This window comes from Lonchura striata, chromosome 2, assembly GCF_050655825.1.
Source record: "Lonchura striata isolate lonStrDom1 chromosome 2, ASM5065582v1, whole genome shotgun sequence".
Lineage (NCBI taxonomy): Eukaryota > Metazoa > Chordata > Aves > Passeriformes > Estrildidae > Lonchura > Lonchura striata.
Genome location: NC_140704.1, coordinates 22,104,743 through 22,393,100, shown reverse-complemented (window position 1 = coordinate 22,393,100; position 288,358 = coordinate 22,104,743). Strand labels below are relative to the sequence as shown.

The 288,358-nt window shown below is 37.7% G+C and overlaps 1 protein-coding gene across 4 annotated transcripts; it reads right to left on the bottom strand.

Annotated features, from left to right (window-relative positions):
• Positions 1 to 48,316: 48,316 nt before the first annotated feature.
• On the bottom strand, positions 48,317 to 273,794 carry ZNF804B (zinc finger protein 804B). Of its 4 annotated transcripts, none has more exons than XM_085566468.1 (4): positions 273,107 to 273,794; positions 80,386 to 80,529; positions 58,449 to 58,603; positions 48,317 to 55,935 (listed from the first exon to the last, which is right to left on the bottom strand). In XM_085566468.1, the coding sequence occupies exons 1-4, from the start codon at positions 273,461 to 273,463 to the stop codon at positions 52,251 to 52,253; spliced, it is 4,341 nt and encodes a 1,446-aa protein (XP_085422594.1). In that variant the 5' UTR covers positions 273,464 to 273,794; the 3' UTR covers positions 48,317 to 52,250. The 4 variants fall into 4 exon arrangements, with proteins under 4 accessions (XP_085422594.1, XP_021407392.4, XP_085422600.1 ...); XM_021551717.4 differs by having other exon boundaries at positions 58,473 to 58,603; XM_085566474.1 differs by having other exon boundaries at positions 273,152 to 273,794.
• Positions 273,795 to 288,358: the final 14,564 nt, after the last annotated feature.

Genomic DNA, 288,358 nt, shown 5'->3' with positions numbered 1-288,358 from the left:
GGAAGGAATGGCAAATGAGATTTTTCTCTCAGTTCTTTGAGGTCTGAGATATTTTATTTTCATTTTTAAATGCTTCTACATATTGCAGTGTCAGTGGGGAGTGTGATTTGTTCTTCCCCTTTTGCTGAGTTCACATGATGCCACTCCTGTTACTAATGCCATAGAGTCGGCTCGACTCCATTAATGGCCTTTGTGCATTAAACCATTTTGCCACCTGGCATCTTTCTTTCACCGCATCTATTGCTTGCAACAAAGCAGTCAGATAATTTCTCTCTACGGCTGGCACAGCAGAAGATGTGGTAGGAGCTGGTCTGACAGAGCAATGATGGATGACCATAATCATCTCTGTCTGGATAGAAAGTGTATCACCTACCAATTTGTTCTGTTCCTGCCAGCTAGAAAAGCAAACTGACAAAATAGCTGGATGGCTCCAGCATGGCAACAAACTTCTGCACCAGCTACTAGTTATCTGACACCTATTTGCCATGTGAATAAAGAAACCTAAGCTTCTTCATCTAGCTAAACTAACCAGGCTATCTGTTAATTCTGTAGAGTCGCTAAGCAGGCAGGAAATGTAAAGAAACAAAAGGAATTAATTCTGCAGTACTGGATGTGCCTCACATCTCCTAATCTCATTGTATGACCAAACCCACAGCTTTAAAAGAGGAAGGACACTCTTCAAACTCTTTTCTGTTCCTCTAGTTCATCTCATATTCTCAACACATATAGTTTGTCTTTAGACAAATTGTTATAAGGTGACAAAGTATTTGAACCTGGAAGCAAGAATTTCTCTGAGTTGTCCCCCTAAAGTTGGCTGGGGTGGAGGGCACCAAGATGATGAGGGAAAACAGGACAAAGAACTTCAGTTGCTACTTCCTTTTTGCCTAAGGAGGCATTTAGGAAAATTACTTCAGTCCTGCTCAACCCAAAACATACTGGACTCACTGCAAGGCTCCTGAGAAGCCAAAGTGTCTACTTGGAAAAGCCCAAGGCTGATAATTTCTTTCTTACAGAGAGAAGCTTGAGATATCTATCTTTCCAGTGATCAAAGACTAGCTCCACATTCGAGGGGCTGCAGGTTCACTGTCAGTATTTCAACCTTTCATGATTTTATCAAGAGTTTTCTCGTATTTAGCTGGTCTAAATGGTTCTGGAGCAGAGTAATAACATAGCAGTCTTGGATTTAATTTTCAGCAGCACAGCGGGTTTTTTTTTTCTGACTGGGAAAAGGGCTTGAAATTGGACATTCAGAAGGACTGATGGAAAAAACCCTATTAGCTGTTTTAATTACTGCTGTTTTAAGAACACCTTGTCATACCTTCCAAGCTGAATTGTAGCTTTGTTCAGTTCCTAGCTAAATGCTTCCTTTCAAAGGAAGCACATAAGGAAGCACAATTCCTTCCAGTTCCACATAAGGTGCAGAGCATGCATCAGGTGAACAGTTGTAAGGGCACTTTGTCCAGGGAAGAAATGTTTTTGTGGAAAAAGTGCACAGGATGGATAAAAAGCAGTGTTCTTTTTGAAATATAAACATGGAAGCATTTAGTTTTGGATGGCTTTTAAAAGTCAAATCTTCTCATAAGTACTGAGAAAAACTAAAGCATAAAAAAAAATAGTATAGTTTTTATACAAAATAACGTACAGTGACTGTTTCATCCAATTAAGATGTAGCTAGAGGTCCAGAAATGTACTGGGATCATTACTGTACTCAGTGACAATTCAGTTGCATAGGCCCTTGCTTTTCTTTTTATATTTGGGGTGACCTATTTAAAATTAAATTCTTCCATAGATGCTGCATAATATATTGCAAGTCCCCCATGCTGTGACACTCTGGAGAGCTCCCAGCCACTGTGCAGGTTTTCCTGTCAAAGCAGCAAAGTTTTATGGTCTTTCCTAGTGCAGGTTCTTGAAGCCATTGAATACATTCTCTGTCCAGGAAATCTGCTACAGAATAACCTATTTTCTCTGAAGTAAATGGCTATTTTCAAAATCTGTATTTGCTTATCCAACTGATCTATTTTAATTTTACCCTTTTGCAGAAATTTCTTCTGATTACTGGTTTGATTTGGGTTATTCATGTTGTTATTACCTGGACTGTACTACAGTTGAGACTTTATGGTTATGTTTTTATTATTGATTTTGTGAAGCTGGAAAAAGTATTTAGGGGTATTTCCCACAACTACTGTTGATTCTTATTCAAGATGAGGACTAACTATTTATTGTCCTGCTGCTTTTTATCTGGTAGAAGACAAATTATATTAATGCTCAGATTGTGTCCAATAGAAGATTCTTCCAGGACATGGTGCAAGGTGGAAAGAAATGGTTTTTTCATCCTTATTCTCTGTACCTGCTTACCTTTTTTTTTTTTTTTTTTTTTTTTTTCACAGTCCCACAGTGTGTCTTTTGGCCATGATCTTAAGGCCATCTTTTTTTCTTAATTTTGTTGGAGAATACTGTTTCACCTTTGGTTTTTGTTCCAGAGTCCTCCCCTGACTTTTTTTCTTTTTCCCTAAAACCGATTTATTCAAGGAGTGTAATTATAAAATTGTTGTTGAATGCCCTCCTGATTCAGATGGTGATCACATTGCTTTAGAAACTAAGCCAATGTAAAAATAGAGTTCAGTTACTTGGAAGTTTCCCTCTAAAATTTGGTTATCCAAGGGATTCACACGATGATAACCACCCTGAGCCCAAACTACAATGGAAATTAAACAAACAAAAAAAGAATGCCTTCAGCCTGCTCCTACACGGTTGTTAGCAGCCAATCCTCAGGACTCTGAAGCCTCTGCTTGGACTACCAGTCCTATTTGAGGATTTCTGTAGGAGCCCAGCTCACTGGGCTGCTTGGAGGGGCTGCCTTGTGGGCTGTGACTGGCTGAACCTTTTGGAAGGACTACAGCAGAAAAGCCTACATTAACTAGTCCTGAGTAACTTGCAGGTTTTAAAATCACATAATAAAATGGCCTGATGCCTGCCCAAACCATGTGGGAGTGCCTTTCTATCCCAACTGCATGCAGATTTTTTTTTCTTTCGGAAATAGGTAGTGTAGTTCCCTACTATTTTCAAAACCAACTTACCAACCAGCCTAAGGCAGCCTAGCATTGGGCACTCCGAATACTTCACATGTGATAACCACCCAGTCAGGTCACCACCTGGGAGGGAAGCTGGTGGTGGCCTTCTCATCTGAGTAGAACTGCCTGAATGAAGTGCAGGTAACACAGGCTTCCCCTACAGTCACCACTGAGGAGACACACCATTCCAGGTTAAGCACTGGAGAGACAGATGAATGGCACTCAGATATGTACCTGTCTTTCACTGATAACTCTGTGGGGAGCAGAGATAACTAGACTGACTGCCCAGCTTAGACTAGACAATTAGCTTCTAGCCAGCTATAATGCTGTGCAATTAATCCTGCATGATATTTAGAGTCTGTTAGTCTGCAGCTTTGCAGCAAAGGAGACATGAGAAAGAGCACCAATATATTTAAAATGGAGTTTAGTTTCCTTACATTTGCGTTCTTACATTATATAAAGAAAATTGTAAAAGAGTTGCTGGTTTTTTTTTATGTAAGGAATAATTTTAATTCTGATCATAGTCAAAGAACAGAAAATACTCCAATGGGTTCTTTTTGCTGATTACCCATTTTTCTATTTTCCAATTTTCCAATTCACACCTCTAGTAAAGTCAAATTAGCTGCACACTTTCATGAAACTAGAGAGTCACTTTGATGTTAGAAAAATAACCAAGTAAATTAGACCTGAAGTATTATTTTGAGACACCTGTCATGTTATAATATATTCTTCCTTGTTTGCAGTAAGTAAAAGAGTAATGGATTTGCTTGAAGTTGCTCTCCATGCAGTTTTCAGCTGACACAAATATTACTTCCATCATTTATAGATTGTTACCAAAATAATGTTAAAGGACAATAGTTTGCAGTGTTTACCTCATAGTATTTACCTCACAGTCAAGGCTGCTGTATATGTTATGTCACTGACTTTGTGTGCAACTCAACATGTCACATATGTGGGGAAACTGGAAAAAAATCATGTATAGTTTTGCAAAAAAATGCTTTCACAAAAGAATAGCTTTTACTCTTTGAAAAAAATGCTTACACTGGACATTAGTTTGATGCTTTAGCTTCATCAGAAAGAACAATCATTGTCCTAGGGATTGGTCTATAGGGAAATAAGCCTACCCTGAGCTCTGTGCCACTGCACAGAGGCAGCTTCAAGGTTGCCAGCCAAATTGTTCAACAAGTCTGTCAATGAGTCAGATCCTGCTGCTAAAGAGATATCTTTCAAAGTCCAGCATCTGAGTCCTTTACTGCAATCCAAGAAGACTGGGAGTCATGTTTTAGTTTGACTGTAGCTGGCACAGAGTTGTCAGAGTTAACCTGGCACTATCTCCTTTCAGTTATTTTGTTTCTTTTAAGTTGCTTATTTAACATATCTGGGACACTTATTTGGCGGTTTTGCTTTATCCCCCTTCCCCAGTATAGTTTTCTATTTTATTCTAAATGCTTTTGGTTGAAAAAGGCAGGTTCAGCTTTACCAATTGTTTAGATGCAGAAGCTCCCTTTTCTCCCATGTGTGTATATGTGGGAGAGCCACTGAGTGGAAACTCATGTTTTGCATCTGAAGTCTCAAGACAGAGAAGACATATCATTATATATACTGGATGTAGCTTTTCAGCTATAGAGAAAATAAATCTGACTCAGGCTGTGCTAAATGGATAGGAGTAAATTTGGCTTTTCCAGTTGAATTCCAGTCAGAAATAGGGTTATATTCTGGTTTACTGATGCTGAATCGTCTTAATTGAGTAACATATTAAGGGTATCCACACTCTGAAAAATGTAAAGTTTATCTTCATATTCCAAGATTATTTTTTCCTAGATGTCTTCCCAGAAATGAGCTTATCTGGTTCTCCCAGGGGCTGGGGGCTTTGCCACCTACTCAAGCTCTCAGTGCCTTCACTGGTGACACCTCCCTTGAGCAGCACCACAGCACAACCTGCAAGGCCAGCAGGTGACTGCTGCTGTCTTGACAATGCTACCACCGCATCATGTTGTAGCTAGGGACAGGATGCAATAAACCCTAAAAATCTGCAATCCTGTGGAGATTCTTTCATGCAAGTGAGATTATAAAACAAAAAAAGTTAAATGACAGTATTTGTGAGACCAAGGTATATAGATTTGTGTTTGGAATCCTTTGAATGGTCTGAACTATTCATAAGAAGATAGCAAATTTGAAAAATGCCTTTGTTAGAAATTTTTTTCAGGAAATAATTTCAAATTAAACCCAAATTCCAGGTTTAATCTTCCAGAGAAAGGCGATTTTTTCCTTTGAAATTTTGAGGAATTGCATACATGTATGAATGTATATTTGTTTTTGCATTTCCTTTATAAGCTCTGTTGTGTTCTTCAATCATTCATTCATTAACTGGGCTAAGGATGAATTAATCTTCCAAAAACTGGCTTAGAACATACTCTTCCTTAAAAGTATGATTTCAGCTAAGTGACTGCAGGACCCCTGCATTTAGATAACCCTGGTGTCTGTCCCTGTGTTCAGGTGATGGCATTGGAACTCACCAAGCAATTTACTTTAGTAGGGACAGGTTCTTTTGCCATTTTTTTTTTTAATATAGAACAGGACAAGTCTGAGAATATACCTTTTCCTCCCAGTTTTTAAAAATCCCCTTCTAGGAGACTCTTTAGAGTTCCCAGAAGTCTATCTATGTTCATGTAAGACAAAAACCTACCACAATGTAAGTGTAAGAAACATTTCATGACTGCTTTATATTGAGTTCATATATTTCTCTGTTTGCCCTTATTTTGCCTGTTCTTCTCTTTATTTTTCATTTCCTTTATATGTACGGATGAACAAAATATCAATACCTCTCTTCCCTGAGACCCTGAGGTCTCTTTCTGACAAGGAGTTCTGCTTATTGCCTATTACACCTGCAGAACTGGCTTCTTCATTTTAGGTAAGCATCTGGCTTATTCTTATCACCCTTTGTGAACTAAAGCTAATGAATTTTAGTAGAGCCTAGCTGGAGATCTGAATGTCTAGTCTTCATACCTGTAGATGGACTTCTTATTCTCGTATGTGCTCTGATAATTTTTTTCCTCAGACTGTGGAAAGTAAAGGACAGTAAGGAGTTGTGATATCCTAGGGTAGGGACAACTTCCTGCAGCAGGAATCAAAATTGAAGACCATAGGATTTAGATTAGATGCCATTATATAGGTGAGGAAATTGCCTTCTCTTAACAATGGGGATAAATTTATTTAAAAGAAATATATGGTAGTGTTTTAGCACTGTTAATTTCTGGGACAGTTTGATTATGTTAGAGAAGAATCCATTTTGTTTTCTACTTACACAGTTACAGATGATTACTATAGTAGTAAAACACCCATCCTTGCCTAATAATAGGTATATCTGATCCTTCCTGAATGGATAGAGGCCAGCTCTTAAAGACTGAATTGCTCAAGATATAGCAGTCGTTTGCAAAGCTTCTGCTATGTTTTACCATTTAAACTGTATCACCAAAAGGATAAGCAATGTCTGAACAAATAGTAATTTCTTAAAATATTCTAGCTATTGACTCTCTTGATTAAGAGAAGGATTGCTCTTTGGCTTTTCACATTATTACACTCTTGATGTGACTAGTAGTGGGTGGAAGTTTCAAACAGAACCTATTTGATATGAGAGTGTAGGTGATATGCTATTTTCTCATTTCCAAATAATCTCCTCATTAGAGAAAGTGCGAGTAGTAAATGGGTTTCTCCTCCAGGTGTCCACTGTGTATATACAGCATGTTTCCCAGGCAATGCTCATTGGCATTTGTAAATGATCTGTTCTCCATCTGAGAGCTTTAAAGTACTGGATGCAGCTGCTCATGCTTTGCCCCATTTGTAAATAGTTTTAAATATGCATGATCATCTCTGGCAGATTGCTTTACTTGCAGGATTTATGAGTTTTTTGACTTCTTTCTTATGAAATAATACACCATAGTGTCTCCTGCACCCTTCTTTTGAAATAAACAGAGAATCTGCACATTCTGAAATCTGGGATTTTAGAAGAAACTGTCAGAAAATCCTGGAATGTCAGTAATGCTTATGTTTAGACTGCTAATCACTTACCCCCCAGGAGTGCTTTTCCCTTCCCTCCTTATTCAGTATGCCATATGTCAGCAATTAACAGTGAGTCAAATTACAGCTCAACAGTTTTGCTCATGCAGTTAGTGGAGTAGGCAAGAATCAAACTTAATCCAACAACTATTCATAAATGTAATGCAAAGGGCAAATGGAAATTGGCTGGAAAATTATGGATGGTGAAATGTCAGTGTTGTAAATTATTTTAGCTTCGGTGTTCTGAGAGGCAAGAAGGAGCTTAGTAAATAATAAAATTTTCTAAAGTTCTTTGGCTTTTGACAAAAAAATTAGTATTTTAGCGTCAAACCTTGCTGGCTGTAATTGGGACCCCCATAGTGCTGCTGACATTTTAGGAAAAATGAAATTTTAGGAAAAAAATTTTCACTGAAAGAATAATAAAGTACTGGAATTGGCTTCCCAGGGAGGTGGTAGAATCATCATCTCTGGATGTGTTTAAAAAAAGACTGGACATGGCACTTGGTGCTATAGTCTGGTTAAGGTGTTAGGACATAGATTGGACTTGATGATTGTAGAGGTCTCTTCCAACCTCATTATTCTGTGATTCTGTGACATTGCTATGGATGACCAGGACCACGTGGTCCTTTCCAACCTGCACAGTGCTTAAGGTGTGGTGCACTGAGTGTGGTGTAGAGAAGAGGGGACTAGAAGGGCATACATGGGCTATATTTGCTTGTTTCTCAAGTAAAGGTCAGGTGCAGATTGCTGTAGCCACATGAAAGCAGCTCAGACCCCATGAGAACTTAGCTGGACTCTATCCAAGGAGCAGGTCTCACTTCACTCCGGTTCAGGATTTCTGGGTGATTTCTCAGAGTTGTCTGCAGATTTTTTAAATGTGAGTGTGTGTGCCTGTGTGCATTAAATAATTTCTCATGGACTGTTCAAAAACTAAGAGATGAAATGTTGTAGTACAAATAGTGCTGTAAGGATTAGAAAGGTAGTGATAACAATATTCATTAGTAATAGGCATAGGAGTTACTGGCAGAAGTTTAGAATTTTACAATTTTTAAGTTTAGCATAGATTTCAGAATTAAAATTTAAGGCATAATTAATATTTTCCCTTTCCTGTTCCTCAGAGCCTTATTTTTACATAATCAATATTGATTACCAAAAATTGTGAAAACAAAATGTGATTCATCACCCTTACAGACTAATTTTTTTTCAGACTAAGATTTTCCACCATTGTTTGAAATGTTGTATAATTTATATTTGTAAGAGAGAATCTGATAAGCCAAGAAATACTGTAAATGTATTTATTTCAAAGTTATCTATGCCTGGCCCATCTACAATCTTTTGCAGGTGATTATATTTCTACCTCTGTGGTTATTTTTCCTTCAGGAACCAGAACCTATATAATAACCTGTATTTTCTATTATGAACTTATTTCCAGTTTATCAGCTTGGTTTGTTAGATGGCAATCTAAGAACCATCATGTAGCACAATGTTCATCAAGTACTATCTCAATTTTTTTTTCAATTTTGCTATAAACTACCATAATCTTAAGTGAGAGATTTCAAACATTTCATTTTATTCTGAATTATATCTAACCTTGTATTTCTATCTCCCAAATTTTTAGTAAGTGTATTTCCTATCTGACTAACATTAGGGGAAAGAAAAGGAAATTAAGAAACCAGATTAAGGGAAAAATAGTATGTATCTGTGCATCTTTTAAGAAGCTCCCAACTGATAATTTTTCAAGTGTGATGAGTTGCAATATTCTGAACACAGTGGCATTTGCAGGACTCTTCTACAGAACTGGATCTCCCACAGAGGAATGAATGCCACTCATATGGATGAGATATGATTGCAGATAAGTCTGTATGACTGAGCTTATTTTGCTATTTTCTATGTTAAGAAAGAACTTCTAAGAGGTTAGTATCTCCATATCTTCATCATCTGACAGGATTATCGTGTGACTTCAGATAAATGATTCCCCACCCTGTGTCTCAAAGTGCTGGTTCCCTGACTGTCCTCTAGTTGGTCATTTTCATGGAGATTATTTCAGTCATGGTGATGAGCATTTGTATCAGTGAAGCTATAATGTCATTAATCCATCTTTTTTCAATGCTTTTGGAAACATTATACTTGCATTTATATACGGGAATAAAGGAGGAGCAAAATCAGCTGTTTTGTGGTAAAATTTGTTGAAAATAGTCAGAATTTATTATTTTCACCAGCAGATATTATGATCTACAATTTGACTGCAAGACATTCTGTGGCTGGGTCCTGTCAGGTTTTCATGGAAAGGAAAACATTCTGCTTCCTTGTCAGCACTGGATGGTTTGGTGAGACAGCTCATGTGAACACAGGAGTTAGGTCTGAAGCAAAGAAACAGACCTGTAATAGAGCCTTCTCCCCTGGCTTCACCCCACAGAACTGGGTGGTGAAAAGGGCAATCCTGAGAAAAACACACTGAGGAGGGGACGAGAGGAGCATAAGGTACAAAATGACAAGTGCAGTTGGAGGAGTCTGTGACAGGATCAAATATTTTGGAGAGGTTTATAATCTTTGCTACCCACCCACCCATCTACCTACAGAAAGAAAACACTAAACCATAAGCTTTTTTTAGCATGACATATAAGATTTTTTCAACATAACTTTTTCCTAGCAAAAGTTGACAGATCTTTTAAGGAAAGAAGAAAAAGATTTGCAGCAATTAATCTGGATCAGAGATGGAATGTCCCTTGCCAGAGCGTCATATTAAGGGACAGAGAGGCATAGACCAGTGCTAAAACAGTTTAGAATTAATGGGAGTGAAAAAATTAGAGGAAGGAAAAGTATTAGAAATAATCACAGAAATTACAGAACTCAGTCTGCAACTTGGGAGGAAAAAAATAACTTATAGGTAAATGTAGTGGAAGAGGAAATAACATGATTCGAAAACACAAAACATCCACAAATAGATGAACAGATGAATAAAGCAGAAGCCAAGAAATTAACAGTATGAGATGCACATTTAAATCAAAAAGGATGAACATCCAGGAAGAAGAAGAATAATTTGTATTTTGTATTTCAGAAGGAGAAGAAAACCAGATTGTGTGGACTTTATCCTTCCTTTTTCCTTGCTTTCTCTCTTCTGTACAACTATTTCTCCTTAAATTTTTCCACATTCTCTTGAAATTCCATTTTCTAGCCACCTTTATCTTGTGATTCAATGAAAATACAGTCCCTTCATCTGTCTTGGGCCAGACAGCTGAAAAGCAGCTTTGAAGAAGAGGCTCAGGGGTGCTGTTGGACACCAAATTGAAAATGAGCAAGGAATGTGCTTTTGCATCAAAGTCAACAGCTTCCTAGACTGCATCAGGAAAAGCATCACTAGAAGTAAAGGAAGGTGATTGTTCCTATCTATTCTGAACTAGAGAAAGACACCTGGATTCCTAAGTCCAGCTCTGAGCTCCTCACTGCCAGGATGACATGGACACCCTGGAACAAGATCAGCAAAGGGGCACAAATATTTTCAAGGGATTGCAGCACCTTGTGCAAAGAGAGGGTGCAAAGAGAGGGTGAGACAGCAGGGCAAAGAGATATACAAAGAGAGAGTGAGACAGCAGGGAGGGGTCAGCAGGAAAGGGAAGGCTCAGGGCTGTCTTCACCATCTGCGTAGATACCTGATAGAGGAGAGTACAGAAGGCAGAGAGATCCACTTCTCAGTGGTGTCCAGTGACAGGACAAGAAGTGGTCACAAATGGAAACAAAGGAGAATGGTTAAAATATAAGACAAAACTTGCTTTGCTGAGGGTGATCAAGCACTGCCACATGTTGTCCATAAAGGCAATAGTGTTGTCATCCTTGGAGATATTCAAAATCTGCATGAAGTACTAAGCAACTGGCTCTAGCTGAACCTACTTGAGCAAAGAGTTGCTGTGACTCTAAGATTTAGTGTTTTCTTTTAAGAAAATACATAAAACTTCCGATAATTTTTTTATTTTCTAGGTAAGCACGTGTTTAAATTGTATTTCAGGATTCTGTATCATGTGCCTGGAGAATGGGTCCTTCCATTTTGTAAAAACAGATATCTGCTTCAACTGCAGTGGTAGTGTATGAACTATATTAGTGAGATGCTTTATTTTTTTCTCCATGAGAAGATTTTAAGGACTGGATTTCCTTCAAGTAAAGAGAGAAGAATCTATCAATGGAGAAGCTTAAAAATTTTCACAAGGAATAAGCTTTTATAAGTTCATTACAGGGGTGGCATCATTAGAAAATAGAGGAAAGAATACCCTTATAAAGTTGGCATTAATGACTGTCACTATACTTAACATTTTGGAAACTATGAACTCTGCACAAAAATATGAAATTATGTATATATTTAGTTTGTTCAATGGAAATATCTAGGACTATTCTGTGTGCTTTTTGAGTAAAATGTTTGGGTTTTTAGGGTTTTTTAATTGTTTTTTCTCATGGAGAGTTTGCAGAATTCTTTTGAAGTAAAATCTACTCTCTCAATCTCACTATTAAAAGGACCTGTGATACCTAATATATGACTAGTGTGCTTCAAGTGAGTGTATGAAGAGGCTTAATAAATAAGATACTGTTTTATTGGGAAACTGTCTCTATTTTTCACATTTAAAGTTCTCCAGGTACCTATGTATGCTTAGAACTAACTCAGCGTTGTCATGACTAGTGATTAATTTGTATCTTTGGAATGGGAAGATCAATAAAATGCACACGTTTAGAGCACATTATCAGATCAGAGCACTCCAATAATAATAAGGTGACCTTTACATATTTTAAAAATGTATTTAGGCAATCAGCAGTAAAAGACCTGCTTGAGCTTGAGCTAGCATTTAGAACACTGTTTTCAAAAGCTACTAATGACCTTAACTTCTATAAATTTGTTTTATGTATTTTGAACTGCTTATGCTATGACTCTGAGAAATTCTGTGAAAAGTCAGTAGCAATGTGCTTCCAATTTAAATAGATTCATATGAAAAATGTAGTTCTTATTTTAAATTTGCCACCTGATGATTTTGAAAGGGCTGATTTCCATTTCTTCCATGTACTCTGAGGAACAATAAATGACCTTCTCCCTAGAATTCCTAATTCTATTAAGCTACATCATATCCTCTTCACTGACTTTTTAAAACTGTAAAGTCCTCATATTTACACTTTCATATAATGTAGAATGTATTCCACAAATCTGATAGTCTTTGTTACCTTTCTCTGTCCTTTTTAAACTCCCCTATTACATTTTTAGAATAGGTTTGCCAAGAATTTCATGCAACATTTAAGATGTGGGCACACTGCAGTAACGCAATGATGCTTTCAGTTTTATTCTCTATGTATTTCTTGATCAATCATACTCTTTTATTTACCAGTCACTGAGCATGAAGTTAATGGGTGTAAATTTTAGAAAACAATAATTTTAAGATTTCTTTCCTGGTTGGTAATAGCCAATTTAGAAGCCAACCTTGGGCAAACTGGGTTATTTTACACTGGAAATACCAGTTACTAAATCTGCTGATAAACTCTTTATAGGCTCTGTTTGATGATTACTTCATACAGCCCAGGTTTCAGACTAGACCTGTGTTTTAAATTCTCTCAATTTAAACTCTTTTAATTCTATTAAAATAATCTATGAAAGGACCTTCCCAGTTTGTCCATGGAAATCTAGTTTCTTTAAACTTTCCTGTATGATTCAGAATGTAAGACATGAACATTTCCTCTCAGCCAAAGGAAAGTCCAACTCAGATTCACTAAGAGGAAGTGCTCCTACTATACCCTTTCAATTGGTCCCATTTTGCATGAAATTGCTAGGGGATTTTGGGTCCAAAGACAGTGGTTTAGGAAGAGCCAAAATTAACTGTGAATCATGATTATAGCACACAGGGAAAAACATAACTCCTTATTACTGAAATATTTCCTGTCAGCACCAAGGTCAAAATATTATGAACATTTTCTTGTGAAAATGTATTTGGCTTCTCTTTCATTATGAGAATTTATGCTCCAGTCAATAGCAGACTTTACATACTAGAGATAGCTACAGTATAATTAATAATTAATCCAGGTCTGCCCTTTTATTCCCAGTGGTATGGCAGTGGGTTGCCTGCTGAGATTCCAGACTGAGATGTAGTGAGTTGTTCTTTCTCTAGTTGCAGTCGCCCAGTAAGGATTAACAAAGGATCTTCTAGTTATAAGCATTATGATATATTTCCATTTGCAGAATTAAGTTTAGTTGAATGCAGTAGCCAGTTAATTGAGTTACTCTAGTTTGTAATTGAGATAATCAACTAAGTTTTATTTATAAGCTTATTTTTTTTAACATAAGATTAAAATATGTATGTGTCTATTCTTTTGATGCATCACTTGAAGGCATCCTGACAGTAGGAGGAAACATTTCTCACTTTTCATCCTGTAATGCCAAGTAGCTTGTCAAAAATTGTTAATCAAGATTGCTGTAAAGTTTTAATGTCCCTATAGAAAAAAGGTTATGAAATATTGGAATGCATGTAAGAGTTGAAGTGATCAGAACATAGACCAGGCAGGCTGGCATTCTGTCTCCAATAATGAGCCACACCAGAGACTTCAGGGCAGATTAATGGATATTTTGTAAATGTAAAGAAAAGTTTTATCTGAGTAGATTACTCCCCAACCTAACCTTTTAATTTGCTTTGTCTCATAGTGGGATATTTATATAACCATCCATTTCTCTGGGTTTTTTTCTTTCTGGTCAGTGCAACTGGATTTTTCTTTCTACCTGCAGAAACTTTCCAGTCTCTGGGAATCTTGATAGCATTGTGGCAAGAAGTCAAATAAATTGATTGTTTGCTTAGGACAGTTGAGTTCTCTGGGGAGAAAGAAAAGCATTCTCACTAATAGCATTTCCAGTTCAATTGCATCCATCTCTGTGAACTTCAGATTGTGTGGAATATATTTTTAAAAAACTTCAGAGAAAACTGGCTTTGAAATTAGGATTTTGGTATACATATGCTGTTTTTTTTTCATGAGTCAATGATTCTGGATATTTTCAGTGTTCTCCAGTCTAGAAAATTAAGTGGTTTATTGTTTTGTCATTTTCTATTATAACTCCTCAATTTCCATTTTTTCACTGGATTAGGATAAATAGAAGTATTTTCCATTGAAATTTTGCCTGACAGTTTCTGCTAGTGTTAAGTGTGTTGAAGAAATCTTTATATGAGTGATTTTTTGGAATTGTGTTATCATATTCCTCAAGTAATGGGTATCACCCAATTCAGTTTAACTTTTGTTGAAGTCTGAAAAATCATCAACCTCATACTGGCTTCAAGTAATTTAAATTACAGAAACTGTCTTTGCTCTCTTCTGTGGAAAAATACTAAGAGGAATTTCTTGCAGGTGTTTAGCTGATGACCATCCTAGTACACATCCTGCTTTGCCTGGTTTTATATGGGCATGTGGCTTGAAATTCCCACTGCAGAGAGAGAACCAGTCAGGAAAGAAATTTGTGAGGCTCTGCCTTGCAAATTGTTGACAGAATTGTTTGAAGGTCAATTTCAGCTCTGGCTATGCAATCTCATCTGGTTTTCCAACCTACAGACAGAACACCTAAATAAAATGGTAATTCCAAAGGGTTTTTCAGGGTAGAAAACCAAGAAATTTTCCTCTCCTGGCTAATTTAGAAATGAATATTTTCTGCTACTGCCTGCTAATGCAATTAAATAAGTACAACCTCTTATTTAATTTGAGCCTACATTTCATCCTTCATATGAACTTTGATTACTTTTCAATAGATTTTATTTGACAGAGTCCAATGATGTAATGGGAAGAGAAAATAGTGAAAAGCATTTCCAACATATGCATGGTACAATATGGTTGAGCAGAGAAAAGGCCTGGGCTCCTTGGAAAAATATACCCTGTGGATGATCTCTTCCTTTGGAAAGGGAACTGTGTTGATAACACCCTGAAGAACTGTAGCAGGAAGAGTAACTTTTTGGAAATTGGTTTATATCAGATTTTAAAAATCTGGGCATGGTTCTATAAGTATTTTGGCAAATGAAGGACTTAGCAGGTGTAAATCAGCATACAGCTCACTCCAGCTGACAATGCAGTATAGCTACCCTAGGACTATACAGAGGAATTAATTTTCTTTCAGGTGATGGTTGTGTTTCCAGCCATAAAAACCACACTGTGATAATCCAAAACTCTGAAAATATAATTCCTTGAGACTAAGTCCTCAGATAACACCCTCTCAGACAATGATATTAGTGGAAGAGACAGAAGGAGGGCATTTTAATTGAACAGAATTCCAGTTTATGGTGAAATTGAAGCAGCTCTGCTGGATGAAAGTCAGCTTTCTGTTGTATTTACTCCTATATTGCCTGAACATTTCTGCTGAATCATAGAGGCTTCTACTCATACCCCAGGAGTCACTCATGCAGTAATTCAGAAGAAATGCCTTTTCACAAGAAAGGGAATGTTTGGAAATTCTATACTGTCATAAAGCAGAGGCAGAATTTCCCCAGTGACTTCAAGTGCACACTTATTACTCTGTATACAGTTGAAATCATTATATTGTTACTTTTTTTTTTTTTTCTGAAGACTGCTGACTTTGATTTTTTTACTAATTTATCATTCTACCTCTTCCTTTGTGGAAAAAGTCCATCAATTCCTTCAAAACCATTTAAATCCATGATTTTACAACATGCTCTGCTTTATAGGACCTCTCTTTTTCTACTGCTTCCTAATAAAATCCTGCTAGAATCAGTCTGGTGAAAAACTTCTTGGTATAATTTTCCAATAAGTAATTTCTGGTTCATCAAATTGAAACAAAAGTACAAGTCTTTGTGAAATAGTAATATCAAATGCTATCTTATACAACAAATTTAATCATCCCCAAAGCTGTATCTGTGAGGCCTAAGTGGATGGATTTAGTCAGTTATTTTGCTGGTATTGTTATTATCTACCCAGCTTCTTACAAGCAATGCACTGACAAGTTTAGCAGTGCTTGGATGGAGGAAAGCTCAGCTGAGGGATCCAGAAAGACTCTGTGTGGAACAGCTTGGAGAGAGAAATTTGCCAAGAGTTGCTGGGACAAAACCTTCTCCTAGAAACAAACTTGGAACCTGCTGTTTCCTCTGTGCTCTCACTTCTTTCTCTTCCATCTCCCATCATCCCTTAACCAAAGTACAGGGATGTAGCACTGAGGTGTGATAATATCATAACCACACCTCGAGGTGCACTCATCAATGAGCACTTGTGAAATTTGTTCTCTGCAAGCAAACAATGTTTGCCCATCAATCATGTGCATATATCAGGTGTGACCCTCTGGCCCTTCAATTACCACACCAGTATGTTCTCCACATAATCATTCCAGAAGGTAATCAGAGACTCTTGCAGTAGTTTCCATCAATTCTTGTCCCCTCTAAATTTATTATGACTCCTCTCCTATTGTTCATATGGTTCAGGTTCAATGTGGGTGATCTCTGAAAAAGAACTTCTGTAGACAGCATTTCTGAGGCAGGTGCAGCAAAATTTTGTGCTGCTTTCATAAAACCTGCAGGAACATAAGGACTGGTGGCACTGAGAGCCCATCAGAAGTGTAGACTGAGGCTTCACCTGTCAGCTTCAGCAAGAACTTCATAAATTCATCTCACTTCTCCAGCCTGGGCAAGGCTACTGGGAGCCCTATCTGGTATCATTGCACAGCTCTTTTCAGTTGTGACTGAGAAGTGGGCGAAGACCCTGAAAACAGCAAATATTATTCTCATCTTCAAAACAGGTCAAAAAGAAAATCCTGTGACCAATCCAAATTTATCATCCTCCATTTGATTCCTAGAAACATCATGGAGTATGTCCTCTTGGAGCATATTCCTGAGTGCACAAAGGTACTTTTATTTAGGAGCAGTCATCACAAATGTGCCAAGTGTAGACTTTGCTCAAGCAGCAACCCTTCTATGACAAAGTGACTGGATTGTGGATGAGGGGGAAACAGTGAATGTTGTTTAGAATAAGTTTAATAAAAGACTTAAAAGAGACTCTTTTCCAAAAGAGCCTCTCATGGTATTTTTTATTGAAACTACTGCTTTACAGTCTGAATTGATGGAAAATCAGCTTGGTAAAAACCTGTGTGAATGAAGCAGAATATGTAGCAGTGAAACACTACAGGGCTATATGTAGTTACAGGGCTGACCTGTCCTGTTCGGCATCTTTATCAATAACCTGGAGTAGGGGGGAAGAGGAGCACTTGGAGGAACCCTCATTCACTTCTGCATGGACAAATGGAAAGCCCAGCAGCTGGGATTAATCCTCCCACCGCCATCACAAGGCCACATTCTGTAGACTGTGCAAGGGCAGCCCTGCAGACACAGTCTTGGAGGATGTGGCAGGGAGGAGCTGCGCAAGTCCCCATGATCCTATCGTATCAGGGAGCAACAGCACCCTGGGCTACACGAACAGCAGCACAGGTGTAAGAAATGATCACCCCTTCTGCTCAGCACTCTTTAGACCACATCTTAATTACTGAGACCAGTGTGGGGCACTTCAGTATCAGGGAAACAAACCTGGGAGTTCAACAAATGGCACCCAACATGGCTGGGGGTTGGAATATTTGGCTTGTGAGGAGAGGCTGCGAGTTCAAGGTTTGCTCAGCCTGGGAAAAGGATGCATTATGAGAAACCAAGTAGCTGTTATCTAAAACTTACAGAGGTTATTCTGAAGATGAACAAATGTTCTTCACAGTGTTACATGGTAGGAGAATGACAGGGGGGTTTAAAGTCATAATTTTATTTGTATGAAAAAAGAAAGAACATCTTATACATATAAAACGAAGAACATATAATTTTAATGGATTAGGTCCTGTGCTCTTCAACATCTTCATAAATGACTTGGATGCAGGACTTGAAGGGATACTAAGCAAATTTTGAAAAGACAAGAGGAACCTTGATTTTGAGCAGAAGGTTGACCTAGAGGTTTCTTTCCAGCCCCTTCTTGCCTGAGCCATCCTGTGATAATGCCCCACCCTCCAGATGGGCAGCTCTCAGATTCCTTTAAGTACCAACGTGATAGCCACAGGCATTGTCTAGGTGGTGCTGCCACTGGCCTGTGACTGTGATGTGGAGCCCAGCTGCTCCACAGCTGTAGTTTAGCACATTATTATGGTTTGTAGCTGTGAGAAAGAGTCTGAGATGGTAATTCCATCACCAGGGCAGGAGGAACCAGCTTTGCAGCTTTGCCCAATACTTAGGAAGCAAAACCTCTCAGGAGCACACATGGTCACGTGCCTTTGGTTTCTTCCTGTGTATTTGCTTTGCACAACATTTCTCTTTACTTATTTGACAACCTTTCACCTGCATTGTCTGCATTATTTGACAGACTATAATAAAGGGGATATTTTATTGACCTTTAGAGAGCACTTGAGGCCTGAAATGGAGGGCAGAAGGCTATTAAACTTAATTCATGTTTACTGTAACAACAACTGTTTCAGCTGAGTTTTTAACAATATTTCTCTGAGCCATCAGTGCCAGGGCACTGCTAAGAAAATGTCTTTAAAATACTTGTATTCTGAGTGGACACTGAAGTTTTTAGTACCATTCCTTGTCAGCTTTCTGTCAGTGCTCTGTAACGGTAAAAAGCTTATCCTGGAAAACACGGGTGGCCTCTTTGAAGATAATACTTCACTACAGACTCTGCATAATTTGACTTCATCTGAGGAGGAAGACTGGTTTCTAACATATTTCAGTTGGGTGGTGCAAAGAAACAGGCTTTCTATCACTTTGGTCAGATGGAAGAAAAAAAGAAAAAAATGCCCCAAATCCTGGAAGGTTTTACTTGTTTTTTCTGAATAATTAGTGTTAATGCAAAAGGTGGCAATCTGGCATTTGGAGGTGGTTAGAAAGGTAAGCCAGCTATAAGGCTGGAGGACAAAATGTAGGACATTGCTTGCAGTCGAAAAGAAATGTGACTTTGTAAAGGGAGAAAAGATTAAAGTGTTTTAGAGGAGCCAAAATCAGACATTTAAATAACCAAAGTGCTCAGGCACCAGTCAGTCTTGCTGAGGTGGGCACAGATGGCCTCACTCATAGCCTTCCTTCCCTGCTATCTCTAGCCATGGGCCAAGCAGGGTGCATGGCTGTGCCCAGCCTGGCTGGAGCACTTGGACTGGCAGGATAACCTTCCTCTTCATTCACTGGTGAGTGCACAACAGCCCACAATGAGCCTGGCATTTTCTATCTGGCATAAACCTTTTTGAGGAGAAGCTAATAAAGCAAAGGTGTCTGATGGTAACAAAGGACTCTAGCAAGCCCCGGTGGACAGGATTTGTGTGATTGCCTGTGATTCATAGAGCCGACAGCTCCTTGTGCCATAGCAGCAACCGTGACACCAAAAGTGCTTATGCAGCACAGCAGTGCCAGACTATGAATGCTGATGTCATGAGGTGTGTAAATAAGTGCCAGTGGTGCCAGGTTTCCCTGCATGGAGAACACCTGCCAGGCCTCTCAGGTACTAAAACTTTTGGTCAAAATTATGGAAGATATGGAAGAAGATGCCCAGCTCAGGAAGGGGAAAACCATATATACATTATCTAGGAGACCTGATAAGCCAGAGGCAAAATTAGAGTTGTTTTGGATATTTGACTTTGCAAGAGAAAACATCTATATTATTTAGAAAGAAAAGGGAAAGGTATTTCCCTTGAAAATAATTTTGTCGAAACACTTTTCAGTCAACCCATCATACCTGTGAGACCTCAGTTTGCTATTATACTCTCTTTTTACAGAGAATGGTGGGAAACAAGCTTCCCTTCTGCTAGAATATTTAATCACTTGAAATACTGTCTCATTTCAAACCAAAGTAATTGAGGTTTTTCAGAAAAGGGAATAACACAGTTCAGGAACATACGGCATCTCCTCTTTCTACCAGGTCTTCAGCCTGTTTGGGTTGCTCCCAGTCAGGGCCTGCCAATCAGAGGCACAAGAAAATTCCCTGTAAAAGTCCAGACTGCAAGGCTGGCTGAAGGAGACATAGGAAAGCCCACCTTTTCCTTCCCTGGACAGGGAAAAACCTATGCTTGGAAGTACCTGGTTGTCCTGATGCCAGGTGGGCTGCTCTGGTGCTTGGGACCGCTTGGCTCTGAGGTAACTGAAGAGCACTGGTCAGGCCTGAACTTCTCAATCTGTTTCTGGGGTGGACATGGTACCTGCCAGCCTCAGACACCACCCAGCAAGCAGAAGTGGTAGGAAGCCCATTAGCAAGGCAGGGGATGATAACACACACTGCCAAGATGAGTACCCACATCTTCACATGCAGCTGACCAGTGCACACAGGATGATTGGTCAGGCTTGAAATGCTATTTCTGAAAAGAGAAATATTGTCAGAATGATTTTGGCTTGCTTTTACCACTGATATTATGAGGAGAGAGATGGGAAGTGTTTGTAATAGAGCCTTGTCAAAGCATTATTGAATGATTTCATGCTTTCAAGGAAATAATTCCCACAAGATGTTCTCCTTTTTATCAAAATAATCATTCACCAGCATTGAGGGTATATATATGTGACAAAATGCAATACTGTGCAGAAGCTGTGATGGAAACCAGTGCAGCCCCATCCAGGGAGCAGGACCCCTGGCTGACTGTGGGAGCTAATACGTGTACAAATGAGCAAGAGTGAATACCTCATGTACACGGTGCATTGAGAGCTCCTGACTCAGCCTGAAAACTGTCTCTAAGATATAAGCAGAGGAAAGAGAGTGAGGATGAACAAACAATTTAATCACAGGGCATTACAGACTAGCTTCAAACACACATTTTCCCAGTGGGGTGAAAGGAATTTCAATGGCTCTCCAAGACAACAGTGGAAAACCATGCCTGTGGATCTTATAGCACATTTTCTCATGTTGAAAGGAGCAAGGACTGAGAATTACTGGTTGTATCTTCTTCATCAACATGTTCAGCTTGGCATTCTGCAGCTGAGAAGAATTCCTTTCTCTGGATTTTTTCCTAAGGAATTTTAATCAGTGGATATAGATGCTGTGGCTTAAACAGGTATAACTGTACTTTTAATAATGCAAGGTAGGTTTGCATTGTCAGAGACCTGAAAACTGTGAAGGACTGCCTCATCTAAGAGAACTTTACAGACAATAAGGTTCAGCAATTTAGGCTAAATTGCCACTGTAAATTTTGCAATCAAGCTATGGAAAATTCTGACATTAGAGGATGTTTCCAAGAATGAAACTATAGTATGCATAACTTCAGATTGTACTGCAGAATTGTTCACAGGGATACCTGTGTCAGAAAATGCTGATAGAAAAATTGCCAGCACTTTCCAGAGAGACACTTCTGTTAATAACAGGTGCTGTTGCTAGCAAATTTCGTATCTTTATTCTCCATCAAACACAAACCAGAAAACATGTAAACTATATCTAGATAGAAGCAGTGACTTCTATTAGCAGAGCATTTATGTTAGCAAACACCCACACCTGAAATTGTTCTGGAGGGCTTACATTTCTGACAAGGTTTGTCACTGTTCATGTACTCCTTGTATGGAATAGCAGTGAAGGTAAAGCAAGCTTGTACATCACTAACAGTAGTTGATAAAATAAAAATAAAAGTCAGCAAAACATGATGGCTGAAACTGCATATTTTAAAATTGGCAAAACCTAGCTTCACCCAACTCACTTCCAGAGGCTCTCCCACTAACATTTGCATCTGTCAGAGTATCACATTTCTTGTAGAAAATATGTTTACAGAATAAATAAGCAGAAATAAATCTGGAAGCATATAATTAAAGTTGTGATCTGTTTCTTTACTCATGTAATTTTAATTTCTCATTCTTAATTATTAGGAGCAAGCAACCACTGTTTTAATCTCTTCAATTTTGTTCTTTTATGCCAAAGTGGTAGTTCTGTGGCTACATGCAGCTGGTATACATATTCTCAGATGTGTGTTAACTTTCTTCAGGTAGATTTATATCAAAATACTGGAGCGCTCTATATATTTTCACATAATGCAATTTATTGCAGGCAGGGAAAAAAATGATATAGAGAGAAGCCATGTTGGATTCCCAACAGGGTGTTGTACCTTTCCTACAAGTATATATAATTTACTGGAAATTAGTATTTTTATATGCTGGAAAGCAGCCAGAGCTAGTATGCTTTGTTGAATCATGTGCTCTGGTTCTGTATTTACAACCTATGATGAGCTGGTATCTGAAAAAAAGGCTGTATAACCACTGGTGTACCAAAAATACAAACCTCATGTTCACATGTGGGGAAGAGAAGGGGTGAGGACTCAGAGAAGAAATATGAAGTTATGGGGAATGGAAATGGAAGCTGGGAGGAAACTCATGGCAGGGAAGGAGAGGCTGGATAGGGCATGGTGGCACGAGGTGTGTGCAAAGAGAAACACTGGCTCAGCAGGGCAGAGCTCAGAGTCAGGACCGAGAGGGAAGGGCAGTAGGGGCAAGATGTGGTGGGGAGATGTGCAGGGGGCTGTGCCCATCTGCACAGGATGTGAACCTGCCATTAGCGACCTCAGCATAACACATTTAGTATCCTGACACATCTTTCCCTCTGAGAATTAGCCAGTCTAATTTTCACACTGATTCAGCTGGGCAGGAATAATTTGGGTTGTCTATGGCACTCTGGTATTACTTCACTGTTTGTGACACAGCAAATCTTCTTACGTAAAAGGTTTTAATAAGGCAAAACCTTTATTCCAGCAGAACACTTTTACAAAGGGATGAAAAGATGCTCTTCCTATGAAAGATATACATTTTTATGTATTTCTGTCTGCCTCATATTAGTGAACTTATATGCAGACATGACTGTTCATTGGCATTCCCTCCTGTGGTTCACAAGGGACTGGAAATCTTTGGTCTGTGGGGAAAAGAGCTATTGGAAGGAGGGCTCTGGTGAGAAGGTGTTGACAGTAAACTGATACAAATAATTTCTTCCGCAATCTTTCCACAAAGTGAAAAGGAGTTTTTTTCCATTCAGAACACATACTCTTCAATGAAAGTCCCTAATGGGAAGATGGGAAATAAGGAGGCTGAAAAACAGACTTAGTGACTTTCTCTACATGTGGTTTCAGTCCTTCTCATGTTTTTGTAGTTATTACATTTGATTTTGCTGTTCTGGAAAGAGAATATATACCTCCCCAGTGACATCTAATGAAGATTCTCCGTTTAGCTCAGCTGGGAAGATTTAGTGCTTCTGGAGCCATGAATCTTCAATGATTACAGGTTTGCTCTACTCTGTGTAGTTTAGCACATTATTGTTTTTTCCTTTGTCTGTGGAGAGCCTGAATCAGCACAGAAGCACAATTTTTTGGATACTGCTAGCTAATAATTGTTTTTTTCTGTTCATTTGAGGGGAAAAAAATAGACTTAGACTGTTAAACTTCCTGTTTTTTCCTCTTCTGAAGCAAACCCTCCCACAATTTAATCTGACATAAAATTTTAAACTGATTATGAAGAGAGAAGGAAAAAAAAACATTCAAAAATAGCCAAAAGTAAGAATAAAATTCAAAAGGTAGGGTGTCTGGTGATGAAGAAAAAAAAAACAACTGTTGACTAATGGTGGTCAAGAAGGCTTGAGCTGCAAAAATGGTAGGAAGGGTAGAAGGGTGTGTGTTTGTTGAGTGTCCTGGTGTTAAGGCCACAGTGTGCAGAAGCAGGAGATCGTGATTCACTGGCGTCTCAGGAAACCTGAATCCACATCAGCTGCCTGCAGCAGGCTGGGGAAGGACTGCTCAGCACATACAAATGAGATACTGCATTGTGCTGGAAGCTGGGTACCCAGCTTCATAGTTACTCTGCCAGCCTCAAAGCGAGGATTTAAGCAAAGCATTCATTGTGTTTAATCCTTGTTAAAGAAACAGAATAAATTAAGGAAAAGGTGGAAAGTCAGCACCTATCTTGGAAAAGGATTTGGGAATCTGTTGAGACATCACTAAATCCAGAGTTCTGAGTGTTTTAGAGAGTGTTTTTATGATGAAGACTGGTTACTGGTTATCACTGTAAGACTGAACTGCTTAAATGTCATAGAAAGACATTCTGTCAAGTTTTAATACAGGAATGGTATAAGATGTGAGTTACTGAAGTTTTTCTTATGAGAAAACAAAATATCATAGGCAGTGCATGACTTCTTTTATTAGAAAATATAGAGAAAAATCAGAAAAAACTTTGAACAAACTGTATTTCACATAATTTTGTTTTAAACATTTTGTAACACTTCATGTAGTATTGTAAAATGTTTTAGTTTGGGGAAAGTCTTATTTTTCAATAAAAAATAAACCTTTAAAAATTGCAGGATGTTTATTTAATAAGGTTTAAATGAACAGAATAAGCTTTTATGCCTGTTTCTCTATGAGAGGAAAGGAGAACATTAAATAAAGGTGATCACCATTCCCTGTTTATCATATAAAGCCAAGAAATAGTGCTTATACTAGACAGTTGTATGAATAATTAGTGTTTATAGTAACAATAATCACTGGCTAAATCAACTCAAAATTTTTTTTATTGTGAATCATTTTGCACAACTTCACCTGAAGAGACTTGAATCAAGGAATAGCTCAGAGCAGACTGTTCATTGCTAATTGGTTTTACAGGGTGGATCCAGATTTCTTTTTTGGTTTCTGTTGCCACATGGCAAAATGTTCTTTCTGCATTTTTAATTCCATGTATGTGAAATGCTTTAGTAACTTACTGCCCATTTGTCTCAATAAAACAATGAAGGCTGCAGATCAGGGTGGGTTGTGAAGTGTCTGCTGAGAGAGAGTAATTTTTCATACTGAACAGCCATTTGGGGGAGAAAAAAGAAAGAAAAAAAACACTTTAACAGCTTGCAATGTAACTAGAATTCCCTGTTCCTTTGCTAGTTTATAGTCAGTAAATATCTTCTAGAAATTAATTCCCCTTGGCCTCCTTCCATTGCTTCTTGGACAACTAAAATGTTTGCAGAAACAGCAGGGATTGTAATACCTGTTCTCAGTTTTTCACTTAATGCAGTCTCTTACTGTTCCTAATATTTGTAATTATAAAATAATTGTTTATGATTTAATGTTATAGATTTTTTTACTGTTGTTTAGATAGCATAATCATATTTTCCAAGGTTCACTATTTGACTATCAGCTTTTCTTTTTGTTGGAATCTTGGCCTCATAATTTTAAAATTGTGAATGAATGGTTGCTTTTTATTTTATACAGCTGATTATATCTGTCTGATGAGGTGCTCTTAGTACAATCTCATTTATAGTTATATTTTGTTTTTTAAACTTTGGGAATGGAATTTACTTTACTCCAAGGGCTTCTTTCTTAGTCTGGAGGGGTTGAGAAGGCTTGAAGCTGTCCTGTGGTGCAGTCCCATCCAGAGGCACTCCTCTGACAACTCAAATTTGAGCAGAGCTTGATTTCCTGCAAGCACTGTCAGACACTTTGTGCACGGAGAGCAGATGAAAAAGAAACTTGAGCTAATGATACTTGTGTTAAATATTTCCCAAAGGTAGTAGAAATCCCTTCTGTTCACTTGGATATCTTCCTGCCAGTGAACTCCAGATATCTTTTCAAACTTAAGACTGGATTTGAATATCTGTACTTTCTTAGTGCTCTGCCCTCTCCCACCTTAGGAACCTTATAAAAGTGGTCATGATTTGTTATAATTAGACTTTTCTGTCTTGTCTGATTCTTTTCTCACAATTTTTTCTCTCAGTGTCGTTCAGCTGAAAGAAATTTTGTTTTTCCCACATAGAAGACTTCATGTTTGTGATTTCCCTTCTGGCATAGCACAAGTAATTGTTTATTTTAATAAAGTCTCAACTGATATTTGTCACTGTGGTATTTACCTTTTCCCCACACCCCTTGTTACTTTTCAAGTTATTAGGCAAAAGATTATTATAAAAAGATCACGTATAGTTTCCGACCTAGACTTTTCAGCTGTTTTTTTTGCCATTTTCACACTAGTAGTCTCAAATTCCTGACTGACCCATCACTCCTTTTTCCATACCTGTAGTAGTTTGTCACTTTGCTATCCAAGGCAGAGAAGCCCTTTTAAATAACTTTTCTGGCACGTAGTAGGCTGGTGTTTGGAGAGATTATAAAGGTTCTTAAAATGTAGATTGAAAACCAGGACTGTGCTTGATGGTAGTTATATTTTTTGGGAATATTTGCAGTTTTACTTTGTATTTGACTGCCTTCATCACCGGATACTCCAAATGATCATAATGTACTGCATTCTCACAAAACAAAGAAATCAAGAAAATTCTTGCCTGCCCACTGCAACAGGACAGGCAGTAGGAATGAGATCCATCCTAGTCTTAAGAATGCAAGTAATGGTCTATTGGATTGCACCTTGATCCACCTTCAGGAGTGCTCTACCTCTGACAATGGCACTAGGAAACTCATTCTAGAGTCAAAATTAGAGTCTGGACACCAGGTGGTCTATTCCCCTTGTACTCCACCAATATCCAATTAAAAAAAAGGAAGAAAAGAAGAAAGAAGAACATTTCACTTTTCATGCTGCTGTGAGTGTAAAATTTTACATCACTGGAGTTGTAAACAGCAAAACCCACTAGTATTCCTATCCTTCTGGGCCGCTACTCCAGAGCATGTCTTTTATGTGAAACTACAAAGTTAAACTGAGGAAAACACTGAAAGCAAAATAAAATTATTTTGAATACTTAGCATTTTTCTACATAATCTTAAATAACACTCAGAATTTCAAAACTTCTCTTTGTGACATCCCATCTAATCATGAGCATCGTTAAAGAAAAAAAGGTTTGGTGACAGTGCTATCAGTGACTAAACTTGCCTTCTTCAATATGTAGCAAAAAAACCAATTTGGAGTCAGTTTGTGAGTCTTGATAAATATGTTCTAATCTTTCCCAGCATATTTGATGTGCTTCAGAAAAGCTATTATTTGTTGCTGGTTTTTGCTGATAGTAATAGTACCTGGTAGGTAGTTTTGGCTTCACTCTGTACCTGCTGCTCTCACTGTGATGTCTGCACTGGCTTTTCAGTGTCACAGAATTTCTCTGCACTCCTGCACGTAGCACTGAAGAACCTTAAACTATGCTCTTTCAGAAAACCTCTGAACAAATAAACAGGGAAAAACCTGAGAAGCTGTGGAAACTTTCTTCAAAATGTTGCCTGATATCAAAAGACAAAACCTCTTGCAATGGTATTAAAATGGTAAGATTAAAAAAGTTCTTTATTGGAAACTTCTGGGTGCCTCCATAGTTATGGGCTGGGAGCACATAAGGTATCAGATTTCTACAAGTGTTATAAGTTTAACAGATTATCATATCTGACAAAAATTGTCCAATTAGAAGAGCATTTGATAAGGTAATTTTTCCCTGGGTACTGCCCCATCGGAGTTGGTCCAAATCTTCTTTACCCCACTTCTTGTTATGTCATCTCAGATTTTAAGTAGAAAACAAAATGTTCTTCTTTTAGGTTCTCTGCCTCAAAATAAGACTAAAAATTATTTCAGGATTGTGTTATAAGTTTAGGTTATAATTCTAAAATCTAAGAGAAAGGGTAGGAGAAATACCTAGAACTGTATAAGCATGTATTTATGGTCTATAAAGCTACAAACATATGAAAAATACATAAAAAGCAAAAATCTTCAGGCATCAGTAAAAGGTAGGACTAGGAACTTTACTGGGCACCAATCAGTTGGATGTGCTGTGGTTAAAAACCCTTATTTTAAGCATGTTCCATAGTGGCATTTTGTATGTACATATTGAACAAAATGTTTGTCTTAGTTGCTTCAGAGTTTCAGGCCTCCTGTAGATTTCTGTGTTTGCTGGCAAGAGAATAGAAGCTCACTGATGTTGTCTCAATTAGTAGCTTTCAAAAATCTGGTTTCAAAAGAGAGGGATTTCAAATTCCCCATGCCAAAACTTCTACCCCTTCCAATGATAATATGTGCAAATTGAAGTGAGATAGCACACTTACAGCAGCCCAGAAAAATATTTGATATTTTCTGTTGCCCAGCTGTCTTTGAAAGAAGCAGTATTTGACTAATATTTGCCTTATCTTAGGACAGTCTATTTTTCAAATATATTATCTGATGAATTTCAAAGGCTGCCTCATCAACTATATGAGCATTTTCCTTGATTGTATCCCACATTGGTGGAAACTTTGTTTAATAAAGAAGTGATGTATGAAGAACCAAAAGAATGCTCACTTAAGAGGCATAAATCCTTTGCTGAATCTTCTAGAGAGAGGAAGAACAAATATCTATGATCATCACCTATGTGAAATGAAGAATTTTGCTGATGGAAGAGAAGAGAAAGACCAGACAATCACAGCTTCATTTTAAATAAAAATATTCGCTTTATTTGCTTTAGTCTTTTTATGTTTTCATTTTTCCATAAAAACCTTATGGAGAAAAGTAGTTTTCTAGTTAGTTCTAAGCCCAAAATAAATATCTTTATGTAACCAAATAAAGTGGTGTTGAAATCACTGTTTCTAAATCCTTAGGTATTAACCACTACATAAATTAAAAAAAATACTGTGGTGGAAGAGATTATATGCAAAACTGGTTGTTAATTTAGAAACATACTGAAATGTTTAACAACTTGTAAATCTAGTTTTGGGTTCCATTATTACCTGTAACGTGTACTATTATTAAAATAGATGTTTTTCATAGGTAACTTTGACCCACATATTTTGAGCCACAACTTAGATAGCTGTGCCATTCATTCTACAGTTTGCAAATGGAAATTTGATTTTCTTTTCTCTCCTGATCTCTGATCTGGGTATTGTTTGACCTTTTACAGAGAAATGGAACATTTTAACGGGAAGAGTGAGATCTAGAAAAGGCAGAGAATTTTCATGAAATTATTTCTTATAGAAATTCTAATGGGAACAATTGTACTTCACATCTTGTGTGCTAGGCAAATTTCTAGTTCTGACAAGGCTCGTACAACATGTCTGTGTCTATCTCAGAAGTTAGACAGTTAAGAGGACAACCTCTGAATTAAGTGTTTCTGGGATCTAGGACAACCATTGTGCAAAATAATCCCATGCAGGGAAGCCCAGACCATCTGGTTTCCCCACCTGTTCAGCTCCCACAGCCTGAGACACAGTGCCCAAAGAATTAGCCCCTAAAAGTTTAATTTTGAAGGCATGTTCAGCTTCTGAGTCTCTGACATTTTCTACATATCACTTGTCTAAAGCATGGTCTAAGAAACTTGTGCTTGAACCTGAGGAAGCAAATGGGTGTTGAAGTACAGAGTATTCATTTCTGGAGTATCTACCATGAAAAAGAAGACTCAATAATAGGTTGTATTAATACCATTCCTGCAGCTCACATGTGAAAAACAAGGACTTAGGTAAGTCTTGGATGTCTGCATCCAAGGCACAAGCACACTGCAGCTCTGTGTCCATGGGACAGTAGCTTGAGAACAGAAGGATTTCCCTTGAGCATCTGAAATAGCTTCGTTCACCTGAATTGTGCCTCTGGTGAGGAGTGCATGTCTGGTTAGCAGTTCATCTTATGGTTCAGTGTTGGCATCCAAAATGCAGGGAATTCTCAGAACTTTGGGCCTGTAAGCCAAAGCTTAGACTCAAACACAGGCTTTGATCTGAGACCTTGGAAACGCTTCCAAACTTTGGTGCTAGAAGTGAGAATGTGGATTTATAGTTTAAAGCAGAGACACATTTAGCAAAGTTTAGAGTTTTATCGTACAGTACTGTACATTTGTGTGTCATATCATGATTGGCTAAGAAAGCTTACACTGTAGTATGAGTCCATAAGAACGAAATATTTAAGGATTGGGTCAAAAGCATAAATATCCTTGTTGGAAATGTTTTATTGGTTAATAAATCCTTAAAACGTTTTGTAACTAGGTCTTGTAACTTGGGACCTTCTGAGCTATGAGGTGAAGATGTGAGCCAAGCTCACCTTTCCTGCCTGTGTAGAAGATAAGGAAAAGCAGTTCAGAGGTCCTATCTCTAACTAATTCCAAATTCCTTCAGGAATCCTCACAGACGTCACTGCAGACACCTGGCCAGCCAATAGCAGTGTGGACTTCAAACAGGACACCCCTGTCAGAGCACCTCAGCTGTGTCCCCTAACTCAGAGAAAAACATCTGCTTTGATAGTTAAAAATTTAGGTGGTTTGGCCTCATTAGCAGCCCAGGATTTGAAACTCATTCCATAGACACATGCACTGTATTTTGGTGTTTCCTCATGGAAATATTGCAGGCTTCTGGTTCTTCTTCATTCAGTTTCTTCTTTCCCTCTTGAGCCATTTCAACGGTAAAACCTAATGACTATGTCCAAGTGAGCCATGTCCTTGATGAAATCATGTTAATCGTGTCCCTCTCTTGCTTTCCCAACTACATCCAACCTTGAGGCCTTTCCCAATGACAATTTACCACACAGTCTTCTGGAGACTTACCTGAAAATAGGGGGATGAAATCCTACCCTTCTTTGCTGTATAAATTCTTACTGTATATTGGGATACACAGGGATGCACCAAAATATGCCTTTATTAAGTAAACATACTTAAATATCTGTCTGAATCCTTCTTGTTCTCCTCCCTGGATGGTCCTAATTTTACATTTCTTGTACAGCTGATGTTGAGCAATAGTGGCAGCTTCCTGCTGTAATTGTAAAAGAATATAATGATGAATAAATGAGGAACAAGGAAAGTATCCCAAGGGCCACACAACAGTAATATGCTCTATGAATTGGTTTTCAAATTATTTGTAAGGAGGAGGAAGGATAATTAAACTTGGGTATCTTTATTTCTCTGCAACATAATCCCAAGGGCTAATTTAGGTTAAAGCATTCTCCTCTCCCAGTGCCATGCAACAGGATTTGTCATACCGGCTTAGATCTCACAGAGTCTCAGAATATGCTGAGCAAGAAGAGACTCGCCCAGATCAAGTCCAACTCCCGGTCCTGCACAGCACCATCCCCAAGAGCCACACCATGTCTTCAAGAGTATTGTCCTAACACTTCTTGAACCTATCAGGCTGGTGCTGTAGCCACTTCCCTGGACAGTCTGTTCCAGTGCCTGAGCATCCTTGGGGTGAAGAACCTTTTCCTAATTTACAGCCTAAACCTCCCATGACACATTCTCTCAGGCCCTGTCACTGGTCACCACAGAGAAAAAATGTCAGTGCCTGCCTCTCCTCTTCTCCTTACAAAGAAGTTCTAGAATGCAATGAGGTCTCCCCTCAGTCTCCTCCAGGCTGAAAAGAACAAGTGACCTCAGCCACTCCTAATATGTCATCTTCTTAGACCTCCTTTGGATGGTCTTTAATTGCTTAAAATCTGTTTTATATTGTAGCACCCAGAACTGCCCCCAGCACTTGGGATGAGGCTGCCCCAGTGCAGAGCAGAGGACAATCCCCTCCCTTGCCCTGCTGGTGATGCTGGGCCTGATGCCCCCCAGGACACAGCAGGCCCTCCTGCCTGCCAGGGCACTGCTGATTTATATCCAACTTTCCATCCATCAGGACCCCCAGGACTCTTTCTGTGGCACTGCTTTCCAGCCTCTCATTCCCCAGTCTGTCTGTACATCCAGGTTTGCCCCATCCCAGGTGCAGAATCCAGCATTTTCCCTTGTTAAGAACTGTATGGTTGGTGGTTAGCCAGCCCTCCGACTTGTCGAGGTGTCTCTGCAGGGTCTCCCTGGCTTTGAGGAAATCAACAGCTCCTGCCAGTTTTGAATCATCTGAGAACCTTCTTAGTGTCCCTTCCAGTACTGCATTCAAGTAATTTATGAAGATGTTGAAAAGCAGAGGGCTGAGGATGTAACCCTGCAGAACTCCACTAGTGACAGGTCATCAGTCTGATGCCACACCGTTCACTGTAACCCTTTGTACCTGAACCCTGAGCCAGCTGCAGACCCATCACATGATGTGTTTTTCCAGCTGTGAGCTGGACATTTTGTCCAGAAGAACACTGGGAGAGACAGTATCAAAAGCTTTGTTAAAATCCAAAAAGATTACATCATCTGGCTTTTCTTGATCAGCTAGGTGGGTTATCTTGTCATAAAAGGAAATCAGGTTTGATAAGCAGGACTTTAATCTCATGAAGCTTTGTTGGCTTAAGACCAACGGGCTCCATGATTTTTAGGGATGCAGCTGGAGCCCCAGGTTGTCTGGGAATGAATCATTCCTGCAGTCATACTTCTTCAACTTAGGGCATTGAGACCCCCTTAGTCCATCTGGTGTTGATGACAGAGGCAAAGAATATGTTAAACCTCTGCCTTGTCCATGTCCCTGATTGTGAAGAGACCATCCTGTAATGACCTGATATTAGTTTTGCACTTCCCGATGCCATTGATATATTTGAAAAAACTTTTTATTTTTCCCCACAGTTTTGGCCAGCTTCAGCTCCAGGTTTGGCTGCCTGAATTTCCTCTCTATAGTATCTCTGTATCCTTGCCATATTATCTGGCCCTGTTTTTCACTGGGCCTTCCTTTTTTCCTTATTTCCGAGAGAAGGCTCCTGTTCAGCCAAACTGGTCTTCTGCCTCCCCTGCTTGACTTCTGACTTTTGGGAATTGCCTGCTCCTGTTCTCTTAGGAAGTGATATTTAAAAAGTCACCAGCACTGATGGACTGCAGCATCTGCAAAAAATGTTCCTGGGGACCTGAGTCACTAATTGCCTGAGAAACGTGACTCTGCTCTCCTCATATACAGATTTGAGGTTTTGCCAGCACTTTCCCTCCTATTAACAGAGATTTTAACTCAATTTCTTCTTGGTCACTGTGGCCAAGACAGCTGCCAGTCTCCACTCTGCTCACAAAATCCACTCTGTTTACAAGCAGCAGATCAAGAAGAGCATCTTTTTCAATTGCCTCCCTTAGGACTTGCTCCATAAAATTGTCATCCAGGTTTTTTAGGAATCTCAGAAGAGAATGAGGCATCTAAGCCCTCTGAAGTACATGACAACTGTGTTAGATTCACAGTGAAGAAATACCTGCTCTTCACTGTTGACTCTACAAGGGCTTCAAAGTTTTGGATGCAGCTGGGTAAGAAAGAAGACAGAATAGTAGAGTGCAAGGCAAATAATAAATATGTACTTTTCTGGTTTTGCTACAGTAATGTAATTGCCGCCAGGTTATACCACATTTCAAGTGTCATATCTGTCTTTCTGCAGTGTCTAGGATGCTGAGAAATGCAATTTAACTTAGTAAATGTATAACTTTATTGTCATCTGCATCAAATCTTAAGTGACTCTTCATGGTTCCTCTTCAGTTCCTTACAAATGATTATTTGACTGCCTGTCAAATAATCTTGCTCCATACTGCATTTTAAAACAATAAAAATCATTCAGATTGCTGAGTGTATGATAAGAGAAACATTTCTACAAAGTTCTCAAATTACATATTGCCTGTACTTACGAATTCTCTTGCTCTCATGGTTTAACCCCAGACAGCAGCTCAGCCCTATGCAGCTGATTGCTCACCCCCACCCCATCTTGGGATGGAGGAGAGAACTGCAAGAATAAAACCAAGAAAGCTCATGGGGTTGAGACAAAGATGGTTTGATAGGGAAAGCAAAAGCTGCACATGTAAGCAAAACAAAACAAGGAATTAATTAATTCAGCACTTCACATAGGCAGGTAGTTGTTAAGCCATCCCCAGGTAAGCACAGCTCCATCACATTTAACAGTGACTTGGGAAGACAACATCATCACTCCTAACATCCAAATGCTGTGTTCTATGCTGAGCATAATTCCATATGGTCTGAAACATGCCCTGGTTTAGCTGAGGTTCAGCTGTCCCAGCTCTGTCCCTTCCCAACTTGTACACTCCCAGTCCCCTTGCTGGTAGGGGGAGGGGGGGCGAGGAGCAGAAAGAGCCTTGACTCAGTACAAGTGATGCTCAGCAATAATGAAAATGTCCCTCTCTTACTAGCAAAAAATCAAAAGACAGCCCCATATCAGCTGCTGGGAAGAAAATGAACTCTACTCCAGTCAATAGCAACACACCTCCTTATTTATAAGCATGATCCACCATTATACTATAGGGCCAAACTAGATGAATTTAAACAGCACTCCAGCTATGTGTAAAAGGAAGTCACATAAGATTGTATTGCTGTGGTTACAGTTGATAAAGCTAATCCTCCCTGGAGAATTTTTTTCTAGGGAAACAGTTATGTACAGTGAATAAGCCCATACTTCCACAAGGCCTTTAGAGAAAACTTGCTGCTCATTTTGAGGATGGCCTCTGTGAAGGCCATTGACATCAAATTTAGCTTGTCACTGCAATGATTAAGGTGAGGTTATTTTTGCCCTTGATGTTCATCCATTTTTTTTTATATGACAGAGTTCTTCAGTACAACACATATTATTTGTAAAGAAAGTGTTTTTTTTCTTTCATCATTCCCACACAGTTTATAAAAAGTATTTATATGTTCTTTTATTATGCTTAAAAATATAGTGAACTCAGCCAGAAAAAAGTGCATGTTTAAAATGTCTATCTTAGCTGAGAATGGACACTGGGTAGCTGGCAAATGCTAACCTGAACATAATAGGTTAGTCTAGTCTGCAATTTCCTTTGTGGATTTACACATAATCATTTCAGATAGAATCAAATACTAATTTGTATTTAATCAGATTTGGGGTTAATTTTTTCATCTTGCATATATATGTAAAGAGCTCAGCTCACTAAAATAGCACATTAATTTATATCAGTTGATTGGCAGTTTGTCTTCTCTGTATTTGCTGTTACTGCCAATAATGTGTTTTGGAGTTTTAAAAAGTGAGGGAGGAATTAAGACTAAAGCAATCAGTAAAGAGGAAAAAAGACCTCATAAGCATCATGGCAACCTGTCACCTCAACCTCAGTCAAAGCTCTGGCAGTTGCAGGAACCTGATTAGCACTGCTACAGGATAAATGCAGCTGTCCATTCCTGGTCTGCAGGTGTTGCAGTAGGTATTCCATTGTCTGACAGCCAGTGTGTTCAATCAAAGTAATTATCTCCTGTAGGAAAATAAAGTGTTAGCCATGTTGTTCTAACAGCAATTACCCATCTGTAACAAGATGGGCACTTGAAGAATACCATTAAATCATTGAGCTTCTGACCTTGTGGTCATTAGATTTTCCTTTTTCATTTCCACTTGATGTCAGGTGTCTTCCTTGCTATCTGGCTAATTCTGGCTTCCGATGCTGTGTGCTTTTGAGAGTCCTAGAGATAATGCCTGAGCCCTGAAAGGCTGTTTTGTGCAGAAGTGAGAGAGCTGGCTCTGTTGCCCTGGTGTCAGTGAACACTGAAATGACAGTGCCCAGTCTGTTGTAGCCCAGAGAACTGAGCATCAGTGCAGTAGGAAAGAGAAAGTATTTGCAGAAACCAACCTGATCTAAAACTGCATGAATGAGGTTTAGTCATACATTAAATGTGTTCTAGCCGACAGCTTCAGAAACAACAACTTGCAAATCTAGAAGGCAACAGCATGTAGCAAATGCCACTTATGTTCATTTCCAGGTAAAGGATTGTATACATTATTTATAAATATTTAAAGGATTATTATTTATAATCATTTTAAGGATTGTATAAATTATTTAATATCAACCTTCAGGCAGCCAAGCTCTAACCATTTAGTGCAGAAGGGCTTACTGGACTCTTATTTTCCCACCCAATCTTGCAGTTCTCAGTCACATTAACTGGAGGTGGGAGCAGCCGCTGTCCCTAGAAAATTGTGTGTGTCTCATATTTGTCATAGCTATAAAAATCCACACACTGCATCAAAATGCATGCAAACAGAGCACTTATAATCTTCCCAAAATGCAACAGGAGTGGGTCCTCAAGGAGTTCCCATATAGAGTTTGAAATCCAGAGGAGGTTGGCAAAAGAGATGGGAGCAGGGGATTGCATAGAAATGTGCCTGTGTTCTCAGCCTCTGTGGGGATCACTGAGACACAGAAATTATGTCAGAAGTAAATGATGTCATTTGATGTCAGAATTTGCCAGATTTATATTAGATATTAGGAAGAAATTCTTGACTGTGAGGGTGGAACAGATTTCCCAGAGAAGCTGTGGATGCCCCATCTCTGGAAGTGTTCAAGCCCAGGCTGGATGAGTCTCTGAGCAACCTGGTTTAGTGGAAGGTGTCCCTGGCAATGGCAGGGGGGCTGGAACTGGATGATCTTTAAGGTCCCTTCCAACCCAAATCATTCTATGATTTTATCTGTTTCGTATCTGCCTGTGCTCCTTGGCTGCCTGACTTTCAGGTGTGTTCCAAGGGTCAACGACTCATGGTGTTCAGACCCTGAAACCATGGCAGTGCTCAGTGGCAGGTGGGATACTTTGCAGAAATATACATTTTTTTCTTTTTAGATCATGAAATTCCACTCTTACTTTTTTTCCTAAGCCAGATTCTCATCCCACTATTTTTTTTTTACTGTATTTATTGTGTTAGATAAGTTTACACAACAATTACAGAAATGTTAATTAAGAAGTAGTACAGACTTTTGTTTCATGTATTAGGGCTATGAATTTTTTTTTTTTCGTGTTGCTTCAGTTTTTAAATTTGATTTCTGTAGGAGATGGCTGCTCATATACGTAACAAATGGAAAACTCTTTAACAAATTAATTGACTGGCAAGCCAGGTTCAGTGTATGCATCCACTTTGTAATGAGTTATAATTAAAAAAAAATAACAAGTAAAGTAACTATGATTTGACCATCAAAGTTTAAACAGGCCAGGTGACCTATGTGTGAACAGAAGAGTATATATTTGATAACTATGACATCACCTATCCACATCCCTCACATATTCTGTTAAATTAACCTTTGCCATCACACACAGGCCATAGTCTGGTCTCTTCAAGCTCAAATGATCATATCTTAACTCCTTGCTAGGAGCAGCAATGTGGGCTGGTCAAAAGGAGTTAGGTGGTTCAGCTAACCTAAGGCACAAGGGTTCAAACAAGCACCTTGACTTCTTCAGAACTATTTTAAACACTTGTTTCCTTTCTGCCAGGCCTCTCCTGTTAGCATATTTGGTGTAAATGCAGATAACAGAGATTTGTTCTGGATCCAAGGCGGTGTCTCTGCCTTGTGCTGTACTGCAGCACTAAAATTGTTTGCTCTGAGAATATAAATGCGACTGGGTTACCCATTATATTTGCACAATCCAGAAAGCTGCAGAACATGATGGATGATTCACTCCAGGAAGGCCAGATGAGAACCTCTAACCCTGGCTTCCTAAAAGTAAAGTTCAATGATAGACATAAGAGATGTATGACCTCAGTTTATAATGTTTAACATTTTCATATAACAAGATGTGAGTTTGGACAGGGAATTTATATTTGAAAATAAATAAATATTTTCTCTAATGCACATAATTTAAATATACTTATTTCAGCTGATGGCTCTGGACTAATGAATAGCAGTGGATTTATTGTTATGCACTGAAATACATCCCATCTAAAAACATGGTAGTCCTTCTCTTACCTGCTACTTTCTTTCTTGCTTACAGTTTTTTTGTTTTTGTTTTTGTTTTTTTGTTTTTCTTGAAGATTCATGTTTTGCTCTCAGGTCTTTGCTCTCAGGAAGTGATAGAAACTAAATCTGGTGACTTCACCTGATGCGCTCATTTCCCTGCATGGAGAATAATAGAGAGAAAAAAGCCAGACTGTTTGCATGTTGAACAAACAATAGTGGCAAGTACCACCTTTTTGATAAAACCAAGAAACAAAAGCCACAATTCTAGTCTGTGTATCAGGCATTATCTCAAAAAATTGTATCTTTAGTAAGAATTCTGGGGATTCAGTCAATGGCATCTTGTTCTTTAATAGGCTACTTTCTAGGAAACTGGAAAACTGTATGCATACCAACATGTATAAAGCTTCAAACTGACCATCCAAATTCAAAGAGAACAGGTGCTCTTCGTATCTTAAAGAAATAAGTATTTCTCACTTGTATTTCTCAGTAGTTTCAAGACTGCATTTCATGTGCATAAAGCTTAAATATTCTGTGATTAGTGCATGCTTGTCTGAAACACTGGCAGTGAGCCTAGAGAAAAATGCCACCTTGAATCATATTATGTGGTGCCATCCTACAGGTACAGCACATTCCAGTGTGACACAGCAGCTCAATGCACTCTGTACTAGCTAAATAAGGAAACAGAGATAGCCCATAATTTCATACAAAGTACCATTGGTAAGAAAGAGACTGTAGAAGAAAAAAAGTTACTTTTCTCTGTTTCAAGAAATAAGGTCTTTGATTCTTTCTCTTTTAATCCTTTTATTTAAAGGCACATAGTCCATTCAGTGATTTGGTTTTTTCTAGAAGAAAGAGTGGTAGACAGGATCAGAGTAAACTGAATGCAGAAAGATTATCCTCTCATCTATGGTGTCAAGAGTCCAGATATGAGAAAACCAGAAATCCCAGTCTAGGCTGTGTGCTTGGGTTGGCTGCGGATGCAAGAAATGAAAAGGGACTCCTGAGTATACAGGCACCTCTGCTTGAGGTGGGTTCTATGACCTTTCTAATGCCTTGCCAGGGATTTCTTGCTTATACACATCACTGTTTCTGCAATACCCAGTCACATGCTCAGTCGCTACTGCCTTCTCTCTAGAGAACACAAATAGTCTAATCCTTGAGAGTCCTTGTGTCTGGAGTCATACTATTTTGGTGGAGATGTAAAGGGAATGAAAATATATAGCAGAATGTCGCAAAGTAATAGAAACAGAAATAACAAGGAACAGAAGGTTCAGGTAGGATGCTGTTAGGACAGTTAGAAGAGATGGACAAAGTTAAGGAGAATGGAATAAAATTAGATTTAAGAGCTGAAATAATGGAAGGGAAGACGTAGTATCTATTTGAGTGAGGAAGCTTTTCTGTAAGAGAAAGTCTTTACTGCCATGGGGTGTCAGTCCTTTTTCTGACCTGCAGAGTTATTTTCCAGCCTCCTCCTTGTATTTGAGTGGCTAATTTCCATGTTTCAGGAATCCATGCTTCAGCCAGAAGCTTTCATGTATATTGTTCATCATGTCATCATCATTGAAGCAGGAAGGTTCCTGCTGAAGCAGTCTATCTTCTGGAAATTAAATAAAAAGTCCAAGTTTAGCCATGTTCTTGAGGGAAGAAAATGAAAATTTTCAGATATAAGAGTGAGTTGTATTTGAGAAAATACTCAAAGAAGAATGTGATTTTTGAGCAGCTCATGAAATAACTTGTATTAAGTAACCTCTTAAACAGAACTGCTTACACCCCCACCCCCCACCCCTTCATGTTTTGTTAATTTTAACTTCCCATGTATTCATATGTGTTAGGTTTAAAAAAATGCTTAAAGTACCTTGGGTAAAATCTGGGTTCACATGTGACATCTGGAATGATGAGGAAATATCAGAAGTGCCATCAAGACATTACCATTGTGAGATATTTATTTATATTTCTATCTTTTTCTGTTCCTTGGGAGTCATTCTCAGTAGTTTACAGCATGTAGCAAAATCTTTCTTTACTGACTAGTTGTGACAGGAAGGGAGTTTTCATAAGCAATAAAATAATGAGACACCTTTGGAAAATAAGACCTTAGAATTGTTCCATCTGCCCATAAGATATAAGAATGCATAAAGCATTTCAGTAAAACAATAGAAAATTATTTTAGTGCTATTTTTAATTCCTTCTGCTGTGCTGATTTACTTCTGTGAACAAAGCGACCAGAAAGCTTAATAAGTTTGGGCCATCAATAATCTGCATGCCAGCAACACCCAGATGCTCATTGTAAGACTTTGCAGAAGATGATAAAATCTATAATTTCCTTTAAATTCATTACAGTTTTGTTTATCAAGCCGAAGTGTGCCACTTAATTATTCATTCTTCTGCAGAAGCTAAGGAAGATCCTTTACCCTGCTTTAAGTAGTAGGTTCAGAGCTCACTTAAAGTGCCTCTACATAGACAACCCCCTCCAATGATTATCTAAAGTAAAAGGAAAATTATTAAGATTCATATGAGAACAAGTTAAACTTGTTTTTCTACTTTTAAATAAGAATTCTTAATTCTATTGTTTCTTGTATTTACTGTTTAATGTCAGTGAACTGCAGATTCATTATAATGCATTAGTACTAGGTCAGTGAGTTTTTCCTGCCAATCTATACTGCTGTCTCTTACACAAACACCTTCAAACATACTGTCTATAACAACACTTCTACTCCGTGACACAATACAGATGAACTTGATTACTCTGTATTTAGTTAAGATTGGAAATGGTATTAAAAAAATGGAGAATATTTTTTTCATGTGACAACTGATATAAAGCAGCATAATTTTAGCTATCACACATAGCTGATTTATTGTTGATGACATAGAAAAGTGTATATTTGTACTTACCCACAGATATATGATGTGTGCATCACTCTGATCCAGGATGTGAAATGATGCAGAAATTCAATAAGATATGTGGAGCTTTGCAGAAGGAAAGGATCTCATCAAAGTCTGCATGTGATCAGTTACCATCATGCAAATTTTATTTTAGCTGTATGCATACATTAGATGCCATCAAATGTACATGTAAATATGCCCAACTTGGAAGCCTGATATAGTGTAGAATATATAAACAGATTCAATTGCAGCGTCCCATTTCTGGCAGTAGAATTCTGATCCTAAAAACCCTTAGGGGTGCAATGTGACAGAAATTGGCAGTTTATATTTTAAGTATAGATTTAAAAAAGCTGTATATTTTTGCATTATGACAATTTACACTAGAAAGTGAGAGATGGAATCAGTGGATGTCTGTGTTAAAGAATTATTCAGGTGGAAAACATGATCTCCTGAGGGACTCAGCAGGGTGGACAGGGATTTAAACTGGTCACAGTGAATTAAGATGGAAAAAATAGAACTGCAGTCGAGCTGCAAAATTTGGATCTGGTCTTAGATTTCAAACATCGCTAAATTCTGAGTAAGTCTGTTTTGCACACCTAAAGTAGCAGCAACAGCAGGCCCAGCTGCCACCATGCAAATGGCACAATGTGGGAGCCTGGAACATTCCAGGAGTAGCAGAGCACTCATATACCAGAGTTTATGAGTTGTCCCCATAATGTTTATACAACAGCATCCCTAAGATGCCTAAAAGGTCAATTCTTCCTCAATGTGAAAAGTGTAGATTTAGCTGACTGAGGATGCACTCTAGGGCTTAAGTCATTCAAATTATGAGATTAGGGTGAGGACAGAAATCTACTTCAGCTGATGCATAAATAAGTCTGTAAACAGATACTGATATATACATGGATAATGACATTTATAATTGTTGAAGTTTTCTGTGTGGACTCTGTTGCTGTTGCACAACTATTGCTTGAACCTTATTTTAGAAATGTCTTTGCATTAACAGCCTGGAAATTATCTTGCTTACTTATTTCAAAACATATGAATTCATGTGGTGTAATACATGCTCTGAGCACATTCCAATGGATTGTTGGGTCCTAATGGGAGCTACCTGAGAAATTTTAATCTTCAGACACTAACTGTAATGGCTTGGCAGCTTAAGCTTTAAAGATATCTATAGCTAATGCCATATCCAACTGCTGGTTTTATTCTTCCAAGACAGGCATAATGAGTTCCATGTAGGTATGAAGGTCTTCTCCACCTTGGCATGAGTACCATCTGCTACAGCTCTACTCAGTTTTAAGTATCTCTGTAGGTTGCTTAAATGGATTTTAATATACTTCAGTGTCATAGTTTAAAGGCAAAACATCTACTTATTTAGCTTTGAAAGTAATATTTCCAGGTTAGAAAATGGGGTTCAATGAATTAATGCAGTAGAAAGTCTGTGTACAAAGAACAGCATCTACAATAAAGCACAGACATTATGGCAATCAGCCCTGATTACATGCCTCCTCCACCATGAGATTTATGTGGATGTGAGAGCTGTCCTTCTCTTAGATTGTGTCTTCATGCTCGTTTAAGCACAGCAGCTCACATTAACTAAAGGGGGTTAACATGAGCCATCTTTCTTTTGAAGGGCAATTTGCTCTCAGAAGCTGTTTGGTGATCTCCATGCTGTGTTTTTCTCAGCTGGGCCAGGCTCAGCCTTTAAATCCTTTTTCCTTGCAAGCTGAGCAGTGCAGCTGCCCCTCTTAGCACATTCCTCTCATTAGCTACAGCCTGGGAGTTTTCCTCAGCTTCCCCTACTGCATGGAAAACTCAGTTCCAGGACTTCTGCTCCCCGGGGGACTTCTCATGCCTTCACAATTTCTAAGAGCATCCATTCCCCAGTGAAGCTGTCTAGGCATTGCAGCAGGTCTGTCTTTCCCTTTATTCCCTGTGGTCTGAACTACATCAAGGAGAGTACAGAGTTGACCAATGTGCATTGAGAAATATCATTTGCAGTGTTGCTTGGGCCCCAGATTTGTGCCGTAAAGATTCCTGAAAGAAGAGCATGATACATCATCATCTTATGCTTATTTATGACTATCATGCTCTGGCATGTCCATTGCCCAGGATTTGTAGCTGCTTTAATGGTTTGTCAGAGAGTAAAAGACCATGATCTGAATATTATTTGCTGTCATAATTGCATTTTTTCAAAAGAAGAGTCTTTGAAGACTCCCTTCTTTGGCTTGTCATTTTCATTCTCTGGTTATCATTTTAGCTACACTGCTTACTCTGGGTTCTTTGGACATCAAGGGTAGTCCCACACATTTCTTTGAGAAAACCTTTCAAAATGTTCCATAGCTTTATCTCTCATTCATTTCTAGCAAATAAAGCTGATGAAAAAAGCATACTGTAAAGAATATTTATGTGGCATACAAAATATTAATGACTGACTTTTTAGTACCAATAGCACTGAAAGCCAGCCAATCTGATGATGAAGCAAATATCTCTATCTGCATGTGAAGAAAGAAGAAAAGTTCATGAATTAAAAATTAAAAGCTAGAAATTAATATAGTACTGTGTACAAATATATATGTATTTAATTGTAATTTCACCTGAAATAAAAGCAAATAACCTATTTTAATTTAACCTTTTTAATTTTATAAATTGGTTACGAGTTGCTTAAAAATATAATTGTTATATTTTTCAGAAAATATTTTAGTGAATAATTCTAGACAATCTCTTATAAATAGCTGAAAATTAAGGTTTTATATGATTTCCATCTTGCTTTCCTCTTCTACTCTTTAGGCAGAAGTAGTACCTCCATCATGATGAACTGACTTAGCTTTAACAATTCCAGTTTTCAGTTTCAAAAATTTCCAGATGACCAAAAAAAAAGCAATATGTATCTTTACACTAGTGACCTGTTTTGGACTCTAAAATGTAGCTCCAGTTGCCATGCAGCCACCTCTTAAACTCAGCGGGGAGAGATAAGCACCTACCAAGGGTGATTCTAGAGATCCTGAGGGAAGTGGGATGAGGCCATGTTAAGGGCTCTTCACTTTTTGGGGAATACAGGGAGGAGTAGACAGCTAAATTTTATACAGTCCCATTTAGATGGGCAGATTCTTGCATGCTAAATGTAATGAGCCAGCTGTGTGTAATTTCCACAACACAGAGAGTTTTCATTGCAGATCTGTTCACACAGAGTGTCAAGGGAGTACTGAGGGACTCCTTCTGCTCCATCACACCTGCAGGAGGCAAGAGTGGCTTTGCTTCAGATCTGGAAAATCCTCAGCACTGGATTATGAAGATGGAAGGAACCACACTCAGATACTGGGGCAGTTTGCAGGTCACTGTGGGTTTCAGTGCTGGCACAGCAGCTTGGATGTCCCAAATCAGAGCTCGTAAGGCTGAGCCAGTGTTTGATTCCATGTTAAGTTTCTCCATAAGTACTGAGTACTTGATGCTTAGACCTGAAAATTATTAAGCAGGAGTGCTACATGGTGAGTTTATTCCTGGATTTCTGAAGACCAAAGAAATTCTGTGAGAAAGTCAAAACTTTTGGAACAAGAGCTGACAGACATAATTTTCCTGTGCTATAATTTTCCTGAAACACTTTCAGTTTTCCAAGCTGCCCAGGAAGTTTCTCTGTTTGAATCTGTCTGATTCTGCTGATCATACCTGTATCTACTGTGAATTTCTAAAGCAAATTTCCTGAAATACTTTTAGGAAAAAATGAGGTTCCACATTAACCCATGTATTCTAACCTACAGGTCACAAAGTCTTTCAAACGTATTGCCTATAATGGGAATTATATGGCTAAGTCTCTCTGTGGCACTTTGAAAATAGATCATTAGCAAAATTCCATATCTTTCTTTGCTTCCAAATGCAGATGAGTGATCTCTGAAAAAAGAACTGAAGACACATTAGTAGCTAAACAAGTCTTAGTGTACATTATGAAATGCTTGTAGTTATTAATAATTTTTCATCTTTATCCAATGCTATTTTTCCTAGTATTTGACTGGGACCATACATGGAAAAAATATTGCAAAAAATTATGGTCTACTATGAATAAAAAAATAACTGGAAATATTTGTCTTAATTTTATTGACTTCAGTAATTACAACACCCTCTCTGAGGTCTTGTCTGAGCTTACAAGTCTCTTTAGCTTTATTCATCATGAGTCTGACCTTTCCTTGGGGTTCTCTGCACCCTTTGGAATTAACATACCCTTTTGTCCAGGTGTCACATATCTGACATTGCTCTTCAGACTGCATTCTTTTATCTTTATTATTTGTAGGCAGCCCTTGTGCTCATCTCCTTCCTTCTGCTGTCCCATTTCAGCACCCTCAGGTGCTGAGATCTCAGGATTTTTCTTGTGAGCAATTAGTGAAGGCTGGCAACATTGAAATGAAAGGCAAAGTTATTTTGAACTCATGAGCTCTGATCAAAATCTATAATAAGATTCATTATTTAATGGCACCCTGACCCATTTATTTTCCAGTAAAAATCATATAGCAACTGTTTATGTAACACATCATTTAAGAAAAATAAAATCAGGGAATGTAGCGTTTGAAAATATGTGGTCACAGAGCAGGGCTAATAGAGGGGGACTCATGGTGGGAAAGCTCATTGCTAGGGATTAAACTTATGTCAGCAATAGATATCAGTACTGTAATTACAGATTATATTAATAAAAGCATAAAGTGCTTTAAGTCACAGAGATCTTTCAAGAAATTACTAGTAAACTAAAAAGGATCATCTCATATTATTGTCAGTGCTTTTTTCCACAGCCGGTTTCTCAAGTGTCTCGGGGAGAGGGAGTGAGAGAAACAGCCTGGAAAACTCTCCTAGGTACTTCAGGCATTGGTCACGTGCTAAGGATAAGACAGGAAGAATCTAGTCTTGTGAGAAATGGGAACTTGTCTCAGTGGATAACTAGCAACTAAATATGTAGTGTTAACTTGGTTATCTATCCTTGGATCAAATTTGGTTATCTACAACCTGGATCTATATGTCTTTATTTGGAACCCAAATTAACAGGGTCAACATTTAAGTGGAACAAACTCTGCATCTCCACCTTCAAACCTGTAGTAGCTGCTCCACCCCTCTGGAGAAAGCAAACTCACTAGAAAATGGAGTGCACTCTCAAGAATACTGTCAGAGAAATCCTGGTGCAAGGAAGAAGCAAGCATTTCTAGTGTTTTGACTTTCTCTGATGCAGATAGGATTTCCAATTAATAATATTTTACCTGTGTACAGCTGAAAGACAAGCATTTACCCAGCAACTTATACTTTCTCAGCATGAGGGACACATGAAAAAACTCTCCTGTTTCAAGAACTCTGATGTATTTCACCTGTGAAAATATGTGGCAACTGATTCATGATATTACCTGTTTGTATATCTTTGATTTACATGCAGAATTCTATGCCTTTTGGAACAGGTCCATGTTCTTTTGCTGAGAACTCCAGAGCTGGGTGCCGTGTTCCAGGTGGGGTCTGTCTCCCCAGAGCAGAGCAGAGGAGCAGAATCCCTTCCCTGCCCTGCTGCCCACGCTGCTTTCGGTGCAGCCCAGGACACGTTTGGTCTCTGGGCTGTGAGTGCCCATGGCTGGGTCATGTCCAGCCTCTCATCCACCAGCACCCCCAGGTCCTCCTCCCCACAGGTGCTCTAGATCCATTCTCCACCCAGCCTGTCCCTGTGCTGGGAATTACCTCAGCCCAGGTGCCTGACCTTCACTTGGCTTTGCTGAAGTTCCTGAGGTTTGCACAGCTCCACCTCTCAGCTGTCAGGGGTACAAGTTTCTATTGGACGTAACTGTGCAGCCTTATGATAATCCACTCACATCCCCAAGGCACACACATTTAACTATTTCTAATAAATTTTTAGGGTTTTCCATTGAGACTGGCAGAAAACAGCTCATAAATGACTTGCAAAAAAGATGAAAGCGAATTATAATTCAATCATTTTTGTATAGAACATATTGCTTTACATAGAAATAGTTGGTTTATGGCTGTCTGAAACTAATAATTATCTCATTCCATCTTGATGACTTATTTACTAATGGTGCTGATTTTACTCATGCACAGCTTGGAGTACACAAAACAGTTTTATATATTCAATTGATAAATATATTTAATTTATTGATTTACAAATGACAAATTTATTTGGCTTAAAAATTTTATTGGTTCATAATAATGAAATATTGATTTTTTTGTGTAATATAAGTTTTAGATGGGCACTTAAGTAGAGGCAGCAGAACTGCTTATACCTTTGATGGAAGTCTAACAAGCTTTTCAATCTTATCTTTGTTTTGAGGGTTTCATAGCTAGGTCATAAAAAATGAGTTTGGACTGCATCTTCTTTTAAGACAGTTGTGTATCTAGTGCTTGACATCTCAGCCAAGAGTGCTTTTAAACATGTGCACAAAAGAGATTGGTCTCTGTTAAGCTGTACATGTTTAAAGTAAATGCCATTAATGTAACTGTAGATTTACTTCTGTCTATAATTTATATAATTGGCAGTTTGATATCTTCTGTGTTTTCTGTTAAAGAAAATAATGTGTTCATTGAAGAATAATAAAAGGTATGTTAACATTACCATATGTTCTATAGACAAGCAACATGTTGATTTACTTCTCATCCTGGTGGTCCTGAATGAGTGAGAGTATTTTCATAACCTGAAATATTAATGAGTTAATTCCCCTAAGCCCTGAGGCAGACAAACATTCAAGCACATCACAACACCATGCCCTAAACTCAGTGCAGCAGCAGCGCAGTTCACTGACTTGCAGATTCCTGTTATTCCTGCACACATTGCGCCTACTGTCTAGAAAGAGAAAGCTAATGAGCTGCATTCACAGTCATTCTTTATATTTCTGTATAAAATACATATTAAGATGCCTGCTTTGCATGATAAGGTAATACACTTCCCACTAGAGTGTAGGAAGGATTTTGCTGGCATTATAGTTAGCTTTACCAGGAATAGTAAGGTATGGACAGCTTCATTTATTCACATATTCTATCCTAGTCAAAGCAAGGTGGTGATTTTTTTTTTGTTTGCTTTTGTTTTTATTTTTTCCCCTGCTTATACCAAGATTTGCTCTGCAGCAAACAGGTGGGATCTGATGTCAACTGGAAGCCTACTAGAGTTAACAGTACTATCATAGATATTAATTTGCACGGTATTTCCTTCAGACACAGACACTTTTTATATGTTTGTCTAATTATGAATTTTGTTTTTATTATGAAATATCTAGAAGGAAAACCACAATTGAATGGAATTAGATACACTGTGTCAGTTACATCTCTGTGGATCTGCTGTGGTTTCAAGATTTTATAGAATGCCTGAGTCACGACGCATCACTGCACAGTAGATTAGTTTGGTGCCAGAGATTGGCCAAGGTATTCCCAGCTGTGCAGATAGGACAGAATATAATCTCTGTCACATCTCACCTCAAAAGATAGAGTTTCATCTACTACAGACATACAGACACTTGTTTTGACCTTCCTTCAGTCTGTGTGCTCACCTGGAGACGTGGCACTTATGAAACTATCCACTGATGGGTATAAGTAGCCTTACAAATACTACAGCAGCAGTAAGCTGAGTACTTGCATGACCAAAAGTCTTGTGTCAGAAAACAATATAAATGAAAGGTAGATGCAAAAGGATGCAATAAACAAACTGGAAAACTACAAGGAAATAGGGAAAACATGGGATAAAGTAATACTAATCCTAAATCTTTGAAGATTTAAAGAATGATTGAAGGGTGAACAAATGCACATTTGTAGATCATACTGTTAGATTCTTTACCAAAGAATCTGTACTGCTATACAATTACTTGGGGAACCTGACAGGTGAGTTGTATGTATAATTCTAAATAAACTTATCTGTGCATAAAAATACTCAGGAGGATCTTTATTCATTAAAAGTCCTTGGAAAAACCACATAGATAGAAATATTTTTGTAAGGAATATTTATTTTCAGCTCCATTTAAACAACCCACTTTTGTAACACATACTAAAGTCTTTAGGAAACATTCTATGAAATTTCAGGATTATAACTACAGGAATGAATTAAATGTATTTCAGTTCTGGAGATTAAAATACAGAATATGTTTGCATCATTCTGCATTTTATTAGGTTGCTGCCTTTTGGTATGCTTTACATTAAAAATACATTACTGACACTCTTTATACCAGTAAGCTTTTTATTGAAAAAAAATATTATTGCATTAAACTACATTCCCAGGGATTCCTTGAATAAGCTAAAACAAAAGTCCCATTGCATGTACAATAGTGCAATTCACTTAGCTACTGTATAATATAAAACACTTTATACAGAGAATACAAAACAAAATTACTAGTTTACATATTATACTAGCCAGAGTATTATCCAGTTTTAAATATAAACTTGACACTTTTAAAATCAATCTGATCAAATGGCATTTTTACGCAAATCTGCACAACAAATATACATGTTGAATATATTCCAGAAATGCATCAGAAACAAAGAAAAAAGTTCCAAACAAGAACAAAAAAATTTATGATGGTGTGACTCAGGAATTTTTTTAATTGGAATTTTAATGTGTGGGTGGCCTCTTTCCTTGGATTATGTATGAAGAATATACAATCAAGCTAAAATAGATTATTAACTTGGTGTGTATATATCACTGCCATAAGGATACTATAACTCTTTTAAAAATCCCTTTAAATAAATTCAAAATTGTAGCACGGCTCCATACATCAGGCTCAATAATGCTTTTAATAATTATAATGATAGATATTTAAAGTACATTAGTGATGAAAAAAATATGGCAGCAATTAAAGAAAATATATAATTTCAGCTGTGCCAATAGCTTTATTACATTTCTCCAAGAAAATCCCTCCTGTGCACTAAGAATGGTATTGGACATTGCCTTTGTTTGGTAATCAGTAATTACTGTTTTTATGTTGTGCTCTTTATGTTCTTAATTTCTTTTTTTCTCCCCATTAAAACATCTCAAAATTCTTATTCCCATTGTTCCAAGAATTAAAATTAATCTTCATTGTCAATTTATTTGCCCTACCATGCTGATATGTACAATGATGCATGGAAATCCTATGATTTCATTTATTCTACAGTCCCTTTGTATGGTGCATACATTAAGGGAAACAAATACACCTATTTTCCATAAATTATCTATGTAGTAGGGTATGGTCAAGTTTGATTTCGCTGGGTTTCTTGCCACAGAAATTTCTAGAGTATTAACATTGTCTGGTAGAAGTGGGAATACAAAATATGTGTACATGCATTAAAGATGAGATTAGCCCATCATTCCCTCAGTTCCACATTTTTCTCTTGGTGCTATCTACTTAGGATACAAATGAACTCTTATACACAATGAGAACAGCTGGGTTTACTTCAACAGAGATGAAACTGGGCCCATAAATTTAAAAGCTTGTGGGGCTGGAAATGGACCTTTTATGCTGGCAGTGTCCCTGGGCTGCAGGTGGTGGCCACGCAGGCCAGTCAGCCCCTCCTGGGGCACAGCTTGACCTGCTGCCTTGGATGTCCAATTCAGAATGTTTCTGCAGACTTATGACTAATGTGTCCAAGTGGTCCACTGAGTGAGTGATCTCCATCCAAGCAAGTAATAATTTTCAGAGGTGCTTAGTCAGAGTAAGTGAAATATATTTGATTCTCAGAAAATAAAGTATCAGAAGTACAGAAAATGTATGTAAATTCAGACCTTATTTTGGGGAAATTTTCAGCCAAAATTGAAAGGAAGAATTGTTAAACTCTGAAAACATTTAGTTCTACATTCTTCCCAAATAAAATTTTTGACTTCCTTAATTTGGAAGCAATAATTTCAATTAAAGAATTACTTTACAAATTAAGTGAGAAAAATAAATATAACTTATATGCTACTTATGTATTGATAAGTAACACGAAAATGGCATGAATCCATTTTGTTAATGAGACTAAAAAATAAGTTGGGAATCAAAGCAAAATATGTTTGAGGATGCTGGTGCCACCAACCTTTTTCAACACCAAAATGTTTTGCTTTTACATAGTCTTCATAATTTTTTTCTGATTTTTTTTTCAATTGCTAAACTATCAAATGTGTAAAGCTATTTTGAAAATACAAAACTAGCAGTCACAACTTGTAAAGTAACTCAAAAAGTTTGGTGTATTACCAATTTATGCTGAAGAAGTTCCAGAAAGACATAAATTAAACCAATTCCATTTTATTGCAATGGATCGATGTATTTTGATTAAAACTAAGAAAATTGGTTCTGTTGTATTTTAAAGATAGAACTTCTTTGCAATTAGATATTTCAGCTTCTTCAGGTTGCTGAATATAATGGAATAAAATTTCTCCAAAAGTTTTTCAATGTGTTTTATATTGATTCTGAAAGGTACACTTTGTGCACTACTTTATTGCAAATGAATTGAAATTATTTCAAATGTTTGTAATCCAAACAGACAGGTACTGTGTGTTGGATATTTCATGGGCCAATTTTTTGGGGGGAAGCATGCCTGCAGTCTAACCATAATTATGAACTAATTTCATGCCAAGTCCTGTTTTCAGTTAGAAGCATTATAAAAAATGTCAAACTATGGCATTCAAAGAGATGCTGAAGCCTTCACCTATTTCCAGATGCACAGTTATTACAAACAATTTCAGCCACACATTACTCTGAAGGTTGGATACATGCATTCAAACATTGTGGATTTGTAATTTCAATTTACTTGTTGAGAGTTTGGGAAGCCATGCGAGAATCTTGACATATTAGTTTAGATTCAATAAACCTTTAAATGCTGAGTACTTGAACATGTTTTTCTCCGAGTCTCAACGTGTAGAGCCATTTTTTGATCAGAATTTTACTTCTGCATCTTTATGAATATCTGCATGATTTTATAGGACTAGCCAATTGTTTCTGTTGTTTTTGAAAGGGATGAAAAATATTTACATATTCTTTGGGAAAGACTTCCACACATCAGAGCTCTGTTTGGTGGGAAAAAGCTATTGCAGTTTTGGCCAAGGACCTCTGAGGTTCAAAGCCAGCACTGACTGCTTGGCAGTTCTGGGCTGGTGTGGCTCACCCTGACATTTCCTGTGACACAGCCAGGCATAGGCAGTGCCAAAGAACTTGGCTTCTCAGTGAGCCTTCTTGGGTGCTTGGCTCAGAGAGAAGAGAGGCAGCCTGCTTCTGCCAGCACAGGGCTCCCTGTGCTAAGGGAATGCTTTGTTGTACACCCATGGCCTGACTGCAGTCCCTTTACACTGTGCAAGCAACATAAGCAGGGATGAAATCACTAAAGTATCTTCAACATGTTGTTGTGATTCTCATCTTCTAGTGTTAACTCACCACCCCTCCCTCTGAGCCTCCCCAGTTTACTTTGGCCAGGAGACAGCCCCAGGGTCTGCTGGTCCCAGATACCTTGCTTTTTTCCTCAGTCTAAAATACCTTAACCAAACCAGGCACTATTTCATATACAAACTCAGAAAAATCAAATCTTTGAGGTGTGTCAAGATTGCTCAACCTTAAATTGTGCTACTTTGAATCCCTCATCAGTGCCAATATTGATCCCATTTAGTCTGGGTGCTGTGGTCTCTTTCCTACTTACAGTCATAGACTTCAAGCTATTCTTCTAAAACTTTCTGTAGAATGACACTGGCCACCCATCCTTCTTATGATAGCTATCATGAAAGGCTTTAAAGCAGCTTTTCCTCAGTGATACAAGAAAAAAATCAACATTCAAATGCTGTCAGCCAGATTGTGGACTTTAAAATCTTTGCTGTTGTCCTCTCAGAAAAACAGTAGATTTCCCCTCAGACATGCTGAGTGCTTTATTTTTATTTTATTTTAATTTGGGGTTGGAGCCATGATGAAATCATTTGGGTTAGTTCAAGAAGCTAGAAACACTGAAAACTTCTTTTGCTGTAGGTAACTGTTGGGTCTGGATAGAACAAGAATAGTGATGGGGCTCTTGTCCTTGGAATAAGGGATGCACTAAGTGATTTGGGTGTATAGCAGAAGGTGTGGCTGTGTTCAGGTGTGGTGTAAATAAGGCTGGGATATATGCAGCATGTGGCAGCGCAGGGAAGGTCAGTGGGGAAGGGTGGAGGGGAGTAGCAGAAACCAAGTGCAGTGGGTGTCCTGTCAGCAAAGCAGGGTGGGTGGGAATAAGGGCTGGTGCTAATGGGGCAAGTGATATGGGGGCAAAATGTGCCTGAGAGAGGGGGTGGAGGGGTGCCAGGGAGAGATGGCTGCTGTGGGGGTGCACAGCTGCCGAGACAGCAAAGCGCTGCAGCAGCGTGTGGTGGATGGTGGTGACCGTAGCCTGCTGCTGAGCAGGGAGGGCAGGAACTGCTGGTGTTGCAGAGAAGGCAGCTGGTCCTGGGGCAGGCAAAACTTTCAGATGTTTTGCCAGAAGTTGTTTCTGCATGTGCTGCTGGGCTCGCAGCTGCAGCAACCTGTATTTGTCTACTTCTTCTGGTGTAAATGTGATAGGCTGCTGTGCTAAAGGAGGGGAGGTGGATTTACTGTACACTTCTAGGTCATTTAGTGTATCACCATACTTCTGCATAGCATTGTCACAAAAAGAGTCTGAACTGCCTTCTGCCCGGTTCAAGTCCATGTGTATATCATGTAGTTCTTCTTTGGTCTCTGTTGAATTAGCAACAGAATATCTATTAGAGGGGAAAGCACCAGGGAAATCATTTGGTACTGGATCACAGCTTTGAAAAAAGGGCTGCACTTCACTAATGAAGAGATTGGTTTGTTCCTTTATTGCTGTGTTCCTTTTTATGCTTGGGCTCTGATAGCCTGTTTCAATTTGAATTATGTCTTTAAGAACACAATGATCATAATCAGTTCCAGGTGAAAAAGTAACATTAGTTATCTCTGATGCTTCAGAGTTTTCCTTCACGCTGTTTTCCAACAAACTGATTTCATTATGTCTCACGTCATTTTTACCTATGCTTAGCACCTTCTCTGGCAAAGGTAACATTGCAATGTCATTTACTGATGATGAAAACTGAAGAGCAAAGTGACTTTGTGAGTGATCCTGTAATTCTATCCCACTACTGATTGAAAATCTCTCTGGATCATGCATTTGTTCCTGGATTTTCTTAGTCTGCACTCTTTCTAAAAGTAACTTGGCTGTCATTGACTTTCTTTTTCCACATATGTCTTTTGCCAGGTTTTTGGAAGAGCAGGTGGCAAAGTTTTTGGACTGACTATTCACATTCAGAGCATTGGAGTGTGCAGTTTCAGCTTTTCCCGGTTCAGCATTAGAACCTCTCTCAGCATCCTCTATTGTTTTGTTGTCACAGTTGTCAGCTTCTTTTGAGAAGGATCCTGAACTGCTGCCTCTTGACATTCTGCTGCTAGATGTTCTTTCACTGCTTCTTGAATCACTGGTGGAACCACTTTTGGATTTGTGGCAGCTTCTACTCCTACTTAGCACTTTGCCAAAATGCTGATGTCTACATCTGCTGTGTTTAGACCTGTCTCTGATTTGTAAAAGTTTATGTCTTGAACATCTTCGATATTTAATTGTGCCACTCTGAATACAGTTTCTAGTTCCGTGACTTCTACAATGACAAAGATAATCCTCGTCTGTATCATCTGAAGTGAAAATACACTTGTGCTTTCTGTGTTTACATTTGTGCCTTTCATCTGTCTTGCTTTTTCTTTTACAACAACAAAGCAAATTATTTCTTCTGTGATTGTTTGATGTGGGACTCATATAACTCATGTAGCTACTCGTACTGCTAACTGAAGTGTCAGAATAGCTGGAATGTCTGCCAGATGAGGACTTTTGAGGAGATGGGAATCTCCAGCATCTTGTGTAACTTCCACATCCTTCATTATCTGAATGCCTGCTGTTTGAACTGGATTTACAACTAAAGAAACTTCCACTAGAGTCGTTTCCACTGTCACTTATGTCACTGTTGCAGCTGACCACATCTTGAAGGGATCTGGAGTAATTTTGGTTCACATCTTTTTCTTCAGAATCAATTAAGTGACATTTTTCGGAGTTAAAGTTTTTAATCCTAGACATAAAAGCAGAGAAGGAAATGCTTTCATTTCTAATGTTCTGAGTTTTTCTTTCACAGCCAAGGAGATGATGCTTTAAAGGTCTCCTCAGTGATGTTGTATAAAGACATTTTTCTGTCACATAATCCTTTTGTGAGACATCAAGGTAAGCAGGCACTTTGGGTATATTTTCATTCAAATAATCTGCAATGCATTTTTGACCATTTTCATTCATTTCTTTCCCTATGTCTGACTCAGCTTTTTGCTTGGCCTTTCTTGGATTTAGGGAGCCTTTCATCTTCTTTGGTTTCAACAACTGATTATCTTGATCAATTGACATTTGCTTGTGTTTTATTAAACCTGAGGGTTCATATTCATCTGCAGTCTTATTTTTAGAGAGCTCTTTACAGGTTGCTCTGTTTGTTTCATGCTGTTTACCCTCTCTGTGATTTAAAGAGAGTCTGAAGTCAAAATACAATGGATTACAGCCATATGAAATACAGGGCTCAGTTTTTGTAAACAAAAGTAATTCTGTGGGCCACTGCAGAGCAGTGGTGCCATCTTTGCTCACTACATGGAGGAAAGGCAAAGCCTGAGGCTTAACTTCTTTAACCGTGGTCTCCTTTCCAAGTGTTTCCATATTTCCATCTGTGATTTCTGTAATCTCCAAAGATCTTTCTCTTTTTATCACTCCAGGACTGTCATTAATGTTGCTTGAACAGGTCAGCTCAGGTGCTGGCTGTAGTGGGAGCTCAGATAACTGGTCAGGCAGGTGGGCATTACTGTGCTTGTAGGTGTTCAGCTGTGTACAAAAATTGCTAGCTTGGAATGAAGATGAAATGGGAGTTTCTAAGAATTGTTCAGATTCATTCAGTTTGTTCTCTTGCTCTGTTTCTCTCAGAGAAGCAGAAAAATTCAAATTTGGAAGCGGTATTTTGACTTTAGAAAATGAAGGATTAGCTCTGTTTTTTTCTTCTGATTCCCTGCCACTATTTTCATCATTTTCCTTTCGCATTTTAGGTTTTGCCGCTACATGACTTGATGCACTGTTATCCAAATCCATTTGGTCTTGTGGGATAGCTGACTCTTTATCCAAACTTGCTTTCACTTGTTCCTCCAGAAGTGTGACAGAATGACAACCCTCAGTAGTTTGCTTTTTTTTGTGGTTGGGGAACTCACTACAGTCATTTCCTTCTTCACAGTTCTCACTGAAGACTGATGCTGAGGACTCAAGCTTCAAAGGGACCTTTTTAGAGAATGAAAAAGACACTCCTGCCCTTTGAGAGGTATTGCTGCTATATGGGAACATTTGTGAGATGTGATTGCCAAGTGCATGGTGTCTTTCAGTTGTAGGGTGGTGCCTGCTTATAATAAGTTGCTGTTTCTCTAGTATGCCTTTGGAGAAACCCTGTCCTTCACTTGTGATGGTTCTCTGAGAACTTGCTGTGAACTTGCTGCCCTTGCACAGGAAAATTCCATCTGGTGCTTGCTGCTTTTCCAGGACTAATCGGGGGGCTTTAAGCAATGGTCCACTCCCAGTGATGCTTTCAGGTAAGAGAAAAAGAAAAAAAGGAAAAAAAAAGAAAGCAGTATTAAGTAACCAAGGTATGACAGTGCTTGCATTTGACAATGTCTGTCTGGTGAAGGAGAGTGTCACTCAATTTTTCACAAGGTAAAGCTAAGCTTGAACAGGGTAAATGTGCAGTTTATCATCAGTTTGGACTTCTGTATGGGCAAGACAGTCTTTACCTATACAAAATTATATGTTTTAATGTCAGCACATGAAGGTTCTTTTTCAGTTATGCTCATGTACAAGCAGAACAAATATTGGTCTAACTCTGAATTTATATTTACGGGAGCCTAATCTGTGGTAAGTCTTGGTTTCCTGAAAGGCCTCTGCAAAAGAAATTGTGCTATGTTCAAAAAGAGATACTTCTACCTGGAGCATCAGCAAAATCAAACTCTAGAAGGGAGAGATAAACATTCTGCTGGCTTAGGGAAGAATGTGTTTGTTCAGCTTTTTAAAGAGTAGATTCTTATTTTATTCCACAATAAATGACTTTGCAAAATATTCAAAGAGATATTAATACTAAAACTGTCAGCAAACATTGGAGGGGAAGAAACTTCACTGGTCTCATTATCAACCATTATTTGACTTACTTTGCCACATTTTCTGTGTCTTACTTCCATTAATTTCATTATTCTTTTCAAAATATCTCAGATTTTAAATAATATTTCATTTTCTTGTAATTAAAGAAAAATTACCTATTCTAGGGCCTTAACAAAAATGTGAACCACTGATTTCTTGAAACAGATAATTAACTGAGACTGAAATTACTGTAGCCATTTTCCTTTAAAGATATGACATATATGGCCAACATAAAAGTGTTTTTCCAAGATATATTTTAAATACACATTTCATTAGACTAATTATCTACATTTACTTTCAGTGCAGTACCACAGTACACTAACTAAAAAAACCCCCATAGAACCAGATTAAAGAAATTGATAAAAAAATTAATATATTTTAACTAAATGTAAATTGAAACTGTTAGATCTGCATATAAGCTGTCTATAATTGGCAATCATGTTTTATAAATGCTATAAAAATACACTGATCTTCAGCAATGGGAAAGACAGAAAGAGTCCCTTGAGCAGGGTCAATTCATAATGTGTGCGCTTCAGAGAATATATTTGCCTTTGCCAGAAATTCAGGATCAAGAGATAAAAATTAACCCCTATTTGTATATAAGGAATAATTATCTCTTGGAGAAGGTGTATAAATAAATCCTTTTCGAAGTTTTCTTGGAATAGCAATATAAAATTTTTCTGTGCCCAAGATTAAGAATAATTTTGTTGTCAAATTGAATTAGCTTGCTGTAAGGAACTGTGGGAACCTGAGCGACAGTACTCGGGGATGGAAACAATTGTATGTTTGTGGACTTCTGCTCACAAAGGCTGACATTCTGTCTTTCCTGAGCAATTGGGAATGCTACCCCTTCACCAAAATCCCTGCACTCACCCTCTCCTGAGCCTACTTGTGATTACAGGCAGGAATAGCAAACTCTTTCCTTCCACACCCTATGCAAAATATTATAGACTCCTGGCTCTTTCTAAAAGCAAACTTGCTCTTTCCCTCCCAGATTGGTTCTGGCTTTCCTGTTATCACTGATATTACTGCTCTATCTGAGGCTACATCTTCAAGTGTGCGGGCATAAAGGAAGATTCTCACAGGCAGTTACATTTGTTTCAGCAGATTTGTATGAAAATGGAGTCGTAATCATAAAAGTGATATATTAGCACTAAACTGTTATATTTCAGCAGATTGCTCAAAAGCAATTACATAGGCCAAAATGAGTTTGTAATAAACTCTGAATGCTGTTATTTCCAGGGTACAATAGTCTTCAGATGAATTTAAAACAATGCCAGCTTATTTATCTGATTAACTCATTGTGGTCATAGATTAATATAAACAATTTGTCTGATGGCAATCTATTCTACTGAAATATTCAGTGTCATTAGACAAAGGAGATGTCTCAAATTTAAAGGTTTAATACTGCAATCTTTGTCCTCTATCTTGATATTAATAAATAGAGTTAACAGTATTAGACCAACTTAATGCAGTTAACTATTTGTTTTTCATTCAAACTATCCTACAGAGAAACTGAAGAATAATCCCAGTACCTTAAAAGTAGTAAAAAGTATTCACAAAGGGTTTATCCTCTCCCATTAACTTATGATAAAATGTTAAGACAGTCATACCAATCTCTTCAGATCAGTTTGGATAAGGTAAAATGGTGATATTATAGAAGTGCCTTCAAAGCACTCCATTTAGAAGACGTGAGAGTAACTATCTACAGGAGAGAAAATGACAAACTTTCAAACAGCATGTAATTAAGTCAGAGGAGGTTTTCAATGTATGGTTTGCAGAACAAGATCATTTGGAGTTGAAGACAGCTGAAAACAGGTTACAGCACACACAATCTCTCTACATTACTTGTGTAGGAGTAAAAATATTATAATTTCTTCTGGAAGAGAGGAAAGAGGGCATTAAAACCTCATACAACTTTTAAAAACTTGCCATTCTGACTGCTTCCGTAACTCTGCAAGCTGGTGGAGTCGCTTGAGTGCTTTTTCCTGTTTCTTCTCGTCTTTCCATGACTTTGAAGCCACATTTCGAGCAAATTCCCTTTGTTTTAAATCTTTCAATCTCTGTATGAAAAGAATATAAACAAACGGATTAGAGATGTATGCTCCAGATACTGTTCCTCTCACTCAATTTATTCACTTTTCATGAAGTTGGTATGTAAATAGAAAATAAAAGTATACTTAAAATACTGTAGTAGTGAGAAGAGATTGAAAATGTTATTTTTGCTTAACAAAACAACATAATTTACATTCTGATATTTATCTGATAGATGCCTGTGTATGAATGACAGCTTTTTTGGTTTCTGATGAATGCAAAAATGTTCTGTTATGTACAAATACAGACACAAATCTAGAATCCATTTAATGAGGTCAACATTTTCCTATTTGATTTATCCTGTTGAAATGCAATCCACAGGCATATACTGGAATAACTCTGAGCTCCTATGTGCAATATATTTTATTGTTCTCTACTTGGACATGTATACACAGATGTGTGGGGACTTATCTGTTGGTTTTGTACCTTTTTAAGCCTGTATTATTTTCTCAAATGAGAGAACCACTGTCTGAAATATTTAGTCAGAAAACTGTTTTGTAGTTATTTTCACAATTTTTTTAATCACCTCACACACCAGTAAATCAGGTAATTGCTGTTGGAGAGAACAAAATTCTTTGCCTTTATTATATTTTTTTGATTGCCTGATTTTGCACCACTGATAACATAAGGAAAACAAAGGAAAAACATAAACTAGAAAGTGTCAACAGCATCCTCTGCAAAAACAATTGTCTCTGAGTTCACTGTGCTCTCTAGGAGCCAGCAAGTCATGTCTAACCTTACAGCTCCCCAGCTCAGATTTATGCTTCCATACTCCAGGGCAGAAATGCCTTTCCCCTTCCACACTTCTCCAGTATTTGAGGAAAAATGTTTGCAAGCAGGGAGGGAGCTCTGATGTATTCACCAGATGCCCAAACTGGAAGCTTTGAGGACTAGAACTGAAACAAAACTGCTGCATTCGTTTGCCTCTTGGTCTAGAGGTGGCTGCACTTGTCTGTGTAATTTAGAACTACTGTATCAACACCACTGAATGCTGAATTTCCCTGGAGCTGTTTTTGCAAAGTAGATTTGAAGAAAGGTTTTGATATCTCAGTCATTTTTAAACTGCTGCTTGTCTTTCAGCATCTGAGCCTACTTGACTGTCCACCAAAACCTAAAGATCAACATCCCAATCACTGCCACCATCTCATGCTGTTTTACTCACAGTGGTAGGGCCAAAAGATCAATATGCATCAGTAGGATTAATAGAAGGCTGACCAAGCATTGTAAAAGCAAATACTGCTTTCTGCAGCTCAGGTATGGGGAGCAGTCTAGCCATGGCACAGAACTGTACACTGGCCAACATGCATCTGCTTCTGAGAAAACAGGGCTGGAGGCAAAGAGTCCTCAACTTGTAGAGGTCAAGAAAATTATAAATGCGTGAGAGAACTGCTTTCTTGAGAGAGGTCTAGCTTTTGCCAATAGATTACAACAAAGCTAATGGGTGAAAACCACCCATCTAAAGAGATGACAGGTTCTTTTTTGTCCAGCTAAGATGAAAGAATCCAGTTAGTGGCAATGACATAATATGACAGAGAGGCATGGAAAAGCACTTGTTGGAAACAGGCAATAGAAGGTCTGTGATTTATTTCTGTGAAGAGTTCTGGAAAGCTGTAGTGAATATCTCTCACATCTCACACCATCAGCTGTCCTTCATGTATGAGATTTTTTTAAAAAGTCAGATAACATCCATGAGAGGAAAAATAAGTGCTGGGAGACTAAGAGCAGAAGTTTTTTGTTTGCTTTCAGCCTTTTGGACCCAAGACATATGCCTTTGAGCACTGGTCTGGAGACAGGGAGAGCTGGGCTGGCTACAAATCATTTGCTCAGGGAGCTTAAGATGGGTCTCTGGCTCTCAGCCATCCTGATGGTTTTGCAGAGACACTCTCTGTTGGATAGGGATGAGAAAGCCAAGAAGTTGCTCAGGAAATTGGTGCACTACCAGCCAGCAAGAATCACCATGCTGCCCAGTGCCTGATGAAAGCTTGGCCATATCATGAGAACTATCTACAGTCTGCCAAATCTGTGTTTATCCATAAAGTTTGTATCGGCCCCAACATTCACTACTTCATGGAACTAGACTCTAAAACAGGACAGCTGCATAGTCCTCTTTAAAGTTCTTAGGCTTCACCTTGTTGGAAATAAATGGTTGTTCCCTATATGTTTAGCTCTTACCTGTCCCTTTACATGCCCTCTCACTATTCATTTGTCCATTGTCAGGCCAGTTGTGTAGCACTCTATTCCCTCAACCTCATTGTCTGCAATTTGCAGTCAAATGGATGAATATGTAAAAAATGTTACTTTTGGTTCAAGAGAAAAACTTTTCCAATAATGTATTAAAGCCAAAGCTGAAAAAAGAAGTCAGAGAATCTTCACAGAACAAACCCAAATGTTCTGTCACCTAGGTAATATTTACATGAGTGTAGAGATGTTTAAGCTGTAAAGATCCTATTCTCCACAGAAAAACATAGGTAGTCTTGAGCCTTATTAACATGTCCAATGTGAAGAAAGGGCACAGAAAGACATTTGAGAAATGCCCTTTAGGGCAGCTTGCTATGTTTTAGCTGTCGCTGTGAGCTGTTCAGCATCACACATAAAGCATTCATGAGGAAAAACAGAAACAGTTTCTACCTGTCAAGGAAACAAAGAACAGTGTGAAACCAAGAACTATGGAGCACAGTAGTGCAAAGCAATGCCATTTCATTTATTTGACAGTCAGGATGATAATCAAAAAAGCAAATGGACCAACACTAGGAATAGGAGTTCCAGCAGTATTTTTTTGCTCTCTAATGGCATGCAGCATGTGTCAGAGAAGTAGAGAAAAGAAAAAGAAATGTAGGTAAGCATAGCAGAGAACTCATCAACTGGAGCTGAAATCCAAGAAATCAAAAGCTCCACAGTCTGAGGAGAGAAAGGGCTCTCCCTGCACATCCCCTCAGCAAAACAAAACAAAGCTGCACTGCCAGAGCTCTAGTTAGGAGTCATAATGAATTTTGTCAGCTATGTTGGGTAGATCACGGGACTGCCTGTTGAACCTGCAAAGCCCTGGTTTTCTCCACTAATAACCTGAGCCAGACTTCTGACAAGCACACAGATACTTTCTGCAGGTGGGATACAAGAGCATGCAATTGAGAAAATATCTGAATGACAACCCCAAGCTCAGTAGGTGTGTAGGTGTGCTTGAAAATTAACATTGCTTTACACAGCAGTTGCATTTTTCACATAATTAGGTACTTAACTGGGCATGTAAATACAGGCATATATAATAAAATATAATTTAGTTAATAGTTTCTTGTGTTCTGTCCTTCACCAGCTACAAATATAGTTGTCATGCAGTTATATTTCTTTTTTTAGACTCATGTTATATTCTTTCTAAGTTTTTTGTACATGCATGTGTGGACATTTCCATAACCAAAAGTAAATCATCCCTTTTTTTATAAACACCACAGAGAGTATTAGAAGACTACAAAATAATGTTCATTGTCATGGAAAGATTTACTTGTAGATCTGGTGTGAGTTCCATTGGCTGTTCTGTCTGACTCAGTCAAAAACTGCTGGATCTATGCTTTTCCTCCTGTAACTCTGATATGAATCACCCAGAGATTTAAATGAGTTAACTACCTACTTTCATACTTCAATACCTACTTTTGCTAGACATCAAATAACAGTGGTCAAATATCTGCAATTTAGAAATTTCTTCCCGTTCTTAATGTCTGGGGAGTTGTGTTTTGTTCTTTTTTAAATTGTCACTTTATTTGGGCCAATACTTGCTTTGCACTGACCTATGAGCACCTGAATACTCATTGCAGGCTGCATTTGCAGTACTGAGTTTACTTTCTCTCCAGAGTTATAATCCTGGTTTCTATTTTTCCCTGTGCAGGTAAATGTTTACCTGGATTGCTATTCTTCTGATCAACTTCAGATGCCTTTCTTCATAACCACTGGAAAGAAAAGAGCACTTTAGGGACCCAATCACCTGTTGTTAAAGCAGCTGTCTAAAACAAGAGGGACTGTGTACATTGTGTACAGAGGTTATTAAAGGTGTCGATCCTAATTTCTACAGGGTGCTCTTTGATGAAGGAGACACAGCTGCCTCCCAGCCTTTACACCAATGCACACAGCTTGGGCAGCAAACTGGAGGAGATGATCCCACTGCTCAGCTAGAAAGGCAGGAGAAAATTGCCATCACTGCAGCATGGTGGGAGGAGTGAGGGTTTAGTCAATCGGCCCACCCGAGAGACTGCTGCCCTCTGGGACAAGGCAGCAGAACCAGGCTGGCAGATCTATAAGGGAGTTACACCAATCCTTTGCTGTAAGAGGAAAAGAGAATGGCATGGCTGAATCAAGACCTGCTGGTCAAAATAAGAGGCAAGAAAGAAATGGGAAGGTAGTGAAAGCAGGGACAGGTGTCCTGGGAAGAGTACAGCGATGCTGCTTAGTTATGTAAGCACTGGTCAGGAAGGCCAAGGTGCAGCTGGAGATGATCTTGGCAAAAAATGAAAAGAATAATAGGGAGAGCAGGAATGTCAGCCAAAAAATGAAGGTTAAAGAAAGCATACTGCAAAATAAAGAAAGCAAACGAGAGTGGTGAATGGGTAACAACAAATGAGGAGAAATTTGAGCTACTCAACAAGTGTTTTGTTTCTTAACTGGCAAGTGTCTCAATTTGAGGACCATAGGAGTATGGTACTGGGAGACAGTATAACTTCTCCAGAGTATTCTTCCAGGGTCTTTGCCATTATATACATTTTACAGGGGTTCTCAGTGTTAACTGCTTCAGATTCTGGGAAGATGAACTGTTGTTATAACTATCCTGAGTAGCAAATCCTCTTCTTCTTCAAGTAGTGTAGCTGGAGGAATGTGAATAGAAGGTATCTTTGAGAAAAAAAGTAATTTTATATTTATTAAGCTAGAAAATGTCATTTTAGTATCAATTAAATTATTTTTTCCCATTACATTTAGAATTGTTTTGCTCTGGAATATCATTCACAATGCACCCTCCAAACTACTCATTATGCATTCAAGCCTCAGGTAAAAATGTATATACCCTATATATACCCTTCTGTTATATTTAGAGAGCCTTCTTTGAACTGAAGTCCTTGAACTAATGTGTCTGAGTGCCTGATTTGCTTTAAAGATTTATTCCCTCTCAGCAAAAAGGCTTCTTAATTAGGTTCTAACCAAATTCACCACAGAAGGGTTAATTGAGGAAGAAAGGAATGTTAATTTCAGAAATTATTCTCTTGCCTGTAACCCTAACATTGGAACCAAATGCATTATTTGTAAAATGATTTCCCACTGCAAACCATCAAATGAGAATGATAGTCACTAGAGAACATAATTAAACTTCATATGTAAAGCTTACAGTGTTAGCTTGCTAAGTGAAAGTGAGGAAACAGCAATGAAGGAATTTGCCTTTACGATGGTAAATCAAATCCTAAAAATAAATTGGAAAAGCTATTATATGCAGGAATTAGCAATAAGAGATGAAGCTCCAAAACTAGCTGATAAATTTTAATTTGTTTTATCTATAAATAGCTACAGATCTCTTTGAAGTGTGTGCAAGTAATTATTTGTTAGAATATGCTCTATCATAGCCAGCTGTAACATATTTAATATTGGTAGTGGAAGTGAGCGAGAAGACGAAAAAGAAAATACCCTTGTCTGATTGGATTAGGGAATGAGATGACAGCAGGAGGGAGGAAAACTCAGTCCTCAGACATGTGCTAGAGAATCCATCTATCAGTGAAAGAGATGCTGATCAAGGATCTAACCTGGAGGATAAATTACAGACGGCCCTTTGGAGGGCTTGTTTTTCATATCTTCAGAGAAACTCTCACTGTTTAACCAGACCTGCAAATATTCCTGTTAATTAAACTGATTTCATCTATTGCTGGATGAAAGTATCCATTTATGGATCTTTCCATTTTCAAAGATCCAGTTGTGTTTCTCATAAGAATCCCCCAGATAAAGTTGAAACAGATGCATTTGGAAGCTGTTTCCAGGGAAGAGGACAGGACATGCACTATGTGCCAGCAGCTCACTCCTGTGGAAGCCTGAGCTATTGCCCACTCATCTTTCTATCAGCCCCAGCAAACATTGTCATAGGCTCCACCGAGCTGGCTGCACACTCTGTACTTTGATTAGATGTATTTAGTGTCACTTTGGAATACAGAGCAATTTATCCAGAAAAATCAACACATCATAGTGATAAAAAATTTGTGGCAGGGTCTGTATCTTCCCTTCAAGTTCATATATTACCTCACTTGCCAGGGTGTTTGGACCCTTCTTAGATCAAAACCATCATCTTACAAATTTTATTTCTTTTTCCTTCTCCTTTAAGCAGCTAAAAAATCACCCCTGGCATTACAGATCCTGTGCATAACTAGCGCCTTTCAAAAATTTTAGTACTTATTTAAATCTTATTTTTAAATTTTTTAAGAATTTCCAGATGTTTTTAAAGCCTATCTCATCACTTTATTTGTTTTAACTGTAGCAGGCAGAATAAAAAAAAATCACTTAAATTTTAATGAAAAGACAGTCTAAGTTATCCCAGAATTATACAGGTGAATCCAAAATGTGGCCTCAAACTTTCTTCAGTATGGTCAGAATGCTTTCAGAGTAAGGAAAATGACAGCAGAAATGTTCATACATGGATTTGAAATAACACTTTTCATAGACAGATGTCAGATTTCTTATGAAACTTCATCATTACCATGATCTCATTTTACAAATAAATAAGTGAAGGCATAAAAAGATGGAGTGAATTTCAGAAAAAGCAGAGAAGAGACTGAATCAACATTTACAGGTATATATGTTTAATTATCATCTCTAACTCTTTTTACACCCATTGAAAAAAAATGTAAGTCACCTGAATTAAACCTAATTTTGATTTAGCTGCATAATAGGTTGATTTGGGTTACTATGATAATGCTGAGGAAAAACCAACAGAGTATAAAGGATAAACCTCTTCCAAATTATTGTGCTATGGTCATAGTTTACATAGAGGAAAGTTGACTCAACCACTCCACGGTGACTTTGAAGGTGTTCTGCAAGAGAACAAGTCCATCACTAAAAAGAAACACTTTAATATGTACTTGAGATAAATGTAACCTTGCTTATAGTCACCAGCCACTGGACTTTAGATGAAAAGTTACAAACTGGGTAAATATGTGTGAAGGATACTGGAGGGAGTTGAGCAGAAGCCTCATCAAATATATGAAGGAAGTAAAAAATTGTTTTGTTAATAGGATGATATAACTAGCTATAAATGTATGTTAGCTTGTGGTCTTGTGGTTTTCTTTTTTTTTTTTTTTTTTTTTAATCAGTCTAAACCAAAATATTTTTTCTCTTTTATTTGCTCAAAGCAGACTGAGCTCTTCTGGAGCAGGATCATTAAAGGTAACCAGGAATCTAGCAGCAATTCTATAACAAAAAATGCCTGCTCCAAGAAAAGGAGCTTTAATACATGAGCTTTCCTAGCAGTTTTGCTCCATCAGAAAAGATCACAAAGGAATTATGTAATCATCCAATCATATCTTTTCTTTCTTTTATAGGGACCAAGATCAGTCATGCCAATATATTCCCTGGCACTAATGTCAGAATGACAGATTTTCTTGTTTATTCTTTTTAAATCCTATCATGGCATCATCTAGCTTGATGCTTTTTCTGCTAGTGCTTTGAGACTCATTAAAAACCAACATTAAATATTAGGAGAGTTTATGGCCTGAACCAGCTGAGACAAAAATATTTGTTTCTAGAACATGTTTAAGGTCCTTCTTAAGTAATGATGGAGTGGTACTTCACACTCATCCTAAACATCATGGATGTGGCTAAGTCATTTGGCTTTGTTCCAAGTATAGAACAGAAATCTGTATTGAATAGTCTTTTTTATGTCACTTCTAAAAAGTAAATAATTTCAATTTGGACCAGAAGATACTTTATGTTCTCAATACATTTTCAGAAACTTTCTTGCCCTCATCTCTGATGACTACAGATTTTTCTTTTGCCCTTTTTACTTCCCTCCATCACTTCTTTTCCAATTTCTACACTTGTGATTTATAGTATTTACCATCCATTTTTCCTTTCTCTCCTTTATTATAAATTTAAGACAGAGAGAATTGACTTTCCGTCTAAATGAGATTAGCTGTTTATAACCTATTTGGTCTTTTTCTGTTCTGGGATTTGGGTTCTTAAACCATCTGCCAAGTGCTCTTTGAAATTTCTTTGTTCTCTCTCACATCTTTCTGTTTGATTTTTCTCCTCCCAGCCCATTTTACAAGCTCATTCATCTTTATGAAACTAAGTTCCTAAAAGAAGTTCATGTTATAGTTTGTTATTTATACAGATATATGCAAATATTTTATTTGCATTTGCCATATACAATTATCTTTTTTTATTTCCTGTATGTCTATGTTCATCATCACAATGCTAATATAGAAATACAGATTAAATATTATAGATTAAAAATATGATACAGATTAAATATCAACTTTAATGTTATTACTTTAATGTTATTAATAATGTTATTATTTTTAGAGACCCATAATATGGATGTATTTGTGCTATTCTTGTCATAAAGGAGGTCCACAGAGGCAGCACATTCAGATGGAAGATCTGATAACTAATTTCTTCGTGCATGGGATTGGAATAGTAATTTATGTACCAGTTTCTGGTTTATTTGCAGAAAAATATGAACATAAGTTAGGGTGTTTTTTGGGGGGGTGGGGGTTGGTTTTGTTTATTGTTGTTTTTTGGTTTTTTTCAGAGATAATAGTTTAAGAACCTGGTATAGCCTTTGGTTATCAGAGGCAATCTTCTGAGAACACATCCCAGTACATTGTACTGATATGTAAAAAGATTGTTTTCATTATATTTTATGGTTTATTTAATTATTTTCCAAATTTTGCTTTGCATTATTATTGTGTGTTCTCTCCTTTGATGCTAGTCTCCTTTCTTCCATCTACTTGGCTTATCCATCTCTCTTCCCAGTTAAACAGAATTTCCTTCTGAAATGACAAGAGCAGTAAGGTGCTTAAGCAAATTCAGTGTGTCATAGAAAAAGATGACCAAACCATGAAGAGTGAATGCCCTAATTTTCCAGTTTATAAAGTCAAAGATATTTTGGTTCTGTCTAGCTCCTTTTTTATTACTATGTGCTTAAAATATTACTTATTTGCAACTTGTGACTTGCATTTTGTCCCCTTGAACTTACTGGTGTGCTACATGTCACTGAGCTGAAACTTGACACACTTCAACTTGATGTGATGCAATAATTTAAATTTTTTAACAGTATTCTAGAAACTGCTTCCTGAAAAGAGAGTAGAAATGAACATGGTGCACTTTCATAAGAGCAATCCTGTACTACTTTTCTTACTCACTTATATGTTGTGGAGTTATGGGAAGTAGCATTTAATGTTATCCTCTTAGCCACACAGATAATGTCTGTTTATTCTTATATCAAATGGTGCTATGAACACATTTAGCTTTTCATGTAGATATGAGCATGTTTAAGAGTCTAAAGATCACTCACTGTTTCTGAGATACTATGTCCCTATTTTCACTAAATTCTTTCCTATCACTTGACACAAAGAACCTTTTAAGCAAGCTTTATTACCCCTTCCCATAAAATTCTCATTCCTATAAAATTCAAAGTTGCTCTTTTATTTATACTATGTTTTTTTATTCCAGTAATCCATATTTTTATAGAACCCTGAATTTTAATTTTTTCTTGAAAAAAAAAAAAAAAAGGAGAAATACCATGAGTATATGTACAGAAATGGAAAAGAAGCCTCTTAAAATATGCACCAATCCAGATACAATATGATGATAGTTGTTTCACATTCTTTAGACTAGATGTGTTAGAACAACACTGGGAAATATTCTGGAGATAAGGAGAAGTAGGACAGATGGATTAGATGTTATAATTTTAATTTCTGAAAAAAAACTTGATTGTTTTTCACATATTGTAGGTTTATCTTTTAGAGAGACCTTCTACAACAATAAAAAGAATTATATAAGAAAAAATTTGTTCATTTCCCTGAAATAACAAAATTTCTTTAACAGTTGCTGTATACTTGTGATGCACTCCATGTTTAGATGTGTTAGGCTATGACTTGTTTGACATGTGTACTGTTCCAATTTTCAATCTGAAAGTCAGAATCTAAATTTTTTTAAAATTTTTTTTAAACTAAGAAAACGGACATTATGTTGTGCTAAAATTCAAAATGGGAAGGAAATCAGAATTTGACACAGGTTATTGAGAGCCAAGATTATGTCAATTAATTGAATGTTTGGTGTAAATCAGAATCGAATTATATGAGAGTAATACAGAAAAAGTAAAGTAATGCTGGTAAAGTAAAGCTGGTCATTATGAGCCCATGAGAAGAATTAATGTTTCTTTGAAGTAAAGATGGATTAATCTGATTATTCTGGATTCCTTTTGAAAGGTGAGAATTACATTGTACCATTTAGGAAATAATTTTTGTATTCAAATATTGGTAACTATCACAGAATCACAGAATATTCTGAGCTGGGTGATTGGGTCCAACTCCTGCCCCGCCCAGGACTCACATCGTGTGCCTGAGAGCATTGTCCAAACGCTTCTTGAACTCCCAGCCTTGGTGCTGTGACCTCTTGTCTGGGGAGATTGTGTTCCCTAATAAACTGCACTGGTTCACCCCCAAACATGGTATTACTTTACCCTGTATTTTCTCAATTAATTGTGATTTGATATTCACTGGGCTGGGCTAAGGTGGGAGATCCAGGGCAGGTTCAGAACAGAAGCCATACGCTGTTTTAATTTTGCCAGAAATGATTTAGTACCCTGTTGAATACCACAGATCCTAAATGGAAAGTGTAAACACACATCAACGTAATGTGACTTTTCAACATAAGCATTTAGGTGTTTCTTTTGAAGGAAGCAGTACTTGGGATCCATCAACATGCTAAGAGCTGAAAACAAGCCAAGAAATGCTAACTATAAGCATAAAGTATGTCACAGAATTCCAGGGGGTGTCTGTCAATTCCTGTATACTTACACACTTGTTTAAAGACTAGAAGTTCAGCCGTGCATAAAACTTTGATATCTGGTATTTCTTTATTTTTTAGTCTTAGGAGAATAAAATTTGAAAAATTTATATAGAAAATGAAATTATCAAGTCTTGATGTTAATGCATCTAAACAGCAATGAAATGTAATGTATAAAAGTTGAAATTTTCATAATTTCTGTATCTCAAGAATGATAAACAACAGTGTGGTTATTTTATAATTAATATTATGAAAGTATTATTGCATACATTACAAGAAATTTTAAAAGGTATTTTTCTAAAGTAACACTGCTGCAGCAAAGTATGAAAAATCTTTATGAACAATTTCAATTTGTTTGAAACTAAACGATGCAAACCTTCTGTGTGAACTATAGCTTTGATCTTATCACATTCCTCGGTAACCATTCTACTCTAAAAACATTTCCTGAAAAATAACAGTTTAGGCATTTTTGGTTTGGTTTGGTTTTAGTTTGGTTTTTTTTTCAAGAAATAGGTATTATTTTTACTGCACCATCACCTGCACTAGTACATTTGTTTGGTATTCATGTGCATGCCACTTACATTTCTCTATTTATTTCGGTGAAATTTAATCTGAGAAGATGCTTAGAAACCCTGCATCTTTTAAATGACTTCTGATAAAACTTAATTATTATAAAATTGTAAAAAATGTGAAATGATAATCAGTCTGGGTTGCCTCCTTTATTTTTCCCATAGAGACACATTAAAATATGTTAATTAATGCATTTAACTAAGTAAGGATGATAAATTACTAATCTCACCCTTTTTACTGCTGTCTTGGTGATGCACAGATATGTTTCTATTTTGCTTGATTTTTTTTTCCCTGCTAGGAATGCCCCTTAAAGATGTACAAGGCACATTGTAAGGTTCCTTGAACACAAACCTAGATGATAAGTATCACTTAAAGCTCCACAGGAATCAATTGTGCAGTTACATTCTTGCATATTAATTACTGCTTGGAAGGTACAGGCATTTAAAAATGAACAGAGATATAATAGATAAAGATTCCAGACAGATATTTATAGTGCCAAATATATTTTGTGTATGCCAATGGGATTAAAAGTATTATCATTTTTTCAGGTGAGAGAAACTTATGCAAGTTCAATTTCAAAAGTTATGCAGAAGCCAAGAGAAATGTAATTTTTCTGTGAACATTTACCATTTTACTATGACATCTAATTGCTGTATTTCCAAAAAGCTGGTTATAGCACAGGACTTTCTCAGGTAAGATATGTACAGAAGTGGCACATCCTGTGCAACAGGTTCCTTAATTTGGTTGAATGATACCTTATTCTAAAAGTCATTCCAAAAATATGATTTCAAGTACTTGTGAGCCCACAGTCACCAAAGCCAGTCATAGCATCTGGCAGTGCTTTGCCTCTCTCACCTCACTAACTGTGCATACCATAGGACCTGACCTTGAAATGACACCAGGTATTCCAGATCTACTGATTTAACACAAAAACCCCAACCAACTGTGCAAAATATGTATTGTGTACTGTGTAATATTTGTACTATTTCATTAAAAATTATTATCACACAGTATTATGTAATATGTTCCAGTGCTCTGAAGCTGGCACAGGAAATATAATGTACATCTGCAGTCAGTCCAGCCCAGCCCTTCAACATGAGCACAGTTTCACGTGAATGGTGATACTTTGCATAGAAGTAGATAGAAGACATTCTGTTTATTCTGCTTCTTCTGTCTTTATATCTGGTATTTAAAAAGTGGAAAAATTTTGTAGCCCTGAATACAGAGATGTTCAAAAGGATAACAACATCCAACATAAATTATACTTAAACATAAGTTATTTATTAAATAACACAAGCATGACTTCAGTCTGTCTGCCCTAAAGGTTAGCAGGGAATAATAATCTAAACATGCCTAGCTCATTTAACTAAGTAATATTCTATGTTCTTCACATATTAACATTTCAGAACTCAAAACCAAAGAGGAATATGTAGATTCTGATAACTCTTTTTATATACTAGGATAAAGAACTATGACCTGGTCAAAACCATTTTTTAAAATTTGAATGGAATGTTTCAGAAAGTCTTTTGTTTCAATTTTTTTGTTTTTGGTTTCAGTTATCATTGCCATGTTAAAACAGTAATAACAGAATGCTTTAATTAATTTAGTTTTGGGATCTTTTTCTTTGTTTGTATTTTAAATGGAAGAAAAGTTTAAAGCAGTGGGAAATTATTTGAACTAAATATTCTGTTTCTACCAGATTAATTGCACCTTTTTAAATAAATATGATTGAAGAAGAGTGTGTTTCTTCATGCTCTGAGTGAGGATTTATTGTGCAAAATTAAAATCTAAAATTATGGTTTGAGAGGTAATTTTGTGTTTTTCTCTGGTTTGGTGTCATCATTTTTGTTTTGTTATAAATATAATCCTTACAATTCCTTGCTTATTTTAATAAGCCATCTATTACACTGCATCAACTATTCTTCCTGCTAGGAAAATTGCTTTTAAAACTTTAGTAATTAAAAAGTGTACCATCTAAGAAGAACAGAAAGAACAATGACACAGGCATTAATGAAAAGCACTTCCTCTAGCTGACATTCTGGTTATTGCTATGCCTTAAATGCCAAAACCAGATAGTATACTTTTGTAATTCCTTACATAATGAAATGCTTAAGAAAAATTCTACAGTCATTGGACCACCATTAACAACTATGAAATTAGGTGTCCCATGGGACTTTTTCCAATTTAAAGAGGGTTAAATTGCTAATTTACATATTAATTAGCATTCATTCTAAAGAACACCAAATGTAATTCCATAGCATCTAGCATTTTTAGTTTATCAAGAACATTAAATTTAAACAAAGCTCTGTATTATTTGCAAGAATTTTTTTTGGAGGGCCAATAATGAAAGGAATCTCATTATTCTAAGTAATATGCAATTTAAAAAGGATGAATACTGCCAATTTATTTACTTTATCACTGGGTTATAAGAAAGTAGCAAAGCATTGGTAGGGCAGCAGGTTTAACAGTTCTTTATAAAGCTCACTACTCTGCACAGACTGGTAAGTTTAAAATAAAGAGTTGTTTCTGGTGACATTTCTTTGGAATGTGTTGCCTGGAGTCACTCCTAATCACCAGAGTGTGCTCAGTGGTATTTGATAATGCTGCTTCTGCTGCTCTGGAGCTACTCTGGTACATGCACTTGCTCTGGTGTGCAGTAGAAGCATCTCTGTGTAGCAGATCTATAAGTGCAAGCCTCCCCTCATACCATTTAAGAAATTACTGCATGATATTATAAAGCAAGCATTAATTTGAAGAAATTTTCAAACTGGGAAGATAAATGTACTTAGTTCAGTGAAACCACAGAATTATCATGTTGTTTATGTCCTGCTTTTATGCCTATGTTGTACACTATTCCTTTACTTAAATGCTGATATTTTGCTTTATGTTACTTTATTTGCATTAGTTTCTGTGATGTGACACAACCTGATTGTCTGTTCCCCTGAACTGCTACTTCAGCATTTCAAAATTGCTGGATTGCAGGTGCTCAGAAGCACAGCAGCTGTGATTCAAACATATTTTTTGAAAGGCAAGATTTCTCTGTGTCTAAATAACAGAAGGAAGCATTCAGGACAAGAAAATTTTGGTCTTATATTATCTAGCAGTAGTAAAATATGAAAACATATATGAAAACAGCACTATACATTCCATTCTTTGCTTTTTTTCCAGAATCTAGCATTTTTTATGTTGTGTAAATCCTTTGTATTTTTTTCAATGCAACACTGTGTGCCAATACGATATCCATGGTACTCTCTTTAACAGAATTAGAGTCATGAAATGTGGCCTATTCACTCAGTTCCTCATCTCTAAATGCAATGACGTAGACATTGGTGGTGCTACGTGGCTGACACTGAGAGTTTCCTGCTGTGCTTTTTCCTGGTATTTCTCCTCATTTACTGACTGTTTATCCAGGTCCTTCCTCCTGTAACTCTTTCTTCTCCCTTGTCTTCTAATTTCTGAGGATACTTCCATGCCTTGCTGTTCTAGCAGTTTCTGTCCACACTTATTTCCATAATTGCTTCCCAAACCCATTTGATCTCCTTCTATTTCCCCCTCATTTCACATCATCACTTCTTTTGCAGGCAGCAGCTTCGTCCCCTGCACAAAAGGGATTAAATTCTAAAGTATAGTCCAGCTTCAGTACTGAGTCAGGGATGTTTCCTCAGTGAAAACATGCAGCCTCAGATTAAAGATTTCATTAAAGGGCAGATACATAAACGTATCGCTTTAGGGTGTCCCAACAGTGTTGATTCTGAAGCCTTCTCACTTCTTTATTCTTGACTTTGCAAATACTATTTTTTCTGTTAACTTACTAAAGCTTGTGATCCACAAACAAAATTTCAGCCCAATAACCAAGAGCAGTGGAAAGCTTGTTCTTAATATACAAAGAGCTTGTAAACCTCATTTACAAGCACCACAATCAGTTCTGTATCTAATAATCCACTACTGTTGGGGTAATCTAGTTTATAATCAAAACAAGTTTATATGCAAGAATCATGAATAGAAGGGGTTAATTTACATGAAAAAATTCTGAAAGAGTGAGAATAACTTTTAAATTTAATTATGGAAAAGGCAGTATGAGAAAAGCATAACTATTCAGCAAGAAACTATCAAAAACTTGCTCTTCAAGAAGAGTTACAGTCAGACTGGAAGTAATTTTTGGAAGTATGAACAAGAATATACATTGAGAAATCAGTGTATGGTGAACAGCTAAGAAAGTGTGAAGCTATAACAGAAATTAGAGAATGCAATAAATGGCATAGGAATAAGCAGCAACAAGAAAAATCTCTGCTTTCACAATGAGCAAGAAAGAAGTGTGTCTTTAAGACAAAAAGACATTGAAATGATATGATAGACCACAGAAATTAATTCCTTGCTTTTAACTTTGGTCTTCATATAAAAATAAACTAGTCTAGACTAAAAACGTCAAGAGTATGCTGTTTCCAAGGGAAGAGAAAGATGTGCTTAAAAGCCTAGAGCAGAGAAAATTGTTATTTCTATGTAGATTAATGAATAAATGAAACAACAGTTGAGAATTCTACATCATCCATAACCCCAAATTCAAGAGAAAAAAAAAATGTTGCAAAGAAGCAGAAGTGTCTGACAAATGTTATACTGGAAGAGATGATCATACTAAATTGTATAGCCGAGACAGTTAAAATATAAACTGGTAATGGACTTGTCTAAAGTTAGAAATAAGCAGGCATTTCACTGAATTTAAAGAATACTTTCTAGAAAGTCTGTGAAACTGTTGACTGCATTGAATCATAATGTCAATATTCTGATGTAATTCAATCTCTAACACCCCTCTCTTGTAAAACTTATGGGCTTCCTTCTTTTTATGTATATAAGTAATTTATTTTTTGAGGGGCCTGCTTATAGGGCTACCTCTTACAACGTTCAAAGTTTTCAGGACAGGGCCCAATTTTAAACCCTCTAAATTGCACACATGTAACAATTTGTGTATGTGATAGTTGCTCTGGAGCATAGAAATCCATTGGTAGTTAAAGAGGATGGTGATTACAACATATACAAAATTCTTACATCACTTCAAGTCCACTTATAAACCAGCTGTTTGAGGGAATCTAACATCATATTACTGTTTCTCTTGTTTGACTTCTTTTTTTTTAATCTTACTAGGGATGTGAGGAATGTGAAAATTTTATTACAAGTATGCATGTATTTCTTGATAAGCATCAACCCAAGGTGTTGTTTTGTGGGTGACAGAAGCAGAATCCTGGTGACTGCTGACAGCACTGCTTGCCAGCTGAAATCAAGAAATTATGAGGTCTCTTACCACTCAGGTTATTTCCTGAGGAGGCCACAGAGTACTGAGCCCATGTGCAAAACTTGGCCCCACAAATCCAGGGCCAGTGTCCTGCTTTAAAGGGTCAGCTCTTTACAGGCCGGTGTCCTGGCGCAGAGGTGCAGGAGCAGGAGCTCCATGGAAGGACCTTGGCCCTGTCCCCATGGGAGCACCAGTGGGTCCACCTGTGCTTCAAGGGAAAAAGCAGAGACTACACAAGCACAAATAGTAGGGAACCCTCATGCTGGTGTGTTCCTGTCTGTCATTAGTGTGTTCTTACCGATAAATATGCATTCCTTTGTCCACAAGAAGGTTTCTTAACATGTTTGCCTAATTTCCCAGATCCAGATCCTAAGGTGAAATCCCTCAGATATTGCCAAACCAGTTGTCCTTTCTCCAAATGAAAATTGTTTGGGTAATACAGGTTTACCTTGGCACCAAAAGACATGACTTATTTTTCTTCCAATAAACATAGAGATCCTGGAAAAAACACCCTCAAGATGAACTAACAAGATGTCAGCATTTACACTCATTCCTGGAGCTTTCTCTGAGTAAACTTATCAGTGCATTTTCTGCATGGTAGCAGCAATGATGGCTAAAATGTAAGTATATTTGCTAGCTTTGAAGTTTAACAGGAGCAAAATCTCTGCCTGAATTAGAGTTTAAATCCACAAGTACCATAAAGGCTTAACAGTAAGTGCCAACAGCTGTACACACTAAATCAGGCTCTCATGCCAAAAATATAACCAAATGCTAGTATGCATGGATGTAAATACTAAAATACAGGTATGTGCATGTAAACTAGAGTAGACTGAAACTTCTGTTTGCTTACTTAGTACTGCCACCTTCAAGGACACTAAAATGTATGTTGTAGGGTGCTTTTTATAGGTTTTTGTTAGTTTGTACATTTTTTATCACAGGAGAGAATGTGGTGCATTTAACTGCATGATTAAATTTTGACAACAAAACTAAAGGCTTGCTTTGTCATCAGAAACCCCAAGATGGCAATACAGTCTTGTTTTTCTTTGCTGCTTACATCTATTTTTATTATTATCATTATTTGCTATTTTCTCATTTGCTGACATCTAAAAACCTTGCTCATTGCTAAGGATTATTTAGCCAAAAAATTGAAAGCTTCAACCACTTTGATGTTAACTGAATGAATGAACATTGTGCGTGACCTGGAGTTATTAAAAGATTACTTTTAATAATGTCAACCAAATTGACATCTCTGCTCAAGTTTGGCTTCATTTTAAAGACTCGCACAACATGATTAAAAAGAACTACACTTATATATTATTTCCAGCTTAACCTACTCCCACAGATATAACCTTTTCAGGTTTCAGGTGGCAGCCTATCTTGGTTATCTACATCCTGATCACTTTTAAATGAATTCTCACCAGGACCCCTGTGCTTTTTGGTGTTCAGGTAGCTTTGGCAGAGCCAAGATGCCCTGCTCTGGTGCAGTTCACTTTTACTGCAGAGAATACAGCAAACGAGAGCAAGCATCCTTCACCTTGATGCTTGAGGAGAGAAACTGCAGATTTATCAAATAGGCTACTCCCTGTGACTGCTGCCCCTGACTCGATAAAGTCATAGGAAAAAAATACAAAGGGAAAAAGCTGTGATTTCGAGTGGCTTAGCTGACATGTGGTGGGCCAATGAGAGATGCATGCTGTACGGAGATGAAAGATTAGGTTCTCGCAGGAAAGTCACTCCCACTCCTGCCCCAGCCTTGTTCAGTATCAGGTTTAACAACACAGGGCTCAGGAGTGCAAACTTCCACCAGACAGATCTTCTGAGTTCACTTTATCCATCAGTGTACTGAAAGAAATTAATTTCCAATAGCAGGTAATATCAATGAAAAATTCTTGTAGTGTGTTAGGAAAGATGTTGAGACTAATGCTGACAAGACAACCAAAGGAATAAGAATTGTTTAATAGTGGGAAAATATTAGTCAAAAATAGTTTAATATTAGAACTCTTCAGGGTCATTACAATCTTAGAAGATAATGAAGATATGGGCATTGATCTTTGATGGTCTGTCAAAATTTTATGCATATATATGTACATATACATCATATTTTTATGCTTATAAATTTGAAGGTATGTAGCAAGCAGAGAGAGGGAAAGTATCTCTGAATATATTGCTTTAGAATAATCTAACACAGAAAGACAACAGAAAGACCATTTATGCAAACAAGGCCAGATTATTCATATTATTTTGCAGCCTCAGAGGACAGGGAGGGCAGTGGCTGGTATGCCAATTGCTAGGTCCAGGACTCAGCACTTCCTGCTATAACAACTGGTTGAAATAATCTATAAGAAAATGGATTGCAAAATGAATTTTATGAAACCATAATATTCGGAATTAAAGCCACAATTCTCTGAATAAAATCTATTTCCTCTGGAAGACAAACAAAAGACTTATGATTAAGCACTCAGTGCAGTATCCTTTTTTCTGCCTTTCTATCTTCTCTAAAGTTCCTTTCCACTTTAATACAAATTATAAAGCAGTAGCATTTAAATGGGAAATCACATGGGAGGACTATACTGTATTGTTACTGAGGGGCAAAGAGTGTCTCATTTTAATTTACTCTCCATTAGAAGAATGATATTTAGAACATATCCATGCAGATTACTAAAGCTACCCTCAAATAACTTCTGGGAAACAGAACACATACCTTCAGAGCAAGAGGCTCTTGTGGTGGCTAATGTTCCTCCCAGAATAAATAATTTGAAACAAAGCTAACTAAACCACAAGAAATCATGAATTAACTTTTTAAATTTTTTTTTGTTTTAAGATTACACTGTTAAAATAATGAAGAGAGGCTTTTCTGTGACTGACTATAAAAGTCAGAGTAAGCACTTACACTATTCCTAGAAGCAAACCAATTCTTTTCCCAGACTTGGCTGACCAGGTAAGAAGTGAGAGGGGAGAAGAGACTGAATTACCCTGTCACATCAGGAGGGTAGGTAGCTAATCCTGCACTAACTGAGCCTCTGAACTACATCTGAAAGGGCAGGATGAGGTCAGCCTGCACTGCCAGTTGATATTCTGAATGTGTCATGCATTCCTGTGCAGACTCTCAGTTTCCAGCACTATGTCTGGCAGCTTTTAAAGCAGTAAATTTATCTAAAAATTAAGAATAGTTTTATTGCTTAAACAAGCCCTTTTATAACAGAAACTTGCCAAAACCTCCCCTGCCCAACAACCCAATCATAGCTGGTGCATGAAGCAGGCCGTTTGATTTGGCATAAACTGCTTTTTGCAGGGGGAGTGTGTGAAGAGGAAGGAACACAAATGGCTCCATTTGAGTTCAGATGCATTTCTTATGACTTAAAAAAACAGCTGAAGGGTGAAAAAATCTTGTGTGCAGCAAATGGGGATTTATAGGGATTAGAGTCACAGGTTTAGGATCTGGAAAAGCATTTGTTTTGTATTATTATAAAAAAATATGGATTAATTAATGGAATGGTGATGAGGGGAATTGCTTTTTATTTAATATATAGATGCATAACTCTGGTTTGGGAGTGATGGGACAAAAGAGTCCCATTATTACCCATGGATAGCTGCCTGGGGTGCTTGAATTCAGCAGGATAGTTCAGCATTTGATGTGTGGGCAGACCTTAGGCAGTTTTTAATAAAGTGCTGTGATAGATGCACACAGAAAATTCCAGGGTGATTTACATCCTCTGTGATACTGCAGAAGACAATAAGATTGCTTTCAGGGAGTGCAAGGAGTTTTGCCTTTAGCATTGCTCATTTTATTCAACATTATTATTTCTAATACTCTATTCAGAAATATCTGCAACTTGTAATGGTTTCACATATTTTTGAGGCAGCTCCTGATCCCCATGAACTCAGAAGTGTGATCACACAGAGGACACCAATTCCCTGGCAACTTGGATGCACGCAATACTGAGCACTTAAATGCAAAGACTGGCAGAAATACAGGAGAAAAAGATCCATCTACAGAATCTAGTAACATGTCCTTATCATGCCAGGTCAGCCAGTGTGATCTCTTGCTTCAGAGGTTCAGAAACATTCACTACTGGACTTCACAAACCATTTATTTAAATTCTGAAGTATTTATATGAATTAATAGCATTTTCCTTTAATATTGCCAACTGAAATATGGATTTTGCTAAAATTAGAGGAAAATTGGGACACAGGAAATAAAGTTAATAGGCACATATGGATAAATTATACCTACCACATACAAATGTGATGAAATTAATACAAAAAAGTGATAAAAAATTAGTATTTATTATCTTTCTCCAGGAATCCAATGTCTCATAAGGGATTAATTTATATCATTCTGCATGCAAGTAAAAATGTATTTTGCCTGACAAACATTATGAGACATAGATTTTAACTCCAGAAACAGATGCTTTAAAAAAATAGCAGACAAAACTCTTTTTTGCCCTTGGAACAGAACAACCAGCTTGAAACAGCATGGTCATACACCTTCTGATAAAAGCATGAAGAATAGAGGCTTTTCTGTGACTGGGAGGTTCAAAAGAGGGACCCAGTCATTTGAGGAAGTGGTCTTTCCTCATGCCTGTGGTTTTTGAGTAATTCCACATTTAAATTTATCAAATTAAGTCCGGACATCAGTATTAAGCATGTATCTAAAGCTACAGCTGAAGGTCTTTCAGTCAGAGTAGCTGAAAAGAAATTGTGATAAAAGAGAATATTTTCCATTTTATTTTAATGGAAAGCAGCATGTTAAAGTTGAAAACATCAAATGATGAACTGTCTTCTACTTGGGTGAATTTCGAAACCTCCCACAATCAATGAGGAGGGAAGAGAGACCATTGTAACATGCAAGACATTTATCAGGTTTACCTGCTTGTGAGCGTGGTCATAAGAATTGATGTGGTTATCAAATTCCTGGTGTTTGTGGTACTGCTTGTCACACAGTTCACAGTAGAAGTTTGCCTTCACATCCTCCAGGGCCTTAGCTGCAGCTTTCTCCTTCTCAGCGTAGTCCTGCAAAGGCAGAAGCAAAGGGAGGCTGTGAGTCCTGCTTCAGCAGCTCTTTTCAGCAGGCACATTGCAAGCACTGGGCAGCTGGAGCACCAGACTCCATCCCAAACATGCCAAACAAGTTTTGGTCTTAAACAGGATTCAATAAAAGAGTTGTGTTTCTTGGGGAATCATTCTTACTACTCATTTTAGGCTCTGCTGTAAGGAACATAGAGAGGAATGGGGTACAGAGGAATACCAGCAGGATACTGCCTAGCCCCTGGGCAGGAGAGCTGAGCAGTGAAGAAGAAGTAAGCCCCCAGTGTCAGCCTGTTAACTCTGACACTAGCCCTAGATTGCCCCAGTATCTGCTCTTTCAGGTATTATTGCTCACAAGAAATTAACTGGTTTAATCTGATATTATGGCAGATTTTCTTTTGTGTTCTGCTTTCTGACTTCTATGAAATATTCACTGGGGTCAGGCAGCAGATTGCTATTTTTTTTATCATTGTTGGATGAGATTTCCCTGGAGCAGGGCACCCTCTGCAAGAGCCTTTTCTGTTCTTCCCTGTCCTTCCTGACATCTGCATGAAGGGACACACCATCCAGCCTGACCAAACTGAAAGGAACTCTCCCCTGCCTGACTCAGTCCACAGCCACTGAGGAGAGCACTAGCTCACGTCCAGGCTCATGCAAACGCAGCTGACAACAGGGAAAAAAACACAATTCGTTCCTACATAGTTGCCTTTCATATCTCCCCAGTAACACAAGTGATGAATGCTATGGAGAGTCAAATACTTCAATTCAACACATAATATTAGGTAAAAGAGAAAATGTCAAACATAGGAGCAAAAAGTTACTGAGGTCAAATTAATGCACTTAAATAAAGGGCCTGATATGCAAAATTGGCAGCAGCCTTTGTCAATCTTATTTCATTTAAAAGTCCTTCATTATACTGTTGTTGTTATTTTTATGACACTTTCTCAAACATTTTACATTAAAGTACAAACTTCTGATATGGAAAACAAGAACAAAAAAGTTGGTAGAAGCTATTCATTTTGTATTCATATTGACAAGCTGATATTTCTTGAGTGTATGTAATATATTGCCAGGGATTGCAGTAATTCATCATTTGCTGTACTGTTTTACTCTCCTAAATAAATGAACCCTTTCTGCTGCCAGGCTTTCCATGCTCTGCAGTCAGTGTTGTCTGCTGTCCACATGCTTTCACCACTCTTGGCATGGTGACAAACTCAGAGTGCACGAAAGCCAGGACACGCTGCACATCTGGGACAGGCTGCTCTTAGCACATCACACTGCCAGCACCACCAGGGAGCAGGGTGGGCTGCAGGCTGGTGTTTGGGCATGGCAGATTAATGTGAACCTGCATTTTGAGCCCTTCAGAGGGGGAGACAACTCAAATCTGAGACTTGGCCAAGCAACTGATGTTGGTTATCAGTGACTCACTGAACTTTGCACAGGTCTGTGCTGTGAGCCCTTCTGTTTTGCCCTGGTCTTTACACCCTCAGATTGGTGTGAGCAGGTCTTTTTCACACCATAGTTTTAGAGGCTGCCTTTGCTGGTGAGATTAACTTCTTTTAAACTTGTCTGTCTAGAAGTTAGGTGTATGGGTAAGACATTATTCTAAACTTCTTCTGTAAGAAAGAGAAAAATGCTAGGCACTGCCAAATGGTTATTAATCCCATCTATTTCAAAAAACCCATTTTAGGGTGAGATTAAATTCTCCAGAGGTTCTATCTCTCTCTGACCACTGCAAGGCTCTAAATTACTAACTTGGCTTACATCTTTAATTCTTAGATTGCTGAACTCAAAGATAATAAATTCTGTATTGTATTTCTTTAGATTCAATTCTAAATCTCCCCATGAAACTTGCATGAACTGACCTACTTGAAGACAGGAGGTCAAAGGGGAACACTAAGCCCAGAATTTTGATTTTAGATCCTATTGATGATACCAATGGCATACCAGCTCCTCCCAGAGGGGAAACATGCAAATAAATCTCTTTCCTGCAAGCATGTAGCTCAGGTGGGTCAATATACTATAGCACACTCAGAAAAAAACTAACCTGAGCTAACATTGCTCCACTTGAGAGGCTGCTCAATTATGGTAGTTAATCCTGGATTGTATCAGGAAGAAATATACTCACAATCAAATAGTTAAATAGCTTTCATTAGTTATTTAAATTTACAGAGCCCATTAAAAAGTGATACTTTTCAGCTTATGCTTCAGACCCATTGTTTTGCTAGCATTAATTATTCACTAGGCCTTTGATATAATTAAAATGCATAAATTAGAATGCAGATGCAATAGTATTAATTATGCAGAGATGTCTTCCCTGAAAATCAAGTGTTGGAGGCAACATATTTTTATTTTAAACTGGTAAAAATGTAAGTTTTTCACTCACTGGAAGCCAGCCAAAGCATAATTGTTTTGCAGGAGGGGTTGTGGGTTGGTTTCTTTGGTGTTTTTTTTCTGTTGTTGTTATTGTTGTTGCTTTGGGTTTTTTGTGGGGTTTTTTTTTGTTTGTTGTTTTTTTTTTTTTTTTTTTTTTTGGCTTGATCTAAACTGTCAATTAAATGCTTACAGCCTGCTCCATCTTTCCTTCTGCTGAAGGAGAAGCCTAAAACTGTTTGGGGTGAACACACCACACTGCTGTCTGTAAAGCACAGCTGAAACTGCTGCTCATGAGCATTCCAAACTGCCAACTTTATCTTTCTCAGCAGAAATTAATACAGTTCCCTTCACATAAAGATGTTTTAAAATAGCAACAAGGCAGCTCCCAGGTGCATCCTAAGATAATCACAGCTACCTCCATTGCCTTATTGCTTAATTATGCTTGTCTACCATGGCAAAAGATAGAACTTCCTGCTTGCTTATCAATCAGATGCAGGGAAATTGAATGCCACATCACATACTTTAAAAAGGTCATGGATTTTTTTTCTTTCTCTACAAAGATATAAGAACTTCTAGCAGTACTGTAAATTGTACCTAGTCAAATGAATTTTCATATTCAGACTTCTAATATCATCTCACTAGGATTGTACAGACCGATGGTCAATTCTGGCATGATAAATGTGAACACATGAAAGAAAATCTATGGTGTTTCACCTGTGGAAAGCATATGTGATCACAAAGCCTGATCACACAAATGCAGACATAGGCAGGCAGCAAGGATGCTCCAACACATTTTGAACTCTGAATATGGTAACGAAGATATATATCACAGTCTCATAAACTTTATTCTTCTTAGTAATGGCACATAGCCTGGGTAGACGTGTGTATACTTGGAAGACAATCTAAGTTTGCTGCTCTGTCTTTGAGTCATGGACTCGAAGTGCAAGGTCATGCAAGGGGTGATGTCATCCTTGTAGGTGAGAACTCCTAGAATGGTGGATAAACTAACTTGTGTGGTGCTTGATGCAGTGAAGTGTATAAGGACAAACAAGTGCAGAATGTGTCTCTAAATGCATTTTTTCTAGAAGCCTGCAAAATGGTTTCATATTATAGATTTTAATTGCATTCACATCAATTTGACCCACAGAGGCACACAAATGTTATAATTGTTTATATATTGGATTAATTTAAAAAAAATACTTTTCTTGCATGTTAGGCTAGAAGTGTTTTCACTTAACTGCTACATACTTTTGCAGTATGCTTGGTATTGTGAAAACGCAATTAATGGTAGCTGACATTTCACTTTCTAATATGGGGAAAATCAATGAAAAATCCCATGTAACTGAGTTTTCTTGAATGTTGCCACTGACATCTAGTCAATTAGAAATCATTTATTAAATCTAGAGTCTGTAATAGATATTTAATAGACTGCATGGCCATTAAAGGATGCTGATCTAGACAAAACAATACCACATTTCTTGTCTCGGTAACTGATAGTAAATATATCTGCTATGTTCAAATGGACTAAGGTGAAAAGTAGGTCACTTGATAACAATAAAATTTGCAGAGGCAATTTTCTACAAACCCATGGATTTCTATAAATATAGTGGAGTAAATGCATGGTGCTTGTAATAGAATATGAGAAAAATATAGCATCATTAGCCTACTTTTGATTACCTATTTCTAAATTGGAATGCAAAATTAGTGACAGAACAGCTAACTCACATTAATGCAGAGCTCAGTAAGTGACAGACTGCTTCCTCTTCGGGGATATAAGCAATCAGTTTGGTAACTTAAATATAATCTTGTGAACCAGATTAGATATGAATGGAGGTTTTAAATACTTATGGAACTACAGAGATGCCTCTTGGGGGTTCTCAGGCTAGAGGTTAAAGGAGAAATAGGATGAATATAAGCAACATTAGCTACAGATACAGTCTACATCTAAGACTTTTAAATATATTTTCATTAGTGATTTAGATGACAAAATGAATTGTGATTATCTATGAAATCTATGAATTATGCTAGTTAAAAGAATAGAGCATACAAATGCTTTAGGGACCAAGATCAAGATTCAAAATTACTGTAATAATCTTCAGATATGATCTTAAATCAGCAAGATAAAATTCAGTAAGATGTTTGTCAAGTGCTGCACTTTGGAGCGGGAAATCACTTTCATCAATACTAAGTTAGGAATAGTGGCATTAAAAAAATGCAAATGCAAGGAAAAAGGTCCAAGAGTTAGAGTGGAAAAGAAACCAAATGAAAGTCAACAATGAAAGTCAAGGCAAATCACATTCTGACATGTTAATAGTGATGTTATAAGATGCTGAGGGTAATTATTCCACTTGATTCAGTATTGGTGAAATGTCAGCTGTAAAGTACTATTTGGCACATCTACACCAGCAAATAACTTGGCTTCTAGAATCTGACCCTCTATCATTCCCACTCCATGTGTGATAGTTCATTCTCGGACTTTTTCATTTCAGATTTCCCTTTGAGATAAAAACAATTGCAGTTCCAGAATAACATTCAGTGCAGGGACCACACTCTACAGGCAGGAAGGATGAGACACTACAAACCTCTTCATGCCCTGTACAGCCTTACAAGAACCAAAAAGATTTTGTCACAGAAAGTAACATTTGCATGCCATAAGAAAACATGCAACATCATGTAACAAAACAGCTACTCCAGCCGTGGTTTAACGCAGTCCTTGCAATTCATCATACAGACTGAAATAAAAACCAAATAATTACAGGTAACAATACCAGACAGAGGAAACTTCAGCAAAATGGACATATGATCAGTTTGTCCTGGGATTTATCTACTTTTCTGGGGAAGACCAAAATGTAGATGTAACCTTTAAGGCAGTTTTCTTCCCACAATTGGAGAAGGACATAGATGTACTTGAGAGATCTTTGAGCAGAAGTGTAGGTAGGGATCAGGGCTTTAAAAGTAAGTTACATGCCTAAATTAGGCAAACTAAATCCAATCTGTAATTCGTATTTTCATTGGCTCATTAGTGTGAGCACTTGTAAATAACATTTTTGAGGGAAATATATAGAACTGCCCAGGCTGGTACAAAACATCTCTGAGTGATCAACACCTGCACATAGATGTAGAAACAGCAGTCACAGAAGCTTCATTTTCAGTGTTCATTCACCACATCTTCCAAATTCACCAGTTTTAGAGATACTTGCACATAATTTTAATGCCCTTATATATTTTCTTCTGCAGCTAGAGTGAGATAGATTTTAAACAATCTTTATAACTCAGCAGGCAGGTGATAGAATGCAGGAAGTAATCAAAGTACTTGTGTGCAGTGGGAAACTTGAGAACCACAAAAATGTCCTGATATTAAGATGTGTAGCTGAACATCAGGTTGTTTGAAATTAATGAACTTTTCCCTGAAAGCTCTCTTCTTTTTTTCTCCCCAGAGAAGACTGCTCACTTACCTAAAGACTTTCCTAGGGAAGTTTAGCTGTGGGGGTAGACTAAAAAGCAAGTGATTTGTTCAGCTGCAATAGCTGGCAGTACAGAACATTTTCATTTATCTCACATATGTTCTGCCATTCTCCACCTTGAAAACTCAGTACATAGTTTCTGCCACTGTGGGATCTACAGTGAGGATTTACAGAGCTGTCTATTGCAAAGGATTTTTTTTCAAAGGCTGCCATTCTCAGCTGACTCACAGAGGGCAACACCTAACTTCTGCAAATAAATACATCTTCATATTTTTCACACTCAGTCAATTACTGCAGCATTTTCAATCATATGCACATCCATTTGCTACTAGAATGCTGAGAAGTGTAGGACTTTTACTGCTGCTTTTAGCAGGTCCTACAGGTCTCAGAGTCCAACCCTGGTGGGACTCATAGGACATTTAAACCAATTCCTAACCTCTTTACTATCAAAATCATCTGAGCAGATTGGAACAAACCTTATAGACATAAGAATTTAAAGAACATGAGCAAATCTATTCAGATCTTCAGATCTTCTGGTAACTTTATAAAGGAATTACACTTTGAGGTTTTCAGTACTAATTTTCAACATTATAAATGGAGCATACAAACGCTAAGAATCTTTGTTGTGGATATAGAGGGCATTTTTCAAACATCCCAATGTGATTCAACATTTTTTCTCCTAATTTTCAGAAATTGGTGGAATTGTGATCACATTCTGAAAATGTGATCAAGAGTTGACCTGCAAAGGTAATTAGGTACCTAACTGTAAGTTGCATACAAAATAGTATGTATTCAGATTAATTTTTAGAAAAATTTACAATTAATCAAATTTGAGCATTAACATAATTTTATATTTCAAAGGGGAGTATTGCTAAAAGAAAGTATGAACTAGTTTTGGTTGGGCTAGAGTTTACTTTCTTCATAGTAGATTAGTTTTCAACTGGGGTTAAAACATGACAAAATAATTATCAAAATATAATATGTTTAACTGAGAAAAAAACTGCCTGAAATTGCATGCAGTGCAGAAATATGAGTTCTAAAATAAAACCAGCTGAAAGAGGATATTAAAAATAGAGTGGAAATAACATAAATGGAAAGAAAGTTCAGCTTGAGAAAATCAAGGGGTAAAATGTGATCAGTGATGAGTAGTGTCCCCACAGGGCCATACTGGGACTAGTGCTGTTCAGCAACATCACAGATGACATAGTGGGATCAAGTGCACCTACAGAAAGTTTGCAGATGACAAGAAGCTGAGTGGTGGGGTTGACATGCCTGAGGGATGGGATGCCATCCAGAGAGAGATGGACAAGCTCTGAACAAGTGGATGCATGTGAACCTCATGAGGGTCAACAATGCCAAGTGTGAGGTCCTCCACCTGAGGACAACCCCCAGTTGTAAAAGAAGGTGATAAAGGATCTGCTCCCATGTATTAAGCAACTATTGAGATGCAGATTAAAAAAGAAGTTAAATTGAATACAGCAAATAAACAATTTCCATACAGAATGGGAAATACATTCAGGCATAAAGACCAAATTATAGATATAAATGTATATATAATTTATGTACAATATAAATATAAATTATTATATTCACTTATATTTCAATATATAAATATATTTAGGCTGGAATCCATAAGGTTTCTCATCATCAGTGGAAAAGATATAAGGACAACTTTCACAATGAATTGAAGGTGTCATTTTAAGATGAAGCATGATATATTTATGAGGAGGAATATATGATGTGTTTTGGTTGACTAAATTTGATTTGAAGATTTGGGAAAATTTTAAGTTACACTAAATCTGCTTAATGATTAATGTCTTGCTGCTTGATTTTTTATCTCTAGGCCTCATTGTTGATCTATCTCCTATATTAATGCTAGCATTAGCATTTGGCTTATTGCTTTGAACGAGTTTCCAAGCATAAAGTCATTAAAGAACAATTTCAAAATACAAACACTGCCATTAAAGAACAACAAAAAATGTTGCAATTCAGCAAGTAGATCAACAGCCCTAAGAGGAGGAAGAAATATGACTCAAGGACAGCCTGAGAACACAAAGAGCATCAGAACTGTCAAAATTTGTGGTGGTAGAGGCTGAAACAATTTCTGGGGTAACCAGAAACAGGTGTGGGTTTCTTACAGTTAGGATGATATTCTAAGAATTTAAAAGAAAATTCTAACAGATTTTTGGGGAAAGATTAAAAAGATAAAAACTTATAGAGAGTCTCACTATATTTCCAGCTACTCTTCAGTCAATATGACTGTGGAAAAATGTAGATAGAATAGAAATGTTTTTTTAAGTTGGAAAGAAGAACTGTTCCTGTAATGAAGTAGCAAAAAACCCATCATTAATTTTTTCCTTATAGTCCTGCTTTTCTGCACAAATGTGAGTCCTTCAGTGAATCTGATTGTGACATTTTTGTCTGCCTTCAATTCAAAGTCAATTCCTTCAATTTGTTCACTGATTCATACTACTTCCTCTCTTCTCCTCTCAGGTGATCATTTCTTTTACTCCTTTTCAGATGAACAAGGTATTATCAATTAATCTGAAGAGTTAGTCCTCCATGTATGTCTTACTATTCTCTTTTCCACTTGTGATTTTTAGAGTACAATGCTTGTTCTAGCACTGCATTTAGTGGATTTACGTGATGTATTTCTTTGTCTGTCATCTCTTTTCAGATGAAACGTACTTGACATTTTTTAGGATCTTTGTCCATTGTGACCTAAAAGCTTCTTCTATAAAACACACACACACACACAAACAAATATATCTATATATATGTATGTATATAAAACTTATATGTAGTGTCTTTCATATCTGAGATAGCTAAAACCACTTTGCAACAATAATTTTGATCATTGTTTAGGAAATTGTGTAGGAAATTTTGTAGGAAATACAGCATTTGATATGAGCATAACAATAGTTATCACACAACTCATATATAGCTGTTAGAACCATTTTTATTAAATGCCTTTTTCACAAAATACAGGCTAATAATATCAGATGGCATTTTATAGTCTTTAATAACAATAGCATTAAACATTTAAATCTCTCTCTTTTAACATTGTTGGACTCTTTCTTTGCAGATAATGCAATATTAAAACCAGTTCCTGTAGACTTATTCAATATCATAAATGATGCAATATGTCTAATATCAGTGGGTTTCTTTGCTCATAGCAACAGAGAATAATTTTAAATTTTATGATAAAATATTAATGAACTATTAGTAAATCCAGACTGGTCAATTTAATTCTTATATTATGTGTATTTGCAGTCTACTTCAGAGAATGTCTTGCAGGGTAAGCATTAATCATACACTTTAATTGTATTTATACCATTCACCTTCACTTAAAATTAATCTATTTCAATCAACTGCATCATTGTTGAATTGTGCAGCATTTGATGGCAAGTTTTTAACCAGAAATCAGAGCATTTCTGTACATAACCTTTTCATGGTTGTTTTTATTTTTTTTTTTTAAACAGAAGCCCAGAACACTTATTTATGTATGCTTTTTTTTTCTCAGAACCTGATGTTATCCAAGGAAAAAAGAAAGAATTCCAAATTTCTTTATGAAGTCCAAATGGAAAAACAAATTTTATTTCCACACGCATATATCCTTCTTCCTCTGCTCCCCAAATGCATTCATGTGAGTTATAAAATGCTATATACTTTCTTTTGTTAACTCTTCAGTTTTATACAAGCTACAACTCCATGGCATGACCTAAAGCAAAAAAAGAATTTTTTCATTTAGATGAAAGTGTAATGTTTGCATTCTGATTGGAAAAAAATGCATGGGAGAGACTGCGAGAGGGAGATACGAAAGACATGAGTGTGACAGGAAAAGAGGGTGGAAGGAAGGAAGGAAATAAGGAAGGAAGGAAGGAAGGAAGGAAGGTAGATGTTTTCTACCCCTATTTTATCCAAGTGCTTAGGGATTGAAACTCACCCTGCAGCATACTTGGTAATTAAAATTAGTTGATTTTTAAATACAGCTTGTAGCTTAATGGCACCCTTATGGAAATTTCCAAAGTTAAACTCTGTCATCTCATATTCTTCAGCCTTGATGCAAGAAATAAGGACTCCTTCCTGCTTGGAAGGAGTCCCAGTATTCAAGTGCCAACTGGTTTTCTTGAGTTCTCATGCTCAGTGTACAACCACTCCAGGGGTACACTACAGAAACTTTACATCCCATGGTATCCTGGTCAATTTGCAGGTGATCCTGTGTGGCTTCACATCTTTGTTCTCTTGCCTTCTATTGTTTTTGGTCCTTCCTTTCCTTCATGTTACAAACCAAGAAGGAGACAGAATCCTGGCCCACCTACCAGTTTCTGTGCTTACCAGACTGTATAATTGTTAGTGACTTTCATTAATCAGCTGTGAGTCTGCAAGAGTTTTGATTATTTATTAATAGAAAAAAAATTTAGCCAGAATATATCTTTAGAGCAAGTTCCTGGCCTTCATAAGGATGTGGAGAAGTCCCCATGCTCACAATGAGTTGTGACAACTTGCACCAGTTACCAACTTCTCTTTCTATGCTATCACCCAGGTTAAGGACACATTGCAAAAGGGCATGAAGGGCTATGAAAAAATATTGGCCTGAAATGCTCCACCCTGTCCTCATGTATTGGTGAAGTCTGTTCCCAGAAGCTGGAACAAACACAGCTGTAGCTGCCTCCATCTCCAGCCCATGCTCTAGCACAGCCCAGCAAGGCTGGACTCAATGGAAGCTTTGAAACTGATTCTAATGAGATTGTAAGATTCAACTATAACAAGCATGATAAAAGGGAAAACAAAACAAAAAGGAAGATACCGTTTAGATCCAGGGGGATTTACTGAGATTATTACAATTAATAGGAGAGAGAGTGAGCACATTCTTGCAGAGACAGATTTGAAAAAACAAAAAACAAAAAAAAACCCAAATCAAGATGTGGAAGAGAAAAATAGCTGTTAAAAGACTACTCTTTTTTTCCTGCTGTGGTATTTTGTGAGTAAAATAGTAATATGGTACAAAATTGATAGCAAACATCTATTGTGCTCTTAAATTCATCATGTTGGTATTAGGAACAGAGCTGTATAATGCAACATTCAATTTAAAATACAATGCCAATGTCTGGGACACAAAAGGTTTTAAACACATTCTTTGCTGAACAAATAAATGATGATCCATCCTCATCTTCCCTCAAATGAATAAACTATATAACATAGAGCTAATTCTGTCACAAGTACTTGGTTGGGAATATGTTACCCACACGTAATGAGCACTTCTAGTGCTGCTGTGGAGACCTGAGCCTTCCTGAGACAACAACTCAGGCAGCTGATTGCTGTTTGATGCTGTAAAATGAGGTCTCCTGGGGTGTCCATTAATCCCATGAATTTACTGAACACAGGGCAATGTAGAGGTGCTTGATTTCAGAAAAATGAGTCAGGCTGACATCTCTCAACTTGAACGAATATTTCTGGCTTCACCATCACCTATTATAAGTACAAATGGGGAGTTCTCAGCTCCAAGAGTACAATCATTAAATTTCTTGCCTTACTATGTGTTGCATTTCCAAAGAACGAGTCTTAAAGAAATTATTGCATTTATATCCATTACAGACTTTCTGGATTCTTCTTTATTTTTTGACTGTGATTCTGTGTTGAATATTTAATGATTTTAATGTGACATAAGTGAATAGGAGTGCCTAACTTTGATTTCTATAATCTGTTAGTCCAACCATTTATGTCATGAAACAATGCACAATCTTATTAGGTAATGGTGCATTTCCTTAATGAATATGAATACAAGTGTGTGAGCTCTCTAACTCTTGATCTAGTTAAAATGGATGAGTCAATGAATTAATGATGAGACATTTCCTTCCAGTATTTGAAACCTACATAGTAAACTATTCTTAACTAAAATCCAACAAACAAAAACCATAAGTATAATCTCAGTGTTTTGCCACTGTCTTCCCTGGAATGATACTTGTGTACATAACTGTATGTATGAAAGCAGAAGCAAGGGAACGACATTTTCATCTGGACACAGTTATATGGTTTATTTTCTCATAGTTCTGAAAAGAGCAGGGAGTTGGGCTTGATCATCCTGGGCCCCTTCAAACTGGTGATATTACAGGACTCTGATTCTTGCAGCAACACAGTCCTCTTGTACAATGAGAATTCACCGAATTGCACAAGAGAGTTGGGGAACCACACTCAGTGATTTTTGTAAAGTCATGCATGTACCCATAATCAAACTGAATGTAATTAATAAATTACTGGGTAACTACAACTGAGTTGGTACTTAGAATAGGAATGAAAAGTTTAACAAAGAATTAATGTGGATGGGCAGAAAAAAACCCAACAACTTGGCATAGCAATTATATCAATAAGCCCGGGGGAATTATTTTATATGGTGTTTTTCTTGTAATTACTTGTCTTCTGCACAAATTTCCAATTGCCACAGTTTCTAAACCTTGTTATTTTGTATCCCTCCTATTGACACTTCACTGCTTACATTTTGGTTCAAAGCAACCTATTCTAGTGCATTTTCATGGCTGGTGATTTGGGTCTAATGCACTTAACTTTGCTCACTGAACAGCTTTTCGCTAGGCTGTCAGTATGCTGATACTGTCTGGAAGACCCAGCAGAGAATTGGCTATTTGAGATGTGATGCATTGCTGTGTAGCTGGATTGTTCTGATCTGGCTCACACTAGTATCAACACATCTGATGGGAGATGCTCTCAGTAGGGCAAGTATTCAAAACCGTGTCCACACATATGGGGAATAATACAAGCACACTGTAGAGATCTACAGGAAATAATGTCTTTGTCAGGGCTCATTGGCTGTATTTAGAGGTAGTCTCCACGCTTTTTAATGCAAGTACTATGCCATAGGAAATGTTTAAAAGCAGAAGTTCTGACTCAATTCATTAGGGCTTTGACTAGTTTATTCAGGAAGTCTGTAGTAATTTAAAAGCAATCAGGACTTCATTTGCATTATGACAGGTGTGATCAAGTGAGATTCAAACTTCATAACAGCAGTTACTGCCAGCCTGAAAATTTTATTTTCCCCATTTGAAAGGAATACAGCTCTTAAATGCTGGACACAGCCTTATTCAGTGATCTTTATTATAGTGACCTCTGATTTATTAATTCAGTACAAGATATTTTCATATATTCAAAACATTTATCCTGTTCTAGAAGAATAACTCTGACAGGTATTGCCTTAATTGCTGTATATGTTTAACAGAGAAAAATAAAAACCCAACTATATCTATATGTGATGTATATGGTCACCTTTGGCTTCATCTTTAAGACAATTTGTCTTACAGTTACATAAACTTATATTTACTATTCAAAACATCATTCTGAAGCTTGCCTGCCTTCCCCAGTAAGCACAGTGCCATCATCATGCTCAGCTTTACAGCACTGGTGTTCTGCACCTTCCTGGAACCTGTAGGGCTGCATTAGCCATCACACCTGCCTCTTGTGATCCCAGTGTCAATCCAGCATGTTGAATGAGATACCATTTGGAAATAACAAGAGAGAAGAAATGACCCTTTATATGTCCTTCCTCAGGGACTGGGATGCCTTCCTAAAGTTAAATAGCTAAGCTGTTCCTTGCAAATTTGTCCTTAATTTCATGTCTTGCCCACTAAAAGCTGAATCTTCTGTTCAATTTGGGAACATGGTACTACATTTATTCATGTCCCTTTTCTAATCACCAGCAGGACAAAGAAGTTCAGTACAACACTATATGCTTCCAGCACCATGGAGAAAGTGAAAGTAAGCACTGAATTACAGGAATAAGATTTGCCTGTAGGTTTGTGGCTGTGCCAGAAATAGCACCCCATGTCCCAGCCTTAGCCCAGTGAACTGCATGACTACATCTTCAATAATTTTAGTGAATGAAGATATCTAGAAACCATGGAAAAATGTGACAAAGAAGATGATTGGAAAATAAAGGAACAAATTACAAAGCACCCAAGGGAAAACAAAGCCATGGAAGATGATGGAAAGAAAATCTTCATGCTAATTACCTAACTGAAAAGAAACCTCATCATGGTGATACACATTCTTCAAAATTTTTCTGTTTAGTGTCTGTAGTATAGTATGTATAACTTAACCATAAAGCTCTTCTATAATTCTGTTTAATATATATATTACATAAATCTTATTATACTATTGCAACAGTAGTAAAATAATGATTCAAATATGCTCTACATAATATCAAATCAATGTTAATAATACATTGCTAAATTTTTTTTACTATATTATTAATATTTTAAATTTATATGTGATATTATTGTATATAAGTAATAAGAACTTGGCATCACTAAATCTAAATAATGCTTCAACATCATACGCTTCTATAAGGAGAAATTATGTTACTACTATCCCTGCTACCAATTTGGCTCTCCTAATAACCTGTATTTCACAAATCACTTCAAGTAAACGTATGATGCCATCGCTTCTTCTACAGTTTCAATATCTTGAAATTTACAGCAGCATGCAAAGCTAACAGGAAGGAGTATGTGGGTTTATTTCAAATATAATTTTTTTTTTTTTAATTTTATGGTTAATGTTGAAAATTTTCTTTTTCAGTTTGTTTCATTTTTACTGAAGATGCCATAAAAGAGAGGCTACTTACAATAATGAGAGTTTATAGCAAGTAAATATTTTAATAATACATTTGTCCCTACTTTCTCTGTTTCAGATTTTAACTCATAATAAATTAACTAATAATAATTAACTCATAATAAATATAACAATTTTGGCTGGTACTCCAGACAAAACATGCAGAGGTCCATGAACTAAAGTATTTTCTTCAGTAGATACGTCTTAAAAATTTCTACTTATAAAAGTCATAGTTAAATCCTGGCAATCCTTATCACAACTGTTCAAGATGTACTGTTCTAAAACAAGCACTTGCTTGGTTATGCATGCATAATAAACCCTCTTACTGAATTTGCTTCTCCTTACCACTTCTTCATCTGCAAATGTAATACATGCTTGCATGCAGAATAGGATAATGAATTTAATGTCATGCTTATATTTTCAATAAACAAAAAAAGTAGTCAGCATACAATAAAATAATGGAAAATTAAAGTGACAAAGCAAACAAGATAGTCATACAGCAGGCACAAACCCAGCCCATTTCAGGCATTATTTAATTCAGAAATTATACTTCTGCCCAGAACATTTATGACATATCAAACAAAAATATCTGTATTTTTTTAAACACTAATTGCCCACCAAGACATTTTCTGAAGTGACTTAATTTCTGCTCAGAGCCTGTATTTGATAATTAGTTGTATTGCCCTGAAATGTAATGATGTGACACTGGCACCTAATTTTGGAATAAATTCAACCCTGCAGAGAAAACCTACTTACTATTCCCTGCCCTGCCTTGAGCAAAATTTAGGAGCTTGTCTAGTGTTCTGCACTAGGTTGAATTACATTTACAATGAGTGTCAGTGTGCATATTTAAAAAAAAAAAATCAAAGTTGCTGGAGGAAAGGCAAAGGCTGGACCTTGTCTGAATTAACCACAGCTTTATGTGGTGCTTAAGCTTATTTTCCCCTTTGTTTGCAAACTCATGCTAGAAAACCAGAAAGAAAAGATGAAATTCTCATGCAGAACAGGGGCTTCCATGTTTGCATTCACCTTGGTTTCATTGAATAAAGCTTCTTTCATCTAGTCCCTGGAGTTGTTGAGGACATTTGGGGTTGGTTGGACTCTAGGATCACAAAAGCTGCTCACATGCTCTTAACAAGTTCTGGAACCTTGTGTTAAAGTGTAATCATTGCTCTGGTATAACACCATCTGTAGTTCAGCCAGGGCACTTCATACAAGAGATTTGAGATTCTGAAGGCAAAATGAAATTAATTGCAGTGCAGCTTGAGAAACTTAAAATGTCTCTATTTGAGGCTATGTGTTTTATTTACTTTTTAAACCTATTTATGATAAAAATAAAAAACCAGGTACCAGGCAGGGGATCTTCAGGGAATGTGTCTACCTCAGCTTTAGAATTTTGGATCAGACCAGTAACAACCTCCTGAAGCAAACTAAAAAGCCTTCTTCTTTTCCTACAGGTTGGCTTGGTTCACAAAGGAGCTTTGGTTCACAAAGCAGCTGGTTTTCTTTCAAGGAAAACTGCAGCATAAAAACTGCCCAGGATACATGCTAAATATGCCTCAGCCACAATGGAAACATAAAAGTGCAGAATAAATTAACCTTTGAGCCAAGTGTGTAGTGGGGACCACTGCTCCTTGTGAGCATCCTAAATCTTGTCCAAAGGAAAATGTCTGAACAAGGTTGATGTAGGTGTCTCCAAACCAACCCTTTCAATTCACAGATCCACTCCTACTAATTGGAATTACTGTTCATGTAGACAAGGCCTGGCTCCATGGTATTCAGAACAGCTTATGACCTCCTTTTGTAACTTCCCCATACCAGACTCTCTACTACATTTGGCCTTGATTCACCTGAACTCAATAAAGCACAAAGGTTTAGTTACATACCAGTGGGGCATTTGTAAACCAGTGGGGCATATTGTATTGTACACCTCTTCCTTGGGTGACAGCTGGATTATTAGACTCCTCTCCACCTTTCCAGGTTTGAAGCCTTTATGTTAAAAATAAGAACAATAGCTTGCTGAGTTATGTTAAAAAAACTTTCTCCAAAGTCCACCCTGCATTCAGCCAGTCATCAAGAAGATGGGATCAGACACTAGGACTGCTCTGTGTTAGAAGTAGAGGACAGCCTTTAGTTTTAAAATAGCACTGGAAAGAATGTGAACCCCCCAAAGCGAATTTTCCCCCTATTGCACTCAAGAAAAGAGTAATCTCTAACTTACAAAATAAGGTCACTGTGTTTAGGGACTGATTTTTCTTTTCCATCAAGGAGACACAAATATAGCTTAGGTTCTATAAACTGAACATTTTGATAACACTGCAGTCAGGTCAATTGAAGTGGAACTGGTACAGAAACATTATCAAGCATCATTTCAATAGTGTGTGGCTCTCTTCCAGGGGTGCAAATATCATTACAACATGGCAAAGCAGTCTACGAACCAGATTAGCTGAACAGCCATTATCAGCACTCAGGAAAATAATATCAGTGACTGACTTCACCTGCTTGAGTGGCTTTAATGTCCTGCCTTTACATACTGATAACATTTGGCACCACTTGCAGCCTGAAGACAGTATAATTTTGTTTGATGTAATTATAGAACCATAGCAATTTTTGATAGAGAAGAAAAGACATATAGTCTAGGTCATCTTGTCCATCTCCCTGTAACTACATGAAAGTTGCCTGGCCATGTGCCTGAAGTGAATTAGAATAACACCCGCTGTTTTGCTCTTCTGTGATTTTCTTTATTGGATTTATTGGTTGGATTTTCAGATTCAGAGCAGTACAGTTCCCAATAGCAATGGTATTGGAGTGTTTCCATAGGGAAAATACTAGTAATTTGCTTTGGCAGAGAAGAAAAAGAAGGGAGATGTTATTTTTAGAAATGTTCAAAAGATTTTCCTTGGGGCTTAATCTCCCCAGCACAGGATCTCTGTATGCAGAACACTTTGGCTTGGTATGGGCAAGTGTTTTCCTGTAGTCCAAAGCTGGCAACCTGGCTTGGAGGCAGTCAGGAAATTTGTACTGCCAGGTGGATTTTGAAGTGATTCATGTGGATTTTGAATACAACATGATTCAATACAAAGAACCATTTGGAGGTTAGGCTCTCTCCTAACATTATATGTATTCTTGTAACCCCCTTTAAGTACTGGAAGGTGCTATAAGGTGTCCCTGGAGCCTTCTCCAAGCTGAGCATTCCCAACTCTTTCATTGCCTTCACAGAAATGCCCAGTGCTCTGACTATCCCTGTGTCCCTCCCCTGACTCACTCTAACATGTCCTTCTCATATACCCTATATATGACATCAACCTATAGTCTATGAGAAAAATTTTTAAGTTTCCCATTCATCCCTGTAATGTTTTCTTGCTTGAAGCAGTGCTGTAGTAGACATTTGATTGGTAGTATAAGACTAGTTTTACCCTAGTTATAAGAATGAATTCTCACTAGCTGTAGTTTTGCCTGGGGTGAATTCTGATGTAATGATGTATCACACATACGATGGGTAGGTGATACAGCACAGACTTAATTTAGAATGCCAGCCTATTTATAAAATATCTACCAATAAAATGCCATCATCAGCTTTGAATTTGCATCCTTAGATTTTTCTGACGCCACAGAGAAGCATGCTACAGTACATTACCAGTCTGTAGTTGCCTGCTATTTGCACAGCAGTAAGCTTGCATGGTTCCATTAGCTTGCTCAGTTTAGGCACAAAAAGACCCAACTACAGATTCAATACCAGGGCAAGAAAAGCTAGAAAACAGATGCTGACCTCTGGCACCCATGGAACATTTCCACACTCAGTTTTCCATTATCCTGGAGGGTGTTCTCATTACCAGCTCCAAGAAAAGTTTTCCTAAGAGCAGTGACGCAGAGACCACTGTAAGAATGATTGCTCCCATGGACTGCCAAAGCATTACTTGCAGCTGAGTAACAGAAAATTACTTTAACAAGATAGTCCTACTGAGAACAAACTTGTATGGTCATAAGTGCAAGCCTTTAGAAAGGTATTAACTTCATGGCTATGACACCTAAGGATGGACTGAAACCTGCACTGCTCCCCAGACTCTCCTTTTGCAGAATTGAGTGCTGGGGTTTGGTTCTGCTGCCCACAAGTGTTCACTGTTACCTGATGTGAGCTTAGTCCTGCTCTGTGAGAGCATCAGTCTGCTTTGGTCCTTTCTCCCACCTGTGCAGTAGCTTTTACCTTAGATGCTCTCAAGGGTGAGTGCATCTAACATCTTGTCAGCAGAGCATGGACTGTGAGAAGTCCTGCACTCAGGATCCACTTCAGAGCAACAGGAGCTGCTCTCTAGACTACATAGCCTGTGATGGCCAAAGGCTTAGGGGGAGATTTTGAGTTCCTTTTGAGATTGCATTGCATCCATACAGGGTTGTTTGACACACTGGACTCCACTCAAGGCTCACATCTTTCTAGAAGAGCTACCTGGGAAGCAGATGGCATAGCCTTGGGCATTGGAAATTGTTCCCAGATGCGAAAGCCCAAGAACTGAATCCTGTCAATAGCCCATTTCTAGGAAACAGATATTTCTAGGTGTTTCAGTCTGGAGATGAATATAATTTAGGAAAGTAGATCCAGTGCTTACAGGAAAAACTGAAACTTTTTAATATCTTTTCAGCTGGCACTTGTAGCTGACAAGGGAAAGAGGTCAACTCCATCAGATTAGGACATGAATTTGGAGACCTTTTCATTTTTTGACTCCCAAACTTTAATAACTTCAAAGCCTCTTCTCTGTTAGGTTGCAGGTGCCTGTATTCTTAGTAAAGCATGTTAGTAAAAAACTTTCTTGCACTGTCCTTTTAACTTCTCTGACTATCCAGTGAATAGAGAAAAAAAATCCCAATCAAACAATTACTTTATTTTTTTAATCCTAATTTTTAGATCATTTATTACTTTGAGTTTTCTAACATTAGTAGACACCAAGCAGCTCTTCACAGGTGGGTTGTCTCTTGACAGTCTTTTTTCCTAGGGACAATGGAACTGTCAACCAAACAATGGGTGAGGGATGACACTTATTCTGCAGCTGGTTCACCACATGTAATTCTTTTTTATATTAGATTAAAAAGAAAGTGACCAGTGTGACCCCATCAGTGTTCAAATAATGTGGAAACCTGGTTCTGCAAGGTATTTTTTACCAGAAAGTCCAGAACTCCTCCTGTTTGTACAGGGGGTAGGTGCTTGTAATGTGGCATCAATATTACAGTAAAGTAAATGATAATAAAAGGGGACTCCTAAGAATTTTTACTCTGTAAGGATAAATTTGCATGTGTGGCTATATTCCAGCCTTGGGATATTTTGGTTAAAAGAAGATAATGGACTTTCAATAAATTACAGGTTTTGCTGATATTTCATGAAGGTCTGTTGGAGTGTTTGAGGGATGCTAGAGTTCAGTGTGTGCTATATAATCATACCTGTAACTTTTCCCTATGAACACTTGCAAGCAGTGCAGAAATGAAGAGAGTGATTACACTTTGGGCAGGTAATTTTGAGTTACTATGTACAATAGTCTAGATAAAATCAGTTTAATATGCATTGCTCTGTAAGAAGTCTACATGGACTGCTAAAGTCTTAGCCACCTTGACTGCTCAAAACTACATTGTCAAATTTCCTTTTATAATAACAAGAAAGAAGCACTACAGTTCATTTTATTTTTTTAATTCTGTTCTTGCTCAGTGTGTAATATTTTGTTCAAATACATTCTAAAAAGATTTCTCTTTTCTCATGAAGACTGACGTACAACACAAAAAGACCAGTCTACTTTTGAAAATGTAAAATGTTAAGAAAATAGATAGATAGATAGATAGATAGATTTAATACTGTAGAGATTAATACTATATATGTTGTCTCTAGTGTTCTTTAGGTAACTGTGTTCTGAATGAAAAATAATCTCTCCTTCCTAGAAGCCCTACCTAAAACCAAATATTATGTTACATGGAGCTGAAAACAGTCTGAGAAGCTGAAGATTTCTTCATCCCATGCTCCAATAGGGGCATATATTCAGAATTCAGGCTTCCAAGCAGTGAAGTAACGCTGGCTTCAGCATTTCCAAAATTGGTCCTTCAAAAAGCTTTAAACACTGACAGATCTTTTGTCTGAGCTTTTTGGTGGTCTATATCAAAAAGAGTTCCACCTAACTTTTAATAATTCATTACTGGTGTTAATTTGCTGAGCCATACTAATTTCTCATATCTTCAGAAATACTTCATATACATATTAGTAGAACATTAGAAAATTAGAAAGATCATGTAAAACACCACAAATTAATACTAAGGGGCAGGAACAAAATTTCAGTGTAAAAAATTTTATTTGAAACAAAAAAAAGGGTAAATGACACATCCTTAAAAAAGTACAGTTAGCAATCAGAGGGTAATTCAATAATAAAATAGCCAGGGATTTGCTAAATCTGGAGAGAAAACATATAATCTAATTTTAAAAACTGAAATGTACTGAAAGGGCCAAAGAAATGGACTGTTACTGACTCAGTCATTATATTAAACTTCTTAATATAGTCATGCTTTTTAATTTAATCTTTTGTGATCATGGTGCTTTCAGGCATTTTCTCTACCTTTCTCATAAGGTTTCATTTTTCATTCCAGATGATTCCAAAACAAGAATATTCTGCCTCTACATCACAACTGGGACAGTTCTTCTTTAGATGCTTCTTATGAGCATTTCCTACTGTTAGGTTCCAATTTTTATACATTCTCAGTTCTCTTTAGTCCAATGGGGCAAACAGCTTGGTGTAAGTTCATTTCCACCAGCAGACTGCAAAACTAGCATGCAGCTAGGGAGAGCCCTTTGAAGAACCCATTCTGCTTTCTGGTTCATATATCCAGCAAAGTAGATTTAACTATAAAAATATGTGAGGAAAATTTATCTAGGCTGCTCACAGTGCCTATCCTATCTCACTATCTCCCTTACACCACTGGATTGAACATTACAGTCGTGGGAGTTAGAGGAAGAGAAAAATCTCACTGGTCTTGCTGGTAAAAAAATCTTTTACTTGTAGAATGTACTTGATGAAATGAAGATCATTTTACTATAAAGACTGCAATCAAAAGTCTGCTTTTCAGAACATAAAAAGGTTCCAACCAAAACAACAAAAAACCCCCTACTGGCAATATCTCTTCTTTTGCATAGGATTTGGTCTCAGAGTTACTATGAATGTTTCTGACTCTGTCTTTTTCTGCTTCATTACTTGTGATGTGGAGAAAGAGGGACTGATGAGAAAGAAAAAAGGAGAGACAGGATCAATAAACTGAATGCTTCCTTGTTGTTATATCTTTCAAAATAAGACTACCCATTCTACACACCAGCTGATTTCTGATGGTTTTAGTATAAAAAACAGGATAACATGCAGTGATTGCTATTGTTTCTTTCTCTAGTACTGTAGAAAATACTGAAAGTGCTTGAATCAGCACATACAGAGACACAGAAGTATTTCTCACAGAGATTAACCAGGGTTTGAGGTGAAACAGTTTACAAAACTCACAGCATTTCATAACTCCATCTTCTTTTTTTTTCCTATGCAGCAATATTTGCCTTCTAAAAAGTACATTGCCAAAGCACATTTTTTCCTGCCTGTTTCACAATGCTCACCAAACTTGCAAGGGACATGTCTGAACTTTGATGAATGACCAAGCATGAGAGCTTTCAGAATAAAATAATTTCCAAAGCCAAAATGTGACCTACAACAGTGCTCCATGCAGCACTTACCAGTGTGCCAGAAGAACCAGCTCTTAATACTCCCGGAGAAGAAAAAAGAGTGGTGCATACACCCATTCAGAGTGGTCCTATCACACTCTGTGTCCCCTGTATTTTTTGAGCTGCAAAAAGTGACCCATATTTTAACATTTTTCTCTAGCATCAGAAAAATATCAAGCATAATGTTAATATGCACTAATATACACTCCACTGCTAATATGCACTTAAACAATGTCTTAAGTCTTGGAGATTTGAGGAACCTCAGGTGAGTCAATACTATGAAAATGCTCATTAATAAAAATCACTTCTTCATTGACACTTCTAGTCTAGTCTAGGTGCACATCAGACACATCCATACAATCAAAATGGCACCGTGGAGGTTCCTACATGTGAAAACATTGGACAGTGCTATTTGATACTGCTGCTGTGTAAGTACAAAATCAAACCACCAGCAGTCCAAAGTCTTTTTCCAGACAGTTAAAAGATATAAGGCAAAAGGCTGTGTTCAGAGATGGATGAAGCCTAGTGATGATATGGCCATTTTGGCTCTTTGATCCTTTTTGTTTTTACCAGTTCAGTACTTGCCCACTCAGGTCACTGCTGTACCCAGTGTACAGAAAATTATATAGATCTTGTAGTTCATATACCTGCTATTATTTTAAAGCCAAATCTTGTTCAAGTATCTACCAGCAGCAAAAAAAATGCTTCCATAGAAACCACATTTTTTGCTGCCTTAGCAATCCACCACCCAGCAATTTTCCATACTAATATAACAAAGAATATACAGAAGTGTATACTTTTGCCACAGTGTGTTTATTTTAATTAGATGACTGCTAAGAACTGTCTATGAAGACAATGATGTCAAATCAATAAGTGATACTAAACGGCAAGTAAGACATTGATCTATATGACTATATAATCAAATTGATTATGCCAGCATTTGTTGTTTGTGTAATTCAATATTTTTAATGAAGTAAAATATGATATTTTGGTCTATTATAGTCTTTTGTTATTTGGCTTACATTTCATGACTTCTTTTTACTACTGGAGATTTAACATCAAACCTATAAATGCAAGGTAAAAGAACAAGTAAATTTTAAATAATAATAGTTGATTTTCCACGCCACTCTTCATGCCCATTTCTTGTCTCCTCAATACCAGAGCCATTGTCACTTCACAGTGCATACCCAGGGCCCACAGCACCACGACAGCCAGGCAGGGCACCAAGGAGGGCTCCCTGTGCAGCTCTTCTGGACTCCACAGCCTCTACAAAGAGCTAAGCAGGGACAATCTGCCCATGCTGCTAAGTACAGTGTCCTCTTGAAATACACCCAGTCCTGAATGTGACCTTTATGCACAGCAATTCCCACCTGCCAGTCAGCAATTTTGGTTCTTCTAGCAGATGCAAACCACAGTGACACTCTTGGGATGGGCTGGAGCATGTTTGGAGCTCCATCTGTGTTGGCAGGCAGAAGCTCCTTCACTTGACTAACACATCTGCTTGCTATTGTGAACATACAGTGAACTATACCAGTGTACATTTTATTCTGCTTTATGGTGAACAGCAAGTCCACAGACCTTACCTGCTTTTTCCTAGAACCTCAGATACAGCAAACTAAGGTAAAGTTACATATTCTGTCCATGACAGAAAAAAGCATGTCTTTATCACCTTTGTTAAATTCCTTATTTCTCCTTCCTTCCTCACTCAGATGTGAAAAATAACTACACTGCACAAGATAATATTAATTTAATTTGCTTTTCATTTTAAAATGAGGACAAATATTACCTAAAACAAGTTACAGTGCTTTCACTGTTTGAACTACTGTTGATAATGCCAGTGAAAGGTAAGTCACTTATTAATCTTAAATAACTTGACATTTCAGTTTTATTAATCAAAGTCATGTCACTTAAATCATATTTCATCATATTTTATATATTTCAGCAGCACACAGTACTCTTAAAAGACCCATGGAAGTTCAGACTGACAGAATAGCAATCTGTAAAATGGACAGTGCTATTTCAACCACTGCTGCTTAATTTATGTGATTGTTCAATTATACATTTGTTGTACAATTTTATCAGAGAAGAATTTTAACAAAGAAATTTAAAAAAATTATTTTGTTTTAACATTTTACAGACATCTAATCTTATACCTCAATTTTCTCTGTCATTTATAAAGGCTAAAGAATTCAGAGAAAAGTAAAAGGAAGAAAGGCAACAGAATGCCTTCTGTTTATGATTTTATTAGAGTGTAATGGTCTGTCTCTGTTGTACTAAAGCCATTGGTAATAAAGCAGGTAATTCCTTATATTCAGTTCGATATTAGACATTCCATGCTAATCTACTGCTTTACTTAGAGAGACAAAATGAGAAGCTCACCCTGCAGGAGCAATGCCTATAATTTTCTGAAGGGCCTCTATTGTATTCCCTTTTTTCAGATGTGCATGGCTTTGTGTGTCAAAATTGTCCAACACATAGGAGAGGCGTGTTTTGAAAATTCAGCCCCAAGCTTTTACTGCCCCCGATCCCCTTATCTAAAAGCTTTGAATTACCTTGTGTCATTTATGTTGCAGGATGTTCTTGAGGGTATAACTGATTAAATGGCACAAAATCTAGCATTTTTGGAGCAGCTTCCAATTCAAGGCCATTAAATGGATTCTCATGCTGTCAGGATTTCTATAAAGAAACTCTGAAGACCAGAACATATATTCAGTAAGTTTTAAAAACCTTTAATGTTTTAAGTCTTGTTTTATAATGAAGCTATCGGAATTGGCCCACTTAATCATCCTTCAATTATGTAAAAAACTTCTTTATTTCTCAAAAACAAATTTCAGAGCATAGTAACTAACTAGTGATTATACAAGTCACAAACAAGATGAAATGCTTTCAAGGTATTGGTTTGGTAGATTTCATCTTTCAGTAATTGAAAGACAAGAAATAATTATAACTGTGTGGCAATAAACACATTTGTTTGAATGTATTTGAACATAGTATCTGTCCAGTTGAACAAACCTCATAAAATACCTGTTACTGTCAAAGCTCAGCACAGTTTATGCTCATGTTGGGTATCATTCCTCAGGAGACCTCATTCTTCCTTGCTTTAAGTGACATTCTGAACTCATCAATGTGTATCTCTTAGTTACTTGGATTTCAGAATACCTTCACACTTACTTTCAGGATCTCCCATGTGTTGGGAGATGGTTACCTATGAGCATCCAGAATCCTTGCCTCAGGAAGCCTCTCCTTTGCTATAATGCAAAAATAGATATTTTGGCAACCAATGCCATAATAACTCACTGTCGTCTCCCTGCCCCCTTTTTTTAAAGTTGTTTTCCTTTTTCTGTCTGTCCCTCTCTCTCTACATATATATATATGCTGCCCTTTTAATTTAAATTGTAACAAATCCAGGGCAGATACCTTCTGGCTGTTTGCATGTTACTTGCCACAGATGGCTCCAGCTCCAAGCCTAGTAGTCCCAGATGGCACTGTAATAAAAACAATAAAGATAATCTCATAATTCCCCAGGGCATCAGCTACAAATTCTACATGCAGGATGTACTCTCTTTCTCAGCATTGATCAGACTTTTCTGTCAAGACGAATGCTCTGAGGAGACCAGGAATTTTCAACATTTTTATGCCTTTTCCTGAATCTACAACTGTGCATGATAAGTGACAGACAAAGGTGGCTGTCCACAAATGTACGTATCCAGACACACACAGTGAGACACATACCCACATTTCCAAGCCTTGGGTGTTATGAGAATTTACTGCTCCAGAGGAGGTGCTCAGCTTCTGCACCACTTCAGACATTTCCCCATATGAATCCCTACAAATGCCTACCTACTACCTGCATATCTGATAGGAAACTGCTGAGTCCTGAAACTACCTTTCAATGGCACACCTACAGATCCATGGTGAAAATCAATTTAACATATTGCTCTACTCAAAGTGAACTGTAATTAATGGATAGATATACTCGCCCTGATTCAACCATCCAAAATTACATTTGGCTGTAGACTGGACTAATCACTCTAGACTGCCTTTACAGTAAATGGAGAAATAATTCTCCCCTGAACGAGGGTCCTTGTGAAATAGAGATCCTAAAACAGATGAGATAAACTATTCTTAATGCTTGGGGCCTGTGTTGAAAAAATTAAGACACCTTATTTTAGATAACTAAAGTTAAATGAGCTTGCCCATTTCTGGGATTGTTGTTTGTCTGGATTGGTCTCTTCCCTGAAGATGTGTAGGACTTTGTGCCTCTATTTCAGTACTGTTCCTGAATGTCAAGTTGTGAGGGTGGCCTGTGGGGAGAATGTGACTTTTTGTTTACCATGCTCTATAGGGAAATTGTGACTTTTTGTTTACCACTGCATGGCTAGGTTTTATAGATGGTTATCAAACCTGTCTTCCTCAGTCAGTTTATTTTATTTTTTTTCTATCCTGGCAGAGTCTTTTAATTATATTTTATCCCTAGAGCTCAGTAAACCTTCAAATTCCTAATACTCTTGCAACCAGTTTTGCAATATGTTTAATTTTAATCTTCTGGAAGGAATTATCTGCTTCTTCCTATGTGATAACAAATTTAATTTTTACTCCCAAATTTTCTGCCTCTCTTTCAGGAAGATTGTGTTGTAAAACACAGGTTGTCTCAACATTTCTGTCCACACCTTGAGGGCCATAAATGTTGAATATCAGGGCTGGAAAAATTTTAATAATGGATAAAAATTTAAGTCTTCATGGATAACAGGTTGAAAGACATAATTTGGAAACTTAATGGTCTTTGTAGGTCAAGACTGAGATGAAGCACCCTGAACATCCCCATTTATTCTGGTACATTGCCAGCACCTTCATAGATGTGTTCACAGGAAGGAGACAAATCATACAGGAGAATATGGCTTTGGACTAAGCACCATAATGAATGAGAGAACTTAATTTTCTATGAATTAATTTGTTTTTAAATTAATCAGAAAGAAGGATAAAACATTTGGAAGATAAGTATATGAGTTCTAGTTCTTTGATTAAGTGGTAAACAAAATATTGATAGATACTATTAAACAGTGGTTGTATAGTAAAGATATTCCTTTAAATGGCCTGTATGATACAAAGATTATTAATAATGAGAGAAATATAGCTTTTTTGTTATTGTTGTTGTTGAAGTTGTTCAAAATAAGCTGTTTGATCATCCCTTATCACTTTAGGAAAAACAGAAGATAGTTGCAATGACCAATTTATTTGTGATCTCTAAAATTCCAGGAATATTTATTTCCACCAATAATGAGCTTGTCATCTGGATAATCTGAAGCAATTACATATAAATACCCTTTTTCTATTGAAAATTTTAATCAATATTTGCATATTTAAGAAAAAGATACATGAAAGCTTAGTTGGCCAAAAACATAACTCCAATATGTCAGCAAAGCATTAAGTTCTCTCGCAGAATGAATACCTTCCCTGAAATCAACTAAAACCCACTGTAACATTTTTAATAGCTCAGTATACCCAGTGGTTTTAGGAAAATTTGAAAAGAGACTAATTCCAATACACAGTTTTAAATAAATATTTAATTTGTGACAATAACGGCAGATATTTTTTCTCAGTAGAAATGCTCAAAGGAGAAAAATGCTACATTGATTCTCTTATTTATTACATAGTGTAGTTTGTCAATTGCCATAGCCTAAAGTTTCAATTTCATGTTTTTGGATTTAGAACACTTTTGTGTTTCTGACATTATTGATTCATTAGGTTTTTGAAACTTTTCATGAAAAGCATTTACCTAACTGGAAATACTCTAATTTTCTATTTCCTTACATAATCAGTACTTGTCTGCAACTGCCAAATCAAATTAGACATGGAAATATTTTGGTTCTAAGCCCTACATGGCACATTCAAGTGCAAGTCATATAGTAAATAAAAACAGACATATTTCACCAGTTTGTGGTGCCAGACTTAAGTGACATCATAAACCTATTGCTCATCCTGCATGCAGCTGCCATATCAGAATAAAATGCTACTTTAAAAGATATAAGTATTTTGGGAAGTTTTTCCCCAAGAAAGGGCAGAATTTATGAAAAAAATCACAAATTCTTTTGCCAAAGGAATGATGTTGATTATACTCTTAATTTTAAATTTTTTTCCAGAAGGCATGATTGCTAATCAAATTGACAGTAAATTGAATATCAGTGTTCTCTTCCTTGTACATTCAAAGAGTTACTATTAGCATAATTTAAAATATTAGTTATTTAATTAGTTATATTGCAGCAGTACGCAAGAGTCTTTATTAAAATCTGGTGTAAACACAGATAAGTAGAGTGTTCTTGCCTGAGAAGTCTGAGGTAAATTTTGTGAAGAAAGAATAATGACTATGGAAACTTGTTCCTTGAATTTGAGAAACTCAATGACTTTCTGGGTTTTTCTCTAGACTTGAACTTTTGTCCAAGTGCGCTCAGCTAAAGTTCAGTCCAGCTTATCATTCTTCCTTATTTGTCTTGCAAAGACTACCTCTGACATGCTTAGAACTAAAATGATAACAGCAAACATCAAAGTTAAACTGAAAGATCTTTAAAAATTTGGATCCTGGGCAGATTAAGAAATGTTGTCTTCTATTCATTCAGGCAAATAATATTTTCCACTATAATAAAGGGAAGATAAATTTGGTCCTTGCAAATTTCACAGATTTGACATAACAGAAATATTATATTATTACTATCTTCACTGAATACTTTGAGAAGACATTGACCACTGAAGTGCATTCTTTTGTGAGATGAACAGGATGATTTTGTCTCATCTATCAAAGTAAGAAATTGATTTTACTCTTAGACTAGAAGCTATGTTCTTAATTGATTATCATTTTTGTATAAGGTACAGCTCAATCTTAAAATACTTAGCAGAGTTTTACTTTTCATTGAAATGAAATTTTTTGAGTTTGTTCAATACTGTTTATAAGTGATGAAATGTCATTCACCTGTGAAAATGGATTAGTAGACAGAATACACTAAGCAACTCAATATTACTTTTACATTACTCTCATCATAAAAATCTACATAATTTAACACCCCTAGAGATTTCTTTAGCCCAAAATGTGAACCAAAGATCTCATTTATTTTCCAGTTATTGCTGAAACCAATTCTAATCTTCTCTTTCTCAGATTTTTAAAGTGAAAAATAAAATCACAAATAGAGCCATCAGCCAATGGAGAGAGACTAGAAGTGTAAGGAAGAACTGTTAATATTCTCAAAATGTCCTTCTGTAATAAAGCTAAAGTACCTTAGCTTACACTACCAGGGCAATTCCAAAGATTTGCACTACCTAATTACACGACATCTCCCTGCTGGGTGAGGGCATCCAGGATGGACCTCTGGCTGTAAGGAGAGGTGAAGGACCTTGGCTCAGTCACCCTGGAGGTACCTGACAGCAGCACTTCACAAAGGCCTTATGGAGAAGATGGATTTGGCTGCTTACAGAAGTGTGAAAGAAGGGAAGTTCAAGCTGAAGGTAATGAAAAACTTTCTTCCAGTGGAAAGAATAAAACAGTGGCACAGGCTGAGGTTGAATCTTTTATATCTTTGATATTTTCAATACCAGAATGGACAAGCCCTGAACAACCTGGTCTGAACTCATATCTGACCCTGCTTGAGCAGGAGACTGGACCAGAGACCTCCTGAGGTCTCTTCCAGACTGAATTATCTTACGGTTCTGTGATTCTGTGATGTCAGCCTTCACATGCAGATATTAGAAACAATAAGAAATTTATCAAACGCCTTAAAACTGAGATAAATACCTCAATCCTACACATCATGTACAGACTTGTTTAACAATCACTTTGGGGCATTTTGGCTTACTTTCTCTGCCTCACATGGCTGTGGCACTGAGCAGACATATTATACAGACTTAACTATTGTCTGCCATTTTTATACATTCAATGAGACATTCTTATAGATACAAAAGGCAATTAAACATCAAGGAAAATTATTTACAAAAGAGGAACAAATACCGTTAGCTAGAGATATGGATTAGTAAAAGAAAGTCTATATCACTTAGAAGCACAAGCTGTATATAATAAGGATGTTTGTGTTCTTTATGGTCTTCATAAAGTTATGTCTGTTTGGGATCTCTGATAAGAGTTTGCATTTACTCACATTTTAGTTTTTGAAAGTGCATGTTTTATATAATAATTTCTTTTTATGTATTTTAAACTACATCTCTACACCACTGTTTCTTTTAGATTTAAAATATGGATTTTAGCTGTTCCATTTAAATTATTCTAAGAGCTAAGGAAGACATTATTGCAGTAATGCTTTAAGCACTTGCTTGCTAACAGAAGGCTGTAAGAGGCCAACCTGCATTTGGTACACTGGTGAAATTCTTATAGAATGCATCTGTCCCAGCTATTAACCATATGAGATTGGTTCAGCAGAGATTGCTGAAAAGGAGTTATTGATTGCTTAGTTCTGCTGTCAAAGGAGTACAAGGCACAGTGTTATAATAGATGTAGATTACAGTGATTGTTGTTGAACAAGAAACTTTTGAGAGGTTCTATTCATTTCAAATGCTTTAACAAAAGCAATTTGAATGAGCCAAAACACAGGTATTTTCCCTAAATTACTTTCAGTGTTCCTGTTTTTAATAGATTTTATTTCAGAAAGCTCTGACAAATAGGGTGGTTATGACTTCTGTACCAAATGGCAACTACATTTTTGTGTGATAAAGCCACAATGTATTCAACTTAATTGACAATAAAATTCAGTATTCTTTCAATAATTCCTCCTTCACCAACCCACATTTCAACAAGATTATTTTGATAACATCTTCAAATATTTCAACAAGATTATTTTGATAAAATCTTCAAACACATTAATTTATTTAAGGTAGCACTAAACCACATATTTTTGTAATGCAATTAAACTTTAAATCTTTATGTAAAACTAGTTATAGCATGCCCAACCTTTTAGCAGTGGGAAAGGAACAGTTCTAAATATATCTAACATTTGTGTTTGTACTTTGAACACTCCTAAATTATCAGAATATAGTATGAAACATGACTTTATGTATCTCATCCTCACTACTCAGGAGATTCAGAACTGACAACTATCTCCACATGAATTTCCATGCATATGTAGTAAAAAAAGAAAGCATTTTATTAGAATTAAAATGAGAACTATCAAGATAAAATAATGTTTTTTCTCTTCTATGTTTTCTATGTCCACAGATGAAAAAATCTGACTTTGATGTCCTTCCCTAAAAAATTTGATTAAAAAAATAACCAAGCTACTATGTTAAATTCCTTGTCTTCTCAAATCAGAGCTGTAGAAACAAAGCAGAAATATCCTATAGATAACAGAACCAAGAAAGAAAATCTGTTCCACCACTCCTTCTTCCTTTGCACTGGCAACAACAAAGAAGTGATGCTAATCTGTACTGATAGGAGAAACCGGACAAAGTGATGTTTGCTCTTGGAAAGAAACCAAAATAAAATAGAAGAAAAGCTGAGGAAATTAAATTCTTTGCACACTGGCTTTTATATTAATTTGCTAAGAAGTGAAGTTGGCTTGTGTTTTTTTAGCACAACCTATCAGACTTGTTGAATTCTGACACAGTCTCAGTACTCCTCCAGCTTTCTGGAATATCCCTTCTCACCCAATATTCTTCTAAATATTTTATGGGTTCAGCAAGACTGAAGACTTTTAGCAATGAGTGGGCTAGGGGTGGCTTTAAAAATACACTTTTTTTTTTTTTAGATTACATATATTAATATTAATATTAATATTAATGTTTATATTAATGATTGGCAAAAAACCAGACTTTCTTATCTCACTTTCACTAACTTCATACTCAACTTATTAGTTTTACTCAAGTACATGCTGATTATATTTGGATTCTTTGCATCATTTTTTTAATATATGAATTTAAAATATATTCAAAATGTGATTTTTTTGTATACTTATATGGTATAAAACATTGACAAAAGGTATTTTACTTATAATTTATTTTTTGAAGCTCATAGGCCTTAGGTCAACAGACTTCTTTTTATTCTGCTTCTTTGGTCTTCCTCTAAATATTCTGTAATTTATACTCCCACTGTTAATTTTTATGTTCTCTCTTTCCCATTTTCTCCCTATTGCTTTTCATTGAGAATTGTTGCCCTTTTTACTGCAACTGGGCTGCAAAGGACTTCTAGAAAAAGCTAATTCAGTAAGGAAGTGCAGTTTTCTATCTATTAGACAAATCCTTTTTCATATCACTTGCACTCAAAATTTTTCACGTGCCATTTTGTTGAGATTTACAATTTTATTTTTTTCTTTTGTGTGTTGAAAGCTTTTCTGAAGCACCAGATATACCATTCTAACCTGGTTAGAATGATCTTTATTTTCATCTTCTTACCATAATCATATCATTATCATCAATGTCTAGGCTGCCACTAAATTCCATGCAGAGATTAGTTAATTTTTATGCATTACAATACTGAAATGAACTTTACAATACTGAAATGAACTTTAAAATTTTAACAGCAAAGTGCACTAATATAGCATATTTGTGAGGCTACAAATAAAAATATTTTTCTTGCTTTTCTCCTCTAAAAAAAAAAATACAAATCCATTTCATCATACCAGTTATGATAAAATGCAGGCCAAGGATCAGCTCTGAGACTGCACAGAATACTGTGTATATTGCACCTATTTTTAGTTGAATATTATTCATTGAATACATTATTTAGAAAATGTTGCTGGTTTTCAATGAATAATTTATTCAGTTTTGTTGCTGTCTTAGACCAGCTTTAATTATAACCCATAGTAGAGTGCTGAAGCAGAGAGAGATGAAAAAAGATAAGCCCATCTATTGCTAGGATGTCTAGAGATTGAGGGCATTAAATACCATCTCTCTAAACTGAAATCAAAATCCTGATATTTTCAACTTGCATGCATTCTCTGTTGTCACTTTTAAGTATTTTTTATTTAGTCTCTTTCTTTTTTCCCCTTCCTCCCCTCTTTTTGTCAATTTTTGCCTCCAATTTTCCCTAAGTGTCTATTCTGTCTTTTCTGTCTCTTTTGTATTTCACCACTCAGCTACCTCTGTCAACAAGTCCTCATTTTAGATATAGATTAGAGGCTACTTTGGCAGATCTCTTCAGAGTAAGTGGATCCTTCATAAAGCACTTCTAAATTTATTAATTTTTCTCTACTGATTCAGCTCAGTGGAGTAAATAGACAGGAAAACATTTCTGGGAGACATTTTTTTTCCTTGTATGCTTCTGGTAAATGAAAACAGTTCTATGACCAGTGTATTTTGACAGTTCCCTTATGAAATCATCATCTGCTCTTGTCCATCATTTAACTCAGACTAGAAAAATAGGAACTTTACTGAGTTAGTCTGCCAGCATCCATGAATACATTCATAGCAGAGAGAAATAAATGCAAATACATACAGATCTATGTGCCAATCTCTAGGCAAGCTATAAAGACAGCTATTCTGAAGCAAGTAGGTATAGAAAACTGGACAGGGTGATTCCATCCAAGTCAAGCAATAATGTATGTAACTGATAACATATTGGCATTGGAAAATATCTTAGGTAGTTGGTGCGCTGTTAGAAATCATTAAAAATTAGAAGAGAATAGGAATGCCTGTGAACCAGAAGAAAGTCCTGACTTGTCAGAGTGCTCTTACATGAACTTCTAAGCAATATCCTAATGCTGATGTGAGACACTCTGCTGCAGTTACCCAATAAGGGAAAAGCAAAGAAAAGACCTGGGATGACTAGCATAGTGTTTTGAAAATATTAATATTTTAAAATTTTTCAAATGTGGACAGCTGGCTAGTATAAAAAAAAATCTGCATGTCTTGATCTTGCACTTAATGGAACATAATTTATATGTTGTAAACATTTCATACAGGAATGTTTTTATGCAGGAACAGTATAGGAAAACTCAAATGCAATGCCTACCTAGCTCAGATTTCTGGGCAGTATAAGAATGCAAATAATAATAGAAATTAGATAAAAATTAGACAGCCACAAGGGTGTTCTCTGGTGGTTCCAAGGGAAAACCAGATTCTTCTGGAGACTCTGTCACTGGTTAGAACAGCTAAATATAGTTGCATCTGAAACTTGCAAAGTACATGCAGCAGCACATGATTTGCCAAGCTTGTAACATCTGCAGCTTAATGCATTGGAAAGAAAAAGAACAGAGGTCACAGTCCCATATCTGTTATATGTTTAAAGTCTGCAATAATGTAGCATGTGAAAGTCTGCCTTAAAGAAAAACTTAATTGATTAAGATATAATAAAAGGTTAATTCCCCCTCTCTGATTAAACAGTTAATTACAAGAGCAGTGAGCATAAAAAAATATATATCAATATGTAGATATAAATATATACATATTGAGACACAGCACTTATACAACACTTAGAAATATATTTGAGAAACTCAAGATATATAAGAATTCCTCTCTGAGAAAGTGCTATTTAATACTACAAACTCTGATTACCTCAAATATAATATACATTTTTTCTTTCTAGAAAGCAGTTTTTAAAAATCCTCTGCATTTCTATTTCTTGTCCTGAAAACCTGACCTACTGATACAGCATATTGCTAGCATATGTCTGCTTCTTCATCAACGTATTTTTGACAATAATTATAATTACTAATATTCTTGGAAAACTTCACCCCATTTTAGAAAGTCTCTACAGAGATGGGAAAACTTCACCCCATTTTAGAAAGTCTCTACAGAGATGGGAAAACTGAAACGGTTACATAGAAATTGACATAAAAGTAGATGAGTTTAGGCATTTATTTTCCACATATCTTCCTTTTTTCCTAACTTGTTGGCAAGGTTATCATATGTGCCATTAGCAACTTCACAAAGATATATCATAAAATGTTGCCTATTTTAATTATGACATCTGTTCTGCAGCACAATATTATATGGGTCAATAACAACAGCATAGCTTGGTGTCACAGCTGGATATCACAAATATAATAATCAATAATTGATTAATGGATTATCTACAATAATTTGCTGATATTGCTTCTCCCAACCTAAAACCAAGAAAGATACTCTTGTCCATCCAAACATTATTCTATATGCAACCAGTATACTTTTTATAGTTTATAATTTAAAAAGTTATCATGAGCTCCACAGTCCATGTTCCACAATTATTAAATGGTACTATCTTTAAAATTATTAGCAGTTTATCAGACTCCTAAATATCATAGAAAAAATACAGTACCTTAAAGACTAGTTTTTTTCTAAGAGAAGTAAATGAAGCATAAAGGCCTAAATATCACAGATTCTGCAGCTGTACTGTTGTTGAGAACACAAGACAGCAATAAATCTTCTTTAATAGATGCATTATGAGACTGCAGGTAATTTAATGTTTGAGTACCTGTATCATCTGTTAGGAAAACTGCAGTGCAGGCATGCAGCTTTTAAACAGAACCAAAATCACAGCTGAAGAGCAGGAGAGAAAATGATAACAGTCCTTTCCTGGCTCCCTCACCAACTGGCTGTTGGATTTTATAGGTAGATTAAGTCATGGCAGATTAAGACAGAAGCTTTGCTCAGAGTACCTACCAGGCAAGAGAAAGCAAAATACAGCACTCCATGTACAATAATGTACTGTGTAAAACCAGAAAAGCTGATTGGCAAAGCAATCATGTTTAAAATGTCCCTGAAGACTATAAATAAAACACTATTATATTTTATACCGGAGCTCTGTGGTATGACGACAACCCATTAACTCAATCAGAATAATGACAGGAGGGCCATCAGAATGATAAAGCCATTCTAATGAAATGTAGACTAAGATTAAAAAGAATTAAAAGTGACAAGTAAAATCCATTAAAGGACAGCCCTTAGCTACTGTAATCAAAGGATTATTACTTTCCTTGTCAATTAACAGCTGTGTGTCTATTTTTTCAGGCAACACTAAAGACTATGCCAAGTGTCAAAAAATAATTATTAATAGGAGGCCTTAATTTTTATTTATTTAGCTTGTGCAAATACATTGTTAAGGTCTCCAAATGAATCATGTACACAATTTTAGAAGCCGTAACATACAATTTATTACAGCATTCTGATTCTGTGTTATTATTGCCCTTAAAACTGAGTCTTACTGAAGAAAGAAAGCAATTGCAAATGGAAACAACTGTAAATGTATTAATCAATGCCTTTAATATACATAAAATATTAAAAGCATACACATGCAGAAATGCTCTGTTTTTCGTTCCTTGACATTATTTTATCTACACTTTGCCACAATATTTCGCATGACAGGACATTCCACCAATGTTGTATTCTGCAAATTGCATAGGCAAATTAATTTCCTGTTCATTAACCTTGAAAATAATTAACAGTAAAAAGTAAAACTTAAAAAAGTTTAAGAGGAAATTAAATTCTTGAACACAAAAGACCAATTTGCACCTTTCTTTGGAAAAGGAAAGTGTCATCCATAAGTCAGCACGGATTTTAATGTTTATAAACATTAAAAACTTCCTTACAAAGTCTTCTACAATTAATGTTAGACAATTAATCCAATTAATAATACTAATAATTTTTGTAGATGAGGTCAAAGAAGAGGTCACAGTAAAAATGATTTTCTTCTTTTTTATGTATTTATAATATGTTGCCATCATCTGTGTTGCTTCCATCATCTTTAGCAAATTGCCTTTACTTTATGCTGCTTCCAAATTACTCTAAGTACTTTCAGAATGGGGAAAATTATGTTGCAGTTCCATGCATAAACACATATGTCCTTTCCTCAGACAAATTATGGCAGTATTTTGTCATTCATCCAGATTTTTCCAGCACTACAACTTTAAATAGATGAATGAATGGCCAAAATTATTAATCTTCTACTAATTCTGCATTTCTGAAAAAATCAAAATAGTTTGCAATATTCTATAGTGACTAAGAGAGAAAATTGAGACACCATAACATTTCAATTACATCCACTTCAATCTACCCTGATGAAACAAGACTAATCATGAACAAAACATCACCCCAATCCCCATCTGCACTCTCTAAATAAATGTCAGGATACTTTGTTCTCCCAGTACTTATCAAAGAACACAAGTTTCTTGAGGGCTGATAGACTACATTCAGAATTATGCATAATCACATCAATTGCAAGATTGATAGTTGCTCCTGTGAGAGGCTTCTGAAAAAGCAAATATTTTCATTTGATGCAAATTGGCTTACTACAGGGAAGATAATAATGGCATTTACACCACTCAGGGAAATTTTTTTGGCGAAACAGCTTTACCTAAGGAATACTACGTTTTCTGCATTAAAAACTGTGTTTCTGAGACCCAGTACAAGTAAGAACCCTAATCTTTACTTGCAAAATCCTATCAACATGTTGCAGATTATCAGTGAGTCACAAGACTAAATTTTAGGTGAATCAATTGTTCATATGCTTTATTTGTCTTGTATATTGTCAATTTTAAGAACTATTGAAAGGAACTGTGTATTGCATTGAAACAGGTGATGGAATCCTGCTTCTTTACATAGTATTTAAATCCAGGATGGGAATTTGTCAGTTCAGAATTATAGGAAAAAAAATATCTGCATGACACTAGAAATAATAACATTTAATAAAATATTTGCTATTACATCCCATGAACAAAAAGAAAGTTGTTTTAATCCTTATCATCTCCCAGAAACCAAAAAGAAAAAGAAAACTGGCATTTCTATTAATTATTATTTTCACGCACTTCACCTAAGTAGCAGAGGGAATTAAGGAATTATATAAATTCAAGTAAGATTCCTGAGGGAGTTCTGTCTTTGACTTTAATCACATCAGATGTGTCTAATACTGTCAGTAGGCAAAGTTATATTTTTTCCTGTTTTCCTATACATTATCTTCCAAATTCTCCTTTCCTGTGTTGTTTAAAGTGATCTGCTTGCTCTGTTTTTGGATAGGAGTTGTTTTCTGTGCCTCACTCATTTCACCATGACCTTTGCAAAAATTTTTTTCCCTCTTTGAGTCTATTCTCTTAGCTGCTTTAGAGAGGTCTGTTCATAGTCTTTTCAGACTGCCTAGAGAAGCTTGTTCATCAGCATTCAAACCTCTGGAGGCAAACAGAGTCAGCACAGTTCTGGTAAGGAGCACGTCTCAGCTGTGTGACATGGTTCACAGACACTACACAGAGTTTTCCATACACTACACAGAGCAGGTAGATAGGACAGCATCCCAGCTGTGTGTTCCAGCAGCTTCTGGAGGTTCTTTTGTAGAATGAGGCATTTCGTAGTTTCTCTTTCTCCTGTCTAGGTATGTCAAATTTCCCATGTGTGTCACGCTTCGTTTTGAAACAATGGCAAGGAAAAGTGGTCTCTGATGAATATAAAATAATGTGTAATTGCACTAAAGTGTGGGATGTAATGTGAGAATAACGTGGATATGAATAAAGTCTAGCTATGCCTAGTTGCTGCAAAATATTGACATTATTTTCCATTTTGTAGGACCAGCCTTACTACTGATACCAAAGTTATTAATATCAGAATATTTTGCACTACTCCATCTGAAATTTCTCATTCCTAATCCTATAAGAAACCATCACCTAATATGGATAGATGGATTTTTTGATCTTTCATCACATCAGTTTTCATGCACCAAAACATACTGTATTGTTTTAATATAGAGTTCTACCCTACCAGAAATCTGACTTATGTCAGTGACAGATCTTTTCAGATTTACTGTGCCAGACTTTTTCTTTTTTTTTACAGACAGTTTGCTACCTGTCATTGTTTTACCTTAGAAGGATTAAAGTTTCTATTTATACAGGGGCTTTTATAGATTATGTTTTTGTCTTACTGATTAAGTTTGTGTGCCATTTTGTAGGTCAGATGCTTACTCAGTCCTAACTGAACTCTTTGAGAAACCTGGTCTCTTAAGGATATATTCAGGCCAATGCAATACAAAATGTCTTCAGAAACTACCACATTATATTTACTGCGTGTTTTTTCCTTCTTGTTTCAACATATTTTCCCTTTCTGTAGCAGAAAAATATAAGGACATGCAATAACAGAGGAAAAAAATTCAACATTTAATTGATGCTTTATAAATATAGTGAAAGATATAAATTTACACTGAAAATCTGAATCAATAATTATTTATCCATGCATCATTATCCATTCAAATTGCCCTTCTTGTCCACTTCAAAAGTATCTTCAATACAAGGACAAACATTCTTATTCTGCTCAGCAAGGCAATCTACAGAACAATCTACATGCAAAGTGCTGGAGGGTGTTCATCACCCTACACCCATCCCCCTGCAGCGAGGACCCTGCAGACTGCAGTCCCTCATGCAGATGAAGCTGTTGGTTGTTGGCTGGACTGCGTGGATGTCAGCATGACATCCTTTATCTGGAGCACCTTTGCTGCCTCCTGCCAAATCACCTGACAATAATAATTGTCATCTACTGCTCAGGCTCTTTTCTTCTGAAGTAAAGTGTCATATTTTTTAAACAGAAGGTAAGAAATTAAACCCCTGTCTTTCACAAATTTTAAAAGTGTCCAACTTTACTTGAGATTTTTTTTCCTGCTGTTTCACCCCAACTCAAAGTGAAACAGGTGTCCCAGGTCCACACACAGTTGACGTAGAAGTAAATCTAAAGGCTTCAGATCCATTTGATATCTAGCTAGGTGACTGAAGTATGCCCAGAATGTTTGTAAATGTTTTCATCTTCACAATGAACAGGAAAAAATGTGATTGAGCATAGCCCCAACTTTTCTTGAAGAAATTGAAGTGTGATCTGCACTTCCTTCTTTTTCTGTTCTTTAATTTTTCTATTCCTACATTGCTCGTCACATCCCATGACACGCCAAGAACACATTGCAAGGCAATGTGGAAATGCAGCCGCCATATCCCAGATACAAGAGAGAAATTAATGTGGATACAGGCAAGAAGAGCTATTTTATCTTCTCCTGACAGTCAGAAATATTGTCTGTCTAAAAGTCTCAATGCAGAACATATATTTAATTTTATCACAATGAAAAACAATTCAGACCATTCAAGTTCATTGCCCAACAACACAGGGCAGCAGCCTGTTGAGGTTCAGGTGACTGAGGTCCCAAACACTGTAACATGTTCATCATATATGGTCCATAACATTCTGTAATAGATGAACCTCTTCAGGTTTGGGGTTGTGATTTGTCTCCCTTACAGTGCAATTTTTTGGAAAGATGAGTCATTCTCAAGCAAATGAAACACTTTGCAGACCATTTCGCTTCTGTCATGCATTATTAAAGGCTGACATATTATCTGTATCCATACATTTTGTGCAATTCAGCCATTCCTTATGTTCCTTTCCATAACACACACTTGTGCTGTTGTCACCATCATAGTTCCATAAACTGTGATATTGATGAAAGGGTCAGCATGTAACAGGCAATGAGGATAAGCTTAATGTTCAGCAAGATGCATGATTTTTCTGACCTAATGTTATTCCACGAAAGTCTAAATACCCAGCCTATTATTTATTAGTGCTCCCCTTACAGTTGACAAAAAACATTCACTTGAGCGCTGACTGCTTTTGAACATGATTAGTAAGAACACTCCCTTGAATGCTCTCTCACCATTATAGTCATGGCAGGAGAGATGCCTAAAGAAAACTTTTAGGTGGCTAAATCCAGATTACATAAATCCTCCCCTACATGTATACATGGACACCTCAAGACATGTACTTAGCACTACAAGGACTTTCACATCACATTTGAAAGCTATCAATAAAATTACGTCACCTAACACTTTCTGAGGGCCCATGAATTATTTTAGGTATACTGATCAGTTAACTTACTGGGAAGGCTTGAGTTTTAAGCTGGCAGAAACCATGTTCATATTATTCCAACTCCAATTTCCTAGCCTTCCATAAGCAATTTTTCTACTTAGTTTGACCATGCTTACTGAACTGTGTTCTCTGAACTTTCTAGTAATGATTTTAACTTCTGAAACACTGAATATAGTGGCTGGAATAGCCACTATAGCATTTAAACACTCCAACACCAACTTTTACATCTCATCTTGAATTTTTTAAGTTGTGCAAGTAGCATTGCTACCCATTTCCCAAAATGCACAAACCCCAAATATTCCTGCTGGATATCTGATATCAAGTCTTATTTCAGAATAAGGAGGTTAACTTTCTCAGCTCCCATCAGAGTCAGTGATATAATACAGAAGAGAAGGGTGACAAGAAATAACAAAAAGTTCAGCAATGGCCTGTCAAATGTCAATCACTTCAGCAATTTTGGACCATGATTCAAAAGAGACTCAGAAGCTAAATGCATCAAGAGCATATTTTTGACTAACAAAATGTTGCCTTTTTGTTTTGTTGACAGGAAAAGTTATTGGCAGCTCTTTGGCATAAAAAGCTTTACTTTTTATGTCTCTCTGAAGCTTCACTTGCATCAGCCTCTCCTCCTCTCTGGTTCACAGCCATCCAAGGTAAAACTGGTGACTAGGATTTATTCCCAGAGGAGAGAAAGGCAGTACACTATTTTATACCGAGGTAAACTTCAAATTGATCTGCATTATAAAGCTCATAGCTTTGTAGATAATTATAGAAATGTTTAGTCAAAACAGCCTTGAGTGGGAAGGAAGCTGGTCATCATGGTTATACCAAAGGGATTCACATGGCCAGAGAGAGGGTGTGAGGGAAATCTCAGGGCTCATGGGCTGGGAGTGAGGAGGATCAGCAGCCATGAGGGTTTTTCTGAAGGGGAAAAGCAGGACCCCACATCTTGGGCCCATCCCCAGGCAGGAGCAGGGCAGTGGGGGCAGCCCCAGCCCCAGGCATTGGGCACTGAGCTGGGACTGGGATGTGGGCTCACAGGCAGAGCTGTGAGCAAAAGGAGCCCAGAGCTGCTGCAGGATGGCTCTGCCATGGACTGGTGTTTCTGGGAGTGAAATAAACCCCAGCAGGGGCTGGGCAGGAGCATCAGGCCTACTGATGCCCTCCAGACTGGGACAGGATGGACCAGTTGAAAACCTGACCTTGTTAGATATTTTCAGTGAAAGGTCTAGCATAACAGGTAACCAAACAATAAGAAAATTTGGAAGTTTATAATTAATACATTACAGGTTTAAACCACATATACATATAATATGAAATACATATTCGAATGGTACAGTTGGACTATCCTGAGGATACTGGAAGAGGATGAAAAGCTGAAAAGAGAATGAAAAACAAAAGCTTCTATGCTACACAAAGCAGTTTAGTGGAAGAAAAAGACCAGAGTTTAATAATAGTCATAAATTATGTTTGTCATCAGTTTGGATATGACAACATAAAAATGGAACAGAAAGATTTTTCAGCTTTTCAGCTGACCTAGTCAAGTATTATATGACTGTACAATGGTTAGCCCACCTGGACCCAAAGGCAGGCTCTACTTGCCTCAAGGCACCTCACTGAATGAGAGAATTAAAGTTTGCCATTTCAGTTGCCAGAAGGAAGAAAATGAGTCATTATGACTTCTTTCAGTTTTATATCCTTAAGGGAAGGTAATACTATTTGAACTAAAGGGCAGTGCTAGAAGACTTCTAAAGACTTCTAAAGACTAATAAAGACCTAATGCCTAATAAAATTGTTGTGGGGAAAAAGGACGTTAGATATTGATGCTAAAATACATATTTTAGAATAAAAAATTGGTGGAAAAATTAACTAACAGCACTGCCAGAACAAAATTTAAATCTTTTTAAAGTTATAAACTCCATCCCAAACACAATGATGTTCAATAACTAAAATTTAAAGTGAGGAAATTCAAAACATATCTTTTCTTTAAGAAGCACTTGAAAATATGAAGTTTGAGCTGATAATTTGTGCAGGAGCACATTCAGTTGCCAATTGTAAGACAAAAGAAAACATTTATGTTCATTTTTCAGAAAAAACTATATTGCCTTTAAAAAAAGATTAACAGACTGGTAGATAAGTCAGTCACCAATGAAACTGTAAGTCTTAAGATGATACATAGCATCAAAATAACATGACAACAAACTAACATTTTAATATCTTGAAGTTTCTGTCGTTATTTGTAAAAGCACCATTAGAAGTTTTTCAGAATGTTATAAATTTCCTATCTTTTCCCACAGGTTTTGGGTGGCCTAATTTAAAATTTATGTTATAGAAAGCAATACCAGAACACAGTTTTTCTACATGTTGTCTTTCTGAGAAGTTTGAGTTGTCCTCAAATGGCTTTGGCATCAGTGTTAGCAGAAATACTTTCAGGCACTATTTGAAAAATAAAAAAGTAGTAACTTTGTTGAAGATATTGTGCCTGACATAAGAAGGGTCATTAGTATACTTAAATTACACTGGAACTTTGTAATATATGAGATGACTTATAAAGAAGGAATAAGACATGTACCAGAACAGAAAATAATAGTTTATCTTGTCCACATCTGTTTTTCAAAGACAAGGGCAGCTATGGCTGAAATGTTTTTTTCTATTGCAATTACAAAACCCACCAATATCACTCATTGCATCTCTTTCAGCAAGCTTATTCCAAATGGTTACTCATTGTAGAACACTTTTCTCTTGTACTTTATTTTGTGGTAATTTAAGCTTTTCTTCTTAGATACAAAAAAGATTGTCACTTTCCCCTCCACTGCAGCCTCTTAAAGATTGTCACAGTATTCAAAATATTTAAAGAAATATATTTGTCTTCTAATAAAAAAGGAATAAAACCAAAGTGCTGACCCCATGTAGACTCAGACTCCCACAAGTCTTATTCTTACATGTATCCTACCATATTGTTGCAAAGGGCTCAACAACTTACCACAGACTGAAAACAACTTTCTTGCTTTTGATTTAAATTTTCAGCTGAGGAGCTTGATAACACCATTGACCAAAGTAACCCAGAAAAATATTTCCTCACCTGTGGGCTCCAAGGTAATTTTGACACACCTTAGTACAGTACTCTGAGCCCTGTCATACCACGGGCAGCAGTGTGGCCAGCAGGAGCAGGGCAGCAATTGTCCCCCTGCACTGGGGGGGCTGCACCTCGAGTTGGGCTCCTCACTGCAAGAAAGGCATTGAAGGGCCAAAGCATGTCCAGAGAAGAGCAATGAAGATGGACAACGTAAGTGTGGTGAGGAGCTGCTGATGGAGCTGGGGTTGTTCAGCCCGGAGGAGTCTCTGGACAGTCCTTACTGGTCCCTGCCTGAGAGGAGTCTGTAGCCAGGTGGGGATCAGTGTCTTCTCCAGCTAACAAGTGACAAGAAGACAGGAAATGGCCTCAAGTTGCACCAGGAAAATGAAAAGCTTAAATTTTATAAAAGGAAAAATCTCTTCACTATGGGGTTGTCAAGCCCTGGTGCAGTGTTCCCAGGGAAGTGGCTGAGCCACTATCCCTGGAGGTGTTTAAAAGTTGTGTAAGCGCAGCACTGAGGGACAAGGGTTAGTGGTGGATGTGGAAGTGTAAGGTTAATGGTTGGACTAGATGATCTTTAAAGACTTTTCCAACTGAAATGATTCTGTGATTCTCTGTGTTGGAACTCAAAAATGTCTCTTAGACATTTTTAGAGGTTCCAGGCCTTGGTCAGAAACATTTTAGACCCTGGCAGGCAGCTGCAAACAGCTGTGATTTTGAGTTTGAGCCATGGAATGAATTACCAACTTTGGAGGTGGAACAAGCAGTCACAAAGGGTTAGATAGTATAGTAAAAGTAGTTACAAAACAGAGGGAAAATTTGTTTAGTATTGTACAGGGGGGTTTTAGCACCTGTACAGGGGGGTTTTTACTTTGTACATGGGGGTCATAAGTTCTAAGATGGAGGAAAGTGGGCTGATCCTGTTCTTCCTCCTTCTTCTTCCTTGCCTCCATGTTCTTGGTGATGTTGGCACTCACAGATTGGTTTAGAGTAGAAAAGCACCATTTAATATAGGTATAGGTATTGGGGAAAAACTGTAAACATGTATCACGTAATGTATCATATAAAAGATAGCAGCAGCCCTGGGCGGGGGGAGAGAAGAAGAAGACAGCAGACAGAGAGGATGTCAGTGTGTGTGTGCCTCTGCCTGAGCTGCTGAGCAAACTGCAGCAGCCTGAGAAGACAGTCTTTTAGATAGCTTACAATAAACTGCCTTGAGACCAAACAAGAGGCTGCTGAACCTTTCTTTGGAAGCACAGGTTGGAGGAGAGAATTTACCACCACACGAGACCCCTGACCAAGCCCGGGGTTCTCACACTCTGATTCAATATTTGAATAATACCAATGAGATTTCCTCTTTCAGGAAACATTTAAACAATCTTATTATTTGTTTCAGAGTTGCTATATTGACTTCCTGGGGCACATATTTTTGCTTGGTATGGTCTGTGGTCCTGTGTAGCATCCTCTGCATGTAATTTTATTACTGAATTTAAAATAAAAAGCTGAAATAATTTAACATTGCTCTTCATTGTACTAAGATGTAAATTATATGTACTAAGAATTGTAAATTATTATTATTGTTTCAAAGTAAATATTTCTCTATATAAATAGAATCACTTAGGAATTTGACATCAACTGGAAAAATAGTTATTACTATTTCAATTAATAGTAATTGAAAGAATTATTGAAATTAGAAGAATTATCTAATTCTTTCAATTTCATTTAATTCTTTCGTTCATTTTGATTTACATTCATTTTAAGAATATTATCACTCTATAGTACAGTAAAAGATTTTCATTATTATAAAGAGATACGACTTTTCATACTGGAATCCTTAAAAAGTGAAAGAACATCTAAAAAGACAGTCTTAAAACTCATGCCTTTATCTTGATCTATTTGCATGAACTGAGCACAAAAATGGATGGCATATGAGCAGGATGAGGGTTTGATCTGACCAGACCAAGCTGTAGTTCTACTTTTCTTTCTTTCTGAAACTTCTCCAAGACTAAATTATATTTTATTTTGTTAAAAATAGTCCCATCTCTCTGATTTTAGATGTCTGACAATTTCTACTTCTTTTTCTGCCTTGTGCTATTGTGGTGTTGCTGGTTCCTCTTACCTTTCAATTTTAGGAGCTATTTCAGTACATTCAAATTCTTCAAGACTAGATTGCTTACAACAGTGTAACATACTTCAGTTTTGTATTTAACATAAAATCTAACCCTCAGATTTTCCTTTGTCTCAACCCTATTTATCAATATCTATCTAAAAATCATCTATGCTTCCATGATTCTGCTGCCCACAGAACATCTTTACTAAACTAATATACTACCTCCTATACCTGTTCCAGTAATTTGCATATGAAGGTTAACTTCTTTGGTTTTGTCTAACAGACACAATTGAAAAATAACAGAAGAGCTGCCATTCTAAAGCTTTGGTCTTTGATGCATAAATTAATTATGTCTTTTGATCATAATCAGCTTTTTCTGCTTAATTTTTTTCTTATATTAGAGCAGAGAATAAATAATGCTCTCACCAGAAAATCTGAGATAAATATAAGCAGTGTAATAGCAAGATTATGAGTTTTTGAAGTCTCAGGAGTATTCCTGACCATATAAATATACGTAGGAATTCATACTAAACCAATTCTATTTGACATTTCTCTTGTTACTTCCAATTTGGAGTGGATGTTTCTTCTTTTTTACTTTCACCAGCTTTATTTTAACCCAATCATTTTTGAAATACTGATAAAATATTGCAATTGCAGCTTCCTTCTGCTTAAGCTGATGAGTTTTAACAAGCAATTTGGGATAAGGTTTCTTTCTTGTTTTTCATTAGCAATGAGTCATCAATTGGTCAAACATTACTATTTTAATTCATTAAAATTCACAGGAATTTCACACTTGATTAAGTAAATCTTCATAAGAGCAACAGCAGAATGAAAATACCTCAAAGTCATTAGTTACCTGTTTAAAGGAATAATAATAATTTGCTATAATGAGAAAAGAATGAAAACATATTTTCCCCAAGAATAACTGAGCCACCATCACTTCCCAGGACAATGCTGCCAAAAAACATTTTGGTTGCTGAACAAGGTGCACTCATTGTTCCTAGGCCATCACCTTGGCACCTTTAATGGTGAATTTTCTATGTAGTCCATGAAGGGCTTGCACTCCCCTAGGCTTGTAGAACTAAAGTCTTGTTTAAATTTCTGTCTTGGGCTCATAGCAAACTGCAGAGCAGTTTGAGAAGGAACAGTACCAAACTTTCTGTGGTAATATTAGGGGAAACAAAAAATAGCCAGAGATTTTAATGCAAGAGAAGGATTTAACTGTTTCACACTCTTTCACAGACATGTGGCTCTTCATTTTCTTATCAACCTTGAGTTACACAGGCTGCATTTATTAGTGTTTAAGACTCTTCTATGCATATCTTTAAAATGACCCTCATTTTACTTCAAGACATTTGATTGTTCCTTGTTTTCCCTATTAGTATGCCCCAGTGAACACTGGCATTCATCACTGGAAATGTCAGACATAACTGAGAATTTCTTCAAAAGCCATTTTTTATTACATGCATACAAAGAAAAAAGCAAAGAAAAAAAAAAGATATTTTATATACCTTCAGTTTTCTTCAATGTGTCCTTGATTTATGGTACAGTTGTCCTTGATTCCTTTGTTTGAGTTTTAAATTAATATCTGCTATGCAAAGAGTGCACAATATTATGTACATGTAGATAACTACAGATACTCCCACATGCTTCTTAAAAGAGAATTATAAAATAATGACAAAATGCACTGTCCTTTCACACTTAAAATCTCACTGTATAATCAAAACTGACTTCCTTCATGCATCCAGTGTGCATTTTGTTAATTAGCTTCCTTCTGGCACCTCTGAAGCAAAAATCAATTTTTCACAGGATCATTTTCCCCTCCTTGCAATAAGTAACACTTAATATTTGCTGGTACTGTGATAAAATGTATTTCAAGGTATTTTTATGGAGTACTAAATTAAATGTTTCAATTAGAGCTTCAGAGAGCTGTTCAGCAACGATTTGAATGAACCTCTGTAGGCCAACCTTAAAAAAAATCCCCAGGCCTATATTTTCATGCACTCTATAAAGATGTGTCAGACTTGCAATTAAAATAATTCATTTTTCTAAATGAGCTGAGAGAAATCACATCTCTTTTGCTCAATTACTCCTATTTCTACTACTTTTTCTTCTATGTTATTGTACCCATGTTACTCTAGAGCAAAAAAAAATAATGTGAGAGTTTGGAGAGCAAGATTGGAAGTTAGGATCTGTGAGCTCCAACTTTGGAATATGAAACAGAAAAGATAATTTTGATTGTTTTGTTGAGTTTTCCCAGCAGGCAAAACCCTTCAACATCCACCAGCTGAATATCTCTTTAGACTTTCTCTATTAGCATCCTCAGGGTCCTGCCATAAGATACTTATCCTAAGACTGCTGTTTCTTGCCCTGTCTCTTTTCTTTGGTCTTCAGACTTGTCACTGCCCTCTTGAAACTGTTTTTATCTGCTGTCATTAGGAATCTTAAATGTCTGCCAAATTAGAGCTTTGAACACTGCAAGTCTCATGAGACAGTGTTTCTTAATCTTTGTTTAGCAGTGTAGACTGGGAATATTTCTGACATCTTTTTTAGTTCCTTTATTCTCCAGGTTTATTTCTTCTTGGTGGCAAAGGATTGTGATAAAATAGATGGTTCCTATGAAAGTCCTAATCAATGTGATAGGAACACAGACACAACATTTTTTTTATTACACAAGGTATGCAACGTACTCATAATAAAACTGAAAGCAGTACAAAACATTTTCACTTCTCCCAATCATGTCTTTCATGATCCAATCTCATAAGTCTTCAGAAACAGAAAGCAGAATCTTTTTTTCCAAGCAGCTTCTCCTTTATAAGATTTATTCCCTAATGAGAAATACTAATAATGCAAGTAGCAGAAAAAAATGGACAGAATTCTTCTGTAAAATATTATATAATTGTACAGATTTTATATTAGTACTTGGGCAAAACAGAGCCCTTAAGTGTAAAATTAATTTCTGAGAGGATTCATTGCCACAAGTTCAGATCTCAAATTCATTGGTAGTATGTGCATTTGAAGGATGGAAATATTTATCATTCATCAATAATTTTGTGGGGTATATTTTGTAAGATCAGATTTGGGTGGGTTTTTTTAAATCTGTTTTACATTAATTGTGCTTTAGAAAAGCATGCAGACATACAGCAAATGGATTCCACAAGACCCTGGCATATATTTATGTTTAAATATTGCTGGCCTAAAAAGTCAGAATGGAATAAAAAAACAAAGGAAGCAAAAGAGAGAAAGAAAAAAAATACTGCAGATTTCCTCTCCCCTTAAACGGGCACTTTCTAAAGCTAGTATGAAAAAATCAAAAGTATACACAACTTGAATAATCATGAGGTCAATAAAAATTCAGCAACTTTTAGAAGATACTTGAGAGACATTGTAGAATGAGAAAATTTTTATGAATGAAATGATACTGAACTTAATCAGTAGCTTTCATAATGATCTGAGAAAGATTCTTATCTGAACCAATTCTAAAGGAAAACAGTCACAAGGACGAAATCTCCTAATAAACATGAAACACAAGCTAAAGACAAACAAAACACCCAGAATAAACACCAATGTAGTCTTTAGACAAATAACATTCTACCATGTAATATTTTCTGACACTGACTAATGTTTCCTTTTTGCATGGGTAGCTCATAGGCACTATCTAAGAAATTATTCTGTTTAGAGAGACTCAAGCAGCAAATAAACTTCAGTTGAGTGCACTTAGCTCTCAAGAACTGCACTAGAAATAAAAACAAACATTATTTAAATATCTAATCAAAGAGATATTTAGTATATGTGTCCTGCACTGTTAAATTGGCTACATCATACATATAATATATATCCTGTTTACCTTGTATGCAAATGTTAATGTGTTATTTTAGTGCACTCATTTAATCTACACAGTAGAAAATATGCAGAAGAAACAATTTTCCACTTTGATGAAATATCGGGTTCAGTTCAAATTTTTTTTGTGGTCTAGGCAATTACACCAACCCTGATAATGTCTTAGTTATTCTCTCTCTCAACCTTAACATTTAATTTAGAAAAATAATTACATTTATATTATTTCAGTATCCATGCTGATAGAAGAGCTGTTGCATTTTCTAATAAAACACTATTTTCATTGGATAGTTTCTAAATAAAATTCTGCTAGCAATATGGCTGAAATCAAATTAATTATGAATGTAACTAAAAGGGTGTCACAAGGTTAGAAACACCAGTAAATTATGTGTCACAGCAAACATCACATTAAACATGTTTTCAGGATTTAATTCTGAAGATTTATATGTCACTTGACTTATCTCTTCCATTTCAACGTCTGCATATATCTCCGAAGACATAAGCATTACAAAAACTGACTATTGCTGCTAAAACAATAGAGGATTTTGTTTCACTAATAGCACAATTGGTTTCCCAAACAAGAAATTAGAAACAGCACCCTTAGGAGTATTTTTGAACTGCAGTGAAATGAAATAAAAATCTCTTCATTGCTATTGACAGAACCTAATAATATGTTTCACACTAAATTGCCTTTGATGCATCTGTACATAAAATTAATTATGCAAATAGTATAGTATCTTATCTCTATGGATAATTACAACAGTAATCATACTTATGCTGTTTTTTTTTTTTTTTCCCTCTCACAGGTGAGCCTATTCTGAAAGTGTGAAACAAAACTGTGATTTTACCTACGCTGTAACTGCCTGGTGTATCACAGAGGGGCTGAAGCCAGGAGACCCCACTGAAGCCCATCCAGTTTAGTGCTCTGCTCTGGACAGGGGCAGCTGGGGCAGGACTCTCAGGGCACTGCTCAGCCAGGGTTTTAGTATGTCCTGGGATGGACATCAGTGTGCCAGTACTCAGTTACCCACACAAAAGAAAAAGATGTTTCTAATGTTCAGACAGAACCTCCTGTGTTTGAGTTTGTGCCCATCACTGAGCACAAGCTGAGAAGACCCTGGCTTCACCATCTTTGCACAGTCTCTTCAGGTATTTATGCACATTGATCAGATTGCCTCTGAGCCTTTTCTTCTCCAGGCTGACCAGTTCCAACCCTCTCAGTCTTTCCTCCTGAGAAAGATGCTCAAGTCCCTTCAATGTTCTTGTGTCCCTTTGTTGGACTCTTTCCAATATATCCATCTCTTTTGTACTGAGGAATCCAGAACTGGACACTTCCAGTGTGTACTTCCAGTGTGGCTTCACCAGTGCTGAGGTAAAGGAGGACGCTGAGGACCTCATCCTTTTGCATGACCTCTGTCACTAGGACCCATGCCCACTCAGCAGAAGCCTCAGTTTTCCCTAGCCTTCCTTTTCCTTCCAGTGTAGCTGGATTGTGTCTGTGACAATCTTGCCAAGATTCATCTCCATGTGGGCTTTGCCTTTCCTAACTCCATTCCTGCATGCTCAGTGTCTCTCTCTTCCTTCTGACTGCTCTGATCCTACTGTCACCTTTGTATGATTCCTTTGTTTTAGTTTAGCCACGAGCTTCTTATTGAAACCTGCAGCCTCTCTGCACCTGTGCTAGACTTTCTTCTTGATTGTTCTTGAGCTTAGATGGTCTCTTCCTGTCCCTCAGCACCAAAGCAATTCCCAAGCAAGTGACAGGAAAGTGTAGGACATGTTGCAAACACATGATCTCATGAGGAACACAACTCTCCACTGCACTGAGAGGTCAGGTCATCCAGGGCAGAAACTGTCTGCCTTTTGTTACCACAAAGACAATCTCAAATCTCTTCTCCCAGAATTCTCCAACTCAAATACAAATGGTTTCCATATGCTGCCATTCCAGACACAGTTCACACATTTTCCTGTGTCTCCTCACTCATTTTAAATGACATCAAAGAAGAAATAGGAACATTTATGAAATGCAGGTCTCACAATGGTGGAAGTTTTACCTTCTGCATTCCCCAACCTGCTGTCTTTGCTTATTGCCATCCCTTACTGTGTTATGTGCAGTTTAGATTGCATGCTCCTTGAGGTTAGGATCTGTCAGATTTTATTTGTCTATATAGTGCTATACACACCTGTGGCACTATAGAAATAATTAATAATAACAATTTATGACAGCGTACTTTGGTACCAATTATCACATATTGTGTTCACTCTGGTAGGCCACAGAAAGCTTTTCTAATGGAAGTGGAATAACATGCCCTGTTTCTTGATAGTTCACTTCTGAATATGTGTATAAGCATGAAGCATTCCTGAAGAAGGGCTCATTTTTCCTTAGCTGATCTGTATTTTCAACTTCTATACTTTAAAAAAAAAAAAGAGATTTTCTTCAAAGTGTGCTTTTTGCTTTGTGTCTTGAAACTGACAAACCAATTCTGTTATCATTGTGGCACATAACATGGATTTTCCACACAAAATCCTTTGCATAACAGGAAAAATGCAGTAATTGATATATATGAACATAAACCAAAACACAGGAGTCTCTTTTCTTCTCTAGATTAAATTAATTTGCTACAAAAATTAATCAACTACCTGGTGTATTTCAGCAAAAGAAAACAGTCACCTCTGAAAAATTTATAGTTTACTATCTTTTTTCAATATGAACAGAAGATATTGAGTTACTCTTCTACTGAATTATTCTTTATATCTACACCTTAAAATTTTGGTTTACCTAAAGTCACTACTCTGGAAAACAACTATATCATACAATGTATCTGAATTTCCTTTTGCAGACAATAATTATGTTTGCCCACTAGTCTAGAAAAAGAACTGTGTTTAGAATTTGTAATAAAAATATATTAAAGAAACTACTATGCAAAGGAAGATCTGTTTTACCAGTTTTTAGGCAGGAGTTTGTGGAATGGAAATTTCCACAACACAACCAAAGCCAAGATATTTCTTTCAGAAACATTGTGCAACTATATAAACAGAAAAAACTCTGAACTAAAGAGCTCCAAAATTTTCTAGATGTGCAATAAGCTGCTAGAAGAAGACTGCATTTTCCCAGAGAACCTGATCAAAAAATCAAATTGCTAAGAATGGCCTGCAAATACATCTGGAGTTTATTTCCTGTGGACCTACGTATTTTCCTTTCAGTCTAAAAAAAAAAAAAAAAAAGAAGTATTTTCAGAACCACTACACCTGCTATTCTGTACATATACATCTTACAATTATTTTTCATCCCTCCAGAATTAAAAATATAAAATTTATCACAGGTTTGTAACACTGCAGAGAAAACTCTCTTTGACAATACAATTAAAGTTTAAATTGTAAACATTTTTAGAAAAAAAATTCTGTGCATTATTTGTGGGCTTATTATCTGTTTTTACACATTTCCTATGTGTGGAATTCTATAGTTCAGTTCATACTGACATTTTTAAAGCTGAAGATTCAGTGTTCACTGATAGTTTACTCTTGATAGCATAGGGTGTTGTTTCCTTGGTTGGACCTCCCAGGACAATGTCTTCACATATTTCAACACTCTTTGTAATCTTTTTAACACAAATAAAAATTAATAATACTGACCTTGATGAAGTACTTTGACTTCTTCCAAGGCATTACTCTCTACAGTAAAGTCCCATGTACTGCTTGTACATCACTAACAGAGATTTATTTTAGCTCCTTTATATGGATTGAATTTCACCAAATTAATTTTATTAACTCATTATGCTGATTTTATCTTTTTCAAGTGATATTTAATGTCTCTCCTTTCTGTGGTATTGATTGCATCAACTTTAGTCACACAAACTATGCTCTATTATGTTTGGGTTTGGGCATGAACATATTTGCATTTCAACTACCCAGCAATTCCTGGCTAAACAAAATATGTAATATAATAGACATCAATCTTTGAGAAAACCCCCATCAAAAATATGAAATGAAACAGTCATTTTTTCCTTGTTAAGCTGATCACTATGCATGTCTGTAGCTTGAAGTGAGGAAGGGAAATGGCAGGAGATCTTTGTACACGCTGCAATCTTGAGGGAGAACCCTTGCAGGCACAGTGTGGTAACTGGGAGTGGGGCTGCAGTGGAGCCTCATCCCCAGTGGGCACAGCAGTGAAAAGCAGGTGAGCCGTGCTGAAGGTGAGGAGACAGGGAGTGCTGAGCTGCACTGAGCACCCACCAAAGGGAACACGGGGCACAGGTGCAGTGCTTGAGCAACCAGGGGTATAAAAGGTTGGGCTAAAGAACAAAAAGGGCTGATGCTTGCAGCCTTCTGAAGTGATGCTACACTGTATGGGCAGATGCCTGAAGCCTTCTGATGAGGCATGGTGCTACTGTGTGTTGGTGAATGCTTAAAGCCTTCTGATACTGTATGGCAATGCTCTGTGTGTTGTGGCCATCTCAACTGTGACCTATGCTGTGACAGACCTGAGGAGAAACAGCTATCCTGTTATGCAGGGCAAAGAACTTGCTTCCTGTGCCCTTCCTTTCCCTCTTCTCTCTGCTCCTCTCATGTCCACTCTTACTCCCTCCTGTCTCTCTGTGTGGCCTTTCAGGGACCACAATTTCTTGTCACTGCAATTTTTCAAATTATGATTTACAACCTCGATTATCAAATTCGGTGTGATATTTTCAAATTGAATGTTGTATTAAAAGTATTTTAGAAAGTGATTTGTCTTTCTAACTAAGTGTAGCAACAAGTGGCATCTTTCATATGGGGATTGTCTTGTTTATTGGGGACACAAGCTGGTGTTTTCTTGATGTTTTATAAAGGAAAAACAGATCAGAAGTGACGGGTAATATGCAGGTATCTTTAAGACCTGAGCATAAATTGCTTGAATACTGAAGATAGACAAACATGCAAGCACTGTAAAAATGTCTGCTTATAAATTGAAATTTATTTATGACTCAATTACAAAAGAATAGGAAAACAGTGTCCTCAGAACAAAAATCTCAACCAAAATAACATATGAATATAAATATCAGATTTGACCCATGCTAGCGAGATCTTTTTGCTGAAGGAGGTAGAAACTTAAAAACATCTCTGACATTTACATCTCTTTCCTAACTGTAATCTTTGCTGCTATTTGGCAAGAGCCACCTCAGGGCGAAAACCAGAAAGGTGTTCAATCATACACACAAATGCTCATAAACAAGAGAGGATGGGAACTGGATACTTTACTCAAATTGGAGTAAAGTGAGACAACTACACAAAGACTACCTGTTTATGACTTTCAGTGTGGTAGGAACACTCTCTGTCACTGAAACTGGCTAGCTTGAATCCACCCATACCCATATTAACAAATACTTATTTTCCAAGACAGAAACAATGTGGTCTCCTCCTTTTAATAACTCTCCAAATGTGTTCAGGAACGGTACAGGAAAATGCAAGCTGGCCTGGGCCCAAGTGTGTTCCAGGAATAATTTTAAAATTTAATAGCAGAGATAATTGTGATCCAGTGCCTATGGCTGTTTCCTGACACTACCTTCTGTATGTGTACAAACACAGTCAAAATATCTGGTTTACATTTCTCAGGGTTTCCATGCAAATCAGAATAAGGTCTGTTAGATTTGACAGTGTGCATGGATTAAGTGACTTGGCACTGGCCTTCCAAGAAAAAAAATTATATACATTTCCAAGAATATTTGTTTAATAAATAATATTAATATTAATAAATAATAAAATATATTAAATAACATTATTAATATTATTATTCCAATTATATTTATTAACCAAATAGGCTGCTGAATAGAGAATATAAGTCTAATAATAATAAGTCCATTTTTTATGTTCTCCACATAGTATTTCAAAATAGTCCTTAGACCTGGCAATCTGCATGTGAGAATCTGAAAAGCTCTGCTTCAAAATAATCTGACACTCATACGCAGACTGACATAAAGGCAATTATGTGTTTCCTTTACAGTAGATGATTAACTGGAAAACTACTGTACATGTTTGGTCATATGAACTAGGCTTTGCTATCAAAACCATAATTTGGTGCTGCTTTGCATATGTTGTGTCATACTTAGAAAATGGCTGGTGGTCAAAACCAATGAGAGGAGACATGCAAAAGGTTCTTGGCAGCAAAAATTTCTCATTTAAAAACTTAAGAGGACATGATTTGCTTACTGTAACCATAGCCATCATCTTCTTCTAAATAGGATATTTGAATGCAGTGGTAGAATTTATTTACTTTTTCTAAACCATGTTTCAGAACTTTAGCAGAAGGTAAGTTTAATCTTTTTCAAACTCTGCAATCAAAATGGACTGCTTCAGAGCTGTCTATCTGGGAGGCAAGAAGAGCTTAATTCAAATTTTTGTGAGGGCAGAAAGAGAAGGTTATCATCAATCTACAGGCAGAGGGATTTTATTGGCATTTGCAGTTAGACGAAAATCATATTAGTTGCAAGTTTCTCACTAATATGAAGACTGAACTTAATAGCTTTGTTCCCTGAGCCTGTTAAAGAGTCAAAGATTCACAGAGGACCTTATTTTCAAAATTCTGTACTCGATGCAGTGTAACTAATAGCCCTAAATTAAACACACTGCTCCCACTTTACACCCTCAGCAGAACATCCATGGAAATGGGAAACATTGACACAAACCAATAAGAGATAGACAGTAGAAAGTCCAGTCTCAGACAGTGTGTGAATATTTCCTTCATTTTTGAGTTTTGCATTTGCAATGTAAGGCCTGTCCTCGAATAATGGAGGCAAAGGCAGCAGAGTGAGAGTGATCAAAGGGAAATGAGACATCTGGGGTCAAAGCCATTCTCTAAATCAGACCTAGTGAGGACCTGATCCTATGACTCCTCTTCAAGGAGAGGTACTAATCAAGTTACATGGGATAAAAATCTTCTGCTCTTTTAGGTTTCTTTTAATAAGAAATTACCTTGGCAACTAACTCAAGTTAGAGGACAGAACAGTGATCTTAGGTAGAGATTTTACCCCATGAATATCACTCGGGTACAATCTTGCCACCCTAAAGAGGCCAGTACACAAGTAAAATCCCTCTAAAAAGCATTTTTTAATTTTGGTGAGTTAAGCTCACTTCTAAGAATATCCACTCCAGTCATCCAGCTCTTTCCAGGTATTGTGAGGAGCTTAGATTCTAATGGGAGATGGCAAACTCTACATGATAGGTGAGTCCGAACATTAGTGAGTTTGGAACTTAGAGATGATGTGGCATGAAAACTCTTGTTATTCCTATTCTGTAGCAATTTCTGAAATTATAGCAATGTAACTCCACCTGGGTTATTACCCCTCAGAGTTGATTATCTCTCTCACTTCAGTCACAGGGCTCTACTGAGCCTTTCATAATGGAGCTTTTGTGGAGAAAATAGTGTTGAGGTCCTGGGTGCCTTTACTACATATTGACTATGGTATTTTAGGGTGTTTGCTACACACAGAGCCATGTCACATGCCTGAGACAAGCATTTCATAAAGACCAATTGTAACAAAACCCTGTAAAAAGTACCTGTGTGGCTGTTTGAGTTCACAAATCCATGATGTCACTACCTTTGCTGCAGCTGCCACAGATGAGCAGGCTGTCACATTTTGCACTGTAGCAGCAAGATTCTCTGACTGAGAAAATCCATATAAAAGGAATTTGCTGACTTAGATTTTTTTTTCTTTTAATATCTGTAGCAAGATTCATCTTTATTATATGGTATTACACAAGCTCTCAGTTACTCAGGTGTAGATCTAAAGGGTCAAGTTGTGAGAGATACTGAAATATTAATATCTTTCTTTACAAACATATGTGCTCGCAGGGTATATCCAATTGTAATAATTTATACTTCATCTACATTCACTTACCAAAGAACTCCTTATATACTAATACTCCTTTGTTATTACATCTCCCATAAAGCCAGTAGCAATTAAGAGGAATCTGAGTTATGAAAATGAATTCCTAGTTTGTACAAATACTTAAATTTTTGGGTGCTTTTCTATTTAATCTCTACTCTGAGAAAATAATGTAATAAGAAAGGATTAAAACAGCCCAGGAACAATTTCAGGATCTGACCCTTCAGCCTAGATCCAAATAAGTTTTGGCACCTGTATTCCACTGATTTAGGATGGACTTATGTGTGACTACCTTTTTTAATATAGGAAGACACAAATGTTCATATTTTGCCATCATTCAGATATTCCCAAGAGGTTTAATGTTTGATGACATTCTGTGGAACTGAAAGGAGCAGGATATTCTTTTATGGGTCACATATGACATGCCTCTATTAATTTCAGTGGAATTTCAGTAATTTTAATATTCCCTGGACTTTTTCCTTTAAAAAACCAGGAAAAATTGGATTCTGTTAATACGAGAGCAATGAAATTAATTCATTGAAAATAATACAGGGTGTTGATTTCTAGGGAAAGAACTGTAGCATTTAAATATTTTCTTTATCTCTCCAACTTGTATGAATAGGGGAAATTCAACGACACAAATTGATATTTAATACATGTAGCAGTGTTCTGAAACTGATACCTTTTTAAGCAAACTGCAGTGCACCAAAAAAAGTTAAATAGTTAATGAATTATGGAACAAAAATATAGTTGCCACTGAGAAATATCTTGAGCTTAGGTAGTCTACTGACAAATCTTTCAGGAGTGGTTTGTACAGGTAGTGGCTCTCACACGATAAACCAAATGCTCTTGATGTTGTTTTCTGCAGAAGCCTTTTCCCCTGGAGCTTCCACCACCTCTCATGAGAGGAAAACCTGTCACAATGCTCTGGCTCTGCAATTTCTTGTCTTGGTCACCTTGTCCCTGCTGTCCTACCCTCACCTTGGCCATGCCCTGGTGGGAATGGCAGACTAAGGCTTGTCACCTGCCACAGTCATTAAAGCTTAGAACCTGACCCCTCTTCACAGTTTACCAAAGGAAGCTTCTACCTCCTGAAAGGTCTCTGTGCATCTCTGAGGGGCAGCTTGCCCTGGGTAAATAATCTCCCTTTGCAGCAGCTGGTAGTCTGGACAGAGCCAACACTCAGCCCAACAGCTCAGGAAATCACTTGTTGTGGCTGGGAAGGGTGGCAGGGGAAAAGACTGAGAAGCAGATACACTCTTAAATCAATCATAAAGATATATTTATTTATGCAGCTGGCAAGTACCCAAATCCACCAGGGCTCTGAATGAGTTATGCTCTCCAAAGCTTTCGCACAGACCTACAGATTAGTCATGCTCTAAATGAATTGCCCATTCAGCACTACAAGCTCTACCTGGCTACTTTCTAGTGAGAAAATATGTGTGTGGCAGCATAAATGGACAGAGCCAGACACTGAGTTGTTCAGTCCCTGGCGAGGAAGCATTTGGCACAATCTCAGGGCCAGCAGGGCTGCAGTTCTTACCTGTGATGTGCTTCTGTTTCCTGTAACTCTTTCTGCACAGTCACATTCAAAAGGCTGCTGTACCTTGAAGTGGTGAGCACAGGTTCAGCTTGCCTTTTCTACCTTAGTGTCTCTGCATGTTCATAAATGGTAATTTATCATGCCATGAACTAACTTTGGCATGGTTTCTCCCAACAATTCTTCAGTATATCTGGACAGGAGCGTTTTGCACTTGCACTTAAAGAAACTGAGCAATTTGGTGCTTATTCACATATGTGTTTACTTTCCTATCCACTCAGAGTGGGCTCGCAAGATATATCTACCTCAAAACTTATATTACAATCCACCCTCTGTTATCACAATGTTTACTATACTTCCCTTGGATCAGAAAGTCTAGTCAGCCTCGGATAGGAAAAAAACACTGGGAGAAAAATATCAGACACATTTTCTGAAATGGAAGAGAAAGTTGAAAGAAAATTTGATGGTGGTAAAAATACTGAAAAATACCCTGGGAAGGGGGGAAGTTTTGAGCACCTGAAAAGTCAAAAATTTGTTCTGAGAAGGAGGGCGAGAAAGATATTTGAGGGAAAAAAAGGAATGCAAGAAAAGCCAATTATGGGATTCTCGCTAAGACATAAAAAAGGGGGGATTACGGCTGAAAGAAACACATTTAGGGATGAATTTGTATGGAAAGTGGGATTAGAACAATAGCATGAATGAAAAATCAGATAAAATAGCATCTTGAGTGGCATACCATTCTGGGCCTGATGTTATGCATAAATTGAAGGATTGTCCTGGCTGTGGCAGAAGAGAGACACAGATCTACAGATTGCTTGGCTCTGTGCACACCACTGCTAAAGAGCAGTCTATAGATGAGGTAAGGGCAGTCTGCTCCTTCACCTGCATGCCCCCAGCTGCTTCACAGGTCTGGGAGTGTGTGTGCACATGGGATACCACCCACACTGGGACACTGCCCATCAGGGCCAGGCACTGGGCTGCTGCCTGAGCTACAGCTGGGGAATCAAATGTCAGAGCAGCTCTCAAGGGACAGCAGAAGCAAATTCACCATGGTTCTAGGCTCAGGATATTCAAAGTTAGCTTTAACTAACCAGCAGTTTCCTCTACACTTCTTCTGAGCATTGATTAAAATACTAATGGGGATAGCATGGACTGTGAGAAAACAGACTGTGTGAAAAGCAAATGTGATTTGAGAAGAGTGCATCAAAGTAAAAAGCTGCACTGATAACCAATCACTCAGACAGCAATACTGTCTTCATAAAGTGTGAGCAGAATAGAAAATTCTAAATGTAAAGTTAATTCTGGCTTCATGTCATATCACAAACATGCCTGTTGTCAGTAGTCATAAGTAGTGATAAGGAGAGCTTAGATGGTTCTAGCATTTTAATGTCTCACTCTTGTATTTACCCGAACAGTGAAGTTTTATGCCAGTTACTAATCACTCCTTAGCCAGAAGCAGCAGACTCCTTATTCCCTGAAGTCTGTTCTTAGTTAATTGCACTCATGAGTACAGCAAATTTAGAGTTGTTATTCTTCAGCAAATCCTTCCAACTCCCTGGCCAAGAAGCCAGTATAGCAGCCAGGCAATATAAGCTACATTATCACCTCATACTGGTCTAATATTTTAATGGTTTTTTTTAGCTATCAGTAACTAGCATCTGTCCTGTCAAAAGGTGAGATCAATAAAACATACATATAAATAAAGTAAAAAGTAGTCCTCTATAAAATCAGAATGAAAATTTATGCTATAATCTATTTAGCACTTAGTTTACAGGGTAGGCTTTATGAAACTACACAGCACATTCCAGGAGAAGCTGTGCCCAAGCAGGGCAGCTAATAGTAATAACTGATTAACTCAATTTCTTTTGAAGGAAACAGATTAGCCCTACACTTTGGAACTGGCTATTTCCATTAGCAATTGTCATGGATTGTTCTTAATAGCCAGCCTGAAAAAAATTAGTTATCAGTTTCAAAGTGTGCCTTTGGGGCCAGATTCACAGTTGGAAGAGCTCTGCTGATTTTTGTAGGCTTATACTGCTTTGCTCTGATGTTTACAAGAAGTCTCATTCTGATTTAAATGATCTGAAGGGAACAGTGGCAGTCATTAAGCCAGCAGAATTTTCTTTAGTGCTTTCAGTATTTTTCTGTCAGAGGTTAGATAGCTTTGCTGCTTGACTGAGTTGTAAGAACTGGTTTTCCCTTTTTTTTTTTTTTTTTTTTTTTTTTTTTTTTTTTTTTTTTTGTGAAGGTAAGTGACAGTGTCTTTTATATCTAAGGCAGAAAAACAGGTTTTAAGAGACCAATTCTAACCCTTAGCTAGGGTCTCCCAAGTGACATTCCCTGTGAATGTACTCACAGACCTCACAGCCTTGCTCTGTACCCCTGTACTCTTCTGCATTACCACGGCTCAGACCCTCCTGCTTTCTGCTTAACAGTGGGAAAGACTCCCTTGCTGTAAGGCTTGAACAATAACACAGAAGTAGATGAAAAGATTTAACTGATGTTGGCAGACTTAGGCTCAGGACCTGCTCCCACTGCACACTGTGATAAAAGGGGTGAAGGTGACTTTCCTGGGCTTTATCTCGAGGAAAGATGCTTTTCCTGAAGGGTGTCATGAACAGCAGCTCTTAGTGTCAGTAGCAGATATGAGCTTGGAGACTTGCCTAGAAGTGATCAACTTTTAAAAGGTTCAGTCAAATTGTAAATAATTTAACTCTAACCCCTTTTCACAAAGTCAGGAAGACAAGAGAAAGTGGAAAACTCTGTATCACAGAAGACTTCAATTTCAAAAGCTTCTGTTCAGAAATGAACAAAATGAAGCCAAATAATGTAAACCCAAAACTATGACTGCGGTGATGCAAAAGAAAAAACTGGTCTGAAAAATGGTAGTAGCCATGGTTACACACATATACACCCCATCACAACACAATGGTCCTGTCATCCACTGCACTGAAAAGCTGTTATATCCCCACATAATGCAAGTCTTGGAAGGAAAAACAAAAAGAGGCAGAACACTGAAGCCCAGTGCCACTTGAAAACTTGAGAGTTTCAACTCTCTGCAGGAGAAGATTAACTGTTCTGCAGGTACACCCTCAATTTTAGAAACACATCTTGGGAAACATGACGAGTTAATTGCTTACTTAAGCAACAATTTTGCAAGCTATCATAAGCAAGCAAACTGAAGAAGAAACCCCAGGACTGCCTTTTTCATACCAGGTAACTCCACTAATGAGCAGTGCTAAACATTTCTATTTGAAGTATATAATGTCTAAAAGCTTTGACACGTGTCTGGTATTACTGGCTTTTTATAGCTTTATGTAATGAATCAGGGCATCTACAGAATATTTCAGAAATGCATGTTGCAACAGCTCTCAGGGCTTGTAAAGTTGCTGAGTACTTTCTAAAATAATTTTCACTAGACGTTTGATGAGCACAGATGGGTAACTTCCAAAGCACAAGGTTTGCTAGAGTTGCTCCAGCTCCTCCAAAGACTGCATGGGTGGCTGGGAAATCCCAGACTGGCATGCTGCTGACCCAGGGGCAGCCAGTGCAGGCCTTTTCTGTCCCTATTTCATCCCTGAGAGCCGTGGCACAGCTGCAGTCTGGCCATCAGGAAACCAAGCTTTTACCAGACACATCCTCTTCTCAGCTGGGCCCTGCTGATGGCTCCCAGCCACAGGAATGCAGCTGTACAGATTTGGGACTGTGCCTGGCTCAGGGCTGGGTTTGGAGCATCTGTATATCTACTTTTGCTATGTAGGGAATCTTTAACCTTTTCTGTACTTCAGTTATCATCGGTGAAAACACAGAGAAAAGAAGTTTCCTGCTCTCCCCAGGTGTTCTCAGTCAGATTACATGAAATATTGGATGTACTTTTCTCATGAAGCACAGACTGATGGTGGCATGGCTGAATTAAGAAGAGTATTTTAGTGGCATCCTGAAGTAAGTGTTCAAAATCCTGTGATGTATGGAGCTGTGAGGTTTTGCACATATGAAAAAGGCAGAATGGACTGTTTTCCATGGATTGTGTTGCTCTCACCACCAGGAATCTTTTATTTAATTCAGCAGAGCTCAGATCACTCAAGAGTCTTAACTGGGAAAGAAAATAATTGGCAAAACCCCCAAGTTTTGCTGTCCTAGTCTGACAATAGCAACTGCATAATGCAGTCTGTATGAAGAACAGTATAAATCACAAGTTTAGCTCTTGCTGTAATTCTCTGGAGTACAACGTGGCATCAGGGGTCCCAATTATACTCAGAGAGAGCACTTTTTTGAATGGAAATGGAGAGGAAGCCATAGAACAAGGCTAAGGGTATTTAGATTCTGAAGTTCAAAAAAAAATTACATCTATCATATATCACTCCTGGGAAGGATAATTGATCAGAAAATGTGTTTTTCTAAAGCTTAGCTACCCCATGACTTTGTTTATTTTTAAAACATAATCCACTCTTAAAGAACATCCAGAAAGACGAAAGCCAACATCCTCACCAGCTAATCAGGATTCTTAATTCTGTGTTTGCTGCACGTCTGGCAATTGCTTGGATTCGAGTAATTAGTTGATTTATGTGCCTAAAGCCATTAAGACAAAATCAGAAGAGGTGCAAACATAGATTCAGGGGAGACAATATTTTAGATTTTTTAAAATATAAATCCACAAGAGGAATGCAAGAGAATGAATATAGAAAAGGAAATAAATGAAAGAAACCCTTCTGGGGGACTCTAAAATAGTGTAAATTACAATAATGTTCCCTTCCCATCAGCTATTCAATTCTAAACAATCACATGGACATTTTTTTTCCTGTAACTACTTAGAGTAATTTACTTGCCGTAGTAATAAAGAAATTATCTCTGAATTTGGGTCCACTGTGGATGAGACTTCAGACAACTAAGTGTTCTGTCAAAGTCTAAATAGTTGCTGTAATATATTTCCCAATCTGTGCAGGGGAATTATCATCTCTGGCTGATGATTTGTCACAACAGTGTGAAAAACCTATTTTAGAAATATTTTCTGGAGGTGCCTGCTTCTTCTAAATGATGGCTAGCTGCCTCCCCATAGTATCAGTGTCACAATAAGGCCCAATCCATAAATGGAGTTTCCTTTAGATAAAAAAAGATTACAAATAAAAATGTTTTCTTTCTAAATCAGAAAGAAAGGTGAAGGTGTTACAGAGTGGGAGCAACAAGGAATATAGAATCAGAAGTATTGAGCTCTTTGTTTTGATCATTGTCTAATTGTCACACTTTGCTAATGTTAAAATATCTCAGAAGGTCAAAAGTATTTAAATAGCACTGGAAAAATAAAAATTAATATAAATTGTAATAGAGATGAGCAATGTGTTCTGTCAGTGTGAAAGCATTTCTAAATATGTGATATAGCATAATAAAACTATATTAAGTTGAAGAGTCATAGCAATTTTTTTTCTAATACACATTCTGAAGTATAAAGACCATTACTTCCAACAGTTTGAAATTTTTTAAAAATAAAAAAATAGAATAAATGCGAACAATAGTCGATTTTCAAGTGCAAAGTTTCTTCATTTCTGCATCTGCCATCCCTGTAAGCAGGAAATCACACCCTGTTATGAAGTATCACTATTTTGAGGAGTGAATGGGACAAGACTTCCAGTGGTCTAAGCATTTCAAACTCTAGAAGCTGAAGTGCCAACCAACAGGTTCTTCCTTTACAGCTGCCCAGTAGCAGTGGTGAGAGGGCTCTGTGCAAAATCTTGACCTCGTTAATGACACCACAATGCCAAGCTGAAATGCAATCTTTGCTTCCTTGAAGTTTCTATAAACATACATTACCTGGATTTTTGACTAATCCTTGGAGTTTTAATTCTGATTTTAATGCTTACCATTAATGAAAAAGATTTGTGCAATAAACAAGAAAATTTAGACTTACAGGGCTTATTTTTCAAACTAGATTTAAGCCTTGATGTACTTGTATTTTATGCTTTCTGTGTATTATTAAAGGTCTACAGCATAGAATTTCCAGCCAAATATTCCCTATATGACCTCATCTTTTAACCAAAGTTTTGTGCTAATTAACCAAGAATGTGAATTAGTCTTTTTGATTTTTGTCCAAATCTGTAAATCTGTATTTTATTCTACTTACCCATGTGTTTTTTTGTTTTTTGTTTTTTTTTTTTTTGTATAATATAACTGTTTCTGTCAATGACAGGTAAAATAGGACAGGCCAGGAAGGAATTGTATAATTCAAATATAACTAAATTTCACCAGTTAAAAGTGAGGCTAAAGTATAAAAGAATCCTAGAGAAAACCTATTTTAAAAAAATTATTGAATTTTCTCCAATTTTATGAGTTGCCCGAAAATTTAAGGGCTACAGCTGTCAGTACTCAATTTTTTTCAGGATAAAGGGGACTAAAATGCTAATTTTTTTAGCAATAATGACAAGGTTGTTACAACAGTGCAGCTGTACTTGCACACCTTGGGATGTTATCCTGGCTGCTGGACATTGTTTAACTGGCATTATCCATACAATTCTGAAAAACAGTAAAAAGGTAGTCTCCAAACTTCAGCTAATACCTCCAGTTATTCCCTCATGGAGACCATACATGGCCTCTGACTTCACAGGAGAGCTTTTTTAATTTTCCAGTAAAAATTAATAATGGAGAAAAAAAGAGAGATGAAGGTAAGAGCTGCCCCTATGAACTGACATCAGAACAGCCGAGCTGGGAGATGGGGCTGTGAGCATCACCCGCTGTCCTTGCAGACACGCTGCTGGGGTCCACGTGTGCCCAGCCTGAATGCTTCCCAAGCAGAGCCACCATGTCCACCGTGGAGGTGAGTAGCTGGAAAAGAAAATCCTAGAGCATCCAGCCCAGAATGGAAAATAGTGTTCAAGCATATCAGTTGAAAAACAGGTGTTTTCTGCTGGAAGAAGGCACCTGGTGTGAGAAATTTTATGCAAAAGGCAGTGTTCCACAAAAAATAAAGGTGAGACAATCTGAAATAACTCACTGAAACACATTTGACAAACCTGACATATTGCCTTTGATGAGAACATCTTTCCCAAGCTACCAGGACATAAAGCTATATGTGCTGACAGGGATGAAGAGTGTTTAATAATTGTGCTAGAAAATAATATAATAGTTTACCGCTTCCAGCTGCATTTCCTGTTTTATCCATTTTTACACAGTGAATGGATAGAACAACAATGAAGGTAGAGCCATCTAAATCATCTATCTAAATGCCAAGTCCTCATTCCCTGAATAAGTGATAGGTGTTAAGTATTTATCTGAGTAGGGACAAAGTCTGTTTTTCCAAGTGCCACAATAATTCTCTCTTTAGCCTTACATATTTTTCATTAAATGTATTATTTTGAAATTAAATTTCTACTGTAGATCTGGGGAATGTCTTAGATGACCCTGAGCTTGTCTTTTTCTTGCAGCTACATTGGATAGTCTTATAGGAGATATTAACTTTCCCCACCAAGCTTTTTTTCCATTATTATTCTTAGAACACTACAACTGCAAAAGCACTAGCACTAGTTTCAATTATTTCAGGCAGCACGAAACAGCTTTCATGGGACTGAGAAAGCCTTTACATAGAATAGCCTATAGTGTGGCCATTATGATGTTCTTCTGGGACATGGGGGAGTGGGTTGAATCCTATTAAGTAGAGGAGACAATTGAATCTGCATTTTCTGCAACCTGGGTGGGTACTTTAATCATGACTTATTGGATAAAAGGTTAGGGGAAGATCACAATTGGCTTCTCCAGATACATTTCATGAGAAATGAATAATAGCTCCCCATGCAGTAGAGTTTCAGTTTTGTGAGTCCCACTGGCACTAACGTTGTAAGTACTGGAGGACAGCTTAAACCCATCTTTGTTCCTAAGCAGTTCCTGTGGCTAGCTTAAGTAGCTCAGCACAGTTTCCAAATCTCATTATTGGGCAGTTATGTCTCCTAAAGCATTGTACTGAAACCAGGCACCAAACTCAGGGCAGCAATCTAAAAATTTAGTCATTGAACAGCTAACTAGGAAGCCTGAGACAAAATTCTCTAGAAGTGTTAAATTATGCATAATTTTATGATAAGCTGGTAACTTCAATATCCTACTTCAGAAGTATAATTGATGTTCTGAAATAAAATATGTAACACATGCTCTTTGGGATCTAATGTTACTCTGCATTCTGTACATTTTTCTGAATACTGCAAGTGGATGTGATTCAGACAATTGAAATCATAGATTTTCCATTGTTGTTACAACAAAATACAACATTTTTGTTCTGAATTCTCTTAAGATATCAGTTTTCAGGTAAATCAAAATCATCTTCTTTACACAGATTTTTACTTCAGAGATTCTGTGATAATTTAATTAACGTGATCATAACTTAAACAACTGGAGAAGAATTTATGGGTCATGTGTACATAATTTATCATTATATATTGCATAACCAAGTAAATAAGCAGAAAAATGCAAAACCAATAGTACCAGACATATACATGCTTTTTTCTATCTAGCCATACATTTTCACCATGCTATAACCACACAAATACGCAGAGATTGCATCCAATGTCATACAATTAAACATACTGTATGCTCCAGTAATAGTAACAAATGCTTACAGTGGTCCAGTTATCAATAAATTATTTAAAATGTTTTGCTTAGAATTGCAGAGAAAACTATGCAGATGCCAGGGTGTAACCATGGAATTCAGCTTTCTGCTTCTTAAAAGGTAGCAAAGACACATTTCCAAAGCTGCTCTTGCTCGATGTTTGAAATGCAATGGAATACATTGAGACATAAGTATTTTAAAATCTCACGCTTTCATCAAGTCCTAAAATGTATTTGACATGCACTGAAATGTCAGTAGCATTATATGAGATGACTTGATGTCACAAGCCATGGTGCCATAATAGTAAACAACCTTGGGAATGGGAACTGGAGCAGCATACATATCTGAAAACATAGAATGTCCTTTAGCTGCTTACAGCTAGTTATTTTCTTTGCTGTCATAAAGATATTCAGCCTAGATACAACCTCAGCTTTTGAATTTACAGATTCTTTTATCTCTCCTACACTTTTTCTATATCAAGTTTGTTTATAAATTTAAGTTGTATCCATCTATGTTTGCTCCACTGGGAGTAGAAAAAGGAGTTAGTAGTTAGTTTGAAGGTAGGCTTGGGTGCTCAGCACCACACTGTCACAGAACTCTTTGATGAGTGTGGGAAACTCATTCAGGAGCTTTCTGTCTGCAATTTATATGTATGTGAGGTTACTGTGAGGTTTGTGAGGAGTTTAGGTAGTACACTAAAAGATCCTTCTAAATATCATAAACGAAATTTTATTTCTAAAGTGAGTCAGTATTTAATTTAGTTAACAATTTCATTGATGGATTATGGTCCAGAGCTGTCTATACTGGAAGCTAAGAAAGCAAGTGTTTTATAACAACCTCACTGGAGACATTGCACTGCCACTTTACATCTGTTTCCAAACCTACTGGTCAATTATTCATTGTCACACTGAAACAGCTCAACTAGCAATGGTAAATTAGTGTACATCTTGTCTCGTAATATCACAGCCACACAGTGAGACTGAAAATTATGCATTGCATTTAGATGTTTTTATTCTATGTATATGCAGTCTTTCAATGAAAAGCATCTGAATATAGTCAGCAAGGTATGACTTTTGAAAATACTATTTTTCAACATTGAAAAAACAGTTTTGTTTTTCTATCAGGAATACTCTGAACTTTATGCTCTATTTTCCCTGAAACTCTCTTAGAATGCTACCTCATTTCCATCTGTAGTTAGCAGACTTCAGATTCCAAAGCAAAATATTTGTTTTACACATAATTCTACAAAAACTGTAACTGTCACTTGCAAGAAATTGAGATTTCGAAACTATATCCTTAAAAAAAATAAAAATCAATGACCAAAATCTCTTGCATAATTTGAATTAATCTCCCTGTGTATATATTTGTATGTGCTTATATATGTATACTGTAATAGTAATTATAAGTATAAACATATATATTACTTCAAATGTCATTTTGAGAAGAATTCTTCTGTCCCAGCTGTCATGTATAAAAGTTTTATATTGAAATCTAATTTAGGCTTTTTAAAAAATGGAAGGAAGCAGTCATTCCCAGAGGGTGATCCCTTTCTGCTGAAGAAAAGTACCCTAAAAAAGAACAGATGAAATCATTCTCTGGTGTGCACATTTTCTGCAAAAACTAGAGTGGTATACATAACTTTCAGTCAACTTTCTTTTGACAAGCAAAATAATCTAAAATCAATCCTATTATTTGACTTTCTCTGATTTCACCTCAGGGTCAAAATTTTAGAGCCTCATGTGCTCAAAATTGGAGTTCTAGACAGCATCAGGGCGGTTGAGGTTGGGATAGGTGCCCAATGGTGACCAAGATGGGCTTCCCCCAGGTGCCACACTCCATAGGAGAACTTCTTCCTGATAGATAGGGATCTTCAGAGGACAAAACATTCCAGCAGAAAATTTCTGATCAGTTCTAGTCTTCAACAGCATTGATTTTTTTTTATTAATTGCAGTGCATTCTAGATGGAGTAGATGTTTTGATTGTGCCTTATGGATACCCTAAAGATGATAAAGCAGCTGACCACAATTCTGACATCCTCTCTTGCATCACAGTTAATGGAATTTCAGTAGAAGTTGAAAACCTGGTTGACCAATGTTCACAACAAAAGTGATTTCCCAGATTAAGATGTCTGTATGTAAACTGCTCATTGTCTTTTCTAGCTATGTTCAGATAGCTAAGGAAAGATCTCACATCAGCAGGGGTGGGACTCAGTGATGATACCGAAAAAGGCAAAACTGAATGCAAAAATAAATAGCAAATGTGGGAAGAAACAAGAGTTATAGTTAGACATTATATGTTCAAAGGAAGACAGAAGGGATGATGAATGTACACAGAAATTAATCTAGGTAATCCATCCAAAAGAGATGTCAAGATGATTGTTTTAAGGCAAAGCAAAAAATGAGTCTCTAAAGAAACACTATAATGGACAGAAATTTCCTCTGAATCAGCAGTTGTTTGCATGCTGATGACAGCTGCATTTATTGTTAATCACTATTTGTTTCAAGTTTAATATTTCTTAGTCTCCTTGACTGCCCTCTGGTTCCCTTTATATAGCATTCCCAGATTGAAAAAAAAAGTGAGCTGAAATATTGATTTTTCTGTTTCCTTTTCTTCTAGCAAAAGATAATGAGCAAAATTCATCACAGGAATAATTAGTAGAAATTATTCCTATTGTATTGTGAAACCAAGTGACATTTCATTGTTTATCTGGAGGCTTAATGATGATTTCTGATGATAATTACTAAGCTTTCAAAGTTATTGTTAATATGCACCACATTTCTCTGTTTATCCAAACTCAGAAAGTATGTGACTATATATAAAAAAAAATTTAAATAGGTGTCAACTGTTGAGCTGTCCTGAATGGAAAAGCAGTTTTCATTTTTATATTTTTTATAATGGATCCATTCCTCAAATCTTTCTCTTGAAATCTGGGTGTAAGAATTAAAGCTGGGAGTTTACAAATGAGCCTAGATATTGTAAATCGTGAATAATGGTAATGAACAGCCACAAGAAAAGCAACACCTAAAGAAAAAAAACAAATAGGAAATATTTAAGTTCTCCTCCACTTCTAAACTTTTTCCAATTTAGTCACACACATCTACAGTACCAAAACTGGAACAGGTAAATCTTATTTCATGAGTACCTGTAGTACAGATGGACCAGAAATCCTTGAGACAGGGCTGATGAAGCCAACTGTAAAACACCTGCAGTATGTTTAGTTCAGATGCAATGCAACTTCCACGTGAGTCTGACTGCATTCAGGGCAGTAATGCATGGTGTTCTGCAGATGTACCGAGTTACAGACCACTACACATTTGATGCACTTCTAAGGTCAAATGGTAAGAACTTTAATTATCTAAATGTTGGAATCATGCTCCTAGAGGGACAGTTATGGAGGTGAAATAGAGACCTTTAAAAATTAATTTGAAGAAAAATGTGTAAAACTGTGTAGTAATACTGTTTTACACATAGTTCCTCAATTATTTTTTAACTACATTTTTTTGACATATTGGAGTTTTTAAGGTCAGGTAGGTTTCCCATCCAATGTGATCTGCTGGTTTAACTCATGCCAGAGAGACTTTCAAAGGATATTTCTTAAAGTGGTATCTTGATGCCATCCTTTTCCTATGGGAGCTGAAATAAAACTTTACTGGTTTTGGAAGAATTTAGCAACATCAGTGGGACTCCATTATACTTGTCACCAGTTCCAAGTCAGCTTCTATCTTTGTCCTGTGTCATTTTTGTTTTGATTCTTCTACTTGGTATGCTATTTCTGTCTTCACTTTCAAGATTGACAGGTATACTAATTTTCCTTTTTCTTATTTGTATCCCTCCAGTTTTTTATAGGTTTTAATTAATGGCTGAATAGTTAGGACTTAGATTATAAGGATATTCTGATAACAAATTTAGTTATCATAGTAAGAATAAAATGTTTTTCAAAATCTCAAAAAAAAAGTCAGTGGCTCATCACATCACACTTCAAATTAAAAAAAAGTGACATGCCCTTGTCCAGAAGTTCCATATTTTATATATGTCAAGTTAAAACATAGAATCATAGAACAGTTTGGGTTAGGAGAGACCATAAAAATTCTCAATTCCTAGATGCCCTACCATGACCAGGGACACTTTCCACTAGACTGGGTTTCTTAGGGCCCCATCTAACCTGACATTGAACACTTTCAGGGATGGGGTATCCATAACTTCTCTGGTCAACTTGTTCCAGTGTCTTACCACCCTTACAGTAAAACATTTCTTCCTAATAATCAATCTAAATCTACTCTCTTTCTGCTTAAAGACATCCCCCCTTGTCCTGTTCCTAAGGGCCCTGGTAAAAAGTCCCTCTTCATCATTCTTGTGGGGACCCTTTAGGTACTGAAAAGTTGCAGTAAGGTCCAGAGCTTTCTCTTCTAAGCATGCTGAACATCCCTAACTCTCTCATCATCACACCAGAGGTGTTCCAGCCTTCTGAACATCTTTATAACTCTCCTCTGGACTTGCTTCAACATGTTCTTATGTTGGGACCCCAGAGCCGGATGCAGCACTCCAGGTGGGGTCTCACCAGAGCAGAACAGATTCCCCTCCCTCACCTTGCTGGCCATGCTGCTTTGGATGCAGCCCAGGATACAGTTGGTTTTCTGGGTTGCAAGCTCACATTGCTGGTTCATGCTAAGCTTCTTGTCCAAAATCCCAAAATCCTTCTCTGCAAGTCTGCTCTCAGTCCATTCTTCACTCAGCCTGTATTTATATTTGGAATTGACCTGACCCAGGTATGGCACCTTGCACTTGGCCTTGTTGAACTCTATGAGATTCCCAGAGACCCATCTCTCAGCCTGTCAAGTTCCCTCTGGATGCAGTCCTTCCCTCAAGCACGTCAACTGCACTGCACAGCTTGGTGTCATTGGCAAACTTGCTGAGGGTGCACTTGATCCCACTGTCCATGCTGCCAACAAATATGTTAAACAGCACTGTTTCCAATACTGACCCCTGAGGAAATACGTGTCACTGTCTCCAGTTGAACATTGATCTTTTGAGTGCAACCCTTTGAATTCCTTATCCACCTTCCATCAAATACATCCTTCTCCAATTTAGAGACAAGGATGTTCAGGACAGTGTCAAATGCTTTGCCCAAGTCACAGAATCACAGAATGGATCATCTGGTCCATCCTGCCTACTCAAACAGGATTATCCTAGAGCACATGGCACAGATGTGCTTGTGTTCATCTTGTATTCAGATGATTCTTGAATTCCTCCAGTGAGGGAGACTCCACAACCTCTTTAGACAGCCTGTTCCCATGCTTGGTCACCTATCCAGTAAAGAAGTTCTTCCTCATGTTCAGGTGGAACTTCCTGTGCATCAGTTTCTTTCTGTTGCCTCTTGTCCTATTGCTTGGAACCATCGAAATGAGCCTGGTCCATCCTCTTAACCCTCTCCCTTCAGATACTGACAGACATGGATGAATTCCCCTCTTAGTTGTCTTTTCTCAAGGCTGAACAGGCTCAGTTCCCCCAGCCTTTCTTTGTAAGAGAGATGCTCCTGTCCCTTAATCATCTTTTTTCTCCTCTGCTTGACCCACTCCAGGACCTTCAGGACTCTCTTGTACTGATAATCTCAAAACTGGACACAGCACTCCAGATGTGGCCTCACCAGGGCTGAGTAGAGGGGCAGGATCACCTCCCTTGACCTGTTGGCAATTCTCTTCCTAATGCACCTCAGGATTCCATTGGCCTGCAGGGCCACAAGGGCACTGCTGGCTCATGGACAGCTCGTTGTCCACCAGGACCCCCAGGTCCTTCTCCTCAGAGCTACCTCCCAGCAGGTCAGTTCCTGGCCTGTATTGATGTGGTGGGTTATTCTTCCCCACATACAGGACCCTTCATTTGTCACTGAATTTCAAAAGGTTTTACTCTGCCAATCCCTTCAGCCTGTCAAGGTCCCTCTGAAGGGCTGCACAGCACTCCAGAACATCAGCCACTCCTCTCAGCTTTGTGTCACCAGTGAACTTGCTGAGGAGACATCTGCCCCTTCATCCAAATAACTGATGAACAAGTTAAACAATTCTGGGCCCAGTACTGAACCTTGGGGGACACCACCAGTGACAGGCCTTGAACTAGACTCTGTGCCACTTATTACAATCCTCTGGGATCTGTCACTCCACCAGTCCTCAATCCACCTCACCATCTACTCACCCAGTCCACACTTCCTGAGCTTGCCTATGGAAGGTAATGAGTTTGCTTATGGAAGGATGTTGTGCGAGACAGTGTTGAAAAACTTGATGAAGTTGAGGTAAACAATATCCACTTCTCTTCCCTCATCCATGCAGGTAGTTGTTTCATTTTAGAGGATGATCAGGTTGCTCAAGCATGATTTACCATTAGAGGTACTGTGTTGTCCTGTGATCACCTTCTTGTCACCCCTGTGGATGGAGATGGCCTCCAGAATGAGGCACTCCATCACTTTTCCAGGGATTGAGCTGGGGCTGACTGGATGGTAGTTCCAGGAGCTAACCTTTTTTTGCCCCTTTTTGAAGACTGAGGTGATTTTTGCTTTCTCCCAGTCCTCAGACACTCATTATGACTGGCCTCACCAAGGTGTCCCTCAGCTCTCTCAGTACCCCATCAGGCCCATGGTACAGGCAAATCACATCAGTTAAATTTATTGCAAGAACATCACAGTCCTCATTAATGCCAGTAAAAGTATATGTTCTAGGGACAGTACTGTATAAACTATCCACCCAAATACTGGGATCAAGGAAAGTTCTAGTCATGCTTTTTTGAAACCTACATCAAGTAGACATGTTTGCTGTCTACAAAGAGTATGGCAAGTGATATGATACACACACAAGTAGTCAACAAACTGAGGCCAGGCTTTGAACTTTTGAATAAAATATTCATATTATTTTAGTTTTAATTTAGGAATTTAAGAAATCACAAGGACATTTTGATGTGCCTAACTTCACAGACACATCTAGATGTTTATCATTGGAGGGAAGGCACACCAGTTTTGGGGATCCTGAAATAGCTCAGTTTCTGTTCCTGTTAATGCATTATTCAAGTTCCAAGACCCATTTTAGCAGAAAATTAACACCAAATTGAAAAATCATTAAAGAGAACACCTAACACAAGGAACTTGGACTGTCAGCTTACTGTCTGAAGATTCACAAATCTCTAGTTAAAATCAATACCTCTTATACACTCATCTGTTCATTTATGAAATAATTAACATTCTCTGCATCCATGGAGTGGTGACCATGTTCATCAGGAGGAAGCACTGGCATATTTCTTGTTGAAGCCAAAAAAGAGATAACTTTATACCTCATTTTAGAAAAGCTTCTTGATTTAGTCTCTATTTAAGAACACATGAGCTGGCAGCTATAATTGTAGGAAACACTCAAATACAAAGAAATTCACTCACATAGAGATTAATCAGCATTCTTGCTCTAAACAATCATATGAATTCTAATAAACTGTAATTAATAAAAAAACACTGCAATAAAGGCAGGTACTAGCTCTTATATTTTATTGACATCTCAAGCCATTCAGGCATATTGAACTTGACTGAAATGCTTAGGAGTTTACTGTGAGCTATAACAGCATCTCCCTTACTTTTAATTTTAATTTGATGTGTCTTAAAATGAGACATAAAGACAAGAGCTGCTTTCAAGCCAGTAATTGTTTCTTGATGTTTGGCCCAGTATCAACCTAGCCTCAAACAGAAAATTTTGATGAGATTTAGCCAACTATTAAGGCTATTAGTTAAAACATTAAATTGATTTCTTTTTCCTGTTACATTAACCTTCTCCTTTACATTCAGTGGTTTCTTACACAGGGCAAAGTAAAAGCAACTTGATATTTAAACATGGCAAAAATGAATATAAGACATCTTGTTATGAGCCACGTTACTGTAAAAACAAGCTGACAATGACTTCTTAAGGATGTTCAGTGCTAGCAACAAAATGGAATATTTGTAAGAGTGTCATAGTGGAAAATGAATTTGATGGCATGGAGAGAGGGAATGTAATTAGTACTAAGCAGGATTTACTTGAAAAGTTTATGAGATGTATGACCTGCAATGCAAAGATATTTGAACAGAAATGTTCTTGCAACTGTAAGGCAGGGCAGAATTAAATTAATTTGTTCTGCCCATTTATCTAAAGCTTTTATAATTAGATTGATGTATTTGTATCAATGAAAAAAGCTTCCATCTTAAATGTGGAAGAATTCCCATAACTAGAGAAGGGACCAGGTAACTCTGTCATTATAAACAGGGAATTATTTAATTAAAATAAAATTCTAATTTAAATACATACTGGTTTTGCATTAAAAAACCCAAACACAGAAACAAAAACCAACAAAAACTAAGAGCAGAATATGAACAATAATTTCATATATACTAAAGCTGTGGATGTTTTGACAGGATAAAGCAACTGCTCTTCACTAGCAGAAACTGTATTTTGAATTTCAGCACAGTATCCATACAGCTGCTGTCCTCGTATTTCTATCAGAAAGATATCTTCATACAAATATGCAAATTCATGAATCCAAAATGTATTCACTCTTGATTTCTTATGTGTACAAAAAACATCCTTGAAATGTCAGCTGTTCCACCTTCTATTTCTGTTTCTACTAACAACCTCTCAAAAACTCCACTGATCTAATAACATAAGTCAAAACATAAAACTGCCGGTTAATTTCATTTTTCTAAGTATCTAGAGAGACATTTTTTATCTCCTCAAGATAAGTATCTGAGGGGAAATACTGCTTGTGAACAAATGTGCTCTAAGCTTTGCCTCTAGAGAGAGGAGACTGAAGTTTTGGCTAGACTGACACAGGGGAGGCAGCTGCCCTAGTGATGCCAGGCGGACACGTGTGAACACGTGTGTCCCAAGCTCCTCTGCCCCTGCACCACTCACATGCACACACACACAGAAAATCACCAGCTCATGCTCTGGGCACCATCTGCAGGTGAGGGCACCCACAGCACAGGCAGCTGTAAAACCAGAAGTTTGTTTTGAAGCGCTGCTTTGGGTGCCCTGGTGAGAAGGTAGACTTGCAGAGCTCTGCACATCAGATGGAGGCCTGAAGCTGCCAGCTGGACCAAGATATCAGCAACACAGGAGTTAAAATACATTCACAAAAGGCATCTTTTACTCCACCATCAGCCTATTCATGCAGAAGCTGGGTACCAAGAGGGAAGAGCACTAGATTTTACAGGAAAAGAGTTTTTTCTCATTTTCTCAAGCATCACTCAGAGACAGTGTTTCTAAGGTTTCTGAGTATGATGAAGGTTATTGGTACTCACTGTACCATTTGCCATTACCAAATGTCACTACTCAAGAGTTTTTCCCAGGTTCCCTTTTCTTTGCTGCAGTCTATGATTAACACATGGTGTTTTCAGAGAATACCCAGCCTACACTTACTGTTTTGCTTTCATATTTTTCTCCTTGTTTATTTTGTTGTATTCCTGAAATTGCTTTGCTATTTGGGGACTTAGAAAAATTTGGTTTTATGGAGGTATTTGAAAAACAGCTTAGCTGGGCTTCCTGGGCCTCTGATAGACAGAATGAACTCAGATATAATGTGTTTTCCAGTGGCTCACTGCTGGTATTTCAGTGGTTATCTTAAAATACCAATGAAGTTGTAGGATCGTGTTCACTTCCACTGGGAAGTTGACCTGCCAGCAGGCTTGTGCTGGGAATATGTGGTAGCAAGTTTGCCATCAGGGATGTCATGTCATTCCTTAAAATAAGCTCAGAGGGATCTAAACTAATGCTGTAGAGTTTTGGGTGCCCTTAGCACACACCTTACACCACCAATGCTAATAGGTGGAGTCACCCATTTGTAGACCCATGCCAACATTCACATAAGGTGAGGAAAGGAGAAAAAGATGTCACTGACAATGGCAGAGCTTAGAATTGTCAGAGCTCTGAAACTAGGAAAAACAGCATGAATGTTCAGTCACATTTTCAAACAATCTGCTTTTGACCTTGTTTAACTTTGCATGAACATTTGGAAAACCCATAACACCATATTTTACTATTATTAATATTCATGTAAAGCAAGTTTTTATGCTCAAATATTTATAGAAAGTGGATTTTATGTTTGTTTATATAAACACTGGTATCAGAGTCCTGGTTGTTAACATCAGTGCTTCACTATCAAGAGTGAGAAACAGCACTATGTCTTACACAACCATCACAGTTAAACAATACAGACAGTACTCCAAAAGAGATCTATAGAGCAAATGAATCATAGAACAACAGAATAAATCTGCAGAAATAGTCAATTTATATAGGCTTTCTGTCAACGGAGAGAAAAGCAAAATGTATCAAATGGAATTTAAGTATTAATTATTCAGCCAACTCTTTTTGCAGACTTGCCTTTCAGCATTATTATTTTTCACATTAGACTGTACTAACTCACTTTTTGCATTTTAGGAAGCATCTGATCTATTATTTTTATAAATTATTTGAACACAGTGATAGTGCTGAGGGCTTCTGTTCTTTTGTATTTTCTATCGTATTCCTAGAAATTAGGAATTAGTCAAGAAATTAGAAATTAGTCAAGAAAAATACTTCTGCTGAGGCAGTAAAGAAAACAAATTAAATATGAGATGACAGGAACATTATTGTCTCCATTTTACTGAAGGTAAAAGAAAACCTTTTAAAAATCAACCATTACCATGTTTTTAGATAGCATGGTGGTAGATCTAAAGATCTAACCAAGTCTCCTACTCCTAATGACTAATAAGGTGCATGTAGACAGATTCCATTTTCCTATATATGTTTTATAGTAATTTTTAAGATCCACTTCATCTTTTCCACAGCAGCTTCTTGAAATCACAGTCATTGAATAAAATTCTTCAATATTATGTTTCTTCCTCTAGAGGTCACATTTTTTAAAACTGCCTTCAGTTCATTCAGTATCTATGAGGAATATTTGCCCTCACCTCTGCACCAGGCTGATTGCTGTACACCCTGATGGGGTTTCAAAGCTCCGTTCCAAAGTCAGGAGTATGCACAGGCAGGATACTTTTTTGGCTGTGTCCACACAGCTTTTTGAGCCCTGCTCATCAGACTTGCACTGTCATAGGCATCCATGTAACCAGCTCCAGGTGACACAGCTCCAAGAGAAGCACCAATGGACCTGCGGAGGCTTCAGGCATACAGAACAGCAAAACCAGTACTGAACAGGGAGAAGGAAGCTAGAATTAGAGTGGCCAAATCTGCATCTGCATTCAAATTTGTCCGTCAAAAGCAAGTTTTGGAGTAAATTCCATGTTGCCTCACAGCAGTTTCATTGAGATTCTGCTAAAAATTTCCTTTTCCACAGTGTTGTCACAGGTTAAAAACCATAATCACATGATCTGTTGGCACAGTCACTTTATCTCAGCTAGATGGTTATGATTTTGGACAGCATTTCCCACAAGATGTTTCTCGTGCCATTTTTGCACTATCCTCAAATCATGTTCAATTTCAACTTTTAATAAAAAGGGTTATTTTTAAATCTTAACCTCATACTGACAGCAAAGCCTACATCTTCAATGAAAGATCTTAAAATCTGTCTATATAACCTTGTAGACCCTTTATTGCTAAGATCATTCCTGTTAAGATTTAGGAAGAGGTAGTGACTGGCCCCCTGGATCTATTTGACTTTTACAGTATGGGACAGCCTTTCTAACCAGAGAGGGGAATTATTTTGGTAGCAGATCAGGATCCCAATTTACAGGAACCATGCTGCAGTCAAATGCCTTCTCACACTGGTGAATTCCATTGTGTTTGCATAGCGCTTAATTTTAGCTGCTGTCATTGAAGTTATTACTAGAGACAACATAAGTTCAAAATGTCCCTTGCACTTAAGCAAAAATAAAGGTTTCCTGGGATTCCCTGCACTAGGAGTTTTGTCCTTCATTTTTTCCTGGGCATTAATGCATTCTCAAGCAGTCATCCCCAATTAGTCCTACTGATATCATATGCTTGTAAAAATCACACTTTTCATATCAAACTTCCACAGTCCCTATATCTTTGTAAATTCTGACTTTTAAAGAAAGGGTATTTTTTATGTGTAATCCAGTTCTCATTTAGGAGTTCATTTTATTTTAATGGTCTTCACATTTCTCAAATAATCTTCCTAATTTTCACTCATAATTAGTATATTATCCAAGTAACAGATCACTCTACTTAAAACTGTTATTATGCAGGCTGCTGAAATGCAGAAAGATTGGTAGCCATTGCTGAAAGCTGCCTGACAAGAACAAAAATAGGGGGTAGTGAATAATATGGAGATTCAATCAAATAGAAAGCATTAAATATTCACTGAGCAAATTGACCACTATTCAATCAATACCTTATTTATCTGCAATTAAATAAAGTAAGAATTAATCATTTTTCCATTGCATCTGAAAACAGATTTGGAGAGCCATAACTGCTGCACCAGCTGCTCAGCTAGCAGGGTGAAGGTGAAATGAAAAGGCTGGGCATGGCTAGAGGCAGCACTGACCTATACACGGGGCTGTGCTCTCCCTCAGGTGTGCTGTACAGGATTAGGTACATGCCATTTCCACCCAGGCTTATCAGGAAAGTATGAATTAAACCTCTCAGTATCCCTTCCCCGCCCTGGGCATGATGCTGCTACTCCATGTACGTCCCTGAGGAGCAGTGGCTGCTGTGGCTGCTGTGACCAGCAGGGCACAGCAGACCCTGGCCCCTGCACTGTGACCTTCACAGCTGCTGCCAGCTCTGCCAGCTCAGGGGAAAGTTTGCCCTCCAATTCCAACCCCTTCACTGTGTCTTTGCTTGTGGACACATGGTGCCCTTTTTTTCCTGTTTGTTTTTCCTCTGCAATCTTTTCAGGATTTCAGTGCTAAGCAGCGGCTGCTTTTAGTCACAAAATGCATTAGTGGCTCTGTACAGATCATAGTGGAAATGATTTTGTAGAAAATGACAGTCATGAGGGAGGCATAAGGAATTATTTTTGGGAAATAACTGTTGTAAGGGAGTCACTTGTGGTATCACTCAAGTGTTTTTAGTACTCAGGAGCAGGCTAAAGTGAGGTAAAATCTTTTTTTGCATTAGATGCAATACTATAAGGGACATAACAGCTACTGAATATATTAAGGCAGCTCATCTATCCTTCTCTAACAATGTACTAACTACTGTACATGTCAATTAATGTAATCAGTTCACAGGAAGATGATCTCGTACACCACTGAAGTATTTGAGAGGAACACATGTAACATGTAAGGTGACCTGCTCTCCACTCCAGATAGAAGATGAAGAAAGCATTGGCGTGGGCAGGGGAAGAGGGCTTGGGGAGGGGACCAGGTGGGAGAGAAATGCCACAGAGAAGCACTTCCCACTGTCAAAGAGTGCTGCTGCTGAAATACTCCAAATGCAAGCTCAGTATTGAATATGCCTCATACATTGGGATTTCCCACCACTGCTATGTTCCTCAGACCTTCGAAATACACAGATCTGCTCCCCAGTTGTTTTAAAGGAAGGCTGAGATAAGCTGTGGTGCTTGCATCGAGGAACTGACCTCACAGGACACGCAGAGCTTCAGAACTCCCTGTAAGACAGAGCCAAGAGCCACCCATGTTCTGAGTGAGGGGCATGGAGTGCTGGGGTCTGAGCTCACAGCTGGGCTGAGGCATGGCAAGGGGCATTTCCACCTTTCCTGGCACAGGACCAGCCTTCAGATAACTCTCTGCTGTGGCACTCAAGCCCAGCAGGGAGAACCTTTTATCAAAGGGTACAGATGTGGCTTCGAAGATAAATGGCTTTGAGAAGCAGGACTCTCCTTTGCAGTCAGCAGACATTAAGTGCTACTCTATAAGATGCTACTTCTTTCCATGGGTTGCATTTTAAAGCAAAATGTAAAAACCAGTTTCCTCCTGAAATGGGTAGCTGTTTGGTATTCCCTAAGCGACTGTGAAGTCCTTTTCACAGGAGATATTGCTCAGAAAAGATTTATGAAATGTGGCAGGGCAACATCAAGGCCTTAGAATCTTTAATTTAAAATGCCTTTCCCCTTCATCCTCCTGTGTAAATTGCTGAGCAATCATGATTTCTTCTTACCTTCTGCTCTCAGTGATACAGCTTGTGTCATGCCAGGATCACAGTTCCATGACATTAATTATACACAGCCAAGATACACTTTTTATTTTGTGCCCCAAATGGAAAATAGTGCAAAGGAGCACAGAAGACACTGGCTGTGCTTAGGGAATTTCATTCCAGTTCTGTACCTTTTTTAAAAAAAGAAAAAACCTATGGCTTGAGAAATTTTTCATTTTGAAAGTAGTAAAGGGGTCACTGCTACTTTCAGAGCTGCTTACAGTGGAATGGCTTGAAATGTAGAATAATAATATCAGCAGAAAATTTCTTGGGCCTGTTTACTTTTGTGTAAGTGAAGGTTGATGACATTGCCAAGATAACAATCTGACCCTAACCTACCCCCCTCAGTGCAGTAAAATAGAACCATGTAAGTCAGATGTAACAGAGCCAGAACATCAGGTCAGTGAGTCTGCCTCTTCCTAAGACAGGACTGTGGCATCTGGTACATCCTGCAGAGTGAACAACTTGCATCATTTTAACTACAAATTCATATTATCAGGTTTTACCTGTACAGCTGCAAAAATCATCACAACGCATTAGTCTAAATTAAAGATGTTGTATAGAAAGAGGCATTTAAAGGGCCAAATTCAGACACTCACCCAGAGCAGGACAGAGAGCAGCTGACTGCACACAGGCACAGGAGTATGTGTGCATTTTTTCACTCCTATAATGATCTCCCCAGCCCAAGGGCAGCACCTCCTGAGAAGTCTTCACTGGATCAGCATGGGAGCAGTTTTCAAGATCTACTGTGGTCCCTGAGACAGCTCTGCCTAGGATACAGCTTACAAGTAGTGTTGGTACTCATCCAAATGCCTTGAGGATGCTGGTGGGGGAAAGCCCCCACAAAGCTGAGAAAAGCAACTTTAACATCAGATATCCCAAAGCATCAACACCTCATCTGCAGCCCCATGGACTCACAGAAAAGCCAGCACCAGTGAGGTCCCACTGCTCCTACAAAAACAGGAGCTGGCAAAAAGGGAACAGTAACCTGAGATGTTCCCAGATACAGGCTGCAAGCTCAGGCAGCTTGGCAGATGACCAAGCACAGCCTCGCCTCTGATGTGATTTGTCAGTGCTGGGGAGCTGCACAGAGCTGTGTACTGCCCTGTAGCATCCTTTGCTTTGCAGGTGGTAAAATGGAGAATGAAATATTTTTACTTCAGTAGCCATGACAATCTGGATAACACCACACTACTTTCTTCCCAAACTCCTTTTTCAGTTCTGCCAACAACTATCCCAGGCTACTCTGCCAAATGTAGAGTGCTGCTGCAGACAGAACTAGATTCTTTCTAGACAAGGCTTTAAAAATTAAAAAGAAATTATGGACTTCTCAGGTTTCTAAAAAATCTATTTGGAGTGTTTGGAAGAAATATGGGTTACTTTTAATCACTTTTCACACAAATATTTTCCATTTAGTTTTTCATTATTTCTGGATCTTAATCATTTGCCTTCCTTTAATGCTGTGAGCTTAATGAAACTCTTTTGTGATTGATCTATGGTGCTTTATGAATCTGACATTTCCACACGCATGAAATCCCAGGCAATGAAAATGCAGTGATTTATTGGCAATCTATATTGCATAGAAGAATAACAGGGAGGAATATAATGGAATAAGAAGGAATCACACACAGCTAAGACCTCATCCATTGAAATACCTTCAGAAATGTCTTAAAATATGTAAATAGCTCATTCTAATAGATCATCAGAACCAGTCACAGATTTCATTTATTAGAGGGTTTTTCCTACCTTGCTGTTGTTACATGTGCATTTAAAGTTTGCTACTAGAAGAAAATAAATTCTTTTTTTTTCTTTACAGAAAAAAAAAATTTGGTAATTTTCCTTAGAAATACTGGTTTGAGACTCCTAGGTGTGCCCAGAAGTCACACCCACAGACTTTTGTCAAAGAGAAAAAATTTGAGATAACGAGGCTGCCACTGGCTTTGGCTGTGACCAGCATCTCTGTAACCCCAAAGAGCCAGGACAGGAGCTGAGGGAGGGACATGAGGGCCACCAGCACAGGAGGAGGAGGAGAATTCCTGTTGGCCTGGGACAAACCAAGCAATGTGGCCTTACCCCATCCTCAGGAGAGGCTGCAAATCCCAGGCACAAGTCTGGCCTGGAGAGAGCAACTGTTGTAGGGAAGGACTAAAATTTATGGTAGAGAAAAGATTCAACTGCAGACTAACCAACGTTACCTTTTTCACCTGTGCCTGTGTACTTTATTTCTCAATGTGGAGATTCAAAATTCTTCAACTTTTCAAGAGCAACCGGTAATAACAAAAGAACAACCTGCAATAACAAAAGAACAACCAAATTGGATGCATAATGAAAACAAATGCTACAGTGGTGTTATGCCAGTTTAGCCATGTTAAGCTTTTACTGCATCCTTTATTCCTAGATTATATTGAGGGTTATTTATTGGTGATTCACAGCCTTTCTTGTTATGGTGCACATGATAAAATTGTCCATGTATGGGGAAACAAATTAGGAGTCTGCACACTGTTTATCTCACATACAACATTAGGCCCTGAGATATGTAATGAACAGAAGGATGTCAAACCAGATAGTAATTTTCCCAGTGGCTCAACTAGCATTTTTTTTTCTGATTCATTTTTATTTTCCAAGCTCAAAGTAACCATGATCAGCTCCCTTGCCTTGCTGTGTGTAACAAGTCACAGGTATTCAGACTGTCACTGATCACACTAGAGAATGACATTTAGACTGCTTTGAAGAAAAAGCACTAGCTGTTCTTTAACTTTCAGTAGACCTATTCCTATAGAATATAAAACAGGAGCATAAAGTCATAAACCAAATAGAAGAACCACTGAGTACTGAACAACAGCTGCCTTACAAAAACCCCCAGGCTGACTCTGCTGGGGATGCTGTCTAGTCCACTGCATCCTGAAAATTTCACACAGAAAGGCCAACTAACAACTTCAGAGAGCTCATAGGAAAGAATAATGGAGAGCAGAACTAGCGACCACAAGGATTTTGTGGTATTTTGAGAACTCAGAATAATTTAATAGATTTGAGTGCAAAAGAAAAAAATAAATAACCACAGTAATTTGTCACCTGCTCTCTTCACTTAACTGTAGGCATAATGCTGAGATCACAGAACACCTATGCACTTCCTACCCACAGTCCAACACCTGGAATTACATTTCTTTGTATTGGGAGCATATTTTCAGTAAAAAATCTAGCACTTCTCTGAGGAACCAGCACTTGCTTCTTTAAAAGTGCTGAAAATACTTATTTAAAATTTGAATTTCACAAGCTGCAACTTCCAGGTATTGGCTTACTTTGTGCTGCTTGCGAGATTAAAAAGCCTACCATTTTCCACTGAAAAGGTTAATCTACCTGTGTTCTTATGTTTGTGTGGCAAGAAAGGACTTTTATCTTCAGACCAAGACAATAGTGCTATTTTAAAAATATAGGTAGCATAGAATAACAGAAAAGTATATTCAGAGCATTTGTCCAAGATTCCCTTCATAAAGAGTTGGTAACATAGCACAAATGTTTTTCATGGACTGAAACTATTATGAAAACCATTTTTTTTGCATATATTCTCTAAGAGAGGTAAAAACCACACAGTTTTTCCCCTGAAAATGCAGAACAAAGAAAGCCACTCTTAACTGTGGTAGGAGGACTTGTGGAAATTATCTCCTCTCATCATCCTAAGATGAAACACAGGTTTATTGTAATTAAAAAACATATTCTAAGAAATAAACCAATCACAGTGCTATTAACTCACAGATTAATGTAAACATGTGAAATGTTGATTAATGCATAATGCTGACAATTTTTGCTTCTGTGTCAAGGTTCAGTATCAAATACAGACTTCAAAAAAGAATCATGCAAATCACAGTCATTAGTGTATTAATCTTTTGCAGCCAGGTTTTGCAAAACAATAAATCTCATTAATGTGTTGAGGCAATAGGAAGCCATGTTACACATGCTGTCTCCAAAACATAATAGTTACTGAAAAAAGTGAGAAAATAACCACAAGTGCATGATACCTATTGCCATCTAAAAATGTTCTATAGACACTCACTGTTCCTTTTTTTGTACACCTGGTGAATTCTTTATCTCTTGCAAAATCAAACTTATTGTACTGGATTTTTAACCTCCTCAGTGATTAAGTGCAAGGTTGTGATTGCTAATTATCTTTGCCATGTCTAAGTAAAGCAAATGCCTAAATCTGCTGTTTTTTTCATGAAACATGTCACTTCTAAAAATCAGCTTTGGGCCGTGATGGCAGCTCGCACCACAGGGGACGGCAGATGAAGGCTGTGTGTGTCCCCACAGCCAGTGCGGCTCAGGGCAGGTGGCACTGGGCTGCTCCCGTGGCTGGGGTCCCCAGGGCCAGCACACCGCGCAGAAAGGCATGCCAGGTTTCTTCTGCCACTGCCTGTGAGTGAGGAAAAGCAGTTTTCCCTCTACCCTGGTCCCAAGAGCACCTGCATGTTTTAGCAAGTTTTATCTTCTCAATATTGCAAAGACAGATGCAGCTCCCCATTTCTGAGATTCCTTACAGGTCTAGGATGGGAGTTACTTCAGCTGCAAGTCAGAGAAACCTACAAGGAAAGCACAACTTCAAGGCAATGTTTTTTACTTTGATCTTGTACATCCTCCCCTCAGACTCCGGGTAAAACAATTGAATTTGCTTTTTATCCTGCAGAGAGTTTGGGAGCTCTCCCAGGTCCATGCACAGAGGGGGTTGCTCACTAGTACACACCAGGAGCATCTGGCTCTGCCCGTGTCACCAAAGGCCACCTGGCTAAGGGCTAGCAGCATCACAGCACACTGGTGACAATACCCTGGTGTCCCCGGAGCTGCCTCCCAGACAGCTGCTGAGTGAGGGAGACAAACTGGCTGTGGCTGGCATCGCAGCCTCCTCCTGCAACATCCATTTGTATTCACTTCTGTGATGCACTTAGGTTGTAATTAAACCTGCACCTCTAAATGGGTACATTTAACTATAGGCCCTGATGTTTTTGGAGTTAATAAGCTGAAACAATTTCAACATATGCACTTCATGGGTGACCAGAGTCCTCAAAAGACAAGAAAAAACAAGTAAGCCTCTTTTAGATATATCTGCTTGTTTTCCTTCTTCCAGCTGAAACCAGAGGCCTGGTTTCATGCCACATTTGACAGCATGATGGGAGTGCTGCAGGACAGGCCACAAAATACTGCCAATGCTTCAAATCTGCTCCATCACATGTAGTAAACATGAGCAAGACAGAGCAACTGTTAGTTAGAAGAAAATAAGGTGCCTACCCGCTTACTCGGTACTAAGAGCTCATTAACCACTGGTTGTTGCACAGGCTGAGGTTGATCTCAACTTTAGCATGTAAAATTTAAATGGACATGATTACAGAAGACATGGGAGATACCCATGACAGATGCTCTACTTCAGACTTCTGATTGGAAGAGAGCAAGTTTTTAATGAGAGGATTTTCCAGCTAAGAAGAATAGCTTCATGCTCAAAAAAGCAACAAGAAGTTAAAAACTTCTGGCTTGTTTATGGTGTTTTGGGTCTTTTGGGTTTTATTTTTGAATTTGTTTGATTTTTTTTTTTTTAATGAAGTGTAGCTGTGGCAATACACCTATATGGCCTAAACAAATTAATTCAATAAACTCACTTTTCTTTCTAGTAATCTAAATTACCTGTCTTTCCTGTGTATCTGAGATAAAGCCATACACTCAGAGCTTCTAGATAACACGAAAATGTCTTTGAGAGCACAGAGAACAGTATCCAGACTTCTCATTTGCTTTTTTTCCTCAAATTGCCCACTATACCAAAGTGGAATGTACCCAGTAGCAGCCACACTGCTGCAGAGACAGGTCCCTCTCAGCTCCCTTTGGATGACAGTAGCTCTGATTTGGGAGAGCCCCTGCTGACATGATCAGGAAGTGCTGAACCATGTAGGCACTTCTGTTACACACAGTACAGATATTTTTCTGAGGGAGTTTGCAGCAGCTCAAGTCCAGATACTCTGCATCATTCTCAGGTGACTGGATCAGCTTTGCTCTCTGCAGGCAAAAGCACCGGGAGAAGGCTGTGAGTAAAGTTATTGCAGAGGGCTAGCCAGAAAGACTGTGACCTCCTGCTACAAAAATCCAATCTGGGGCAGCACACCTATTCTCCTCTTGACACCAGCCATGTATTTTCAGGAGGTGTGCTGTATCCCAAGAGACAGCAAAGAGGGACAAGCAGGAAAACACTCACCAATACCTTCCACCTCTGAGATTTCCACACTTGGCAGCTCCTGTTATTCCTTCACAACCACCTCTTCTCAGTGCAGTTACAAAGCCCTCTGAACCATAACCTAGAGGACAGCAGGCTGTTGAAGGAAAAGTCCCTCTCTCTCTCTTATAATTAAATGCAAGCAATTAATTATATCTTTCATAAAAAGTAGTTTTAATGTGGTTCCATCTGACTTTTTTGGGTTATTGTTCAGATAGGTATTAAGATCTAACAAATTGTCATCATTTGCATTAATTGGCATTTATATTACAGTTAAAGGCAGATGGTAAGAGCCTGCAGGCTGGTTTCCTTATCTACATTTGCCATTCCACTATGACTTTGTAAATCATTGCTTTCAAACAGTTGGAGAAACAAAGCGTTGAGGAAGTGTCTTCTGAAGATGGTGTACTTACTTTCCTAAAATAATTGATTTTTACAAGGACAAAAGAAGTACAGTTTTTAAAGAATCCTGCACAGTCTCACCCAAGAGGAGTCAGAGAGAGGATACTGTACTCATCAAAAGCAAAACTTGTAAAGTGAATAAGCTGTATGTATTGGTGCAGATTCTGTTGACAATTTTCCACACAGAACACACCTCATTACCCCAGCTGGCACAAAACTGGGAGCAGCAGCATTCCCCAAGTGAGCAGCATAAAGGAAACTTGGTAACCCTGGGTGAGGCTGAAGTCTGAATCTGGAGCAATGCTCCATACCCCATGGGGAATTGTGGGCTTGCTGAAAGAACAAAATGTGAAATTCAGAAGCCTGGAGTGGGCAGAAAGGGAGAGGAGATGATCAAAATAAGAACTCCTTGTTGTCTTGTCACAGAGGGAGGGAGTCTGGGCAGTCCTGTGCTGCAGCAACTGCCACACATTCCCACTCCACACATCCCCAGCTTTTCACCCTTTATCTGTTTCAAATATGTGATGATACTAGATATTTTCAGCCAGATGAAAGTTTACCTTTACTAGTAGAACAGATGTTATATGCTCATCAATTCAAATTACTAGATACCTAAAGAAGATATATAGTCATCCACAGTATCTAAAAGCAGATGAGTTATTCACCATACTGCTAGGTGAAACATGTTACTGTCCTCCCCATCTCTTTATTTCCTGAGCAAAAGTTCCTGATAAATTAGTTGTGGTACAATGGCAGAACAAATATTTCAGCTAGAAATTTTTAAACTGAAAAAACCTGTCTGTAAATTCCCCCACAAGTGGGAGTTACTTCCTAAAACATTGTTGTTAAATCTCAGCACACAGACAGTACAGGTCAAATAGCTAGTTGGATGCAAATATTCCCAAGAGCCAGAACATTGCTGATGACCACCAAATGCCCCTAATGCTTTTAAACCCCTTTGCTACTCACATGGGTACTACCTCCGTGGTGCTCACCTTCCTCAGTGATTTATTACCCTGAAATCTTCTGTTAGGTTTGATTCAAACTTTGCGGTCCTCCAAAGCTTGGTTTGGTAATAAATTTACCACATTTTTGGAATGGTAAGTTATAAGCAAAAACTTGTATTCTTTAGGGTTGGTTTTGGGAGCATTTTTGATAGGAATTTTTAAAAAATTTAAAGACTTCTTCAACAAGACTGAGACAGTATTTTGATTCCCCATTTTTATTTCTAAGCTCATTCTCACATACTATTTTGGAATTACTGTTATTAGAAGAGTGCCTGGCACCGTTCTCTGAGCTCAGAGCCTCATTTATTGCTATTAGCCCAGCACAGGTGTATTGAAAAGTGTGGCACTCATCAAATGTAATTTGTCCATCTTAGTTCTTTATTCTTTCCCTACAAATGCTCTGAGTAACTCTGATTTTTCCCACAATTTTCTGTGAATCACTAATTATTACATTTGATTTCTATTAATATGAGTAGCTAATATTATTTGAAACAGTCTTTCAATAGGGCAGACCACCTTATTTTGTATATCTCACATTTGTATGTTTTCCAAATATAGGTGTACATAATTGTAGCTAATTAGTGTTTAGTGCTTGGTACCAGCATTCCAGCTCTATCATATCTATATATATGTGTATATACTATAGATATATTTGCTGCAAGGACCCAGTTCTGCAAAGCATTTAAACTCCTGCCTTGGATCTTTGGTACTTTCCAAGACAAAGCCTAATTCTGCATGTTTTTTCTCCAGACATGTTTTATAGATGCTAAGGCAATGGGAATAATTTCAAATTGGGATGCTGAGAAACTGATAGCAAACCCACTCTCTCTGAATGAAAATTTAATCTGACCTTAGTAGAAACCCTCCTATAAGAAGGTTTTTTCTGTTCCCACTGCCTCAGATCCTACTGCACCAATGCTGCATTCAAAGCTCTGTTTTCCCACTGTAGGAAACATCCATCACGAAGTGGAATAGTGCACAAAGAAGCAACTTCCATTATTTTTTCTAGTATAAAGACAATATTTAGGTGACATTAAAAATGACAAAATGCTCTAAAATTTTGTACTTTTGTGAGCATAGAAGGATGCAAACAGTGTCCTTGGAAGCTTCACAATAATGGGTTCTGTAGATCAGTGTAACTTGTCCTCATCATTCTGAGCTGATGCAAAATTACAGGTGTATTTCAATCAAGTAAGTTTTTCAATAAAAATATCAGCAGAAAACCACAAAAGTTTCAAATTGGAATTGCTTCTTAAAGTAATGAAGAGGTGAAGTTTAGCTGCCTGGTGATTCCAGGTGCAGCATAGCACTATGACTTCTGTGAGGACCAGGCACAGCATCTGCACAAGTTAGAGGCAGTGACACATGGGATAAGATGAGCTGGCCAAGAATCCCATATGCAGGTAAGACTGAAAAATGGCTCAGGATTATTATTCTCAGGATAATAATTTCCAAACTGTGCAATCTCAATGATAATTTAGAGTTTGAGGATCAAAAGGTCTGTCATTGTAATACTGATACAATTTTTTTTCTTTGTTCTCCTTGGGCAAATGAGGTATATCATAAAGATTTTAAATTAAAATAAGTTCTTCATTATGGATGCATAAAAAGTGTGGAATGTAAAAAATGGTACATTAGAAAAAACCTTACTACAATTGTAAAGCATTGTAAAAATGTGTGTCATTAGAGAAAAAAAATGCATTTTTTCTGGTAATTTGTTTCTGGAATTCTTCATTTTAAGAAAGTAAGACACAATCATTGACTAAATTCAGGTTAATAAAGTAATTGTTTGCTCATTCTTTATGGAATAGGTTTGATTGATGTTCTGAGAGGCACAATTCACCATCTGAATTTTCTGCCCAGGATTATATTGCCAATAGGTCCCTCTAGCAGGAGACATAGTTTTTGTTTGTTTTCCCCCAAGCTGTTTAAAATTATAAACATATGGCGAAAACATAGAACAATATTATGTCAACCCAAACTGGAATGTGAGTTCGCAACACATTCCAGTTTGGAATGTGTAATAACAATCTTCTCTAAAATAATCTAAACAATCTCTGTGACTTCAGTCTGACTTAATTAGCTTTTGGACTAGTATTTTTCTTTTATAAATGAGATCCAGGGAATAAAGAGGTAATATATGTCATGTTCCCCATACAGACACTGACATGCTGCCAAATGCTGCCCAAAGCAAAATAAACTGCTTTCCATGGAAATTCACCCACACAAAATATAGTTCTGTTTTTCTACTCTCCCCAAAACTGCCATACAATCCTTCTGTTTAATTTGAGAAGACAGGAATAAGTTTGTAGCATAACCCATGTAATAAAGGAAACAGCTTCTGTTGAGAGTCCTTCATATTGTAGATGTAGTTTACAGAATAAAGACAGCTGACATTCTTAAAAAAAAAGAAAAAGCAAGTAGCAAGTTAAACCTGCCTGATGTAGTGGCTTAGCAGAGGGGAGCACAGACTCTACTGAATTATAAGCGTCACAGTTGATTTACCAAGCCACTGTCCAGATTTAGGGAGTAAAGTAGCAGTTAGCACCGGCAGCTGCATTATCTACTGAAGCATCTGCTGTGCTCCATCAGAGCTGGAGACTCAGCACCATCCATGGCCACGAGTACCTCTGAGGAACAGTGACTTCCATATAAGCCCTACCATTTTCCCCCAGGACGGTAAATATTAGGCTTTTCATTTTAGATTAACAACAGGCCATTAGGGCCTTGGGGGAAAAAACCCCAAACCTTAGCAGAAAAATAAACAAAACTTTAATGCAGAAACCATAGTGTGTGATGTGAGGGTGTGCAGCCAATGTGTTTGATCAAAAGGAGAAAAAAAGCCCAGGAATCTCCTGTTCTCTGTCCTCCAGTCAATCTACAACTAGAGATAAAAAACAAAGGAAATTTTCTAAGATTTGGCTCTTCTTACAAATGTTTTGCAAAATGAATTGTAGAGATTATTTTGCTGTCTTTTCAAATGAAGTTTGCAAGGACTTTACAAATTTGCTGGTTTCTTTTTCATTATTCCTCCTTCAGTTGTACCCACACTCAAAAGCATTAGTGGAAATGATGCTGGTCTAGCAGCAGAAATGTTGCTGCTTAACCTTTGCCTGCCCTGTCTGCACACAGGGAGGCATCTGAAGAGACTGAAAACTGAACTGCCTGCCTCTTGGCCTCCCCATCCTACAGCACCATGGAGACCAGGTGCATGGAGGTTACTGAAAAGTAGGAAAGATATTTTTGTCATCTAACTTGAAGCTTTTTGTCACCTCCCTCTTCACACAGAAATAGCAGCAGGTAGAAGAAGAGCATTTGTCAAAATGAGGGTAAAAGTTGTTAAGGACTTGAGTGCCTTTTATATGGCAAAATTTGATACCTTATGACAGATATAAAACACTACAGATTAGCATTTTAAATCTAGGAGTCACTTTTTACACAACTGAAAACAGATACACCACACAGTATCTTGCCAGCTCTCAGGCATTCTGTAGCTACTTGGTTTGTTCAAAATGTGGTGCAGAAGGGCCACATTTTGTAGAAGGGCCCAGCTGTTATGTTTTTATAACCTGCAAATTAGCATCAAGCTGTGAAAGAAAATCTTCAAGATATGCCCTCTATTGATTTGACGTTAATTTTTACACCATTTGAGTGATAGTCTGCCCAGTTTTATTTTTTGTGTAGAATTTAACCTAGTGGCATAGTTATTTTTTTATTATTTTATTGTCATATTTTTCAGAGATGGTTTGGAATATACAAAAGATTACTGGAACAAATGTTTTTGTGTTTTAGTGCAAAGATGTGAGGCAATTTTCTTCAAATCCAGTTTCCTAAAATCAGGGTTCTTGTTTTTATGTACCTTTGCTTTACAGGGTTTCACAACCCCTATAATGAATGGGTTTGCAATTACTCAGAAAAGTCAAGACAGTTTTGTTTCATTTTCTTAATAGTTACTTTTGAATCTAACCTTCAGTATAAGCTGTAAACATGCTGTCTCCCAGAAAATGTCTGAGATTTTCACAGATGTTCAGTGTTAGCCTAAATCTACACCACTGATTAGTGAAAACATTAAATGTACTTTGATTTCCATAGTTATGGATAAACCAATACCAAGCACTTGTGAGAATCTCATCTTCATCACTTATAGGTTGTAACTCTGACTTTTACTCTGTTATTGAAATGGAAAATAAAGACCCTCCCACAAATTTTAAGATTGGGCATGCACAACTCTCTTTCAAACCAACAGATTGAGTGGCTGGGTCAGAGACATGGAGAGCAGCACAAGTGGCAGCATGTGAAGTGCCTGAGGGTGCAGGGTGAGTACCAAAACTGTGGAAGTCTCCTGGGGAGCCCAGAGCAACTTCAGCCATAGGAAGGGCAGGGCTTGGGGATCACCAGGCACCCTTTGGTTCAGGGCTCCAAGCCACCCCTTTCCTGCTGCTGCTCTGCAGATTACCAGGTGGCATCTCCTTTCTGGAGAAAAGCTTATCAAGCCCAGCTTGTGAAGGCTGTTCTGATGGTACCCCATCCGTCATTATTCCTTGATTTGTAAGTGGCTGATGATAGGGGTAGTGTGCTATGAAAAACTCTGTTCCATGGATGGGACCTTGTCAGTGACAGCAATAGCTTTCTCCTGATGATTCTTTAATTTAACCTGATTTCCATGCCATCTACATCCTAAATTAACCCTTGTTTCCCAAGACTGTTCACTACACCACACCATAGTTCCTATTGGCTAGGGCATTTTATTAGTGCAGCTGAAAATAGTCTTCAAATAGGAAAAATTCCACCTGATCAATTTTATAATTTTGTCATTTGATGCCAAACTTTCACACAGTAGAATAAGTAGCAAGAATTAAAACAAAAAAATCAACATGAAATAAGATGCTCAAGGTATCCCTGCTCATTGCAGGGGCTTGTAACTTGATCACCTCTCAAGGTCCCTTCCAACCCAAACTATTCCATTATTTTATAATATGCTAATTGAAATAATAGACATTATCAAATTCCTCTTAATTTATAACAAGTTTGCCTATTATACCATAAAGATTACAGGAGACTGCGGTGGTGTGTTTTTCTTTCATTTGATATTTGTTTAATATCTGTTTCCCCCCCCCCAACCCCCCTTTCCCTGCCCCTTTCCCTAGAACCTTCCCTGTCATTCATTCTAGCCCCCTCCTCAGCTTCCAGATGTTAGTTCTGCCCTAAACTCCTCCCCTGCTATTCCCTCATTGGTTACTGTTCCTACACCCGTCCTCCTGAGTTCTGTATAAAACCTTTGCCCCCCCGCCCGCCGGGGTCTTGGGGCTCATGGAATAAAACCATCCCGTTCACCCCCCAAGTCCCGTGTCGCCTTCGTCTGTCCCCGCGCGCCACGAACTGAAACTGCAGAGCTTGCGGGGGAAAGCGGCCGCCCGTTCTCTTCCCTCACCGCCCAGCCTGGCACGGCTCGGAGCGCATGCCGCGCCACAACATATGGTAGCGAGAGGATGGTTCCCTCCTTCGTCTTTTAAAAAAACCGGGCAGATTCGTGGGGGCGCCCGCCTCACAGAAGAAGAAGGAGGGAAGAGGAACATCTACGGCCATAAAAGCTCTGCCTGATGCTAAGAGGAGCTGAGCGCCGAGCGAAAAACTGACGCTCCGGGACCCTCTTTGTTCTCGCCATCTTCCCGCCCGGGAGCAGCCGCGCTGCACGGGCAGCCGGGCTGCAGAGCTTTTTGGCGGGCAGACTTACCCGAGGACACAGAGAGCGGTTTTGGCAGCGGCTCGGGGGAGCCTGAAGAGGGACTGACCGAGAAGAGGTTCCTCGGTCAGCATCTGCAGCGAGACCACCGGAGGCTGATAGTGGCCGAAACCAAGGCTTCGGGGACGAGTCTTGGTTTAACGGGAACACCCAGGCTTCCGGAAGGGCCAAAACCGGGAAGGAACATCCCCAGTTTTCAGCGCGACTTTTCCATCGAGTCGAGGAGAAGATTCAAGCCATCTCCGTCCGAGCCTGCAAGGTAAGGTAGGCTACACGGGGTGGGGATCGCCCCGACGGGCGGCTGGGTCTGCCACTTTTTTTTTTTCTCGCGTTTTAACCCCCGTCTGCGCCCAGACTGGGGCTGTAGCCGTGCATGTCCCTGGCAAGCGGGTGGGTTTTCTTTTTCTGGGGGAAGCTAGCACTGAGTGCTATCCTTCGCCTAGTCTTCTGTGGGGACCTAGATTAGATCGCTTTTTCTTCTCCTTGAAAAAGTTGTCTTCTCTATCCTCCCCTCCCCATTCTGGGCTGGACGGAGGGGGTAGAAAAGACACCAGTAGGGATCAGCTAAGAGGGCGACACGTTAGCTATAGGAGAGTTGTTAAAAGGGGCCCTTTACACCCACGCATTGCGCCGACATCCAGCTGCGTCGGGCGGCCCCCCCCCCCCTCCTATAAATTTCCCCTTTTTGCTTCTGTGAAGCTCCCTATGCCCCCATCCCCTCGGACTTTCCTAAAACCCTTTCCTATCCTCCCTTGGGGATTGCTGTGGCCGAGCCGCCCCAAGTGCCCTGCCGGACACTGCTCAGGCCAAGTGCAGTGTATCTGGCACCCCTCCCAAGATGGCGCTGGCCACGCCGCTCGGGACCCATTTCCCGCCTTGACCCTTCTTTTCCGCCCCTGGCTTCCCGCCAGTCCCATTTCTCCCCCAATAGCCCTGCACCGTCCCTGCACGAGGCTAGTCCCTATTGTGGGGAGGCGGGGTTGGATATTCCCCCATCCTTCTTTGGGCTCGTCCTCCGGGGGGAGGGTCGGGAGGGATCTTCTCCCGAGGAAATGGAGCCGAAACCCGGGACTGGGGATCCGTCATTTTGTCTTCCCCCTGAAATGGCGGCGCCCCGGTCCACCCCTTATCGATACCCCCTGTTAATCATGGCAATCACTAATTAAGTGATTGTCTGATTCCCCTATCCTATTCCTTAATGTACCCTACCCAATACTCCTTTTTATTTAACTACGAATTCCTCTTTTTGCTTTTGATTATTTTTGAATAATCTGTTTGTTGAGTTATATTTTATAGAAAAAAAAATCATCCCAGTTAATTAATACTCAAGATATTATGCCCACCTCTCAAACGGACATTCAAATTGAACAAACCACATCGCTATCTGCTAACTCTACTTTAAGACAAGCGCCGTTATCCGCTGACTCTGCTTTAAAAATTTAAAAAGCTAAACATCGCAAGCACCGCGACGAAGCAAATTCTAAATCAGATGAAGTCACAAATCCTGCTGTGCTTTGTACCCTTAATTTGGACTTTGATTTAGGACAATTTTATATATTCCAGATAAAGTTTTTATATGTTTCATATGTTGTAATCACAATTAGTTTCTCATTTTTTAATGTCTTTCAATTTATGTTTTTTTAATAATATGTAATGTTACAATTTGATTTTATATTAAGTTGTTTTGTTGTAATTATAATTAATTCAGTCTTTTCTGATATTTTTTAACTTAAAGGCTGTGTTTAACCATTATTGCTACAGGAATCACTCAGCTACTATATCGCTTCAGGCTTGCTGCATTGCTGCGAAATTTAAAAATTTATTAGTTATATTTAGTTGATCTTTTATTATATTTAATTCCAATAATTCCATTTAATTATTTTATTCAAGTTAGATAGTTGTAATTTTAATCATTCTAATTAAATTTTTTAGTTTAATTTCTGTCAATTATTTCATTCTATTTCAATTATTTACATTATTTACATTATTTTAAATTGTTACTCAGAGCAGCAAAACAGCAAGTTTTGTGCAGTCTTGTGTCTAATTTAGGCTGTTACTACTCTTCCTGCCCTATAAATGCAATAATGTGTCTTTCATGTCCTTTAAGTAATTTACAATGTTATCATATGATTTTATATTATTTGCATGTTTTATTAATTTGCTTAAACCACAAAATTCTCCTTCTTTTTGTAAAGGAAAAGAGGGAGATGCGGTGGTGTGTTTTTCTTTCATTTGATATTTGTTTAATATCTGTTTCCCCCCCCCCAACCCCCCTTTCCCTGCCCCTTTCCCTAGAACCTTCCCTGTCATTCATTCTAGCCCCCTCCTCAGCTTCCAGATGTTAGTTCTGCCCTAAACTCCTCCCCTGCTATTCCCTCATTGGTTACTGTTCCTACACCCGTCCTCCTGAGTTCTGTATAAAACCTTTGCCCCCCCGCCCGCCGGGGTCTTGGGGCTCATGGAATAAAACCATCCCGTTCACCCCCCAAGTCCCGTGTCGCCTTCGTCTGTCCCCGCGCCACGAACTGAACTGCAGAGCTTGCGGGGGAAAGCGGCCGCCCGTTCTCTTCCCTCACCGCCCAGCCCGGCACGGCTCGGAGTGCCGCGGCGAGGAGCGCATGCCGCGCCACAACAGGAGACCAACACACATCGTAATTACATTACATAAAATAATTCAACACATTAAGGTTAAAATGTTCTGGATTTGATATTACTTGGCTTGGATTGTATTTTGGCTGGAATTAAATGAAGTTTTCCTAATGTTTCTGACATAACCATTTTAAGCAAATGCTTTGTAAAAAATCCATGATGACACAAATTAAGGGGTATCCCATGAAAATCGCAAGTTATGTGACAAAGACACACTGAAATTTATCTGAATGCATGTTTTTTATATGAAAGAGAAATATTACTGGATTCTAAATTCACAGTGAAGGACAAAACCAAAAGCATGTCATCATAGCTTAACTGGGTTAAACTGGAAGAAGAAACAGCTTTCAAAACACAGGAAAATCTCAATTACTTCCTATTTTTTTCTCCCTCAGTGCTGTTACACTTTTTCTTCTAATTCATCCTGTGTTTTTTCTTGTTTGGAACATTTTTAAACCAGGCATACCTATAGATGGAAAATATTTAATTTGAAAAGTGAAAAATCCAGCCTTGATACAATTGAACCTAGCAGCAGAAGTTGATATAATTCCCAGTGAAGACAAATGGTGTACAACCCTGGGCTTACTTTGGTTCTTTGGGCTCAGCTCCTCACCATTTCCAGCAGCACACACAGCTCAGCAGGATCTGTCTCTCCCACAGCCCAGCGCTGACTTCTGCACACAGACAGCAGTGTCATATTCGCTGACAGAAATCTTCCTCCAACCTCTGTGTTGGCCAGTGTAACATGAGATTTTCTAAAATAAATAAGCTCTTCTACTATAATTTTATGCATATTTTCACACATGAAAATATCATTGCCCTCTTGACCTCTGTAGCATATCATAAATGCAAGTTTTGCCCTTTAAACAACCTTCTACTGTTTTTCTTCACTTCCCTTTCTGTATTCCCTTGTTAGTTTAGCAGGGACTTGATTTACTTTCTTTTTTCCATTCAGTGTTTGTCTTTCTTCTCACTTCACAAGTGTCACAGCATCTACAGTTCATTGTATTTGATCAAGTTAGATCACATATATATAGTGAAGTCCCTGAAACATGCAGGCACTGCAAGATGAATTAAGGAGGTCACACAAGCTCTTAAAATCACATTTTATGAAACCAGCAGAAAAGCCAGTGATAATAAAAGGCAGTCAAACCACAGATTCCACAGAAAGTTTCTGCTATGAGGCAGCAGGTTGACCACTGCTTATTGCCTGTCAGCTAAACAAAATGGGATGCAACTTATTATTTGCTGGCTTTTCTGCCAGTCTGATAAGATGTGATTCACATTTCAAGTGGTAAGGCTGTGATCTCCTTCAACAGTAACATTCATTGCAATCACTGAATCTGTCCCTCTGCCTCACTCCAAACACTTATGTGCTAATGGGAAAATGTTGAGGGCCAATTCCCATATAAGTATTTAGAAACTTGCTACTGATGTTGAGAATTGCACTGCTTTCAGCAAATTTTCAGCAAATTTTCAGATCCCTTTCCTACCCCAGGAAAAAAGTGAGGAATGTTATCCCAACTCTGACTTGTTCTACTTAATGCCAGAAAGCAAAACCTTTTTTCCTTTTCTGAGTTAAGAGAACAGGGAACCAGCAAGTGCCCCAGCTTACAAATGTGTCAGAACCAAACCCACATTTCTGACAGAAAGTGGTGCCCTGGGGGCGGAGGTTGCTTCCCACAGTGACTACAGCACCTGCTATGTCTGGAGTATGTGAACAGTAAATGTGAACATTTCCTGAGATTTAGTTCAGGCTCCAGACATCACAAAGTTAACACAAGTCACTGCACTTTGTGCAAGAAAGAAGGATAGGTAGAGTTTATACAGATGTTTAAAGCAGACTGTTAAGAGCAATTTGTCTGTGGTACAATTATAGTGCAGCAGCTGGAAAGAGAGGTGGTGTCCATTTATGTGCACATGGATGTATGCTTGTGTTTGCAAAGTGGGACAAGTGCAGAAAGTTGGATTTGCCTCTCCTCAGCCCTTATCAGGCAAAGGCTTGGAAGTCCAAAAGCTGCAAATCCTCAAAGTACCAGGGGAACTCAGAGGACAAAGGACCTCTGGGGTTGGAAAGTCTTGCTTCCCTGTCTCTACACCACCACAGATTTTCTACAGGACATGGAGTGGGGCTAGGCAGACATACTTAGCTTACTGTTGAATTAGTAGTAAAGCAGTCATCACAACCAAAAAATGATGGGGTTTGATCCCAAAAGACCAACATTTCTTTGCACAAAAATGAATACTCAGCAACAACAAACACTGCACTCACCCTTAATGGAAAATTTACCCTATATTCAAAGATCAAACTGTGTACCAATACTCCATACACTCAGAAATAGTCAACAAAATGTAACTGTTCTCCCAAGACACAAATCAGAGCTCCCAAATGTAACAAAATGAGCCAAGATGGAATTGACAACTACTAATGGAGAATGCAATCCTTCTCACAAAATTCAACACAGAGAGGAAATTTAGCTCTTAGGAATAGGTGCTATTTATAATTTGTTTGCAGTTCCCCTGCTGATCAACTCCCAGCTGTACACCAACTAAACATCAGGGGATTAACTCAGCTTCGATATGGAGAAATCAGTCTATTTGATCTTTGAGCTGCCTCTCACATGCCTCTCATGTCCTTAGAAACACATGGTATTATTTCACTATTGCATCAACAAACTCTAAAAATGGTAGCTAAGCCAAAAATTGGATGGACCGTGAAAAAAAATTCTCTTGAATAACAAACAATATTCTATTTGGTAATGAACTGGCTAAGAACTGTTCATTAGCACCCTATTAGAGACCACAAGGATCTCTAGCATTGCTAGCCATAGATATACTAGTTAATGATATCTTAAAGTGCTGCTCACAACACAAATAAATTTCTTAGGCTGAATTGCCATACACTGAAATAGTCAACTGTGCAATGGACTACTTGTTCAATGAAGAATTAGCCAAGCCACAGGAAAATATCCTAGTTTCCTGGTGTTCATCTGCTTTCATTGAGATACTGGCTGGTCTTACAGAAGGTTAAATGCTTCAGTTGGAGTTGTATTTGATACACATTTCCTACTGTGATAATGTGATATATTCACAATGATTTAGAGGCATTGCAAACACAGAACAGTTCTCTGCCATTTACAGGTGACATCAACTTGCACAGGATGAAAATATCAGCTATGTATCAGCAGTCAATGCAGGTTTACAAAACTTTGGGCCAGTGTATGTAGGTTGACTCTGGTTGTACATTTATACACATACAGACCGCAACCAGGCAGCTTATGGCTCCATCCTCTGACACCATGAGAGACACCTCAATTTTGCTCCTGACACAGCATAATAAACCTATGGCCATCTCAGTCATAATCTCCAATTCCAGTGAAAAAGAAAACAAAAGAACCACAGAGGCCAAAGGAGGACAATCCCATTTGGATTTTTTCCATGTGTAAGTACCTGCTGTTACAGCAAGAAGGTAGAATTTTCTGCAGAAAATAGCTGCTAAAATGTCTCTTACTTCCCATTCTGGATTTGTACCTTTAAATACAGGCTTGGGTCTTATTTGTTTGTTTGTTTTTCTTACATGGGGCTCATACTCTGTCATGCACTGACAGTCTTGCTCAAAAAGTTAATTAAATGTTTAATATATATTACAGCTGCCTTCCGTTAGTATTCATTTGTAAAAGCCTGGGTCAACTCACCCATTAAGTTCAGATGCATATAATTTGTTCTTAATGCATGCTTATTATTTGCCATGAAAATATGAAAGAGATTTCTACACAAGCCTTTTATTCAGTACAATTTCATGCATAGCCAGCTAGGCAGTACAAATAGCACTGGTTCTATTTTTGAGTCTTTGCATCATGAGGGTTACATTCCAGGCACATGCATTGCTGCAATGCAATCTGGACACCCGTGCATCAGCAGATCACTCGAAAGCATACATTCAATAGTGAGCTGTCAAATGTGTGTCAAGCATTGGTTCAAAAATAATTCCTGAGGCAAGATGACTCGTGTCTTTGTACTTCTTACTTTCAACCCAGCAATATTTTTTTGAACAATGTTAAATAGTTTATTAAATATTTTAATTAATATTTTGCTATAAAATTAAAGGTGGTTACTTAAAGATTAAAATAATTTAGTAATTATAATAATTTAATCATTTAAAGGATATATAATTGCTATTTTGAGAATCAGACAGAAACATTATTCCAGGGAAGAAAAGTATTTCTTCTCACCTGTCCTATGCTTTATCTGAATTCAATAATTCCCTAACAGTGAACATTGGCTAACAGTCCTTTGCCAAGAATAAATCAATGAATCCCCTTAATTAATTAGTAATGCCCATGGTAAGTTAAGGCTTCTACATCTGCATATTTTAGACAGTGACAGCCAAAGATTAATGTTCTTGTCCTTACCAGCAGCCTCATTCAGAAAAAGAGCAAGGTGCATGCTAAACTGAATTTCTCCATCTCCTCATTCACTTCTCTACCACTAGGCAGTCCAGGAAGTCCTGCTGTAATTTTTCAGACCAAAATTGCAGAATTCATGAGACTTCTGCTTTCACAGAACAAACATCAACCACGTAATATGAATGACAGACCCAGGAGCAGTACTCTTCTTATATGAATACCAAGTTTCCATCCTTGCCAAGCAAGTTCATGACACTCAATGCACAAAGCTTGGTGTGCTTTTAGTTATTACTTTGGACAGCAAAAATACAAGACTGTAAAATGCATTAGTTGGCTTTTTTTTTTTTTTTTCAAAAGAGAAAGGGATGTTGATTTTTAATTTTTTGATAAGAACTATTTTATGGTCTGAATATTCCATTTGCATCTGTCTGAAGTGTTAATTTAAAAACAATCACTTTGGTAAATGCAGAAATAACAAGTCTCAAACTGTCAGTTAAAAGAATCATAAAAAACCCTTAGAAATTAGGCAGATAGCAACAAATACTTCTTGTAATTTCTTTTTATCTATAAGTTTACAGTAAGTTCAGTGGTCATAGGGGTACCACAATTACAGTCTTGAATTTTAAACTGATCTTTGTCTGGAAGACAAGAGTGATATTGAAATAGGCCTATCCAGCTGAATTTCCCAACCAAAAGAAAACCCAAACAGCTTTTCTAACAGTTGTTTCTGAATTTTTGTGAATCCTTTATTCACATTTTTGGGTTTTTTTTTTACTCATGTATGTATAAAAATTCACTAAGTAGGAAAAAATAATTCAGAATAAAAGGACATCTTTCAATTTAAGCAATAAGTGTGTGGTAACACACACTAATATCTTCTTAAAGGGTGATGCTCCTGGGTTTTTATGTAGGGTATAGTCTAGAAAAGGGCCCACAAGATGAATGAACGCCCAGAAGCTCTCCCAAAAACACTTCAGACTGAGGTGGCTGACTGGGACATACTGATATGTTGACAAAGTTACTGGGAGATCCTGGCCTGTTTCAAGCTACACCTAACACAGCACATAGAGTGAGATGTGGAAGGGGTTTTGGGAGAGAAACCAAAATTGGCTGGAAGGCAGCAGGATGTTGCATGGTGTCCTCTCTCTGCAGTGTAGAAATCTTGCTTCCTACTGCAGGAGCTTTTTTGCAGCTGCTTTGTTTGCTCTGTGATTACATGTGTGAGCAACCAGAATTTATGAGTCCACACAGGTCAAGTGAAAGGCTAAAATTTTTCATTCCAGGAAAATGACAGGAGAGGGAGTCAAGGGAAAGTTCAAGTCAAAGGCTGTGAGGAGTTAAATACAGATGAGTCAATAGCTCACATGTGGACATATCCCAAGAACAAAATGCTTCTATACTTCTCACTAAATTTTTCAGTTCTCTGACTGAAACATTTTAGACCCATTAATGTGATTCCTCTAATAGTGCAGACAGGCTTTTTATGCAGGGATACCTCTGGAGATACAATAACTGGAGGAATATTCCTCTCTATCGGGAGAACTGTCAGAAGAAATTACTCTAATACATGTGCACAGGGCTCCTCCAGAAGTGGAAGGCTGCTCCCTTATGGGGAGATGAATGGAACCTCAAGGATGTTGTAGGCTTTGGTTATTCCCTTTTGTTTCTTGCCTGAAGCACTTTTAGATCATGTTAGGAGATTTTAAGCACTAGAAGTAAATGAGAACTTCCATTTACTTTTCTGGTAATTTAATGTTTGGCAAGCTGAAAAATATACAGATTAATTGATCTGCCAGGCTCATCTGGTTTAGCAAATTAATGAGTCTGCATGAAAAAGAGGAAAAACTGCAGAAGCTTTCCTTTCCTAACAGGTTACATATACATTATCTGAGTGTCCTGTCCTTCCTCTCCAGTGGGGGTTTAGGAGCTCAGCAATGCAAGTAAGAGGATTTCTATTTACATCAGTGATTTCTGTCGTCTTTGAATAGATGCTAAGGATTGCACCCTGCTCTAGTGAACTGCTTGGGGAACTTTCCACTGATTTAAATGACAGTTTAGCCATTCAACAGCTAAGGAAGGGGTTTAAAAATATATGGGAAGCAGAAATTCCCTGAGAGAAGATGTGAGGCATACCTCTGGATGAATAAATTGTCCTGATGCTGCCCCAAGCAGATCAAAACAGCTTTAGAAAATTCTGTTTCTTTTGAAGTTAAGACAGAGACAGCCCACCAATGCCTTTTATATTTCCAGTTTGCAACACATGCCTGGAAAAGGGGAGAGCAAGATCTAGAAAGAGTGTAATTGGTTTTCTGCTGAAGTTTCACAGGTGGACCAATAGGGGCTAGTACAGAGGAGCTGGGAGGACCCTGGAAAATATCATAAGCATTGTGAAGAGCTGCAGACCTGTCATGTCCCTTACACAAATGCACTTTCCTTGTGCTGTGGGATGCCCTTTTCCATCACCTCTGGGTCACTGGCTCCTCAAACCCAAGACCTTCCCATTCCAAGCCCCAGTGTGACTGCTGCAGCATCCGTGAGAGGGCTGGGGGAAGGTGCAAGAGAAGCATCACACAGGCCTCAGACTGGCAGAGGGGGACAATTCCCAACCTGTTGTCATCCACTAAAACACTTAATAGGATGCTTTTTTGTATGATACAAACGTTTTTTGCACCACAGACAGTACATCTCTCCAACTACTCTTCAGAATTCTTGGCATGTTTAAATATTTATTATAAACTAATATGACATTTCAATGAGATAAACACAGCATTTATCTCATCTAACAGACAAGAAGACAGTTACTCAAGCACCTCCCAGAGCCATTAGAAGTTCAAGGTCTGAAAAGGGATCCTCTTCTCTGCTCGTAAGCTTGTGGGTTGTGCAGAGTCAATAGTTTGTCTCTCTGAGAGCTGGAGCAGGTCTGGTTTGCTCCCATCCCACCACCTCCAGTTACATTTCTGAACTACCAGAAGTATTGGGAAAGATTACTCTGCTTATCACCAGTGACCAAAAATTGCTTTTAGAAACAGAGAATGTCATTAGTGACCTCATAAAAACAAAAACAAAAGCAAAAAAGAAAAGATAAATCTGAAGGGTGGGTTAAGCCTTCACTATGCAGAGATAGCCTAAGGCAGTGTTTGCACTTTATCAGCTTCCACTGACTCGGTTGTTTATTTTTTTATCTGTTTGTTTTATAGTAGCTGAGGTACTTGTTTATAACAGCATCATTTTTTTATCAAAATGTTAATTTCCATACATAGGATCTGGGCTTTAAATTACTGAAATCATCCTGAGAAAGAGAAACACAAGGGATACATGGAGGTCAATAGATTGCAATTGTTCAATGATTAATCATGTCCAAAGAGCCAAGGCAAGCAATGTGAAACCTCTGTGCCCACACAGGCAAGCAACTACAGGGCAAGGTGAAGGCATGATATTTTATGATCCAAATGGAAATCAAGCCAGACTGCATTTTAGAGATATAAAGGGAGATGCAACAACATAATTTAAAACACAAGAAAAATAAACTTTAATGGGTCACATAAATATCAATGCAGATTGATTGCAGGGGAACTAGTATATTAACAAGCCAAACAAGTTCACTGTCTGCTCTAAACAGACATAACTGCAGGTCAGCATGCAAATTCCTTCTATTATTTATACAGTCACAGACAGTTATAGGATATTGCATACTGCACAGAATATTGGCAAAGTCATGGTCCTGCAGAAAAAATACCCTCTAGATTTTTTAACTCTGGTTGAAACATTCAGAGAAGACCTGGGAAGTGACAACAGAGCATTATCAGTTCAGCACGATGTCACCACACATGCTCCAGCTCCCCACCCAAGTTAGTTTGTGTTCAGAGTCTTTACACCAGCTAATTATCCCATTAGGAACCCCCGGAGGAGTGCATGAGGCCAAGAATTGGGCTATGCAGTGGGACAATGGGTAACTGAAACACAGCAACCAAAACCTTCAAAAAATGAACAGAACTATAAGGCCTTTGTTGGGACTTTTTTTCTTTAGCTATTGTTTATTTCTGGTACTGGGCAATTTTCAAAAAACAGTGTGAAGAAAAAAAAATTGTAGCAACATTCCTAGAAAGCTCAAAGAGCTCTGAAGAATTAGTAGCAATTTCAAGTGAGACTGTGTATCAGCCTTGGACTGAATCAATGAATGTATAACAATCTCTGTTTTTTTCTTGTCTCTTATGAAGGTAGTTCTGTATATCTTAATAGTCTGAGACTTTCCAGTGACTAAAAGTCATTAATAAAGGAAGAAGAGCATAGATTTTTTTTTTTTTTTTTTTTTTGGTGTGTGCTTATCAAAACTACTACCAGCATTTCCATTTTGGCAGGTGAGAAAATGTTGAAAGATAAATAATTAAATTAATCCATTAATTTATGTATTATGTACAGAAGTTGCCATTATAATGGCTTTCACATTTCCCACCAGGATACAGTCTCTGCAATTTACATTGCAATTACACATTTTCCCTTGCACTCATAATTTATCTCACGACTTCTGCCTTCTGACTAATGGGGACAGAATCCTTATTCCCTTCCCTGCTGTCACCACTCAGCCTTGGAAGGACTGGAACTGCTCTGCTGTCCTCACTGCCCAAATAATCCAGCTGTTTACCCAGACCTCATGTTCTTATGGTACACGTGGGAAAGGCCCAAAACTCAAAGTGCTTTAAACCCTGTTCAGTTTGCACAGTGCTGCTGTAGCTCAAGCTGGATCATGGTAACTTTGAAGCAAACCAAAAGCAAATTCCACAGAAACCCAACAACAAGAAAAAACCCTCTCTTGTTCCTTTTAAATTATTTAGTAAATAAATCTCAAAATAATTTTCCTTTTCTTCATGGCACCTCTGAGCTCTTTTTTTACATCTCTTTATCAAAGTGACCTAAAAAGCTGGACAATGTGCTTATAGGGTGATATCACCATCATTCCTTTCAAGTATAGTGCTGCTGACACCTACCCAGCAACCCTTCTGGACAAGACACCCTTGTACAGTTACCTATGATGGACAGGGAATGGACCCAACTCCCTCATTTGCTATGTAATCAACTCATAAGAATTCCTCAGTGCTGAGAACTCGATGCCAATTAAAATACAGTGTGTTTAAAGTCTTATTTCTGTTTTTTTTTTTTTTTTCTAGTAGCAAAGAAAGCTTGAGAATGAAAAAGTTCAAAAGGGGATTTAATGAAAACAAAACCTTCATCTCAAAAATATAAATTTAGTTTTATTTAATAAAAGTGGGGCAAAACAAGGGTGGTGGAAGACAGAAGAACTTTAAAGATGATGCTTCTTCCAATGGAAAAAAACCCTAGAAGGAGAAACTAAAAAAAAATAAAATTATATATATATTTTACATCAACAGAATATTTTCCAGAATAAACTTCCAGGTCTAATTAGGATGGCTCTCCTGCCCTTGATGCTAGGAAGGGCAGTCTCTACCTGCTGGTAGAGAGCTCCTGAAGTCACTAGGGCAATAATAACAGCAACATTAGGGTCCCAAAAGCAGTAGGAGCCAGTATTCATTGATTTTGGCAGCAATAAGGCTCATTGATTTTACTGCTTGACACAACTAAAAGCAAAAGAAAAATCATCTTCAAGGAGGATATGTCATGTGTATTCTCTGAATACATTAACAAAAGGGGCCCTTTGGAAGCATATTAATATTCTACAAAAGCCAGAGAAAAACTGACATGTTTTGAGGATGGTGCTGAAGCGTCTGAGACATAACCAAGGATGAGTGGCAGCTTCTCACTCTCTCACCATGATCACAACTTCCACTGCTTTCTTTCTCAGGTGGTTTCAGTGCCTCTTCTTGGTACTGGGAAAGGAAGGACAGAAGAAATGGCAGCGTAGGGGTGACAAAGGGTGAACAGGAGTCATCAGCATGCAATTTTCTGGCCTGTATCTCATGTAATAAAAAGTAGTTCAAATAACAACATTATCGGCTGTGAAAGAAAGCACTTGAAAATCTGCTCTAGAAGGAAAAGTATAGGAGCACTTTCACTGACAATAAAAGAATGTACCTGTGCATCACTACCACCTTTCTTCTCTTTGCATATCAGTCTGCAACTTCATTTCTCCTAGAGGTACTGTAATCTCACTGGAAACCAAATAAGCAAATACATTTCATTGTTTTTCTTACCCCACTTAGATAGCATAAATTGCAGTTTGCAGAGTAAAGCACTTGGGTATTATATACTATTGCTTCATTTACTAGAAAATATTAAGAGAATTAACAGATTACTGTGTTCAAGACTCTTGGCAGCTACAGATTCTTGATATTATTCCTCTTAAAAAGAAAGAAAAAGGTAATGAAAATATATGTCTTTTTCAAAGGTACTCAGGTCTACTCTTTAAACAGAAATTGAAGAACAGCCCTTTGAATAACAGAGGGAAATAACAAAATGTTGTTTCTGGTTGACCAATGAATATAAATTTGATTAGCTGATAATTTTAAAACATAACCAATCCAAAGAAAATATTTTGCTCTACCTAAACCAAGCATTTTTATGTTTATACTTTCTGGTGCATGTCAACATTATTCAGCAGCTACTTTTAAAGTGTGAATAATTTCTTAATAGAATTCAAGCATTTAATTTAGAAAATATGTTTACAAAATACTTGGGCTTTCCAAATTGAAATAATTTGCAAAAGTGTACATTTTGAAAATATTTTGCATGACCCAAATCAAAATACCTGTGAAAAAAGGGTCTAGTTATATTTACTCTACACAGTCCTGTTCACTACACTGTCCTTTCCATTTATTTCAGGACTGAATCAGAAAATAATGAAAATAAAATGAGCCAGAAAAGGATTGTTTTCTCAGTTTAAAAGCTACATTGCAGAATGAAGGGTTATAATTAAGGGCCATCAATTATCATTATTATTTCCATAGAAGAGAGAAAAAAGACCCTTGCCTTTTTACTGTATAATGTGACTACAAGAGAAAATTCCAAATAATTTTCTTAAGAGTTTTCCAACATTATTTGGTCTTCTTAGAAGCTGAAAATAATTTCTGGCTATAACATTGCAAAAGAACCTGGTGCTCTCTTAGTAGTCACTTTTATTACCAAAGTAGGTTACTCTGTTTAGCCTAAGAATTTAGAAGCCTGTTATATTTGTACATACATCCTACCAAGCCTTAATCTGCTCAACATACCTAAACAACATAAAAATTACTAAACATTATTCAGAATGTACCAGATACAAACCAAAATTATTCAGAGTGTACCAGATACAAACCAAAATTCTATTTAACAAGGGCATGTATGAATTAGAATTACTCAGTCTAATTTCAATTATTCTACTTCTGAAGTGGCTGGAAATACTGGTCAAGACGTGAAATCAACCAATCATGCAGAAGACTAAGTCACAGGTTGGAAAATAAAACTTTAAAGCTGGAAAAACTTATCAAGCTTGTCTGTGTCTTATATTGTAACAGACCAGCACTGGAAATAAGCAGTCAGACTGGTCAGTGTAGACAAGACTTCCAAAAAGTAACCTGGGCATAAAAAACTTGAAAATTAACAAACTTCAGAAAACCTTCTCCTAACAGCAAGAAAAATATTCTCAACATTTCAAGCCTCAAGGTCATGGGTGGAAAAATCCTGCAATTTCAGAGGTTCAAGGATACAAATATCTAAAGCAATCAAGTTAGCATTCAACCATATCTAAATTTTCTCTTAATGGATAAAATTGTGCAACATTAATATTTGACAGAAAACACTCATATTATTATTTTTTTTAGCTATAAATGGAAAAAGGCAGAATCCATAGAGCAGCACTGGGTAGCAGTGTGAGGAAAGACAGGAATCCCAAGTGTAAGGTAGAAGGCATTTTCATCAACGACCACTAGGCTGAAATATAAAGGACCATAGCTCACCCTGCCCCCCAAGTGCAAATGTCCATAACTGGAATAGGGCACAAGAAGCTCTCCCTCAGTCAAACTTTTCATAGCAGGGATAAAAATGCCCTGAAGTGAAAGAGCAAATATATCACAATGCTACCAATTCACTGATGAGTAGGGGGAAACACCTCCTAAACTCATCTAAAGCTGGCTCTGGCCAGAAGAGAAATCTTAAAATTGACATGGCCTCAAAGACTATTCATTAGCAAGTCTCACACATCTATTATGAAACTAACAGGTCTGCACAAAGGGTGCTTCATGTTCCTCATCTTTATCATCAGTCTGTGCAGTGCAGAACCAAAACTGGACCCCTACAGGCCCAGGCTTAGCAGCTTCCCAAAACACCATGATTCATCCCAGATGTTTTAGATGAAATGGGTCCAAGGGAGAACTGGTTTTAATACTTGCCACACGTACCGCCCAACATTTCTTCCAGGACCCTACACAACTTGTCTTTGGCACAGGGATGCAAGCTAGTATCTGAGCACAGGGCCACAGGAACAAGCACTTGCTGTGGCTACCAAATGTGTGAACTGACATATCCCATCTGTGTGCCTTATAGGTCTGAAAAACCCTATGCTCTCTCAACCTTGCTCCTGCCTTTAAATTGTGCATTTCACAGACTTTAGCATGACTGGACTAGATGATTGACTTTCCACCATTCTCACCCCTTTAGTACGAATAAAAGAAAATCCAAATACTGCCTGTGAAAGTGGCTGAGGTTCAAGGAAAGAGAGGTAGTTCCCTTCCAGGAGCTACCACTTCCCTGCCAGGAAGTGGTTTCTTACAGACCACTTTGGAAATTAAATCTACCTGGTATGAAATGCTGGTGAGAGATCACCTGTAAATACAACAATTTGCACTCCAACATGACAATACTAGAGCCATAATGATGTTAGTTCCTGTGTGAGAGGAACGAGCTGTATGCCTTCACCTACCAAAAATGAGGGGGTGGGCACACTTCTAATGTGAATATATGCACAAATGAGCGGCTTTACAGGTAGCCCTCAGTGTTGTGTTTCCTTCTTTCTTCAGTCTGAAGATGCCATATACACTCAATGAAAATTACAGAAAAAATGTATCCTTAGGAGTCACAGATTTCCAAACCACTTTGGCAAAGAAAATGGTTCTCTAAATTATAGAGATAGGCTGTGATCTGTATTTGCATAAAAACATGAAAATGTCTACTGTGTGATTCAAATACTTCTAGCACTTTAACATAATTACTGTTCCTGCTTAAAAATCACCCATGGAGAAATGGATGAGGCCTTAAAATATAGCACAATGCAAAATGCATCTTATGAACTGTACAGCTTCTAAAATGATCTTGAAACTCAAGAGGTGGCATGATTTAAGGTATACTCTCAATTTCTTTTATATTATAGACTACACCTTCAACCCCAAATAGTAGGATGTCATTAGCCTTCAAACTTTATGAGGTTCATAACCTAATAGAAGATTTCATACTGTGCATCTGCATTAGAATTTTTATTCCTTTCAGGAATGCACTTTTGCAACAGATCTCCTGGTCACTGAATGAGCTTTAGTCCTGTGATAGTCTCAAAGAACATGAGGGACACTGCCTTCAAAGAGTCCCTGCATTGTACTCAAGCCTCCAGTGGATTAACACACCCACTGGATCAGGCTACAGTTTTCTCCCTTTAAAATTCCTGAAATTTTTGGAGTGTGGATATTGTGTCTGTAGCGTAGCTTTACTCTACTAATCCACTCCCATTGTTTTCACTACTTGCTGATGTAGACATAGTGTACAGCTGTGCAGATGTTAGATTAGACCCTTAAACCCCTATTAGAAAACAGGATTAATCTTCACAGAGAGAAGGTAGCATTAAGCAAGATTGGACCTTGTGTGTTTTGACTTGTCTCTCAAATATTCATGACATAATGTTCTCACTTCCTCTGCTTTTTTCCTCAGTAGTTGCTGTGTTCTATCAAAAGAATAAATTGCCAGAATGTGGGGTGCTTTTGGAAACCAGGACTGGCTGCACTTGTGGAATTAGAAGCTCACAGAGATTAAATTGTAAGATTATATATTTTCATCTTCTTTCCCAATATAGAAACTGGACCACAGATTGCCGTTCTCATTAGGATATTAAAAATATTTTTGTTCCCAAATCCTTATATTCATAGCTTTGATTATACTCATGATTTAAATGTTCTTCTCTTGTCTGTGCTACAAACTGTAGTGCAGAACTCAAAAGCCAGAAGTGAAGGTCTCATTTCTTCAAAGCTTTAGGGAAACCTATAGGCAATTTATTTACTCCAGGCTAAGATAACATACAGTTAAGAAAGAGATTAATGGAAATGGTTCCAGCTTTGGCTGTGGTCATAATACATGCATCTGGAATGCAATTACTGGGAAATAAAAAATTACAATAGCATAGGCAGCAGATTTTTTCTAACTGTATGTACAGACAGCAAAGATGTTATCAAACACATACATCTGCATTCAGCAACTTTCTCTTCTTCAAATAAAAGGAAGCAAGGTACTTGTTGGTTGTACAGTGACTGCAGTACTCTGACTTGATATTAAAACAAAATCACCCACATATATCATTCTGTAAAAAAATACTAAGTGATAAAAAAAATGACAATAGAGGTACTGGGACTAAGATGAAAAAGCACCAGTCACCAAGCAAAATTGAATGTTGCAAAAAGGATGATACAGAGTGTAGTTGTGTAGTTTATAATTCCAGGAAGATATCAACTTCTCAGTAAGGTCAGGCAGTGTAGTTTGGCATTAAGAAGCATGGAACTAAATCAGATGAAAATATAAAATTAATGTATGCACAGGTGAAAAGGGAAAATGTTTCCTTGGAAGTTTCTCCCATTGCTCTACTACTGAGAGAGAAGAACATGCTCAAATCATAGCCAGTGATGGCCATAGGTTTATCTTTAAGCCAGAACAGGGAAATGTAGTACAATAGAAATAAAATCATGCTTCTCAAGTAGTCCAGCAGTGCTTACTCTGTCCTGTCTACAACAGAAGAAGAACAAGGAGGGAAAGTCCAGGCAGGAGGGGAGGCTCTGGAGAAGTGTGTAGGGGACAGGTGGGTGCTGGAACTGTAAGAAGGTGTTTAAACTGCTGGCTCTGGTCCCTCTGTGGCCAGCAAACCCACGCCTCTCTGGAGCAAGTCCCTCAGCCACCTTCTCCTGGATTGGAAGTTCTGCTCCTTTCACTTCTCATTTCAAACACAGAGAGCTAGCTCACAGGGCTGTTGACACCTGTCACTACCTGGACAGATTACAGAAAAAGGCCAGACCCTGACCACCTCTCCTTTTTCCGAGATGAAACACATACTATTTTTTGCTGTCTCTTTCTTAGTATGCTTTACTTAGTTGTTATAATACAAAAGAAATACAAAAGACTAACATTTTAAAATAAACTATAACAATTCAAGTGAAAATTTTATGAACCTTCTTAATAGAAATGGTCATATATGGCCTATTTTGCAAACAGCCTTTAATATTAAGTCTTTCTCACAAGAGATTAGCAAGCAGACATTATCAAATTGGTTGCATTAATCTAAGTAATAATCTTATCTAAGTTTCCACAATCTTATTTATCCTGCTACAACAAATTTTTAAAATTGTATCTTGAAATTAAAGATTATTTTAATAAATATTTTAATATTTAATATAATAATAATTTCATTTTCCTTCATAAAACTGGCATTATTTTTTCATCACAAAAGAATGCTGCTCATTAAGTGGTTACTTGCTTGTGAGCAAAAAATGTAGAGCTCAATTACCACATGAATTCAATCCATTTAAAAGGTCTGAGCATTCCCAGACTTTTTGATAAATGAATTTGAGTAAAGGTGAATAAAACTTTCAAAAAACATTTAAAACACAGTTCTTACTACATTAAAATTCCCATTCTTTATTTGCTACTACACAGGCAGTGAGAAATTGAATAAAAATCAACAATATGATCCTAAATACAAAGTGAAAACATAAATTGATACTTTGGTACATGGCAATTTTAGATGTGAACATAGTGCAATTCTGGACATGAGATGTTTAAGTGCTATTTAAATATTAGGTCTGTCAATCAAGCTTCTTTGACAAGTGACAAATTCCTAAAGTGGTAATCAACCAATAATCCAGGAAGCAATTGTTTACTTTAGCACTTCATCTGGATAGTTAAATTTGGTTCATGCAACAAAAGCTTTTCTCGAATGATGCCAGCACAGCTGGTGGAATATTAAGCATTTACCCTTAAAAAGATTTCTTTATTTGGGAAAGACTTCATCATCAAAAGATGAAAAAAAATGTGAGTTGTATCAAATGCTTGTTTAAGGATACTGCTAAACAGAATGGTACAGTAAATACCAGATGGAAGTTGTGTGCTTCAGGCAAGAGAATAGAAGCCTGTAACTTCTGGAAAACTGAAGGGGAAAAATGAACACAATAATACTATATGAAATTTTAGCCCATTTTCAATCTCAAAATTCAGTTTAAAATAGTTTAAACTAGCTAGTGCACAGACCAAGTTAGATAGTTTAATGTAATTTCATAAATCTTTTTTGGAGGCAGAATCTCAAAGGTATTGCAGGCAGAATAATCAACATTTAACAATGAGCATTTTTTTTTGACAAAACATAATGAAATTCCATCAATCAATGAAAATACACATGTACAGAGTACTGGAAATAATATTGAAATAAAAACCATTAAATAATTCATTATATAAATATCATCATGTTGTTGATTATAGGATAATATTCTAACACAATATGGGAAGACTTTTGTTTTTTAACACATTTAAAAAAGTATTCTTCTCAAATCTTATCCAAGAGACAAATATTTTTCCATGTGATACCAGGCATACAAAATCCATATCTGACATATCAGAATACAAGTTCTGGTCCTGTACCAGAGGATATTGTGCCTATAGGCTCATCTTAAACGTTTAGATTATGTTTTCATCTCTGATGTGTTCAGTTCACAAACACATGTAAAAAGTATTTGCCCCCTTCATGTCTGCAGAGCAGCTGTTTAGTGTATCTGCTGAGCATCACATCATTGCTGCATACATCTCTGATCTCTGCATACATGTGAAGGCACACTGGGTTTTACTGAACTTGAATTCTCCAATGTTTTTCTCCAACTCAGGCTGTTGGCTATTCATCTCAGAATTCATATGAGTCAATTTTTCATCAAATGCTGTGCATTAAGCATGCAAATTGGATCTTTGGGAGGGCAATAACCCAAAAAAGACTCCTTAGGGAAAAAAGTACAAAATTATTTCTCTGTATATTCAGTCATTTTAATGAATTTACAGATGAGATGCAGGAAATAACAAAAGTTGAAGAACACAAAAAGTAAAACAATATTACAGTGTGGTATTATTGAGGAAAAATGTTTAACTACTGTGTGTGACATAAAAACAAACCATAAAGAAAGGCTTATGACACCGACCTTTGATGTTTGACCTTATTATGTGTTTTTCTAGAGAAAAGTGTCTAGAGAAAAGATGAGGATTAAAATTTCCAACCCTTTAATTGACTGAGATGTTTTATGAGTGACAGTGGACTAGTAGTAAGTTATATGAAAAAAAAATGTCAAATTGACTTAGAATGAAAAATACATAGGATACCAGAGGTTGTCCTGGTTCTAAAGGCTTATGAGAGGTAACAGTGGAGATCACAATCTAAAGGAATCACACTGAAATTAAAAAGAAATTTTGCTGGACAGTGCAAGGCACTGACCCATGCCTCAGTTGTGGAAACCAGCTCTGTATCCTTTGATATACTCAGCAATATAACCCAATATAGCAAACAAACACATTTTTATGTTCCTATTGCTTTAGTTGTACAAAGCATTTTTCAAGCCATGGACCTGCCTCAGATGAGACATTACTGCAGCTGACCAAGCAGAACAGCACATCTGAGCATCTAGTCCCCTAATCCAAAGCATTGCAGTGTGTGGTGGTGGAGCTGACCTGGGAGGCTTGCTGGAGCTTCAGGGGGACTGAACCCCTGGGGGAGGTTCAGGAGAACCGCAGATGATGCAGGGAAGGCAGCTGGAAAGGTGTGAGCACAAGGGCACGCTGAAGCACCAGGAGGCTCAATACCACTAATGGCATGGATTCATGGGACAGAAGAACTCTGAGGGGACCAAGTGGAAACAAAGTCAGGACAGAAGAATATAGTACATTACTGAAAGATGAGGAATAAATGGTGGTACAGCAAGAAAAGAACTCATGGGAACTCATGGGTCTGAGATAGTGGAGAAGGCAGAAGAACAGACTGAAGAGAGTTGATAGGCAAACCAGAAGACTGATTTAAAACTGCTGCTAAGAAAATTACAGCAATGTGTGCTGTAGTCTCCAGCAGCTTAGAAAAGATTGCTTAGCAATAGCATTAATAATCAGTTCTGCCTCACCAACCTGCCTGCCACTATCTCTGCTATAATCTGCCATCCCAAGTAGCTTGGTGCTGGACAGATTGAAACTGGACATACCATGTTACATACAATCTCTGGCAGGTACTAGCACATTCTACAGCCATTTTTGTGTGGATATGGTGAATATCTCTATCTGTTTAATGCTAGATAAAGCACCAATTCTTGAATGCAGTTTGTCTGAACTGCATTAATAATTACTCTTCAATTGTGGTTAGTCAGCCATCTGTCTAACAATTTCAAAAGCATTAACCACATCACTTTTTTTTCTGATGTGGAATAATGTCAAATGCTCTGTGAAGTCAAGAGATATGTCCTCTTTATTCCTCTTTTCTATGAAGCTTATTATCTCATCAAAGGCAGAATTCAAGTTAGCTTGACATGATTTATTTTTATGAATCCATACTGACTTTCTGCATTAATCTATTTTAAAAGCTTGCAGACCATCCACTTCATTGTTTGTTCTAGTACTTCAACTACTTCTTCTGGCCTATGCCTTACAAGATTTGATATTTTATTCATCTTCCCTAAAAGTAAATAGTTTTAATTGATGTTTTGTACCACTTCAGATAAGCTGCTAATCTTCAAATGGAGTCCTGGCCATTTCTTTTACTATCCAGGTGAACCAGATGGATTAAAATCAGGTTTGAGAAATTTCTGCCATGCTTCAACTGTATCATCATAGTGGAAACCTCTGACATTAGATTTTCTACCACTGCTAGAGACAGGTCTGTCCTCTGCTGATTCCTGTACCATGCTGACAGAGAGGGTATCTTGATATCTGACTAATGATTTTTGACTGTTAAAGGACATATTTTTCCCACTGTTCTCACTGACACCATTTAACATTGTTGAGTGAAATTCACTATCAAAAGAGAAATGCAATCCCAACAAGGATGTCCAGCAAAGCTGTGTTCTCTGAAAAGAGTCTAGAGGCTGTGGGGCAGCTGTAGCCACACCTCAACATTTCTTTCATCAAGAGCAGCACTGTCTTACTGCAATTTTCCTACACAAAGTGCCTATCTGATCCATGGGAACTCAGGGCTTTTCTTCCCATGCCTTGAGTAAAGCCAGGTGCAATTTTACTGTGAAGGTTAGGATTTATCTTAGAGTTGCCAGTAATTCTTGACTTCATACAGTTAACTCTTGGACTTTAGGGACTGAAGCCAGGCAGCTTTGGATATTGAGGAAATAGTAAGACCCGATTTGAATAAAATTACTGAAGAAAGTTGAAAGATAAGATACAACTACATCATCCAAATCTAATGGGAGCCCACATTATCTGTCATCCCTGTCATATTACTTGTCAACATGGACAGGAGCATGGAAGGCATTTCTGGCAATATTTATTTTTACTTGAATGACAGCTAATTTGTCATATAAATTGATCTCTAGAGCTATATGATGTCCAGTGTATAAAAGTCAGTGACTCATGTTAGCTGAAAGATATGGCACTTTTAGTGAGACCAGTATATTAATACCAATATTTTTATTATTCAAGGAGCATAGGGCAGAAGAAAAAAACATCTAAGCTGGCATTTCAGCATTACAGACACAAATGTGGAACTGTGGCTGTTTGCCAGAGCAAATAGTGGCAGAATGCTGAATTTTATATTAATTTTCTCACTGGTGGTGGATTCAGAGCTTCAAAACTGAAATAATTGAGTTATACAAACAGATAAAATTCCGTCACTATTTCTGTGTGCATTTAATTGTGAGATTCTGTGTATCATTCTCTAGACCTCATCATTAGAGAAAGCAAATGAGGTCACACAAATGAAGAAAATCATAATTATTTTTCTTAATTTTTATCACCATTATGTTACTGAATTTATTTAATAAATATGTTAGCAGTAATTACTAGTACAATTAGAGCAATCTCTTTTTAACATTTATTACCCAAACCAATTAATTATGGCAGATCTGTGCAATAAATTCCAGACAAAAGTTGTATATCATTTGAAGAATTGTGATGCTTTTCTTCGTAATGCAGTCAAAACTTTGACTTAAACCACATCCTCTCTATCCTAGTTTTCTAAAAGCTGGGCAGTGTTTAAGCACACATCTACATGTATTTACATGCTGAAGAGACAAAAGTGTCATCAATGCAGTGTAACCGAACCCGTAAGTTTTCAAGAAGTAATAATTTTCAAAAAGTGTAGTTCTCTACATTTTGTGTGAGCCATATCTGCACGTATGTAAAAAGGTCACATCAGGTGGCCCATAGCTCCTCTCTAACTGCTACCTGTAGGGCCATCTAATGCTCTTGAAAAGGAAAGGTTACGTTTAGGAACATGCTCTCTTAAGGTTATGTCCACCATATTATGTAAATTTAGCATTCCAGTCATGTAAACACAGCATTCAAAAATACCATAAATGCAGTTTTCCTGTAGGATGTGTTATTCCAGAGATTTTAAACACTTCTTGGTGTATACATACACCACCAAGGTATCCGATGTTACTGTCCAACAAGACTGCCACTACCTTACCTGAATTTCTTGTGAGCCAGAACAATCCCATGCAACCACTGTAGTGCAACTCCAAAAACAAGCTAATAAACTGAGATAAACTCTCCTGCCAGAGATTTATCTTGGCAGTTGCACAAATTCAGGTCAGCTCAAAGAGAGCTTGCACTTGCCCAGAGTACATTTTATAAACATACCACAAAGAGGAAAAATAATTAACAGCTACTTTCCAGGGAAAGATGTGCCTTTTCCTTCATTGCTCCCTAATGAAAATTATATGATGTTTCATTTTTGCTAGACTAGCCCAATTTAACAAAAAACAGTCGGATAGCTCAGTTTATTTAAAAGTACATTACATTGTTAATTTTAGTGCCACAACTTGGTTCATTTCCTCATCCACTAGATATTTAACTTCAAAAATATTCAAGCAGCATCTGTGTTCCCCCATACACTGAGCCTCAGATACTTAGAAGAGATCAAAGGGAAAGCTATAACTTTAAACCTAAAGCAAATTTTCAGGGTAATCTTGTTGCTCTGAAATGGATTTTTAAAACCAGTATCTTGTTGATCTGAAGTGCCTTCAGAAATCTCATAACGCTGTAATTTAGATCGAGTTTTAGGAAAAAAAAAATCTCTGGTTCCTACATACAGCTCAAAACAAGGAATTTAAGGTAAAGGTCTGTCAAGGAATGTATCCTTTCAATCTGCTACACAGTTAATAGAGGATGTCCCACACTGAAGTAAAAGCTTCAGTACAGATAGCATGAATATTTTGTGAGGGGAGTCAAAAGCTCAAAAAGGGAACGAAGATTTGAGCATGAAAAATTAACATTCATTTATGGATTAGGGGTTGCAGTCCCAAAAATGTGCAATTCAATTGAACAGAACATGTGCTTTTGTAAATAAGATAGGCAGTTACCCATATAATTTACAGTCTGTAATTAGTAATGATGAACAATTACAGGTCTGTAACAGAAAAAGTGATGTTAAAAAATGCAAATCCCTTATCATGCTTCTTTTCCCCTAATTTGAAAAATTTGAGAATACAGAACTACAGCATGATTGTAATTTTCCTATACAAAATTAAATTTCTAGGTGAACAAAGGGCAAAAATCTGGAATTTCCTGCAGCCTTTGTAAAAGGCAATGGATAAGTGACTGCAAAATATCCCACTGGTGTCAAGATAGTATTTCACAAGAATATCAACCACTTTGTTAACATGTGTGGCAACACACACCTTTTCTCACATCTGGCCTTTAGGAAAATTGTTTATCTTGGAAAGATATACACAGGTTCTTTCATCCATCTATCTAAATCAGCAAGGTCTTTATGAAATTTTGGTTGTGTTAACTTTGTATGAGACAGGTCTGTGTCTGTCAGAGATACCAGAGAGGCAATCCCTGTGTGCTGTTTCCCCCTGACTATCTAGCTAGGAATCAAAACTTGCAAGAGCTTCCAAGTGTTCCCTCTTTATGTATCTTTTCTCTCCACTATTGTGGAAAAAAGGGTTGGTCTTTTTTCTTTCTTTCTTTTTTTTTTTTTTAATAGGTTTTGCAGTTTATCTGTTTTCATGGTCTTCTAGATATTATATTAAGAAAATAGTTGCATATGAGCTGTATCTTATTTTCATCAGGTGTTTTTCAGATGTGTTTTGCCTGATGAAATCTCAGTAGTTTACTTTGCCCATTGCTATTCATGTGTTTTGTACTTTTGTTGAGTAGTTCCTCCCCATGCTGCTGTTTCTCATGTTGTTCACCATCCTCTCTTGCCTCCTGGTGCTTCTCATAGGTCCTCTTTACCCCCATCTTCACATGTCAGATATACAAGCAGGGCTTGCTCAGGGTTTCTGCTGTGCCTCAAGCTACTGCGTTCTGACTATTAACAATATTCTGAGTAAAATACCTTGTAGAACATTTGATCAAACTGATCAAAAGTGGTTTAGAAGCTCATATCAGCGTTCTACAAAACTTGACAGGCTGCATTTTTCATGAGAAATCTTGAAATATGTTATGTCCCACATGTCCTGCAAGCCATAGATCCCAGTACTGAGCACAGCCTAATAATGCTCAACTCTTCTGCAGAACTAGACCCTTTCTAAGAGACCTTCTCTAGCCAGTTGGCCTGGCTGTTTAAGATACATAAAACTCTGGAATTCAAAAATTTCCAATGAAAATATACTGAGAATTCATTAAGAAAAAACAAATGAATTTGACATTTTTGTCCAGTGAAAAAATGTGGCAGTAGCATATCTAAAGAACAAAGGAGATCCTTAATGAACTACAAACTGAGAGCAGACAACGCATTGCCTGAAACACTTTAAGCTGGCTTTCATGCACAAATTAAAGGCAGCAGATTAAAATACAGGACTGCAATTTACTGGAATTTCAATATTTGTGTGAGGTGCATGATAAATGAGATCATATATCTCTGTGACACAAAAAGGGAAAGCTTGAGGGCCTTGTGGCGGAACAACAAAAAATGGGATTCAGGAAAAAGACATTTAAAGATGAGAGGCCAAATATGAAAGGGAAAATAAGAGGTAGCACTGAAAAAAAATCCTCATTTTCAAGAGAAGAACTTTGAAAAAGCCGTTCTGATGATAGTAAAAATGTAAAGACTTCATAAAGACAAGACAAAAGGGGAGGTACAGGGGACCATGACAATGTACAGGCAGCTGTGCAATACCCAGATCAAACAGTATCAGATTGATTCAGATTTAGATCTAGAATGTGATGTCACTCCAAGGAAAGCTATTAAGAAAACTTTTAAGGCAGAGAATATGAAGTGGCAAGGCAGGAATTGAATATGCCTTTCCAAGAAATTTGTTGACAATAAGAATCCAGAAGCCCTTACAGAGCCAGTAGGATTAATTTATGAAGAGAGACTGAATTTGCTAACCTCACAAAGGCTAAATGACAGTACAGTGGGAGGCTGAGCATAGATATTTCTACATATTTAACAGTGTAAATGCCACAGGGTAGATCCTGTGCAACCCAACATGAAGTTTGAACTGATGGAAATGTGAAGAAGCTATTACTAATGGCAAATATTTTTGACTGACCTCACCTTATTTTCACAGGAGAAAACAAAACAATTTTCACTTATTCTTATGCTTTATTTTTCTTGACAACCCTATTCCTATTACAGAAGAACATGAAATTCTTGCAGTTTCTGTGTTATATGCAAATTTTAAAAGCTAACATGCCTCAAGCAGGCTACAGGGGTGAGCATTCTTCTCTACAGATTTACTCAGCCATCTTGCTACATGCCCTGTGCTCTGACAATTTTTCCTCTTGGAGAAGTGGTTTTTTTTTATGAACAAGGCATTACAAAATTGTATCTTTTATTTTTAATAAGTAATATTCAAAGTACTGTACAAAAGTTGTCATTACATATTTCCAGTTTACAAACTGGCAAACAGAAGCACAAGGAGACTTGGTCTACAGCAAGCAAAACTTGTGTCTTCCTTCCAAGTAAAATTTATATGCTTTTAATTATTTAACTCTCTTTACCTTTATTCTGTTTCAGGTTCCCCTACCTTATCAGTAGCTCTTCTTTATTCTCCATATTTTCTTTCTGCTAAAAGGTTGCTTCCCTTTCAGCCACTAGAAATATTCTGTTACACATGTACGTACATACAAATACTACATAAGTACTTTTATGTGACACTGCTATATTTCCACATGTAGCTGAACAACCAGAGAACTGTGATAAAAAGAAGGCATGCAGTAAGGCATCAGTCACATGGAATAATGGGGACTGAGACAGACTGGAAATCACCAGATATAAATATCTGAGGACTTAAACTATTTTTCTCATTATTTCATACAGTGTTCATCACTATCTCAAGAACTGAGCATTTAGCAATACCATGACACAAGTAATAAATAGCTGTTCCATCTTCTTTTTTTGAACCCATTTTGGTCCTGGGATATGATTTTTTTTCCTAGTTTTCGTTTAACCAAATATTTTCATCCTATGTGCCACAACATTGGCATCTTAAATGGAATTTAATATGTCCTAAATCTAATGACTCCTCTTTAATTTCTCATTAGTGTTTACACTGAAAAAAAAATCTATTTGACCTAATTTTTATGGGTTTTCTTCCTATTAGATTTTTTTTGCCTCAAGTACTAGGTCTCAGCTTTCTATCATGATTTGAAACACTTTCTTTATACACCTTCTGAATTCTAGTTGCTCTCACAAAGAAATTGTGTCACTTAGCGCCTCACTGCACATGTCAGTCACATGTCAGTGTCACATATCTTCAAGGGTTGGGATCAGGGAAGTCTGTTAAATATTAATGATTATCCATTTAAATGGGAATAGCTTACGACAATAACATGATCACTTTGTAACCTAGGTTAGACTTGTCCAACTTTGATTCCAGTGATTGAATCCCACAGGGTTTAAAATCCCTCTCAAAAGCAGACAGGTGTTTTAGCCTAGACTTGGAAAAGTAAGTTCCCCTGAGATATGGGGAACTTGTATAGAAGGGAAGTACATACAAGCAAGAACAGTTAGTGCACTCCATGACTGGACTCCTTTTAATAAAGCAGAAAAAAAAACCCAATGTGACAATGGGAAATGGTTTTGAACTGAAAGAGGGTAAATTTACGTTAGACATGGAGAAGAAAGTCTTTACAATGAAGGTGATGAGACTGGATCAGGTTGCCCAGAGAAGTAATTCCTGTAATACTCAAGTCTGGACAGGATGGGGCTCTGAGCAACCTGGCCAACTAAAAGTGGCCCATGGAAGGGCAGTTGGACCAGATGATTTTAATCATAGAATCACAGAATGGTTTGGGTTGCAGGGAAATTCAAAAGATCGTCTAGTTCCAACTCCTCTGATCCTGTGCCTCACCACCCTCATTTAAGGAATTTCTTTCTAATATCTAATTTAAACCTACTCTCTTTCAGTTTAAATCCATTCCACCTTATCCTGTCACTCCTTCTTGTAAATCGTCTCTCTCCTTCTCTCTTGTAAGCTCCCTTCAGGTCCTGGAAGGCCACAATCAGACCACCTCATAGCTTTCTATTTTCCAGACTGACCAACCCCAACGCTTTCAGCCTTTTTTCATATGAAAGGTGCTTTATCCCTGTGACCACCTTGGTGGCCTCCTATGGACTGGCTCCTACAGGTCCACGTCCTTCCTGTGCTGGGCATCCCAGAGCTGAATAAAGTGTTCCAGGTAGGATCCCACAAGAGTTGCACAGTGCTGTCTTGAACCACACGAGTTGCTATCTTGGATCACCTCCTTGTCCCATGTGCCTGAGCATAGCTTCTGGGAGGATTTGTTACATGATCTTACCAGGCATAAAGGTGATGTTGATGAGTTTAGTAGTTCCTCCCTTTTTTAAGATGGCAGCTTTTCCCTTTTTCCAGTCACCTGGGACTTCACTTGACTGCCATGACCTTTCAAGTTTTATGAAAAGTGGCTTGGCAACTCCTTCAACCAATTCTCTCAGGACTTTGGGATGAATCTCATGAGTTCCCATAGGCATGTTTGTTCAGGTTGTTCAGGTAGTCACGAACCTGATCTTTACTTACGGTGTGGGGAAGTTTGCTCCCCCAGTCCCCATCCTGCTGTCCATCCTGTTAACAGGTGTGGGAAGAGTTTGCCCATGAAGACTGAGGCAGACTTCTCATCCATTGCTATCAGTTTGCCAGCATCCATTACCAGGAGCTAAACATCCTATGACCTTCCTTTTCTGGTTAACATATCTGTAGAAGTCTTTCCTGTTATTGTGTCCCTTGCCAGGATTAATTCCAGCTTTGCCTTGGCCTTCCTCACCAAACTGCTCTTCTATACTCTCCCCAGGCCACTAATTCTAGCTTGACCTGCCTTTGCGTTTGCTCCTTTCCCTTTGCTTTGACCAGCAGGTCCCTACTCAGCCTTGCCCATCTCTTGCCTTCCTTGCCTGATTTCTTATTCCTGGGGGTTGCCAGCTCTTATACTCTATGGAAGACTTCCTTAAATATCTGCCAGCTCTGTTCTGATTCCTTGTCCCTGAAGGAAGTCTCACAGGGAATCCTATTGATCATCTCCTTGAAGAGCTGAAAGCTTACTTCCTTGAAGTTCAGAGGTTTTATTTTGCTCCTTACGTGACCCATATCTCACATAATCCTCAACTCTATCTGTGCATTATCTTTGAAGGTCCAATCATGGCAATTATTCCCTAGAAGCTGCATTCTAGAAGAATTTTTGAGTCTGCAGAGAGAAAAATATCCACAAAAACTATCCACAGGCGCACTTTGAAAAACACTTATGTTCTCTGCTAAATAACTATGAAACTAAACACCTTTTAAAGGTAAACATGGGCCTACAGGGTTTTCTTAACTAGATCATGAGTATGGATAATTGCAAGTAGTTGCTTATTCCCTTTTAATGGGGAGATGTTTAATTCTTCTTGCATATGCAGGTTTGGAGGGTTGATTATATTACAGATTACCATGTTTACTACCACTTATTTTTTTTTTATATTTCCCAAATAGTGTATGCATTTCATTGTTGGAAAATTTAACTTCAAACTCACAGAATTTCTGTCTATAACCAGAATTCTATAAACTCATAGTTTTATAGTATCTTGGTTAATAATCAAGTCAATATGTCCTAAAATGATATATGGCCTAAGATCATTCTTCTTTAAATAGATACACTTAAGTCAGTGAAGAAACATTTTATCTAGCAATGATTTTCATTTCATGAGGTCTACCTTAAAATGTTTTAAGCATTTGTGTACATAATGTCTTCATTTTCAAGGTTTTGGCTTCTCAGTTATTTCCTGTGTATCACAGCTGCATTCCTGTCAAATACCTAAGAATTTATACCAAAAGTTGATGTATCAGAGAAAGCACAATCTGAAACACACATGCTATTGCTACCTTTTAATAGAACATTTCTAATAATGGCTATGCTTTCACATGCAATAATTTATGGCTTCACAGGGAATCTCCTATCCACTCAAACCACATAAGAAATCCCACTGCAAACTGAAATACTCGCTTTTTGCTGTGGCTGGTTGACTTGTCACTCACTAGTACAATCAGCTACTTCTTAATCTCTAAAAAGAGTTTCACACCATTGTTTCAGCCACATTCTAGGCCATGAGAACCATAATATGAATGGAAATTCTTATGTCAGATGCATTGTTACGAAGTCTTATGTTTGCAACAGGACCTACATGTGCTCAAGAATTTCAAGGCACAATAAAAAGCTTAGTTATAAACAGATACTGTTGATAAAATCCCAGAGTTATCTAAAATTTATATGCAATAATTCAGCCTCAGAACTATTGTACTAAGGCGGAATAGCAAAAGATCTGGAATAAAGCTTTCATATTGACTTTTTTTCATATCTAATTTTCCATGTTTTATACTTACATGGAAAATTAGAAATGAAAGGATTTTAATAACACAAATTATTATAATGTTTAATTTTTTTTTTAGTTTTTCATGGATAAATAATTGAAAATCCATTGTTTTAAATATATTCCATATTACCTGCTGTTTGAGACAATACTCAGGAATCAATAACACCAATTTCCTGACAGTATAAATTCTAATGAAAAATAGCTTATTACAATCAATGCAGTGAATCTACATGTATTCATTTCCATTCCAGGAAAATGCAAATAGATATTAAAATAGAAACTAATTTGATCCTTTCTCCTGAGTATTTTTCTATAGTAATGAATCAGACTGTAGCATACCAAATGTTGCAAAGTATCACACTGCTGCATACACAGTGTAATCCCACAGTCAGAAAATACCCAAACTAAAACTGAATATAGTCTCAGTTCTGTTCTTATGTATGGAAGCACTACAATAACAAGCATTTTAGTACCATTTGTTTTATCACATTTGTAATGCGGGTATCTCTCCTTATTATCTTCAATTTAAATTGTTCTTTGAAACACCACACATCATAGCTTTTAGACTGCTCTGGACACCTAAATGATCTCCAGAACCTTCAGAGCTGGGCAGTGTGAATTCTCTCACTTGAGGTTGTAAGATAAGGTTCTGTGGGACTTCCTGTGAAAGGCTGGAAAAGCATTTCCCTTTCTGTGAGAAATCTGGACAAGTCTATGGCCATACAGGAACAAGCCAGTCCAGTAAAGCATTTATTCCAGGTGTTTGTGTCTTGAGGTTTACATGAGAAAGATGCCTGGAGGTTCCAAGGCCTGCAACACCCTTGCAAGGATCCTATATCCTCACTCACAGTTCTCCCACCTTTTTGTACTGGCACAAGCAATTATGAAGCTGTGCTGTGATCAAGGACTGAATCTTAGTAAAATTAGATACGACCAGAAAAAATTAGATCTGGTCAGAAAAAAAAAAGTTAATTTTAACCTGAATCAAGTCACTGATATTTTTTGGACTCTAACATTAGAATCCTCAAAAAGATGGACACATGATCTGGAGGAAAAATAAGGCTGGTGAATTCTCCAGATCACAATGCCCAGGCTACAGCTTTGACAAGCTCCCAGAACTACTTATCTATAATGTAGTCATAGGACAATCAACGTTATACCACTAATCCAATATCTTATGTGCCTATTAGAAAGAAAAAGATAATCTTGAGTTATAACTCCACCCCAAACACAATAGGACTCTCTCAGTAGCCAGTGGAAGTTGTTACCACTTAAGTCAGCTAACAAATTCTCTTGCTATTTTGGGTCTTTCTCTAAATATTGAACTTATCTGTTAAAAGAAAATTCTCACAGTAATGCCCAAGAGGTAAGACTTTATCTTGCCACCCAAGCCACAATTTTACACAAGTGTGGGCATTTTACAAAACTTTGTAATATAACATCTGTTCTATATATATATTCCCCATTCCTGGAAGCATTCAAAGACCGGCTGGATGGGGCCTTGAGCATTCTGATCTAGTGGCATCCTTACCCATGGTGAGGGGGTTGGAACTAGATGATCTTTAAGATCCTTTCCGAAACCATTCTGCGATTCTATGTGCATTTGGCAGATCATTACTCAGCACTGTGGGACCATGAGCCTCAATCCTCACTCCCTCACTCAAAGGTAGTGCTCTGCTCTACAGCATGCTTTTCCTCTAAATGGACTGCAGTCCTACAGTAACCCTGCACTCTTGCCATTTGACTCCTGCTGAAATTCAAAGGAAGCTGTCTAAATGAACCAAAACTGTAGGTGCTGGACAGGAAACCAGGCTTACAACCCTTCTCTGCCTGCTCCAATGACTCTCCTCCAGCTACATTAGACTTCTCTGCAATCCCAGCTCTCTACAGCTTCCAGCCATGAAATCTAGACACAGCTGTGAGTATATACGGATTTTTTATCTTGCCTATCCATTTCTTTGTTGCGCAGACTTTCTGGATATTTATTCAAAGCACTCTTCAGTCTTCCTGATTTGCAAGTCAAATATGAAAACTCTTTACCCTCTTCTGGTTCCAAATTTGACAGTTTACTCATACCTTTAAAATCAGCTAAAGCTGAGCAAGTTTTTAAAAGGCTACAGTAGTTTTCACCATCAAATTAGTGGGGAATAAAAAAGAAAAAATGTATTAGTCAGTGTCAGAACTTATTAAATCTGCTGCCGTGTTGATATAAAATGAGCTCAACTGCAAGGGGTTAGCTTAGAAACCTAACAAGAATTGTATGACTTCTAGAATACCAATTTAACACATGCAGCTCTAAAGCATTAAACATGACAGAGACCATACACAAAGGGTGGTAATTGAATTACAATTGAGTTATAAAGCGATAAATGGGAGGTCAAATTTTGTTCTCTCAAACTATACCAGCATTGTTCACTGCAGTGACATTAAAGAAGTATGGACAGAAACAGAATGGTTTAAGATGTGTCTAAAATAAAGTTCTTACATTTTACTAGAGGTCAATATCTTATTTTAAATGCAGAAGGCATTCTCAGATAATCTAGCTTGACATTCTGATTAATAAAGGCCCCTGAATGATCCTCTAGCTGCTGTCTTCCATACTATAATTCACAGAGTCCAGCCCTGAAATAACTTCTAAATATACCCAAGGGACAGAGAGTCTAAAATTAGTCTAATCATCCACCCAGTAAGACATTCCCTACTATGACTTGGAGTGATAAATTTCAGTTTTTTCAAAACTAGGGTTTTGGACTCTAAAAATCCCCAAACCCATACAATTAAAGAGGACTATAAAGTATGCCTAAAGGCTATACACCCTCATGGCAGCAGGCATGCTGGTTTTGAAGGTTTCTGGAGACCTTCAGGTTAAGTGCCACGTTTTTAACTACAGAACATCTGCCCTCTCATGTTTTCTCCAAAGGAAAAAGGAGGAGATCCCTGAACATCTGGCCTCCAACAAAGGGAGCAATTCTGTGACCAGATAATCAAAGCTGGTTGCTCTTGGATGAAAGTAAGAAACTGTCTGTAAAAAGAGACAAGAAAAAACTGAGGTCCAAAATCAGTAGAGGGATTTGGGAATGCTAAAAGCATGAAGAGCGTGTTGAAGAGATCAAAGAAATCTTTAAAGCCTGGCTAGGACATCAAACTTTCTCACTGCTTATCCATATGAGACCCCCACAATTTAGAGGTTTGCTCACAGGGGCACTAAATTAAAAAGATTAGAACCAGACAAGCAGTTCAAGCTCATATTTGAGTCTTTTTGCTTTGGCAAGTGACCAGCCTAAAAGCAGGCTTAAGTAGGGAATCCTACTCAGAGGTGGAAATCAGGCAGAGCAGAGATTTGGGCTAAAGAAGCCCTGCTGTTTCACCAAAAGTACAAGGTGGAGCTGGACCTCCTCGTATACACACACACACAGAGCTGCCAGCAATCCAAATGCCAGTAAATTGTTGTGTAGCCCAGTCTTGCACCAGCAGTGTAAAGTAAACTGAGCAGTCTCTTGTATCTTCTGACTGCTGCAGGTGCACAGTGACAACCAAAAGGAATTGGAAGCTTGTTTTAAAGGCAGACCAACACAGGGCAGATTTCAGTGTCTTCCACAACCATAAACTCAGAACAGGAACTCAATGTTAATATTATTGACAATGCCACCCACTGCAAATCATAACATCCACAAGCGAGCAGGACACTTGACAGCTGCTGATGAAATTATCCACCATTACCACACCACTAGCACATGGACCCTGGAACACAGGCAGGAACCTCCCTATTTTGTCAAAACAACTTTCTGTGGTTAGCCAGATTGAAAATACATTGAATCAAATTATAAAATGGCACATTTAATGAACACATTAAAAAAGCAATATAAAACTATTTATGGCTCTTAAAGTAACAGAATCCAAAGGAAGGCATCATTCTGATAGTTCTGAAAAAATCCAATACATTCTTAGGCATCAAGACTTGAACACATGTCATAAACACATGACTTGAGACAAGCAACTCAAGTCAGCTCAAAAGCAACCATTACATCAGAATACTTTTGGGATAAGAGTCTTGGCTTATTGTTAAGTAAAATAACAGTAGATTTTAAATTGCAGTATATGGCAATGAGTCCTGTTATGATTTCAAATAACAAGATGATTAAATAAAAAAATAAAAGCAGAGCTAAAAATATTGGAAAACCCAAACCCCTACAGGTGCCACCATCAAAACTGGTATCACAATATTCCAGCCCAGCTGAGAGGGGAAGTGCTGGCCATCTTGCAGATCAGTGAGATTCAACAAGGCCATCTGAGACTCTCCATGTTCCCTCTGAAGAATTCAAAAAATTCCTTCAATAACAAGTATCTGAAGGAACAAATGTAGGTAAGGAAACAGCAACTAGGATCATGGCAAACTAAGTGGCAAGGAATTCCATGTTTTGTGAAAACTAAAAAATGTGTATCTTCATTGGCCTCTGTCAATCTGCAGCAAAAAGCAGAACTCACTGTCCCAGCTGATGATGATTTAATTTAAATGAGCTAAACCAGGCTAACAAGAAAATGTTTTTTAATTCAGAACACAGTTTTCAATTTTCAATGGTAACAAACAGAAAAAGAAGCTAAAGGCAGAGTTTAGAGAGTGAATTAATAGCTTTTATGCTAAAATACTATGGCTGATTTCATCATATCAACAACATAAGGGTTTCAAGTATGACTAATGTGATTGTCAATCTAGATTCAGTAAAATTACAGTAATAATAACAGAAAACTTCCTTACCTTTGAAGATAATCCAAAATTGCTATTTTCCTCAAAGACTTCCAAAATAACATCAGATCTCCAGCAATGAGAATGTAATGCAATCTTTTATTTCTGATATGCTGAACAAAAGGCATTTCTTGGAATATGGCTGTGAGTTGTCTCCAGATAACCTAAGGATCTCTATGTCCTCCAAACTATAAATCCTGGTATCTTCTTATCAGGCTGGGATAGTTAAGCATACTTATTTCCACAGCTGACCATTAAGATGAAGCATGTCTCTTCTAGTCATAAATTATTAAGATACAGCCAGAAATATCAAAGCTATAGTCAGCAGTCAGCATATCAGATAAATTTAGGATGCAGAGCATAAATAAAGTAGGCAAAGCTGTCACATGTCATCAAATGTGTATCTTCAGACACAGGCAGAAATTTGCTCCATACTTGGACCTGTATGAGGTCCAAACTCAGCAATATGCCACAGACACATCCTGAGGCACGGAACATCTTAGAGAATAGGTTGCTGCGAAGAAAATAACAAAATCCTACAAGATCCTGCAGAAGGATCACTGAAAATCCAGGTTATACACATAGAGTTTCAATACTGTCAAAGTATCCCAGTGTTTCTACTAGATTGTATTTACCCAAACTAACTGTAAGTATCTAGAAACACCATCCTTTTGTCTATACTTCATCAGCTTGTCTGTGAGGATGATAAAGGTCTAGATGAAGTCAAGATAAAAGGCATCTCCTACTCTTCCCTCATCCATTACCTCATCATAGAAGTCTTATCAGGTTGGTTAATCTTGATTTGCCCTCCACAAATCCATGCTCACTACTTCCAGTCACTTCCCCTTTTTCATATATTTGGAAATGGTTTCCAGCTTCCATCAGCTCCATCAGCTTCCCAGAGGTCAAGTGAGGCTGACTGTGTTGTAGCCCCCAAAACCTCCTTGCTGCCTGTCATTTACATTCTGAGTCCTCAGAAGCCTCCCCCAATCACCATGACCTGACATTATCAGCTCTTTCTTTTCCTAGCAGTCCTTGATCCTCAAATATGGTCCCGTGGCCATATACCCCCAAATATCTGGTGTCAACAGCGGTTGTGCAGCCAGTTGTTAGATTTCTGGACTTCCTGAAGCCCTTGCCCCTCAGTAACAGGATCAAGGAGAGACGTCCTGTGCCCCCATGCCCTTGAAAATCACCCCAGAGGCCTGTAGTCATGCTTTAAACACTCCAGATCTCTTCTGGCAGAGAGTGGTGCCAGAGTCCTAAGACCAGACAGGCCTCTGAAGTCTCTCCACATCCTGGATTTGAGCTCCAAGCAAGCAGCAAACTCTCTAGACAGCAAATCAAGCCAGACAACCTGGGCCTCCATCCTGCATAGCAGGGAATTATTCCCAGCTATCCATTGCTACCTTCTCCTGACCCCGTACAGCTGCCAGCTCCTCATCTGTAGCCAGGGCACTGAATCTGCTCTGTAGATACAGATCCACAGGCAGCCAGGAATTGTCCTCCATGGTCAGAAGTCACAGGCTCCCTCCTGTGCAGACTCCGGCAGCCTTTGGCTGGGTGCTGGGAGCTTGGCCAAGTCCTGGCTCTGACACTGGCACTCCCCAGCACCACTGCAGGGATCCTCCAAGCCCCTCTTCAGAAGGCACCTGGAGCAAGAGCCCCAAACCCCTCCAGGGAGGGACAGCTGGCAGAGTTCCTTGGAGCTCACTGAGTTTTTCCTAGAAGTCAAAGCCTCTTGTAGCTGCCTTTGGATGAAGGAGTCAGTAGAGAGTATTTCATAGCATCCCCATTCAACAATCCTAGAAGTTCTGAAAGAACATATCACCGTTTTTCTTGGCCACGGATTTAATTTCCCTTAAAACTTCCTCCAGGAAAATGAACTTTCAATGACAGTAAAGAAACTTGCAACAAAGACTAAATACAATATATGGAACTTTGTACTGCAGTGCAAAGCTGATTTCCAGTATCTTCTTTCTCTACTTCGTATTTTGCAGCCTTTGGAATCACTGAAACATTAATCAAAGGCAATGCAAAATGCAGGAATATTTTAGAAGTAGACTATTTTTAAAAGATCATTTAAACATAGAAGTGCAAACAATTATCCATGTTTAAGTTCACACACAGAGATGACCTCAAAGACAATGGAAGTTGTGTGTGAAATCAAATATCAGCCAAGAGCTTGTGATGCTGGGGGTCCAGTCTAATGTTGGGAGAAGTGCTCAAAATAAAGTCAATTTCAGTGTAAATTACAGTTTTATAGTGAAACAGAAAAATCCATTCTGAGGCTAACTGGTTAATTTTTAGCTGAAATCTTTCCTAAAACTGTTATAAATGGAATTATTTTTTTTGCACCATATGTAAAAGACAGAAGGCTGCAGTTAATAAATAGCATTTCTCATTCTATTTTCCAAGCTTCCCAGGGGAAGACTTTGGCCTCTTCAAAGGGGGTGAAATGCATGCAAGGCAAAAAGAAAAGAAAAGAAAGCAGTATTTTTCATTTTATGCTTCCCCATTTTTGCCTAACATTAAGCAAAAATAGAACAATTATTAAATTCAGGCAACTAAATACATGGTCTCTGAATATGCAGTTTCTGGTTTGAGTTTTTGCTAAAATTTTCACAGAAATTATCCACCAATAAATAAAATAAATTGCCACAAACACATATCTTGTTAAATATATATTTTTTTCTTCCCAAAACATGGGACTTTTTATTAAAATATTGATATTTAAAAGGCAATAATTCAAGAAAAAATAGTCATAATTCAGAATATTCTACACATTTATGAATTTTAGTTATGGAAAGACATGATACAGTGATGACCCAGAACTGTATTTGAAATGGCTCTTATGATATTATCTAATTGAAAGGCTTTTGGAGAATCACCCAATTTCCTTCACCCTATTATTACATTAAGAGGACAGATTTGAATGACTGAAAAAAAAATCCAGCTCTTTCTGCAGATTCCCCAACAACCTTAGCACCACTGTGTCATTGCTCTGAGCAAATCTTTTTACGGCCTGAATGTATTTTCAATATAGATTTTTAGTTTGGTTTACTACAGGAGACAAACTTACGCTGTCATATCTAATAGCCTTTTTTGTTTCTTAATGACGAATTTGAACTCACAGAACAAGCTTAACAAAAATTGGCACCATAGTAAAAGCTCCAAAACTTCCTATGAGTGTCATGAAAAGAGATGTGGAAGAAGAAAAGAACAGTGTGGCAGTAATGTATGGAAAAACACAGTTAAAACCAGCTCATGACAGCAGAGGCTCTATTATTGTAGCAACACAGTTATAACTGCATATTTGTATTAACTAACATCTAAGAGACTCTATGTGAAGAAATTAGACCCCAAGTAAATTAGATTACAGAAAATTACCATATGTAGACCCAAAGCAATATAGCAGTTCAAGCCAGATGCTTTAAGTACAGCCACAGAGGATCAAGGAAAACCTCATTCATCCTCTTCTACAGAGATGTTCTTCCAGCCACTGTTCCACTGCACTGTGTGAACAGTTTGACCAAGGGGTGTGTTTGGTGTGGGGATCCAAAGGTGGTCAGGGCAGGGCTTGGCAGGGATTGCACCACTCGCCGCTGCTGCACAAGAACAGCGCCCAGGGCACGCAGGGGGCTGGGCTCAGGGATTGCATCTCTTCCACCAGCCCCCTTTTGACCAAGTGGTGATGCTCATAAACACACAGCCATGAATCAAAAAAAGGTGGTCACCATATACTGGTGTTGTTTTGTGGTCTCCTGATGTGGCAAAGGCTATCTGAGCAGTGCAAAAGGCTGTTTTAGTGTTTTCCCTTGCTGAGGTGCAGATGGACCTAAAAATTAACATTCCATAAAACCCTCATTGAAATTAAATACTTCATATCTTCCAATCACTACATGTACCATACAGTATCATTCTGTTTGCAGTTTTAGTATATTACATATGTAATGCAAACATTCCAAACTCTATGTGAATATAGCTTTCTGTCAGGAAATTTTTTGCTGTTCAAGGGTGGCAGTAGTACAATCCAATTATCCCAGGCTCAGGTATTTTATACTCAGGAAAATCTAATATTGAAACAAACAAAAAAAATCATATACAGACACAATCATAATTCAATCTAGCCTTGAGTAGAAAGTATATGGAAAAATCGTCTTTAACAGTTTGCTTACTATAATCTGGAATTAAAATGTTGTAACTGAAAATATATGAAGAACATATAATTTTCCAATATTAGTGGTGATTTTCTGGGACTTTTTAAGGCTGGTTCTCATATAAACCTCAATTCCTGAAACCTCTTCTTATCTTAAGGATTCAGGCGAACTGATCATCCCTAGAATGGGATGTCTTCTTAAGAATGAGGAACAGATTGGCGTATTTTGGAGGTACTGACATTTTGATCTAGTTTGACTTGCAGAAGGGAAACACAAGGTAAAAGAGTTGCTCTATCCCTTTATAGCTTGCTTTCAGACCCAAGGGCTGAGAGCATAATTTTTTCACATGGAAGTAAAACTTGAATGTAAAGAAGGTAAACTGAGCCCTGACAGTTGATAGCTTTTCCTTTTCATTCACATTGAAGAAAGAGCCCCTAGATTTCACAGCTTATGAACTGATAAATACATTCCCTTAAGTCTGAAAGGCTAATTCTCCAATGTTTGTGCTATTACCTCATGAAGATAAAACAGTTCTTTCATATGTTCCATATTAATAAGAAGTTTTAACACATTTTTAATTATAGTATGAGGGGGGTTTTGATGAACTTTCAGAATGGTTTAATTGTTGACTACTGCTTTTTTAGATTTCTTTCCAATTAACTGAAAGATTTGATAGGTACCTTATAAACTGACACAGGGAAAAATATTATGTACACTCAATGATCCGCAGAGAGAAAATACACTTGAGTATTTGTTTGCAACCAGTGAAACTACTGAGAACCAAGAAAGTAAGAAATATAGCATAAAAGATCCAGAAATAGCAATGAGAAATGGATTACTATATTAATATCTTTATTTATTAATTTAACAGATAAAATATAACTAAGCATGGATAGGATGAATGAGTAGCAAGAGGAAATATGCCTTAGAGATAAATATGCTCATGAAAACCAATTTGAAAAATCAAATCAAGGTGCAGCGAGCAGACAATGCTAAAAGCTTAAAAAGCAAACAAAACAGAAGAATATCTGAACAGAGAGCAAACAACAAATTAAAGAGGAAGAAGCATCCTGGGAAACTGCATCTAGATCAGAGTATGTAATTACAGATTTGCAGCTTGATAAAGCAATTGATTATAGCAGTGGATTAATTTTAAGTCATGAGTGAATACCAGGATCTGAAAAAGAGACAGTTTCTTTCTTGGCAATCTTCTGCTCAGAAGTTGTAAGTTAGAGTTTCACCCACTTGATGATCAGGGCAAAACTAGAAAGGTCCTTGAGATATGTGTTTATCACATAAGAGCATGCCTAAATACATCAAACAGTGAAGAAAATCTTTATTATTGCAATAATTTTTGGACTCAATAAACAATTATAGCACCTTAAATTTAAAATTTGAAAGATAACTTTAGCAGCCAAATGCCTAATATTATTTTCAGAAAGAATATTGTAAAAATTTGAAAATGTCACAAGCCAAAAGCTAATAAGATCTGAAGAAATGGAAGCTGAAATTCTAGGCCAACTTTATTAATGGTGTCTAATTTTATATATATAAAATATATATATATATATATATATATATATATATATATATAATATATATATATATATATATATATATATATATACTCAGTGAATCACGTATTTCATATAAGCTCAATCATCAGTGCATCCAAAAACTGATTTCTTCACCACCTGCTTCACAACCGTGTTCTGTCCTTTTCTTGCATGTTTACACATAAAGATCGGCATCTGTGGACTGATCACACAGTACTTCCTGAAGATCCAGTTTTCCCTCAACAAGACCATCTGTGAGGCCCTACCCAGTGGGATTTATTGTTCAGAGTGAATCAAGACGGCTGCATACATAATTACCTTTATTACAGAAGAACAATTTTAATTCTATTGATCAAAGCTGCAAATACAGATAGCTCAAAGGAACTTAAATGATACAAACCTTTTCATCATCTGTTACAGAAATCTGAGAACTTCACCAGCTCACTCAGGTTAAATTCTAAGCATACTTCACAAGATTTAAGACACTAAATTGTTTTCAAATGCTTATTATTTCTTAACTTCAAATGGCAAGACTCTGTGCTTTATGTGATCTGGTCAACCTCCCCAGTGATGCTCACCATCTGCTCCTATCTCTTGATTTTTCAAAACAGCTTCAATTGTTCCTAGCTCCACAACCAAAAAATATGAATATGAAGAAGAAAAGGAAACTGCCACATTATATCAAACTATGCAAACAATTTTTATTAGTTTGTGGAGGATCACCATGAGTCTTGCGTGCAGTTCTGGGCACTGCAATATAAAAAAGACATTAAGCTATTAGAGAATGTCCAAAGGAGAGAATTGAAGATGGTGAAGGGCCTTGAGAGGAAGCCTTAGGAGGAGCAGCTGAGGTCACTTGGTCTGTTCAGCCTGGAGGAGACTGAGGAGAGACCTCACTGCAGTTACAACTTCATCGTGAGGGGAAGAGGAGGGGCAGACACTGATTTCATCACTCTTGTGACCAGTGATGGGACTTGAGGAAATAGCAGGAAGCTGAGTCAGGGGAGGTGTAGCTTGGGTATCAGGAAAAGGTTTGAAATGCTAGAAGATGGTTAAGCAGTGGAACAGACAACCCAGAGAAATGGTCAGCACTTTTGTGTTCAAAAACTGTCTGGACAACATTTTCAGGCATAGGGTGTGATTCTTGGGGGATCTGTGCAGGGCCGGGATTTGGACTCAATAATCCTGATGGTGTACTCCAACTTGGAATAGTCTATGAAACTCCCTCACACAGCCAACAAAGGAGCCTTCCTGGAGTGGTTGACTGCTAGACCTGCTGTTTATGAACAGAGAAGAGCTGGTGGGAGAGGTGGAGATGGAAGGCTGTCTTGGGCATAGTCACCACAAAATGACAATTTTTGGTTTTCAGTGAAGTAAGAAAGGGGATCAACAAAACCTCTACCTTGGACTTTCAGGGGGTTGAAAACAAAGGGACCAGGCTCAGCCAGCATGGGTTTAGGAAATGCAGGTCCTGCTTCACCAACCAATCTCCTTTTGTAACCAGGTAACCTGCCTAGTCAGTGAGGGAAACCGTGGATGTGTCTACCTGGACTTCAGTAAAGCCTTCAGGCCTGCTTCCCTCACCATTTTCCTGGTGAAGCTGGCAGCCCATGGCTTGGACAGGTGGACTCCCCAGTGGGCTACAAAGTGTCTGGATGTCCAGGCCCAGAGATTGGTGGTGAATGGTGCTACACCCAGCCGGTGACTGGTCAGTAGTGGGGTTCCCCAAGGCTCCGTACTGGGGCTAGTCCTGTTTAATGTCATTATCAATGATTTTGGTAAGGGGATCCAGTGTACACTCAGTCAGTTTGCAGACACACCAAGTTGGGTGAGAATGTGGATCTATTGGAAGGTAGATCCACCCTCCCTTGCAGAGGGATTTGGACAGTCTGGATTGATGTACCAAGGCCAGTTATATGGGATTCAACAAGGCAAAGTGCCAAGTCCTCCCCTTGGGTCACAACAACCCCACACAGTGCTACAGGCCTTCGGAAGAGCAGCTGGAAAGTGGCACAGCTAAAAAGGAACTGGGGGTGCTGGTTGACAAGTGGCTGAACATGAGCCTGGCTGTGCCCAGGTGGCCAAGAAGGCCAATAGCATCCTGGCCTGTATCAGACACACTATGGCGAGCAGGACCAGGGGAGTGACTGTCCCCCTGTACTTGGCACCAGTGAAGTCACACCTCGAGTACCAGTTTTGGTCCCCTCACTACAAAAAAGAGATTTTTTTAGGCTATGGACCTTTGCTGCTTCTCATACATTTGACTTACATATTTATTTAGTCAAATTAGACCTGGTCACTTCTGCTATGTAAAAATTTAAAAAGTTAGTAAGGATACATTCAACTATGTAGAGTGGAACATCTTGGCTAGAAAAAAAAGTGGAAAAATAGATTCCAGATTATAAAACTTTATTAAGCATTTTATGAGGGTTTTGTGGTCTAGTTTATATGTAGTAACTAGAAGAGGGAAAGAAACAACAAAAATGGCAATGGTAAACAATATTAATCTCATTCACTTGTGAAAAAAAAAAGTGTAAAATTTAGTTTGTGTTTAATCAAAACATATATCTCGCAAGTTGTTTAACTAAAATACTCTTCATTCTGCAAAAATTACTTAGGGATAAACCTTCGAAATTTCATTTGACATGGGTAATGTGCCTTGCTTCATATTTAGAACAATCTAGGTAATTATGTAATTTTTGCTTGTTTGCATTTCTTTAGTACTGAAAAAAATCTCTCCAGTTTTAATCACACTGGGTTTTTTAAATTATGACATAGGAAAAAAAAAAAAAGGACTTCATCCCCATTTCTTTTTACTGACTTCAGTTTACACAGATGTACTGTATGAAAATTTGTGCCAGATAATATGACTCAATGTGCTTTTGATGAGATGCAAATATATTCAAATATATGTATTATGCAAATAATTCCTATACTTCAGGAAGTCTAGACATATTCCTACAGGATCACTAACTACTGGAAACAATATTTGAGCAAATATGCAAATCTGATTTGTTCTGCAAAATACACTCTGGAACACATATAATGTCTAGAGTTCAGACGATATTATTCTAAAAAATCTCTTATGATCTACATAAGATGTACATGCTATACAACCGAAAAAGAAACATGGAATGAGGAAAGTAAAAAACACTTGTAGTATAAGAGAAATGCCATTGCTGAGAGATCAACTTTACTTGATCATGATATTTAATAATAATAATCCTATTACAAGCTACAGAACATCAAATTTAGCTAATCTCTTAGAATTTGCTTTATTAACTTACCTTCGTTATTACAAAAGAAGAAAGCTAGTTCACAGAAACCTACACACCAATCTGTAGTCAGACCTCTTGACAATAAGTAACAATCAAATCCTCTTTTCCACTGTTTAAAGATGCATAACAATCTTTGTCCCTTTTTAATGAAAAATTTAAGTAATGCTATTAATTGTGAAGTAGAAAACATAAGAAAATAGCTTTTACAATCAATTTTTCTAATTTTCTTTCATATCATTCTATTAGGAATTTTATGCTTCTTAAAATTTTATAGTTGCATTTAAAAGTGTCTTGAGTTGCAAAGGAGAAACTGCTTCAAGACCAGAAATAGACATTGAATGTGAGAGAAATAAAACTGTCTGGTTTCCTTGAGGCTTGGCAGAAAATGCATAGACAGAAACTGTGTACATATTTACACATTTACTCTGCATACACAATGACCATGATTACAGTCAACCAACCATTAATTTATCAAACTGATCATTGGTACAGGAATTCCTTAGCAAAATATCATTAAGTTACAAAAGTAAATTTGCATATATTTTTGCATGCACACTTGTATGCCTGACCTTTTAAATATCAGGCCTATTTTTACTGTGATTTATATATCATGTAGATGATCATTAGGTACTGGGGTAGAATTTTAATGACTGCAGCTTACCCAAGACTAGTTTAAGTACATTTGGTGCTCAGCTGGTAGTATTTGGCACACAGGTAGTATTTCACACACAGGTGAATGTTTTTGGTGATAAAAAAAATAATCAGGGACAAAGGGATTCAAAAGGCTACAAAAGGCACATGAACCATACATAGCCAAACAACCAGTAGGCCAGAATATAAAAATAAGGCTGAAGCATTCCAAAACATACAGCTCACTTGCTTTATATACCTGGGTGGGAAAATTAATACACTGACATCTGACAGTGCTGCTCAGGGCCAGGCTCAATACAATCTTGATTTCAGCTCCAGTTTTCCACAAAGGTGTGCAAACCTTCAAAAATCATTGTTCTAGAGATTGTAGAACCTTGCCCAGGAAGCAGCAGCACAGAAACTGGGCGTGTGGAAGTCAGTCACCTGTCTTGTAGCAATATAAAAATGACTTCAGCAGCAGCAGCAGCCATGGCAAGAGTTAGGGAGGTCAATCAGTCTTTACAAGAGGTCCACAGCACGGGACAACTCACTCATAAGAATGCTTGTGTCAGCAAAATAACTACTCTTTAGAACACAAACTGCACTGTCAAAGAACAACCAGTTTCTCTACTTTTCCTAAGACCTAACCATGGTGTTGGTACAAATCACTCACAAGAGTTTTGGAGGGTCAAGTGGGTAAGGAAAACAAAAATTTCAGACAACAAATATGAAGCTAGCAGCATGGACTGAGTTTAGGATAAGCAGGCATCTCAAACCTACAGAGAATGAGGAGAAAAGAGACTGGCTTTGGAAAACATTCTTAAACACCCCAGATGAAGTTCCACAGATCTTTCAAGAAAAATATATTTCCCTTCCACCTTGGACAAAGAAACATAGGAAGTCCAAATAAAGTTATCAGAATATATTTGAATTCTTATATAGCAAGACTACACAAAGCAGAATATTGAAATGCAACACTACACCAAGAGCCGAGCAGGACACCACCACCATGTGTACACAGGCTGTAAAAGGGATGCTTACTTGGTTACACTACAAACATGTCACATTCAGCCTTAAAAAGCTGAGGGCCCACAGCAGACATTTTGTGGAGGCTGATGAATGATGCTAGTATTAGGCTGGTTAAAAACTCTACTATTACAAGATAAAACATTTTGTTTAAGTGCAAACCTCTACTCCACTGCATCTTTCCTCCCACCCTATTCCCATTTACTCCTCTTTCCTAGGGCAGTCAAAATAAATTTAAGATTTGTTAGCACAGCTAAAAAATTAGCAATTATATAGAAGATTTATACCTAATTGCCCCTAACATTTTCATTGGTAATGGTAATTTCATCATTAAACATACTGCTGGTCAGAGTTTCATCACTGAGTCAAAGCAAGGTAAAAGTAAGTTAACTTGAACAGCTATTTTTATTTCAGAGTATGAAACTATGACATTTACACTTCACAATCAGCAGCCAATTATTGCAGACAGAAAAGTAGGCTTTTCTGTGACACCTGAACTGTTAAAACTAGTTAGGCCATCTATTCCAGCACATTACCTCTTTATTGAGAAGCGGTTTTTCTTTTACCAATACATCTGGAAAATAGTATAAAAAAATTCAAGTAGCCAAAAAGAAGAATAGTGAACTTTCTTATTTCTATTTAGCTGATGGATCAACAATCTCAGGAAAAAAAATCTAGCTTTCTTGAAAAATCTTCCTATTTTAGGAAGTACTTATTTATGCTGTATTGTTGATAGGCAATTAAAAAATTCCTGAATAATATATAATGCTAAATATTCCCAGAACAACAGCATGCAGGCTCATTTGTGACATTTGAAGTAACTGTATTTTGTACTACACATTAGACAGGGGAAAAGTGGGCTTCACAGAATAGCTATCAATAATCTTGTACAACAACACAACAACATATATCACTAAACCTCAAATATCAACATGGATTATGACACAGGGCTTAAAAACCCATACAGCTTCTGCAGAAGCAACACAATATTATCTCTCTACAGACCTCAATAGACCTTCCAAAATCAAAGGACTGCTACACTGCCAGTCCCATCTGCAATAATATTATCAAGTCCCCCCAGCCTCTAAAATATAGCCCTAAAAATCATGAGATTTAAAGATAAGAATCAACACTATCCCTTATCTTCCCATGAAAGAGCTTACAATTCTTCATTTTCCACAATAGCAAAGGTTATTTATTTTCAAGGGAAGTTTTGCTTCTCAGAATAGAATCTGATTTCATAGCCAGAGCTCTAGGAGAAACACTGAATTGGTATGTCATATTGTGAAAACATGTAACAAAAAATGTGGTATACAGTTGAGTTTTTACCCATCACCCACCTACTACAAATTCTCGGAGATGTAAGCAGGTGGGCTCTTTCACGGAAAAACACTGCATCTTCCCATGAACAAATACCACCCCTGCATGATTTCATCATGATATATGACTCAATTATACACACCTCTAGCGGAAGGACTCCTGTGGCAGCCTGGATATTAGGAAATACTCCTGTATGCACTTAGCATGCAGCACTAGCAGGTATAAGAGATATTAGTTTAGAGTGGTCTTTCCCCTGCAGGGCAGAAAGGTCACTGCCCCATCTGCAGTGCTGGCCCCTTCCCTCACAGAATTAGTGCTGCAAGCTCAACGTGGACATTACTTGGAGGGAAAGACAGCAAGCAAAAGTGGTACTGTTCTGCCCTTTCCAGGATCTGTACATTTCCACACTTCATGGCCAGGAGAAATATAGTTCAGAGTTTTCCATCTGTGTTGTGAACTGGCATGTTGCAGGTGGAAGAATGGGCATCAGGAAGGAGAAGGATAGGATGGAGGGAAGGAAAAGGAGGAGAATGGAGGAAGAGAGTTCTGCTGCAAAAGAGATATTAGGAAAATGCACCCAGTCATTACTCCTCTTAGACTGTCTAAAATTGGGGGTGGAGTAGAAATTCCTACACAGATCTGCTGCCTGCTGCTTTGTACACCTAGGTTTTGCAAGTGGACACTTGCAATATGGTATTTACATGAAAAAGGCAGGGCTTTACATAAATTATTTTAGACACAAGTATTGTAAGATAGTGAACAAAATTTGTTTGACAGTGACAAGACTTGAGGCAACACCCTGAATTTGTGTCAGGGGAGGTTTAGGTTGGGTTTCAGAAAAAGATTTTTCACCTGGAGGATGGTTGGGCACTGGAACAGGCAACTCAGGGAAGTGGTCACAGCACCAAGCCTGGCAGAGTTCAAGAAATGTCTGGATAACACTCTCAGGTGTGACTCTTGATGGCTCTTCTGCAGGGACAGGAGTTGGATTCAATTATCCTGATGGTGTATTCCAACTCAGCAAATTCTTTGATTCTATTCTATGATTTTACAGCACTGGGTATCAGACATTCATATCCACCTAGCATTATTTTTCTAATACCTAGTTTCTTCTTCTGATCCCTAATTTCCCTAGTTAGAGGCCAATTAAGCTAAAGATCTGCCATCAAGGGCATCTTGCTCTATCTGATTATATGGAAGAAACAATTCCTGCATGTTGTATGCTCTTCACCGGCAACAATGAGACTGTCAACCATACCCTGAGGGCTAGGTTGTTAACATATACACCCTTTACTCACTTTTTATAAGCACAGAGATTCAGGTAATACACTGGGGTTTTTCCCATAATCTTCCATGTATAAAGCTTCTGACATAGCTTATTTATTGTTCCACTAAGCTCAGGCCCATTTACAGACTGGAGCACTAAAGAGAACTCCTTCCTTCTCTGCCTCACTAGCAGAGCCTAACCATTGGCAAGGAACCTCCAGCATCCTCCTTCCACTGCTGCCAGCAACAGTCTGCTCTCTGCAGAGGGAGCTTCCTGGACTCCAAATGCAATGCTTGGGTTGTCACTGACCTGTCTTTCCTCCAAAGCTTTCCCTAAGATTAATGCTTTCAGCCTGCCACTCACTTTCATACACTTGAAGTGCTCTGGTTCCCTTTATTCTCCTCTCCTGGCTTGTCAGGCAGACAGCAGCTCTGTGCCAGCCAGGAGACCCCAGCATCTGCTGGAACACCTGCATGCAGCACAGAATAGCTGCATGCCCCTGTACAGCTCCAGAATGGGGAAAGGGACCCACTTGTGCTTTCTCAGCAGCTCCCAGACCATCATCTCCTACTTTTCAAAGAGTCATACAGAGAGCAGGTGAAAAACCCCAACACAAGGTTCCACGGCACTCATCTGGGCACTTCAATTCACTAGCAACTAGCAACATATTTCCACACACCTATGTTTAAATGCAGCTGGCAACCTGAAATGAGCTATTTCAAAATAAGCTTTTGAGAAAGACATCATCAAATGTTCTATTAAAATGTAAATGTATAGTCTCTAACAAACTCCTTTCCTCCATTAATTTTATAATTTGGTCTTTTTTTTTTTTTTTTGGTTTCTTTCTTAAAATATGTATGCCATTACCTGCTCAGCTATCCACTAATTATCTATATAAATGACAGTGCCCTTGAAGATATTAGTACCTGTTTTGATAGTGTATTAGGGATTGAATTTACCATCCACTGAAAACAGCACAGAAAGTCATATGTAGTAATCATGTACCTTACACTTAAAAAGCTGACAGTGAATTAGCTTGAGTTGATGAAAATTATTTTCCATCCCTCTGAAAGCTTTAGTGAGTATAATAAACATTTTTGCTTGCACAACAGTCCCCAAAACTCTTAAAATCAATAATCCTCTCCAACTCTCACAATGTTGTGAAAAGTTTGATAATCAATATTAGTCATGTCTGGTTACAGTGGTGATATACTAAAACTGCTTTTTATAAAAACAACAATCAAAGAGAAAAAACTCTTCAGCAACAACACAAAAATCTGTTCATGATTAAATTTGGATAGGTTTAAACTTCATAAGTAGATATAAAACAGTGAAACATTACAAGTGTACTGGCAGTTTTATTTTTAAAACATCCTTTGCATTGTATTATTGAAAAATAATAAAAACACATAGTCTGAATTACATTCAACAGTTCTCACCATGAAACTGCAAAGGCTTTTCTGTGTAAAGGAGAGGAAAAATACAGGGTTTATGACAGAATTTTCACTTCTCATCCTTTGCTGTCCCTTGAAAGAACCACAGAAAGAGGAAAGCAGAAAAATGTTCAGCTGTACTTTCCATGTCACACTTCCTTTTTAGAGGTGTAATACAAAAGCTGGCTACTGGAGATCTTAGCTGGAATTATTGATCAGAGCTTTATTCCTTGCTAATTATCAGAACATCCTTCCATAGGACTTTGCCTTATAACACACCAAATTTCACAGTCAGAAGAAAACAACCGAAGGTTTTCTCCATGGTTTAGTAAATCCTTGGGTTTAATTCTAATATATAATTGTGAGTTAAAGTACTCTTGACATGGATTTTATAAAAGTTTATGAAGCAAATATGCAAACCCAAGGCCTGACTTGCATTATCATGAGTTAGAAATTTCTTCATTTCTTAGTATAATATCAATATCTGCAGACCTGAAATTAAGAGTCATAAAGTTTCAACTCCTTTCTTCAATTTGTGCTTCTAATTCAATCAATAATTTATTGTCAGCTGAAAACCAACACAACTTACTAATAGTATATAAACAACACTCTTCCTTAATACTGCCAAATTTAAACAATTAGGAAATCTTGATTTTCTCTAAATATCCTATTCTAGGACAGAATTAACTCTTTAGACCAGGGAGGCCAGATTAAGATTTTTGAAGAAAATATGTACAGCAGACTTCATTAGCATCAAAATAAAAAATACTATATTACTGAAACAGAAGCACATTTCGATCTAAAGCAAGCTACAAGGCACCCACAGCAGAGATCTTAAAGGAGGACAAAACACAAAACCTAAGCCAAAGAAAAGGAACACAGAAAACAACAGAAAATTATATCTCTTAAATCCAGGAAGATACAGATACACACAGCTAGAAGAAAACATTAGGACATTTAGATGAGAACAAGAAATAAAGCAAAAAGCAAAGGCGAATTGGATTCTACAGGAAGAAGTAGTGAATCAGAAGATATGGTAGTGTTACTGCATAAAGTAATAACATAGTATGTCAAGTACACTCTGTTTCTTTGATTACCTAATCATAGCAAGAATATTACAATGTTTGAAATAATGCTGCACAAACCAGGCAGAACAGTATTAGGACTCACGGTTAAGACTCAGAAATTACAGAGTCTCCTTTTACTCTTGAGATAGCAGTAAACTAGATGAAGTAATAAAGTATATGCTAGGAGAAAAACTACAAAACAAAGAAAAAAACCCAACTAAAAAAAAAAAAAAAAAAAAAACAAAAAGAAAAAGCAAGCAGCAAAATTCAGATTTTTTAACAAAGGCAGAGGAAGCAAAATGCATAAATTTAATTTTTTAAACCTGTATCTTTTTTAAGTACATGTTTTACAATCAGTACATGAACTGGTGATCTTACTCCATCTTTTCTTCAGAGCTTTAATAAAAGTTACCAAACTAAATCTAATCTTTTTAAGATTATTTGAAAAAGTATATATATATATATGATCCAGTACCATATAAAGAATTCTTGCATTATTCTGATCATCTCAACAGAATTTAAGAAACAAGAAGTGGTACCATGTATTTTTGAAGAAGAGAAGAAAATTCTGTCACCCTTTTCACAGGCTGAAAGGGCTGGACAGGGACTGAACAGAAGAAGAAAGACAGAGGAATTTACTATGATAACCACCTGGTCTAAGAGCAAGAGTAACCGGAGGGAAAAGCTGCTGAGCACATAAACAGCTGGAGGATGGCTGTGAGCGTGGTGTGAGAGTGAGCAGATTGCTGGGGTGTGAGACCCGAGTGCTGGCAGGGAGGCAGGTGGCCCTCCTGACTGCTGAAGCTTAGAGTGGTGGAGACATCCCTGGGGTAAATGCAGCCCTTGTTTTCTAAGCTGGAATGGCCCATCCTCAGTCCAAACCTGGTACTGTGGAAGTTTCCAGTGTTTGTAGAAATCATAGTACTAACATATTTTCAGTTATATTAAAGACATCCTGTAATTAAACAGTTTAGAATGTGTGCAGGTATCATTAATACAAGCAGGAATTTCCCCAGAGCATTTGGTATCCCAAGCCCCCACTCCATGCTGCTATTGCTTTCCCTCTGTACTTTCAAGTCCTCTACATTCAAGTTCTCCTTTATCTCCTATTTTTCTTCATGTTTTCTGGAGATGAGAATTACCTCAAAAGCAAGGCAACTTGTCCCTGTTGCATGAAAACACACAAATACCAGACTCTGGATATAAACTCATTAATTTCTTCAAACCTAGTGGAAATAAAAATTATCCCTCCTCATCCTTCTCCACAGAACCACAGGATCATTTAGGCCGAAAAAATCCTTAAAATCATCGAGTCCAACTATTAACCTAACAGTCATGACTGAATATTTCAGCTCTTCCTATCAAAAAGTAGCTCATGCTGATATTCACACACTACTAGTTTACATGTAGACTCCTACATATAAAAAGCAAAAATAGAAAGAAAAAGGAAAAAGAAAAAAGGAAGGTGACTGTTTTTACTGCTTTTCACAGTGCTTGTAACTGCAAAACTGATATGCGTACAAAAATACATCTGGCAAAAAAAAATTAAGCAACATATGAACTGAAAATTTTATTGAGGAAAATATACTGAGAAAATTATGAAAATATAGTGTTACAGTTTTAAAATAGGGTTCATTTAGGAAGTATCATCTCAGTGGAGAAAAAACATTAGCAGTAGGCTATATCAAAAAAGTACTCAGGCCACTCAAAAGCCCAACCATATCAGAAAATTATATGAATTACAGACAAAAGTCCCATTAGTCCATCTTGAAGCACCCAGGTATTACAGCAATACTTGTGGGTGTTTTAGAAAGAAAGTAGGAGAAAGAGACATTGCCTGTCAAAATAAAGTTTTTCCCTGATGCTTCCCACTATAATTTTAAATGTCTTAAAGGATGGAGCTTTTAATTTTTTTTTTTATGGAAGCTCTTCCGCAATTGTATAGATCTCCATGTCAGGTAGTTGTCTTGTTATTGATCTAAACTGTCTCTTCACAAAATTATATCCCATTACATCAAGTCACATTCCTTTTGGCACATTTTACATGCATTAAGTACTGAGACAATCCTATCCTAACAAATGCAAATCATTTAACCACATTTTTGCTGCCTCCCAGTACTCTCATAATTTCTATTTCTCTAGGTGCCTTTATTAACTATTTAGACAAATTAAACACAATCATAAAATCATAGAATCATCCATGTTGGTAAAAATCTTCAAGATCATAGAGTCAAACAGTCAACCCAGCATCACCAAAATGACCCCTAAACCAAATTCCCAAGTGTCACACCTCAATGCCTCTTGAACACTTCCAGAAATGGTGACTACAACCTCTCTGGAGAACTCATTGAAATGTCTAACCACTCTTTCACTGGAAATTTTTTTTCTAATATATAATTTGAACCTTTCACAAACTTAAAAGAAATTTCCTCTCATTCTTTACTTTGAGACATGGCTGAAAAGACCAAGTCCCACCTCACTACAACCTTTTAAGATCTTCCCTAATCCTCTTCCAGACTAAACAACCCCAGGTAACTCATCTTTTCCTTACAGGACATATTTCCTAGACCTCACCAGCTTAGTCGCCCTTAGTCACCCATGCTCCAACCACTCAAGGTCCTATTTGAAGTGATGGGCCCAAAACCAAACCCAGCACTTGAGATGCAGCCTCACCAGTGCAAAGCACAGAAGGACAAAACTTTCTGAGTCCTGCTGGCCACACTATTCTTGATACAGGCCAGGATGCCATTGGCCTTGTTGGCTACCTGGGCACACCTGGGCTCATGTTCAGCTGCTTCCAACCAGCACTCCCAGTCCCATTCTGCTGAGCAGCTCTCAAGCCTCTCCTCCCCCAGGCAGGAGCACTGTACAGGGTTGTTCTGATCCAGGGGCAGGACACTTCATCTTACGCGACCTCATGCAGTTGTCTTCAGCATATGCAGGTTTTGCTTTGCTCTTTCAGTTCTGTCTGATCACTCTCTTAATAATACATGTAGGTGATAAGGAACTGCACATGTATAGTCCAGCAGTCTTCTCACCAGCATGTTATAGAATATCACAGCTTTGTGATCTGGTACCTTCTATAAGTGATGGTACCACTTCTTATGGGACAAGAACATCTTTTCAGTCGTTATAGACATTGATTTGCTGATAATGTGAAGTATGTAAATAAATATAAGTAAATGTGAAAGCAGTTAAATCTCTACTGTATGTTTGTTTGGTGTTCAGATTAGAAAAAAAGCCCTATGCATATATATAATGACGTTCTTTGGCATTCTCCTTGCTTTCCTTTTATGAAGTTAAATACAGCCTAAGCTCAGGATCCTGACACATTTGCAGGATTAGCTTAACCCCAAAAGTAATTTTGAAGCATACAGCAGAAAACACAAGGCTGTTACACCCCAGAGCAGATATGGGTGTCTTAGGGACAGTCACTAAGTCAGACACCAAATCTGAGAACCATCACTGCAGCATGTGGCTGCTCAGAACTGTAAGCATTATTGAAGGGAGACACAGCCTCACTGACAGAGGCAGCCATTCCCTCCATCCCAAATGACAAACCTCTCCATGGATTATTGGTGGAGCCTGAACAGGATCAGGACCCTAAACAAGGACTAGAAATACTCTCTATGTGACTGACTCTCCCCAAGGATGCAAAAAAAATCTTTGTCCTTACTCCTCCAATGAAGCAGGTATAACTCCCCACTTGCACAGAATTACTTTCATCCATTGAAAATTGGATTTTTGCGCTTTCTGCCTAGTCAACCAGATAAAAATAATAAAAAAAAAAAAAGATTACACTTCAGAAGAACAAGCCCAAAGCAATATTCTAAGCATGAAATGGCAGAAATTCTCTGTACCTTAGAGGAATAGTTTTTCTGACAATTGGGAATCAGGGGACCCTACTCCTGTAGTTTGTTTCACTTAACTTGGCCAGCCACTTTGAAATCTTCCTCTATAATCTCTTCATCACACTCATACTACATTAGCTGTGGTTCCCCCTCTAAATCAGTTCCTCAAAAGGGTCATCAATTGCTAGATTTTTTCCTAGATACGAAGTCTGAAAACTCTTCAACTACCAATTTAATGAATAATGGCATATACTGCACATGCCATGTGGCACCTTCTGGGTCTTGAAATTGTTAGGTGCTGTAGCTACAAATTCTATACAAATACATGTAACGAGTTAAAAGAATGTAAAAATAAAAAGAAGAAGATATGGCTCCTTTTATGTCAAAACTGAAAAAAAAACCAACAACTGAACAATTTTTATGCAATCATACACTTAAACATCACCTGTAACAAAAAGCATCAGAGAGGGAATTTCACTGATGCGAATGCTGATGTATAAATACAAACCTCTCTGCATTGTTCACTGTCTGCCTCACAACAAAACAATATTCTGTTTTAAATTTTTTTTTTTTTTGGTTGATAAAGGAAACAACTTTGGGTTTGTATTTGGTTTAAAAATATTTCATGCAACAATCCCAGTTTTCCTATGAGTGTGTTTTTACCATAATTCTTATAGATATAAGCCTCCCCCTAATATGAGTTGTATGTTTGGTAAATGCCAAAGAAAATGTCTTGGCTCACTGCAATTTACCATACTGGATTTTTAGGCACAGAAGTCATGTTTACTGTTTGTTCAGTTACCGAGTATGCAAGAAATAAAAATAACAATAAACAAAATAATGATCTAATAAAAAAAGTCTATAAAATGGGAAAATATTTATTTAACTACAAATATCTTAACCAGCTGCTACTGCAGTTGCAGTGGCATATGAAGCTTTTCATAAAGCTGATCAAGATAAGGATTTTACGTCTCTTTTAACTCTTCAGTTTTTTATTTGGAAAACAACCCATTCCCTACAAAGAGTTTCTGAGGCTCCTAGTAAAGACCATGACATAAGCAACATAGGGTTTCAGGAGCATGCTGGGTTTGCAGAATGAAGGAACTTCATAAAAATGCCTCCCTTTTCTTTCCTTATCTTGAAGAACAACTAAAAACATTAACTTCTAAGTTTTACCCAATAGACATTATTACACACTCCTGCATAAATCCCTGCCTTGGAAATAGGACTGGAAAGGTCAAGGTGTGTGTGGGGGAAAAAAATGAGCCCCTGAGCTGCAGGAAGTTAAGAATGGTATTATGAAACGATGAGGACGTCGGATTAAAAAATAGAGTAAAATAATCAGTTTTCTGGCTGCCTAATTAGATTAGTGTTGCTCTTATGAAGAGGAAGAAGTGGTTTTGTCATTCTAACACACATAAAAGAAAGAAGCATATATTGTCTATGCAAACAAGGCCATGAGAGGAGGACGGAATTTGAAAAACACTGACTATCCACCATATCAGCAAAGCTGACAACATAAAACTCTTGTTAAAGGGGTTACAGATGATGCGTCTCATTGGGAATCCTGGGAAATTTTAATCCAAATTCTTGTGATTTTTCTCAAATGAAGGAAAAAGCACAGCAAAATAATGAAGATCAAGATTTAGTGCTGTAGAAAAATGATAGTAATAAATCAGAAAACATTAGAATGAATACTGATTGAATGGGTATCTGCTCCACAGATGTGAATCCATAGAGAAGGTTGAATCAAGATGAAATGTATGATAGTAGGGTTAATGAGATGAGTTTTAAATTAAGGAGTACAGGGGAAAATTAAGAAGAGATCTTCCTTATTTGCATTAGCTCGGTTTTTCAGTGTGGAGAGAAAAAGGAAAACATGTGAAGCTCTAAAAGCAGATGAAGGTCTGTGCACGGCTGTAGTTTACAGAAAGAGGAAAATGAGTAAGTAAGAATATGACAGTAGAAGAATGATTACCAGGGAAAATTTGAAAGTGCAATAAGGAGAAGGAAACTATTAATGTCGATGAGAACAGTAAATATGCAATCAACATAGATAATGAAAGGAATGAGCTGGCCTAGCCAGCAGTCGGAAAGAAGGTAGATTTGCTAGTTCCTAAAGGAAGTAAGTGAACTGCTGAAAGGCAAAAGCAACAAAATGGAAGTGTTCAAATTACTGATACAGATCTCAAGACACCTAGCGTAAGCATAATAAAAATATTAGTGTAAGCCTGTCAGGGACAAAAAGCATTTTGGAAAGGTGCCATTGATGAAAGACATATTTTTCCTATGAAAGAGAGAAATATTACACTGTAAGATAGCATTGTAGTTCATTGACATGACAGTACATGAGAAGGCATAATATCCAGTTGGCAGCAAGTCACCAGTGATGTCCCCCCAGGATCAGTGCTGGGCTCAGTCCTGTTTAAAATCTCTATGATGATCTGGATGGGGAGATGGAGCCTGCCACCAGCCACAGTCTGCAACCCCCTGCAGCACTACAGACTGGGGACAGAGTGGCCGGACAGTGGCCAGGCAGAAAGGGGCCTGGGGGGTGCTGACTGACAGATGGCTGAACCTGAGCCACCATGTGCCCACATGGCCAAGGAGGCCAAGGGCATCCTGGCCTGTATCAGGAATGGTGCGGCCAGCAGGAGCAGGGAGGCCATCCTTCCCCTGCACTCAGCACTGGGGAGGCCACACCTTGAGTGCTGTGTCCAGTTCTGGGCATCTCAACTTAGGAAGGATGTTGAGCTGCTGGAGCATGTCCAGAGAAAGGCAACAAGTGAAGGGTCTGGAACACAAATCCTACGAGGAGTGGCTGAGACAGCTGGGGATGTTTAACCTGGAGAAGAGAAGGCTCAGGGGAGCCTTACCACATCTACAATAACCTTAAAGAAGGTTGTAGCCAGCTGAGGGTAGGTCTCTTCTCCCAGGCAACTTGCAATAGGACAAGAGGACACAGACTTCAGCTGTGCCAGGGGAGGTTTAAGTTTGACAATAGAAGGAATTTCTTCATAGGAAGGGTGACTGGAATGGGCTACTCAGGAAGATGGTGGAGGCATCATCCTTGGTGCTGTGGTCTAGCTGACAAGGTCATAGGCTGATGGATGATCTCAAAGGTCTTTTCCAACCTAGTCGATTCTGTGATTCTATAAAGAAAGAATAATTTCAGATCTAAATTAATACAACAATTAGGTTTCTATATCAGCAATGTCAATGAGCAGAGGATACAAGGGTGAGGGCTAATTTTGCAGAAGGTACAGAAAGGTTTCACCTGACCTAAACTGAGAACAGATCTAAAGCAGTTTAATGCTCGCATACACTTCAAGTTACTGTCAGCTTTGCTTACCATGTGAACTTCAGAATGCAATGGAACAAAGTCAGGAATAACATCTAAGAAACAGGGAGGAAGGAGCAATGAAAGCATAATCCAGAATTTGAACAACAAACTCCAATTTTTTAATGTGGAGAAGAGGTAAAAACAGTTAAAAATCTAAGAAGGTGCTATTAATAGCAGCTTTGGAGAGAAAACTACTTTTATGTCTGTGCTAAAATGTGAAGTACAAATGGCCTTGGTGGCATAATTAATAAGCTAGAAGAGGAAAATCCTTTAGTATAATGCTCTCACTATATTTTAAAAACCTTGCTTTAATGCAAGTTTTGAGTGTATTAAACAGTGCTATCATACACTCAAAACCTATTACCTATTATTACCTATTATCAAGGTAATAAACTACACATGATGACACCCCCCTACCTGCTTCTGAGGAATGACAACATATGACTATTGCAGTTCTGCTGACTCAAGTTAGCAAGAGATCAAATTTTAGGTTGGTACTTCTAGAAAGAATAGCATCTGCATATCATGAGTTTGGTGGATAAGAGCAGATATGAAAAAAAAACAAAGAAACAAACCCCAAACATATTAATGTTTATTAATAATTTGAAGGAAAACTGGCAGTAACTTCTTTCAGCATAAATAGACAATATATGATACCAGTTATAAACAACTGGGGCCATTATCTCAATGTAAAATTACCTGATCATTTCATCATATGAGAAATTCAGTTCCCCCTAGTTTTGGCAAAATCTGTAGCACAATTGGTATAATACACACAATATGACCATGTTTCTTGATGCAAGCTGAAAATGCACCCAGCCAGTAAACAGCATAAGATGTAATGCTTGAATGTTTAACAAAATTATAAAATAGCTACATATATATGAAATATTTATAGGTTTGGGGGGCATTTTTGTCATTATTTAGTACTAACTTCCAAAACGGTGAAAGATGCTTTTCTTTCTTTATGTTTAAAAATTGTCAAAAAAATGTACTGACAGAAAGTGCTGAGCAAATTAAAGAAATAAATTTAAACAAATATTTTATAATATAAAAAATACAAAAAATTATGCAAAAATTTTAAATGTAATTCAACATAGGTATGAGTAACAGGATATGCTACACCCATTGATTTTTAATAAACCAATTGCATAGAAAGATATATCACATTGAACAAAACATACTGGATATATCAAATACCAACCCTAAAGCAGCCTGTAACAATAACTATTTGAGATTCCACTAAAAGCACTTAATTTTGACAATATTTTCCTACATGAAACAGTTTATTTAGAATCTGCTTCAGTATTTTAAGATGCTTTTGCCAGTTTCCTTGAACTCACAGGGGTTTTGGCTAATAGGATGACTCTGACTCATTACAAAGAACTTAAGATTTTGCATATTTTGGCAACACCAAAAATCAGAGCCCTTGTTATGCAACAAAATACGCTAAATTATTCCACATTGCCAGAAGCATATTTTAACTCATTCATTTTAGCCCTTAATATTGGGCCTCTTATATTAATTCTTCCCTTTGTGCTTCTGTAAAAATATGGCATAAGTTCATGTTATTAAACTAGGAAAATCACTTAGTGAACTGTATTGAATTTACATAATAGCATGGATAACCTTGCTGACAGAACTAAGTTAAAAATGTAAGTTTCTATTTACTCATTTAAATTACTAAAAAAACTTCTAATTGAAGTACATTTGTATAATTGGCACAAAAAGGGCAAAGCATGTGCATTTTTACTCTTGCCTCTTAAAGGAAGAAAAATAAAGGATGTACTTAAAAAGCCATTAATCTATATTTCTTCAATCTGCCAAGAAATGCATGATATTCTTATCTCTCACCCAATTCCTACTTTCTATAGATACTCTTCCATAAGCATTAGCAACAGAATCAAACTAGTGGCTAAATCAGGGGAGTGTCTGTATAATATCCAGTAGACAGAACCCATGATAAGGTCATACTGGTATTGCCTCTACATGCCATGCTACTTACAGAATTAATAACAGGATCATCATGCATGCTGACTCACACATGGAAGGGCTTTGGAAAAGAAATTTAGAAGCTACAAATGGAATTAACATGCTGCCAGAGATGTCATGATCAAAGGTGCACGAAAGAGAGTTGAAATGTAAAGGTGGATGTGCCTTGAAATGTTCTTCAACACAACATAGGGAACAACAATGTCCTGGGGGGGCACATTCATTTTAGTACTTATTTTGTCCCTAAAAGCCACATTGAGAACTACACAGACAGGGCAGGTATTCCTACAGGCAGAAAATGTAAAAACAGTAAATCAAGTTACACTAGTTACTCTATCACACTACCAGAATTGTCACTCAGACTTCTTGAAATTCATACAATTCATATTTATAAACATAGGCCCTTTCAATATAAACAAATTCTTACTGAAAATTTTTGGTTCATCACTGAACTTTCCTCTTATAATTTCATTATATTACGATGGCATCAGACAAGTAAAATCATAAACATTACATTTTTCACAAATTGAATGTTTTGACAAATTGGTTTTATGTATGCAGCAGACTTCAAGTACTTTTTACGTGAACTATAGCTTCCACCTCTATTTGCAGTTATTCATATTTTTAAAAATGAAGTTTATTCCAACTAATTCAGGTTTCTGTTTAAGCTTTACATTCTAAAAGTTTAAACAGGTAATCTATTTCTTCTTCCCTCATGCTAAGAAAAAGCCACAGCTCTCAGACAAAATACTTAATTCTAAACACTTGACTTCATTTCCTTTTCAGCCTTAGTGTTCCCTCAAGAAATGGGGTTTGATTACTTTCTATATTAAAGATCCCTATCTAAAGTACTTATATAATATTTAGAGATCTGTGTCAGAAGTGATGGAAAGCACTGAAGAGCAAGCCATCCTCTCTTCCTCTCTCAAGCTGTGGTCCTGCCAACCAGAAAGGCAGCAGAGTTGGGGGCTGGCGATGATGCAGTTTCCAGACCGTGATCCCAAGCTGATCTGATCTAAAACTCTCTCTGCTTCAAAGACCATTCTGATTCCTTTGGTCAGTGGCTCATTTTTGCAGTGAATTAATGCAGGCCATTTATCAGAACTCTCCCTGGCTTTTGAAACCTTGACCACAGGTTTTTCCTTACACATTTTAAGATCTCAGCAGGACACAGAGAGTAGTACCACTGTACCATTTCAGCAGCTTTATCCCTGATGAAGTTGAGATGGTAGTTGAGCTGGCTTAACACAATTAGTCCCACAGCCTGCTCTTCTAGTTTAACTCATGGGAGAAGCCTTTGCAAGGGACAGTAAGGAATGAATAGTTATGCTCTTCAGCTGGCACATCTCTCTGACACTGCCATCACCCAGTATGTGCAGAGCTTGACACAAAAAGTACAGGACTTGGTTATGAAGGTTGGGGAAAAGGTCAACAGACTAGAGAAAGAGTGTAAGTCATACCCTATGTTTAAATTAAAAGATTTTATGTGTTCTCCATAAAATTCAGAATATTTTATCCAAAAAAGGGGGGGAAAAATAAAAATAAAGAAATAGAAGATCAACATAGACACTTCCACAGCATCTAGGTCTTGAATATATAATCAACCATTTATAAGATTAAATGGACTATCTTACTTCTGACTATCTACACATGGTTATAACATTTCATCCAGTCAGTAAAAACTCAGAATGGAAGTGGGTGGCCTAAAATAAAAAACAAAAGTGATATCCCTTTCATAAGAACACAATGAGGATCAACAATATGAAGAAACTTTTGAGCATTGCTTTTCAACACTTTCTCAACCCAAAATAAATTAAATCTCTGTTATTCATCACTTACTTAATTTTTGAGATTATTGCAGTATTTTATTTATAGGCTCTTATTATCCAAACTGCCTGATCACATTGCATGATGTTAGTCAACAGGGTACTGCAAAAGATCAGCACTCATTTACGTCCATTCAACTTCACGGGCTTTGAAATTAATACATAAGTAAGTAAAATTATGCCACACAGAGTAATTTGCTAAGCAAATCTTATAGTGCAAAGTTCATTAAATCCCTTTTTACTAATCCCTTTTCTAAGGTTTTTAAAAAATAGTTAATATAGGAAAAATTTTCAAGAAGTAATTCCAAAAAATTGATATTTGTCATAATCTTACTTTTTAAGTCTAATACTAATTGCATCATGGAAATACCTATGAACTAGAAAGTAATTTTAAAAACTGGATAAAAAGTGAAATCAAATGACAAAAACTTTGTTACTAGAAAAAGCATTTCTTTAATGTACCGAGAGAGCAATAAAAAGGTTTTCTGGAGACCTTTGTAAATCATATTAAAGTAAGGAGAAAGGATATCCTTGCTTATTTCTTTAGGTATTTCTTACTCATGGTCAATAAGTTTTGAAATTACCCTATGTTTGCCCTTTCAGAGACATTTTTGCTTTACTGCCTTGAATTCTAAATTTAAGGCTTTCTTGACCAGCAATATGAAGAGAAAGTCAAAATTAATTTCAAGGAAAATTATTTTGAAACAAAAAAACAAGGCTTCAGACCTTTTCAAGACCTTAACAACAGGGTAGTGCTGTCATTCAATTCTTTGCTGGAGAAAAAAAGGAATGGCATAAATTATTTAATTGGTGCCGATAGTTGGTTTTTTACCATTTCATCTTTTGTAATAGTTTAGATCAAGCCTAAAGACAAGATGGATTGAGAATAATGTTCAGACTTGGAGCTTCTGCTGCCAAATAGTACCAAGAGAAAGAATGAGACATATTCAGAAAAAGATATTTTGTTTAAATGCTTTCTGGAGAGGAAAAAATCCATTTTTTTCTTTTTTAACATAGGCCCACAAATGTAGGTGTTAGAAAGCACCCTAAAAGCAGAAAAAACAAGACTAGACTTTTCATGAAAATAGCCTTCCTTATAAAATACATCTGGCAATGGCCAAGTAGTCAGTTTAAATCTCCTGAAAAATTAATGGTTTCAACTTCAGTCTGTACTTCCAGGGACTGAAAAGCCTTTGTGTACAAGTAATTTTTCATAGTTACAGCTGAATAGGTGTCAGACAAAGAAGCTAGGCTGGAAGGTACATAAGTTTTTAATGACTCTTATGCAAACTACAAAACTATCACAAGAGTAGGCTCCCTTTATTTTTAAAAAAAAACCAAAATACATCGTAAATTTTTAAGCGTACTACAGAAAAAAAAAAAAGAAAAAAGATATTGTATTTTTTCCTGTGTTTTGCCATGTTTGTTTGGGTCTTACAGCAGATTTCAGGATTTCAAGTTCTAAACCAAATTTTGATCCACATCTTGTAAAAGATTCACATTCACCTTTCAGAGCATTTTTTGAGCTATTGATCCTCAAAGTCTTATCCACATGAACAGATTAAACTTTCCTTTGCTACTGTTGTTATTTTAACACCAAGCTCACCAAGAAAAAGGTGTGCATATGTATATGAGGCGAATGTCTTGACTTCCTACAGCAGCCCTGCACCTTCCAAAATCTTTTTTCTTCTATGTTCTTTCTTCTACATTCCCACATATTCTTAACATTTTTTCCCCCTGTTTCTTCCTTATGCTTTGACTTTAATTACTATTTTCCAGTATTTTGGTTATACTTGAAAATGTTTTTTTCCCCTCCTGTAAATGATCTCTTTTCAACCCAATCTTTTCTGAGAGCGCTCTACTTGGCATGAAGTAGATTTTAGTCCTCTATATATATGCCACATTTGTTGAAGCTGATTCATTTGTATTTGATTCCCACAGGTTCCGTGGTCTATTCTGCTGTGTATTTGCAAAGGGAGTAATTGTGATTGGAAAACTTGGGGCTGAATCAGCCACCCTCAATAAAGAGAGAGAATAACAAGTCTCTAAACTGAGTTAACTTCACACCTGTTGCTGTGAGAAATCCACACTCTTGGTCTTTAGGCTAGATTCAGTTAGGCATCTGGAGGACACTCCACATGGCATGAGTGAAGTACTTCTTCAACTGAAACATCAACTGCATGGCTTAGCATACTGCACAAAGAGTAACAGAAATATGTGTCTGCTGCAGACATGTAGGAATACAGTGTAGGGCATTAGACGGAGCAAGAAGTAAAATAGTGTTAATTGGAAAAAAGCTAATGCTTTCAGGAAGAAGTGTATTTTGCAGGCTGGTTGGACATACACAGCACAGCAGTGAGTTAATTCTCAGCTGTCTCTGTTGCTGTGACCCTTTCATTGTGCCAGCACTAGAATAAACATTCAAAATAAATGTATTTTGTATGTTTAATACTCTGTTTAGTGCATCACAGTATATTTCAACAATCAAAGCTTTTTCTTCAAGTACTTCCTTGACAGCTGCACCAGCTCTGAAGCATTAAGATATTCCCATAATCTGGCAACATATTTTTATCAAAAATCCACCAAAATACCACTATTAAAGAGTGTGAGATACCAGCTTCTGAAAGCAAGAGCTTCCTCACATTAGCAAACACTTCCACATCAGCTGCATCCTGAACTTTCAGTCATCAAAGCTGGATTGGTTATATTTTGCTAGAGCCAAGAGGTAAAGACAGCAGTGAGCACCTCAGCTGTATCTCTGTCTGCTGTCACTAATTTTCCCACCCTTTTAGCAACAGGCTCACATTTTCCTCATTTAGACCTCATTAGTATTACGAATATAGTGGTAGAAGCTCTGCTTGATACTTTGACAAGCCTCAATCACTGCTGAGTGCTGCTCTTCCTAAAATTCTCCTGTGTATCTGGAGAATTTTTCTAAATCCCTCTTTGAATGCTGCCATTCTTTCTATCTATCTTCCTCATTCTGCCATTTTGTAGAATACTTTTCAAGTCTATTAACAGAACTTAAGGAAGGGAAAAAAAATCAGGGAATGCTTTTGACCATCTGGGCAGAGGAATATGATCAGTTCATCCAGACACAGGCCCACTTTATGGGACCGAATCTTCCTGTGCAGCCATTGATCCTGAAGGTATCACAATCACATTGATGTGCACTATCAATAACCGTTACACCTCATGAGACTTGACAGGTGGGTATCTCAGTTTTATGTCTCTATCCCCTAAGATAATATTTTTACCTCAAATGGGGTTCTCCAGTAGTACAAGCAATTATGTTTTAAAATCATAGTTTCAAAAGGTAGGATGAATCTTCATTATTTTTTCTTTATAATTCATTGTTACCATAGATAGGCAATCTAAAGAGAGTCCACAATTCATTACTGATAACAGAACACAGTTTGCATCTGGAAAAACAGCAGCATCCACCTCTTTTAACCTGTCATGCTAGACTTTGCATGAACAAATAAATGTTCTTTTATGTGCATCTAGAGTCTTGGAGACTCCTAAAGGACTCAGTGCCATACACATACTCACCTATGTAGCCACAGGTCACAAGAAAGGAGCACTTACCATTTGTTGGAGACCTAATACAAGAAGTAATTCTCTGGCGAGTTCTCTTGATTGACCAGATGATGCATATTTTGGTTTTTCTAGTTGTCTCATTGGCTAAACCTACATTATAACTTAGGTTTGTCAGCAGCAGACATTCCAGACAGATCTCCCTCCAAGACCCTAGCCAGAAATATTATCTGTATCTTGTCAGAGAAGCTCAGAGAAACAAAAGGTGTTTCTCCCCCTTTTCCTAACCTTGCTAGTTTTGCCCTTGCTCAGGCACTGATGTACCAGTAAACAATTGTCTGTTTTATTCAGTTGCAATACAGTGGCTCCTTACTGTTGGACAGAATTTTTACCATTGTGCTCTTGTACAATTTTTCCTTCACACAACATTTGCATTATATTCATTACACATTCTCCACCACAAGCAGAGCATCACAGCCTCATATCTTCAAGTGCATTATGCTCAGTGATATAAACAAGAGCTGCATATTCAACTCCACTCTATTTCTCTAGAGCACTGCCCTCTCTACCTTTAGTAAATACATAGTCTAAGTTTATATATACAACATTACAGGTATCACATAGAAAAACACATTCATATATTTCTGGATTCAAGCCTGACAATAAGTATATTATAAACTGAAGGTGTAAAATCACAAGAGTTTTGTTATGGGCTCAAGCAACTATATCATATAGGGAACAGATGCACTTAGCAGAAGGAAGCGACTGTTACCATTGAAATTATTATTTGTACAGCACCAAACTGTCCCTGACTCCTTGTAGACCTTTTAGGTCTAATGCCTTGGATACTCTGAAATTCTCTACAGAATCCATATCAGAAGCACTGCCAGTGCTCATACCAGCACTGGAAATATTCTCAAAAGGGGCTCTGGACAGGAGCATGTGGAAGAGGGAATTTGGAGAATGAGAACTGAAAGAGTTTCAATGGCAGAAAGTGCTCACTTAAAAGAACAGAAGACAATGCAAGCAGATATTACACTAATCCTCTAATGGAGAAAGTTGTTTTCTGGACAACATTCAGCCAACAGCAGACTGGCTCTAACCTACACAATACAATATTCCTGTGGACCATTCCAGAACAGGGGCATGTTTATATCATGACATTCAAGTTTCCGTACCAAAGGCTTTGACATACTTGGGATGAAAGCCATACTTGGAGTAATCAAGCCAAAGCCATTATTTCACATATTGTTCTGAGTAAATCTGAGCCACCAGACAGGGGAATGTAAATGCTACTGTAGAAGAGGTTTTCTGCACAGTACAGTCACTGACAAAGTGAGCATAAGCAAACCCTAATCTATATCAGAAAAATGAATATTACACACATCTTGGGACTTCTGCTACTTTTCCCCTTAACAAGAAAGCAGAGAGGGCTTAGATACATATCACAGCGTGGATGGTACTGACTTGAGCAGGATGCAGAAGTCATAACTTCTTATTCCTCAGGACACTTGGAAACAGTTTGATCTCCTTAAAAAGCAGTGGCTTAGGAGGACTTCACAGGTAGAATTGTTATTATTATTATTATTATTATTATTATTATTATTATTATTATTATTAGGAATCCCTTTACTCTTTTTTCAAAACAAACAGGCAATACTCCACCAAAAAAACAAAGCAAAACAAAAACAAACAAACAAAAAACCAAACCAAAACAAAAAAAACCAAAACCCAAAAAAAAAAAAAAAAACAACCCCAAACCCACCCACATGGCATATCATGGGGATCAAGTTATGAGAAGGAGCAACAGAAATTCTAATACTATAAAGTGTTCCACTAATGCCTTGCAAAAGTTTATCAAAGGAAGCTTCACCTATCCTTTCTTGTCCACAGGCAGTGAGAGATGAAAACATGCATGCCTACCATGACAGCTGTCTTGCACATCAAGGTAAAAGACAGAATAGTGTTCACCTGCATGCTGGGTGGGTGAACTGTGGCTGGACAGCTTGTGTCCACCAAGTCCATTCTAGCATTCCCTCTCCTCAACTGGACAGGGAAAGAAATATAATGAAAGGTTCCTGGGTCAAGGACAAAGTGAGATCACCAATTACTGTCACAGGCAAAACAGACTTGACTTGGAGAAATTAATTGAATTTATTAACAATTAAATCAAACTAGGGTAATGAGAAATAAAACTAAATCTAAAAAACAACTTTTCCCACCTGTCCTTTCTTCACAGGCTTAATTTCACTCTCAGTACTCTCTACCTCCTCCACTCCAGTGGCACTGGAGGACAGGAAATGGGGCTTGTGGGCAAGCATCTTAGCTGCTCCTTCCTCCTCAGGGGAGGAGGAAGTCTCCCAGTCTTCTCCTCCTCCAGGGTGGGGTCCCTCCCATCAGAGGCAGTCCTGCTTGAACTTCTTGAGTTCTTCCCACAGGCTGCACTTCTTCTTTAACTTCTCCAGCGTGGTCCCTTCCAAGGGGTCGCAAGCCCTGCCAGCAAACCTGCTGTAGCATGGGCTTCCTGTGGGGTGACATACTCCTTCAGACTTCCACCTGCTCTGGCCTGGGGTCCACTATGGGCTGCAGGTGGATCTCGGCACAGCCTGACTCCCCCTGGTCTGCACCACAGCCTCCATCCCTGCTCTGGAGCCTGGAGCATGGCCTGCCCCTCCTTCTGGACTGACTTTGGTGTCTGAAGAGGTGTTTTTTTCCTCACATATTCTCACTCCTCTCTCTCATCAGACTGCAGTTTCTGTTGTGCTACCCCACACTTTTCCATGTGCTATACCAAAGGCACCTCCACCACCCCAATGAGTTTGGCCCTGGCCAGCAGTGGCTCTGGTCTGGAGCCAGCTGCCATTGGCTTTGTTGGACATGGGGGAAGCTTCTGGCAGCGTCTCACAGAAGCCACCCCAGCAGACCCCTGGCTACCAAAACCTTGCCTCACAAACCCTGTAGACACATTTAGCCACACCATCACTTTTCTATAGCTCAGCAAAAATCAAGGCTGGTTTCACATATTTTCTTCTGAAACTTTGGCAGCTCTGCTTATTTTAGGATTTTATTAAGCTGTAAAGTACTTCCTCTAATCAGAATGAGGAATACTGTTGACAGTGGACTTAGTTTTATGAGGAAACATTTAAAAAGCCATCCTGACATTCAAAAGACATAACTGTTAGTACAAATTGAACTGCAGCACTCTGCGCTTCTGATTCATTTTGTGAGAGACTCTGAGACGATTTGCCTGAGGAAATGAAGCAATAATGTCTGAAGGCTTGATTTTTCAGAGATTTTAAGACATACAGCTCCAGATGTTGTCATAGAAATCTACAGTACTCACTGATTCTGAAAATTGGGCTGTGAATGTATAAAGCCTTGTCTTGTTCTTGTCTGAAAGGTACATAGTAGAGGACAAAAAGTAAATACGGTGTTTGCAAAATAAACTGTTTCTTGCTTCCTCTTGGAGTGTAAAATTACAAATGGATGTTACAGCTGAAATGAAAACCTGTGGAAGTAAATTTGTCTAAGCTTTCTTTTCATTTCCATCTGTTCACAGAACAGGCCTTCACTTATACTTCAGACATAAGGAAAAATTCTTCAATTAGTGTAAGAATTTCTAAACTTTATAAGAAGTTGCCCTGGAAATGTAAGACTTGACTGTGGCCATGCAGTTACTCTAACCACCTGAGCTCCCTAGTCTGGGAGACCCTTGCCTTGCTTTGACATAGTGCAGTCTTCTATGTCCTGCATTTTGTTCTGTATGCACCAAAGAACACGCAGGTATAAATCTTGCATTATATACAGGGCAAACACACTCACAGCCAAGGGTATTCTTGCTACTAAAAATATGTCTACACATCTACCTTTTCTTTCAAAGTATCATAGGTAGGCATAACACATTCACTCTACATTTTCATCACATAAACAAAGTTTGCTTCTAGGCATATGGAAAACCAAGTGATTTTCATTCTACAAATAGATAAGGAATTTCCTTGAGCTGGATACTAAAAGTTTTTTCTTTGAATCACTGTGAGTAATAATGCTTTGCAGACTTCTGACACCCTTTATGTCTTGGTAGGTCCATTCAAGACTGCTATAGTTAAATCTGTCAGCATTTCCATTTAAGTCTCTCTTTTCAAAAGTCTCAAGTCTGGTTAACAGGTTCTCATTATTACTGTCTTTTTAGCAAGTAGATCTTCATAAATCAGACCTGTTGTATCTTAATCTCCTTTTAAGTGTACTTGGTCAATACTAATTTGAGAAACTTGGCAATACTAATTTGACTACATCATCATTTTCTGCTCTGCCTCAGTCAACTGTATGGTGTCTCTGTATAGATACCAGAACCAGAGCAGACTAGCCCAATGATGAGTGTATTTTGATCCTTTTCTAACAGAAAAACTTGCATTTTGCAAGTTTGCTACCTTTTCTGAGAGCAGCTTCCAGCATAAGCAAGAGAAATACCACAATGACCAGCTACAGAATGATAGACTTTTAAGCAGCTTTGCACATTCAGTCACAATTGACCTGCCTTGTTACCTGGATGATAAAATCCCATTGTGGATTTTTCCACTTCCAAAGGGTGGTTTCCTTGGCACATGCTTCTAACAAAATGAAATGTGTACTCCTTTAATCCATATTCATTTTTTTTAACAACATCCTTGTATATGTAAAAATCCAGAAGTCAAAATAAAGACACTCACCCCCTCACTTAGATTCTTCATCAAACTCTAAACAACCTATTTTTTAAAATCCTTTGCAGATAAAGTAGTTCCACGTATAGCTCCACTTACTTCCAAACTCTGGAGAATAGCATAGCATAGCATAGCATAGCATAGCATAGCATAGCATAGCATAGCATAGAATAGAATAGAATAGAATAGAATAGAATAGAATAGAATAGAATAGAATAGAATGTTCTTCACTTGGAAAGAACTGCAACAATCATCTAGTCCTGACTAATTAAGGACTGACCAAGTTGAAACATGTTGCTAAGGATATTGTCCAAATGCCCCTTAAAAAGTGATAGGCTGGAGGCATGGACCAGATTTTTAGGATGACTGTCCCAGTGTTTGACAATCCCTCTCAGTAAAGAGATGCTTGCAAATATCCAGTAAAAATCTCCCATGGGAGGTTAAAAATCTGGGGGTGGCAAGTCCTTCAAAACTGTTAGAGTGTGGCATATCTGAAGACTGGTCTGAGAGTTTATATAATTCAGATGCAAAATTCCATGTAGAATGAGAGTTTGCGTACATACTGCATGGCACAGATAAAAAGCTACTGAAAATATTAAAAGATAAAACAATGTTTAAAAATTGCCATTTAGGATTTCTAAATCCTAATATATATATTTTTTTCTAAGTAGCTTTGATTCAAAGCCAGAAATAAAGAAAACTTGGAAGAGGAAGATTAAAAAAAAGGTGTGATGATTTCAGAATCAACAAAAATAAGATTCCACGTACAATACTTTCATTGGCAGGCAATTACTGTCAGATATCATCAGTACTTAAAAGAAAATTATGCTTTAAGAGAAAATGTCTCCTTAATTTCCTGCTTTTTGCTTAATGATGAGTCTTCTCTTCCCTTTAGTTTCTTCTAATTACTACATCTGCAGTAGGACACAGTAAATTATCATTTTATTTCATTTGCTCTTATGATATTTGAGGTCAAATCCAACAAAACCTCAGGCTCTGTCCTAGAATGAAATTAAAATTTAAATGCTTTGGAGAAATTGTGCCTCAAAGGCAGTTCTTTTTTTAGCATTGCTATTGACTGAATTATTTTTGTTCTTAAATTAAACTATATGTATCCAAACTGAAACAGAAAAAGAAAATTGTCCTTCTCTTATTCAATCCATTCCTGGTAAATTCAAACATTAGAAATAACACTCAGATTTCTGTTTGTTGATGTGTTAGAGAAAATTGAAACTAAATTTTATTGAACTAAACAGCACAAACAAAAAAATATTCTAGCTTGAAATGTACCAATAGTTTTTCTTCTCTATTTAAAGATCATAAAACTAATTTTTAGTCTTGTGAAAACTATTAGAATTTGTAAGTATATCTGTTTCTAAGTGTCTAATAAGGTTTAAGTATTAAAAGAAAAAATATTAATACAGTTTAATTGCCCACTGAACATACAGAAGTGTTAATGTATTTTTAAAATTTACAGTCTGTATTCTGCAATATATTTCAGCTCCTACAGTATCACTCTTTGGTTTAATGTGTGCTGCATGAATGTAAAAAGGATGGCACATAGCACTAGGATATCAACTACCTACTTGGAGAATTATTAATTTAAGATAAATAGATGCCTGGCTTCAGCTACACTGATTGTATTTCCTATTCCAAGCTGCAGAATCAGTGTTTCCACTCAGATGTTGTAAAACATATGCAGGAATCATTCTTTTCCACTCACAAACCACACTGCATCACAGATTTAATCTTGCTCTTCTGCACTCTATGGCTGAATTTAATTTTACTCCTGCCATCAGCCTAATAGACAAAAAATGTTTCCTATTTATTTTAATACATAAACTAAACTCATGTTATTCTGGTTTCATCCCACTTCAATTTCTTGGTTTGATGGAAAATAACAAAAAGCTTAACTCTGCCTACAAGTACATAATAGAATCACTTGAAAGAAATACAAAAAGAAAAAAATCACAACATACCTAACTGGAAAAGTATTTCATTTCATAATGATCATGGGATTTACCAGACATGAAAAACACAGAGAGACAGAAAAAATATCTCACTTTTTCTTTTTTCAGTGCTGCAAAACAAGACTATTTGTTTGTTCCATTGTAAAATATACTTTGTAAAAAGACTTCTAGAAAAATTAATGGTTCTGTCTTATGAGATTGCACATCCCTAAAACCCCTACCCTCTGGGTTTAAAGCAAGCAGCATCTCCCACTCCACTCAGTAATGTCTGCATCTGTTTTCCTCTTTCTCTAGGCAATATCCTACTCACAATAAACAATTACCTTCCTCAGCAAGCCAGGGTGGGACACAACCTTTCTCAGGCACCACCTATTGCCTGTCTGGAGGAATTAGATTGGATGGAGTGTAGTGACCTACAGTGGGCATAAAGGAATTGGAGATTCAGAAGGGGCAGATTGGGTGTCTGGCTTAGACCGAATTTAGGGGAGAGGACAGGAGTTCACTTTGACTGCTAATGACCCTCAACATGTCTTGGAGAAGGTTCTTCCAAAGCACTGTTTAGTAACTCTGTTCCCAAAAATGTAACTGGAGACAGATTTTCTACAACTAGACATGAGCCACAGAATTAAAAGAAAAATCATACTGACCTGAAATTGGAGCAGCTTTTCATATCAGTCAATATGCAATAAGTCAGATAAGCATCCCTTGAGTTGGATGAAAATAAAAAAAGAAAAAAAAGATCTATGTGCATTTTACTATTAAATTTCTTTTGTATTATGCATATGGTTTCTAAAAAATAACTTCAACATTTTTATTTCCTCTATGTAAATATTTAAAGCAGATGTAAATTATTCAAGAGAACAGCTTGGAAATTTTTCTACCCCATCACAGAAAAGATAGCAATAAATATGTGACTATTAGGAACTACCTAAGAGATGAGAGATTATTTTACTCCTTATTCCCATTTATTTTCTTCCCAACAGCGTTCTAGTCAGGGGACCAATTAGTGATGCACAATGATCTAAAGTTCTAAGCATTTGTCCACAAGAACAAACCTGCAATTACTATACTACTTTACGTAGGCCACCAGCATCTAGCAGATGATAAACTTAACTGAAACTGCTTCTTTCTAAATATGCAAGACATATTTAATACACACAGCAGCTTTTAATTATGAGCATGACTTTACTGCTTCTAGTGTATTTTTGTAAATAGTGGAAGCTTGCATCTAGAAAACACCAAAAGGTTGTTGTGTCTGTTGTAAATCCGACAGTAAATGGTGTGAGGAGCAGCTCTTTACTCTGCAAAATTCTCTGCCTGAATCACTTGAAAAGTACCTGATATGTTACTCTGTCTTAAAAGGTTGGATATTCTTCTGCTATATCACATCTTCCAAAGAATCCATAAAAGGACATTGTACAGTTCCCAGCTTGTATCCTCAGGCAGAAGCAGGTTCCTTTCTCTACTCCAGAGTAATCTAAATCCCTTAGAGAATCTCCCTACTGCTCTTGTCCTGCCTGGTACTGGCTAAGAGCTGCAGACTGTGTACAGGTGATGCACACACATTGAGAGCAGGTTTATTCACAGTGCTGTGGTTAACCCCAGCCAGCAGCTCACCCCACCCAGGTGCTCGCTCCTGCCCCTGTGTCAGGATAGGGGAGAGACTTGTGAGGGTAACAGGGAAAAAAATCTAGAAGGGAAAGCAGAAGCCATACACAGAAGCAAAGCAAAATGAGGAATTAATTTACTCTTCCAATTGGCAGGCAGGTCCTCAGCCATCTCCAGGAAAACAAGGCTCCATCACATGTCATGGTGACTTGGGAAGACAAATGCTGTAACTCCAAATGTTGTCCTCTTTCTTTTTCCTCCCCCAGCTTTATATGCTGACCATGACACCACATGGTATGGGATATCCCTTTGGTCAGCTGGGGTCAGCTGTCCTGGCTTTGTCCCCTCCCAGCTCCCCGTGAACCCCCAGACCACTCACTGGTGGGGTGAGACAGACAAGACCTTGGCTCTGAGCAAGCCCCACTGAGCAATAACTACAACAGCTGAATGATCCACTGCTCTCAGCACAAGCTCAAAATGCGTCCCCATATTAGCCACTTTGAAGAAAACAAACTACCCAGGCAATCCAGCACAGTCAGAATGTTTTGGATATACAGATTAGCTGCATGAAAATGCAAAACTGCCCCCTACGAGGGCACAGCAGCAGCACCCCATATTCTTTCACATACTACACAGGTGCCACTGCACCAGATTAAAGGACAGGTAATGTAGATTATACCAGTAGAGTGAAGCCACATTCTCCAAACTTAAGAGACAGTCATAATATTCTTGAAAAACAGCTGTGACATCCAGAGAGCTACAAGGTTATAAAAGTGGAGGAAGCAAGATGAGATTCTGGGCATGTATTTTCTATCTAGCCATAAATTCATTTCTAAGAACACAATGACTACCAAATATTACATGTTTAGGTATCTAGACCATTTGTCACAAAGAACTTCCCATATTCATACCATTAAACATTCTGTATATTCAGCAATTATGTCTTTAAGTGATGAGTGAGTCCCTGTTTCAAGTCTTGATGGAAAGGGAAAATATATAAAACATCATAACCACATCTGAATCACTCAGACTTCATCAATATTAAGGCAGATACACTGCTGGTTAGGCTATAGAAAAATGATGAACTGAGGAATTGTATTACAAACAAAAGACTAATTATTTTTATGATATAGCAAATGAAAAGCTGCCCTAAAACCATATGCAAGTTAAAACAAAAAATGTAAAATTCAACATTCAAATGACTACTGACACTCATATATTAAAGTATGGCCTGCATGTGATTTCCTTCACGGTGTACATTTTAAAAGTAATTATTCAGAAATATATGTGCCTTAATTTAATTTCCTTAGGCAATATGGAGGAGAAATCACATTAAAAAATAAAAATATAGAACCACAATAGAATATAGCCATAGAAATATCTCCTGGTGAAGCTCCATTTCACCTAACTTCATCAAATGGGATCTAATACACCAAATTGTCCTCAAAAGTTTAAACCTGAAAGGAGGTTGAAGATAATTAAACAAGTTTTAAAACATCTTTTGTGGTATCAAGAAAGCATCAAATACACGTTTCTGCAGTTTAGTGATACACTTTGACACTGTATGTCCATATACATGGAAGATTTTTAAATTCCTTACCTTACAAGCTTGAAAGTGGAATTGCATTTAAGTTTTAACACTTGTATGCAATTTTATCATTTGGTTAATTTTAAGCTATATGAAAAAAAAATGTTTCAGACTTTGTTTTAAAACATATTTGCATATATCTGATTTAAAAGTAGGAGATAATTTGTCCTTAAAAATAAATCATAGAAAATGCTGTGAGTAGAAAATGACGGTTATATCAAAACTAATGATTTTGTGAATTGACTATGTGCTTCTAAGTAATAATTTAACTTTTATTTGTGCCAGTAAAGCTATCGATTCAGGTAATGTTTTTTTGGCAAATCTTATTTTCAAAAACTACAGTAAGATAGTATCCTGAAAACTAGGCATAAGGGAGTAGGTGACAACCACCTGTTACAGAAACACCCTTTCCGGAAGCAGAAAGTCAAATCCTATTGCAGTGGAAGTGGATGGAGCTGCTCCACTGGTGAGCAGAAGTAAGGAAGCAGGAAGATGCAGAGCCCACATGGTGCACAAGGCAGTCTTGCTGGTTTTATCTATATGATGATTTCTATGCATAATACTTCAGTAATCCTTGCACCCTTCCTTTTGCTGTGTGAGGCAGCAGAACCCTGTACCTGCCAGACTGCAGAAAGCAGTCTCAGAGACACACAGAACCCAAGCCTGAGTATTGTGCATTTAGTCTGCTCTGTGATTAGTCATTTCCCAGTTTTTCACCATCATGAGAAAACACAGAGGTTTCTAAACAGCTCACCTCTCAGGTAAGCCTGAAGCATGTGCCTGCACTGAATTTCAAACTTAGTCTGTTTTTACCCATTACTGTTTCCATGAAAAGCATTCTTGCCATAGAAGCTGACTTCAGCAGCCTGCTGCTATTGATAACCTTTATTATTTAGGACACAAAGGAGAAATATTTACTTCCAGATTTCCAAAGCTCTAATTAGAGACAACCTGGGATTGCAATACTTTAAAAATGAGATGTTTCTGGGTATCTGCTTTTCATTACAAACCACTGAGTCCCATTTAGCTCTCGTTTACAAATGTCCTACATAAATTATTAATTGATATTGTCTGCATATAAATATCTATTGAACTTTTGTTTTCAAGGTCAAGTTCTCCCCACTCCCCAAATCACGTATATCCCAAATACATGATCCTGAGCTGCAACTGGTCTTCTGGATCACAGTAGCCAATAAGTTCTCTTGATAAATATGATTTTAGTTTTTGATTGATAAAAAAAACCCCAAACCTTGAAAGCTATTTGCATTGAAAAATATTTAATCCCCATTGTGTTTCATGCAGAAATTCACTGGAGGATATCCATAACAGGGACAGCTCAGTGCAGACCTCAGAGGCAACCATGGGATAAAGCCATAAGCTGTAGCCCCTGATCACACTGCAGCTCTCCTCCTGTGAAGCCTTAGGAAAAGGCTTTTGAAGAGCAGATCACATATCCTCATTCTTTACTTAAAAGAGTCTCTGCACAGACCAGAATACCTCACACCCTCTATGGTGCATCAGTATAATCATGCTACATCCACATAAACCGAACAGAGTTTATGTTTGATTATAGTTATATCTGAAATGCATTAAGACTGTGGCTTGCTGCCTGAGTCCACACCATGGATTCATATAATCTCTGCCTATGTGTGCAGCAACAGATACATCTCAATTCCAGTAAGTGACATTTAGACACCTGCTGAACATGGGAAGAGTGCCTGAGCCTCAAAGCCCCATTGCTGCTGTGAATCAAAGGCCATTTGCCATCTCAGAAATTAGCTGCTTTTGAAGACAGCACGTCCAGATGCAATGGCATCTGTAGCTGTTGAGCCCACACCAAAGGCAGCAATGGAACCCTGGGCAAGTATTTTTTATTGTGGTATTTGATCCAGTTTTCCAAGTTATCACAGATTAAAGAAATGTGTACATTTAGGAAAAAAAAAAAATCTAAAATCCCAGATGAATACTAAAAGACAGATTTTGTGAAGTTAGAACAAAAATCCTAACCCCTACCCAAAGTATTAGGTATCTAAAGCAGAATTCAATAGATTTTGAGCCTTTCAATCAGAAGACAGTCCAAAATCTCCTGATCAATCTTAAGCCTGGAGATAGCAAAAATGTGTTTGAACTTCAAGATTATCTAAAAGCATTGCCAAGAGTTCTGAACATGCCCAGGACTCCCTGTTAACCAGCACTGACCCTTTGGCTGAGCTCCCCTCATTTGCCAAACCAGGCACCATTTCTTAAAAGTGTCTGGAAGTGCAGGCTTGGTGGGAGCATGATAAACACACAGAAACACAGACTCATATAATCATATCAGCCTGGGTCAGAAGGAACATTAAAGATCATCTAGTTCCAATGCCTCTGCCATGGACAGGCTCACCTTTCAGTAGACCAGGTTGCTCAGAGTTCCATCCAGCCTGCCCTTGAAACATGACTCTGCTTTGGAATGACCATGCTCAGAAACACAGGAAGAGAAGGAAAGCTTATATGGACTTCAGTGGTTAAAAAATTTGCCAGAAGTTGTGAGCAGTGTGTTTTGTGTCCCTCTAACCGACCAAATCCTAAACCTAATTTACAGCTTCCCACAAGTGCACTAAGCATCACATTGATGTTTATACTTGAGGATTTTTTCACCTTTTTTTTTTTTCAAAATCTTAGGAACACTGTGAAAATGGGAAAGCTAGATCATGACTGCTGAATTTCTTCATCTCTAGAAGCACACATGTACCTAATTCACAGAGGCACTGCAGGGATGCATTACTTAAAGCATCATGAACAGGCAAGAGCAGTATAAATGACAAGTACTATTACTTCTACTAGTAGCAATAATAATAATACTTGACACTAGTATAGTGCCTTTCATCTGAGAATCCCAATGCACTTTACAAAAATCAATTATAAAGATGCTGTGAGGTGGGTAAGTATATCTACCTTTTATAGATGATGAAACACAGACTCATATTGGTTAATTGAATTGCTAAAGTTATCCAGGAGGCAGGCATAGAACCACAATAGATAGTGCACATAAGACCTCCTCTGTCATCTCTAACTACCAGGAATTCTTCTTTCCAATGTGTCACCTATTTGCTCTCACTTATCATTTTTGTGAGCTGTCTTCAACAAGTAGTTTTCATTACCTTTCTCATCATTATAAATGACAGAATTAAGAATATAAGGCTAGAAAATATACCCCTGTTCTTTCATTTCCAGGATAGGTGTCATGTAGCATTATATGAACAATCCATTTACATGTAGTAATGCCCATTAATACTTACTCCCTTTTTTTTCCTGTTTTGGTGAAGAAATAAAGTATAGCCTATCACAACAACAACAACAACAAAAATTTGGTAGGTTTTATAAAACCATTCACTTATTCTCATGCAAACACTACATAATCTAACTACTTTATCTTTTGTCCACTGATTAAGAGGGAGTAGATTTTTTTTTAATAACATAAAATGATTCCTATATGGTCAGGAACAATCACATGCCAAAACCTCCATACGTTGTCACCCAGCAAGCTGCTCAAAGACACTCCCTTTTAAATGCACCTGCACAAGTGAATCCCACCTGCAGCTGCAACTTCTGAGATCAAGGACAGCCCCATGCTGAGGGACCTGTGCTGAAATGTCCCAGCCTGGAACTGCACCTCACCTTGTAAACTCAAAACAGTTGGTTTAAGATTGACTGCTTACAATATAGTTACTTCAAATAATAAATTACAGTGTCAGTGGCCTGCCATTTTTAGATTATCCTGAGCTTAATACAGGACACTAACACCCAAGTTCTGCCAGAATTTTCTCTTTCATTAAGGTTGATGTATTATTTTTTTCAGAAGTCAAGTACCAGCTAGACATTTAGCCACTCAAGATGTTTCACTGACTGGAAAAGGAAGAAATCTCATTAAAATTTTCAGAGCCAAGATGTGTCAAGTGAAGTACAGATATGCTACCACTGGACCCAGGCAAAAATTACTGACAATGTTCTCATGATATTAATATGATAAATTTTTAGCCTTGTTAATATTAACATAAAATGAATGTATAGAAATGTAATATACATTTTTAATTTAAACATTAATTTTCCCACACACATTCCTTCCCTCTCCAGTAACAGTATCATATTTTATCAGGAGTATACTAGATCACATCTTCTGTAGCTTTAGTGAAAATGTACTTTATTCTATTTTTATATCTTGTAAAGACATCAGCAGTATTTAGATATTGTGGAAACTGGATTTAGATATATATAATTTGGATATATTAGAAACTGCATCATGTTAAGTGCCTACACTGTCCCTTTATCTTCTGCAAGCAGTTCATTAACAGGAAGCAAATAGCTGCCTCCATTTGCTTCTTACATCCCTTCAAGATTAATGGAAGAGCTTCCCAGCTACTGGGAAGCTGCACGATGCTGCTGCATCATGTAGTCCTGTCTGCACAGGTGCTCTTGGGAAGGGGACATGGTCATCTTTGCCTCCCTGTGCCTTCCTTTCCTCACCTTCTGCTCTTGGCCCTTCTCTGTCAGTCGCTGGCTGCGTGTGTACACTCTGCACTGACCCAGCACACAACAAGCACAAAGAGAAAAGCACACTGGAGCTTCTCAGGAGCAGCCAGGGAAGCATACGGACACAATTCCTTCATACAGCATTCACTGGAACCTTCCCTTTCTTCTGACTTTCCCTTTTCCATGCTTGCTGAATGTATTTTTACCATATTACTGCATAAATACAGAGGTAAAGGAAGGTGGCCAAACATCCACAAGATTACATCTGTGTAAATACTACATGTCCTACTCCTATCCTCAGGCTGCAGTAAGAGAAGCTAAAATCAAAATTAGGTTCAAAGCTCTTTCTGCCATAGAGCATTCAGCAACTTTAATTCAAGCTGATTTAGCATAGGAAGCATACATGTGAAAAAGACATTGTTCTCTCTTCATGAGAAAACACAGCAACCCTATTTCAACAATCAGCCAAAAGAATCTGGCCTAAATTTTGAGCTAAAACTGCCATAATTTTCCTTTTTTGAAAGAACAAAAAGGAAAACCAAAAAAGTAGTTACAAAAATTTCTTAATTAAGGATAGAGATAAATAGTCAGTTATTGGTCCCAAAAACTCTCAATAAATTAATTAGCCAACCTCTGCAGTGTGTTAAGCTTGTTCAGTTTTGAAAAATGACAAAATATTAGCAGAGGCACAGCAGTCTTTAAAAGCACTGCTATGGACAGTGTTTGGCGTGCTAACGATGCCAACTGCTCAAACACACACTCTTTAATAGCCCAACCATCCAGAGTAAAACCTCACATCACTTACAATATCTTGCATAATCCCAAATTATGTAATGTTTTAAATCCAGTACCTTCCAATAACCTCACATTGGCATGCATGTAAATCTTTGAAATCAACTTGTATTAAATTTTATACATTTCTAAATTTAAAAAGACACAGTTCTGCTGCTGATTCTGAACATTGGATTACAGCTTCTAACCTTTCTGTAGGAGAAATCTAATTATACATCAGATCACATTCAAAACACAAGCCCCATTTAGCTTCCTTTAAAGGCATTTCAGCCTTAATATCTCAGCCCAAAAGATCATTTAAAATTAACTCAGCTATACAACCACTTATGTTAACCTTGTTTGCTGTTAAGCCAAACCTGATAGAAACTCAGTAATCCCCAATTACCACTTTCTAACACAGATAATAAATATAATGACTTAAAAGTACTCTGACTGAATTTTTGTTTCAGAACATAATTATAGGATTGCAAATGTATTTTTTCTCCATGAAAATAGAAAATGCTGTGACAAATTTTGTATTGTATTCTTTATGGAGGAACTTGAAGCATTCCTCATTTGCCATTGTTTTTTGTTAATATACTATGCCTATATTTATTTAATAACATGGGGTTTTATACAACTAGAAAAATAATCAAGACCTTTATGTGTCAATCATAAACCAAAATAACACCAAGAAATCTTCTCAACTTCAACATATGAAGGCTCAAGCCCTGAACTGACATTATCCATCACTCTGTGTATGTAACACAAAATTAATTTGATATTTTAAGTTTTTATTTGCGATTGTATTTACTCTTAAATCCCCTTGGGAACTTAAAACGTTCACAGAATGAGTAAGATGTGCCACTGCATATGGCAGAGTAATTGCGTGGAAGCCAGGATTCTCTATAAACATTTTTTTCAAGAGATTTTGCTGAAAATCATGAAAGTCAAACTCAGTAAAACTCCTTGAAAGAGCTCAGAGAAGCACAGATCCATTCCTGTACAGGTTAGGGGGTAAATAATGTACTTTTCTGACCCTTTCCTGTGTAAAATGCCAGCAAGGGTGCAGGGATGAAGCAGTGACCTGCTGCTGCATCTTGTCCCCAGCCTGCCATCAGCACTTGAGCACCCGTGACACATTGCCAATATTAACAAATGGCTCAGACATAAATTATTGCACATGCCTGCCTAAAAACCACACTTCCTAGGGACATACCTGCCATGAAAAGGTGTGGTCCTGCAACTAGAAAAGATATTGATTCATTCCCTCCTTTAGTCAAAACCATTCTCAGGACCATACCTGAAGAGGAAAACCCTTCTTCTTGCTCTGACAAAAGCTGCATTTTTTCAACTTGTAGTTTGTGATAAACACACTCACAGTGATAAAAAAGCAACAATTTATAGTTTGCACACACTAATAAAAACACTGGAATTACAGTCATGCTGGGGAGACAGTTCACCCATCTGCATACTAAAACCAGCCCTACTTCAATCACATTGCCTGTAACCTATATATACACACAAAGAACACATAAATTAACTAAAACCCTATGTAATTTGTATCTATGTTTCATTTGCCTTTAGGGTGGGATTAAACCAGTGCCAGAAGGCTAAATATCACAGTGAAAGAGCTGACTTGATTTCCAGCTGCAGTTGTGGACTAATTCATTAACCAGCTACTGGGAGAGCAAAAATATCCTAATTCAAAATTGCCAAAATTCTGCTTTCAGAAGCTTTTACTTCTTTGTGTCAATTATTTTAGATCTGCTATCATGTTGCAGACCTTTGGCCATGGATGAATACCTTTTCTCCAGCTTGCTAGCATTACGAAAACTAAACCAATGGGAAGGAAAAAAAAATTAAAAAAGAAAAGTATGTTTCCTCATATTTTGCTTCCCTTTTTTTTTTTTTTTTTTTTTTCCTTTTCCTTTCACCTTCCCAAGACAGTTCTTATTATTCTCATGCTCGTTTCCTCCTGAACTTTTGGACAGAGCACTGCCTTGTTGGTACCACAGTGTGTAACTCTGCTAGAAGATGTTCCAAGCAATGGGCCAGCAGAAAGTCATCATATAAATCTACTGCAGTTGGAGAAATTGAAGCAGTCTCACAAGCCCTCTGGCATACCCACAGATGTCATTTTCCTGGACTTAGAATCACAATGGAAATATTTACCAACTTCAGGTAGCAGACCAAGGCAATGAGATCTCTCGCTGGCTGAATGGTGCCATCAATAACATGACAGCAATAAGACCTCCCAAGGGTGAATCCCTTTTGTCCAGCAAAGCATGGAGCTCAAAAGCTTCCCAGCACCCAGTGACCTGCAGTCACACAGATTCCACAGCATTGCCCCTGTGCACTCACCTGCAGGACTGAAGCAGCACAGTGACTCTCAAGTGCTGTGAAGAAACACATCCTGCATGGAAATAAATGCCAGCCCTCCTGTTTTATCAGTGGACAGGATCCCCCTGAAGCCATTAAAGGGCAGGATTCTTCCTCAAGAAGCCTTACAGATAATGACTGTTGGCAAGTTTCTGGTACATATTATCTTAGAGGAAATTAACAGCTTTGCAACACTGTAATTAAAGGAAAACAAACAAACAGCAATCCCTAACAGGGCAGCTAAACATACAAATCCAGAAAATCCATTTTATGTTAATAAAGGATAATGCATTAGACTTCAAATGAAACCTGAAAATGACACTTGTCCTTCATAAGAAACTAATCACTTCATTAGGCCAACAGCTAAGCTTAACTGGTTAACTAGCCTAGTCACTCACTCAGGCACAAAAATTGTAACAGCAGAGAATTGGATATTAGTTTAATATTAAGCTATTAAGATAATACTAGATTAGGATTAATATTAGCTAATATTGAGATATAAAGTCTGATCACTAATTCACATGTCAAGAATACACTGCTCTACATTTGTAATCCAGCAAAAATTGCAACTGATTTCTGAGGAGCTTTTCTTCTTCTGGAAAGATAAAAAGTGATTTTTTTTTTTTTAATGTATTTTACTAAGATCTGGTTTATTTCAACCAGAAATCTGGTTCCTAAAATTAAGTGGCCCCCAATGTTACTATGATGAGCCTCTAAAATATCTAGTATAACACCATCCCACAGTGAATAACTCATAATTGTCCTTCTTAATGAACACCTACCTGCTATGAGGATAAGGAATGTGGCAGCAAGTTCTGAGTCAAACTGTGTGTGTTATCTCAGGGAAGTCTGCAAATCAAAGATGTGCTCCCTAAAGAGAAAGATGTTAACTGCTTGAATAGTTTTGCTATAGCAATATGATTTGTATTTAACCAGCATTGTTTGTGTTTCAGTAATACAGAAAAGACAGTCACTTTACAGAGTCCAGCAAAAATATATAAGGTTTTATATTTGGAGCACAGTTGCATTTTCCTTCTAACTGAAATTCTGTGACTGAATTACAATGATGCTTCCACCCTGGAGGTCCTAGAAACTAGTATTCACTAACTTTAGCCACATTACTTACTAAACAAAATCTAAATAAAATCTGAGGACCAAATCCTTCTGGCATAAAACAGCCTTAGAAAATGCAATCAATTTAACAGATTGATTTACACAAGCTAAAATTCTACCCTGAACAGCCGCTGTGCATGTCTACTTCCTGTGAATTTTAAGAATTCTTGAAGAAAATACAGAAGGTACTTGAAGAAGCTCATTATGATTCACCAATAGTCTCTCATCTACTCTTTGTCTTTGAAGCTTGCTGTCTGAATGGTAAAGCTGAACTTTCTCTCCTTCAGTCAGCATATGTGTATCACATTTATTTGGAATCCTCCTGTCAGGAGCACGACACAGGTTTGTAATGGGATTTGTGAAGAAATCCACCCACTTCATCTGATCCAACCACCAGACTGCTGTCAGGAGATCCAGCCACTACCCTTCAATCTTGAGAAGTCCCAACACCAGCACTGTCCTATTTTTGGCAGAGTTTGATGGAGCTGGAGCCCAGGTTGCACTAATTCTGGTAACTGGAGAGGGTCCAGACATAGGCTGAAGCACTAGTGGTGCCATCAATTCTGTTTTTTTTCACAATGCTTCCCAACACAATTTCGACTTATGACACCCACCATTCTCTCAATGCAGTTACAGTTTTGGGAACAACAATGTCTGAGAGGTCTGCCCTGCAGGTGGTTTGCAGTTCCAAACACGGGTAGGATTTCAAAACTAGTTAAAAAAAGGAAGATTTTACTTGTCACTGAGCAGCTCATTAGTGCTGTTAAACTCTCTTGGAATTGAAACTGCAGCAATGTTAATGTTTCTGCCCTGTCCTCGGTCCCAAACTCTCTCCAAGATATGTTTGGGGCAATGCTACTTATTGAACAGCACAAACATACTGGAAACAACACTAACAATTTCATTGTTTAGCCGATTAAGCTCCAATGCCTGGCACAGTCCCTGGTGTTGTTTACTAATGCACACACACTGCCTTTCAGGATCTGAGCCTCATAGCTTTCTGTAGCAAACTCATTTACTTTCCAATTAACCTCCCCATTCACATTTACTGTCCCCCTTCCGCTTCTCTCACCAGTCACTTCTGAAAACCGAGTTCTCTCCACACCTGCCAGCTGTAATTCCTACAAGTCTTTGTTCACTGTCCTTCAGAGCAGAGGCAAGGATTCACATTTTTGTTGTTTGTTCTCCTCACTGTGAAGTAGTGTACAATTGCAGTACTAAATCACTGTATTTGAGGGCTTGTTCTTAATATGCAGATCTTATCAAAATATATTAGTATCATCAAGTAGAAAATAGACACCTTTATGTTTCTTTAGATACCACATATCCTTTTTAACTCTGTGAGAGACTTGAACCCTACAATTTATCCTATAGTATGCTGTAATCAGAAGCATCAATCTTTTTAAGGCTGTCTAATGCCTAATGCCTGCAGTCACCATCCTTATTAGCCAGAGGTTAGAAGAATAAACATAGAGAAGTACCTTACAATGATAAAAAGGAACAATTTCTTTTGAATCATATAACTTGAGCAGTAGGAAGAGACTCAGAAGTCTTTGAGTAGTTAAAACACTTCAGCATAAGGTGCTACAATTACTTAATCAGTTATTACTCTTAAAAGACCATCAGGAAGCTCATTAGATTTCTATAATGGCTCCCAGGCAAGCAGAAGGTCAAGATCTGAACTTTACTTAAGCAGACATAGGAAGAAAGGCTGTCAGTGATTCATCAATTCATGGTGATCTCACATGCTGATAATTTTGCTATGTTTGGGGGCATGTTTGGGGTAGTTTGGAATTCCTGAGTTTAGGATTTTTTCCTTTTTTTTTTTTTTTTAGTTGAAGGTTATTTTACTGCCTGGTGCAATAATAAATCACAGCAGTTAAAATAGTTTTTTTAAAATTAAATATTTCAAGTAATTTTAAATCATAGTTTTGTTATTCAAACAGTGCTAGTCAGAACAGTAGGAAAAAATATTACAACAAGACAAGTTTTGGGAAATGTTTCGGATAACTGTATTTCAGTGGAGGAAAACGGAAGGTTTCCTTATTACTGAAGTTTACAGATGAACTCCAGATTTAAAAAGAAAGGCCTTGAGAACTGTTTTTTACTGGAATATTTCAAAGTGTACATAATCAGTAATCCTCATTTGCTGCAGCTTAAAGAGCAAGTCTTTGAGAATACACGGTGGAAACAAAACATTTTTGGTGTAGATTTTAAGCACATTTTTCTGCCTTTGGTTTTTATTGACTGTGAAGTTTATGCAAGCTCTGTTAAGTTATTCTGTAAACTTGATTAAATCCCTTTCAAGGAAAGGAATTTTCTAACTTCTTCCAATTTGCTGTTTATAATGGTCTTTACCGATGAAAGCTGTCATATATGCAAATCAACATAAATATTTAAAGACTGATTCCACAACCCACAGATATCAAATTGAATCACCTGCAACTTCAGTGATTCTGTAAGGTGAAGAAATAACAATATAAACAGCAGATAGCTGTCAAAAGAAAAAAAATAACCCAATGAATTTATTTTCTCTATTATCCTTTCCCCATTAAAAGCAATAACATGGCATATGGACACAACTCTCTATTTCAAGTCATCATATCTTCTTTATATAATAAAAAGCCCAGTGCACAGAGTTATTAATGTAGCCAAAATGAAAGGCGTACTTTTATCCACCAAGTGTTATCATTTTCAAATAAGACATGTCCCCTAGGGAATAAATTTGAAGGTAGTTTTTTGTTTCTTTTTCAGGAAGGGTTTACTTTTGAGATAAATGACCACAATATTGGATCTGTATTTTTTAAGTTTAACTTATAAAATATGCTTATTATAATGCTAAGCAATAAAATGTGTCTGTTATGCAGTATATATGCACAATAAGAATCTCCTGTTGCTCATGGTATAGAATTCACTGGTTATAAATAGGTCTTCAGCAGAAGATGAACAAAGTGCAAAATCAGTAAATTTACATACTCAATACTTATTTCAATGTAATTTTTGGTTTATAGGCTATTAATACATCTGCATAAAAGAACACAAATCTGTGATTTTTCTGTTATTAGTCATCACAAAAATTTATCACTCTCTCCCAGAAAAAGAACTTTTTAAAAGTGATGTTTATTTGTGAATAAGCAGTGTCTCCAACATTGTTCCTTATATTGCCTCTTTTCTGTATTTAATAGCCAAGGATGTAGTTATCATTCAAATGAAAATTGAAATCTTTTCATGTAGTACCAACCTGATTTTTCTTCATTTGTCTGACTAAACTATTTTTTCATATGGGTTTTGCTATCTTCTCTTTAAAGTGAAGCAAGTGTATATTTTCCTTCTGTATACATTACAGAAGGAAAAAAATGCCAGTGCCCATCCTGTAGATGTATGCAACAAAGCAGCCTTGGACTTCTATACAGGAAGAGCAGTAGCACAGCTTTCTAAGGACAGCAGTTAAGCATTCAGACAGCTTGGAGGAGTTGCATATATATTCAGTGACATTTATGGGATGTTTATTTATTATTTGGTACACACAAACTACTTGCATGCACATCACCTTGTGAATTTGTTTCCTAAGAGGACCTACACAATTACGTTTCTAGTTTCTTTTCCTGAACTAGTCCTCAACAGCTGTGTGCCAGTTTCTGATCTGTGTCCATCAGACCAGGCAGCCACTCCCCGTGTTGAGATACCTCTCTGCCTCACCTGCTGTTTGCCACAGACCTGTGGCCATGTGGGTTGTGGGAATTCTGGATATCGTGCTCCTACACCATAATTCCTCCCGGCACAGAGGAGCCATCAGTGCAGCACCTGGGAGCAGGCAGAGCCTGTCCCAGGCTGCGGAATCCTTGCTATCATCCAGCCCACCGACCACTCACCTTAGCCAGCATTTGGACCACGACATTCACCAAGCAACTGATGCAAGGATCCTGCAGAGTCATTCTCTGTCTACCTGCAATGCATCACCAGAAGCTTCTTGCAAAGACAAGGGCTCAAGGGCAGGCTCAATACATCAAGATCATAACTCAGTTTTTCAGTGTCTAACAAAGGGTGGCAGAAATATACACATCCAGCTTCTTCTTAGATCTCCCAATAAAACCCATGAGAGTTTGCACAGAGTTTACACACCTCACAGAAGTCATACTTAAACTAAAAAATTTAATAATTAGCACATAAAAACAAAGATTGGTTTAGATGAACAATTTGTACTGGTTACTTCTGGAACCCACAAAAGCTAATAAAATTAGCGCTATAAATATCTGAATATGAAAACTTTTATTTGAAAAAAACACTCAGAACACCTTAATAATGATAAGAATTTGCATTTCTAGCAGACCCTCGGATCATAGTATTCATACAGATTTCATTTATAATTTTAACCCCAAAAATATAATCTAGCAAATGTTTTGCTATCAAAGGGTGTATTTAGGGAACTCTCTTCTTACACTTTATAATCTAGTTTCCCAAGCCTTCCTCACATGTTGCAGTCTAAGTTGGAAATGAGGGCTGCAGATTTACAGCTGATTACAACTGAGAATGTTCTCAAAGACACCAAATACAGCTCTCCAGTTCAGTCTGAGCAGAATATTGATAGAATATATCTGTTGACACAAAAGCACTAAATCTGTTTTAGAACATATTCCAGGGAAAACATCAATTGAAAAATTGATATCAAGTAGAGTTGATTAATGTATGAATTGTTTCAAAGCTGCATGCAATCTCCCAGCAATAGTTCTATTTCTTTACTTGAACCAGCTTGCCAATTATCATTATGCATAACTATGAAACTGGGACAAAATTTTGATGATGTTTACATCTTATCTAGCATGCACATAAATTTAGTCTAATCTTATAAAAAAAAAAAAAAGAATAAAGAAAAAACTGTCCTTAAAGTGCCTTTTGACTGGGCATGGAACAATACATTCTGCACAGTGAAGAGCATCTTCAGGTGTGTGTACCTACCCCATGGCTAATCTTGATACCTGAGCCCTGCAGGTGATAGTACAAGACAAGCAGTGATGTGTCCCCACACAAAATACAGAAATGCAGGACTGAACTTTAGATATCTGACTCTAATATTGCAGTAGTCATATCACCTGTGCAGATTATCAACATAAATAAAATCATTTCAGTACTCTTCCTTCAGAGTTTGTAAGGTTTAAAGGCTAAAAGCAGAGCAGGTTGAATCTTCAAAACACAGTGCTCACAACTGTCAGTGTGACTGCTGAAAGGTTTTAAAGGATCTTCTTATTGCTATTCAGATATGTTTATAGGCATAGACTGCTGAAGGCACATATGTTTACAAAATGGCTAATTCTCCAGTGAACACTGCTTAATTCTTGGGAGGGTCAAACTGGATTTTACTGGTACTGTATGTTACATTGGGAGCTCTGGTTCCTGCAAGCGCATGCATCTGTACTTTTTTATAACATTAACTTTATATTGTAATAAATTTAATTTGACATTTTATGTAAGTTATTCCTAATCCATTTTCTTACCATGGTAGGTGTACAAAACTTAGATAGTAAGATCCTAACTCTTGAGCTCTAAAAGAGAGTCTACAGCTTCTGCTCTGTTTTGTAACAAATGCATTGCACTGTTTTTCATAGACACATAAAACAGTATAAAACTAGTCTTCTTACAGTGTAGAACATTGACATTTTAAAATAAAAGTACTGCAGCAGGCAGATAAAAACATTTTGAATGTCTATTTTTTCCACAGAAAAGTCAACATTTTCCCTTGGACAAGTGAGTAAAATTACATTTGCAGGTAATGATTGAGTCTTCTAAAGGGATCAGTTGTGTCATAATAAAAAGACTTATAAAAGGTTCTTCATGCTAAATGAAAAACAAACAGACAAAAAAAAAAAAACCAAACCAAACCCACACAAAACCAAAAAAACAAACCAAAACAAACAAATCAAACAAAAACTAACAAAAAAAAAAAATACACCACTGCAAAAAACCCACCTAAAAAAAAAAAATCCCAATACCCAAACTAAAAGACCCAAGCCTTGCAGCCAAAGGCTATACAGTCCACTAGAAAAACTGAAGTAGAGAAAAATTCCTACATTCTGGACAGCCTTTAAAAGCTTTCTTTTTCTTCTCCATTTAGGTACTTTTTACAGGGGACTTTTGCAAAGCTTTGGTAGGGAATAAGTAGATTCAGATGATGAATTTTTTTTTTTTGACCACAGTTTTCTTTTCAAGGAATCTAGTCTCACATGCAAGCATTTGCATAAATGAAGTTACTCAGTTTATTTAGTTGTAAAGTGGTCAAAACAAAGCATTCATTTAGACAGAGGAAGGAACTGGAGCATCCTCCCCAGCAAAGACAAGCAAGTGCATACCATGGACAGCACACATGGGCAAGAGTCCACAAAAAGGGGCTGAACAGGCAGAGGAACAGCCTTTAATGCTTCGAGCCTGGGTAGCAGCTCAAACCACCATCCAAGGGAGCACCTGTTTCACAATCACCAGGTCTCTACATTAATTTTCAAATTTGTACACAGCTCAGGATTAAAAAAAAATAAAATAAGAAAACTCACCAAACTGCTATGCTCTGGGTGAGTAAAATACATGTGAACTGAAAGTGAGAATGTAAATGGATGTAGTGGCAATAATTCTGGAACTAATGGACAAACAAGCATTGTTAAATGCAAAATAACAGAGAAATTGATCTGGGTTTACAAACTCAATTGAGGGACCAATAAAAATATTAGACTACAGGAGAGGTGCTGTCAGACATAAAGCACCTGTTTAACATTATTGCTAATTGTGGATGAAAGAAATGGCCGCAGCAGAAATTGGTTGAAGATTATTAAATTTAATTGCAATGCTATATACAAATTGCTACCCACTCACTGAATTAGAATCAAAATTGCTCAGAAGTGATAAGATTCCAGGTTTAATACAAGGCATGAGCAGCAAGGCTACATGTGGCAAAAAGCACATTCCCATTATGTGAAAGTTCTTTCTGCTTCTCACATGTTGCAGAACTACACAAAAACACCATAATAGGAACCATGAAATCAGGAAATAAGGTCACTGTGAGGTGGAGTGTGGGCTGCAGGAATGCTCATATTCTCCAGCACAGTGGAGGCAGGAGGGCTGGTAGGAAACACACTCAGCCCACTCTGAGACACAAAGTGCCAGGAATCAATGAGATCAGAAACAGTTAGCAGGAGTGCCTGCCCTTGGTTTGTGTAAGGCAGATACCTCTGTAAGCCAGCTCCAAGCCTTCAGAAGAGTGCACAGAATCCGCCCTGGCAGGCAGCCTATTTTGCTGGAGGCAGCTGCCAGAGGCTTTTGGCACAGAAAAGTGAAAGTACAATTTTCCATCTTCTTTACGATTTCTCCCTTTTTCCTTTCCATAATATTTTGTTAGTGAAGTTGGGGTTTTTCTCCCCTTTCCTTTTGCAGGACTATTTATTAGAGTTGCTGGTTTATTATCACCCCCTTTACACTCTGTTTCCTAACTTAAATTTTACTTTTCATGCATTTTCCTTGTAATGCTCCAGCATACCCTTGCTCTCTGCTTTCAGTGCTGTTGAGAGTGCAACACAGTCCTAAAGGTGACTTGCTCACAGTCAGAAAGGCACAAGCTTTTTGGTCTTCCAATAATCACCCAGGTATCTGGTGGCTCCTCCTTTAACCTGCTGTACCTAAACCATATTTCACATGGTATGCATGCATCATGTCTAGCCTTTAAATTGCTTTGTGACAACTGTGTTTGGCACAGGTTTGCCACTGGCTGGTGGCAAACACAACACTGTCACTTTGTGGCAGACTTGGTTATGCCAGTGTTTCTAGCATTGCTCTCAGGCAGACGGAGACAGCTGCCTGTGCTGTGTCCCTCCTGTTCTCTATTTGCAGTCATTCAGTCCTCAGGCTCACTTAAGTTTTCGAAGTTTCCAAGTGCCTTGTGTTGTTGTCTGCTTCAGAGAGTGCTAAGGTGCTACTCAGTCCTGGTTATATTTGCTTTAGAGCTAAAACAGCTTGCTTATGGCTCAGTGTCAACTAAACCGTCATTATTTTCAAGTACCTACAATGTACTTAATTAGAACTGCAGGAGCAGCCTCTGGACATGGGGTGAGAGCTGTGCTTTTTTAAAGGTAACTCTGGGTAACAGAAAAGCCTTTCCTGCCCCCAAGAACCCAAAGAACTCAGGCAAACAGCAAGTGCAATGGAGCAGCTGCTTGACAGCTTTATTTGAAAACAGCTTAGAGAAGTACATGAAAAATACTGCATTCAGCTGAAGCTGCAGGGAACAACGGAAGAAAAATAATTAGCCAAGTCAGAAATTGGCTAAGGCACTGGGTCTTCTGAGCCTTCTATTTCCTTCAAAATTCAAAGGGATCTTTAAATACTGAGTAGTAAACTAGACTTTGTTTATATCTTATCTTAAAAAGCCACAGGAAGAACAGTGTACCCTAATAACATCCTTAGCTTAGAAATGATTCAGAAGCAAGGGGGCCATCTGCTGAGTTCCCAGTACCATTTTCTGCTGCATCCTGGAAGTTTCATTAAAAGTTTTGCAGGCAAGTCCTTTTCAGTGCCAGCTTTGACAGGCTTGTGAAGCACGGCAGAAAACCTCTGAGCAGGTTGGGCTGTAGGTCAGTATGACAGCATTATCTATCATGACTTCAAAAAGTGAAATCAGTACACTGATCAATGTAATCTAATCATGACTCAAAAATCCTGCAGGCAGTATCATCACTCTGAAGTGTAAGTAACATCACTGTATCATAATGAATTTCCTTAAACAGCAATTTTCAGATATAGAATATTTGCTCATAATATGCTCCTGAATATAACTTTTCAGATAAAATAAAAAAGCTTAAAGCACAGAATCAGCTGTGCTTTAAAATAAGCAGCTTCCTTCATTGGCTTACTGTCCATTATACTTAGTAATGTTGGCATCATATTCAAGCCATCAGACTCCACTGATAAAGGATTCACTGGTGACTGCTTCTAATTCCACTCTTTCTGAATTCATCACCACTAACTGCACGATATTCATAGCTGGTCCCTTCTCCAATATATAAAAGTGGGCAAAGGCAAGGTAAAATTTTTAAAGGATTTTATGACAACCCACAACAAATTCTTTACATACCCAAAGTGTGTAATCCGTGTAGTTCTACATATCTTCTACTTATACAAACTGCTACAGCTAAAGGTCTCTCTGCATACCAGAAAGGACCAAAATTGTTCCTGGTACAATAATAGAAAAGTAGGCAAAATAAATACTCCATAAACACCCAGACTGAAAAAAATCCTTGTTCATAAAACCATGAAATTTGATAAAGGTATTTAAAATATTCACCACTGTTCTCATTTCATAAAGCATAGCCTTAAGTCTACTGACATTTCATGGTCTATTAATACAGAACACTTTATGGAAAGGTACATGTTATCCATTAAAGGCTACGTAGTCTCATGCATAAGATCACTCATAGTGTACAAACAGAAGATTGTTTAATGGTACAAATGATAAAATCAAATCTTCAAGCCTGCTTTTGACTCAACATTTTAAAAATGACTGCAAGACATAACTTGTATCTTTCGAAGTTATAATCGGGAGGGATTAAGTAAAAGCACAGCACAGGGAACACAAATAAATGCCACTTGCCTAAGACTTCCTTCTTAAGTATAAGAAGAGGTCACAAGTTTAACTCAACAGCTGGAGAGTTTGTTTGTGTTATGTGGGGCATTTTTCATGTTTAAAACAATTTTACTACCACAGTTAATATTAAATCTCAATATGCATGACTCCCACATCCATAATGGAAAATGTATCCAGTGGAGATTTTTGCTGTTCAAAGCTACCAACTTCATGCACACTGATAAGGAAGAAGGATATGGTCTGGAAAGTTATAAATTTGTAGGCACATGCAAATTAATCATGACTTTCAGTATTTAATTGCAAACTATTAACCTCTGTACCAACTGAGCATCCTTTATTTATCTTCTAAAATCTGAACTTTGGTATCAAAATATGAAAATAGTCTATTATAAACCAATAGTAAATTCAAAATATCAAATACATGAAAAAGCTACACAGCTACAATTACCTAGCATTAATAAAACTTTATCATGCACCTTTACTCCCATGAGCTGTCCAGCATACCCACTCCAAAGGGCTTAGCCTATGACCTCAAAGCCTGACTAGCTTCAAAGAGTTGCCACTAAAAAGGCAAAAGAAAACAAAGAAAAATTTTAAATATATATATATATGTACAGAAATAAATTTTTTCCCTCAAGAATTCAGAGTGAGAGCAAAGGATTGCTAAAATTCAGTTCTTTCTGTAGAAATGGCCCCAAAACATATGAAACAGCAACTCCTGGTAATACAAATTTAGTAAACAAGATGTTCAGTCTTAGTGAAAAGCAATATGAAGTGCTCTTGCTACTTTTTTTCAAATTCTGGAAATCTCACATGAAATCTCACTATACAGTGAAAGAGGCTTGAGATTAATTTTCAACTTCATAGCTTTCTTCCTTTTCCACTAAACCCCAGATGGTTGGCTTAAGACTAAGATGGTTCAATTTAAAACAAAATCCTTTTTAAAATATACCTTGAAATAATACAGAACATCAATTTTCATTGGTCTTCTTCTCTGTTACTTTCATTTTAACAAAAATTACTCCCACCTGGTAGCACGACTATGATTATTTGTTAGTGGAACTGTGTTTAAAATGATAATTTGTTAGTGGAGTCAGACAAATTTATTTCATTAAGTATTTAGATGGAGAGGAGTGGTGTACATACTCACTAGGCAGTTACAAAGAGAAAGAAATTGAAAAGTGAAGGATTTGGAACATAATATTCAGAGTGGTATCTTCCCAGGCTTCTGATACTACTCGACCATCAGTTGTTAAAGTTCTACTGAATCAGAAGTATTTACAATCAAGCTTGTTCACATTTTACATCTTTGAGACTTTTTTTCCTTTTGACCTAATTTTGAACAGAGATCTCAGTAAATGTTGCCTGCATTTCAAGGCATTCCACACAGGAAAGTGGAAAGTGGATCAGCTCCATGGGTCAAAGAACACAAGCGCAGCTCAGCCAATGACCGATCGATGATACCTGTGGTGCCGCTGTGTTGTACTGCACACGACAGGCACAGCAGTAAAAGGGAAGGACTTAGATGCTCTATCAGAGTGCTAGTGCACAACACAGAAGGGATTTTGGCAGCATAGTGAAATATTTGTCATTTTTCGTCATTGGAAGTCAGGAAAGAGGAAAGCAGATTTTAGTTCCTGTAAGGCATTTAGGGTGAGGATGTGTTGCAGGGCACACCTGGCATTGCCGAAGCCCAGGGAACCCCGCCAGTGTGCTCAAGGTGTCCCTGGTACTCGTGCAAGGCCGGCTGGCGGGCGGCAGCTCCGTACCCCTCCGTATGTCGCACACTGACACCCGCACGGTGGCAGGGAAAGTTCGGTGGCGATTACGGAGGAGGTTCCGACGCCACAGCCACGGCGGGGAGGCGGTGGAGAGGCAGCAGCCATCGTGCCTCCTGTCACCTGCGCTCGGCGGCCTCTCCTGCCCCGCTGCCCCCGGCAGCGCAGGACTCCCGTTCGCCCCTACGAAACGCCTTTAGCGACTCACGGACACCGTCTAGGGTAGCTCGACGGGTCTGCAGTCTCCGTAGGACCGCCCCGAACTTCACGCGTGTTCTACCTAGGTGTCGGTCTCGACAGGTAGCTCACAACGCGCCTCACACAAACTCGCAAGTGCATCTTTGAGCGGACGAGTCCACAAGGACGATCGCTTCCCTCCTCCTCCGCGTCAAAACCTTGGACAAGGTACTAAACCGCGACACCTGGAGCCGACACGGCGCCTTCCCCTCTACCAGTCTCCAACTTCCCACCAAAGCATCAGAAATTAGCCTGTCCCTGGGCACGAGCCCGAGACGCGGTCCGCGGATAACCCCAGCTAAGCCGTAGCCCCCCCGCCCCGCTGCCGAGCGCCAGCACCGCCCCCATCCCCGTCCCCGCGGCCGCTCGCAGGCGGCCGCCGACGGAGAAACTTTTGCGAGCCGGCCGGCGAGGCAGCGCCCACACGGGGCCCCGCAGAGCGGGACCGAGCCGGAGCCCACGCCCCACGCCCCCCGCAGCCGCGCCGCGCCGGCCGCCCCCAGCGTGGGCATCCGCCCGCACCGCTCCTACCGTGCGGGGGGCAAGTGAGGGAGGGGGCGAGGAGGTGGCAGTTACCGGCGAGCGAGCGCCCTTCTTGCAGAGCGGTCCCCTGAAGACGCCCTTGATGCCGCGGTAGTGCCCGTTGCTGAGGTGCCGGGAGCTGATGACCAGGTAGCACGCCATGCGGGCCCCGCGGGCGGGCGGGCGCGGGGCGGGCGGGCAGCCCGGCTCCTCCGCGGCGGCGCTGCGAGCTCCGCCGGAGCAGAAGCCCGCATGAAGGAGCGGGCGGAACCGCAGCAGCGATCTCCCCGCTCCCGTCTCATCCAGCGCCCGGGTGAGCGCTGCCAGCAGCAGGATGCACTGAAGGCGGCGGCAGCCAGAGCACATCTGAGGGAGCGCGGAGGCCAGTCCGCATGCTGCTCCGCGGGTGGGAGACGGGCCGGGGAGAAGAAGGGCAGAGCGCAACTTGCACAGTCCGCCGCTGCTACGGCCCTTCCTCCTCTCCCTCCTCCTCCTCCTCCTCCTCCTCCTCCTCCTCAGACCAGGCCACCCGCAGCTGACATCCGGAGGGGAGTTTCTCCGCGACAGCTGGAGCGGCGGCTGCTCCCCATGGCTGTCCCCAGCGCCGGGCTGGGCGGTGGATGCCGCCGCGCACCGTCCCCGCCACCCCACTCCTCCCGCACGGCCGCCGCAGTCGGCGCTGCGCCTCGCCTCACTCCGCCGGGGGGGGGAGGCGGTGCGAGGGGGGCGGAGGAGGGGTAGGGCCGGAGCGGGGGCGGCGGCGGTGGAAGGACATTGCCCCTTGCCGCCTCGGGGAGGGGAACGACGCCGGCAGCCCCGGGCGGAGCGGCCGGGAAAGGGGGGAAGGCAGCGGAGTGCTCTGACCGCCCTCCTTCTCTTCGCCCAACTTTCCCGTCCCCGCCCGCCTCTGGCTGCGCTTCCACCTGTCCCCGGCATCCCTTCAGCCTCCTTCCCCGCCGCTGTCCCGGGCAGGGACGTGCACGCCACGGGCACTCGGCGTCCCGGCGCGGTGCCGGGGAGCGCCGCTGCGCCGGCGGGAGCCCGGGCTGGCCCCGGACTGCGGAGGGGCTGCGCGCCGCTGCCAGGCTGCCCGGACATCCCCCGGCTTGTGCCTGGGCTTGCCTCCATCGTCCCCTCTGAAAACGCTGAATTTAGGTGCGTGGTGTCATTTACCACCTCAGTGATTTACACAGAATCGCAGGTATGAAAATCTTCCCCAGGAAACAGCTGGAACAGGTTGTTCCTCTCCCCTTCTGCAAGACGGAGGTGCGAGGTACCTCGGACCCACTTGTTCAGACTCAGTTTCTTCTCATCAGGTCACAAGTATCATGTCTGCTCTGCTGCTTGCTAAGTCGATAAAATAAATCAATATATCACACGGCCTTAGTAGTCACCTGCAGATCATTCATTTCTTCGAAGTAGATTGCTTTAAACTGTAGATAAGAATTGTTTCCGTTTTTTCACTTAATCTTCTAAAAACATATGCATTCAGTTATTTAATGAATGAAACTGATAAGCCACAATCATTCTAATTTTAGATTCTCAAGAGCTTTTTTTTATGAACCTAATAAAAATAAAAGGAAAATCTCACACAATCCACCAGACTGGATCAAAGGGATCATGACAAATCAAATGTTATTTTTTGACTGTTTATGTACCTTGGTGTTGCACACTCCTAGTATGCAGCATCATATAGCATTTCACATACCATATTAAGTTTTACTACGTCTGTATATGTATGTATATATAAATAATCAAATATATTATTATGTATTTTATTAATAAATATATTAACAATGTCATAAATAGAACATATTAATTCTGAATTTGTAATAACCAAAGGTGGAAGTAATGTATTAAGAATATCCATATGTTAACCATCATACAGTGTTTTGCAATGTAAAAACCTTTTAGATGGGGGCCAAAATAAGATGGTAAAATTAGGCGTGAAATAAATGAAAGGATTTGACTCTGCATTATGTGTGGTTGAGCTGTGGGACTCCTTGCCAAAGGTTGTTGTGGATCATAGATTAAACAGTCCCATGAATCAGTACAGATCAGGCTTTGAAGCCTGGTAGTAATACAGTGCCTGTAAAATACCTCTGGAAGACTTTTCTGAAGGAAGAAATTGCATTATAAAGTGGAGTTTGAGTAATTGTGATACTGTACTGATAAAAAAAAAAGTAGTCCACTGTAAATTTGGTAGTGAAAAGGAGCTTTTATGATTTCCTCCAAGTCACAGAAGTCACAGCTATGTAAGTGACTTGAAATTTATTCTTGTTGGCATATATATTTTCAGTTTTTCCTGAAATAATTCCTCTGCAAACCTGTTAAAGATAAAAGTATTATCTTCACTTTGAATTTTGGTCTGCACTTTATCTTTCTGACTCTGCACTGAATATGTATCTGGAAGTAAAGACAAGCACCTTTTCTCTTTGGCAATGAAATAAACTTCCAAAAACTTTGCTTCTCTATGATGCAGCTGTATACAGAATAGAAAGAGAATGAGAATTTACAACTCATCTCAACAACTTGCATAAAGGTCTCCATTCCTTTTCTGTTGTGAAGAGACATGGAAAGTCCTTTGCTCCATGAGGCTGCAGATGCTCTGTTACAAGGTGAGGGAGAGGTTGCAGAGGACCATGTGCATTGGCTGGAGATGCATGATGGTGTTGCAGCCATGTGGTCAGACTGGCCATGCCACCTGCAGAGGAGGTTCAGCATAGGCTGAAATGGTTCAAGTGCTTTGCTGTAGATTCAAAGGACACTACTTTCCTCTTTAAACTTACAGAGTCTTCCCCAGCTCATTTACTAGTATTGTGTGAAACAGAATTTATTTTCCCCTGAGTAGGCTGCACAATATTCATTTTATCCTGCTGAGGAAGATGATGTGCTCAATTGACCCTGCTGTGAAAAGTAGAAGTCATTTTGGGCTCCCTTCACTTTTCAAACTCGGGGGAATAGTGACTATGACCACCAATCTAATTTATAAATAATCTGTAGGATGCAGGTCTAAGAAAATGAGATTAAGTGTTGTCAAAATGAACAGTTAGGTATTAATTATAACACTCCCTGAACATTCCCCAAAGTCTCTGGAGACGCAGCACCTTCTTGTCTTTCATCACAGGTCATGTAGAAATATGAGCCTTAACTATTAGTATTTTCATCTGGGTCCAATCCTTCACTACCTTAGTTCTCATAAAGTAATTTTCAGCTGAGTGCAGTGGATGTAAAATACGACCTTTCAGAACATTATGCTTTCTTTGCAGAAGTGTTAGTGACTTTTCAAGATGCAAGGAAGTAAGAGAAGCAGGTTGTCCAGTTCATCTATCCTCTCAGTTTACAAACATTTTTCATTATTAATAAAGATAGCATTTATTGTGCCCCCCCAAAAAACTCTGTAAGCATTTTCTAATTATTCTTTGTAGAATTTGTCCTTATTGTAGTGTCTAAATTAAATATCCAGCCTAGATATTAGAATGCTAGTTCTGCTAGAAATATTCTCTGACCATCAGAACTATATTAATGCAGTCATATTAATTTTAATGGTCGAGTTAATTCATATGTTTCTTTGCAGCATTAGACAGTACTGTATACACATACCCATAAAACCTTGTCTGCCTTGTGAATTTTATTTTAATTTTAATTCAAGTGTTGCTCTTGATCTGAGTTCCACCTGCACAAAGTCCATTATACTGATATTCTCTGCTGTGTAGATAAAAACTACAGTTAGCATGATTTTCCAGCTTGCTAACCTAAGCGTCCCTCACTGTGGGTATGGGCTAGATCTGCTTAAGTTCCTGAGTTCTCAAATGTTTTCCACAATGCCTTTGCTGTGCCTAGAAAGAACAAAGACAACCTTCCCCTTGCCTCCAGATACGAGAAAATTCAGAGTGCAAAGCATCTTCTGGCACTACACCTCTAGAAATTTTACTTTCACAAGCAAACAAGGACAGAAGGTGTGTAGACACACAGCTTTCTTGAGTACTGTTTCACAGTCTGATTATTCTCACTTAAGTTAATTTAACATGTTTTCCAATGTAGAAGAACCCAAATTAACCCTACAGTAAAAACATACTCTAATATGAATGTGATTTTTACTGGTCTTCCCCACAGTAGAGGGAGGGAAGGAAGAGGGGGAAATCAACATCTTGGAAAGACAATTCATGTATAAAAAAGCACAATGAAGTTCATTATATATAACAGAAAGGTCTTAGTATCTTTACAGTATATTCAGACACAAAAGAGATTTTAAAGCTGTCAATTAAGTCCTGGAAATATACGTGCAGATCTTTGGATTATAATGGCCTAAACTACATTTCCCTTCACCCTCTTTCCCTGAACCACACATCCAGCCTCTCACTCCTCTCCATTCTAGTGGTCCATAGCTACAGCTAATTCCTCTGGGTTCACATGAGAAGTGAACTCCTGCCCCAGTGAAGCCAGTGACATTTTTTGAGGTTGACAGAATCAGTTTCTTCAGAAACTTTCAACTGTTAAGTATTTTGATGTATGATAAAAAACCTTAAATGTATGATTACATTAGTTTTCCTGTTATTCTACTTAAATAAATAATTTAATATCCCAAAAGAGTCATAATTATTTGAAAGTGAGAACCATATATCAGAAATAGTCAACATTTCTGTGGATCACATGAATAAATTTTAGTCTGAATGTTTCATTTATTTTTCTTAGTGAACCATATTTTGAGGAACATTTTATGAAGTTTCATCCTGGTGAATGTAAAAAATATAAGGTAAGCTGGTCTGCATAAATCTTTGTTTTGTTTTCAGTGAAATGGCATCTTCAAACCTCTGTTCCTTTTTCTTCTGAATCTTAAAGTACAGCAATTATATTTTTTCCTGAAATAAGTAATAGAAAAATCTTTATTGTATGTCTTTATTTCATAAATTAATTTAGAGTTTAGTTCTTTCTTATTTTATTCCATTTGAAGTAATCATAACACTGTTTATCCAAACATCTTTTAATCTCAGGCTATTTTAACCTAAATAGTTACATTTGTCTTTCAAATCACTTATGTAAGCTGCTTTCTGTTACACAGAAGTTGAATCTATCAAAGTTTATATGCTTAAAGTATTGATGGTTAAGTTATTCTACTCTCTAGTCCGTGCAGAATCAATGACATCATTTTACTTTGGATGGAGCTTTTTGGAACATCTTAAGTGCTGAACAGTCACTTTATAGTCTACAGCTTGCTATTAATTCTGCAGCCAGCAAATACAGCGTGGTGGTCAAACCAAAGTGTGTGCGTCTACTTCAGTGGAGAGCATTAAATCATGCCCTACTTTCCCTATAGGCTCATGCACCACTGGTTTTAAGAAAGTCAGATCGTTGAACAAGAATCTCATTCTCACTCATGATTCATCCTTACTCTAACTTTACTTAGTTACTTAGATACACCTTTTCTGTGACATTCAGCAGCCCCTCTGTATTACTTTTTCTATCACTAAAAAAACAATATAATGTTTCCTTTGGAGTTATTGTGAGAATTACTCAACAATGTCACTACAGTCATAAAGAAGAATGCTAAGTATTACTAGTAGTGGGATATCAGGAAAACTGCTAATTTCATAATCATTTAAAATATGCAATAAATCTATTATTTTCAGAAGGCTGCCATTTACTTAAATTTATAAAATCGTTATGTGAATAGGACATTACTCTGTATTAACAAAAGCTCAGTATCTCCAGAGTATGTGTCCAATGATGTAAATATATGTTCCATTGTCTATTCAGAAATAGTATCCATTGGTTTATTCTTATTGTTAGCTATAATCTTCACCTGTATTAGGATGGATATAGAAAGAATAATGACAAGTAGCTACTGTTATGAAAATTATATAGCAGAACTATTTTAGTAGCAAATCCTTTTCTTCAAGCAGATGATATATGGAAGAGATGAAGATGTAGCAGTGTTTTCATACACTTGCCAATTTATTATGTTTGCATAAATATTTAATACATCAATCTCTTTCTAAAAAAGGAATATGGTTTTCATTTCAAATCTTGTAGTTTTGTTAAATTTTCTTTCTGCTAAATCCTACCAAAACTTTAATTAAGTGCTAGACAGCCACAAGACGGGTGAGTCATTCAACAAAAACAGGTGTTTCTGCTGTTTGTTGATTGATGGTCATCAGACTGATCTCCTGAGTTAGCACTGTATGTGTTAGTGGTTTTAAAATCTAAAAGGTGAGTAAAGTTACTGCATTTTTGTTATTAGGGATCAGAATTTAATATTAACGGAAAAACAGATATCTTGAAGTTGTATTAAAATAATGTAAAGTGATAGAAAAGTGAGGCTGCCAGCATATGCTTCAGCCATAGTATTAGTTGCAATAACTAACATAACCACAGCTGTCAATCCCTTTTCCAACTCATACTCATTTAGTTCAAGGAGAGCTCCAAGGACAACAGGAGTGAAGCAACCTAGAAACAGGAGAGGACGCTCATTGCAAAGGAGTGATGAAGGCAGCTTCCATCAAGTGGTTATTTCCATTTACATCTCCTTACTCCCAGTACTGTCTGCAAAAGTATTTTATCTTACACTTCCACAAGTAACATTCTTACATGCTTGACCTGCTGTGTATGAATTCACACAACTCCTCAGTGATATCCACAGACAATTCCAGCTAGGCAAGTTGCTATCACCCTTTTTGTCTGGCGCTAGCATTGCCATAAGTCACCCAGAAACTGTCAGGGCATATGTGTTACATTTTAATCTGGCTGCATCTTTAGCCTTTGGAATCTATCAATTGGCATAAGATCATGTCAAGTTTACAAAGGACTCTCAAGTCACATTTGCCAAGAGGAAAACTCATATTTCTTTTTATGAAGTAAAAGAGAATTCCCTTTTCCTTGGGAAAAGAGGGTCAAGCAGGAATTGTGAGATGTCACACAAGTTGGAGAAAGATCAGTGATCTGGGAGCTCTATACATTCTGATAATAAGTGACAAGTAACAACTATCTTCTCCATGTAGAGGGCCACTTAGTATAGTGGTTCACTAAGCCATTCCAGATACAGAAAAAAATCAGGAGAAAACAACTCTTTTACAAAACTTCAAAGGAAATAAATAGATATAAGGTCTCCTAAACTGTCAGCAATAAAATACATTGTTTTATATATATATATATGTTTATGCTTATGTTTATGTTTATCTATATTACATATGCATTTTTATAGATATATAAATGTGTCTAGTGTCCATATATTAATGGAATAATACAGATATTTAAATGCATTAAATGTCAACACCTATACCAACATATTTCCTGTGCTGTTTTGCTTTTTCCCCACGTCAGCAAAGTGACAATTTATTCTATTATTTTAGGGAGCTTTTTAGGGAGTGACAGGGAAGTGATTTAACAGCCTTCAGCAAAGCAGTTCAGAACTTGAGTCTGAGCTGTTCACACACATTGAAGCACTGTACTACCTAAGGTATCTCAGATCCTCATGTTTCCATGGAAGTATTTGCTATGCACTGCCACAAGATCACCCTGTTAGTTCTGTATATATCCTGTTGCCAGTATTTCATCATCTGTCCACCTTAATACTTCAGCAGGCAACCTTCAAAAAGGCTCTAAAAATTATCTGAAAGATGCTGGAGAAATTTCAAACTGACAGCATTTGTCAGCTGGAATCCTCTGGAACTCAGGAGTTCATCATGTTACTAGGTATCTATAGGAAGCAATAGTACTTTTTAAGACTGATGCCTACATACTTTCTCTAAAATATGCAAATACACTAAGAAGTTTTTGAGTGTATTATGGCATAGTTTTGTTCCCTAATAAGTTTAAATAGTTCAAGAATTCTGTAAAATCCATTCAAGTAGTAGCAAAATTTCTTTGTGCCTTAAAGAAAATGGCTAATACTGTTGTAATCACATGAATTTCAGTGATAATTAATAATAGAGAAAGGAAATATGAAGTAAAATCAAAAGGTGAAGTTCACTCCTTAGTAAAAAGCTAGCACAAGAATTGCACATCTTCTTCCCCCATGGTATCTCCTAAACTGTCTCAGGGGCTTGCTGGCTCCTGCAGAGGTATGGATGTCATCTGTTTTCTCCAAAGTATGGTATCTAGCAACTTGCTTTTGGCCAAAAATGTCAGAGTTTTCTGTGCAGAAGTAAAATAGGTGTTTGTTTCAAATATAAATTCAGTCTCTATTTTTGCAGTCATTTGGTGTTCTAATTATAACAATCTAATTTGTAAACAACACATGCTGAGGTTTGGCAGTGAATTTCTGATGAAACACAGAGTACAAATTTTAATTACATACAGTTCTAATACAGTGAGCACTGCAGCATTTCTGTCATCTTTGAAATGGTAACAAAATGTAAAAAAAGTTTTTTGTAATATGAGCATGAAGGTAATGAGATCAATAAATGTCAGCTAGAAAAAATAATCACAACTCTAGAGACTCACTAACCTTTCTACAAATTCCAGAAATAATAGACTAGCCTGGATGAAGAAACTTTAACAATGGGAAACAGATACCATTATACGGGGGAAGCGAGCCAAAGACTGCTGAATAATACCAGAAGCATTGCCTTTTAAGTAAACAAGAGAAAAACAATCAATATTTTTGCTTTTCCTCCTGTGATCCTCACCAATGTACCTTCCTTTGCACCTTCTGTTTTTGAGAGTGAAATACAATACAAACACATATGTAAACCCAGAGCAGAAATGGGAAGCGTGCCATAAAGTGCAGTAAGTGATTGTGGTTTTCCAAACTGCTGGCCTGATCCTTCTCTCAGGCAGACAGGAATGTAAGAACATTCATTGACCTCCATATAAATTCCAGATACTTAACACTCCAAAGATTTGGTGGTTTATGGTTTCTAGATATAATTTATGCAAACCCAGATCTTAAGCATGAATTAATTCAAGACAAGAAAATTTATGTGCTACGTTTCAATGCCCCTTGGTGGAATCTAACTTCTGTAAGAAGAGGCATTGAACCTGAGGTAAAAATGGAAGAGAAAACAATACTTTGTCAAATCCATCCAGATGGGGAATATTTTTTTTTTAATGATGCATACAATTTTCCTGAAAACATATAAACATTTTATGAAGGATATGCAAAATGTACTAAGGATTTCTGCATATAAAAAACTTATTTTAGGTAAATTGACTTTTAAAAAAGGGGTGGAGACATAACATGGAAACCAATTCATATTTTATCATGATTTTTTTCCCCTAAGCATTGAGTAAACATTTTTGGATGTGGATATCAAAAAATGTTGGGCTGAGATTGGGATCCAGTCATAACAGTCCACTCAGCAAATATGTACCATTTTTTAAATTATGATTTTCAAATGGTAACACTGGTGTAAAACCAGCTGGAGATATTAGCAGTTTACATTTCATCATTCAGGTGCTAATCTGAAGTAATAAGTGCAAAAGGGCTCCATTTAGAACATACAAAGTACTGCAATGTCAGCGTTAACTTTTATGATCATGTTTCTACTTTCTATCATTCTGTACGTCCTGTTAAAATTAAAGGAACTGAAGAACCAAGTGCTTTGAAATTCTGTCTCATTACACACATACATTTTCTTCTTTGTTGTGTTTCAAACTGCTGTTTTGAATCTGTTCATTTCTGTATGTATGCATATAACCTTTTTACATGTAACATTTTACATACATTCACATTTATATAGTATTTTACATATTTAAATGTGTTTATGTAACATTTTGCAGGACAGGAGTTCCTGGAGGTAAATCACTCTGCTGTTAGTGTGTAACCCAATATAAAGTAGCAGACACCTGTGATGACAGCCTGGGGTTTTTTTCTTCCTCAGCACAGAGCTACAGAAATGTGTATTATGAAAGCTGGTTGTTGAGGGCTACTCCAGGAGCATAAACTGGATTTCAAGTCAGTTTTGTTGAACAGGACTTAGCTTAAGTGTGCTGCAACACCAGCAATGTAGAAAGGCAGGAAGGGAAGGATGGAAGTTTCCCTGCTCCAGCCACCCAGGGCTGCAGGAGCAGCTGTGGGTGTCCATCAGATGCCTCATGAGTGAAGTGAGTGCTATGTTAAGAGACCATGCATGTATTTAATGACAAAGGAAGAGATCAAAGCCAACAGCAGGTGCTGGAAACAGGTTGAATCCATGTAAGGAAGAAGGTTTCAGCCTTCAGAAAAACAGGAAAAACAGGCAGGCTATGTTGTGTTTCAATTCCATCACCCTACAAGGCCAAAACTCACACAGGAGCTGTGTACAGGGAGACCACGATATGCAGCTGTGAGTAAGAAACTGTGTTTAAGGACAGAAATATTTTCAGTTTGTGATTTTAAATGAAATGCCTTTCAGTCAAACCAATTTTTGCCTGTAAAGGCTTTGCTGTGGCACACCCTTCCCTTGCTCAGAGCAAGCTAAAAGCAAACTGCAGAGAGCTGCAGAAGTATCTTGCAGGTTACAGGGCAGCAGAATGGCAGGTGAAACTCAGTGCCAATAAACACAAAGGGAAAAAATATAGTACACACCCAAGATGTTGGTTGATCACATATTGTCACACCAGGAAGAAATGTTAAAGTTCCTGGATAAGGTTATACAAAAATACCAGCTCATTGCACAGCAACAGTCAAAAATGCCACTCTGATGTTAGAAACTGCAAAGAAAGCATTGAAGAACAAAATAGAAAACATTTCAACACATTCTTCTCTAAAAGCAAAGGGGAACTAGGCTGGGACTGGAGAAGCACGAATGGTGCATGAGCTGAAATGTAGATTACTTTTTCCAATTTCTCAGTACAAATAAGCATAACAAAAACATTTTGAGGAAGCAAGCTTAAACTATAAGAAATTTCTTTGTACAATCCAGCATCACCCACCATTATGAATTAATGAGGTATGTAAGCAAAAAATATAAATTAAGTCAGTTCTTCTGCTATTGAAGAGAAAATGTTGAAATGCACATATCAAATTAAGAGGTTCCTAAACTACTTGTTCTGGAGACAGTATGTCATAGAAGAGCACAGATAATTTTACATTTTCTTGGTTTATGGCAGTTTTCTCTGATGACCACAGCCAGAGATAAAATATTTGACATCATAGCACAGAAGTTTTTATGTTCTTAAATTAATATGCAGTTATAAATTTTGGACCAAATGATGTGCTACTCCATCTGTGAATACTGGTTATAATTAACATTTAAGTGGCTTTGACAGACTGAAAACAGAATCTGACAGAAATCCTATGAAGCTCACCAGTGACAAAAGTAGCCAGTACACAGTAATCCCATCCAGCCACACAGATTGGAAACCAAAAGGCTGGAAAAAAAGCACTGCAGAAAAAGAGCTGGAGGTCCTAGGGAAGAAAGCTGAATGGAGTCAGCAGTGTGTCCCTGTGGCAATGAAGAGAACCAGCACACTCCTCTCCAAGCAGGGCTGTGGGCAACAGATCAATAGATGTGACTAATTCCATTTACACTTCTCTTGTGAGACCACACTGAGTACTGTGCCTAGTTCTGAACTTCCTAAAATGAGCAGAAATTCAATACACTGGGGCAAATCCAAGACAGTTACACTACTGTAGCACAATGAGAGGGTGAGGGCACTGCATATGATGACACTAATGATCTGGAGCTGTCCTGTAAAACAGGGCACTGCTGGGATAGCATAGTACAAAGTGGGAGGAATTCCATTTTTGGCATCCAGCTGATTTGCTTGCTAAATGTCTCACTTTCTGCATTCACAGCACACAGTATCTTAGTGATAGAAAACCAGGAAAACCAATGGAAACAAAGCAGAAAGAGTAAATTTGACTTTCATCTGATAGCCCAATGTAGGTATTCGAACTGTATTCAGTGGCTTTCAAAAGTGCAGACAGGACCAGTGATAAGCTAAATTTTGGACAGTCATGAAGTATCTGTTCTTGAACTTGAAAATCATTTCTCTTTTCAGATTAGATTTGTCCAAATTATAAAATTTAACTTTAAACCTAAAACACTGACATGACACACATATGCTCATTCACACTCATAGGTAACTATGGCAGTGGAAACCTGCTTTGATATTATACCTCCAGGAAACAAACCCTTTACAAATGCATCAGAATTATGGTAATTTGAAGTTTCCTCTGTGTCAGGTATTCATAAAATTTTAAATCCTTGATGCCTAATTACAGCTATTCATTGAAAGCCTTCATTTTCCCTTCACAGTAGGACAGTACCTCCCTCATTCCTTAGGGAGGACAAGTTCCCTGCTGTTGCCTGTAAGAAACAGGGTTTCTGCATGGACAGGGAGGACTGTCCCACATGGCATGCCACATGGAGGTAAAGAAAAATCACACTGAACTCCCTGAAGGGCCTGGAGCCATGATCCAGTCTGGATAGATCTATATTACTGTAGTGTTTTCAGAGGTACTTTCTGGCAGATAGCATTAAAGAAGATCTGTTTCTCCAGTTTACCACAAGATGGAGGTGCTGTCACTCAGAATCACTCATTAAGGACTCAGGAAAATGGTGGGTATAGTACAACAGGCACTGTAAAATTTTATGGATGCATTTTAAAAAGTAATAAAAAATAATGGTATGAAGCTGTGACACATTTTATTATTAATTTATTTTAAGCCAATTCTGTAATGACATAGCCAACCATCTTTGAACCAGTTTTATTTCAAAATGCAGCAGCTTCACATTTGCATTTGAATTACTGAAAGCTGCAGATACAGTTTTGAATCACATTATCTATTGGAAGTGGAGATGTCTGATAATTTTCTCCAAAAGCATTCAAAGTGATGGCTGTCAGACTCAGATGGGTGTCACCTTCTAGGATATAATATCCTGATATGATCTTTCCCTATATTAAACCTTCTGGAACTTATTGCCAACAAAAATAAAGTTTGTTTTCATCTATAACAAATACAGGTCTGGTTGTTCTCAGAGGCATTCACCCTGACCCCCACTAGAAAACACAGGAGGATATTTGCCAACAAAAGGCTTTAAAATTGCTTATTAAGCCATGTTTATTGTATTGTTCACTTTTTTGATGCTGAAGCAGAGACAAATAAAGGAGCCTAAATTTGGGCTTTTTGCATGAGCCTAGCAGGCCATGGACACGAGCTCTTCCTTTCAGCCAAAACCTCAAAAGCTTTATCCCTTGAGTCTGCATGGATATGTTCTTATCCTGTGCTTTCTTCTTTTATTTAAAACTTCAAAGGAAAAAGGTTAATTTTTTTTCCTGCAGCTTCATTTTTTTTCCCTCACATCTTTGCTACTGATTATTTTGGTGTTTTGAGGAGAATTTGAAACGTGAAATAAGTGAAATTACATAAGTAAGGTCTACCTTACTTTACAATGCGACAGACATGGAAATCAACGGAAAGAAGAGACTATGAAAAAAGACTTTGATACTTTTTATGTCCAGTGATGCTTTGTTTGTGTTGAACAAGTTCGATAATACAGAAAAGTGAAAACCTCTTTAGATGTGCTGTTAAAGCCATGGACAAGCCATGTTTAGGACCTATTCTGCAAATACTGACTTCAACTGCACATCACTCCTTTGCTGCTTGGAGCCACCATCTAATGGCTGCATGGTTTGTGTGACCACAGTTTACTTGCGTTTATTTATTCATTTATTTAAACAGATCCCAAGATTTGAAAGCGCATAGAAAGCTCCCTAATGTAAAAGAGAAGCCAGAGAAACGTAAGACCATGAGGAGGATCTAGGTCACAGCTGTAGACAGTATCTCAAGATGGAACAACTACTGTATGTCTTCACTAGTGAGGGTGAATTAAATTTGAAGTTCTTAACATACTTCTCATTGTATATGAAATAATGGATGCTGGTTTTCTGTAGAAAACAAGTATACATAGGAAATTTGCATCCATCACTATAGACCTGTTGTAGGATACACATAATATTTAATTTTCAATTAGTTCTTTAAATTGTGAGGTAAATTGCCAGAGGTATAGCTGACAAAAATAATATTTAAGGAATAAAAAGGAATAACAATATATCAGAGATTTCAGCTGTAATACACATAGTATTCAAATATCAGATTGTTGGTGAGCAAGCTTATGACTTAACTCATACCACAAATACTTTCATTTAACTTCTCCTAATTCCAAAAAGTTCCAGAAAATAAACTAAATCCAGAGAGATTAACTGAGTTGATAAATAAAATCCTGCATAGTTCATTGCTGTCAAAACAAAGTATTTAAAATTAAAATGTGTCTTGCCTGGGCATGGGGGTTGGACTAGAAAACATCCAGAGATCACTTGCAACCCTAACTGTCCTGTGATTCTATGACATATTGAATAATTTTTCAGTATACAAATAATTGTAAAATAACTTAGTCAAGCAGAATCTGTATCTATTAATTTTTAAAATATTTTCAAAAAATAGCCAAACTGAGCCAGAGAAGTTTATAATTACTTCCAGTCTCTAAACTTACAAACCACAGTTAACAGCAACAAGAACATATATTGAAAATACATTAACATTATAGACTATATAATTGTTTAATTATAAGAGGACGTTCTTCATCATAGCTGATTTTTAAACACTACATTTTCAACATTGCTGTTGTTTTTAAAAAAGTAGTTGGCAGGGATCTTTTTATGTTGTTTAGAAGAAAGCACAAAACATAATGCAACTTTTTGATGGGCAGATGCTTGCTGTAGTTCCTTATCTGAAACTGCTGGCATATAAATGTATTTATAGCAGTGAAGAAGGACAGGTTTTGTGTCAAAAGAAATCTGTGGCAAAGACAAAGATGGGTCTTGTTCAGGTGCTGAATACAGCCTCTGTGTCTCCTCAAAATTATTCTTGGTATACATTGATGTGCTTTACCACTGAAGTGTTGAAGAGACTCAAGAAGACCACTCATGCATCAGCAATACCTGAAATAAGAGAATCCTTTTGTGTTCTGCAACTGAATGGTTAACAAAAATACATGTATTTGATTACAGCATGGCAACTAATTCATTAATCCAGTCCCTAGAGAATTATAAATTCCTAGGTCATAAGCATGGGCACAGGTATACAGTAGAGAATAAGACTACTATGGTTTTGATAGTTCCCATTAAATAGATACCATGTGTTCTTTACATCAAGTTTTCTTTTCATTCTAAATTAAGGGTTTCTGAATTGAGGGTTTTATCACTTAAATTCTAATGATAAAGATAAAATGCTATACAATTAGGGGAAGACAAGACCTTCAGATTTATTTATATCCTACCTAATGCAAATGTGAGGGTTCTTCTATTCCACATAAATATGCAATCGCTTCCTTG

What these genes read in the sequence shown, in the direction of transcription:
- ZNF804B (XM_085566468.1), bottom strand. Translation starts at nt 273,463, where the DNA reads ATGTGCTCTGGCTGCCGCCGCCTTCAGTGCATCCTGCTGCTGGCAGCG. An exon ending in ATGACCACGCTCACAAGCAG is followed by an intron (nt 58,604 to 80,385) that starts GTAAACCTGATA and finishes CTTTTCATACAG; the next exon opens with AGATTGAAAGATTTAAAACA. An exon ending in GTTTTTAAAAGTTGTATGAG is followed by an intron (nt 55,936 to 58,448) that starts GTTTTAATGCCC and finishes CTTACCTGAAAG; the next exon opens with CATCACTGGGAGTGGACCAT.